The following is a 252,993-nucleotide window of genomic DNA, read 5'->3' on the forward strand; positions in this document are numbered from 1 at the left end:
TCATTTGCAGACAGACATGAGTTCGCCTGACTGTTCTCCAAGTCAATCAAGTTGAGGTTAGCCTAACACTGAGCTTCAGCTAATAAGCCATGCTAAGAGGCAGAGTATATTAACTCAGGCCCAAAGCCAAAGTAGAGTAAATATAAAACTCTGACTCAAAAAAGACCCCCAAACGCAACAAGCCACATGTAGTCATAAAGTAAGTTTTAATTCCAACTCTGCCATCAATTTCAAGCACCACCTTAGGCAAGTCACTGAACCTATGTCTCAGTTCCTTACTTGCAAAGTGGGGATAGTAAAACCACATTTCTCCCACTCTCCATACATTAAGTGGAAGCTGTTCTGGTAGGATGTTAACATACGCACATAGAAAGACTTGAAAGGAAAATGCAATTCAGTCTGGCTACAGTACTGTAAGTAATAATACCTCTCAGTATGGTACTGAGTGTTCCTAAGCAATGGAATTGACTGTCTTGTTTTTTTATGGTACTCTGCTTGAAATGCTAAACCCTCTGACATACCTTTGCCCCATCTTGTTCCTCCAGCGTCAAGCAGATCTCTTCACTTTTTATCTTGCCGCAGGCCTCGCAGTATCAGCTAAACACATCTGAAACTGATCTAAGCAAAACTTATGTAAGAAATCTTCAAATCAGTTCTACATAGCTCATTACCTGTGCATTAGGCTTCATCTAGAACCACATTTCTGATGCACAGCAATTCTTTAAGGGGCTAAGAAACTTTGTTAAACCATCTTATGTTGTTCATGATACTGCCGGAAACACGACAATTGAAAAAACACACTGGAATTCTCTCCTTTTCCCATTTGCCATATCATTCTCTGCTCTTTTTCCTGTTCCTTGTTCCTAGCAGGGTTCGCTGTCACCTGTAGGGATGTTACACACAACCTCAGGGAGGACTCCCCACGTTTCTGTTTCTAATTCACTGACTGTGGGAGAGCTCCTTCAAACCCTCCCCTGGCCCCAGCTTTTCCCAGCTCTTTGTGAAGAGACAACCCTCCCATCAGTGACAAAACCTGCGTCACATGCATTGGATATGTTCTTGCAGCCCTTCATCCTTCCACCCCAGCCAGAGTGGAAAAGCAGCAATCAGCAGCCTCCAGCTCTTCCTGCAGGTATGGCTCCCCCATGCACAGCAGAGGGAGGAGACTCACAATTAGCTCCTTGTCAAGGAGCACTCAGTTCCCAAGGCTGGAGCAACACTAATCGCTATTCCAGTTTTTCATCATGTAAAAGGTAACCTGAGGCAGTTTAACAAAAGCTGGTTGTTTAATCCTGGTCCCTTGCAAACTTACAAAGATAGAGATGCCCTCATTTCTCTGATGACTTGTTCCAGCACTGTACTACTTTCCCATGAAGAAGTACTCTTCTAGTTTCCAAATATCCCAAACTGAACCTCCCAAGCTGCAATTTATTGTTACAGCCCTTTGATACACCACCTCCAAACTACCAAGAAAAAAATTGTCATCTTTGCAACTGCCACTGAAGTAGCTATAGACTACAATTAGATCCTCCCTTAGCATCCTCCATGCCAAGCTATATATGCCCAGCTCCAACAACCTCTGCTTGTAGACCACATGCTCCATGCCTCTGACTGCCTCAATAGCCTGCTGCTAGATCCTCTTCAGATTCCTCCACATCCTTCTTGGACTGGGCAGGAGGAGAGGGGGTGTGGACAGCACGACAGCCAGAATTGAGCATGCTATTCCAGGTGCAGCCTCACCAGTGCCAAATAGAAATGGATAACTTCCCTCCATCTGTTGGCCTTGCTCCTCCCAACAGAGTACGTGATTTACCTTACAAGGAGAGCATACAACATGTGGGCTTATAGTCAGTTTGGCGTCTCCCATAACCCCCAGGGCCTGTTGAGCAGGGCTGCAACTTAGCCCATCACCTCCCAGCCTGTGCAGAGACATACAGTGGCTCCAGCCAGGTGCCAAGCAACCTCACTGTGCTGAAGTCTAAAGAGGTTTCTTCCAACACCATCCTCTCATCTATTGAGGTCCCTTGGGTTTGAAGAATTTGGAATATCAGCCACTCCCTGTAACTTAGTATCACCCTGTGCAAGAATTTCAAAATGACAAAATGCAAGTGATATTTTAATTCCTTTGGTCACAAAGGACTTTTAATGCTCTTACTCATCTTTTGAACATGTTTTTCTCAGCTCTCATTTGCTCCATTTGGTCCACAGTCTCACTGAGCTGCAGTCCTGTCGTGAGCCAGGAGTCAGTCTTGGCTGGACTCATGAGTCTAGGCTGTCAGCAGCACCAGGAGAGGGACGCTGTGACCACAGGGTTTACTGCAAAACACTTGTGCCCAGTACAGGGGCTGGTGGAACTGGCTCCTGGAGCTCCCCAGTGCCTGTGCATCAAAGGCAGAGGATATAATGTCTGGTTCCCTTTTTCAGGTAACTACTTCTCCATCTTAAGTATTTATAGACCGATAAACAGGCCTGTTTATCAATCTAGAAAAGCTGGATACTGCTGGAGTTACTCCCCACTCTTTCTTCCTTCAGCAAGAAACTCCCCCAGAAAAAATCCTATTTAGCATGGAAATAGTACTGCATATATTGTACTACACTATATGCTGGACAAAGAGGTGTGTGGTGCTGTTTCAGCTGCAAATAACCTATGAATCTAAGCCAAAGGCTATTGAAATGCACGAGGCTTTGGATGTTGCATCATGCCTAAGTTAACTTTTGACTGAAATAAGGGTTGGCTATTCGGCTCTGAAATCAGAAGTGTGCTTAAGCAAGTGAGTGCTCCCACTGGAAGCAGCAGGTCTACCTGTGCACTTGGCTGAATAAAATTGGGCCTGGGTCTGTTTTGCCACTGGCAACGCCTAAATCAGACTTGTTGCTGAAAGTTTCCCAATGCTGCCACCTACAGAATAGGTTAACTACAGCTTTCAATACAGCAGAGAAGAAAACTAAGAAAATAATAGTTTGGTTCTAAACCAGCAGTGTGCAGGTCTAAAAAGGTAAGCCTGAAATCCTGAGATTCTGAAATATTTCTCAAGTACTTCCAAGGATAGTTCTATATGTTAACTGTCAAAAGTCCACTCTGGAAGGCTGCACAAAAATGCCAGGAACCTGTTAATTCAAATTTGATCAATAGATTCCTCGCACATCTAGAAGAGCAGCAGCGGCTGCTGCCACTCAGATTTGTTTCAGAGCAGGCATAAAGCACAAAACAGGTTTCACAAGCTCCTGCCCTTCGCAGTAGCTATCACAGTGAAAATTCAGGGGTAAATTCAGGAAATACACACTGGGTTTTAGATGGGAAGTGGAGAGGGTCAAAAGACCGAACTTAGTTAAGGAGGATGCACAGTAAATTCAGGAAAGGTAACAGTTCCATATGGAACTACAGACTGAAGATGAAAGGGGAGAACAAGAAGAAGCAAGAAACAAAATAAGTCTCACTTCAGATACGATGTGACCAACAGAAAATATTACATCACCAGAGAGCATTTGCTCATGAAAACATGTTTTGATACCTGGCACTCTGGAAAAGCCTACAGACATTTACACCTCCTGGTTCAAACACTTTCGCTAGACTGTGCAAACAATAGGCAAAAACTGATGCTTGAAAACTTGCAAATAGGTAAACCTCTTGGTAAATATGCATGAAAGTAATTTTTGAGCTTATACACACCTGGTATGACCTTAAACATTTTCCATGTTTTCTATTTATGGCTTATTCTGTATGGTTTTAACTTGGTACTGTTACTACAGCAAAAGTTTCCACCTATGCAGCTTACAGATCCTCACCCACTGTTCACTACCTCCTTCTTCTGAAGCAACTCTCTCCCAACTCCTCAGATATCCAGCAACTCATTTTCCTGTTTTTACCCAGGCTGTTTTAAAGTAAAGCCCAGCTGTTTACCTGCCCCTATGGTAATTTTAGAAGGGGCAAACAGCCTTGCTAGCGATGTTACACAAGTGGATGGGTAACATTCATTCCTTTGTTGTTCTCTGTATTTCCACCTTGTGAAGCTGTACCTGGAACCAGAAGGTAAGAAAGTACAAAAGGTCTCTCAGAACCCTTTCCCTTGTTTTTCCAAGAGGCCAAAATTATTCAAGTGTTGCCTTTCCCAAAACCTTGAGTAAGAGTGAAAAAATTTTATGAAACAAGAATAACTTCAGTAGCCCTAGAGAAAAAAAACACAACAAACCCAACCAAAACCCAACCAAAACCCAGACTGCCACCACAAAACCAAAAACATTTTACTGCTGCAATCACAGTAGAAATATGGTATTATGTCAGAGGCACTTTCGGGTTACTTCAGCATGAACTGCCTGCCTGTACACAGCCAGTTACACCAGGTACACTTGGCAATGGCCTTAAAGGCAGGTGAAGGGTTCCCTATGGAATTAAAGCATGCTCCTCCAGGTACAGCATACAGCTGACTGAGCTCTGTATTCCCTCATACCCTCTCCTCAGCCCATACCTGGTTTTTATTGCTCCTTCCATCCTCCTGTGGTCATACCACATGCCTTTCCTCTCTTGCAGGTTTCGTTGCTAAGCACCCTGAGCTGCAGGCATGGCTCTGAGCCTACGCTGGAGCAGGAGGCTACAGTGGAGATTCCCCAAGAGGCCTCCCTCCACCCTGTGACAGCTTCTACTAACAGGCAGAGCAAAAATGCTGCTGTGGAGAACAGTGAGTAACACCCAACAGACATCTTCCCAGCAGCTAACATCCACCTCCCTGCTAACACAATCTAATGTTCAGAACTGAAGTACTCTGAACTTCAGCTGAGCCTCAGAATTCAAATTAAGATGTGTTGCAACCTCCTGCTAGCTTCAGCTATCAGGTAATTATATGGGCAGTAAAAAAGCCCAATACTAAACACCTTCAGACCATGCCAACTGCTTTAATTCCGGCTTCTATTTTGAATCACCCTGCGAAAAAGCCTGGAAGAAAGAACAGTCTGCAGCATACACAGAGCACCAGCAACCACCTAAGAACTTAAGTTACCCAGCACAATACAACATGACTGGCAGGCACAGGCTGGGACATAATGCATTAGAAGAAAGTCCCAAGCTAAAGGGTGTTTTATCCCTTCTCACAGCTACCTGAAGTATCACCAAGTTGTTGAAGGTAAGAAGAGTTTCCAGAAAAAGTCATAGTTGAGGTCAAGGAGCATGTAGTATGTATATATTAAATCTCTCCACCTTTGACCTAAAATTCTATTTTGCCATTAATTCACATAGTGTCAGTTTCTCCTTTAAGGTTATTTGGTAAAGAAGAGGTAGCATAGCCTTTCAAGGCCTTCCTAATAAAAATCAGAAGTTAGTAAGTGCACACTGGCTAGCTGAGAATTGTATTCAGCATTAGCCAGATTTCTTTTAGTTCAAGGTAGGAAAAAAATCCCTATTTCAATACTGTCTCCCATAAGGAAACACACCACCAACCAATTCACTGGGTATGCCATTACTTGTAGCACTAATACAAACAACCTCTGTTTAAGAGCAGACAGGTTTAAGCTGATATTTGAATGTTCATTTACCACACTTTACCCCTCTAAAAATACATATATTCAGGGTGACAAACTGCAGCTTAAAGAGTTTCAGACTAGACATTAGGGAAAGCTTTACCAGAAGGGTACTGCAGCACTGGAACATGTTACACACACATGTGCTTGTCTCCATCACTGGAGGTCTTCAGGACACTAGAAACAGGAGTTGTCCTGCTAACGTGAAACTAATGTTAACGTATTGCTCAGCAGAGAGCTTTGAGGGTCCTTTGAAAAAAAAGGCTTACAGAGGATTTCACACAACTTTTGGAGAAAGTTAGGGATCACTTTAGACCATTTAACTTCCAGCAGAACATTTTATTCTCATTAAGGACAAGGAAATATCAACCAACAGCTCAATTAACATGACACAGATTAAACAAGCCCTGTTAAGCATTTTCTACTTAACATGTGAAAAAAAGTCTACAGACATCTGATGTGTCCAAACTGTTCACATTAAAACTTGAGCTCATCCTTCAGCATAAGCTCAGCTGATGTTGCTCCTGTGTATAGCAAAAGGTGGAAACGATTTAAGTTACCAGAACAGCTGTGTTTAACAAGTACTGAAGCACTGGAGTTTAGACTGCATTTACTGGTGTGCTATTAGACTGCTTTCCTTGCATCCCTTCAGAGTCTCAGGCAGACTTGCAGAAAGCCACAGCAGAAAAACGAACTTCTCCTTTTTCACGTTCTGTAAATTGTCTGCAGATCTTCGCAGAATCCTTGGCAAAAAAAGAAAAAAAGCTGTTTAAATTATCAGAATACACTTGCTAGAGAGACCAAGTCTTTTACAGCTCCACTCTGGGTTCCACCAAGTTTCCAACTTCTGTAGCACCAGCTAATAGACACACAGGTTATCTAGCTCTGTGGCACAGTACTACCTTGTTACCACAGTGTAAGAAACCCCAACTTGTTCAGCAAGCCAGCACAGCTCCTATACACTGAGTGCATTGCTCTCGCCCTTCTGTAAGCCTTGTTTTCAGGGAAACAAGCAGCAAGGGAGAAGTCTTACCTTCAACAGCAAGTCAGCTGAGCTTGTGCCATGGTTTACAGGAAACGGCATGCGCCCATCTGTGAAAGAAAGCCCTATGACTAAGAGTACTTATTGCTTCTGAATTAGCAGAACTGAGCATAGTGGGCCCAAGAAACAAGTACACTCGAAGATACCAGGGAGGTCAAACAAGTCCCCTTGAGTGGGAAAGGAACTAAGTACTGCCAGCACTATAGGAGATGACATGCTTTACAAGAGGGCCTGGCCTTCAGTGCAACCCACTTTTAGTTAAAACCTTCAAGTGAATGTGCAAGTTATTTATTGGCTTCGAGAGCCTCAGCTTAACTAGCACCAAGTTAAGCCCCCAGGGTTGTACAGTGTAAGGCAGGCCCAGTCCAACTGCAGAGTTCTCCAAACCTTACCCAATTCATACAGATGTCCATCCACATTAGCAAACAGGATGAAATGGAAGTTCACACTGTTGTCCTCAACCTTGGGAAAGACCATTGGATTTGTTAGACTGTTAAAAAGCCAAGTACTGCAGACCCTACTTGTGACTACAAGACAGAAGAAATGTCCACAGCTAAGGAAAAGCAAAGCACTAAAAGCAAGTTCAACTGAAGAGGTCTCTGCACAAAACCTCTACAAGGTCAAGCACCAGAAATCCTACTGTGTGGTCACATTTTCAGTCTGGATCTGAAACCAAATTTTCAGCCCATTTTTGAGGAAGAAACTGCTGCATGAGCATGTGCCTTTAAGTCACTCATTTCTTTCCTCATGATCTGTAACAATTATCTGCCACACAAAAATTTGTACTGCTTTACTACCTTCATTAATTCCATGCCCCCCCCCCCCCCCCCAAGATTCTACACACTCATCTCTTACCCGACATTGTCCTTCTTGTGCAACAGAATTGTGGACTTCTTGTATAGCCTTAAGAGAAAGCAGACACAGGTTATTAGATCCTTAAGTACTGACAGCCGTCAGCAGTTTATGTAGTTCATGTACCTTATTATTTGCAAAATGTTTTGCTCTCTCTTCAGGAGACAGACCAGCTGTTTCATCAAGAAACTTCTTCAGGACAGACCCCTCATCTGCACAAGATGATCAAAGATTTTATTCAGTATAGGTAAAGCATCAGTTACATTTCAGATGGAGCCCACAGTAATCAACGCTTATTGCATTCAGCTTGGAGCTATCCAGCATAAGCATATTACAGCTGCCACTTGAAGCTAGTTATCCAGAAGGTATCAACAACAATCCTACGCAGTCAGAGTTTGAGTGCTACAGGGTACTCTAGCTGCTCATCTTGGAATTCACTTTCAAATGGGATTTAGCTTTTCTGACTCCTCCCCCTTGCAGATTTGGCAGGTGTTAGGTCCTGCTTTGGAGATACTCAAGAAAGGTGCCAGCTGCAAGGACAATGGAATATCAACTAACAGAATATAGGTAGCTGAAACTAAGTTGTCTCACTGCCTTCCAATGAATACAGCACTTGCTCATGATGGGCTTAATTTGGTTTTCCAGAACATAAACTAGTAATGCAGTACTAAGGTGCACAGAGTTCTGATCTTACATGAAAGACACGCTGCATCATTCATTTCACTCATCAAGAGTGTGTTATTTCAGAGAATCCTTTTAAGAAGAATAAAGCAAAACTACTCTCATTAAGCCTTCCATAACGTAAGAAGGAATCCCGCATCACCCAGAGGGTTCAAGTTCTCTTGGAATAATTAAAGTAAGTTATAATTCTCTGGTTTTTGAACAATAAAATATTTCCTGGACTCAAAGACAGCTTTTGACAAGCACTTGTAATCCTATACCCTAGGAGTTTCCAGCCACAAATTGTCTAATCCAGTTTTATATCCTCTTCTATAGGAAGAGGACAATCAAACTATTACCTCTGCAGGAAAAGTCTGCTTGAAGACCCTTATCATCCTGTGTTACTTTACCAGCAAAAATCAAGCATGTTTTAGACTGATTCATAGGCTACCCTGAACACGTTGCTCAAATTAGACATAAGCGGCATGAAAAACTTTCCAGTTGACATCAATGCTAATATCAATAGCTACTTCTGAACATGATGCTTCCTAATTACAACAGTCTTTGGCCAGTCCTATTATGTGTCCCTTTCTCTTGCACTGCTCACTAGGATGATACCTCTGCAGCTGCCAGACAGGAGTCAAAGTACATTCCTTTCTGTGATTCAGGCAGTAGATGAAATCATATGCCTCTTCAAGGGCTGGAAGACTCGCCAACTGAAGCAGTACAGCATGCCTTAATTTGGCTTGTAAGAAAGCTGCAAGGCCTCCAATAGACCATGCCCACTCAATCTTTCTGTCGCATTAAGAAAAAACAAAAGAAAAAAAAAAAAGGAAATTCAAAGCACTTCAGAGCATTCATACTCACCAAGGTTCAGCTTGTCTTTATTATTAGCAACTGCATGTATCAGACCAATTGTCCCACAGGAGTTGCTGACCGTCTGCTTCAGGAAATACACCTTGGAATTGATTTCTTGGTTCTTTATTTTCTCAGTCTGCTGTTTCCTGAAGTTCTCATGCTGTAAACATGTAACTGTTAAGCATTTCATCACAGGAGTATCTTTTTATTGTGCAAACTACTAGCCAAATGAGTTCTGCAGGAAAATCAATACTAGGACTGGACAAAGATTTACCCAGAAATTCATCATTGCAGCACAGGTCCAGCAAAGCATTTGTCTATACCAGATGCAGGCCAAGTCTTAATGGACTACCTGCATGACTCAGTGGTATCTAAAAGCACTGTTCTTAGCTTCTCCATCTGTTCTGTACACCAGAAATGGTTTTAGGTGGGAAATCATATAATGAAGAGACCCTTTTGTATTATCTTTCAATAGTTTTTGTCCATTTAATGGAACTACTTGGCATGTTTCTGCATAGTCTGACTTTTTACCTTTAGTTTACTTCCCCTGTATGAATCCCCCTTCATAAGAGTAATGGATAAAAAAAGAAAAAAGCATAAAACCCATCACTACTGAAAGGTTATAATCCTTCCTTTAAAGGACCCATAAAATATACTTTGAAATTAAGTCCCTCTCTTCTACTTCCTTAGCATCGATTGCACTAAGTGTATTCATCATAAGTAATTCAGGCCTCTCCAGATGCAATGATTCAGCATGGTAACAGAAATGCTATTTCTCACACTGAGGACCACTCATGGTTTTTTTTGCCAGCCCAATATACAAACTATATGAGCAGCATTGGAATAAAAGGCCTTGTTTTGTTGTTTAGCTCATTTCACTTCATACTATTTGGAGGCTGAGGCAAAGCACCCAGTATGTACTGCCTACCACCCACCTACAGCCCCAGTGCAAGCCAAACCCACTCCCAACCATCTGATGCTTGGGAAGATGACACAGGCACACTCCCAACAGGAACCAGCATTACCTGCTGACAACTAGTGGCTACAGACAGTGCTGCTGACAACAGTCTACCTTTTACTCCAGGGGCATTTGTGCCATACGTGGCTTAGTCAGCCTGCCCAGGGCAACAGCAGAAACCCCAAGAGCTACCAGCTATTCCACAGCACTGAGGCAGCCAAAGGCTTGGTGCCTGAACGCAGGCCATCCAGCTGTGGCTGCAGAGGGCCTGTGGGGTAGACGGACCCAGGAGGGACACAGCAGCCACCTCCACCGCGGGAAGCACCACCCACCTGCTCCGTGAGGGGGAACAGCAGGAGCAGCGCGCAGGCCGGGGTCGGCACGGCACCAAGCGCCTCCTCCTCGAAGCCCAGCACATCCACGAAGCGCCAGCCGGGACCCACCCCGAGGCGGGACAGCACCTGCAAGGGGTATACTGAGCGGGTAGCACGGCCAATGGCATTCTCCCCACCTCATGTCAGCTCCCCCCCGGCACCTGGGCCCCGCCACTCCGCCCCTCCCGCCGCGCCCCAGTGACACAGCACAACGCGCGGCACTACGGCGCCACCTGCCGGCCGCGCCCAGGTGCTGCCTCAGGCACCACCCGCCCGAGGGGGCGCGCCGGGCGGAGGGCGCAGCCTCAGGGCCGCTCCGCAGGTGCGGCCGCGCCCAGCCCAGCAGTGCGATACCGCTCCGCTCCGCTCCGCGCCCAGCCCAGCAGCGCGGTGCCGCTCCGCGCCCAGCCCAGCAGCGCGGTGCCCCACAGGGCGGGATGCTGAGGGATGGATGGGGAAGATGCGGCGCGCGCCCGCCGGCGGCGTTCTTGCAACAAGGACTCACTTTGTTCAGCATCTGGAAAACAATGTGAGGAGAGAGGGGTGAGTGCCGGGGAGAGGCGGTGCCCCACCACCCATCACCCCTCCCGGGCCACAGACCCCTGCCCCTACCCCCGTCCCCCCCTCACACCTCAGGGTTGATCTCCATCGGCTGCCAGGCCATGGCTGCAGGGAGCCGGGAAGAAAGCAGGCTGCGCCCCAACCACCACGATGCTCCCCTCAACGCAAGCCCCGAAACTCCCCACCGACGTCGACGCTGAGGCGCAGAGCCGCCCACCCGGCTCTTATATAGGGGCGGGCTGGCCCACTCTAAGCTGCGACGGGGGGAGAGGGAGGAGCAGAGCACGACCAAGGCACGGGGGGGTTGAGGGGCCGCAGTGCCGGCAGCATCCCGGGCAGGCGCGTGCCCAGCGGGGCGGCGGGCTCGCGGGGGATGGAGGGGGCCCGGCCGGGGCAGCGGGAGGGCCGGGCACTGCTCGGCCCCGAGTCCTACTTCCCTCGCTGGAGCGGGGTGCGGCCGGCGGTGGGGAGGACCCCGGCCAGCCTTACGTCGGTGTGCAGAAGGTGCTAGAAGCGTCGACGGGCGTACGCGGCAGCCTGCCTGGCCGGGCCCTGCGCTGCCCTGCTGTGCCCAGCTTGGGGCGTCCCTGCCCGACTTGGCCCTTGGCTCCCGCTACCCCGTGGGACAGGGTCGCGCTGCGCTGCCAAGAGTGACAGCCATCATCGTGAGCAACACCTTTCTCCACCATGGTCAGAGCAGCCCCACAGCTCTCTTTATCCTTAGAGCATGTGCCTAAGCGCTGCTTAAGCATTGGGCCCGGTTGTGTGTGTATTGCATTAAGTACATGTAGGTTCTGATGTTATTTAAAAAAAAGTTCTGTACGACTGTAAAACTGTCACTGAAGTGACCATGGATTGCGTATCTTCAGGTTGAACCAACTACTGAACCAGTCCAATGAAGTTGGTTATAAAATGGTCATGGAATCACAGAATGGTTTGGGTTGGAAGAGGCCTTACGGCCCCCGTGCCGTGGGCAGGGACACCTTTCAGTAGACCAGGTTGCTCAAAGCCCCATGCAACCTGGCCTTGAACACTGCCAGGGATGTGGCAGCCACGGCTTCTCAGGGCAGCCTGTGCCAGTGTCTCACCAGCCTCACAGTAAACAGTTTCTTCTTTGTCTTTAAATCTGCCCTGTTTCAGTTTAAAGGCATCCCCCCTTGTCACATCCTTACTTGCCCTTGTAAATATTGGGCTTTTTATCTTTTTATTTATGACATGACAGTTTCTCCAAGCAATGTATTTGTACTAGAATACCCCTTGAACAGTGAAACAAAAACAACCTACTTGAAATACTAGAAATTACATGGAGTCCAAACAGCTTTTCAGATTTTACTGGTAAACAGCCAGATGGATGTTGTGGATAACCAAGAGATGCTTCACTGTTATGTTTTAAATAATGAAGATACTGAACAAAATAGTCAACTGAATGTCTTCAGTCTGTTTGGTTTTGATTACTTTCTTCCTTTGGTTTTCCACCCTGTTTCAGAATGATTTAGACCCCAGTGCAGCAAAATTTCTTAAGTACCTGCTTAATTTCAAGTACGTTTACATTAACTTTCCATCTACTGCACTGTAAGTTAGTGGGAATCATTCAGATCAGGTGGTAGCACGTATATTTTTGAACTGAGATCTATCTATCAACCTTGCTCGGGTTACAATGAACTCCTGGGTATAGAAGCTGACAATCTAATCTTTGAAATAAGGACATAAAAGGTTCAAGACACAGGGTCACATTGGTTCTACGTGTAACAAGTGTTAGTGAAGAAAAAACAGGATAGCAAGGAGGATTTTGTATTTTATGGGCAAATCTGGGATGTTGCCAGACAGGGTAAAGCCTTGAGCGACCTGGGCTGATCTTGTAGCTGATCATGCTTTACAGCAGGAGGTTGGTCTAGAGACATCCTTAGAGTCCTTCCAACCTGAAGTATCCTGTGATTCAGTCTATCACAGTAAAAGGAAGAACAGTACACGCTGTTCAAAACAAAAGAGTTTTGGAGAGGACAGGGAGAAGGTTCACAGTAAACAATAGTATCATTTATTTCTGGTAATCTTACATTTTAGCTGAAAACAGTCATTGGTACCTGTAAGAAAGCTAAAATGGAGCAGAATCAGAATGTTTATTCTACATATAGTATCTTTGGCTGTCTTTCCTTTATATGATCAACTCTTCATGCACTGTAAGATGCAAGTATTGCAAAACAATTGAATGGGCAGTATGTGCTAATGGTTCCTGATATATATGTAGGAGAGACTGCATGCAGCTCCTCTAAGAGGCTGGCAAAGCACACATCTTGCAGCCTACAAAACTGAAGGCTAAAAATGGCAATAAAAATCCTATTTCTGAATTTTTGGTGGCATATGGTGGTTATAACTTCAGCCTGCCTCAGAGCAGTGGCAGTGCTCAGATCCCAGGTTATGGAGTCATCGCTGAGATGGCTCCTGTGCTCAGGCTATTGGAGACTGCAAACAGCTTGTGCAAATGTTTCAGTCTCTCCATGCCATGAGCAGCATACAGGGACCACAAGCAGGAGTGATCGTTTCTAAGGGAGAATATGCCAAATCTGTCAATACATTAATTTTAGTAAGCAGTTAGTATAACAAGATAAACCTGCTAAAAATCTACCACCATTGCTAAAGATGCCTGCCTCTGGAAAGCCACATAAAAAGTCAGTGCTATCCAGTCATATCCAGTCCCCATCTAACTTGTTGCAAAGACAAAGTCTCTGGACCATCTTTCTTCAGGTAGATAGACCTAGCACATTCAACCCTATACATTCCCACTACTGCAATAGGGAGGAGCTGGACTTGCAATTAAGGGCTGTTTCTGAGTTCAGAAGATTTAACAGAATTACCTATGACAAGCAGAGTGGTGAAGGAGACAAAGCTGGCCTTAACCCAGAGCTCCTGAAATGGAAGCTGAGCACAATGCCATATGCTCTGGGATATCCCTTCATCAGTTGGGATCAGCTGTCATGGCTGTGTCCTCCCAGCTTCTTGTGCAACCCAGCTTACTGGCTGCAGGGACAGTGTGAGGTAAGAGAAAAAGCCTTGATGCTGTGCAAGCCCTGCTCAGCAACAGCTAAAACTTGGGTGTGTTATCAGCACTGTTTTGGTCACAGGTCCAAAACACAGCACCATGCCAGCTGCTGTGGAGAATATTAACTCCATCCCAGCCGTAATGTGCACACTGGTACCAAACATAAAAATCAACACTGGTACAAGGTACCAAACATAAAAATCAACACACATATCTGAGGCCAGTGCAGGGTCAGCAGGCAATCAGGGATCTGTGTAAGGCAGTAACATCCCCCTTCTCTCCTGGTAAATTGTCTGGAGCACAGCAGTAATTCCTGCACTATCCTTTATTAGAAGATCAGAGGGATCACAAGGGCAAGCACAATGGCTGCTTTTGTAGAGGGCCTGGGTCCATGAAAGCTTTGAGCAGGAAGAGAGGTGTGTGTGTATTTCTGAATTGCAGCCAGGTTAGTTTAAATACTTCTGTGAGGAGCCTTGGTGACTGTAGCCCAGTGCTGTGTGGCAATGTAAGTCCAGTCACACCTCAGCACCTGGCTGCCAGGAACTCTGCCAGGAGCTCTGGGCTAAAATGTCTCAAATGTCAAGCAGGAGCAGGACTGGGAAGTGAAAGAAATTCAGAGCAGATCAGACCTGAGTTGGGAATGGGTGAAAACCCCCAAATCTTTCTTTACTTACTGTAAAGGTTGGAAAACCTGGGTTCTCCCATCACCCCTACAAGAGGGGATATTTTGGCTAGGACTAAGGACTGCTGAGGTGGATACATGCTGAAGGATGTTACCTCTGGGTCCGACTTATGATGAAGCTCAGCTGGAGAGGGGTAACTCTGAAGTTATGCACATGAAAGTGGGCTGATGAGAGGGCTTGCTCTGCCAAGCACTGTCTTTGTGTGTATTGACTTCCAGCAATGACTCTGCAATTGCACTGAACTACAGCAAAGTCCTCCAGCAAAAACCCAAACTCTACAGAATACTCTTCTGGAAGTCTGTAGGTGTTAAATGGGAGTAGCTTTGAAGGCCTGCCTTGAGAGTCTTAGTTCTGAAGAGTGCAGCCATGGTTTTCTTGAATTCAGATCTGAATGGCAGGATGCTTAAGATTCTTCACCTTGTTCCTCTGCGAAAATGGTGTCCACCACATGGTGATGGTATATATCAGAGGCACAATGATAGTATGCTTTGTTCCATGGCAAAAGTAGGACAAAAAGTGACTCCTTTTTCCTTCCACAAAGAAAGGCAGGATGGACATGGCTGTTGTCGAGAGTGTCTTAGTTTCCCATTAAATGATATACTATTTGCTTTTACTTGATATGAAAGCTTGCAAGGCTTGTCTCAGTGGATAAGGAAGACAGCATATTGGCACCTGGGCAGTCAGCATGTGTCTCATTTCCCTCAAATGCTTTCATTATAGATGTTAGCAAGCCACCCTTTTCCCTCTATAGAATACATCTTTCTAGTCTACTCTAGTAGAGGAGAACAATCCCTCATTCCTTCCTCTTGTCTTTTGTTAATTTATAAACTCTTAGGATTAGTGCTTTTATCTAGAGAGACAAAATATACATCTCAAGTAAGAGCATCTCATTTTGTTCAATGTTTTACTGTAATACATGTAATCATAAAATCATTGAATCATACAATGGTAAGGGTTGGAAAGGACCTTAAAAGATTATCTAGAGTAATAGCTAATAATAATGAATGCTAATCTTGCTGTAGCACTTGGATGATCTGTGATAAGGATTTACATCCCTACTTACCTTTTCAGCCAGCTGATGCTTTCCTGAGATTAACAGGAACAAGAGTAAGATGAGCCATGTGTATTAAACTACTGGTTGCAAAAGATGTAAATAGCAGTGCTTGACCCTTGCAGTTTGCTCTGGAGTACACTACTTTTTGTACACTCATCAGGCTAACATGGCACCCAGAGAGCATTCACAGCCTCTCTTCTGGGGCTGCTAGAAGAGTTTACCTCAAGTAGGCTGAGCTGCTTGTGAAACAATAAAAGGCCACTTCAGATCACCTCCTGAGCACTGTCTGATCTTAAGCTAGAGCACAGCAGGGAAAAGAAAAAAAGCTGAGGAATGCTGTCAGTCAGTAGAAGGGATATCAAGACAGTGATTCACTGTGCTTTTCAGCTGGCAGAGATTCACTTCCTCAGGTGCATGGGGTGCTGAGGGAAAGCCATAAGCCACCTCCCAAATACCTCTTCACATCAGTGGTTTCCATCCTCATGCATGAAACCTTTTCAGGGAAAGGAGGTGCTGAGGAGGGATCTAACCTCTGGACCAAGTCTGTTGCCACCTGTGGTCTCTTAACATGGTAGCATGGATTTGGTTTTCTCAGGTGAATGTGAAGAGCAAATAAGAAGTGAGAGGTAGGGCTCTGCCAGAAGGGAGTAGCAAGAGCTTTTGTGTCTGTTGGGAAAAGAAGAAAGAAGGTGTCTCTTTCTGCTTGCATGACAACAGGGCACCTGCAGACAAGAACTCTCCTGTGAAGGAGGTTTATTGTGAAATGTTGTCACTCCTCCAGTTCAGCTGCACAAAGTGGTGTACACTATGTCCTGGAGGTCAGCCTCTTCTTTTATAGGGAAGGAAGAGGGGATAGTAGTGATCTGGATAAACCCAACTGTGAAAGGCCTTCCTTCATCCTGTCTTTGTTATGCAAATGGGACCTTAAGCAGAATTTAAAGTAGCTGACACTTTAAATCAGTGAACCACAAAGCCACATCATAAATAAAAGCTGTTTAGCTAACTCATTTACAGAATCCTGAAAGATGCTTGCTTTGTTCCAGACATCTGATGTGGTCCTGCATTCTTGCTATATCTTGTGAATAGTCTCCTGGTGAAGTGTTTCCATCTGATTTTTACATACATGTTCACCCCCACCATTCTGAAATAAGCTGTGGTCAGTGTGGCATATTCTCTGAAAACTCCAATTCCATAACAAAAACAGGTAGTACAAGCTACCCTGAACTCCTCCTATATATCAACAGGGACATACCACAATGTTTACACCACCGTGTGCTGAAGGATTTAATTCCCCTTGAGTGCACCTATATGTGCACACTCTTGAGAAGTGTGGGGATTTTGGTTTTACTTGGAGAAGTGCCCTGAGGTAAAGCCTCAGCTGCAGACAGGTTGTGAGAAGTTCAAGCATGGTTCTTCTGTAAGACCTACATCACCTTGGGAACAATGCTGGCACAATGCTGCTGCTAGTCCAGTAAGTGAAGCTGAGAGCCTGAGGTCCCTGGATTGCCCTGAGACCTGTCTGCCTATCTGGTCCTGTCCTGAAGTGGGCTGGCTGTGCAGGGCTGCATGGGAAAGACACTTTCTGCATTTGAGCCAGTCCCAAACTGTCCCTTCCTCATCACTCCTAAGGTCTATGGCATGTCTTAGAGTTACTAGCCACAATATATGTATGTATGTTTGGTGTGCAGCTGTGGCAGGCTGGTGACTCAGAAATGACTCAGAGCAGCACAGCTCTGATTTCTCAGTGTGACCACAGTCTTACAGACCAAGGTCTGAGCTGCTCTTGCTTCTCTGCTCTGTCATAGCACATAGAAGTGTTAAACAGATCTCTTAATCATGCTAGTGGAATTCAGTATGTGCTTTTTAAACCACTGAGCTCTTGCCTGTACCAGTTCCTATGTTAATTACAAATTAACAGTAGCTGGTCACTTGTATTTACAAGGCTTTGATTTCAAAATGTGTAAGAATGAAAGACTTAATCCCACATTAGTAACCACTTTCCAGAAGTACATCTGGCAGAACGTATCCCTTTGATTAAATTTAATTCTGTAGCAAAGTATTTTACATATGTGTATCACTAATGAAAAGCAGTTGTGGTGTACATGCTGCTCTTACCAGCTGGGGGATGGAGCAGTGCAGAGGCCCAACTGCTCTGACTGTGCTGTGGATGTCACTGGTGGAAGGTTATTAGTTTTGCCTCAACTGCAAGCAACTAACATTAAAAACACAGCGAAACAGGCCCAGTTGGGAAACATAACCCCTTCCATGCTTGCCTTTTGACCCAAGCCACTCTGATAGTACTATATAGTGCCTCCTGTGAATCTGCAGAGGCTGGTCTCAGAGCATCAGCAGCAGGGAGAAAGGGAGGCTTTTTCTCCCTCTGCTCCAGGATTTTTTCCACGCTACACGAGGAGAGTATTTCCACCCCCCAACTTAAGATGAATGTTTAGGCAGTGTTTGTCACTGATGGAAAAACTTTTTCTCATGATCAGTTTAACAGGCACTGTTTTGAAGTGTGGGTGTTAAGAACACCATCATTTGGCCCTTAAGCCTTGTTTTAGTGGAGGTGTTTAGCGTATATAAAGCTGATAGTACACTGATACAAATCCCTGTCTCAGTAGAGAAAAATATTTAGATGGTGAGAGGAACTACACTATGGATCAGAAAAACAATGGGACCGTATCACATTCTGCTGCTACAAATGTAAATACAAAACATGCTGCTCTTTCCCATGTACGTTTATACACCTAGGGCAAAATTCCCATTGAATGCATTTGCAGCCTGGGCTTTTCTAGCTGTATTTAGAACATTAGACACCAGACTTTTGTTTCAGAGACAAAGCACTGGCCTTATGTTGCCAGTAAACCTAGTGATTCTAACTTTATCTTAGCTTTCTACACCTCTCAGTTAATGCATACTGGTGCATATGAATGTGTATATATAGGTATATATGGCATATGAGAAGGTTAGCCATTCTGGCTTGAGACGTGGGTTTCCTGACTGCCTCACAGGGAGCTGTACTGCTGCACCACCCTCAGTCGCTTGTCAGGAAGCAGCACTTCCAGGAAAAGCTCCGAGGTCTGAGAGCACCAGGGCTGAAACACAGCAACTGCTGGCAATGGAGAGGTGTTGGCCTAAAACTTCTAAGCTGTGCTTTATTTTGTGCTTTTTGAACACTGCCTTCTCAAAATATTTGTAGCCTCAAAGGCAGGAGGCATTGCAAAATCTCTGTTCTGTTCCTAATTCTCAGGTGTAGAAAAATACTGGTGATCATACGTTTCAGTGCCCATCAGAAAACAGGGTTATACTTCCCATTTTAAGCAGCAAAGGCAAGAATAGCTATGTTAGCTGTGCAAATGTGAGCTATTCTCTTTATTTGACTACCTATAATTACAGGCCTTGCTCTGTGGCAACTTTTGATCATTTCTGTCCACATTAAATAATAAACAGAGTTTGCTGAAAAGTTGGCTCTGAAAGCACCTACTGCCTTGTAGCAGTGTGCCTAAGCAGCTGCTGTAGCATTCAGAAACTGCATTAAGGGCAGCTTTTTCTTACAAACAGCAGCTTTCTCTTGCCCTGCCTCCCCAACTAGAAGAAGTCCAAAATGGACTGTTTTTGTGCAGTGGTCAGTTGGTATGTTCTCCTATCTCAAATACTGTGATTGTTTGCAAGCTATCACATTCACCCTGCTCACCTCCCCCTAAACTTGCCTGTAATGATGAAAAAATAAGTGGAGCTGCCCCTGTTTGTATAATATATATACATGATGTAATCAAGAGCCTTCCATGCCTGGGGCCAGGCCAGGCCACCTTTCCTTCACCCCACCTGTAGGAAATCTCAATATACTGCTGTATAACAAGCAAGGAAAGGAGAGAGCAGAGAATAACATCTATTCAGAGGCTAAGAGTTCATTTATAACTTATTTTACAACCATTCCTGGATGCAAGACTTTGCATTCCTGGAGAGCTAGAAAGAAACCTTGAAATTATCGTTTGAGACAAGGGAGGCACAAAATTACAAAATGGAATATATAAACCTTTAGAATTAGTTTTGAGTAATGTTAAGTTTGATGGCTTTGTAACAGTAGCAGTGGAAAATTACTGAGGTGCAGGATACATAGAGAAAAAAACAGAGTACAGCTAGAGAACATACTGAGAATTCTCACACGAGATAAATTGTTACAGTTGACATAGTTTGAAGAAAAACAGTCTAGAAAAACAGGACATAGGGATAAGGAGTATCTGGGAACGGCAGGTGTCCAGGATGGGCTACAGCTAAACTAACTGATAAGTAGGAGGATAGGAGCCTCTGGTGCTAACGAACCAATTAAACTGGTATAAACATCTACTGCGCATGCTTCAAAGGCTGCCAGAAGTGATGAAGATTGTTGGAAGAAGTAAACGACCCTCAGAGACCACCACCACAATTCTGTACGCATTGCGGGGAGCTTTCTGGAAAATGATGTAATCAATACATAGCCTCATGAATATGTATGTATGCCCAGTGACTATAAAAAGACAGCGTGTGTGGCAACTGGGGAGACACACGTTAGGAGGAGCTATCCCCCGTGTCTCCCGGCGCCGCAATAAGGAACACCTGCTTGTCCGCTTGAAAACTTTGTTGGCAAGTTTGTTCCTGGAGTTTTCTCCAAATCACACTCCACCTTGCTTGGCATGTCAAGAAATCAGCAAACTGTTGGCCTGCAAATTGCCCCAGATTGCACTTGTTCCCACATGGCCTTCATTAATGTGGTGGTAACATGCCTGAGATAGACAATGCAGTGGACAGTAAATGTCTCCATGAGTATAACAGGAGGCCTTGGTTTAGTTCCTGGCTTGATTAAACTACTGGCATAATCTTATCTGAGACTAATGTCTCACGGTCATTGCTTCTCCATAAATAACACAGGGAAGTTCCTCCATGTTAGAGTTAGTCTTTTACGATATGCTTGTCCAGGGAGCACTGAGACAGGAACTCAAAATAATAGGAGCAGCACATGTTTTCATGCAGGTCCTCAGAAGCAATGTGTCAGATGGACTGAATGCTCTCAACATGTTCAAGCCTGTAATGAAAATTACGTGCTACAAGTCTAGTTCTTAGATCTAGCTATGTGTGCAATGCGTGTGGTGTTTTTTGTCCGTTCTGGAATGTTACTTGCTTTGGTATTTTAAGATGGAGACTTAATGTCACAGCGAGCTGTGTGAAAATCTTAGAGAAGCAGTTCCAAAGAAGACTACCATTCTGCTATAACTGAATTTTCCGAATTAAATTTCTATGTTAAGCTTGGGTTTACGATCAATATATTCAGCAAAATGTTATTTGATGGTGTAGGTTCCTCGGAAATACGAAGGTACAGTTCCACCACTAGATGGTACCCTTGCTTATTTCATATTCACCTCTTTCCCCCTTTCCTCTGCAATGAGAAACAAGAGGTGGGATCATTGCGCTCTTTAGCTATGTCCCTGCACGGACTAACCTTTAGGTAAAAAGCTGTAATATAGAAGAAAGCAGGGGAAGAAACCATCAGCTTCTCATCAGCACAGTCAGTCACAAAGCAGGGTCTGCAGACCCGTGCTGTGCTGAGGAAGGTCGGGTGCAGGGGGTTACTTGCCAATGGAGCCTCCTTGCTCCATTGCTGCAAAGTCAGATGGACTGTGAGCAAAATAAATATGCAGATATAGCTCACACATAGGAACAGCAAGATGATGATGGAATGGTTTTGGTATAAGCTGATAATATAGAAAGGCCTATTTTTTTCCCCTGTTATAAATTCTATTTCATGAGATGTTTGTATCTTAAGTACAGAGGCAGTTAAGTGTTCTGTATCTATTCCTGAAGGCCGTGACTGCAGGAACTATTTCATTGTACTTGGAAGTTAACACAATGGATTGCTCTAAACCAAGAGATCTGTGTATTGATGAGACTGGCTGAGCCTATGCAAGCAGCACATCCACTTGGAAATGTTTCTGAGATGTCTTGAGTGTATTGAGCGGCTCTCCATTTAGGATGTATATGAAATTCCTTATTAAGTTTCTCCAACACTTCATATTTATGACTCTGCTTACTACACTGCAATCCAAATTCATTATATAGACTGTGTAACTAAATGTTAATCATAATTTCAACTGCATAGCGAAAACCACAATGCAGTTGCTTCTGCACTTCTCATCAGAGGAACATGAATTTATGAGTATCATGCTGCCCTGTCAGGGAAATATATTAATAGCCTATTCACTAATGAACTTGGGTAACCTGATAGTTGTCTCACATCTATCCAGCAAATAAAGTGCAAATTCCAGGGAGAGTTCAGCTCCAGTATGCTGTCAAAGTGTAAAAGCTTTCCCTCCTGCTGGATGATGTGCTTTCTTGAAGAGGGAAGCACCCTGATCTGCAAATGCTGGAATTTGATGAATCACATTTGGATGTCTCAGGTCTTCAGCCCTTCTGGAACTGATTGTGATTACGTTTCTATTACAGGTCATTAGACCTATCTGGAGGCTTTTCTGGAACTTTATCATAGTTCTGGATCTAAAAATATAAACTGTAAGTTTTAGCTTATAAAAATGTTGGGTTTTTTAACAGAAATCATGTCCAATTTTCAGACAAGTGGAAAAATGTGAGTACCAGTACATTCGAGTTACTAAGTACTCACGCATAATTTCCAGCTGCTTTGCTCTGAATTACTACATCTTTGTCTAGTTGTTGCTTCTTCTTGTGCACCACTGTAGTACTCATAATTGCATTTTCTTTTTCCTGTTCTTTAGGCTGGTGGATGTCAATCTCTCAACCCATAAACATTTCTAATTTTAGATGCTATGTTCCTATTCATCATATTGACCCCTTCTATTGCTCAATTCATGAATGTTCTGCTTTTACCAGGAGCACAGCTGTGAAGCCAGGGGACAAAATACTGAAGAAGGCTCTAGAACACATTGAAAAAAAAAAAATCTCTTTCCGATAGATTTGCCATTATAAATGGTGCAGTAAATTTTAAAGTAGACTTGGGCGCTTCAATAGGATTACTAAATGTGTTTTCATTGCAGGAAAATGAGACTGGCTGTTTCATTATTGTAATAGTTCTTCTTTGACCTCCATGTATGTCTCTGGTCACTCCAGTACAACACTGTATGTTACTACTGATTGTTTTGCATCTGCTGTTCCAGGGAACTCCTAACATTGTTAGAAGGTGTAGGACTAAAAGGGTTGTTAATAGTTACAAGTTTTCCACCGAGCTACCATCAGTGTTAAATGTTTTGCTTTAGCAATGAGCAGCTTCTTCCCCTGTAATCTCAAAAGCCTACCTTGACAGAACAGACAAAATCTATGTATTTGGTAAGACTTTAAACAGAAGGATCTTCCCATGGGTGTGTACTTGCAAGCTTAACTGTTCGGGGTGTTGCTGTGATTCCCTACTTGTGCATCTCAAGATTTGCCTAGGGATTTACTTTCAACCTTACCCTATAGTGCTGAAAGCAGGTAAGAGTAGGGAAGTTTCCAGGACTGGGCCTTTTACTCATTTGTTATCCCATTTCCTTCTGTCCATGCTGGCTACCGAACTCTTGAGACCCATCAGAACACTGCTGCCTGAAACACTGTGCTGGTGTCAAGTATCCCGTTAGCCCATGACTAGTGGGATTCGCTGACGTTTGTCAGCCATGCAGCATGCCACGTTGAATGGGCTTTGAGCAGCCTGGTCTAGTGGAAGGTGTCCGTGCCCATGGAACTAGATGATCTTTAAGGTCCCTTCCAACCCAGACCATTCCGCAGGTGTTCGACCCACCCCCACCACATGTTGTGATGAGTCTATGTCCAGTGTGAAAAACGACCCACTCTTCAGGTGGGCCCAACCCTGCTTGGCTATTTACCACTCTCAGTGTTACGGCCTGGGGAGCGCTGGGATACAGCAGGTGGCAGCTGGGGAGTGTGAATGCAGCTGGCTCACCTCTGTCCGGCTATCATTGTATTTGCCAAGCACAAGCCTGCCGCTTTTTTGCCACTGACAATGGTATTTCCTTGCTTTCAGGGATACACCTGCCCCACTCACACACCCTACCCCTTCGCGAAGCTCTGCTCTGGGGGTTGCCGCTGTGCCCGCAGCGCCGATCGGCTGAGGGGGGACGGCCTGCGGGTTGGCCCGGGGGGCGCGCAGGCCGCAGCCGCCCCCTGCCCGGTGGCGGGCACGTAACATGGCGGCGCGGCGCACAGCCCCCCCGCGGGACGCGGCTCTGGGCGGGGGCCAGGCGGAGGGAGAGGAGGGGCGGTGGCGGCCGGAATCGTTTCCTGGGTAAGCGCAGCGGGCTGGGAAGCGTTTCCGGAAGGCTGGCCGCATCCCGCAGCGGGCTGCGGGCGCCTCCGGGGTTAGCGGCGCAGCGGGCAGGTACGTACCGCGGCGGGCCGGCCGGCCTGGAGGGAGGAAAGAGAAGGGCAGCGCAGCGCAGCGCGTCGCGGCCCCGGTGCGCGGTCCCCCGCGGTGCCGCCGCTCCGGCCGGCCCTTCACCGCTGCGAGCAGGCCGGGGAGGGTCCAGCCGCCCAGGCCCGGCGCGGCTGCGGCGCATCCCGGCCCCGGCTGCCGGGTGTCATCGCCGCCCCGCTCGCGCTGCCTGCTTTCCCTCTCTGTGTTGCGGTGCTGGGGCCGCTGCTGCAGAGAGCTGGCCGCAGCCCCGGTGAGAGTGGTTGCTTCCTGACGCGTAGGGACGGCGGCGGGTATTGTTCTGCTGCAGGGCGAGGGGGTTGTTTGGTAAAAAAGCATCTGAAGTGTCGAAAGCGCCGGTAGACATAGCTTTATTCCTTTTTTCCTTTTCCCTGTGATTCTGTTAGAGCTGAGCTCTGTGATTCAGCCGTACTTGAGGATTGCAGGCAGGGTTGCAAATGCGAGTGTGCAAAAATACAGTATTCTGAACAAAGCATGGACCCCATTTAATCCCACTTGAAGTTCCCAGGAATTCGCTTGTTTCCCGTGACAGCAATAAAGCTGTCGAGGCTAGAGAGAGAATGAATTCAGGCTGAGAAAATAAAATGGGAAGTGTAATGGTTTGTGTTTGTCCTTCATTGCTTTGCCTGCTAGTTCGTGGTGGTTTTTAATTCTTGGCTGGGTTCCTGCTTGCTAGGGAGGATAAATGCAGATTTGTGCTTTAAACATAAAATAGCTGAAATCAAGATTAAAAAATCCAACCCTGCACTGGTGCTGGCGCGGTAGGCTTTGTGTGCTGTGGATGCTGTTAGTAGTCATACAGGATAAGAGTATCTGCAGTAAGCAGTGCAGGATAACAGTGCCTGAAACAGGTTTCAGTATCTGAAGCAGCAAGCTTCCCTAAAGGCCTGCTGTACTGCCCCAGAAGCTGAGGTGTACCAGTCGCTGCTGAGGTGCTGCAGTCTTGCTGTGTCCTCTGTCTTGTCAGTGTGCTCCTCCAATTCATTGTAGATCTTGCGTGTCATCATCCTGCCATCTCATGATCTAGTACTTTCTGAAAGCCTGATCGAGTTGTCTGTCTCAGGTTTAAAACTATTTTCTGCCTGCATGATTACATTTGGTTAAAATAAGTGTGCGGATGTCCTAGCACTTAAAGGGAGAGACATCCTCTTACTGTGACCTTGGGACAAAATCTTGGCTGATTAACTTCCTTGTCTGGAACAGCTATGCTGAGTGTGGGTTATTTTGTGCTTGCTTTACAGTGATGAGTGTTTGATGGAATACTTTCTGGCTTGTATTTTGGGGGTTTTGGGCCACTTAAGGAAAATTGAGGTTTGAAGAGGACTGTGCAGGAGGAAGAATACTTTTATCGTGTGTTATGAAGGATACATGACTTGGTTGTAATGAGAAGGAAAGTTCTTGGCTCTGAAGTAGCAGGAGTGAATGTGGCATTCCCAGGGAAAAGAGGCATGTAAGCAGTTGAGTACAGCAGTGAGGGAATTGTTTTCCAGGCAAGGGGATGCATGACTTGGAAACTGGGATGATTTTTTTTGTTCTGTTTCTGGTTTTCCGTGCTGCAGCTATATTGGGAACCAGCGACAAAACTGGTTTTTGGTGGAGCACTGGGTGGACTCTGCTGTGCCCTCGGTCAGGAGGGATGGTGGCTTCCATAGGAAATGCTTGAGGAGCCTAGAGAGGGCTGCTGCTGAGTTTGAGCTGAAGAGAGTGGTGACTTCAGGAGCTGGTTAGGGAGGAATTTGAGTGCTTGAGATTGCCTACTGTAGGGATTTATTATTTTTTTTCTTTAGCAGAGGCTGTGAGAAACTAAAAGGAATCCTGGTGGTTGGTAGGAAATGGTGAATAATCAACTGCTTACATTGCTGTAGGATAGCAGATCCACGCTTTTTGGAAGCTCTGACTTAGGTTGTGCAGTCATACTTGAACAAATAATTTGGGCTGTAAAACAAGCCATACCATATGTGCATCCCTTGCTAGTAGAAGACAAGGTCTTGCCTTCATTCCCTGCTGTGGGCAAGAAGTCCGCTGTTGGGAACAGCAGAGATGTGCTGGGTACATTAGCTCATGGCCAACCAAGCTGCTGCTGTCTGCTGCTGTGGAGAAAGTAAAGGCAATGGTGGAGCGTATTAGGCCAGGACAGTGGCAGGAGGGGTGGTGGGGGTGGGTGTGAGCTCCTGGGGATTGCCAGGCACAGGTCCTCTCCCCCATGCTGCAGGTGGGACAAGGTGCAAAGAGGGACTGGGAGCAGAAATGCCAGGTTTCCCAGAGGAGGCAAGGAAAGCGTGGCTTGTTTAGGCTAGCAAATGAGGCCTGAGAGGGAATATGATTGCAATCTGCAAATACAGCAGGGATCTAAACACTAGAAAGGGTAGAACACTGTTGGCAAAAGTACAAATGGATATAAACTGGCATGAATAAACTTAAGCTGGAATTTAGACAGTTCCTTCCTTACAGAGTGCGATTCTAGAACAGCCTTCAAATGGGAGAAGTGGGAGCAAGCCCTCTAACTGTCTTTTGAGGATATACTGAGGAAGTTTGTTTCATATGCCTGGCTGTGGCAGTAGGAGATGAGGCTTGGTGACACAGGAAAAGCTTTTCTATATGCCCGAGTTAACTGAAAATAGATTTTCTGTGCCAGTGTTTCTTGTTTTTTGAAATCTTGCAGAAAAATAAAATGCTTGCTTTACAATTTGCATTGCTACTTAGGTTTGTGATGTACTTAGCGGCCACTTTCTGAAATGTTTTGCAAGTTAGTTGACGTATCCTCCCTCTGTCCCTCCAAAATAAGAGTGTTAGCTTGCACTGGCATCCAATGGTGTGGGAATTCCTTTAAGTCAGAAGTGTGCAAAAGGAGACTGTATGTTCAAGTGTGTGAGCAGCTTGAGCTTATTATCCTTCAGCGTAAGAAATGAACTGCAGAAAACCTTTTTTCCTGCCATTGAAGTAATTCGTAAATCCTCTCAAAAAAAAGGAGGTTCTGGGGTACAGCAGACCTAAATGGTGTGAACTGAGATCAGTGATCCAAGCTATGCTGTGACTGGAGGACTGGAATAAATGAAGTTTAAAGCACATGTGAAAACAAGCCTAGCTGAGCTAGTTGTGCATGGAGTTTATGTCGTTTGCTGTTACACAGAACAGGTGAGTTACCTAGTGTGGTGGTTGGAGTAGTTGAACTGAAATGGAAACATGTAGTTGTTTCTAAAAGTACTGCATGTGCAATATGGAATATGACCAGCTGCAGATGCTGTATCATAGGTCCTGTGACTGTTAGTGGTACCTGACCACTTCTGAGAGATGTAATAAGTATAGAAACGAAAGAGGAGCTGTGATGGACCAAACCAGTCTCTCTAGCTGAGTGTACTGCACAGGACTCGGGCAAGCCATGTAGTGGTTAGTTTTACCTCCAAGGAGCACCTCAAAGATGCCTCTGAGTGTTTCTGCATTGTTTCCTTGCCCTGTGTCTGAAAGTGGGTGCCCTGTGCTATCAGGAGGCATGAGGAGCTCTTGCAGGGTGACATATACTTTAGGTTTATTGCCAGCTGAAATCAAATGGAAGAAAATTAATTGAGGAGAGGTGAAAATGGGTGCAGTTATGATGTGCTTCATTGACTCTGTGACTAACATCCCTTCTGCAGTTAAAAGGAGACCTTGGGCCATGTACATCTTATGCATGAGGCTGCAGTTCCTTTTCTGGCTCCTTCAAAGCCTCTTTGTGAGCTTATGGATGTTTTCTTAATTTACAGCTTTCCTGTCTGCCACCTTAAGAAAGAAATGGGATCTTCTTGCCAGTTTCTTCCTGCCTCTCTGAGCTGGTGGCAGCTCCATGGGCTGATGAGCTTCAGACTTGATGAGCAAGGTCCCAGAACCTCTATGCCTATTTCTCTTTCCTTGCCTCGTTATGGATCTGGGCAGAAGATTTATCACTGCAGTCCCCAGAGCTTTAAGGAGCAGAGGGTGCTGTTGGGATGCTCTGTGTGGTGTCCTGCTTTAGTTTCCTATTTTTTTAACCCTTCCCCTTCAGCCTACTCCCTTTTTGATCTGTTGTTCTCTGCAAATGTTTTTGTGTTTATTTTATTTTCCTCTATTTGTAAGCAGATGCCCAGGAAAAAATAAGAACAGGGTGATCTTATACAAAACCTCTCCGAGCCTTTGGCTGTTCTCAGCTTGGGGTTGCCAGAGTTGGGTGCAGCCTTTCTGTATTTCAAAACATTTGGTGGCTTTCTGTTCCAAATGCTTGTCTAGACTTGCCTACAGCCCTCTGGGATGTCATTGCAGCCTCTACAGCCTTTGGCCAGGAATGTTGCTTGTCTGTGAGTCTGCTTCTGGCTGTGTGAAGAATTCCTTCCTTCTGCTTGTTCTCTGCTGGCTTCCTTCATTTGGTGGCTCTTAGCTCTTCTGTGGTAGAGATGGTTAATGATTCAATGTTATGCCACTCATGATTTTGTGGGCCTCTGTCTTCCTCAGCAAGTTGGCTTTTGACCTGCCTGAAGAGTTGCCTGCTTACGTATTCTTTGTGTGGAAGGCATTCCTGACCATGAGCATCCCTTTCCAGGAGCCTGTCTTGGTTCTGTGTGTCCTCTTAGGACAGGAAGATCAGGGCTGTATACAGTTTTCAATATGTAGGTGAACTTTGGGCCTATACAATGGCATAACCATGTTTTGTTTTCTTTCTTAAGGTTTTGTAATGTTTGATTTGCTTTTTGACTGCCAGTGAGTTAATTTCATGAATCTGTGAAATTTTAATGTCAAGATGTTGCTTAGGAGTATGGTCAGTTTGGAATCCCTTAGTTACATGTAACCGTGGTCCTGTCTTTCCCATGCACATCCTCTTACATTTCTTGTGTTTATTTGCATTAGCTTTCCTCTGCAGTGTAGTTAACTCAGACTCCCGTGATTGTCTGGAATTCCTCGCATCTTGGCCTTGCTACCACAATGCATCTTTTTTATCATCAGCAGACTTCCTTCACTCGCTGCTTATTCCCATTTTGTGGTCTCACATGCATGTGTCAGATGGCCAAAGTCTGAGCATGGGGCTCTGCCGAACTTCATTGATCACTTATGTTCACCCCAAGAAGAGCCTGTTTACTCTTATGCTTACCCAGTTTCTGTTTTTCAACAGTCTCTCTTTCCACATAGGACCTTTCCTTTTACCTCTCTCTGCTTAGTTTCCTTAAGAAGCCTGTAGTTTTTCTTAAGGAACTTGGTTGAAATCTGTTTGAAAGATATGTCGGAATGAATGGGTGTACCTTGTCCGTGTTTGGCACCTTTGAAGAACTTGGAGGGGGTTTCTGTCTGTACAGACTGTGCTGACTCTTCTCCAGCAGCCATTTGCTATTCACCTTCTGCAAAGGATGTTTCAAGTAGGTGGATGCAGAGCTCTGGCAGAAGAATTTGACTGAAGCCTTGCAGAAAGTGCCCTGGGATTGCTAATGGATGCTGGTTTACCTCTGCCTCATCTGAGAGGTCTTGGTTGTGATTGTGTAAGCTGATGGCCAAGGGTTTAATGGCAGCTCCCCCAGTGAGGTGACTGGAAATGAATGTAGGGGTCTGCCCTGACAAAGACAGGGGGGTAATTGGCCTCGTTCACCTGCAGGATGATGAGCAGACCTTGTGTGGTGGGGGTTTTATGCTTTAAGAAGATCAGACTTGATTTAGCTTAAGATCTGAGGTGAACCTCTAAGTTATGTCTCCTACCATCAAATCCATTTTCTTTTTTTAACTAAAATGTGCTGAGCTTCCGTCTCCCCTGAGAATGTGCTATGTGTTTGGGTAAGCGTTTAGATGGTGATTTTTACTGCTGAACAAACTTTGCATCTGTGTATAACACTGATTAGTGCCTTTTTAAAATGGTCTGCATAACAATTAGGATGATTAACTAGATGCAGATTTCTGCCTTTGTCAGTAGTGTGCACTGCATTTGGTACTGAACACTGATCTGATGAATGAAGTGGGATGCATGAAGTCAGATGCGGTTTACTCTAGGATATTCAGAATGTAAACTAACTTGAGTAATAGTACATTAAGAAAAATAATATGTGACAGGAAGGCTTGCTACAAAATAAAATATGTAATTTTTTGCTTCTGATCTCAATAGTAGATAGCCAGTGTCTGTAATCCTCATTTGTTTTAACTTACGAATGGTGCTGCTGCTGGAAAGTACTTTAAGCAAACTCCTGGCAGACATATTTGACAGTTTAATCTTTTTGACTTCACAATTTAAAAACCACTGCTGAACTCTCGGTGGTGTCCTCCTGCAGCTATACCAAAATAGTCATACCCGCTGATTTGGTGGTTGGTTCTCACTGTTTGGCTGTCCTTCTTTTCTGTAGAAATCTAACAGAAATCTTTCTGTCTCTCCTTTGTGCTTCTTGCTGGATTATCTTGCACCCCAGGTAATATGTCCCATCAGCTGTGCCTGCCCTTGGGAAAACCCTCCTGGAAGCACTAGATATGCTTTGCTGTGATAGGCTTTTAAGCAGTTTTACAGCGTGTTTAAATCTTTTGTTGAAGTCCTGGGTTGGTGTGTTTTGGGTTTGTTTTTTTTTTGTTTGTTGTTTTTTTTTTAAATGCAAGTGCAGTTTTATTTTCAAAGGCACCAAAAGGAACATTTCTAAGCCACTACTGCAGATTTCAAGTGTAGAATATATGCTTAAAAATACCCCTTGGGTTTGATATTGGTGCTAAAATGTGTAGAATGCTTAATCAGAACTGATTCTTTCCAATGTTTGTTAGCTGGTTATGGAGGCAGGTTTCCTGGTATAATTATTGTTTATAAAAGACAGATTCCAGAGGGAAGGAAGCTGGCAGGCACTAAATGTTCCCTACCTTTATGAATTAACTTCTTTGAACACAAGAAACAACCATAAAGTTTACATATTTTATTGCTGTTGTAGAAACATGTCATTCCTTTGCAGTGTTCTTGGGGTAGAAAGCCCTCGAAACAGTTATTAATGACAATAATTTGGTGTCAATAATATTGGTACAAATTAGTTAAGCCTTTATCGGAAACTTCACAAGTATAATTTCTCAGGCTGGAGGGAGATGCTGCAGGCTGTTCACTGGCTACCTGCCTGATTCAGCAAATGAAGAGTTTGACAGTAAGCCATCCTATGTATTTAATATGTAATTTCAGTATAAGGAACTGCAAGCAGATGTTTGGGTAAATATGACAACGAATTCATTGCTTTTGTTGCGTTGTTGATTCTGCTTGCAAAGAGGATTATTGTTAGGAGGGAATGTTTCGTAGCAAGGTTTTGAATTGTACAGCTATAGAGGAAGGCGAGCAGAGAATTAGCATGAAAGATGAAAGGTAATTGCAAGGAAGAGAAATAAGGAGGGTTCCTCTCACATGGAGAACTTGGTGCTTGCTGGTTTAAATTGGGATTTAAGTGCAGCATAATGGAAAGATAGTTTAACTAGGTAGTTTAAATGTGTTGAAGATACATGCATATAGGGCACAATCTATGAACTTACAGAAAGGTTCATTTGGTAGCAAGTACAGTAGGGAACCCAGGTGTTTGTGATGCACATGATATCAAAGAAACCCCCAGCATTGTGGGATGACTTTGTCTCATTGGAATCCTGTATGCCTTGAATGTGAGCAGGAGAGGCAGGTGATTGTTTCCCTGACACCCACCTGGGTGTGAAGGATGCTGTTTGGGGAGCATGTGGTGTGTCTTGGCCAGGCACTCCAGTGGAGCAGCATGGCAGGGGTGTGCCAGCAGTTCTGTCACAGGACGCTTCTGTTGCCTGTGAAATGGCTGGTGCTGGATGTATTCTCTCTGTATCTCTGTAGAGAAGCTGCTCAGCAGAAAGAGCCACAAGGGTATTAGGACAGAGTTACATTTTGGTAACTCCCTTTAATGGAATGATGTAAAGTATTCCAAAGGAATGAAAGCAATTCATGCAAAAGTTTCTTGCTGTTTTTCTTCCCTTTTGAAAGCTTAAATGGCTATTTTTCCTGGGTGTATAGAGCTGTTTTCCTCTGACACAAGAAAATGCAGGAACAGACAACAGGTAAAGTCTGTGTTGCCATGCCAGCAACGTTAGAGGTCTGTTTTAATATCTTGAAGGGTCTGGGGAGAAGCCCTTCAGCTACAACAGATGAGTCCAGCGCTGCAGTGAGGGAGTGGGTGCCTGATTTCTGGGGAGGAAGAGGGTTAATGTGGAGCTGGCGTGGCTCGGAAATCTAGTGCTTGTAGAGGGACTATACCATAGCACTAGCCTTCGTCCCAACTTCATCTCTTTTGTCTTCTTTCTGCAGCTCTGCCATCTGCTCTGCCATACTGAAGAGACCTGCATATGCTGGTGTTTACTGGTGTATACTTATTTGGATAGGTTAAGGGAGAGCTTATGAAGGTAATTTTACTTGAATCTGAAAGGGGGAATTACCTGCTTGGGAAATAACTGTTTTTTAGAGTCCTATAGGCTTCTGTTTGCCTTCCTCCCCCCTGCCCTGTTTTTTCCCACCACACTTCAGGGAAACAGTAAAACAAGGTGAAAATTGTCAGTAAAGGGAGTGGTTTAACCGAACACATCTGTATATGAAAAGCTGCATCTATTCAGGCAAATAAGATGGGGTTGTTTGGGTTGTTTTTTTTTTGAGGAGTTTGAGGTTTGTTAGCTTAAGGTTACCAAATATAAGGAAAGCGTTTGACAACACCTGTGTATTTGAGTAGAGAAGAAGTAAAAAAAAAAAAAGTATGTTTTTAGTTGTTTAATGTTTGCTTCTCAGGAATGGTTGAGGTTGGACTTACTGCTAGATGAATTTGTAGGCTGGGAAGATGACTATCCAAGGATATTGAAATAACTTGGTGACAAAGCAGCGTTGGCTTTAAATGTGCTGTTACTTAAGCACATGCAAGACCTGCTAGCAAGCCGTACTTGACTGTCTAAATGTGTTTTAACCTTATTTTTATAATCTTTGCATGCTGTTACATCAGCATTCAGCTAACTGCATTTTTTTGCCAATTCTTGCCATGACTAAACCTTTTCAGTAAAATATCCTGTATGTTTCGCTTTGATACAAGTATAAATTTAAACTTGGCTAAACATACTGGTCCTGTATATGCCAAAATACAGGAAGCTGACAGGTAGAGGCATATGAGCATTTAGGGACCAAGTAAGTCTTTCTTGAAAACCAATATAGATGTGTCCTAATGAGAGGAAGATGGTGCTTTTGTTGGGGAAGCTGCATACGTGGTCCCTGGGAAATGTGTCTGTGCAGTCTCACAGCATGTTGTTATTGTGATGTCCTAAATTTGCAACAAACCTTGATGGTAAGAATTGTATAGAAGTGTTCTTTGGGTAGCAGTGGCTCTGGTGAGACCAGGAGATGCGGCAGAGGAAGAGGCACAGGAGCTGGCAGCCGGCCGCTTGCCATTCTGCAGCATAGTGCTTTGGTCAACTGCTGGGAACGCAGCAGGTAGGAGTGCTAGCTGGGCGGAAAGCATGTTGTGGGATTTAGCCAAAATAAATAGCTAATTTTACATGGGCGAGGCTGAAATTCTTCTACTGCATCTCCTTCCACAACAGAAGAGAAACCTGCCTTCCCACAGTGCTTGCACAAGTTTTTGTGCAAGGTAAAACCTATCCTCCTAAATTTCGTTGAGTTCTCATGGATGTCTAGATCTGTACCACTTTGAAAACCTGTTTGAAGGCTGATAACCCAAACTTCTCTGAACCCTCCCAAAAGGTTCATGTCAAGGCATTTGGCTGGCTTCTCTGCTTCTGCTCTGTGCTTCTGCATAATCCCTCAAGTGTAAATATAGAGCTGGAAAAAATAGCACTCGATCTGACTGACGGTATTCCAGTTTGCACTAGGACTTAAATTAAGAAATGAAGAACTTCTGCTGTAAGTCAGAAATTCTGAGTTTGTAACCCCTTAATTTTTGGCCTGATAAATCCTATTAGTCCCAGAAAGCTGGTAAGGTTCATCTCTGTAAGTCTTGAGGATGTTTTAAATCTGTGGATTATTTAAGTAACATGTGTGCCAGGGTTTAAAATAAGACTGCTAAGCCACACAACATGCCGGGAATAAAACCAGGAGTGGACAGTGTGGAGCTGATACAGGAGATGCCGAGTGACTGATCCAACTTCATAACTTACTAGTGTTGAGCTTTAACTCCTGCTGCCTGTATTGCTTTTGCTGCTGTACAGGGATGGAAGATTCACAAGATGCTGATGTTTGCACTAGTATCGTTAGTTCTTGCGAACTAAATGGGGTGGATACTGGTTGCAGAGCAGCATTGGGCTCTTGTAGGATGTCTTTGCTTTTCCTGCTGCTTACTGTGAATGCTTGAGAGCTTCTTCAGCAGCTTCAGCTTCAGCCAGCATTCAAGCAGTGAACTGGGCTTTCTTCCCCATTTTGGGGTTGCTCTTTGAACTGAAAATGCAAACAAATATTTTTGGCATGGGTATATGCAACGTGCCGCTGTGGCATGATGTGAAGCCTCCTTGCAGAAGGTGAGCTTGAAAGGAGGTGCTGAAATTCTAGATCAATCATGGTAGAAGATTAAGCTGTATTTGTGTAGATTTTTAAAAACTAACAGAGGAGATGCTCTGAAGAGTGACGCACGTACCGTGTGATTCCAGAATGAAGATGCTGATGCTCCTAAAGGCTGGCTCAGGAAAGGCACTTGCTAAGGGGTTCAGGTGGAGGCAGGAGCTAGCACATAAATAGATGAAGCAGAATTTTAATTACTCAGAGGAGTTAGATGATGAAATGGGCTGCAAAACGCAGTAGTAAAATAAGCCTAAAGCACTGGCATGGGATTAGGCACTTACCTTGAAATAAAACTCCATGGAGCAGAGGGGGGGGGCATGCTCTGTACTAAGTACATCGTAAACCCACTTAAGGTTTTTTAGGCTTCTTTCTTTTCTCCCCGTGTCTGTTTTAAGGACAGACCTGGGTTTGTCTTGAAATACTTTAAAAGTACCTAATTTGGAAATAAACATTTTTGTTTCGCAGAAGCTGATGTTTGGGTCTAGAAGTTTCACACACAAGCTATGTTCTTTTTCATTTTCTTGGCTATTCCTAATATAGTAGTGTGTGTAACCCTTATTATTTCTAATTCAAAAGCATAAGCTAACTCAAATGCTTTCACAGTGCAACAGGAAGGTTTAAAAGGTCTCGAGACACCCTTGTGCTAAGCTTGTCAAATGGCCACAGCTGGTTGGTAAAAATGGATGATTAAAAGCTAGTGTTTTCCAGAGTGGTGTTGGGCTCATAAGTCTGCTGGGTTTCTTCCTCTCAAAACTGTGGGTGAAAGAACCTTTTCTTCCAAGCAGAGCAGTGCACACATGAATGCTTTGCTCTACTGGAGGCTAATGCAATCAGAGGTAGAAGGTATCTGCACACCATAAGGAAAATGGTAGTAAAATTATTAGTGCTCTTGAAATGGATGTTTTCATAGTTATTAGCCGTAACTAGAAAGCATTACTAGCAAGAGCTCAATAAATGCTTAAAGTGAAACTGTTCCTCTAAAGGACCTTCAGTTGCTGAGAACCTCTCAGTTCTGCAAGGTGAGAATAATGCAGCTGAAGCAAATTTTTGGCTACTGAAGATTGACACAGTGAAATAACAGTGTGGGTTATTATTTGAAGAAAATTAATAGGAGCATGTATTTAAAGAAAGGAAAAAAGGCAACTCAGTTGGTAAGTCTAACAGTAGCACTCTTATGTTAAGAGGCACCAGAGAGGGCTTCAGAAATTGAACTGTTATTGTAGAAAGGTTGCTCATTTTAAGACCCAAGATCAGGAAACTTGCTTTCTTGCTTCTGAACAGGAGAAGTTTTAGGAGACTTTTACATGCTTATTGCTATTTTATGGTATAACAAATCTGTTTAAAACAAGCTTTCTTCTTAAAACCAAAGGTAAAGCGCAAACTATTTATAATCTTAGGTTTTTTTTTTTTTTTTGTTAGATGTCTTAAATAGAAAGTTAAGAAATGGCATGCTGATGAGATGTCAGGCAAGCATAAACATTTAATGTGTATTAGAAACAAGAAGTTGTGTCTTCAGAAGTGAATCACAGGCCACTATAGAAGGAGAAAAGGGAGAACAGTAAATCCTGTCTTAACTTCTTTTTCATCCATCCTAAATGAAGTTGTGTGGGTAGATGCTGTGTTCCGCCACTGTGTGCAAGCTGTCTGTGAAGAGAGGTTCCTCAGTTCCTCAGTGTATTGTAACAATCACAGTTAGGTTGCTCAGAGGTGTGACCTATAATAATAATAAAGTCTTATGGGGACCAAGGAACTTGCAGAAGTGGTGCAGAAATGGGCTTAAGAGTGGCCAGCCTAGGTCTGTGCTGCCCTGATGCTCTCAGTCATGTCTGTTATGGTGCTTCATGCTATCATGAGGTGGCTGGTGTGTGATGTCACACCTGCTCCTCAGCTTTGCAGATGAAGTCCTGCTGTCCTCTGGTGTTGAGTTGTCCTCCATCAGGTGAGACCAAGGCTGGCTTTACATCTGAGGAACCTAGCACAAGAGGCACAAAGGACAGGCAATGTGACAGTCCCCTAAAATACTAATTGTGAGATGTGAATTTCTTTAGCTGTATTAATTTTTGCACTGAAAACTTTGAATGCAGGTTGCATGTTAGTAATGGTCATGCTGCTGGAGGAAGCCTCTTGTTGCCGCTCTTAAGGCACGTGGCACATTTTAGATTTTACTCCTCTGAGATGATGATTGACTGCTGCCCTATGCCACAAGGGCAGTAAAAGGTGTCCTGGTGAAACCTGTGCTAGGCATGTTTCAGCTGGGATGCCAGGCCTTTGGGGTTTGGGAGTATGCACCTTGTTTGCTTCCATGGGCCTCTGGTGCCCCTTCTGAATCAAAGGGATTAGTGTCCCAAAGTGCCTTAAAAGGAAAGGTGCAAACCAGAGTGTTTCCAGTTGTTGATTCTCTGCCTCCCCCCTGAAAATAAGAGATTTTTTAATAAGGAAGGATTACCATTTTAATTTTCTGAGTAGGGCCGTTTGGTGGTATGAAAGCCACTAGTAATTGGTTTTTTTACAGGAGCTAGAAGTGATGGTAAGTTGCTTTTATCAGAAGGGATCTTCCCGTCTGAATATCCACTGGTAATCATTATCATTTAGGCCCCTCTGTCTTTTTCTTCAGAGGAAACAAATCCTTTAGTCAGCATCCTTGTTTTGTGTGTATCACTAATTGCTCTTCTGTTTCTGTACGCTGTGGCCAGCCACCAGATTTGGGATTGTGGAATTATCATAAAGAAATTCTATTGGTGTTTAATTACATATATGCTATGCTTCTGAGTGGTATGAGAGGGGTTTTACACATTGCCTGGGCATCCCAGCATGTGTAGTGAGAATAATACTTGAGATTTTTTTATGTGCATTTCTGACCAACTGCTCTTAAGACTGGCATGCATGTGGAAGCCTTCAGCATATAGAGCACTAAGCTGGAATATATAACCAGTAGAGCTTTACTCCACTGAATTCATTCTCATGCTCTCATGCTCAGAGACCAGAACTGCTTAAATTTAGTGGCTGAATTTCATGTCAGTGACCCTTTGTACAAACATACACTTGTGTAGCTGGGGACAGCTGTGTGGGGTTGCTGAGGAAGAGCACTGCGTGATGCCTGCTGAGCTGGGAGGTCTCACATGTCCCTTCCCTGACAGGGAATGGCTTAACATTTCCTCCCAAGGCTTGTGGCACAGTCCCGCTTCCCTGCAATTAGTCGCTTGGCTAATTCCCAGTATTGGTGGGTGTTGGAGATAGAAATGCCATTGCTCTGGATTAGGTATTGTGTAAAGAAGTGAAATTAAGAGGTATATTTTGTTAAGGAAAATATGGATTTTCTTGGGTTTCTTTCCTGTTGGGAGGGAAAGCACAAACTTTGAATTTCTGTTTCTCAGCAGACTGCTACTTCTTGGAGTAAGTGAACCAGAAGCTGTAGGAAAAGCTTTTATTTTCTTGGGTGATTAAATATATTGCATATTCTCAATTTAAACATCATCCCTGTTTGTAATGAAAGAACTTCATGGGGGTTTGGGTGGTTTTGTGTGGTTTTTTTGGTTTGGGGTTTTTTGAGGTTCTTTTTGAACAGATTTTAAACTTCTGCCCTGGGCAGTGAAGTATTGTATTTTCATTCTTTGCATATTTCTTAATTTTGGTTCTAATAGAATATGAACATGTGCATAAGCCATTTATTTTCCTGAATGGCAACAGGCCTGGTGTGTTTGAAGCAGTATTGTGTGTTTACAGAAGGAACAGTCTTTTGGTATGTAAAGTTTTAAAACTTACTAAAGCAAAGAGTAATTAAAACTATGAATGGATGATGGGACAAAGTGCAGCATAAATATATCCCTAGGCAGGCTGTGCCAGAGTAAATGGTCATTTTACCGTTTGGTTTGGTTTGTTGATTTTTTTTTTTTTTTCTTCCCCACTCTCACCTTAAAATATGAGTTAGGATAAATATATTGACTTTATCTGGTCTTTAATAAAACATTTCTTATGGCATGAAGTGGGAAATGCTAAACTAGGGGAGTGGGTCATTAGAGTTACAAAGCACTTAATGGTGTGGCTAAAGGGGAAATAATAGAAGAGCAAAGGAGCCCTGTAGGCCGAGGAAGACTAGTGGCTATTTTTTGGCTATTGCCACAAAAACTTTGGCAACCAGAAGTATTAGGAATGTGCAAAAGATGTGTTAATCTTGATGGTATTAAATGAGATATTGTAGACCTCTAGATGTATCCAGCCATGATACAGTACACTGTAGAAGTCTTGCCTAGGAAGAAATGAGTCTTTTTGATAATGAGAATGATAATTTTAAGCCCAACTCAGTATAAGGCTCCTCATTCTGGACGTGTGCATTGGCTTTGCCCCAAGTAGTACTCGGCATTTCATGGGGAGATTTTTGGGTTTCTGGGATTTCTTGGCTCTCATTTTCTTTGGTCTTTCCCAGTTTCCTTTCCAGTTCCACCGCAGTTTTCCATTTTTTTTTTTTTTTATCATGCTTTTTCTCTCTGAAGTCATACAGTACTCCTCTTTGTGCTCATAGCTCTGGAAAAGCAAATCGAAAGAAGACTTTGCTAGTTGTCTTTGGAACTGGCTCTGAGGATGACTGGACTGGCTTACTCTGCCTGGGAAAGGGAGGAAGTGCTCTGTAGTTCCTGGACTGATCCTGGCTGTGCAGTTTCCCAGGCTCTGGGTGCAGCTTGCTATTTGGTCTCTCAGATCTTACCAGGAGGGGGATTCAAAAAGCATCAGCAGAATTTTGATTTTTCTCTGCTTGCTGAAAAGGCTTTGGCAGGGTCTTTACTGCGTACATAACAGTATGTTAAATACAGAAGGCTGCGTGGGACATTTCTGTTTATTAGATGCTATTGTTATCTGAATTTACTTCATAGGTTGCGTGTAACCTGAAGTCCATGTCCATCCCCCCTGCCTTTCCTGGTCCGGGGCTTCGTTTGTGTTTCCTAGTTGTCCTTCAAATGCCAAACACCGTCTCCCTCCCTGATTTTTTTTTAATGTCAGTATAGCAGTACTGTGGGTAAGTGATTGTGTCTTGGAACATAGTGCTGGGGAAGGGCGAGCAGGCCTAGGAGCAGTTAAGATTTTCGTGCTACCACCCTTCCCTAGTTCATAGTAGGTAAGTTAGGAGCTGCCTATTCCATCTCCATCCCATAAAGACAGGGAGTCATGATCCATGTAGGGTCTGTTCTTGTTCCTTGCAGACCTGCATAGCAAATGAAAATGGCTCTGTAAAGTAGACGGGGACAATATTAGAGCAACGATGAGGGATGGCCTCCCTAAATACTCTATGGTATTTAAAATTTTAATGTCATTGATTTGAGATTATATATATAGTCATTGGTGAGCCTTTTATTCAAGTGGTAAGCTCTGTCCTGTGTTAAAGAACAGCATAGGAAGTATGTTCTTATTCTCTAAAGGAAGGCTTTTGCCACCCTTGTTAATGGTGTATGGTATCTATCTCCAAGTAACCTGTTGGAACTGGGGTGAGTAGGGCAAGACTGTGAGCAGGAGTGATAACTTTGGATTGCTTATGACCAGAAATTAAATCTGACATTGTGTATGGTTAATTCCGTAAAAGATGTTTCCAGGATCCTCGAAGACCTTTGGATCTGAATGGCTTGGGATGAAGCTACTAAGTTACAACAGGGATGTTAATGTTCTGGAAAAATATTTTTACCTGCCAGAAAAAGATCTTGTCTGTTCTGTTTAGCAGTGTCTGATTCTTTGGCTTTGCTTTTGTATTTTAAGCACTACTTTCATGCCTGCAGAACTTCTATTTTGGCCTGCTCATGCTAATGGGATAGATGGGCTGAAGTACTTCCCTCTGATCCAAGTGGGGCCTGAATGATGTTTGAAAGGCCTGTCACTTTGTTCTATGAATTTATGCCTTCTCCCTCCGCAGATACTGCAACGTCTTGACACTGGGTAGTTTGCATCTTGAGGAGCACAAGCCAGAGACAGCTTCACTTTTGCTTGAAGTCTCTGCCTCTAAGCTGGTTTGGCTTTAGGCTGACAGTGTCTAAGGAGCAGCCAAGCTGGAGCGGTTTTTTTGATAGTTTTTCTGGCAGATGGTGTGGCCTTTATAGTTTCAGGATATTGTTTTTCACATGTGTGCTATTAGTCCTAATGGTTCAGCTGGTGCTTCTTCAAAATTGAGATATATCCACGAACCAAGAGAAACTACTTGTCTGAGGAGAAACTGGAGACTGAATTAGACTAGGGAAATACTGAGGTCAGGATGTTCTTCAGTTGAAAATGTTAGCTTTTGACAAGTAGTGTGTCTTTATAGCAAGAATATAGTGTTTGGACTCAAAGCTGACTGCAGTGGATTTGGTGCAGAGCAGCATTCAGGAAGAGCATGGCTTTGTGTGAAAGGCAGGAGCGCAGCAATGAAAGTTTACTAATGGGCTTTGTAAATGATTAAAGGGAGGGCTGAGGCAGGGGAGCTGTGGCACAGAGCAAAGAGGAGGTGTAAGCACATGTGTCATGTGGCCCTATTCCAGTCTGCCTTGGTGGGTCAGGCCATAAACTTGTCTATCTCACTCTTTGAGTTTTGCTTCCTGCCAAAGAAAACATAAACTTGCAGTGGTGTTTGAGGATTTTCAGTACAGATGTACCTTTTAACTGCAGTCAGGACAGAACACGTCCCTCTTCCATGTGCAGCCTGTAGCAGCATTTCTTGTATCACTGTGTGACCAGAAATAGAGAGACAGATGAATAAAACCTTTCTTGCTGTACAACTTTTTCCTCCAAGTTCAGATGGATGGGAAAGTTCAATGTGGCTGATGAGTTCAGATTTATTTGTTTTGGAAAAAAAATAAATTAAAAACTTAAAGGTTTCTGTTATCTTCATTTTCTTTTTAAACCCTCTGGTCAGCTTAACTTAAGTAGTGTTTTTAGGATTGTTTGGGGAAAATATATTTGGAAAAGCACTTTATTGTGGAATACCTTTCACATTATAATGAAAAATAGTATTTAATGACCAGTAAGATAATTCATGTTAAGGCAATCATGTTGCAAGACATGAAAATGAAGTATGGGTGCTGTTGATTGGTGCCAGGAAGGTGCCTGCCTGCAGTTCCCTATGTAACCACGTTGTGCTTAATTGTGAAAGGATCTGTCTATGTTGGCAGTGCTGGGGGATTTAAGACATGCTCTAATGTTTAGTTTATATAAGGATTCCTGCATATATTAAGTACTTGGTAACTGTGCTAGTTCATTTTGGGGGAAAAGTGGAGGGAGGTGGCTTGAGTAATGTTGTGCAGTTGATAGTACAATAGATATGTATCTGTCTCTTACTGAGTCATAGGTTTGAGGTGTAGGTGTCACTAAGGCGTCGTTTTCCTTAGCCCCTGGAGGGATTTCTCCACCTCAGTTGTTGGCATGGGTGTTACGAGTGCCAGCTGCAAGCTTAGTCATGTAGATGATAACTAGTGTGGTAGATACATCTGTAGGGTTCATGTAACATCCAGGAATTGGCATGAGGAAAATGCGTCTGGCTGGTTGATCGTTCACTTGCAGCTCAGCTCTTCTTTTATTAGAGATGGTTAAGACAAGAAAAGACTTCATAAATGACCTTGAGTCAGTGCCAGACTGTTTCTCTTCGAAAGACTAGCCAACAGGTTGTTTAAAAACTTATGCAAGATTTAGCAGCCTGGCAGCCTGACCTGACACAGGCTTTGAATATCATGTGCTCGGGACCATTTCCCTTTTGCCTTGTCAGGATACCCAGTTTGACAGCAGGCATTATGCTCCTGGCAGGATTTGCAGACACATCCAGTTACGTTGGGCTCCTGGACTCCCATTGCTGGGGCATTCTGTTTTTCAAGAGTGCCTTTCGACACTGTTTTATCAATATGGCCTTACCATGGTAAGGAAACCAGAAAAAGTTGCATAGAAAAGAGCTGTCTAGACCCTGACTGGTGCTGCTTACATGTTTCATCATCCTTTTCTCCCATCAGGGATCTCTTTGGCCAGCAAGGAGGGGAAAGCCCACCAGCTTGTTTGCAGTGTGAGAGGTTGGAGAAATGTTTCCTGGTACTGAGTGGGGCTCTTTAAGTTGAAATGACTAGACTTTCTTGAAAGTTTAAGTTTTTGCGTGTTCTCAAGTAAAAAGAGGCAATGACTTTCCTAAAAGTTACCTGATACTCTGAAGTATGTGCAGTAAGAAATTTGGTTGAGGTTCATACAGCAGTACATTTAAATGAAAACCACAAAATGGTCGTGGCCAAAGATTGCCTTTCATGAATTTCCTGTTCAGCTCTAAAAGCATTAATGTTAAGATACTCCGTTCCAAGCTCTTTCTTTTCCTTAATGTGAAAGTTTTTTGTTTTTTTTTTTCTTTTCCCTGCTGAAGATTTACAGCAGAGAAGCTGGGAGAGGTTATAAAGTGAAGGTTTGGGGATTAGCAGAAGGCATGGCCATGCCACTTGCAATGACATAAGAAAGGTACTCCTGTTAACTCTTCCAAGAGCTAGCTGTTGAATCCAAAAGTTCACTTGGAAACCTTCAAAGATCCCATTCAGGCTAAATGTAGTATGTAGTTTTAGATTTATGCTGTTTTTCAAGTGCTTTAGCCCACACCATTGACTGCAAGTGGTAAGCATATGTGGAGAAGTCAAAGTAACGTGTATCTCACTGAGGCCAGTTGGGCTGTAACTTGGTGCTGTATCTTACCATTACAAAAGTAGTGTGTGGCATGCTTGGTTGTGGAGGGGGACACCATTCTGCTTGGTGTTTCTGAGGACATGCATATTTAGGGGTTAGAAAAGCAACTTGGGAAAGATGTCGCTTCTGTGACTCCAGCGTCATGCAGTGGTGTGACAGCTGTGGTTTATCTGTCTCTGATGTGCAGATGGTAATAGCCGCCTTAAGTAGAAGTTGTATAAATTAGTACTTCAGAAATTCTTATCAAGCACTAAGATAAGATACAGTGTGGTTACTGTGAGTTACTGCTGAAGGAGTAATGATGAGCTGAAAAATGGAATATCAGGCACTGTTTTAACAGCTGTGGTTTCTGTGATACACATAAATCACTTCATATGAAACAAACTGCAGTTTAGGAATTCTTTTAAATATTTTACTGTGTTTTATATATATATATGTTTTTAAAATACTGCAGATTCTGAGGGGAAATTTTCTTCTGTCTCCCTAATGGTCTGCAAAATCCTTTGAGGGAGAAAGCAGTGCTTAGAAAGCTGTATCTGGTGTTAAATGGCTTCTGAAAAGCTAAGCTGATAAAACTCTGAAGTTGGTTTTTGGGAGTTAGTGTTCTTGGGATGGGAAGAACTTTACTGAAGAGCAGCTGATTCCACAGGGCCAGAGGTCAGCTGCCCTGGGGTGCCCTTTGGGCTCTTGCCTCGGTCCCTGGTCCTGCTCCTGGGCTAGAGGTGGGGTGGGGGGACACGGCCGCCCTGGCTGAGGGCCTACCGCTCTGCACAGCCACTGGCACTGCCAGAGCCCCTACCCAGCCTACCATGAAGCTGAACAAATTCCAGCGCTAGCCATGCTTGTAATCAATTAGGCATGAGGTGAAAAGGATAAGAAAGAAAAACAAAAAAGCGATAGCTGGGTGTGAAATGTCAGCAGGGCTTCATTAAGGGCTATGTGACTGACAGCTGCTTGGCATCCTCATTTGTGTATGTGCAAACTGAGCCAAAGCTTCAGTTCATCTGCTGCGAAGGCTAGCTTGGTTGTATCCCCATGTCTAACTGGTTTTTGCTCATCTGAGGATGTACTCTGCTTCTGAAGTAACTGGTCCTGTGCCACTGCTCTGTCCAGTGCAGATGTTTACCTACCCCTAACCCTGAAGAGCCTCTGGTCTGAACATTCAGACTAAACCCGATTTATTTGGGTCCTTTAGCTTTGTTCTGTTTTGTTTCGTATCATCAGTTTTACGCAGCTTTGAGTTTTGAACTCCTGTCAGTCTGTAGTCAGCATGCCTTTCTTTTTTTTGTGTTTAAAAAAGGTAGATGTGAAGAGCATGAATTCAACTTCAGAAATGCTCTCTTCCAGCCCCTGCTGTGACTCAGTGTGGGAGGGGAAACCAAAATCTGGAGTGAAAAACTGTTGTTATGGCAGCAGAAATGATTCCTGATTGAGACTTGCTATTCAGATGCTGCTTTCATGTTTCCTATTTCAATCTCGAAAGAAGCCTGTGTATTATATGATGAATTAAATGGCTTTTTAATAAGCACATAACTAGTATCTCCCAAACTCTGTAATTTAGGCACTTACATGAATAATAGCACATGATGTATAATAGCATGTTGCCTTCAATTTTCCAGACTTTAATAGAGAGGGCAATGATGCACGAATGTATAACTTAATTAGGTCTTAATTTTTAGTACTTTGCAGCCCACTTTATGCAGATATCTTTATTTGTATTGTGGTGCAGTTGAATCACTGTAATCATCTTCTGAGCGGTTAGGCTGCCAAACTAGGTGAGTCTGCAGAGATTAATATATACAACTCCCCTAGATTTTAGTTTTCTTTCCATTCACCAAAGTGTGCTGGATGGCACTGTTGAGAAAAAATCATCTATTTTAACTTCCTGGTTAAATACAGGTTTGTATACTAATACCTAATGCATTCTCTGACCATTAAAACCTTTTGTGGTGGAGCCATGCCTGCGCAACATGGCTTGTGTCTGAAGGAGAGCATTGGCTCCTAGCATTTGTGGAAGACAGCTGCCTTCTGGCTGGGGCTTTCCTCTGAGAGGCTGGGCTCAGCATCCTCATGTGAGGGAGCAGGTGGTTCTGGTTTCCTCCACTTCTTGTGTGAGTTTTGCTGCTGCAGAGTTGTTGCATAAGGGGGACTTTCACCCCATTGTAGCAGAGAGAGCAAACTTACACACGGTTTCTCAAAAGGACTAGTAACACACCCCTCTGGAGTGTGTTTGTCCTAGGGCCGGTGAGCATCTTGGGCCCTTGCAGTGGGTGTGATTTCAGGCAAGTCCAAATCTTCAGTGTTTTGTTTTTCCCAGTTCCCCTTCCCACTGCCCCGTCTGTGATGCTATCCACAGTGAAATGTTGAATGTGATGATGTACAAGCCATCTTTTTCTGTAAGCTGAAGTGAAGTGAATTTTTTTAGTGAAGAGTAAAAACTTAACGTATATCCCAGAGGTGAGTGTAGAGGGGAGTGGCAAGCAATGGAATGTGCTTCCTATGATGAGAGTTGATGAGTTTCTAGGGGAAACAGTGGAGGACTTTCAGTTGTATCTCCTCTACTGAGTACAGTCATGTCTTCCCGCTAGCCAGGCTTGTTAGTTGTTGGTAATTCCCTGGTCTGTGGGAACAGACAGGTAGGAAGGAAATGACAAGTTACATCTTGTGATTGTGTGTATGCAGCTCTAGTTGGTATGGGACTCCTGTACCACCTTTACTGAAATAGTTACTGATGAGTTATTGTAATCACTAACATTTCATCCGTCACTGGTGATTATTTGAATCACATTTAAGGGCTTAATGTCAGTGATATTGATATCGGCAGAATGAGAACCTGGTTCTCATCTTCCATCTAGAGATGATGACTGGGCCTTCAGTAGAGAGTGAAAAGTGAATGGGGTCACACAGACTAGAATGAGTTACTTTTCCTGGGCCTGTGTCATGAGTCAAAGGGGCTTTTGAAAGGACACACTGTGGAGAAGATGGGATTTGGATGAACTGGAAGAGGGTATCTGGTGGAGGAACTAGCATCCTGGAAAAGCAATGTCTTGGACAGAAACACTGGTTCCTTTCCTAGTATGGAAAGGCAGATGACATGACAAATTTTGACGTCTCCGAAGACCACTTAGTTAACTCTGAACTCGAAGAAATTAATCACATTTGCTTGGCTTATGAAATGGCAGAAAAAGGCATAAAACCATTATTTTTCTTCAGTTGGAAAGAATTTCTTCTGGACTTGTCTCGAGGGCAGTAAAATGCTTTAATTTAAGGACTATTGATTTATCTAAGCTTCAAGCTAGGACATTAGGTCTCTGAGAAGATAGATCTTTGCCCACACATGACTCTAAATATATACTTCCTGAGGTTGAAGGGGTTGAAAAGTCTCTTTAGCAGCACATGCAGTACTGAGAAAATCATTAAGGAATGCGTACAATCCAGACACTGAGTATGCAATTTCTGAAGCAATTTAAACTTTGCCCAGTTTATGTAGAGAGCCCTCTTGTGTCTGTGATGTGTGAGGCAACAGGAAAAGGAGGAAGAGAACTCTGTGGCTGGGGTAGATGGCTTCCAAAAAGGTCTGACAAATCTCAGGATGGAAAATGCACCAAAGTGTCATCAAAGTCACTGTTCTACAGATATGGAAGGAGGCAAGTCTGAGATCAGAGAGCCTTTAAAGGACAACTTCTCTCCCTTCCTGAGCTGTAGCAACTTTGCAGAAGTTAAGCCTTTCTCTTGGCAGCCGTTGTGTGCTGCTTGCACAAGGATCGGAGGCTCCAGTGTGCTGGGCGTTATGGCTGGTTCTATGGTTGTCTTTCTATATCTTTTTGTCTCTTGGCACTGTGTGGTTGGTGCTTCCTTGTTTTTTCAAACAGGCTGGCTCTGTGCGGGTGATAGCTAGGAAAGGCAGATTATTATATATGAGATTATAGGTCAGGTGAAATCATGGAATCATAGGATGCTTTGAACTGGATTAAAAGGGACATTTGAAAGATCACTTGGTTCAACAAGCTCCCTGCCTCGTGGAGTAGATAAGGTTACTCAAAGCTCCTATCCAGCCAGACCTTAAACTTCCAGTGTTGAGTCATCCACAATGTCCCTGGCAACCTGTTCCAGTGTCTCACCACCTTCAACACTAAAACTTCTTCCTTAAGTCCAGTCTAAATCAACACTCTTTGAATTTAAAACCAGGTCAGCAGGTTCTTCTGCTCCTCTGCAGGGCCTCTTTGCCTGGTACGAGAGCCAGACCCACTGTGGGTAGATCTTCATCTGTACCAGATGGATGGTGTGCTTGCATGCTGTTTTGAGACTGCGGGTTGTCAGGGTGGATCAGGCCATGTCGCTCTCTTTTCATTGTCTTGTCTACAAGCTGTTAGTGCTGTATGTTTCCAGAGAAGAAGTAGGAGCATCTCTGTTTTTTATGGGGTAATCTCTCCCATTGTTTTATTACAGTCTGTAATGGTTAGAGGTAGACCCACACCTTCAAAGTTGTCAATAAATGAATCTTAGTAATAAACCTTGCATAAATGGAACAACTGTCTGGTCTTGGTCGTCACATAAAGCATAATATACTTAATTTCAAAAACTTCCCGCAGGAATTAATTTTATACATGATTTGTATTTATACATGTATGCACTGTCTTGTATATGCAAACAAAAACTGACAGACTTCCTTCTCCAATAAAGTTTCTATCTTATCATACTTTGGTGTGTTTCAGCAGACTGGAATTGTTCAGGAAGTCTATTTTGAGGGGTTTTCCATTCTCAGAGCTGGACATGTTACCTCTCTGTTAAGCAGGTAACCCTGGCTGGTTCAGCAGCATCTTTCTGGATGGCTAGCACAGCATGTGGTTATAGAGGAGTCTGTGCTATTTTCTTCTAGAAGACATTAATTAGGCTAATGTTATTCATCATCTCAATTACCATGGCTGCATCTTGAGCAGAGGCTTTTTGTGAGCTGTTCCAAGTCCCTTTCTAGAGCCCTTAATTAATGGTTTAATTTAAAACCTTGTGAGATGTTATAACTAGCATAAAAGCTTGCATTCAGTGCTCATTTGTTAATACTGAATTCCATTGGCATTACATTTCTTGTCTGGCCATGTCACTTCTCTGCAGACTCCTTGCATTCCTGTCAGATACCGCTTTACATCAGAAACTGTCATCTGCTGATGATACCTTTCATTTCTCCCTACTGCAGCCTTCCTTTCAGTTCATTGGACTGTGAAATACTGCAAAACACAAGGATGTGGGAGACAAGCTACTGCTCCTCTTTGCTGTTGCACACACCAAGCCCGTATTCTCACTGTTGCTGTTGGTCTCCCAAACAGGGTTTGATACGTGGCATCCACCACCTGCCTGTTACCTGCTTAACCTTGGCAAGCCCATGCTGCCTGGGGAGGTGCTTGTGACAGTCCTGGTTTCCCTCCTCCTCCTTGGTTGGGTAGGCAAGACAAAGCGTGCCTTGTTTGAAGTGCTTCAGGAGCTGCTGGATGTCAAAGCTGCTCTTAGGGACTGGTATGCGTGTCGTGGCTGACCAGGGTTACATTGCGTGGTGAGGAGAGGAGAAATTTGGGCTTGTGGTCTTCACAGAGCAGTTCAGTATGGGTTCTTTTATGCAATAAAGGGTGGTTTGTGTGAATAAGACTGAGTCTTGCCTTAGTAGCTACAGCTATTTAAGTATCGGGGTGGGGGGACACGGGGCATTTTGGCTGAAATGATCAGAACTATTTTCTTCTTTGGCTGGTAAATATCAGTTACTCTAAAAGCATTAAAAACTTGGATGTGTTCTAGCCTCATATTCTAGGCTTTCTTGTGCCCTTCCCCTCCTTATTTAGCTTTATGCCAAGAAACACACCAATTCTAATCATTCAGACATGAGAACTCTATTTCCTTTCCTTTTTTTCTTTTTTTTCTTTTTTTTTGTTTTAGCTCACAGTTTATATACACATGCATATCCTATTAACTTTTAAAAAAACACTGTTTGGAATTAATACAAAGCAGTAATGACGAGTGTCTTTGGCTCCACTGTGTAAAAATTTAAAGTAGTTAAAACAATTGGAGATGGGGGGGGGGGTTCCATGTGCAGTCAGGTGAGGGTGTACAGCCAGGCAGCTGGCAGGTGCTGTTGGGTGCTCAGAACTGCAAAGGAGGGGCTCGACTTCAGCTTCCAGCTGATTTCCACACCACCCCCCCCCCCCCCCATCCAAAGGTCATTGTTTTGACTTCAGTATCTGTAGGTACATGACTGCAAAGTGTAAGCTTTGAAATACATCTTTCCAAGTATTTCGGGTTTTTAATGAGCACTAGGGGGATAGCTCAGTACTAATTTTTAATGGCCCACGATGGCTTTTTAACTCAAAGGTAATCCCTATCCTGAGGAAGTAAGGCTTTATCGCTTTACTAATAAAACATCATGCCAGATTTCATGTACGTGGTGAACTTGATGTGAAATGATGGCTAAAGTTCAATTTGATAACAGCACTCATTCACAGATTGCTCTGGTTTTGCTGCACATGAGCTACAATTTTTAGAGATTCATATCTGTTCTCTATTTGAATGTTAAAAGAAATGTTGAGGTAGCTTCCGGCAATAAAACTAAACTGACCAGCTTTCCTGTGAAGTTTCCGTTATTTCCTGCTTCTGTTCTGGCTTAAAATTGATGGTATTAAAAAACCCCACCTTTTTCTGTCATTTCCATTTCTGATTTTAGCCAAAATGTGAAAGAAGGAAGCACTGCAACGATAATAAATAACAAGTTCATCATGATCACTCTGTTTTCAAATTACAACAGTCAGAGCTATAGGTTTCTGTCGTCAGTTTTACAGAAGAGGCTCTTCTATGTCTGCCTTTATTTCCATATATTAAGATCTTAGTCAATACATGTAAAGATGCATGAGGAAGAGGGGAAATGAGTTTGTAGGAAGAAGCAAGCAGCTGAACAAATACAAATTCTCTGTAAAAATTGCTTGACTTGAACAATTGAAATATTAGACCAGATAATGATGTATATGTTACTTTGGGGGCATTTATCAAGCAGTGTGTTAATGCTGCCTTGCTGCTCCCAATGTAAGCCTGGCTGCTGAGATCAAATGGTGATTGAGTGTTAGTCAATAATTCTATGCATGTGGGTCAAATATTTTCCAGCTCTCAACTGGTTTCAGTATACAGTGTGCTGATGGTACCCATCATCACAGAATTAGGGAATTGTTTAGCTTGGAGAAGACCAGTAGGATCGAGTCCAACTGTTAACCTAGCACTGCCCAGACCACCAGGAAACCGTGTCCCAATTTTTTTCTAGTATCCAGTCTAAACCTCCCCTGGTACAACTTGAAGTCATTTCTTCTTGTCCTTGTCTCTGTCAGGTAGTTGCAGAGAGTGATGAGATCTTCCCTGAGCCTCCTTTTCTCCAGGCTAAACAATCCCAATTCCCTCAGCTGCTCCTTTTAACACTTGTGCTCTAGACCCCAGGTTTTAACAACAGTGAAGGAATAAAGGAAGAGTTAAAAAGAAAACCACTGGATATGTAAATGAGTATAATTTGTGAAGTAGGTTTTATTTGTTGAGTTTAAAACTTAGAAGCAAGCTGACTTTAGATGGTGGTGTTTATGGCAATAATAAAATGCAATAATGCAAGTAAATGCTCTGTCTTGTTCAGTCAAGTGTTGTTGGAATTCTTCTTGAATAGTGTTGCTCCACCCCCTCCCGCCTGGTTATTGTAGGAGGATTATCTGCATTGCACATAAATGTGCTGTGGCTACAGAGGAGATCTGAGTTGGTTTCATGAAATCAAGCTCAGGGACAAGAAATTACGTGCTTGAGCTTGGGCAGCAGCATGCAAGCCTTGGTTGTTTGGGGTAGTGACATCTCAGGGATGGATCTCTGCTTTGGAATCTGCATTGCTGATATTTCTAATGTGCTCCTGTACCTTAGTTGAATTACTTTTGGGTTTACATTTGCAAGATGATATTTAAAAGAAAAGGCTTTATAAGTTGAGGAAAAATAATTATCACTTGTGACAAGTCACCTCCAGGCATTCTGTCCTCTGCATCTTTACTTTGTAACATGAATAAAACTATATATACATAAGCAACATCTCTTGTACTCTACAATTGTGTTATATAATAGCAGGTTATATAAACCTGAAGTTTTTAAAAATACTGAAGACTTTATAAATTGGCTTTGGGTTTCTGTGTGGAAAATAATGCTGACATATTAATCAAATTTATAGGATTAAGATGAGGATGTTAAATACTGTCAAAGTGTATTTGAATTTGCTTATGGAAACACAAGCAGGGTTTTATGAAATATGTTAGGAAACAATCTGTTCTCTGTTACCCTTTTAGAAGCCTGCAGTGAAAGAGAGGACATTTTTGGGTTTTGCACACCCTGAGGAATGCGCTGTCTTGTAGGTGGGGTACCTCTGAATGCTTTTAACAGCCTAATCGGCACATAAACAAAACCAACCCAAAGGCTGCTTTCTTATTAATAAAGGCTGTGCTTGTGTGGTATGCATTTCTGGTTAGATCCAAGTAGGGAGTTTTTGGAGGCCTTTTGCTTTTTTTGTGGTAGCCCTCTGAACAAAAATATTTGAAGAACACACCCCTGTGGTGTTCCTGGGTCTTCTCTTTTGTCAGTGATCTGTTGTGTGAAAAAGCTGTGTCTAGAAGAAAGTGTGTGGCTACCTTTTTCAAAGTGTATCTTTTGACGTATTTCTATACTTTTTAATATAAAGAAAAGTATTCTTGTGATGTGCCCTTAAGATGTTGTTCAACAGTAGTGTAAGCCAGCATAAGCTGGTGGTTTTGGCAATGATGCTTTTGTAGGTAAGCTTCAAGTGGTAGACCACAGGGTTAGTCATATGGGTTGCTGCGTAAGCAGACTTTCACGTTTGAAGCAACTGGATGTGTTTCATGATTTCTGGAGAAAACAAGCATTCAGTTCCCTGGGGTGAATTTTCTTGATAAGCTGTCAGACTTTATTTTAACCTTCCAAAAGCCAGCTCTTATCTGATGGTAGAAAATAATGCCCAACTGTTCAAGTTGGTGCTGAGAAAGAAGCAAGGAATCCTTGAAGAGGCTGGGCACCTCAGGTATGTGGCTGGTTCAGTGTTGCTGAGCATCTTCTCCTCAGCTCAGCTTGTTTCTTTGCAGAGGATCAGACCAAGTGACTGGTACTGGATTTTGTACTGCATTTCCCAGCTGGCCCTTCTCTAGTGATGGGTATGTATTTCTAGCTGGCTTATAGTGCAGCAGAGATGCTGACATAGTTCACAAAAGCAGAGCAGTTGTGCTTTAAAGATACTTCAAACTGTGGAAGAACCTGAACTTCTGAAATGTTAATATGTAACTCTAAGACCTTTGTGCTGCCTGCAGTGGGCTTTTGGTTTTGTTTGTTTGTTTTTAAAGCCAGCACAAACTCAGTGGGACCATGGCTGGCATTCGATTCCCTGTCATTGGGAGACTTTGAGGATGGTTATGTACAACCTCAAAATCCAAGCCCATAGTGGAGAACAATGTAGCAAAACGTTCTTATGGCTTCCTTATGAATATCTCTGTACGTGTAGGGTTGTATTTTTTGGTTTGGGGGTAGTAAGCAGAGTGTCAGTCCTAGCCTGGACTTTCTGTGGCTAATTGAAAGTGGTTTTACTCTCCTACCCCAGAGGCCTATAATTTGTTATCTGGGTCAGATGAACTGTGTGCACATGTGCTCTATTTTCATTGCACCTGGAAGCTAGAGGTATTTTTGTAGAAAAATATTTTGCCATTTATGGTGTGGAGCCACTGGAACTGCACGGAGATTATTTTTCTGTGCCTAGGTACTCTAAGCAACTGGTTATCAGCAACTACATGTTAGGAGTATTGAGCAGTTCAGGTATCGAGTTGTTGGATTACTTGGGTGAGCATCAGGAACATGAGCTTGATCATGTGAAGATGACCCTTTTACTGCTGTGATTCTGGGACACCCAGCAGCTGTCTACAGCTGGTTTGGGCAGAACACAATGGTGTTAACTTTCTTCGACCTACCCAAACAGTGTACCATAGCCGAACAGTGTGCCATTCAGGGTAGCTACAGGCAGAGGGTGATTAACCTTGTCAGTTAATAGGAAGAGTGCTAATCCTCTGGAGGATTCCTGTCGTTCTTGTGATAGAAGTTGTTCTGGGCTTTCACAAAACAGTCTTGATGTAACAAAAAAAGAAAGGTGTGAGATGCTAATGTGGCCTTGTGTCCTGAGCTATTTCTGTTGGTTGTCGTTCTTGGAACTGCTGTTGCTGAAGTAGAGTGTATCGGCTGCCTAGAAGCAACTGCTTTCTTCACTGTGGGGTGGCTGCTGGCTTGTGTGTTTGGGAGCAAATTATGGTTGGGCATTTGGGTATATAGCTTTTTTAAAGCTGCTGGGTGCCTCTTTCAGCTCTTCATCTCCCTATTACTCCTGCCTTTTGTGAGCTCCAGCAGGGACAGTCTGGGTCTAGTCATCAAGTATAAGATTAATAGAGATGTTCCTATTGTGGCATGTTTCTTGAAGGTGCTGTAGTCAAGGTCAGTGAGACAGGCTGGAAATCGCTGTATAAGTACAGAAAGGAATTGGCTCGACATAATGACTGTCACTCCCTAGAGATGTTGTGGACTGAAGTTTGCTATTGCTTCAAAACCTTAGTCAGCATGCGTCATGGTGAGTGCACAGGAGGTGCATTTTTAAGCTAGTATAACCAAGCAGAGGAGTAGTTTGAGTGCAGGGGGATGCTTCAGATACACTTCTGTATAGAAAATGCAGCAAAGTATATCACCTAAATGGTGAGTTGTGGTTCTTTCAGACATGACTTAACGTGTCCAGGTGCAGAGGGAGGAAATACTTGAGAGCTTTGCAGCATTTTTCTCAGAAGACAGTAGTAGATATTTCAGCAAAGCTCATGCCAGGAAGATCCGCTGTGAAGAGCGTTGCAGCAGGCCTTGTTTGGAGGTGTGGCGGTGGAGGTGCTGCAGTTTCATTGGCAAGGAGTATGCCTCTGGCTGACATGTTTTGTGGTGGGCACTTGTGATTTCTCCCTGTTTAAACTAGCTGTTTGCATTAGATTGGTGGGGACGAAGTGGAAGTACTCTGTTTTCCTTCAGTGATGTTGAAAATAATTGGATTTATGACATCAAAGGAGGAATATAAGCCAAGGGTAGAAAACTTATTCCAGTTTTACTGTATCTAACAGGCTTTTATATTTTAAATTTATTGCACCGTGTAATGTTACGCTTTGCTAGTCTGAAGTAAGCATTTTAGTGAAACTGAATGCTCATTCACTAGCTTTCCACATCCCACTGAAACTCAGTGTTATTGAAAGTGCTTTCTGTTCCATAGATCTTGTTTTGTGGTTTATTGGTTTGTTTGATTTTGGTTATTTTTTTTTTTTTTTAACTATTGCCTAGCATTGCTGCTTCATGCTTTCGCTGTAAAGTGGTACATTAAAACAGGATGCCTTTGTCCATGCTCAGGCACTGCCATTTTGAGGTGGGGAGCTGGCGTGAGGAAGCGGGTGGTTGGTGATTACAGGCCTCTGGAGGAAGCAGGCAAAATGGGGCCCTGGTAGTAAAGTACACCTTCCGCAGGGTTTCCCTACTGCTTTACTTTTGCTCTGTGAGTTGCCCGAGCTGTGAAGAGCTCCTGGCTCTCGGTGCTGAATGATATCTTGGTTAGTTGAAGGAGTGCCTGTGCCATCTTCCCTGCTGTTGGTGGGCAGCAATGGGGGCAGGAGGCCCTGTGCTGTGGGACTGCCAATGAAGTCCTGCTTGTCGTATCGCCAGCCTTGCTGAATCCAGGCTGACCCTGTGCTGATCAAGCTTCGGTGGTAGGAGCCTTGTGTCCTGTGGTAAATAGGTTCAGCAGAAGGTGACTTTTGAGACCAAGCTGTCCATTAGCTGTGTCTCAGGATTGGCACCGTGCAATTGCCTTGGCTGTTGTCTGCGGAGTCTGGCTTCTGGGCACTGGGAAGGGGAACATGGCAGTAGGGGCTCTTGCTATACTGTGTTCCCTCAGTTGCTTTCCTTCAGGTATTTTTTGGCTGTCCTGCTACTAAACCCCCAGTAGTCTCGCTAGAGTGTGGTGGTTCCCAAAGTCCTGTGCAGTTTCTCTTGGGAATTGTGGATCTATGACAAAACTCGCAGGAGATGGGGGAAGTATTTCCTCTTTGCTTGATAAAAATAGTCTTTGGCTAACGAAGAATCACGATTCCCAGAAACTCAATGCACTGGGCAAAAATTGGACTCTTGGGAAGCTCTTGCTGCAGACTTGCTCGTGAGCTCCCGGAGGGTAGGTGTGTGGTACTGGCTCTGACAGCTGACATGCTGAGAGGAAAGTAGCTGTACTTGGGATGTGGGAAAGGAATATTCCATAGAAATAGTTGTCATTGGCTGTGGATTAACTATTTTGAGAGTTTGGGGAAATCAGTCTTTGATATTTGGGGCTGACTGGTGTCTGGGGCTTGTGTCTTCTTTGGAAACAAAGACCAGCAGAAGGGGGAAGTAAGTACCTAAGATTATGTATGTTTCTGATGTTAAAATGGGCATATTTTGTGCATCATGAGGTAGATTTTTGTTCTGCCTCACAGTTTTCTCAAATATAGTTACACTTTCTTTGTGCTCTGATTATTTGTTTGCAAAAGAGAGCAATTATGTTGTCCTCCCTGCTGCCTTGTTATTGCAAGATTAGTCCAGAGGCATGTATGTATGTAGGAGGACTTGATGGGAAAACCCAGGAACAGGCAGTGTGGATAAGGGAGCTGGCACTGCTCATGCTGGCCCTGTAGTGTTCATAGCAAGCAGAAGTTCCAAGTGAGACCAGCCTGGCTGTAGGCTGTTCTGGAGGTATAGGGTGACTGTATACTGTAGTACACTGATGCTCTTTTCAGACTAATTGGTGGGGTTTAATACTGAACAATGCTTCCTCCTGTGGTAACAGTACCATGCCCCTGCAGCAGGTGCTGATTTTCACAACTTATCTGGTCCTCGATTCTGTATAGGTCAGAGGGAGAGCAAAGTTGTCCCTGTTTGCTCTGCACAGGTAAGAGAATGTAACAGCAGAAATAGAGTTTTGACAAGTTTTGCCTGGTGGGTAATACATACCAGACAGATTTTGTTACTAAGTCACATTAAGGAGGGTAACTTAAACGAATGTACTGTTGCTGTGTTGGACAAGAACTGCGTCTGAAGTTAATCAGTAAAGACCTGGCTCTATTTAGGTCAGTAATATGCTTGCTTATTGCTTCTTCCTGCTTAAAGAAAGGGTTGTGTGATTCTGCTGTTTTGGACCATGGGGAATAAAAACATTCAAAATATGAACTGCGGTCCTCTTGCTTACTGGTTACCATAGAAATCTAAATAAAGAATGCTCTGCAAATAGTGCAAATATAGCACTTAACTTTCACAGCTCTCACTTTCTTAAAAAGACATGCCTTTGTTCAGATTTCTGCAGTAACTGAGCAGTAAGGGCTACTGCACACATTCTGGATAAAACTGCTCTATAAATACTGTATTTACACTATTTGCAAAGTATTCTCAGTATTGCAGAACTTTTCCATTACTCATTTTTAACATCAGTTTGTGTTGAGACTGGCTGTGGTACCTGAGACTACAAAGAGATGCATTTCATTCTTTATAAAAGCTGCAAGATGCTTAAAAACTTGGGATGAGTCACCTACAGGATTGTTCATATAATTCCAGCAGAAACGCAACCCAGTGACATGCAGAACAGTCAGTTGAAAGCTACAGCTAGAAATCCAGGAAGCAACAAGATGCCTTGCCTGGAAATGTGTTCCTCCTCTGGGGACCACTCAGAGTCTCTCCTGGTCTGGCTTTCTTGCTCTCAACTCATTGCATAGCCCAAGAATGTGGACTGGAGGCGAGCTGGCTTTTGGGTTCTGTGAGTGGCATGGTCTGATTTACTGCAAGTCGGTGTGTGACCTAGTAGCCTTTTAGGAGCTGAGAGTTGCTGCAGAATAAAGTTGCTCCAGGTTTCCCCCTCTGTCCTTAGGAACACATATTATGCGTGTCTTATCTGGTGGGACTTGGTGGTATTTTCACCAGTTTTCATTGTTTTCAAAGTAGATATTAAAACTTTCTATATTTTTTTAAAGTCACTGTGGTTTCATCAGTTTTCATTTGTTTCCAGTCATCTCATATAATGTAAATCACTTTCATAAAATGTAAATCACTTCATATAACAGTATTTTTTTATTACTATTATTTATTTATTTTTCCTGGTGCTGTCTCCCTGCTAGTAGTAACCTCCTTGCAGAAAGAGAGCGAAGCATGTAAGAATTTTAAATGAGTTTCCATCTGGTGTTGTTTTTGGCTTGGTAACAGGAATAAAAATGTTTTGCATTTTTACAAAGTAGAGAATTTTATTTTTTTTCCCCTCCTGATTATTCAAACCTGAATCTAAAAAGCAAAATGAAAATTTACAGATTTCCAGAGCCAGGTCACTGAGCTGTGCCTATACATCAACACACAGCTAGAAACAGGAAAAACATCTGCAGCATGAGATTAATGGGCAAACTGGGGACTTCATGGGCAAACCTGAGCTGGTATGGCTTCCCAAAAGCTCTTTGAGCAATGTAGCTGTAATTTCTAAGTTAACTCTACGAGTCATATGTAACAAAGCCAAACACAGTCCCCGTGCGTACCTAACATTCAGGTATTGGAATGCTAACACCTAAAGAAGTGCTGCACAGAATTAGCCAGTCCAGTAGCTACTTAACATCCTGGTGCTGGGTTGGGGAAAAACTCCTCTTCTTGTCTGGGGAGTGGTGAGGCTTTTGCAGATGTTGTCTGTCTTGCTGTATTTGTCCAGGAAATGCAGGCATCTTCTGACAAACAGGATGATGTTGCATGAGGACAGTACTGGGAGATCTGTGTTTCTTTCTCACTGACTTATGTTGTTATTTGGCAGGGTTGGTGCTGGTCTGGATTTGGCTCTGTGCTGTGTATGGTGCAGAAATGGCCCCGGAGGGTGCTTCATCTTTGTGTCATTCTAGTCTGGTCTGACCAGTGTGTCTAGCTTTGGGTGCCTCCACAGGGGGATCCGTTCCTGTGGGGCACTGGTGCTTGGCTGTACTTCTGAAAGCCAGGAGGAATAATGTTGGCATCACTCGCTGTGGCTAAGACCATTTATTTTGAGGTCAAAAGGCTCTAGGGGACATACTTATTATTTAATGGATATTTGACAGTGTTTCAAGTCTGTTTTCTTGATATTCTGTCAAAAGAGAAATAGTTGTTTGAGTCACAGTTTTGCCAGGCTTTTGTGATAAGAAGTTGATCTGAACTGAGAGTGATTTCTTTTATTTTTAATGGATCTGCAATTTTGATCTTCTTCTTTTCCGTGTCCCACTTCCTGAAGAGCCTACTCAGCAAATCTAGCAACTATTGTATGAGTTGGCTGTGTTTTTGCATGCTTGCAAAAATAGTAGATGGTAGAATTTTAGCTAAGCAATTTTCTTCTTAGATTTGTGCTAATATGGTGTTGCATTTCTCTTCCTCCACTAACTCATCAAAACTGAATAACATAGTATGCATAGTACAATAAAGAAAAGTTGCATTTAAATACAATGCTGCCAAATAATTGTAGCCTAGTGCAGAAATACAGATGTAACTTGAAGTGAAGATACAGCTTAATTGCATTTGAAACAATTTCAGCTGCAAACTAACAGTATGTTTTTTTTGACTTCTGGTTTATACGTGGTGTTTGCTTGTAGCTATTGGCTCTTTTTCTCTCTCTGTCCTCACAATAAAGAAATTAGTAATTTAATAATTTATTACATAATATTTTTCAGTTTCATCAACAGTGCTTTTGTGCTGTGAAAGATGGCTGCAGCTGGTAGGGTTTAAATCCATCACTGTGCCTCACAGCTGTTCTGACAGCAGCACTTGCAGTTGGGTATGCTGCTGCAGGAGCAGCAGCGCTGGGGAGAATTAGGATGTACATGAGCTCAGGTCGCTTCCCTTCATCGTGAATTATTTACCCATTCATGGAGCTTTATGTCAGTGTCAGATGATTTGGGAAAGCGCAAATAACATTTTGACAGTGGTATTCAGTTGTCATAGATGTTGTCCTGTAAGGATCTGGTTATATCCTGTAAGACACTGAGCGTCATCTCCTGCAATTGTTAAGGGAAAACTGTGGTTCACGGCGCACCAACAGTTGATCAGTCTCGAGCCATCTTTATTTTTTCTTGATCTGCGACAAGAAGTTGATATAATTTGCTGCACGCTTGCTCAGAACTGAACCACAGTGTGGTGGAATGAGTGATGATTAAAACTGTGCTGTTCTGAGGTGTCTTGCTGTTGGAAGCTGCTTCTGTGGGTTGTAGTGTTGGTCATTAGTGAGCTGGTGCAGCAGTTTACTCAAAAGTCTAGCTCTGTTAGGATAGTGATAGCTCTTTATATGCTCCAGTCATGGGCTCAGGTATAGGCCTTATCCTGTAGTCTGTAAATTGTTCAGTCTCAGCAGTTTGAGGTTTATTGTTGCTTGCAGTTGTGTTCCACCAGAGCAACTAAATGGATTGCTTTAGAAGAAATGCTGTTGGGTCATGACCATTGACCTGAGTTTTCTTTGAGTTGAGAGTATTCCTAACATTAGCTTTGTGCTTCACTCAGTTGTGGGTGTTTATTACCTGTTTATTCTTATCCCTTGGAATGTTAAACTGATGCAGTAGATATGTTATTAGTAACAAATTCCTGCTTCATTTATCACTTGAACCAAAGAATCTTTATGTAGCTGCTTTTTTTTTTTTTGGGGGGGGGGGGAGTGGATTTTTTTGTTTTATGGCTTTTTGGTAGGGTTTTTCGTTTCAGTTTTGTGTTGGTGGGTTTAGTTTTGTTTATTGTGTGTGGGTTTTGTTTTGGCTTTTTGTTAGAAAGTGCCTTTATCAGAAATGAAGGAAACCGTAAGAGCACAAAATAACAGTATAGCTCAGGTTTACTGCATTTGCGTATTATGTCAGTGGCTCTGGAGATGTTTTACAGATTTTCATCAAGCCTCTTCTGCCCTGAAAATTAGGAGTTAAGAATGTCAGATGATGTGTGATTCTAGGCAGCAAGCAGCACTACTGCAGTAGGTGACAGTAGGCTCTTAACTCATCTTGCCTGCCTTGTGTGGGCAGGTTTGGCTGAATTCCTGAAGATCCTTCTTATCCTGTAGGGGCTCTGGTGTAAGAACAGTTAGTCTGAGTCTCCTCTGACTGTTGAGGTATTCTTATTTGTGAGTAATATGTGACTTTGCTATAGTATGACTCTTACCATGTTTACTGGTTTATCGCTTCCTTGTACCTTGCTATGGCTCTTTGGTTTGGAAATTGCAGAGGTAATTGAAATGACTCCATGTTTTGTGCACAGAATATACTTCAATGGAGGGTCTCTAAGCAGTGTTAAAATGGGTTATAAATACACTTGCAAAGGATGGAACAGGCATAGTCTTCCAGGTTGTTTTAACACACCTGTCAGGAAGCCACAGGTACTAATTGTGGTGGTTGTGGTTTTCAGTAGGTTTGTAAACTATCCTACAGTGAGCCTAAGCAATTTGTGCAAGGCCCTTCCCATTGTTAGCAGTAAATAAAATCCTTGCTTCCATTCTCTGAACTATTACTCTGTGTTTAGCCTCAGCTGTGATTTATCATTATCTTAACATTTAAAGCAATCAGGTAGGTGAGGTGAGTTCAACTGATATATAATCCCCCCCAACCAACCAACAGATGCTTGTATTAGGTAAGTTGTGGCTAACTAGGAAGAATACACTTCACAGAGCTGCATGGTTACAGGTTACCTGCATGGTTAACATGGTTACCTTTTACCGTGCCTGAGAGGGTGAAGCAGCCAAAGGAAGTCTGGGGTTTGTTGGCATTCCAGGTGTGCTCTCTTACTGTGTAAATAAATGACGTATTATCCTTGCTAAACCACATCTCTGAAGAAGAAATGGAGGTTTGAGAAACAAGTTATAACTGCAAAAGAAGACTCTGACCTTCACCTGAGAATGCTAAAAACCACTCATTTGAAATATCTGTAGTATATTTTTTTTTCTAACTGTAATCACTGTTCTTATGTTTCGTTACCTCCAGTAATCACTATTACTTTTTTCTTTCTGCATAAAACTTAACTGCCACCTTTACTCTGAACAAAGCCCCATTGTATCTATGTATGGGTGAGTATTCTACATTGTGTTGGGGGGAAGACCTGTGGTAAAAAGGTGTGATTTCTTTAGATTAATTTCTAGCTGTTATTTTATTTAGGAATACTTAGGAAAAGCCTTGGTTGTGCAGTAGATAAGTGTTTTCAACAGTTATTTTTAAAGGAATCGCATTTCTTGTAAATACGGGAAGGCAGTAGAGTATGTTAAACTCTTCTGGTACCTTGTATCTTCATCAGGCAAACCTAGGCTTTGTCTAAGTTGTGTTAACTTATACTATTGGTGGTGTTCCGTGCATCAGGAAACTGATCGTAATTTCAAAGTAACAGTTGTACTTTTTAAATGAAAAATGGAAAACAGCAGAATTTTTAGTCACAATTTAAAACCAAACCTTTCTCACAGCTGGAGAGAAAACAGCGTATGTTTGGAAAAGGCAGGCTGTTACCCTGTGTACTTGTATTTAAAAGGCAGATGCCCTCTGTTTCACTGTGGTGTGTAGGCTAAACTCTTTAAGTTTTGAAGTAGGTGGTTGGACTATCCACAGTATAAGCAGTTTGGCTCATAGCTTGCTGGGTGGTGCTGGAGTTGAGGAAGGGGAGGAGAAGGCAAGCATTGCACTGGCTGCAGACTGGGATGCTGGGAAGGCCTGATAGCACCTCTGTCTAATGGGCCTCTGTGACTGTGGGGGGTTTATGTGGCAGGGTTTTACTAGTACTGGGGCTACAGTGGTGGCATCTGTGGGAAGCTGCTAGAAGCTTCCCCCACGTCAGATGCAGCCAATGCAGCTGGCTCCAAGATGGACCCACCACTCGCCAAGGCTGAGCCCTTAGCCATAGTGGTAGCGCCTCTGGGATAATGTATTTAAGATGGGGAAAAGGTTACTGCTCAGGAGCAACTTCAGCCAAAGAAAGGAGTGAGAATGTGTGAGAGCAACAGCTCTGCAGTCACCAACGTCAGTGCAGAAGGAAGGGAGGAGGTGTTCCGGGCACTGGAGCAGCGATTCCCCTGCAATGCATGATGCAGCCCATGGTGGTGCGGCTGTTCCCCTGCAGCCCAGAGAAGAGCCCACACTGGAGCAGGTTTGCCGGCAGGACTTGTAACCCTGCGGGGGACCCTTGTTGAAGCAGTCTGTCTGAAGGACTGCATCCCATGGGAGGAACCCACGCTGTAGCAGTCTGTTCCTGAAGGACTGCGCCCCATGGAAGGGACTCATGTTGGAGCAGTTTCTGAAGAACTGCAGCCTGTGGGAGGAACCCATGTTGGAGAAGTTCATGGAGGACTGTGGTGTGGGAAGAACCCCATGCTGGAATAAGCAAAGAGTGGCTAAAGAAGGAGTGGCAGAGACAACGTGATGAACTGACCACAACCACTGTTCCCCATCCCTTTGTGCTATGCAGGGGGAAGGAGGTAGAGAAAATAAGGAGTAAAGTTGAGCTGGGGAAGAAAAGAGAGGGGGGGAGAAAGTGTTTTAAGATTTGGGTTTATTTCTGATTACCCTGCTCTGATTGGCAATAAGTTAATAAATTAATTTCCCCAAGGTAAGTCTATTTCACCTATGACAGTAATTGCTGAATGATCTCCTTGCCCTTACCTAGATGAGCCTTTCATTGTATTTTATCTGTCCTGTCCAGCTGAGGAGGGGAGTGATAGAGCAGTTTTGGTGGGCACCAGGCATCTAGCCAGGGTCAAGCCTCCAGAGTGAGGGAACAAATGCAAGCTTGAAGGGAAAGAGGATTGTCATTGTCATTAGAAGTTCTCTCTTCAGAAGCATTTTTGTTCATTTTAATGTCAGCATTGATCTTTCCCGGTATTAGTGAAGTGAGGAGAGATGGTTTGGGGTGATTTTTTTTTTCTTTTTTTTTTTTTTTTTACCCAATAGCAATTACAAATTTTCCATCAGAATATGGCAGAACTGAAATTACTTTGAAGTATTCTTCACTGGGAGGGAAGTGGACATGACCCTGTCAAGGAAATGCTGTCCCCAGTTTGAGAGGGTTGGTGTCTGTTGCACTTGAGACTGGAAATGGGCCAGGTGACTTGGGTAGCATTTATTTCCTCTCTGTTTAGTCCCTGGTGACTGTTTTATTTTGGCTATCATAATATAAATCTTTGCTTGACTTGTACAAAGCACAGTCACTGCCTTTCCTGGTTTTCAGGATTCACAGAATTAGCCCAGTTACGATTTTTTTTTTGGCTTTACAGGATTTTTGGAAGTCATCTTGTGAAAAACATGGCAACTGCTTGTGGGTTTTTAACTGCTCTCCTCTTCCTTACCACCAATTTCTTATGCAGAAGTGGGAAGAGAAGCTGTCGCTGCTTTTTGGTCTGTCAGCTTTCTGGTCATGCCTGTTTGGGATGTGTGTCCAGCCTTCGTTAGGTGTGAGGTGAACTACCCCGTTCTCAGCTAAGGCAGCCCCAGTGTCAGATATCTTCTCTTGCTGTAATTTGGCTGCCCCACGCTGCTGGATTTGAGAGCTCTAGGTTTTGCTGGCAGTACCAGCCACATCAGCGTTGAGTTAAATTTAAACATAGATCTTTACGTGCCTGCACAATGACCAACAAAGAAGTATGTATGTAGTTCATAATCTAGTGGTCTGCTACCAGTCGGCGACCTCTGCAGTGTGCATTTGGCATACAGGTATCCTGGATCAGGACTTTATCTTTTAGGAGAGCATTTTGTTTAGTATGGTGAGCTTTTACGTGTTATGTGTTTTCTGCTGGTTTGATACGGTGATCTTGCAAAAAGGTGAGGAGCAAAGTCTGTGTCTTAGGAATACTTGCTGAATGGTAGTAACGGGATTTTTTAATAATCCCCCATGTTAAGGTTTAAACACACAGTAGTGTGCCTGTGCTGTACTAATTGTAGATTATTTTTTATGTCTTTTTGGTAACTAGAAATAGATTTAATATTTTAATTTCTTTTAGCAGACTGTCTTTAGGTTGAGTTCACAAGCTGCTTGTGATCAGTAATAAATACCCCAGGAGATCAGGTGGCATATGATGACTGGGATGAACGTACTGAGAATTTCAAGGCATGCTCTCGCATCAGGCTTTTAAACACATAGAATCACAAAATAGTGAAGGGTTGGAAAGGACCTTAAGATTGTCCAGTTCCAACCCACCTGTCATGGGCAGGGACGCCTCACATTAGACCATGTTTCCCAAGGCTCCATCCAACCTGGCCTTGAACACTGCCAGGGATGGAGCATTTACCACTTCTTTGGGCAACCTGTGCCAGTGTCTCACCAACCTAGCAGTAAAGAACTTCTTCCTTATATCTATCCTGAACTTCCCCTGTTTAAGTCTGAACCCATCACCCCTTGTCCTTTCACTACAGTTCCTAGTGAAGATTCCCCCTCCAGCATCCTTATAGGCCCCCTTCAGATACTGGGAGGCTGCTATGAGGTCTCCACGCAGCCTTCTCTTCTCCAGGCTGAACAGCCCCAACTTTCTCAGCCTATCTTCATATGGGAGGTGCTCCAGTCCCCTGATCATCCTCATGGCCCTCCTCTGGACTTGCTCAACAGCTCCACATCCTTCTTATGCTGAGGACACCAGAAGTGTACACAGTACTTCAAGTGGGGGGTCTCAAGAGAGCAGAGTAGAGGGAAGACATACCTGTCTTGGCATATTATGGAAATAATAACTTGGAAAGTGTGTGATGGTTTAAAAAAAAAAAAAAAGAAAATGCTTATTTAATGCATTGTTTTCTCTAAAGATATGCTAAAAACCTGGCCAAATATATCTGTAATTGAAAAGGAATACAAAAAAACCCACTGGTGTTTAGTACAGAATCAGGGTGCAGAATCCTAGCCCTTTGGGTTTCACTGGGAACAGGTTGGTCTGCCAGTTGGTGCTATGAACAAGGCTTTCCCCTTGTTTACCAAAAGATTTTTTCCTAAATTTAAGGCCACGTTTGAATTACTGTGACTGACAGTACCTTTCCCTGTGGTGCTGCCTGCCTCCCTTAGAAAGGGATGGATGCTTCCCTGGTGCCTGTTAAGATTTCTAAACTTCAGCTGCCTTTAAGCTATAGTGTTGGTGCTTTCTCAGACTTTGTTTTTACTTAAATACTGTTGTGACTGTTGCTGTTCAGCTTCCAGGACTGCTGGCATCTCTTTGTCAGGTAAATATTTCCCTGACCAGGTACCCAGTGAACAGGGACTTCCATGATGTTTCTCTAAGTAAAACCCTGTTGCTGCTTGTTGCACTCAGCCTCCTGCATCTGCAGAAGCTCCCGGAGCTTTTGGGTGTTGCTCAGCCTGGCTGATGCCTCTGACAAAAAGCATCTCTTCAAAATGCTTGTTTCTGTGAGCAGCATATACCAAATACTTCTTGATCCTCTGGCAGGGGCTATTGCTTGATCGATGTTGGGGTCACCCTTCCTTTCCAGTTGGAAAGGAAGGAGCAGGTGTGTCCCTGTGTCAGCTACTTCATCCTCCTTCTGGACCTTCAGAGAAGGAGGAGGAAGACCAATTAATCTGTGCTAAAATTAGACCAGGTTCCCAGCTGAAATCTGTGCGAACTCTTGTGGATTTTTGTAAGCTTGAGATACGACCTCAGTGAGATTTATGTTCCACCCCATCTCCTATTTTTAAACAACATTGAAAATACATTGTGGGCAGGATAGGAGTTGAGCACACCGGTGAGGTTATGGGTGTCATCTGAGTCATTAGTGCAGGCGGTGCTCCTGGCCTGTTTTATGTGCCAGATACGACATCTTTCAATGAAGTTTAAAGGCATGATGAAAGATTATGGGCACAGATTCACATCACTTTGGACTGCTCCAAAATGAACAATTTAAAAGCGGTTGCTGACAGAAACTATGAAAGGGTGTCTGTCCATCATCTTCAAGCTATTACAACACACCTTTTCCTTCTCCCTGGCATCTTTGTGGCCCCCTTGTGGTCCAAGATGATTAATTTGAGGACCCAGTAGAAAACTAATCCTTCAAAGAAGATACCTCCTTGTGACACTGTTGCTGGGATGAAGTGGCTGAGCTAAAGGCCAGTTGCTGTTGAAAGGGACAGTTGGCTTAAATCATGTAGATATAAAAATGTACTGTTACGTGAAGCATTTTGCTCTGCCAGATGTGGAACAGCAACTCAGTAAGTTGAGTTTTAACTGAAGACTCTGAGTTGGCTGGCCTTGCAGGCATCTGAAATGCATGTCTGTGTCCATCCACATGCATACTTATATGTACATACCCATACACACATATCTCTAACAGAAAGTTGTGGAATCACTGGTTTTCCCCTAGTAGCTCTGAGCACAGCCAGTGTCCTATGTGGGTAAACTGCAAACAATGGGAATTATTCTTCTTGGCTTCTGTGGACTTCAGCTGAGGTTGTAAGTGCTTGCATCTCATACTGCTTTTTAACAACTTCTGTCACTTTTTAGGTTTTGAAGGGCCTGGTAGAGCTTTTTAATGTTTTGTCTTTCAGGTGGTCCCACTTCAGCTGTCTGCGTTCAACCTTGGTATGGGTTGGTGGTTTTGTTCCTAGAGCTGCACTCGCACTTGAACCACGAGGTTCTGAGACCTCTTGGAGGTGGTGTGCATGAGGAAAAAAATATTTGTAAGCTCCAAAGGAGTTTTGAATTTTATTTTTCAGTTTGTGGCACAGACCTCAATCTGGGTTCAGTGAAGTTAGTGGCTAAATTCACATTGGACTTACTGGAGGCTTCCTCAAGACCTCTCCATCAGTACTTCAGTTCAGTTTGTTCTACTGCATGCCTTGCTTCTTGTTGTAGAGCACCTTCTTGCATTTTTTGTAGCAGTTAAACTAGAGGGTATATGTGCACAGACAGCTCCAGAACTCTCCTGTCCAAGCAGCACTGTTCTAGTCAGTACCAGTACTATCGCTTGAGCCCCACTGGTTACCTTTTTTATTTTTCTTTTGCTGTATTGATTAACTTAACTTTTTAAAGTAAATTTGACTGCCTGTGGCTACTGCTGACCCTAAATTCCTGCAGTACCTCCAAGCAAGATGCTAAGCATAGCTGGCATTCTTGGTACAGCATGAGTGGGTGTGTTGGGAATTTGGGGGCCCTAAAACAAAGCATTGCAGTGCATATCCAGGGCAACATTTTATTTGGGAGCAGGGGAAAGTGCTAAATTCAATTTGAGAGCACTGTGTTGAGATGAGATTCTTCTTGCTATGGTTATGTATGATACCTCTCTCTGGAACTGAGGCCTTAGTTAAAACAAGGAGATGGTAGGAGATTTTAATTCTTAGCCAGAAGTGATAGGGATATCATAGAATAGTTAGGGTTGGAAAGGACCTTGAGATCATCTGGTTCCAACCCCCCTTGCCGTGAGCAGGGACACCTCACACTAGACATACTGCCCAAGTGAGCTAGTGTGAGGGAACATTCTTAGGGTAAATTTTGTAGCTTCCTTTTGAATCATCTGGCAATAGCTGCTGTCAGATCTATTCTGAGATCATATTTCCTGTCTAAATCAAAGTGGTTGTAGCAGTGTACAGGGTATTTTACTGAAGACTTGCTATTACTGCAGCAACATACTAATTTCTGTAATTTGACTTTTTGGTATTGACATGAAGTGTAAATATTTGGCAGTGTAATTAAGTATGTGTGATGTCCTGGAGGAAATGAATTGAGTAACTTTTTGATTTAATACAAACAGCACTGCTTCTCTTGTGTATGTGTATGAGCTTATTTAAAAAAAACCCAACCAACCCAACAAAAACCTGAGCACAACATTTGCTAATGAAAATCCAGGCCTTAAAACCTTAGGAATGGAGAATGTGAAAAGAGGCAAAATGAGCCTATTTTGGACATAGCAATATAGCTATTAGTTAATGTGCAACCTTGTTGTTCTATTAAATAAAACCCTTGTAAAGTGATTTTCACTTGAAAGAGCTTCCTTAATCAAGGAACTTCTTTTATTTTTTTTTATAAGTTAAATAAATGATTTTTTTTTTTTTTTTATAAATAGCTGCCCTGTTGGGTTTGTGAGCATGTATTGCTTTTCCTTTCTCCTTTTTTTTTTTTTTTTCCCCAAAATAGAAATATGGGGTGCAGTCCCACAGCATGGATATCATGTTTTGTCTGCAATTGTCAGAAAGGGTTTTCCAAATTCGTGAAGAATATGTTTGTATGTTGCAGGATAGAACATGGCTGAACTCAGGGGAATAAACTTTTGAAGCCTGTTGGCTGGTTAAGGAAGGCTTTGTGTAACTGAAGGCAAAGATGCGCATGTTGTTCTGAAGTCAGAGGTCATACAAAAACCAACATAAGTTACTGGTCCACACAGGAAGCAAATGCAGACTATCTTTAAGGTCCCTTCCAACCCAAACCATTCTACAGTTCTATACAGGAGTAACATCGCTGGCATAGAAGTACCAAATTTCTTGTAATGTGGCAGCCATCCTTGGATTTTGCTCTTTAGGTACTGGTTCTCATGACCCTTCTATAGCTGATGATTTTGTATATTCTATCTTCCTAATTTCTGTGGAAAGTATTTTTTCCTGCTGTTGCTATAATGGTTAAGCATCCTTTTTCTCAGGAGAGACTGCAGGATCTCTTCTACCAGTGGCCTGAAGTCAGCTTAAAAAACCCCCCAAAATACTAAAGGTATATGGCTTAGATGATTGGCTTTAGCGTCATAGTAGGATTTACAACACAGTTGGAAAATGGATACTTGTTTTTTGAAGATGATCAGAAAATTAATCTCATTCTTTTCATCAGGTTTTTGCACCACGACTAGATCTCCATATGAGAGGTAGGGGACTGACAATACTGCAGAGCACTACAACTGCAGGCTTAAGAAAAAAGAGTTTATCTAAATATCTTTCAGAGTGAATTGTGAGACCACAGGTGCTGTATTTTTTCATCTTCCTTACTGCCTGAAGCAATCAACCCTGGATGGTGAGTCAGCTTGCCAGCAGAGATGATTAATAAAGGAATAAGCTAAATAAGGGTTTTTTAATTATTTTTTTTTTGTATTAATCGCTGACTGTTCTGAGCAAGAAATAGTCCAAGTACTTGCTGACCCTGGGTACAAAGAAAAACCCCAAATATCAACAATTGTTATTTAAGGTGATGGAGATGGGACAGGTCTGATGAATATTTCTAACACTAGTTCTGTCTTAATTCTACTAAGCATGGGTGTAATGATCTCTTCCAGACCTTTCGTAGGCTTGCATAAGATCTTTTAGTGTGGGGGAAAAATGGGCTGTAATTTTAGCTTTATGCTTGTTTCCACCTGCATGACAGAGGCTTGTAAGGTAGAGAAGAGGATCACTTCTTTACAGCTAAGCACTTACTGTGCAAAAAGTTTTGAATACATTGTCCTGGTATACAGAATCAGTATGATTTCTGTTAGTACACATTGCCAAAGTTAAAGGTTCCTTGTCTTTTACTGGCTTTGAAGCCAAAATTATGAGGTCTTGTGGCAGCATCATTAAAATTGATTATGGCTAAAACTGGAGAGAGACTTGAGCTTTTTATTCTGCCTTTTATTTTTTAGTGCACTCGTTTTAAGCATGCAGTCTGAGAGTCTGCCTGAGCTTTAAGGAATGCAGTTGGGTCTCCTGATGGACAGATTTCCGTATATAGATTTTCTTGATATCTATGAAAATAATGTAAAAGAAATAGTATGAAACAATGCAGACATGAGACAAAGACACCCTTCTAATGGCATAATAAATGTGCAGCGTGAGTGGATGCCCAGGCTAGTGTGCAGGCTGTGTGAAGGCAGCGGTGCTGGTGGAATAATTGGCTGAGCAGGATGCTGAAAGGCAGAGAGTGGAGAGAAGCCAAGCTGGCCTTGCTGAGTGCCTTGTCCCATGAGGCTGTATTCTGTGCCTTGCCCTGGCATGATGGCTAACAAGGATGCTCTAAGATGGAGCACCCTGTTGTGTGCAGCAGAAGCCAGAAAGTACTGGAGAATATCAGGAGGGGTTGGGAAGAATTATGTCGTGATAATGGTATTCAGGATAGGAATGAATAACTGAAGTCAGTTACTGGGAGAGTTTGTGCTCAGAACACAGGTGAGCGATAATGCTTTTTGAAAAAACAAGCTGACTTGCAAATTCAGATTTCACTTCAGTTTCCCACTTTTAATAACCCATCTTCATTCAGGCAGGGTTACACGCTAAGGCTGAGTGTGGCTCCATTTTAATTTATCCTGGTTTAGCTAATGGTTTGTGAAATTGTCTTAATGGTGGGAAAGTGCATCTCTTGGGAAATGGGAACAAAGAGCTACCTTGTTGGGAAAACTGTCTCTGGTTTGTGGAGCTCTTGAGTTCAGCAGATGATGTAATATTTTAACATCATCTTGTGAGAGGGTGTATTGCATTTCTTTGTGTCCCTATTCCTTCTGCAGGCACTCATCCTGTTTTGCTGGGTTTGACCTGTCAATGTAAGTGCACAACAGGAGGTAGAGAGAAAAACATGCTAGCGCCCTGGAGGGGGAAGGTTGGCTTCAGTTAAAATGCTGCCTCCATATCCCATGGGTATGATATGTGGTAGAGTGACTGAATCTCCTGCATTATTCATTGCCACTGGCTTCTGCTGTGACGTGGGTGTTTATCACATGAATAGTTGTGCAGTGGGTTGCTGCAGAAAAGGTGTGTGTGACCTGAATACTCATCACCCACAGGTCTTTCTCTAAGTGACAGATAAAACCCGGTCTCCAGTGTGGTATATTTGCTAAGAAGTCGAATCATTTGGAAATGTTTTTCTCTCAGACAGCCTGGGGGGGCATCTTAGCTGCTTCCAGCCCTCATAGTTGGGCTCTGTTGCATGTATCAGCATGAATTCCTAGGCTTTTCAATTCCTTGGCTTTCAATTCCTTCCTTAAAATTTGATGCCTGTTGTGGAAGTAAGTTTTATTCTTGGCATATATTTGGAAGAATGTTCAGCTAGCTGAGTTGCACCCCATTGTGATACGTGTAAGATTTTTTGAGAGCAATTCCAGGCTGCTTTGTTTTCAAATATTATTCAGGTTTCTTCCTTTCCACTTCTGATTTTTTTTTTTTATTTTTTTATTCTTTTTATCACAGCTGCTTGAGTGTTTTCATAGCACACTTGTTTTGCTGCTCAAGTGCTAACAGCAAATTGTGTATTGGGCTTTGGCAAGCTCCAAAGCTTGGGTCAGGAGGGATGAGCAAACAGAAAATGTAGCTTTATTGCCATCCACTGGGGGCAAAACATGCTGCAGGGGTACCCAGCCTGTGCTTGAAGAATTGCTACTGAGTGATACGTACCCTATGTTGGTTGTGCTATACTTTTGGTATAATAACCAAGAAATTGTCAGCCTCAGCCCAGATGAGAAAACGTGGTTTTGTAATAACGCTACTTGTCTGGTTATTGTTGTGAGTCATGATAGCAGTGATGCTGAAAGCTGGAGAGAAGGGGTGGGCTTAGGGGCGAAAGAGGAGGACACAACGCTTAGTTGTGCTGCTGGAGGATGCTCGGTGCAGTGCAAGCTGCCTGCCACCCAGTGCATGGGAGATGTGTTCAGGATGCCTGTGTGCTCTCTCCCTCTTCCACTGGCTTTTGAATGCCCTATCTGTGCTGAGACCTAGCACCAAAATAGCAGCTGACTTTCTGGAACAACTCCTTGTCCTGAATGGCTGGTTCACCCTTAGGAAGTTGAATTACTTGTCAATGGAAATATCAATTCCCTCAGGCTGTAAGGGTAGGGTATTTCCATAATAGTTTTTCCTAGTAGGATATTATGATTTATGGATAACTGTGCAAGTAGAACACAAATAGAAGCAGGTTTTTGGCATGCGCAATCTGACAGGACCAGGTGAGCTGGAGCCAGTGCTGTGCAGGGGTAGATGTCAGCCTTTCTGAGGCTGGAGATGAATTCTGCTTCAGTGTCAAACCAATGCTTTGCTTCCTTCTGCTTTGGTGTTTGTGCAGCATAGCTCAGCAAGCACCAAGACTTGGGAAAAGCAGCAAGTGGTGCAGCCAGAGCACCAAAGTAACACCCTAATGTTTGGGAGCAGTCACTGGTTACATGGAGGTCTGTATAAATGATTTGGAAGTGATGGTGGGGAGGATTTGCTGAAACAAAAGTACATGTTTGGTCCAGACTGGAATGAAAGGGAAGTTTTTGATGTCTTCTGCTCCACCCCTGCTCTGGCTGCACCTTCTGTGTAAAACTCTCTAAAAGAGAAACAAAACCCACCTTCTAATATCTACTTTGGACATCTTAAATAAAAAAGAGTCATTAAAATGAAGGGGACAGAATTTGGAATAATTTAGAAGTATTGTGACTTTCCCTCCTTGCAGTCTCTTCTGTAGCAACCCTGTGGTCAGCATGTGTTGTGGGGAGGGAGGAGACCCATGTTCATGTTCCCTGTTGGACCAGGGGGACCTGAGCTATCTTCTGCGCTTTTCAGAAACATGTCCAGAATACGCTTTTTAACCTGAAAGGGGAAGAATGGGACCCCTCCTGCAAATAATGGATAACCAAATCTCTTCAGTTTTGTTGGGCTTCTTAGAGTTCATAAGTAAAACAGTCCCATGTGTATTTCAGTGGTTTAGCCACTAACTGTGAAAGAAATGCTTCTTTCTGACCTCTGAAGATTTGTGACGGTAAAATACCATCTAAGTGATGCTGTTTTCCTTCTGGCTCTCTAGGGCAGTAAGTGAATTAATGTGTAAGATGCTTCCTTCTCTGGATTTGGCAAAAACTGCAGTCAGAGAAAGTAAGATGCAGACAAGGAAAGGTAGATGCTAAAAATGTCAGGGAATTTTGGAGGTGGTGACAACAGCCTTTATCTTCACCCCATCTTTAATGACTCTTACCCATCATATTGTGAGTTCCGTCCGTCAAGTTGTTGACGGACAAGTGCAGAAGTACAGCTTGTTAATACATCTGTAAAGTTTCTTTATGTTAATCTTTTGTAAGAAGAACAATATGTTGTTTGCTTTAGGTTTGTGTTTGTTTGGCTTTTTTTTCTTATTGTTGTTGTGGGTTTGTGGGGTTTTTTCATTTTGTTGGGTTTTTTTTTTTTTTAACCATTTCCAGGTTAAATCCCCCAGAAACCTCAGAACAAACCTCAGCTCTTCCTAGTCTCCTCCTGTTGGAAACAAACCCCAGCAGCCTTGGTTCTTGGGTAGTTGCATGAGGCTCACCGGGAGTCAGTCCTGTCTGATGGACTGGAGTTAGAAACTGGAATGTGGTTCCTCGAAGGAAGGAGAAAAATTTGTCGCGAAAATAGATGCCCATGATGTACTTAGTAATTATTGATGTTATGCTGGACTACTTCTTTGTTCTATTTCTAAATTGGAGAAAGAGGTGGAAATTTTAATTTAAGGGGTAGGTGGGATCCTGTGATTCCTATTTAAAGACAGTTTAAGGCCAAGTAACCAGTCTGATAACATAAATGCAACCATTTGTACTGAAACCAGTTCACTCTTCTCTATACAGACACAATATCCTCAGTCTCATGTTATTTCATAACTGTGCTTCCATTCTAAAAGCTCAAGAATTGGGAAATCCTTAGTTAATTTTCCCAGAGCAGCTGTATCACTGCTGGCTTGCATGTTACTGATTTTACACCCTTTCACCCTGTCCAGCACAGGCCTGTTTGCAGGCTGTTAGCAGCACATAGCCATTACTATAAAGGATACAGGAGTAGTGCTCAAGAGTGATGTTATCCTAAAAAATTGTATTCTCTAATGCAAATAGGTGGGTTTATTTCCCTACAAAAGAAGCTTTTGAGATGAAAAAGCAAAAGACTCTGTTCGTCTCCTTGGAGAGACATGGCACATCCAAGCCCAGGCTGGCTGCTCTCTGCTGGGGCCATCAGCAGTTGCCCAGCAGGGAACGGGGAAGAGTTGGTGAATGTCTTGTTGTTTTGGTGTTAGTTTTTAGATTAAGTGGATTTAAATTGAGACTAGCTCAGTTCATGTCAACAGAAACATCCCAGAACCTTGCTGGTGCAGGGTTTTTTTCTGATTTGAAGGTGAGAACAAAACCGTAATGCCATTGCTTAGGAACATACCATTTATGTAGTGTGTGCTTCAGGAAACGACTTGTTACAGAAGTACAAAACATATTTTGGTACTGAATGACTCCAGTTGCAATTGTGCAGTTGGAAACCTACCTCTTTTATATTTAAACTAAACTTTACAGTTCCTTGCCAAAAGCTGGAAAGGAGAGCAATCAAAGCTGCCAGCCTTCTTAGTTCTTGTCAGGAAGCCACCAGGCTCAAGCGCAGGCTGCAGTGGAGCAGGAGGAAGAAAGCTGCAGTGATTCCTATCTTGGTAAATTCCTGCTAAATCTCAAGAAAGTAACTTTGGTCTGAGTTTTGACATGACAAATCTGTGGGGAGTCTGTCAGGTAGATGTCTGTCTCTGTTTTGAGAGATCTACAGAAGTAAGTTTTGTTCTAGCATCTCAACAGGAGTGATAATTCCCAAATTTTCTCCTTGCTGGCCAGTGCTTTCTGAGTTTTGGTTTTGTGAGTTCCAACTGAAATTCTGTGATGTGCCCAAGATCAGGTTGTGCGATCACTTGTTTCTGAGGCTATGTGAGGCCTGGATCTCAGGTTTGTGTCCCATGAAAATCCAAGTACCCAGGAATATCTAATCCCACTTGAAGTATATGTAGCTATTGCCCCATCTTTGTAAAAGAAGGAAATAGGGGCTATTTAGTTTTTGAAACTTGCACCTAGTATTACCTCAACCGGCCAGTTGTTTGTTTCATTAATTGTAACAGTATGTTCCTCCTTTGTCATCTGTGGGCGTTAAACATTTGCTAATTCATTCCCTAAGAAGAGTGCCAGTGTCTGCATGCTATCTGCCTTCCAATTTACTGCTTTTAATAAACTCCTAGATGAATTATTCTAGCTTGGAAGCTCTGGGAGGCTGAGCTTGCTGCACTGTTGGCTGGCTGATCTTTTCTTTGAAATACTGAGATTCATAAACAGGAAGAAAAAAATTCCTGTCTCTATCCCCAAGTCGTTTTCAAGGCTGCCAATTTTCAAGGCAGGCAACATGGTAAAAATGTGGGTGGAGAGGTGGTGAATGTGTTCAGCAGGACACTTGTGGTGGAGGGCAGATTCTGAACTGGGAAATAGAAAATGTTGGGTGTGTGGTAGCACAGTTTCAGGAATTTGTGTCATCAGTGTTAATATCCTTTTGGTGAGAGGTCAGATGTCTCTTGTCGAAACTTTGTTTTGCAATGTGCTGTTTTGTTGGAGAGCTTGGTCATTCCTACCTTTGAGACCTGTGTTTTGCATTTCAGGCTTTCCTCTGATCTCAGAACTGGTGGCTGACCCCATCTTAGTTTGGATCAAAAAATTGTCTTGTTTCAGGCGTAAAATGATTTTTGAGCTACTTGCCTATATTTTTTTAATTGAATTAACTACCATTTATGTTGTGGTTATGCTGGGCTTGGTTTGGAACAAATTAGATTTCATATATAGGATGAAGAGGACTAATTATAAAAAGAAGGTATCTGTTTATCTTGAGAAGAAACCCCTTAAATTTATTTGGAAAAAGCCAGGGTGTCTGCCCAGGCTGGAGAGAACTTTGGGGTGTCAACACTTAACTTAGAAAGTTTTGTTTGTGCAAAGCCTGTGAATCTCAAACAGAAAGAAATTGCTAGTTTCTTGGCTTTACTGGCATGAAGGTGTTAACAGAGTGCGTGTTTTCTTTCTCTCATCCTTTTTTTTTCCCCTCTATCTCAGACACTGAAATCTGATTGTCTGATACAAAAGTACACAAATGTGCCTGCTGACTTGGATAGCAGTATTAATGAGCATTGCTCTGTTTTCTCCCTGCCCCCTTGAATTAGTGAAATAAAAATGAGTATATTAGACCTATTATAGCTTGATTTCTTCAAAAAGGTTTAGATTTTAGAATTATTTTTATCTGGTTTATAAAAAGGTCTATTTTCAAGTTTCCAAATGACAAATACGATTTTTAACAAGAACATTTTTAGCTCTCTTAAATGATCTGTTCTGTCTCAGTACTTTCTAGGATTTATAGGTCTTGGATTTCTGTTAGAACAAGGACAGGAAAAAAAAATCTCTCTTTAAAACGGAATGTAATTTGGCTTGATTGAGCCTGGCTTTTGCTTTAATAAAGGAAAAATAATGTCTTTAAGCTCTACAGCAGATGAGATTTGTATCTTCAGTCTTGTATATCTTATTTTCTCCAGATGGGAGAACAAATATAAAGTTGAGCAATACCGCAAATCCTGCAACATAATTTGACTGACAGATCTGTTGCCACTGATGGAGTGGTGGGGAGATAACCTTGCTTCTGGCACTGTGTGGCAATGATCACATTGTATTTTTTGGTACCAAACCCCCATAGTGTTAATGTAATCATTCACCAGGGGGTGGAAGGGTTAGGAAATGACTGTGATACAGCATACAGACTTTACAAAAATAATTGTATACTTGATGTCTACTGAACACAAGCATAATTGAAACAGCTTTTCACTTTATTTTCTAAATTAGGTTATGAACGTACTGTTGAGTGAGGGCTTTTTGCGGTGTTTTTTCTAACTTAGAGGCCATCTCTATTGTATAAATGAATTTTACTTGTAATAGTCACTGCTTGTGCATGGGGAAGCTGCAGGTCTGTGATGCAGTGCAGAGAGAGAGAATATAAAGCACGCTTTGCAGTGTCTCTTGCATGTCCAAGCTGTTGTAGGCCAGCAGCAGCTTGTGACACCTGCGCTGTTCAGGAAGATCCATGCACTGCAGTATATAGATTCTCTGTTCCACTTACCCTGCATGGGTGTTCTTGAATGCAGATGGTTTTTAAGGATTTAAACTGAAAAGTGGGTGTTTGGGTCACTCAGTCACTTGCGCTTGTCTGATTCCCAGGCTCCTGCTGCCGCAGAGGGCAGTTGTGTAGGTTTCTTCTGGTAACCTGCACCTTTGAGAGCTCAGTAGTGTTCATTAATCCCTCTCTGACTCGTCAGAAACAAAAACTCTAATACCCAATTTGTTCTTGTTTTGCAGCTTGCCTGATTTCAGCAGTGACCTGTGGGGGTGCTGGTGCCCAGGACTCCAGGACTTGGTGCTCTGATACTGGCTTTCCAACAACGAGCTGGGGAGAGTAAGTAACCTGCTCCACATTTGGGGATCCTCTGGGCTGATGGGCTCTTTCTGCACTTTTCTTGTCCCACATCTCAAACACTGAAGTCTCAGATTTCTTCCAGCAGAGAGACCATATCCAAGGTACCTGTGTTTCTATGCAATATTTACATTGTTTATTGTGATGCTTGTTAACAAAGATGCTCTAGCTCTTCTAGTACTCCAGCCAGAGCAGTTCTTAGTTTATCCATTTGTGCAACTTGCTCTGCCACCTCACATGAGAAAAGGCTGTACTCAACAGGGGTGTTTCACAGTAGTGCTGTTCCTCTGTGGTGTCAATAATACTCTGTTAATTCAGACACCTCTGTTGGATTTCAGTGTTCTGTGCAGCAGAAGTGCAGTCTCCTGCAATGTGTTCACATGGTTTTCTGTGGGTCTTGGAGTGGGATGGAGGCCTACAGCAGCAGCTGCTTCGTGGCACCAGCTGAGACCACCTGTGTGTATGGTGGCATACTCCCCAGCAGCTTCTGATGCCATGGTTTTCCTTTGATTCTCATTTGACCTTACAGGCGTGGGATGTACTTTGCAGTAACTGCAAGCCACAGGGCTTCTCATCTTCAGAAATGAGATAGTGAGAGGTCTAGCATAGTCTGTCCATGAAGAAAGTACTGTTAACTGGGAGACTTGAACTAAGCATGTCTGTAGGCTTACCTACGCTGTACAAACAGTAGTACTGGCAGAGTCCCATGGAGAAACTGCACTGTTTGCTAGATGCAGGAAGTTTTCCTATCAGGATTGCTGTTCTGCCTTCTTGAAATACAGCGGCACTCTTCTGGGTATTTGCTCATGCGATCCTTACAAGGGTATTATTTTGTACAGTCCTAATCGATGGAGGTGAGCTGGCAGAGCTTTCAGATGTATCCCAGCTGTATAGCCACCGGGCAAATCTTGTATGTACTTCAAGTTCTTGCTTTACTCGAGGGGTGCATAGATGCAGACTCTTATCCTGTAAGCTTCCTGTTTGGATGGTTAATTCCAATACAGAGAGGGCATAAATTCTAATATGTAGCTGAGGCATTGACTTCAAAAAGGATCTTTCATGCTCATATAACTTCTCCTAGAGAATTCCTTCTTTACAAAGGACTTCACATCCTGAAGAATTTTAGAGGTTTTATGTTTAGGTTCCCATCCCCATTCCATCCCAGCTCCCTGATAGACCTACAGTGTGGTGAGATGAGATCTTTCTTATTAAAAGTCTTTGGGCAAAGAGAATGATGGGACTCTAGCCACAGCTAATGTCATGTTGGTATGCAGCAGTGAGACACACTAATGTTTTAGCCAGTGCAGTTAAGATGGCTCTTCAACCCTGAACCCTTACATAAGCCTTTGTCTTGCTTGCTTTTGTCTTTGTTTTCATGCTTTTTGTGTATGTTAATCAAGCAGATCTCTGGTGGTCTGTAATACACAGGAGACTGGGCTTGTGATGCAACTTTTCTTTCCAAATTAATTTTTTCAGTTTGTATACATACTTGATAGAGCCTCAGTTCTTATGTAGGAACCGAGCAGTATTCTGCTAAAACAGAATAGACTTGTCATGCAAATTATTAATTTGTTTCATATATTAAGTCATTCACATATCTTCTTTCTTATTTTTTCCCCCTTTTCTTCCCTCTTGGTCCTCTCCCTTTCACTGGGAATAGCCTGTAAGTCCTCTTGCTGTCCAGAGTAATTTTATGTATCAGTGAATGAGTCTCAGAATTTCCCTTACATAAAATTCCAGTGTTTTCCTTGGGGAAAAAGCTATTGGGTTGAAGTCCTTCATCTTAATAGGACCAGTTGCCCTAATTAATCTCACTCTGTTTTGCTGCCATATCTTCCTCCAAAGGCCTGTCCATCAGCACATTGCTTGGGTGAATTGCTGGCTATGTGGTGCTTGACTGGCCTCTGATTTGCTCTCAGGAAGAACTCTGCCAGGGCATGGTGCAGCCAATGCTGTGATGTTAGCTAGGTGTCTTGCAGGCAGCTTTGTGAGACCATCCCTGCTACTCTTTAACCAGCATTCTAATGGCTGGCCACTTTGAAGTTTAGGTCATTGTTTAGTGCACTTGAAACTCCTCACTGCAGCTACTCGGGGAGGATGCAGCTTGCCAGGTCCTAGCTTTTTAATTTAAAAGGAAAGGTTACTCTTTTTGTGATAACTCTGGGTTTTGGACGTAATGGGGTCGGTGGGGGTTCAACTACCTGTGCAGCTATCACTGTTTTTCACAGTCTTTGCAGACAAGGCATGAGAGTCATGCTCCTAGTGGAGCTGGTGATCACCACATCATTTCATTCACAGATGCTGTAGCATAGACTAATTCTTTTTCAGATTTCACTTTTCAGATTAACACGTTTAACATGTCTACAGAATACATTTTAAGAGTGGAAGTCCATTCCAAGAACAAACTCTGTGTGGACACAACAATAGCTCAGGTTGTCCTTCAGGCCACATCAGCATCTTCCTCCATGCCCCAGTGGGATCTCTGCTTCTCTACTGCTAATAACAAGAAAGTTCAGTTTCCACAGCTGTTCTGGCATTTCTGCTGAGACGGTCATTTCTGTAGTGTGTGTTCTCTGTTAGGGGTTGAACCAGGGTCAACAATTTGTTTCATAGCCTAGTAGAAGATTCATAGTTGCTGTCACCTCAGGATGTACTGGTATTGGTGATTGTGCTTTAGTTAATCAGTTTCTTCAGAGTAATTTAAAACTTTGGCTACAAAGGAATAAGGTTGGTTGAATGTGAACTTCAGGACCAAATGTGGCCCAAAAGACACACATTCTGTGATACTTTGTAGAAAGCCTGTAGGAGTTTAATGAGTCCCATTCTAGTTTACTAATTCAGCTTGTTTTGGTGCTGAAGTCATGAGATATCTATAGTGCTTGTTGCTTGGCAAATATGGTTGCAGTATCTCCGCAGTAGCTCTCCAGTAGTGTGTTGCAAGCCCTAATAGCAGAGGCTGTCAGAAAGTTCCTGCTGTGTTATCGTCACTTAGGCCTGGAGAGAATAGCAGCTTGTTTGTGGAAGATGTTATTCACAAAATCAGACTAATTCTCTGGTGCATGATTTGGTTAATAATATTAATAGGTTGTGAAGGAAACCCTGGAGGAACTTCTTAAATTGCAGCAGGTGAATGGAATAACCCATGCTTCTGCTCCCTGTGTTGTCATCATTCATCAGCACCTTTTGCTGCTGGTAACAGCAGCAGCAGATATAGTGCTAGGTAGTGTGGGATATGGTTCAGCCTGTTTTACTACCTTAGTATATCATACTTTCAAAAAGAATTACATTTCTTGCTATATTGATAGCAATAGTCCTTGCAAACCAAGGACACAGGTCTTGTCTTTGGGAGATTGTTGTGGAGAGGGGAGACCTGAAAAGAAATAATTGAATCTTGGCTGGTTGTTTATCTTGAGCTGGTGGTTTATTGTGCCCAGACTCATCTTATTTGTCAAAAATTGGGAAATGGTACCATGAGGTAGAAATTAACAGTATTTTAGAAAATTTTAAGTAACATTTTTTCTTTAAATGGAGCACTGCAATGTTTGAGATGGTTATTCCTGGCTCAGTCAGGATTAGGAAGCACCAGTGACACATGACAGATCTTTAATTATTACAAGAATTAGGTCTTCCTAAGAACAAGTTCTTCCATCAAGAAAGGTGAAACTCCTCTGTGATAACTGCAGATAATGAAGTGTACCTTGACTTGTGACTCAGTTAAGTTTTTCTTTTTGGATGCTGAGAATCCTTCCCACTATATTGTTGCAGAAAAACCTGACATGTGGCACATCAGCTCTAAGGAACAATTTATGCTCTATTGCAGCAACAGTCAATACAATTTGGGTTGTGAATGAAGAGGGAAGGAGGTACCAGGAATATGCTTATATTATTATTAGCTTTGAGGAGAGAATCAAAGAGCTTCAGTAAGAGCCTGTCTCAGAACTACTCTTTTGTTATTTATGCACATGATTTTAGTGACTGACACTAATATAAAACAGATTCAGATGAAGGGTCATATCCGTACAGCATTAAACATCCTAGAAGGCTGACCAGATTTTTACCTCAGTACGCTGGATATGGGTTTCAAATACTCTTTCAGTTAAATAAAACTAAAAATGCTAAATTATATGATTTGGTTGTCTCTCATAGCAGTTATTTTTGAGAGAAGATGAGGCTAAAGAAGTACTTTGACAAAATGTGAATATAATTTTCAATGTAATTACTATTTTAACTTTCAGAAATATTTCAGTATGACACTGATATATTAGTCATGAGGTTATGTTACAAAGCCATAGAGGTATTTTGTACAAGCTTCCTTCTAGAAAAACGTAATGCCTTCTGCCTGGCTTTTATTTCTTTATTTTGTTAACTGTTCTTAAAGTAGCAATATTTTTTTCCCCATGGTGCTGCAGAAACTCTTTCCAGCATTTCTTTATTAACAAAAATGCTGAGGGGTTTCACATGGCTGATGAACAACTGTTCAGTCAGTAGGGGTGTTGTTTGAGAGTTCTCTGCATCAAATGGGTCTGCCAGAAAACCTGCCAAAACTGGAAACAAAGGTGTCAGCAGCCCAGAAACCACACAGCCAGCTGTTTGCTCCCTCCCCCACCCCCCCTTTCTCCCCCCCACTCCCAGAGGAGAATCGAAAGAATGTAACTCCCACGGGTTGAGATAAGAGCAGTCCAGTAACTAAGGTATAACACAAATCACTGCTGCTACCACCAATGATAATAATGATGAGGGAAATAACAAGGGAAGAGAATACAACAGCTCACCACCTGCAGACTGATACCCAGCCTGACCCGAGCAGTGATCTAGCCCTTCCAGGTAACTGCCACCAGTTTACATAGTGGGCATGACGTGCTGTGGTATGGAATATCTCTTTGGTTAGTTTGGGTCGGGTGTCCTGTCTCTGCTTCCTCCCGGCTTCACCTCCTCCCTGGCCGAGCATGGGACTCACCAAGTCCTTGGTCAGAATAAACATTACTAAGCAGCAACTAAAAGCATCGGTGTTACCAGTGCTGTTCCCAGGCTGAAAGTCAAAATCACAGCACTGCACCAGCTACTAAGAAGGAGAAAAATGACTGCTACTACTGAACCCAGGACAAAAGGAGAGGTTTCTTTTGTGTGCTCTGTTAGGATGCTGCAGCATAGTTTATGGAGTTGCTCATGACTTCCAGTGTGTTTTTCCTTCATATCCCTGTGGGTTAAAAAACAAAACAAAACCCAGTAGGCTGAATTGTTTTCTTGCCAAAAATGTAAATGAGTTTCTTGCTTCCTACAGCTAAGACTCTAGTCCTTCTTCAGTTCAGCAGCAAACGAAATATACTGCTTATGTTTCTAGAGCTGTAACTGTCCAGTTTATGGCAAATTGAGATGTTCAGCTGTACTTGGTAACTAACTGCACCTAGAAAAAGGGGCTTTTTAAGGAAGAAAAACAATAGTAGTAATTAAAATCCTGAATCATACCTCAGAAATAGTTCATCTGATTTCAGTTATTCTTGGTCTTGATTGCTTCAGAGAAGCAAGAAGGCCAAGAAATTCTGCAGAAGGCAGAGTGAAAAATCTGTTCACAAAGCTTCTTCCAAATCCTATTTGATGAAAACATCTTATCCTTTGAAACTTCGTAGTCCCAGTCTTAGGTATTTGGTGTTCGGTTTTGTTGTTTGTTTTTGGTTTGTTTTTTTCTTTTTGATTGATTGATTTCTTTATTAAAGAACATTTTGTACTCTGGATATTCTTGTTATTCATTAATGATGCAGTTTTGTAACCCTGATGGATTTTTGTCCCGAGATGGTAGTTTAGATTCTCATTAACTTCTCGGTGAATTCCACAGAAAAACTGTTGATTCTCTTTTTAATTTAAAAAAAAACAAACAAGCAAAAACAAAGTCACATTGAAGAACAGCAGCTCTTATTCATACATTTATCCCCAGCATATTAATGCAATTCATAACTTTGATTTTGTTAGATGATTTTATACCCTTTTGGAAGGCCATTCTTGGACTATCTTTCTTTGATGTTAGGTATGTTCTAATTTCCAGCCTAAATTTAGCAAAGACTGCCTTACATGCACTCATTTCTTGTGCCAACAGTATACTTTAAAGTTGCTTCTCTCAGCCTTCATTTTGCTGTAAGCCAAACTCTTAATATTCTTGTATAAGGCAGAAGCCTGGTACCTTGATTATCTTCCAATTTCCTGTGTTTTCCATTAATCCCTGGTGTTTGAGGGACCAGATGCTACTGGGCTGTTTCAGATGAGGTCGGGGCATTACCTCGCAAGATGTATGAGTATTTTCCCAGCTCTGCAGGGAAGGCTGTAACCAGAGAACGTATTTGCATGCATCACACTGGAAGCACAGAGCACGTCAGTACCCTGCTGCTGTGCTGGGTCCCTTTCTTTTGTCACATCCAAACATTTGCAGCACAGCCCAATACTGACAGCAGAATTTCTTAATGATTCCCTGAATGAATGACCTTGTGCTCTGTGTTACTTCGTTACATTTCTATTATTCTCTTCTCAACATCCAGCTTTCCTTTTGGTGATTCCATCTTTCTCCTTGTAGTAGGGCATCCAGCAGATTTCATTAACGCCATTTGTGACAAGGTCAGTAATGGCAGTATTAACTGAAATTTAATTTCTCATCCAGTATTTTCCATTCTTTCAGTTAGACTGCCGTTTAACCCATTACCCCTTGTCCTGTCACTACAATCCCTAATGAAGAGTCCCTCCCCAGCATCCCTTTAGCCCCCTTTCAGGTACTGGAAGGCTGCTATTAGGTCTCCACGCAGCCTTCTCTTCTCCAGGCTAACAGCCCTAACTTTCTCAGCCTGTCTTCATACAGGAGCTGCTCCAGTCCCCTGATCATCCTCGTGGCCCTTCTCTGGACTTGTTCCAACAGTTCCATGTCCCTTTTATGTTGAGGACACCAGAACTGCACACAATACTCCAGGTGAGGTCTCACGAGAGCAGAGTAGAGGTGCAGGATCACCTCCTTTGACCTGCTGGTCATGCTCCTTTTGATGCAGCCCAGGATATGGCTGGCTTTCTGGGCTGTGAGCACACACTGAAGCTGGCTCATGTTCATTTTCTCATTGACCAGCACCCCCAAGTCCTTCTCTGCAGGGCCGCTCTGAATCTTTTCTTTGCCCAGTCTGTAGCCGTGCCTGGGATTGCTCCGACCCAGGTGTAGGACCTTACACTTGTCGTGGTTGAACTTCATAAGGTTGACATCAGCCCATCTCACAAGCGTGCCAAGGTCCCTCTGGATGGCATCCCTTCCCTCCAGCGTATCAACCAAACCACACAGCTTGGTGTCATCGGCAAACTTGCTGAGGGCGCACTCAATCCCACTATCCATGTCAGCGACAAAGATGTTAAACAAGACCGTTCCCAGCAGAGATCCCTGAGGGACACCACTCGTTACCGATCTCCAGCTGGACGTTGAGCCATTGACCACAACTCCTTGTGTGCAGCCATCCAGCCAGCTCTTTATCCACCGAGTGGTCCATCCATCAAATTGATGTCTCCAATTTAGAGAGAAGGATGTTGTGTGGGACAGTGTCGAATGCTTTGCACAAGTCCAGGTAGATGATATCAGCTGTTCTACCCCTGTCCATCAGTTCTGTAGCCCCATCATAGAAGGCCGCCAAATTGATCAGGCAGGATTTCTCCTTAGTGAAGCCATGCTGCCTGTCACCAAGCACCTTTTTTATGGGCCTTAGTGTGCCTTCCAGGAGAATCTGCTCTAAGGTTTTGCCAGGCACAGAGGTGAGACTGACTGGTCTGTAGTTCCCCGGGTCATCCATTTTCCCCTTCTTGAAAATGGGGGTTATATTTCCCTTTTCCCAGTCGTTGGGAACTTCACCTGACTGCCATGATTTTTCAAATATAATGGACAGATATTATATATATATATAAAGCTTTATAGGTTTATATAAATCATTTATATAATAAATATATTTTCTTCTTTTTTAGAAGAATCTCTACTTTGAAGTTTCAAAATGCAACCCACACTACATTTGTTACTGCATCTGCTACCACCAGGTCCCTGAGGAGCAGCAGCAGCAGCTAATGCTGTGACTGTTGCATTGCAGACTGGGAATATAATTTGCCTGGGCTAAATAAAAATAGTAAATTCTCATAACAGGAGGGATGAGTAATAAGATATGAACAGAATTGTTGTGATTTTGTTTTGATATTTTGCTTTCAAGACAGAAAGAGTGGAGATTGCTTAGGACAGCGACAAGCAAAGTCATACGGTGTCTGGTGGTGGTGAAAAAACTGTTCCAGAAGGAACTGTTTAAAGAAATGCAGGGTTTTTGTGTTGCTTTACAATTCTTTTCTTCTGTCCTCACTTTTTGGAAGCCAGCTGAGCTCCGCTTTATCTTAAGCTCAATTTGGCTTTTCAGGGTTTTCTAGTAACCATGGGAATTAGAAACAGCTTTGGCTTGAAATCCTCGTCTTCTGGCAGTTGGTGAGTTCTGCTGTGCTCACTGCTGCCATGGAAGGGTAAAACACGGGGACTGCAGATTAGATCATTCAGATGCATTTGGGCAAGATGGGTGAACTGGGAATTTTTGTCTTAAATAATGAAATGAAGTAGTTTTCTTAAATTACTTTTCAGCATTTAGTGGGGGATACAAGCATGATGAAGAAAGATGGTGGATTTGGTTTTGGTTTTCTGTCTGAACAGTTTGGAGAGGGAAGCTGTAGCTTATCCCAGTAGTTATCTGGGAGCTGTCAAACATAGAATTTATAATGTTTCTCTGGAGTTTCCAGTTCTGTTTTTTCGCAGCTTCCAATATTTTCACCCATTCTTGGATGTACAAACATCAGGGAACAGCAACATTGCGTTTACTCCTACAAGATACAAGGTGGGGGAAAGCGGAGAGTAGTGACTAACTGCTTGCTGTAACAGAAAACCCGGCTGTGCTTGAAAAGCTCCCCACAGCAAACAAAAGCACAGTGGCATCTCTAACTTCAGAAGAAATAAGCACCTTTTCATTTAAAACCACTGCAGTTATCTGGCAGTCAGCTTTAAAAAATGCTTTTTACTGATCTTGGTGTAAATGAGATTCAGAATGCATCACTGCAAAGTTCAGTATTGCCTTCATGCCTGAGGCTTTACAGGAAGATCTGCATTACCTGGCACTCATTGCTTTCATCCTGTAATGTTTTTGCACTCCAGCACAGCTCCTTGGCTTGCCATGTTTCCCTTCTGGCACACAGCCTGACCTCACTACAACCCTAGAGGCTCAAAGCACCACAGTAGGGGTCTCCTCAGCTTTCACTTTGAACAACTTTTTGTGTGTGTGTGTTTGAAACTTCTAATTTTACAAATCCCACCCAAAGAGGAAGTACAATTGAGATGGTTAGCTGATAACCAGTTCGGATAGCTTCACCAAAATCAGTGGGGTTACTGTGATTTACAATGAACTGCCATTGTTACAGTGTTTTTCTTTGTGTTAAACTATATATACACTGTATAGATCTACATAAAATGTCCTAGTGCTTTCTCTTACTGGTTGGTTGAACAAAGTCTGCATTAAAGTAACTTAATGTAGAATAAATAAATATAAAAAGCAGGTGTGTTTTACTGAGTATGTATCGTCTGTGCAGGGGATTAGGGTCAGGGGACCATGGATGACTTGAGTTCAGCTTGCGCTACATGATCTGGCTGTGGAAGTACCGAAAAGCTAACTTTCAGGGGGAAAGAAAGTATTTTTTATGAGATAGGGACTCTGTGTCAAAGCCTCAAACATGAATTAGGGACACTATAGGAATTTTGTCCAAGTGGCTAACACTGGTGTTATTCCTCAGAGCAGAGTGGGAAATAGTAACATCCATCCCCACATAGTGTAAGGGAATCTCAACTAAGTGGGCAGGTGACATAGTACCTGGAAAAGACAACCAAAAATAAGAAAAGCCCTTATGAAGGAAATGAATAAAAGGGAAAGCATTCTCCATTCTCAGAAAGGGAGAAGAGGGAAAGCATCCAAATAGGAACTTGTTACGGGAGAAGGCAGCCAAAAAGCATACGGGACAGAGAACTGCAAGTGAGAATGATTGCAAGAACCAAGAATTTGAGTACTGTGAATTTGTTGGAATGAGAAATGGCAGAGTCACCAGCCTTTCAGGGCAGGGCAGGACTTTCCAGGTCTCTGAGTGTGCTCAATATCACTGCATCCCAGACAGGTTCAAGTGTGGTGAGCCCATGGTGAGTGGGGCGGGACCCACCATGGGCTGAAGTGCAGGCAGGACATCCCTTGACCGTGGGGTTGTATTTGCCTTTCTAGTTCCCAGAAGATTTCTATCCCAAACCAGCAAATGGGGATGACAGGGAGCAAGTCCTTTAATAAACAGGGCAGCTCCTTGTCTCTCAGTAGAGTGGGAAAGCATGACCTGGATGTGAGTGCTCCCAGACAACACTGGAAGCATGGATAGGTCTGTTGGGTAACAGCAGACTTTTAAAAAGGAAAAAAAACCTCACCCCATCCCTGAAATGACAATACCTTTTTTAACAAGGTGGTACTTATTAGGTAAAAAGTAATGGGTATGAATCATTAATGACCTCAAAAAAGGTCACACTTGCAATGATAGAAGATACTTGGCTGGTAGACAACATTATGCTTTCTCCAATAGGCAGTTTTGCTTGAGATCTGCATCTGATAGCTGTTCCCAGCAAAGAAAATGAATGTGCTGTCTCTGTATGTGCCTCTAGAAATCAGCAGCACAAATTCCTAATGGCCTGGCTGTGCATTCTGCTGTTTTGCATTCTGAGGGTTTAAATGGTGTTTTGCTCATGTTGTCCTACATTGATGCTTGGAGTGGCTGCTTTGAATGCAGGGAAAGTGAGCAGCATTTGACTATGGAAAGCATATTTGCATTATGTATGCAAATATATACAGGTGTGTGCAAAATCTGTTTATATACGAATACATTTTCTGGTCTCAAAATGAATCAGCCTCTTTCAGTGTCTGACCCCTTTGCTGTAGTGGGACTATTTTGTATAGAACCTGTGGCCTCTTTGTGTTTTTGAAAGAACGCAAGGCATTCCTCTTACTCATTCCCTAGCAAGGCTGTTTCCTGGTATTCAGAGCAAGACTTTGAAAGTGGGATTGTGTTGTTTGTCACAATATCATGCAGAAAGTACTGGGATGTAATTTCTTGAGTTTTCCCCTGAGAAATGTCATGCAATAACCTTTTTTTTCTTTCCCCACTCTCTGTGTCTGCTCCTTGCGAGTGGAATGATGTAGTCAGTCACGCTTGGATGACCTGTAGGTAATTTGCAGTCATCTCCTTTTTTCATATCCTTTTTCTTAGGCATGTGAGGGTAAGCCTGCTGGTAAGCTATTGTGTGAGATTGTAGAAGGCAGTTTGAGTGTACTTACATTGTGTTTGAACAAAGACATATGTATATAGGCAAATACGTATATAAGCAAACTTTGCTTATAGAGAACTGGGGAAAGCCAAGGAGTTGGCTGGCCATTTAATACCTTCATAAGCAGGAGCATACATGAACAAATAAATGTGGGTAAAACCAAAAAAAGGTTTAATGTCCATTAGAAGTATGGGGGTTGGACTATCATGGACTGTCTTCAAACAAAAGACAGTGGAATTAGTTCAAGCCAACCTGATGCTGTGTGCCTGCCGTATGGACACGACTCTTAGTTTGACCCTCTCATTTAAAAAAGAAAAAAAGGCACCAGAATTTAGGGGTTTTTCTCCATAGTGTCCAAAGATGAACACGAGCAAAATGAAACTCTTACATAGCAGTTATAAAAATGGAATTGTAAAGAAGCCACAAGAAAAGAAGCTCCGTGAGGAAAATGGGTTAGGGAGCTGACAGCCTCAGCTTAAAGTCATGGCAGGCCTCTCTGCAAGATGATTTATGCCCTCATTATGTGTGATGGTGAGCAGCTGGTAGCTCTATCACCACAGCTCCTAGAAAAGGCTTTGCCTGAGGTGAGGTGGATAGTGCTTTCAGATGTTCCCCTGGGTAGCAGGTATGCAGTGATAGTGCTCAGGTTTTGTTTATCTTTGTAATTGCTTGTTATCTGAAACAACTCGGGAAAGATCATGAAGAATTGTCAAAAAAGAAATCTTCAGGATGAGCCAAATCAAAGCATTTCTTGAAGAGAAACCATAAAGATATGTGCATTTGTGTATATGTGATTTATAATTTAACTATAAAGATGTAAAAATCACTGTAAAACATTTTTAAACAGTTTGGCAGTAGAATAATAATCAAAAGTCCCAGAAAGCTGTTATAAAACACATGCATTACAAAACTAATGTGAGAATACAGATACTAAGAAGACCTCATCTGACATACTGTGTACATCCAGGCTTAACTGAGAATTATGTGCAGTTGTGGATGTCTGAGTTGTGTACATTCAAAACCAAAATCTGTACATACATTGTATTTGCATCTTTCAAAAGGCATATTTGATGCCTCCTTCCATTTTGTTACTCTTCCCATAGATGTACATGAAAAATAAATGCTCGTTTTCAAATGTTGTAGCTATGGCATTTCGACACCAATGAGGTCACTTACATTTCTATGGGAGTTCGTTGAGCTTGCAGAAACTTGGGAATCTCTCTTTGGGAGTCACCTGGGTGAATGGATGTGTTTTAAAGGCAGGTTGTGTTGGCTGTTCTGGTCATAGTTCAAAGATGGGTTTTGGTAATACAGAGAAAAAAAAGAAACCCAAGCAGAATCTTTGTTTGTCTTGATCTGGGTATGTCCCTGCTGATACATACAACTCAGTATCAATATTGGTTCAGTTTAAGTTCGCTTACTGTGTGACACTTGCTTCTAAATTGAGTTTCGATACTTGGCTTTAATGCAGGTTGTAAATCTTTTCAGTTCCCCTTTTATACAGTAGTTGATGAAACATTTGCTGTAATGAGAATCTATCTTGTCCTTTCTGCTGAGATTTCTCGAGTTTTAAAATGTGGTATTCAAAATGGTTACACCTTTAGGTCCCACCGGGCCTCTCCAAAGAGTGGTTTATTCCTATGGTGGACACACTTCTTTAGGAGAACTGGCTAGTTTAATTCAACTGTTCAAGAGCATAACTGTGGGGAATCGAGATTTTTAACTTACAGCTGTTAGGTTTTTTAATTACGGGATGAGGTGGAAGGCCTCCTCTAATGCTGTGGTGCTAGGTAGGAAAGGAATAAGGTGTCTCAAATGGAGACATTTCATATGATTTAGTGTTACTGCTTTAGGAAAGTGTGCACCTTGTAGAAAGTCAACAATGCATTTATGAAAAATTAATAATCTTGCAGCTTCAGTTGTACTGATCAAGTTCTTTCATTAGCTAGGGGAAGGAGTTCTCAATACTGTCATCTGCTTGCAAGTTTTGTTTCCCCTCAGTATTTTAACCTTGCACAGCTAAGGACTGTTCTGTTGTATTCTGGGGAGTAAGAATGTTTATGAATTTGGGGTGAGGAGAGGCGTTATTTTTTCTACTAATAAATATGTTGGGGTTGGTCGTGGTTTTTTGTTTCGTTTGCTTGGTTGGGGTTTAAAATTCTATAGATGAGGAAAGCAGAAGCACCCATGTGCAACTTTTTTTCGTTGCACAATATTAATATGTTGAATCAGTAGGCCACCACAGAAGTTTGAAAACATCTGCCCTAGGCAAAGAGGCCAAAAGGAATTCAGGTTCTTTTGTTTGGGTATTATACTGTCTACTGTCTGTTTGGGTAGCATACTGTTACCACTCACTTTTCACCCTAAAGTCAGAGTTCTCCTTTTTATTGCAAGAGAGTACCATCTCATTGATACATTGAACTTTCTCCATTGAGAAGAGCTGAGGAGGACGTGCTTTGTGAGCACTGATTTGGGAAATGATGGAGATCTTTACCTGGTTTTTGCACTGTCAGATATGCAGCCTGGTAGGTGTATATTTCAGCAGTAATACACAGAGGTTGTAATAGTGCTGTGTTATGTGTTTTGAGTAATTTTAAGCACTGGCTGCCATGGTCTGTTTGCTCTCACTAGCTACTGATACTAGATAACCACCATAAGCCAGTTCAGGAGCCTAATCTGGCTGAAAATACATCTGTATGTGGAGTTTTCAGCTGTGTGGCTCCCAGACCAGCTCACTGGAGAACTGCACGGATGCCAATATATATAAAAAGCTTCTCTAATTCAGAAGTTAGCTGATGTTCTGCTCCAGCGGGGAGCTGACATATCTGAAGATTTGTGGAAATCGTCCCGTTTTTAGTGCAGTGCTATTTCATCTCTCTCCTAATATTTCTATTTCTTGGATAGAACAAGCTTGTGCTTGTAGCTGCAGCCAGAGACAGTAAAAATCCTTAATGAATTAGCAAAAGCACTCCTCAGAATTTGTTGCTGGTTTGGCCCTTTCACCCAGGGAGAGAATGAAATAAAAGGAAATGTATTTTTGTAACTGGTGTGCTTGACATGCAGTGCATATTGGAAGACATCTGGGCACATGAAGGCTGTTCCTAAAAAGGTTTAAGCTGAAAATCAGCTGAAAGCTGTATTTTAGCACAAAACACCTTACACTGAAGACAGGAACTTCTTTTTTAGACTACAAGATCTTATGCTAGGTTTTTGACAGGTTCAGTGCCAGTTCAGTTAAGAGTTTGGATTTGTGATTTATTATTCCAAACTGACCATAAGATGTGCCATGCTTTTCTTGTTTGCTTGGGGTTTTGATACTTCTGCTACAAGAAAACACTAGTAAACTACAAGAAATACACTAGTAAATAGTCTGTATTCCTGTAAAGATGCTTTGGTTTTTAGGGACAGGTTCAGATCAATCAATGTTATCTAGCAGGGTTAAGTTTTGTTTCTGTAGCAAATTATTCAGAAACTTGTTGCTTAATGGTTGCTTCTTAAAATTTAAGACCTCGTTATTAAATCTCACCTACTGCCTACAACTGTATTTAAAACCAAAAGCAAACTCTTCCTTGCAGTGTTTGTTTTTCTGTCTGTATCATGGGCCAAAAAAACTACTGCATGACCTGAGACTTCTTTGTGCGTTAAAATTTATGTGAGCTTATTAATGGAGGCCAACCACTAATAGTAAATTTATGCTGTATGTGTAGCACAACTGTTCATCTCCTCTGACAACATGACTATGAATAATTTATAGATGTAGTTATCCTGAAATTTGTAGGGGTCATTAGCATTTTAATGAAAAAGATACAGCTGTTGTACTAAATCTTCACTTTTTTTCCCTTCTCCCCCAGTTAAGCGTTTCGATCTGTGCTTTGGGAGCAGCTGACAGTGTGCGGTAATGTGCTGACTGGCACTATGGGCAGGCGGTACCCAGGGGCTCACTATCGGCCAAGCAGCTCATGTACGTATGCAATTGGTGTAATCTATTTGTGGCTTTATTACTTTTGAAGGCTGCTAAGTTTATAAATTTTGCAGTATTTGTAAAGAATGCTGACATATTCTAATCGATGCCAGCTCTCCTGTGTGTGTACCCAAATGGTAAGTATATTGATCTATGATTAAACTGCAGAGGTGTTTTCTAGAACTTTAAAAAGCAGCTTGTGGTATGAGTTGACCAAGTCTACTGCAGTGTGCTGTGTTCTGTGCTTTGTGTTCAAGGTCTTCATTTATTATAGGGTTCGAAAGTTTAGCTGCTATTTGTCTTCATTCCCATCCCAAGTTTTTAATACAAGATACCTTCAAGTTAACAAACTACTTAAGCTTATCCTAAAATGTCACTCTGCACTGTAGCTTTAATCGCTTATAACTGCAACTAACATCTCTAGTTCAAATTATTTATATGCTTGAGTTCAATATTATTCAAGGTTGGTTTTTTTTTTTCATTTGGAAATATAATCCATATATAGGATTATATTCCGTATCTCTTACTGAAGGTTGTCTTGTGTAAAAGTGCAGTGGCAACTCCTCAAATTTACCACTTGCACTTTCCGCTAACTAAGCAGACATACCTCATGCTGGTGCAGATGGCAGCCACCACACTGCAGTGGTTCCACCGTGCAGGCTGCGTGAAATGATCTGACATAGCCTTCCCTGGAGAGCTGTGTGGTAGAGCCCCAACTCCAGAAGGCTGCTGCCTTTCCATGTGCACTTCCTGTTGATCCCTCAGGCTGCTGAGGTGAAGCTGTGATGGGTTAACTTTTGTATTCACTCATCTTTCTGCTGTAGCAGAAGAACATGGTCCAGTGTGGCTTTTCTTGACATCAAAGCCAGTTTAATAATCTCTCATTTCTGTACCATTCCTTCTGTTCCTTGAAAGACTTCCTTAAAAGCCTTGATTACTTCAGGCATCCAGCTCCACACATATTTGTATTGCCTGATGCAAGTAGGAAACAGCAATGACAACTTACAGCTGTGGCAGGACAGGGACTTCCTGCCATCAGACATGAGGAACTGCATGGTGATGTCTTGTTTCAGATCTTGACTTTGTAAGATTTTCCCTAACCCTAAAGCTAAATTCTAGGAAGCAATAAGGCATGTTTACTCTCTGCTGAAGACTAGTCATAGATGTAATGAAGTTAAAATGTGTGTTAAAATGGTGCATTAGAACCAGCTTAGATACTTCTTTTCCAAAAAGTTTGTCTCTGATATTAACATTAGGATATTGTCTATATGAGAATGCAGGAAATAAATGGTTGTTACAGTTTTGACAGGTCTCTGGTGGTCAAGTGCTGGAGTACAGAATTGGACTGATCTGTTTGAACCACTTGATGTTAGATATAGACACTAGCATTCAAACGAGTCCTCTTGCTGTAGTATGGGGCATGATACCACATCTCATGCCTAGACTTGAAGCTCAGAGCTTTGAAATGATCTAATGTAGAGGTAGTTTATCAGAGAGAAAAATAATGGGCATTAAATTCTTACCAGAACAGCCTAGGTTGCTTTTCCTTTTGTCTAGTTGATCAGTTTCAGACAGCGAAGAAGTGGAATTGTTTGCCTGGGGGAACACTGGGGTTCCTAGCACCTGCCAGGGCCAAAGCTTGCGTTGGAATCAGTTGGCGCCAGAGCTCTGTCTTAGGGCTGAGGTATCAGAATACCCCATTCATGATTGGTTTATGCTTTTGTTAAGCCAAGAGTTCCCTTTCCTTAACCTGTCAGGGTTTCTAAGCCAGGAAACTTGCTTTATTTTTTGGTTTTGTTACTGTATGATTTGTGCAACTTCCCAGTGCCTAACGTCCGTGCTTTGGACATTCAACAATAGTGCTATTGAAATTGCCTAGTCTGTGGGAAATGCAGATCATAATGAAATTTCTGATAGCAGATTAGATCTCAGTGAAAGTGCTGGTAAAATACATCATTTTGCATTTCTTTTATTTGCATAAGTAATCACTAATTGCACCATCTCAGCTATTGTATTTCATGTTTACAGTTGTTACATACTTAATGTTGTACCATTAAGAGTGCAGCCTTAAATCCTAGTCCCTGATTGATTTTTATCTTCTGTACATACATATATACCTACATAAAATGTGAAGGGAAGAACTGGTTCTGTGTGGAAAATGGCAGTTGTATGGCTTCTTTGGTGGTGAGATATTTCATCCATTTATGACATTGACTCTTTTGTTGAAAGATTTCATAAATTTAACGAGTATAATAGTGCATGGTCTTAGGAGAATGCAGAATATTCAAGGAAACACGTAACAGTTTAAATAGAAAATAGATTATTTGTAAGCCCAGAGCTAGGAAATCTCCTTGAAATACAGGTGCTAAAGATAAAAGAAATAGCAAGGTGTTTAAAATGTAAAACTGAAAGCTGTGAATTTAATAGGTGCCTGCTAGTTTAGACTTTTTAGAAGTGTAAGTAAAACGGGAGCGATTTCTCATGGTTCCTGACAGTAAGCAAAGAAGCGTATCCCTGGCTCTGTCTAGCTTGTCCTGACTCGTGTGCATTTTGTTTATTGGGGTTCTTTGCTGTGCTTTTCTTCTGAGACTACCGACTGAGACTGTACAGTTTCCAGCTATCGAGAGCCAGCTTTTGTAAACAAACTTCTCTCATGAATTTCTCCTGAGCTTCGTATATATTTTTCTAATGTTTGCTCGTACAACCCACTTTGTGTTGGCTGCAGCAGCTCTCCTGAAAACAGCACTGAAAACCAGTTAGTATTGTTGAGGTAGCTTCAAATTTTCTTTCATACTGAAGTGTTTTTTTCTGTGTACAGAGTAAAAGGGTTTTGTATTTCTGGAAAAAGCTTTTTAAAGGGTTGTCCATGCACATCCTGTCCCCAGCATAACAATTTATTTTCATTACTTGTAGTGTTTTGCACGATACTGAAATCTAAGCGACGTGTTTCAGAGAAAGTGGAATTCGTTCCAGTGCCATTCTGCTGGCATTAAATGCTCATGAAGGATTTAAAACACCAACAATGATGAACTGCGCAGTTTTGTGAGAGTGCTTAAAAAAACCAAACAAACCAGCAAACCTCTTTTTCAGAAGACACCAGAAGTGAGGAAATGCAGGAATTTGTGGGTGGTGGTGGTCAGCACTTGCTGACCTTTGGAGTGTGCCAGGGTGGAGGCGCAGTTCCTGCAATGGCACGTCAGCATTCACCTTGCGCCAGGAACTTTGCCACCAGCTCTCATTGCCCATGGAAGACATTGCCATGTCTCCCACCCTTAAGTCATCCTCTTGGTTTGTGGCAGGCAGAGGTGGACTTTTATTTCTTATTTGAACTATTAGTCATTTCGTACTTAAAAACAACTTGAACTACAGCTCATGTGGAATGATTTATCGATACAGTTCTGCCCATGTAGTTATTAGAGCTGCCTAGAGTTTTATTTCAGAAGCTTCTGATGGAGGGTGATATTCTTCCCCTCTCCCCCTCCTCCCCAGGCAAACCTCTTTTGGGAAATACCATTTTGTTGAAATGTTTATAAATCAAGGACGAGGGTGAAAGGGAATATCCCTTCTGGGAAGGCACTCCCCTGGACTGCAGAAGGAAGAGGTTTGAGTCTCACTTCTTCCTGATCATCTCCCATGCCAGAGCGTCTCTTATAAATAATTAAATATACTTAAGGGCATAGAGAACAGGGTTGATTTTATAAACTCGGGGTTTGATTTCTTTCCTGGAACACTCAAATTCTTGCTCTGCCTTTGTCTCTTCAGCTTCCCAAGGAGTGCCAAGCTGCTGCCTTACTTGCACTGGGGCTATCCCTTGCTGGTGGTCTTGCAAGGGACTGTTACTTAGTGAAACTGCTGGAAAGTCTTTGCCACAGTAAAACAAGGAAACAGATGCGAGAATGGTAACATTATAAGTAACAACAAACCACTGAAAAAAACCCCAAACCCAAACTTAGAATCACAGAATCAACTAGGTTGGAAAAGACGTTTAAGATCATGAAGTCCGACCTCTAGTCCAGCTTCTAGTTTTGCAGTCAGTGCCAGTAAGTACATTGCGAACGTTAGCCCAAGATCAGTTGGTGTGACAACAAGCCTGTAGGTTTGATTCGGAACCACTTCCAGAGTAACATGAAACTCATTCAGAAAGGCACTCTGACCCTCAAGGAGGAGTGTGTCCACTGTGCAGCTCCTGGCAGAAGCACAGAAGCATCCCAGTAAAACATCTGCAAAATCCTGCCCTAAATCTTGCCTTTTCTATCCAGGGAAAGATATCTTGGTGTAAATGAGACTCAAGCTTTAGCACTGCTCAAATAGTGTAAAGTTGCTGAAAAGCTGCACCTTATCATTGAAGAGGAATATAGATGATTCATGGAGTGAAAATTACAGAAGCACCCAATGACACATACATTGCTCTCTCTGTTAAAGCCTATCTTGTTTAGGTTTCTGCCTTTCCTGGGAAGCTGCGTGGAGACTTGCACAACAACTTCACTGAGGTCTCTTGGGTGATCTTGGTGAAGCCCCGAAACCTGTGCTAGTTTCCACAGATACGAGCTGATTCAGAACCTGCATACAAAAACCTTTTTTTAAGAACTGTGTATTATTCTGAGTACATATTGTCACTTCCGGTTTTATTTCTCAGCATAATTAAATAGTACCCCTATCCCAGGTCCGTTCCTTCCTCGCAGTGAAACAGTGAAAGAGACAGAGTGGTCTGAAGCTGAAGGTTTCCTGGTAATTCTGCTTGGGGTTGTGCATATTCGTGGAGAACCACCACGGAACCAGATTTGTATTGTGTTTGTCCCCTTTCAGAGGAGCCCCAGTTCCTTTGCTGTTGAAGTGCCTTGAGAAGATCTATGAGTTTGTAGACAAGAAACAGGAGTAGAGGATTTTGGCTACTGCATCAAGAACTCAAGACTCCCTGTTGCAATTCAAGCCAGTAGTACTAGTAGCTGGTTCTTTTCCACTTGTTCAATGTCTTCTACAGCCAAGTTTGCTGTTTGTTGAAACTGAGCCCACTTTTAGCCACACTTCAGTTGTAATTAATATAAATGCCAATCACTGCAGTTGCTTTTTTATGTTCTCCTTCCACTTCATTATGGATTGATCTGTTTAGTTTATGGGGACCATAAAGCAAATACGATAGTTTGATTTTATTTATGAGCATGTGGTTTTGTTTTATATATGACCACTCTGGGTAGAAGTTTCTCAACAGCATTCTCAAGGAGCTCTGCTTGCTACAGCAGGCCAAGTAGAAGTTATTCCTGCATTCTAGTACCATAATTATACTGGGAGAGCTACTTAAAGGGTATGGTCATTTTAGTAATCTCTCAGCATTTTGTCGTCTGAAGCACTACTGCAACAGTTAGTTTTAAATTGTTTTATGTTTTGAAGTATTTCTGGTTTGTCCCATTGAAGTTTGGTTGAAGACGGTCTGTAGGTTTGCAGGCAGCCTTCAGCCTTGCTGTCATGTGGCTGTGTAATAAACCTTATTTTAGTTCAGTTTTAATTGAAAAACAGTTTAGAAGTGTGGAGACCCTTTCTGTGCTCTGAAGTACATCCTATTCCATTACTGGGAGCAAGGGATATGAAGATAGGACATGTGAGTCCAACTTTAAGGCAATTTTAGCAGGTGTAGTTAAAGTGCACGTATAATAATCTTACCTACATGAGATACAGAGTATTTTTAATGAATGTGGGACAGAAGCAATCTTGTCAATGTGCACAGTCTTCATCTCCTCTCCTCGAGAGACCCGATAGTCTCATTCTACAAAATCTAATGCTCTGCTCTGTAACTTTCTAGTACTCTTACTTTTTGTTGGTGACATGCACTGTGGGATTGAGCGCGCCCTCAGCAAGTTTGCTGATGACACCGAGCTGTGTGGTTCGGTTGATACGCAGGAGGGAAGGAATGCCATCCAGAGGGGCCTTGACACATTTGAGAGGTGGGCCAGTGCCAACCTCATTAAGGTTAACCGAGCCAAGTGCAGGGTCCTGCATCTATATCAGGGTAATCCCAGGCACAGCTACAGGCTGGACAGAGAAGAGATTCAGAGCAGCCCTGAGGAGAAGCACTTGGGGGTGTTGATCAATGAGAAACTGAACATGAGCCGGCTTCAGTGTGCACTCGCAGCCCAGAAAGCCAACCGTATCCTGAGCTGCATTTAAAGGAGTGTGACCAGCAGGTCAAAGGAGGTGATCCTCTACTCTCCTGACAGATCTCAGCCTACTCTTGGCAATTTGAAAATGTTTGCAAACACAAATTGAAATTGGAGGTTTTCATTATCTATATTGAGACTTCTGATATACACAATTTTATTTCTTTTCATATAGTAGAGAGTCTACTGAAAGACTATTTCCTATTTATTTAATTTTCAGGTGTTCATCTCTAGATCCTAATTTGACACTGAGTACAGTCTTAGAGTAACAAGAAAAATACTTTCATGTACCATGCTCTTTCAAATGTGTTTTAAGATCTCAGCTTTGAGGCAGTGATAATCATGGAATCATAGAATGGTCTGGGGTAGAAGGGACCTTAAAGATCATCTAGTTCCCACCCCCCTGACATGGGCAGGGAAACTTTCCACTAGACCAGGTTGCTCAAAGCTCTGTCCAGTCTGGCCTTGAACATGTCCAAAGATGGGGCAGCCACAACTTCACTGGGCAACCTGTGCCAGGGCTTCACCACCCTCACAGTGCAGAATTGCCTCCCAATATCTAATCTAAATCTCCCCTCTTCCAGTTTAAAACCATTACCTTTGTCCTGTCACTACATATGCTTGTAAAAAGCGCCTCTCCAGATTTCCTGTCACCTCTTTTAGGTACTGGAAGGCTGCTTTAAGGTTTCACCTGAGCATTCTCTTCTTCCAGGCTGAACATTGCCAACTCTCTCAGCCTTTCCTCATAGAAGGGGTGTTCAGCCCTCTTGAGCATCTTCATAGCCTCCTCTGGACTCACTCAAGCAGGTCCATGTCTCTCTGTGTTGGAGCCCTCAGAACTGCACATAGTACTCCAAGTGGGGTCTCACAAGAACAAAATACAGGGGGAGAATTACCTCCCTCGACCTGCTGGTCACACTTTCAATGCAGCCCAGCGTACAGTTGGCTTTCTGGGCTATGAGTGCACGTTGCTGGATCATGTCGAGCTGTGTTGTCCCTCCATCAGATATTCGGGCAGTTGAAGCCCCCAGGTACCTCAAAACTGTTGCTACCACTCTAGGTAATTTGAGGGTAAAAAGATTTCTGAATAATTTTGATAAGAGCTTAATGTGTTAATAGCCGTAACTTTCTCCGATGTAATTCAGAGGGCAGGTGAAATCATGCTGGCAGGCCATCAGAAGTTTGTTGAAATACGTTAGTTTAAAAAGAGAAGCTGAGATGTCTGCATTATGTGCATGCTGTTGATTGCTCTTAGGGAAGCAGATTGTGCTCAGGACTATGCAGTGTTGTTTCTAGGCTTTGCAGGGATAGTGGAGTTTTTGCAAGCTGCAGATAGCAGGGCCACAGACAAGATGTGGGGGAGGTGGTTAATGATAATATTTTCTATTTTTTTTTCTTTTTGTCCAGCACAGCATCTGTGCTGCAGCTTAACTCATCCCTTGCGTCTGACGGGGGCTCAGTTAGCATTTTTGCTCTTTCTGTTAATAATGCTGTGACATATGCTTAATCTCTTCCCTGCTTTCTCTTCCTGTGTCTCCTCGTCAAAGAGTGTGGTATTGGGCTGGTGCCATTATGAACAGCTGGAAGACTGGTACTGGACCATACAGGTTTCCTTAACCCTGTTAAGGAATCGATTATACTTTAAATTGTTCTTGCTTCCTGATTTAGGAGCTGCCAAATGATCTATGTTAAATTTATGTGGGGCTGAAAAATCGCTGGTCTAAACCAAGCTAAATCAGTCTAAGTCATGTGCCAGATCCGTGGCTGTTGATTCCTTTCTGTTACTCCATTAAGCCTATGGGTAGGCTGCCTGTGTTGCAGAGTATTTTGGTTACCTCTTTTTTTTTTTTATCCCTGAAAAAGCTTATCCTAGCTGTATTTTTCATATGGTTTCATCCTGCTTTGGTTTGGGTAATTCTGATCAGCTCTAATTACACGTTGTTTACCTTCAGACTTGGTAAGAGTTATTTTTGCCTCCAAAAATAACTTGAGGCTGAAGTTGCAGGATATGGGAGACCAAGCCCTTCTTGCTTTATCAGTCATCTCAGTTGCAGAAATTGAAGTTACAGTTTCTAAGCTTGTATCTCTGTAAGAGAGAGAATGAGGTTTATGCTTGTGCCCCATGTTAGCACGGGCATTTAAAATAGAGTTGTTTGTAAATAACAAGTATGTCTGAGGTGTGATCTTTATTGTAGAGATTGAATAATTTGTACATCAATTAAAAAAAAAAAGAAAGTTAAGACTCAGAAGCTTAATTTACGCAACAGAATTAGAAAAAATGCCTGAGGTTTACTTAGCAAATGTTGCTGTGAATGTATAGATCCGATGACAGAAGGTCTTATTATCTGTGCTTGCAAGTAGCCAATAGATAAAACACACTCCATCTTCTTGCTGTGACAACACTGGTTTTGCCTGCCAGACTGTTCCATTCTACACAGGGGGAGAAATCTAATTAATGGGGAGAAAATTGAATTTGGAAAAGACTTAGTATGCCCTCTCATTTGTTCCCTTAGTAAATGCAGGATTAGTGCTGACTGCATGTCATGGTTGTGCCTTACATAAATGAAAGAATTGCTCTCTATTTCTCCAAGTGATCACTCGATTTAAAAATACACGAGTAGCGTGAGATGACCCAGGTCATCTGCAATACAGAGTTTCAGTCAGATAGTCAAATACACACTGATTATTTAGATATATCTGTCTTAATAAAATTGTAAATGAGCAAAGGTTTTAGTCTGTTTCTTTCTGTACTTTTTATTGGTTTTCTTTTTCTTTTGTAGCTGTTACAATCTGATTCTGAGAGGCATCTTGTCTCTGACTTTTTTGCTGGATGAGGAATTTGGCTTTGTGGGAAGGGGGGAGGGTAAAAATGGCAAATGTGAAAGCGTGCTCCACTTGTGTGCTAGAATTCATCACAGGATCTAAAGTTGTTTTTTCCTTAATATTATTTAAAGACAGATCAGCATTATGGATTTCCATTAATAAAAGCATCACTAGAACAGAGACAGCACTGCTGCCAGGCTGTTGCAGTCAGTTGGCAGCATGATTAGCTCTAAAAGGAAAAAAAATGTTGTTGTAGCAGCAGGGGCTGGCAGAGGGTGCCTTTTGAGAAGGCAGGACAGAAAGCTGGTTACTGGACAGTGATTTCAGTAGGACTATGGGAAGCGGGAATAGGTGGACATAGGAGAACCTGCCTTTAGCAAGCAGATCGAAGTGATGGTTTTGTCATGATGGGAGGACAGAACCAGGGTGGAGCAGACAGGGCAGCAGTGATTCCCTGCTTGGTCAGGGTGCTTAGAGTAGATGATCTTGACAGGTCCTTTCTGTCTTCGACACCTCTGAGGTTTGTATAGAGGAGTCTGCAGATGGATTTGAGAGCACATGTGCAAGCTGCTTGCAGCCCTGTTTCTTTCCTGCTCTTGAATTCCCAAAATGGCTTTGCCCACTGTCCGAATTTGCTTTCCTGGCTTTCCTAAGCTTTCTTTTTCCAGTTTCCAGGCTCAGTCCAGCACAGATGTTAATGCTGGAGGGAGCAGCAGAAAGAAAACCACTGGCTGTAGGAACATCATCACTTGCTCTGGTCTACAACAGCACCTTATTCAAGTGTTTTCCTTCCCTTTTCCTTCTGAAAGTGTTTATCATCCTCTGGAATTTGTTTATATACATAGGGAAGAAGGAGTACAATGACACTTGACACTAAGAAAGTTTCTAGTCTTGATTGAGCTTTCAGCTGCATTAATGTTAATCTAGATTTTATTAGGATGCTTTTGGCTGGCATTTTGTGTAACTATTACCATTTAGCTGGTCTTAGTCAAAAAAATGAATGCAGATATAAGAACATAGTGTGTTAGTGTATTTAATTAAGAATTAATGTTTTAGCATTGGAATTCCTCCTTTGAAGTGGAGGGAGTTAGCTAGTGTTGAGTTGCAGTCCTTGTGTAACGGAGGTGTTCTCTCTAGCTCAGATCTCTCTAGATTTGACTACAGCCAAAGTGTACAGGTCCCCATAGCATGAGCTTGTCATTAAATGTTCTGTACTCAACAGATTAAAGGAAATCTGCTTTATGAAAAGGTTTGTATTATTTCTTTCCTATGTTTCCTAATCATAATGGCAGAAAGAGTTGTAAGTGCATAGAAATGCCTTGTCTCCCAGTGTATTCACATCCAAACCAGAGACTTAACGCAAAATGGTTTCCTTGAGAGAAGATGGCGAGGAAGGAGTCCTGTACAAGAGCTTGCTGCTAGCTTGCTTTTTATGATTTCCTTCTGTGGGATCAACGCTGCAGCCTGTGCTTCCTGGTTTCACATGCTGGATCTCATCCTGCAGACTTTCATGTGAACATGCCTGACTGCTCTGTTTCTTTTTACCAATGCTGCTGTAGTTTCCCAGGAAAGCTGTAGCTGAGTCATGGGGGAAACCCAACGTTTTCTAATGTCATGAAGTTTTTACTAGAATATGTTGATTAAAACTGGAGAATATTGTTGAACTTGTGGTCCTCAAGCGTACATTAAAAAAAGTCATAATTTTTAATTGCTGTAAACTAGCCTCTCCCATATTTTAATCACTGTCAAATATCACTGAAAGCTCAAAAGATCCTCACTGTTATGTTCCAGGGTTTGTTTAGAATGCTTAACGTGTCTCAGGAACTTCTGAAATGTGGTAGTTTTATTTTGTGTTTTCCTTTGGTTTTAATTCTTAAATGATCCCTCTTTTCAGATTTCAAATTATAATCTATTTCCTGATGCATTGCTGACGCCCCGTGAGCCATGTCAGAAGTACTTCCAGGTCAGATGCCCTTTAAAAGATTCTGCTATGCAAATATGTGAAACTTTTCTCTTCTTTTCCTCCTTCCCAGGCCCATATTTCACTTTCATTTTGCACTTACCCATGAAAGAGCAAGCACTGTTTTCTTTTTAACAGTGTTTTTTGAATAGATTGTGTTCAACTTTTAACAAAGTATTCCTATAGACAATACAATGCAGAAATGTCTTATTAGAGGTAAAGACAACTCGATCATGCACTGTTTTCTGTTTGCAATGGCATTTTCTCTCTCCTCTTTCCACCTCTGTAAGGTTTATGACAAGATTGAAAAACCTCAATAAAAACCATTCAGGTAATAGTGTTATTTGTATTATTATGATGCTTAGAAAATTTAGATTACTTTGCGTTAAACACATTATAGTGGTAAAAGTATATTAATCTATATCTGTAGGCATGTATCTAAATGGTAGAAGTATGCAGCTGAGACAATATTTGTTTTTATAAGTAAGCAAGTAAACACATTAATGAATTGCTATGACAGATCTTCTACCTACTTAAGTGCTGTCTTTAAGCACCAACATTTTAATATTGTTCCCAGTAATCATAACATTCTAATTATTCTTAGTTTTTCACCAGTCCAGTATTTTTTATTATAATACCCTATTTTTACTCACTCACAACTTACCACTCTTCATCTGCTTTAGCTGAGATACACATACCAGCTCAGTGATTCCTGGTCTGCTTGTCCATTTGTGTTTGCTTTTCAATAGAAAGCAGTTGAAGGAAGGGTGCCCTGTGCCAGTATTGTTGTCTTTGCTGGTGGCCAGGAAGCATGAGGAACTTCCCGAGGTGGGGGGACAGGGTCTGCCTGCGTCGAGGTCCCTGGAACCCCTGGCACAGGGTATTGGTTGGCTGGTGAGGGGCACCGCACCAACCTGTGTTAGGGCCCCTGGGGTGAGGGAGGCAGGGATGCTGGGAGAGACAAAATAGAAGTTAGGGGAGGTCGGTGGCTGGGATTTCGGTCTTGAAATTACAGGCTCAGGAAGAAGTTACATTTCCTTGAAGTTTTCAATTATAAAGTTGGAATGTGCTTCCCCTGGGAAAAGTGACATGTTTTGTGTATCACAGTGTCCTCTATGAAGGAGGAGGGACAGGCTGTTGCTCTTCTTCCCTGTGCTGTTCTACTGTGCAATCTAGATTTTCTTCAGTGCATTTAAGCATTTTGTTGCATTCAAATTTTTGCAAAATTTGCATTCAGATGTTTTCCAGCAGTTCAGTTAGTCCTGCTCTGGTAGCAACTTCTGCTCCTCAGGTGCAAGTCCTGCCCTTTCGCATCTGTATTTCTTCTTCTCTTTTTGCCTCTTTTGTTGCTTTTCTTTATATCTGCTTCCAAGAATGGAGGGAAGCTGGCTGCGTACGTCCCAGATCCCGGCTATGAGTGCAGGGTGATGGCTAGTGAGCAGGCGTCTGTCTCTTGATAGAAGTCTGCTCTGCTCTGTGCACAACTTGTCATACTTTTTGCATGTTCATTGATCATTTTTTGGATGGGGCTTGGAGCAACCTGGTCTAATAGAAGGTGTCCCTTCCCATGGTGGGGGGTTGGAACTGGATATCTTTCAGGTCCCTTCCAACCCTAACCATTCTATGATCCTATGATCAGTGGATCATTTGAAATGAGGCCAGGAGGGTGATGGTGTCTAGTGAAAGGTTCATTTTGACACTTTCCTGCTTACGATCATACACCAAACCAACTTAGAGCCCAGCTTGCAAACACTGCCTGGGTCACAAAGACTTCTGTAGCTTTGGCTCAGTCCCGGATCAGTGCCAATGTTCTTCATAAATCAGTGGGGGAGCTTTTCGAGCAGATTAATAAAACATAATACATTTTTTCAATTTTTCTATGTGCTTATTCTTACAAGATTTTTTGATAAACCAAATGCAAACAGCAGGATCCTGATTGAAGATAATCTGGCAGGCAGATACTTAAGCTTTATCTAGGAAGATTATTTTTCTAAGAAATATTTTTAGTGGTAAAAATAGTGACAAACATTGCATGAAGCAGCTCACTTGTAACAAAGGAAAAGAATAAATTTCAGTCTTGTTCCAGATTGTGGCAGTTTTATTTATTGATGGAAACCAGAAATGCTTGTTTTAATTTGCTGAAGCATAAAATATAATCTAGTGAAATCCATAGATACTGCCTGATTCAATAGATTCTGAAGGTCAGGTAGTGGGTCAAAATTATCCTGCCCTAATGTTTGGTTTTTTTAACATAACTTCCAGACTTCTAATGGATTTCAAAAAACATAAAGCAGCCACTCCATAAACACAGCCCATTTCATGGTTTTCATTAAAACATGTGCTTTGGTAACATCGTGTAGGATCAAGTGTGACCTTGCTTTCATTAGACTTGGTTAGATTTAGGCTAGTTGCAGACAGCAACGTGTGTTGTTGTCTTATGTGAAGGTTATGCGATAGTTGGGTTTTGTAAGTCTTTTGTGGCTAGAGCTGAAATTGTTTCTAGGACGTTTGTGGCTGTTACCTAAGCTGATGGCTTTTTCATGGTGTGCATGGGGTGACCTGTCTTCCAAAGAATTTGCAGTTGGTCTAGACCTGACTGACTGGGGCTTGAGAAAATGGCAGACATGAACATTTGTAAAGTCTACTTTAAATTCTGTTTTGAGCAAGTTTTAGAAGTTGTTCTCGGTGGGTGATTCAGGGAGCAAAGAGTGTAGCTGCTCTGCTTGGTTTTAAATGAACCAGAGTGATGGTTGGAAGTGTGCAGCTTTGACAGCACATCAAAGAGGAGGGAACACTAGCAACTGTGTGCGTTTAGGTAACATTGTGGAGTGCTCCTTTTCATGCTGTGTTTATGTACATGCTCTTTTAAAACCCACATATTTAATCTCTTGTAAATCTGTACAGCCATCAGTTCTGTCATATATCAAATACCCAAGGATGCAGCACTACTCAGCTGGAATGATCTGTCATCGGCTAGCTCAAATTACAGCTTTTCATTCCTGGGTAAGCCCCAGACATGTTCCTATATGCAGTCAGTGATACCTGAGAATTAGGAACAACAGCAAGGGTGTTTCCTGATGTGGCAGATGGGAGTGATTTATTAATTGGCCTCTAATATGGTTGCTAGGTGTCAAACAACAGTGGCTATTACAGTATGTAAATTGAGGTGTTCATGGACTTGTGCAGATTAGCAAGAGCCAGAAGTAGACAGCACAGGAACAAATTACAGTTAAAAAAAAAGTATATATTGTCTGATTGTTTTTCATAGCCTAAAAATCTGTTCCCTCAATAAACTTAATACTTTTTCAAAATGTGAGCTGCACCCCTGTCTAACAAAATTCAAAAACTTGCCTACAAATAGATAAATGAATGGTTTTATTTAATGGTGGAATACATGTACTGTGCCCTAGGATGTATGCTTTGTCCTTAAGCTTGAACTTTGTGAGCTGTAGTAATAGTAACCCATCTTCATCACTGGAGTAGCCCTTTCTTTAAAGCTGATTAAATTAGAGCAGGATGTTTTGCCAGGGGATTCCTCCCCCTCCAGAAATGAAATGCACCTTTTTGCAATAATCTACTATTTGCATCGCTTACCTTCTGACTTTCTACTTCCCACCTCAAAATAAAAAAACACAGGGAAGGGGAGAGAAAGACAAAGAGCAGAGAAAATGCAGGTGTTTAGGGACAACAGCTGACTGGCCAGCCAGGCTTAACATTAATGGTACTTGAGTTCCACACTCACTGAAAAAGGAGCAGCATCTGCCTGTGTCTCTTAGAAATTTCTTACATTTTCTGCTTCCTAGTGTTTAGCACTTGAGGAGTTCTTCCCCTCGTCATCATAGGTAGATATGAAATACTAGAATGAAATTATGATAAGGATGACTTCTGGACTCTCAGACATTTGCAAAGGGCACCTCTCCTGTCCCCAGGCCTGCTTGAAAGAGAGACATGGAAAAACTGCCCTGAAACTGCCTTGTATAGTGTCAAGCTTCCTGGTTATTCTCAGTGTCATGGTCCTGATGACCTTTTTCTTTTTTCTTTTTTTTTTCCTTTTCTTTTTTCTTTTTTTTTCTTCCCCCCCCCCCCCCCCCCATTCCCTTATTTAATAAGTTCAGCTTTTGTCTGTTCTCTTACCCACTTAGGTTGTTGTAATTTTCCTACTGTAAACCAATTATGTAAAGTGCTGCATCCCTGTACCAGAAGCCCTAACAAAATAGTGTATGCAATGAATTAGTCTGTTTCATGACTGCCTCTTTTGCTTTTCTAGTTGACTCTGGCGTGGACGCATTGGCAGTGTTTATGGCAAGCAGCAGCACGACGGACGTTGTGAACCGCAACAGCCCTGCCACCCCACCCAACACGCTCAACCTGCGCTCCTCTCACAATGAACTTCTGAATGCAGAGATTAGGCACACAGAGACCAAGAACACCACTCCTCCAAAGTGCAGGAAAAAATATGCGCTGACTAACATTCAGACAGCCATGGGTCTTTCCGATCCAGCAGCGCAGCCCCTTCTGGGGAACAGCTCTGCCAATATAAAGCTGGTAAAGAATGGAGAAAACCAGCTCAGGAAAGCTGCTGAGCAGGGACAGCAAGATCCCAACAAAAACCTCCCTACCACTGCAGGCATAAACGTAACTTCTGAGAAGTTTGAAGGCAAAGAGCCGATCCCGCAGGATTCCTCTGGCTGTGAAATACTACCCTCGCAGCCAAGGAGGACCAAGAGCTTCCTGAATTACTATGCAGATCTAGAGACATCTGCTAGAGAGCTAGAGCAGAGTTTTGTTACGATGGAAGATAAATCTGCACAAAGCAACAGCCAGGCATCTACCATTATTGTCAATGGGGAAGGCCTGCCCCGGAAACAAAACAAGCCATCAAGCCCAGAGGATGGCCAAGTTGCCGCAGTGTCATCAAGCCCTGAGACTAAGAAAGACCACCCAAAAACAGGGGCCAAAACAGATTGTGCCCTCCATAGGATTCAAAACCTGGCCCCAAGTGATGAGGACTCCAGCTGGACTACGCTGTCCCAGGACAGCGCCTCGCCGAGCTCGCCTGATGAAACAGGTACGCAAGTAAAGGCTGCTCACAGCCACTGGTCTAGAAACATGTTGCTTCACTCTTCTCAGCTGGTGGCTAGAAGGAGAGATGTGATTTAGTGGTGCTTTAGTGGTGGGGAAGCTGCTTTAGGAAAGGCACCAGCAAATGCTACAGACAGGATCCTACAAATAGGCTAACTGCACCTTTTCTAGTTTTTAAATAATTGTTCTTCACTAATCAGTGGGTGCATGTTGTGAGAAGTGCATGATTACCTGGAGATGCTAAACTACTGATAGCTGCCTGCACACAACAGACTTTTCTGAGCAATGATTTTTATGTTCAGCGGAGATTTTTACTTTTCTAATACAAAACTCTGAGTGTCCCCCCTTTGCCCCCAGTCATTTGATGGAATTCTTTTATTTTTAAAGAAGGCCTCCCAAACCTTGGGTCATTTAATGTCTCTGTTTTGGGTTTTTTTGTGCAACAGTTCCATATAGTAATTCAGAAGCTGAAACCATGGCAGTTTGTATTTGCAAGCCTGGACAAATTATTTATCTGAGCAATAGTGATGACTTCTGCACTCGCTCTGCTTTGATGTACAGCATATCTGTATTATTCTTAAAACTCTAGAGATCTCATTTATTCCAGTTAATGGACTCTATATACTGACTTGGGTATAAAGCAAGTGATAAAGGTGTGTGGGGCTAAACAAGCTCGTCATACATTGTTTGTGTTTTAAGTGGTTTCGTTATTACAGCACACAAATTATATATTGTTTGGAGGCTACAGCAATCTAAATCCACGTAACATGTCAGTTGTGCATGATTACGACAATAGCGAGTTATTTGAATGTGTAGGGAGCTTCAAAATCACACCCAGAAGAACTCTGTGACATATAATGAATCTTCTGATCTTTTTTTTCGTATATAACAAACCTTTGCTGTTAAAAGGGAAAATTTTCAGGAAGTCACCTCTTCACATGCAAATGAAAAAGTTTTCAGTTTACTAAAATTGCTATTTGGGTTAATGCTGTTTCTTGGGATACTTGATATATGTGGTATCACTGGTAGCATCAACAGGAGGCATTTAGATAGCTTAATGCTGAGCTGTATTGTACTTGACCCAGGTTTGGCAATGAGAAGCTGTGGGTAGAAAATTTACATTTACTGAAAGCTAGCTAGTTTAGTAACCACTGTGGAAATAAAGGGAAACTTCAGCTGCTGAGTATGGGGAGTTTCCATGTTAAACAAAAAAAAAAATAAATTAGAAATTAAAAATAGCAATTCATAAAACCCTTAGAGTTCACCTCTCTTCTAAGGCAGAATAAAGGGCTTTTTTAAAGTATCTCTACCTTCACCATACCAGCAACTAATATCTGACAAACAGGCAGTTACAGAAAAGATGGCCAGATACCCAAGTTCAGTCTCTATAAGGAAAGAGTTTCAAAACCAGCCCTAGAAAACCTCAGAATTGTCTTTCAAGAGCAAAGTTGCAGAGAGGTTTTTTTCTTATCCCTGCGGTCACTGAGTACTGAATAGGACATAGGACCTGTTATACTGGGTTGGATCAGTGATTTTAAGATGCCTGTGTAAGTATTCATGGACTCTAAGAACATCCAACATCCAACTTCTGCAGTTTGCAGACATCCATCTCTTAGGATTATTGACTACTTTGAGTTTACCTCCACTCCGATAAAAATGTTGCATTGTTTCCAGTTTCCTTAAAAAATGAACTAACAATTGATACGATAGAAGAGAGCTCAAGAAGTCAAATGTAGAGTTGCCAAGGATGCCAGGATGACTCATAACTTTTACAAGTATCTCCACACTGACTCATTTAGAGGCAAATTTTCTAGTTGTCCTTAGGTTCTCCAGCCTTCTAGATTTTAGTAGTGTGCCATCCCTAGGCAAGTTCATGTATCTCCAAGGATGTTTGAAGGGCAATACAATAAGATGTGAAAAAGAAGTTGAGTAAATGAACTGAACTTTCTTTTCTGAGGCAAGTGTCGAGAACAGTTAAGTGTTTTGCATGGTAATAACCTGTGCCTTTTCCATCTCTTTCCCAAGAGTTACCTGAGTTACTGTGGTGCCAGCTGGCAAGCATTCACCTCTCACTGTGCCAGGTGAAGCTACAGGAGTTACCTCAATTGCCAAAATATTGGGTGCTACAGCAGTGGGTAGAGTTGGAGGTGCTGAAGGAAATAGAGTAGCACTTGCTGCTTGCTGAACTCCACTTGCACCTTTCTGCCGTGCTTGTGACAGAGAAGCAGTTTCCCAGAAGCAGAAAATACATCCAGTATGTTTGTTAGTGGTGGTTGACCAAAAACCTGAGACATTCCCAGGGAGCCATATCTAGCCCCTCTGAGGCCACAGAGTAGATGTGAGCCCCCACGTTTAGGAATAGGCAAGAAGAAGAAGCCTCAGAAAGCTAGGACTGGTGGTATCTTGGCTCTCTTGTGATTGTTTGATACGGTTTTAAACCTCCCTTCAGTGGACATGTTGCCCCAACGGGCTTGTGCCATCTGTTCCAGAGGCATGTGATGCTTTCCTGTGGTAGGTCTTTCCAGTTTTCTTAGTGTAGTCTTTCATTCCTTGTTGTTTCTGTGTGCCAGCATGGGTGAAGGGAAGCCCTCCTGACTCGGGGAGTTACAGAGGGAGCCCTGGTGGCGCCCATCCTAGTGATCCAAGATTTTGAGTGCGGTTAGGGCTTCTCGCTGCCACTGCATCTGCATTAGAGGAGAACATTGCATGGGGTCTATGCAGCGCAGTGCTCTCCAACCCTTCCTCCAATAATAAATGTTAGGGACCAAAGGGAGAAACGTACCTGGAAGAAAAATCTGCAAAAGTTAGACAGTTTTAGTCATATGACTCTTTGGATAGCAGGGGTGAGGAAAGACAACAGTTTTGAGAACAGTCCATTAAAGAGTGTTTTTAAAGTCCATTAAAGAGTCCATTAACTGTTTCCAGCAGTTACGTGGAAAAGTGCTAATTTTCAATCCAGAGATTATATTTTCCACTTTAGGATGCATAGGAATATGGAAGAAATACTGTTTTCCTGAGAGGACACTGTTTAAAATAGCAGTGTACTTCTGTCAGGGCTTCTGAATTGTTTTGTCCTTCTCTTCCCTCTGTTAATAGAATTCTTTATTCAAATACTGGAAAACTGAATGTTGCTTTGTGGGGGCTTTTGTTTGTTTTGTTTTGAAGTGTTTTGGAGGTATGTAATTCAAAGGCCCTGGAAAAATTTGCATTTGCACTGGGGATGCTTCATTGTTTAGACAAAATCCTCCTGAACTTTCCTTAGGGCAGGATACTTTTACTTGTGGTCTAATGAAAAGGTATTTTCAAGAGGCTTGACTTTCTCTGAATGAGCTCAACCCAATTTAAAGATGCCAAATGGCTGGTTATTAAACAAACCAGCTAATGTTAATGTTGCTGATCTGTAATGTGGCTAAACAAATATAATAGAGCCCATTAACAACAGGGGCACCAAACACCACAAGCACAGTGCAGTGTAAGAACTGTGTTTTGAGGAAACTTCTTTCTCCTCCAAAGAAATTATGTGTATCTGCTTCTTGAGAAGGACTATATTGATGTCAACTTTCAGAGAATTTTATGAGCACTTATAGCTCTCTAACCTTTTTTTCTGAGATTCAGTGCTTCAAAAATGAATTTGAGAAGCAGAAAAGACTTGTAGACAGCAGAGCACTAGAATGTTATCAAGATGCTTAGCATGTGTCAAGCCCTAATGGGTTTCAGGCAGCAGTTCCTACAGGCAGGCAGGGGCTTGCCACTGGAGCTGGCTGACACCCAGGACCCTCCCCAGACAACCAAGCTTGCCTTTCTTGGCCTCAGGCACTGCATCTTCTCCAGGATCTACTGCACTGATCCAGCTCATCTCTTGTTTGGAGAGTCTTGTGGGTAACCAAACACCAGCTCCAGATGTCTTTGAAACTGCAGGTGGCCTACAACTGGTTTTAAATCATGGGGGATGCTTTCTCCTCCTCTTTCAAGAGAATTTTCTTAGTCTAGCTTTCAAAGTAAACACATCATATTTTATTACACCAGCTACCTGTTCTTTCTCTGTCTCTATGTATTCATCAGTTTCACCTACATTTTAGGAATCTCTGTGGTGTGAACAGCAGGAGCCAAGCACATCCCCAGACTTAGGGGAGGATGTGGGTGATGCTAGTGCCATTGTCTGTTTGTGGGAGGCTTTTTCCCCCTTTGGTGAAGCTCACCGGAACACCTCTAAAACACAGGCATATTTCTTAAACATTTTTGCTTCCTGTTTTGTCTTTATTTGAACACCACCACCCTCCTTCCAGAGCATGGGGTAGACCCACAATTAGGAAGGTCCCTGAGATGTGGGACTCTCGGTGTTAGAGAGCTGTAGGTTTTCTTATTCTGGGACAGTCATCCTCCCTGCTCACTTCAGAGCTGTGGGTGACTGTGCAGGCACAGCAGCCTCCTCTGCTCCCCGGTTCCTCAGCCTTTGGCTCACCCAGTGCCTTGTTTCTCCCTTGTTGAAAACATTATTCAAAGGGGAATCAAAAGTACAAGTCTTCTCTTTTTTGGGGTGTGCCACCACTACATGCAACTACCATATACCAATACCTGCCTGCTGCTAGTCTCCAAGCAAATCCAGGAGGGCAGTTTAATAGCCAGTTACGAATAATCAAGTTCAACCCAGTAGAGAAATGGCAGCAGTGAGTCTGGCTCTGGGGGATCAGGAGTGTCACTCTTTTAAATAGAGCCTGGTATTCTGAAATAACAGTCATTTAGGTAGAATATCCCTCTAATACAGTAAAACTTACAGCAAATCATAAACAAGTCAGATTTATACTGATGGTCAGCTCCTCCTCTGATTTTAACCAGCATCTTTGGCAAAATTATAATGGATGTCCTCTTAAGAAGGCAGTTTTTCCTTTGCAGTATCTATCCGTTATAGACAGCAAAATAATAAGTATGGTATTTACTGCAGAATATGTTTTCTGTGTTCCTGATTATGGAAAAAAGATACATGTTAGCAGAAACACATTCAGTTACACTGTGGACAAACCCTACAATACTAGAAAAAGAATATATTATCACCTGTACAATTGTAAGGTTTTAGGTAAACATCAATTTTCAGATTTTGGGGAAAGAAGGCTCTGGTTCACACCTGCTATGCATCTTATGGCCTGTCAGCTTTTAATATTGAGCTGTTTTTTTAGTCCTGCATGTTACTGATAACCGTGTATCAAGAACAGTGCATGTTTTATAGTCTTGGACTCCACCATTTACTGACTGCTTATGAAATAGGAAAGGTGGCTGCTGCTGTATATCCCCAGTGTAGGTAACATTCTGTATATGGAATAACTAACTGCATGTGTATCTTTCTTTTAGCTATCCCTATAAGAGGACTTCAGGGAAGAAAAAGTAAGCCAGTTTAAAATAAAGAAAACCTAAAAGGCCACACGGTTACACCATGTTCACAGTTGCTGTCAGCATTCAAAGTCTACTGGTAGAAGGCCACAAAATAAATTGTACTTGATAGTAAATTGAACTTGAAAGATGACTCTCTCAAGTACATGCTGCTATCATTTCCACAGGGAGACCACTTGTTGCGTTTGGACAGTCAGGTTGGTTTTGCCCACCCTTTGGTTTGTAGTGGAGCTACCTAAATCTGTATCTTGGATCCTCGGATAAGTGCTCTGACTTTAAACCGGAATTTCTACAGGAAGGAGCAGGGAGCAGCACCCTTTTGAATTGGGATATTTAGTAAAAATAGGTGTGAAAAGTGAATTAACGTGTCCACAGTCAGGAATGGCAGGATAGATGTTTTATACAATTGTGATTAGCATACTCTCCCAAGCTCTGTTTGCAGTTACACTTTCCAGCATATGTTGTATGGTCACGCTTTAGTTTCATACTTACTGTTTACCAAAAAGATAAAGAACGATTCTTTATTTCATCAGAGCCATTCATTTTCTAGGGAGGGCTTGGTTCAACTGCCTGCCTGGTGTCCTTTGAGATGCCTGCTGGTGTCCAAGACAGGCAGCAGACAGGAGGTAAGAATGAGGACTTGTGTTCTGGAGGAGCAACTATAGGCTAAGCGTGATGCACATCAAGTAACACTCACAAATGAATTAACCAGCTGCATAGAGCCTGCAACATCTACCCTGCGGAAACTAAAGTTGTTCCTTTTCTGGGTCTGGCTTTGTCTTAAAAATCACTCCTTGGTTAATCTCCGCTATATTGTGCCTAAAGGGTCTAGGGTGGTTTGTCATATTTCCAAACACAGCTTTTTCCCAGTGTGACATCTGTCCTTGGGTGCTCTGAGTTCAAAGACACTTGCCTTCTAGTGGCTGTGCTTTGACTACCAGAGCATTTCTGTGCCTAGCTTAGTACTTTGGCTAAAACAGTGTCAAATGTGGTCTTTTCCTAACTGAAATAGCTTTGTTAATTTTGATGTTAACCATTTGGGTTGCTGGCCACTGGTCAGGAGCTTAACAAGCTAGTTTATTTTGCCCTTGATGCTTCCTCTCTTGCTCTGTGCTTGTCTTCTCAAGGACATTTTCTTTGCTAGCATAGTGGAGTATGTAATTCCTAATCTGGGCAAAATCAGAGGGCTGCTTCTGTGTTACAGTCAAGTGGAAGGCTCCTCTGAACATCTGTAGGGAAAGGTCAAGTTTCAGAAATAGTGAATAGCTTAATTGTGTCTGGTACTTACCTTGACAAACTACTTTTGGAAGCTTTTTAAGCTTCTGTGTTTTTCAGTGGTGGTTGGGTGTCATTCTGAATTTTGCATGTCCGCTCTGAGATTGCATGAGTCTGGCTGAAAAAGCTCTTCTGCACCTAGCATTGTATGTTTTTAAAGGTCTCTCCTGATACCATGGAAACAGTTCAGGTCCAGTCAGATGCAGGACCAAGCAAAGAGGAAAGGAAGGCAAACCACGTAAGGGAAAAGAGAGAAGGTAATGGGGAAAAGTCAGGGTCCCATCCTCTTTCAGAAGGATGATAAGGCAGGAGGTTGCACAGAAAAAAAACCATCATCAACTCATGTCAGGCTAACTGCCCCCCTTAAAAACAGAAAGTTCCTGTTTCATAAAGCTGTACAAGTAATAATAATGACCAAAATCGATCCAGTAAATCTCTGCCTCAGCACTTCTGAATGCTGCATAGAACTTGGGCCAAACTTCAACCCACCTGACTGATACTTTGAAATGGGTATAGAAATCTCTGGGGAAGGAAAGGAAAAAGCAGTGTTACCTTTGGGAGGACTCTTAATCTGCAGGCCCTGTTCATTAAGGCAGGCTGGGAACAGGTACATTCTGCTAGGTGGAAGCTCTTTGCAGCCTTGTTGAGTGCTTGCTTGTCGTCTTCTGTGCTCCTGTATCTTAGCTGGGGGAGGTGTGGTACAGAAACGGTGTTGCTGCTCAGCAAAATGAGCCTCTGGTCTTTACAGTGCCCCTGAGCTTGTGGAGGATCTCACAGCTGCTGGGGTAGCAGCAATTCACCTAGGTGTATGCCAGTGCGGGTGGCTGGTACAGGTTTGGGAGTCCCCTGCTTAGAAGTGATCTCTGCCTCTCTGCTGCTAATCTTCTGCAGAGGGGAAAACCCAAGCCTGGGCTGGGGCAGTTGTTTCTCTGAGCATCTGCAGCATCGGGTTCCCTGAGCAGTGGGTGAGCTTGTCACTGGCAGTAGGAAGCAAATGGAAGATAACTGCCCTGGTATATTTGCACTTGCAGACGCTTCTTTTACTCTCCCTAGGTTAGCAGCTTCTTTAGACCCCAGAGTCTTAATGTACTGGTTCCTCAAATGGTTAACTCTTACACAAATCAACTTTAGCTGATTGAAATTTAATTCTGCTTTAATTAACAACATGGGATTGGCTGAATTGAGGTTATGGGTCTCTTGAGTCACAACTCTGCTACTGCAAGCTGTGGCATTAAACACACAGAAACCCACAGCATGTGCCACCAAGACATGGACTAGATGGTGCTGCAGGCAGCCTTGGGTTCCTTGCTGCTGCAGCAGGAGACTGTGTGTGGATTCAGGGTAGTACCATGCCATCTCCATGGGCCAGGAGAGGTCTGGTATGATGGGATATGGCATACTGCAGAGACCTTGCTCTGAACTTAGTGCTTACATGAGAGTGTATGTATGGTCCCTGCCTTAAGGGACATGAAGCCTTTTTTAAGCAATCCCATGAAAGCACATATATTTGCCATTAAGGCTCAATTGCTTCATTTTGAGATGTATGGAGCCCCTGGGTACTCAGCATTAGGTTGTAAATGTCCAATATCAGGATGCCACAGAGCTCAAGGTAATGACATTAAGTGGGTTTCTTGCAGTGCCTGAGATCTGGATTTCTAAAGGCTAGCAGTGCGTGTCCTTTGGTTTGCGTAGTAGATTTATCCGTGATACTTCAATGATGACAAATCCTTGGGGGAAGAGGGGGAGGACAGCCCTAAATGTGAAGCATATATTTTTGCTCCCTGCTTGTAGGGTCTCTGGGGCATTTCGATCCATTTTTATATCGTGTTGCATTACAGGGATTGTTTTTAACTGCTGTTTGTTATGTTGATCATCTTATATGTACATCATTTGATACACTGGACTAATTTATTACCTAGTATAATTTTCATGCGAAATCCTTGCAGTAGTCAGTCTCAGAACTCTTCATGAAACTGTTTCTTAATGAAACTATTTTCTTCTTAAACAGTGACATAATTTAATATCAACAGAACTTTTTCCTATTATTTTGGTTTTACTTGCTTTTGAATTGGGATTCTGCAGTGCTAAATTTAAATATGGAATGCTTCAGTGTTCACTCAGAGATAGTTGCAGTGCACTGAAAGTATAGTAGCACTGTCATAATACTCAAGTAGGAGTTGTAGGTCTGTAGAGCATGTTTTTGTTTGCACGTAACTAATAAAATACTCTAAGGTTATGGCTTCTTTTACTTTTTAGAAGTGGATTTTTGGTTCTTTCCTGAACTGAGAAGTTTTTGGTAAGGAACAAAGGAACCCATCCCTCCTGCCCTTCTCAAAATGAAAGCCAAAATGCACAACTCAGATTGGCCACATTAATTTTTAAATTGGCATACATTCTCATTCAGACTGTAATTTAATTTTACTAATACTCTGCAAGAAAAAGACAGTCAGGTTACCCTGGTCATTTTGGCTGACATGATTCTTGGCTTTGCTTAAATTATTGATTATAGTGAGGGGAGGGACTTTGCGATGAGAACAGCGCTCTCACTAATAGAAGTCTTTCACTAAATCAATTTCTACCACTCCTGCAATGCACCGTCAGGGAGTCGAGGTTAGCAGCGTTAAGGAGAATTTTGTCTTCAAAGAGTGGATCTTTGCCATATGTTTTTTAAGTCTTTTTGTGTTTATGCAGGCAGCTAAGGAGAAAAAAATAACATAAATATATTTCTAGGAGTTGATTTGCAGGGCGAGGAGGTGTTCTGGTCCAAAGTTGAGCTGATTAAATCTTGATGTGATTGATATCTAAAGGCTTGTGAGCTGAAAGTACTGTTTCAAAAGCTTGTCTCCTGAGCAGAGTCAGTCAGAAAATACATCAATGTCTTGCAAGCTGAAATCAATTCAGTAGAGAATGCACTGTTATGCACACACTGCTGTAATTCCTGTGTAGCCATCTCTCTCATTTTTTCTTGGCTTATTAGAAAAAGCAGTCATTTATGTGGTCAACATGTAGTGTTTCCTCTGTTACATCTACCGGCAGTTGAATGGGGACAGCTTTTCTTTTCTCCCACTAAAGCACCATTCTTCATTAGACTAAGTGTCTGTTTAAACATATCAGTGTATTTTCCCATTTTTGAGTTGGAGATGCTACAGAGACGGAGAGTATGAAGCTGTTGGGGCATGTATATTGCAAACTTAAAGGATGCTGGTAGCAGACCAGTACACACTGAACTATATGGGAGCGTCTAGTAACTGTAAGTAGCACTTCTGTTTTACTTCTTAGTAGTTCTGGTTGGCAATGCCACTTAGCTCTGGATATTGAATATAAATTATTTTATCTGCTTGTAAAAATTCTGCTCAGTGGAAAATCAGCTGGTATCTAGCAGCTTCAGTTGCAGAGTGCATGGTGTGCAGTTAATACTGTAAAGGTATCTTTCTGAATGCTCATCATTTCAGTAGTGAATTGACAAGTGATGTTTTAGACTTCTGATCCATAGCCCTTGAATGTTTTTACATAGGTTTAAAATACATTATGAACTGGACTTCTAGTTTCTCCTTCACACGTCAGAGATTTCTCCTCTGGGATTGCTTTATTTTCCTCACAGTCAAAGGGAAGAAAAAAGTTGTCTAACGTAAGATCAGTACCCCTAGTCGTTCCCTGAAGTTCAAGGTGAAGCAACTTCTGATGTAGTGCCTAGGGCTTTGGTGTTTAGAAATGTAAGGTGGTTTATAGCCAGTATTTGACTGGGACCTGTCAAAGATTGGTGACTAGTACCTTGGACAGTGGTGGGTTTTGTTCATTTTGCCAGCCCTAAATCAAGCAATTTGGCCAGGTCGGAAAAACAATCTTTTGTCAGAAAGCTGGTTCACACAAGCCTGTACACAACCTTTTGCCTTCGTCTGTGGAATTGTAATTAAATAGCATAACTGTATTTGCTCCCTACAAAAACGAACTAATAACAAGAAACAGTGATCTGGTTTGGCCTTTGTAAAATTGTTTGAAATTTAGTTCAACAGTTTTGTATGCAAGCCAGCATCATATGTCATGCTCTGTAGCTATAGCAGACTTTCGAGATAATATTTGGTGCTAAACTCAAATTACCTTATTTTCTTTTGTGCTTAACTAAACCAGAATAGTGAGTCTCCTTTTTTTTTGCCACTGGAGCCTGTCAGTAGGTTGATTTAGGAACTTTGTTACTACATTGCTTTCTGTGGTTAATTGTACTGAAACGTAACCAACATTTTCCTAACAAAGAGATCAGCAAAGCAGGAAGGTAACATCAGAAAAACAGATTTTGGGGCTCAGCTGCCACTGGCATAGAATAGGAAGTTTATTTGATTTTTCATACAGGATTGTTTTTTGCACTAAAATGGGTGTGTTGGGCATTGTAAAAATTATATTGCCTCCAAGTATTCAGGGTACATACTAGGAAGTAAGGCCCTTTTGCAACTATCAGTGTGAATGTGTGATCATTAACAGAATATCCTTTTTCTGTATTTCTCTTATAGAATCATAGAATCGTACGTCATGTCATAATGTCATGACATAATAGAATCACATCATGTCATAATTGAATTCTCACTTTTGTAACTTTGAGATTTCTGTAAATTTATCAAGTGTGCTTCCTTCTATGTGTTTGACCAACTTATTTTTTATTTTAACCTTTCTTTTTATGTATACAACATACGCTTTACTGTAGGTGAGGGAGTATATCTAGCATTTGCATACTAGGTCTCTCTTATTTTCTTCTGCTAAACCACTGCATCTGCACACAGGGCAAGTGGACAGACTGAGCACTGAAAGCAGGAAGGCTCTTCAGAAGGAAGGGGAGGGAGTTTGCAGTTGTTGCTCTTTTTTATTATTCACATACTTCTTTTACATCTTTAATTACACAAGAATGCTTATCATGCATTTATAAAGGCTGTAATATAGTGCTGATGAATAGGAATAAATGTTCCCATTTACACCAGAAACCAATTAAAAGCTATAGAAAAAAGATATAATTTTTTCTTGAAACAAATACGTCTTGACCCCAAGCAGGAATATAGAATGTGTCTGCAAAAACAAGAGCCAATTTTAGGTCAGTGTTTATCTTTCAGGGGTTTAATTCTAATTTTTTCAGCTTTTTTTTTTTTTTTGGAGGGGGGACGTGTTGTAGTGAGACTTTTCTTTGGTTTATTTTGGTTTTGTTTTTTAATGGACAAGCTGCGATTTTCTCATGATTCCAGGAGCTGGGATTTCAAAAGCACCAGCTAACACAAGACACAATATAAAATTATAAAAATTTCTGTCAAAAATGCTGAAAACAAGGATAAGTTCACAGGAGGAGCTTTTCATTTCTCTGGTGTTTTAGAAGTAAACTTTTGAAAGGAATGAGCCTTACAGCTTGAATTCTGCAAGGATGTACAAACCTACTACATCATTTGGTAATACACTGAAGGTCATCTGGTGGGACGTGCTTTGTTATTTTATAACTTCCTGATGGGTAAGGTGGTGGTCAAAGTTAAGAAGAGAGAGAAAGCTCTCTTTATTTTCTCTTCCTGTTAACGTTACTGCAAAAGGGTCAGCCTGAAGGCCACCAGACCAAGTTATTTTGACTTAGTTATTTTTCTTTTGGCTTATCACTTTACAGATGCTGTGTCAGGATTGTATGTTATACTGGCCATAGTCTTTCATCTGGCCTAATTCTGTTTTCAGAAGGTGGCAGGATTCACTGAGAACTTGTTACGAGTGCAGAAACAGTGAATTTCTAACTAGTATCTTGTATCCAGTATATTGCTGTCATCTCTTCTTTCGATTTCTGAATTTTTCTGGAATGCAAATAATACATGGGAAGCAAGACTATAAACATTTACTGACATAAGAGCTCTTTTGAACTGGAATAGTTGTCATATGTGAAAGCCTGTAGTTTAAGAGGTGTTAATTACCTCTTGAGCAGTTGGCTTTGTGGTGATCACTAGATGGCATCTGCTTTTAGTTACTACTCTTTGCGGTAGTTTGAATATGTTCCCCTTAATCATAAAGATATTTAAGCCTGACATGTATTTGCCTATAAAGAAACTTTTATCTATTAGATGGCTCTGTACAATTTTTAGTATAAAAGTCATAACATCTTCCTGTTAGGTACACGTTAATATAAAATTGAAGGTGACAGATGTGTACAGATAGTAATATTTAGTCGCATAACTCTTGTATTTCTGTTATATGAGGTGGTTATGTATCTCAGGATAGCAAACTGTGTACCTTTGTAGTAAGGAGAGCAAATTTATTGTGGATTTTTCTTCTGAAAATAGTTATCTCCCTTAGAAGAGGCTTGGATGTATCATAGAATCATAGAACGGTTTAGGTTTGAAAGGACCTGAAGATTGTCTGGTTCCAACCCCCCTGCCATGGGCAGGGATGCCTCACACTAGGCCATGTCGCCTTGAACACTGCCAGGGATGGAGTGTTCGTTCCATCCACTTCTGCCACTTTGTTGGGTAGCCTGTTTCAGTGCCTCACTGCCCTCACATTAAAGAACTTCTTCCTTATATCTAATCTGAATTTATCAGATTGAGGGTTCTCTTATCAGATGTGGCTTTTTAATCTGACCCAGTATAATTGTTGTGGTTACTTTGATAAAAGTCTTCTGACAGTGTTGTCAGTTCCATTATTTCCAATGCAAACTAATATACTGACTGGAAGCTAGAGCTCGCTTTACAGGAGCTGGATTACAGTTCCATTTTGTACATCACCATATAGTACCTCAACTTGTAAGAGCGGTGTATCGAGCAGACCTTAGGCTCATGTAGCTCTTTAGAGGTTGCCTCTGACAGTGGTCAGCACCAGAAACTTAAGGCAGCAATAAAAGCAAAAACCAGGGCTAGAATAAAGTGGTTCTCCGTTATCGTATCTTCTTCACTTTCAGCAATTGTTGGGTTTAGGGCTTTCAGACTCGGTATGTCATTCATGTTATTTTCTTTAATTGCTCTTTATAGACTTTTCTAACATGATTTTTAAAAGTCATTTTTAGCCTTATTTATATTTCTGGCATCCACAACATCCTGTGAGCATGAGCTCTGTAATTTAATGATGTCTTGTATGAAAAAGTATTTCCTTTTCTTATAAAATTGCTCTCCAATAATTTCATTAGGTGCCCATTGCTCTTCTGTTATAGGAAGCAGTAAATAACAGTGAATGATAATTTCCTTTCCATCCTTGCCTTCTTCCCGCCATTCATGATTTTACAGATTTCTGTGACAACCTTCCCTCCTCCCTGTCATTCCTTTTCCAAGCTCAGGAGTGCTACTATGCTCAATGTCTCTGCCTGCGGAAGAATTTTATCTTTGTCTTTTCTAGTTCTGCTACCTTGAATTTTATAATAGGGCATACGGAAGTGCACGTGCTAGTCCTCTGATAGTTCAACTCTGAAGCAGTAGGCATGAGGATTTTTGTCTTGATTCTAGTTCCTAACATAAAACCTTTGCAACTGCCAGTGAGTACCAAGCTACTGCTTTCAAAGTATTTTGTGACCTCGATCCTTCCAGAGTGCCAAAAGGTAATTAATTACCTGCCATTGTGCGTGAGGACTGTGAGTAGCAGATCAGAAGAGTAATAGTAAAAGAACTTTAATAAAAAGCAGGAAGTAGGTAACTGTGGTGAAGGAAACTCTAAAATGAAGGCTGTGCATTAGAAAAACAACTCTTGAAGCCACGCGTGTCCTAATCCCGTAAGATCTGTTTGCAGTCTTTTGGGATTTTTGCACAGCAACAAAGCTAAATATAAATCCAGAAAGGGAAGTCTTCTCATCCTATGTAACTGTGGTTTTCCTGCTTCCCAAGACCACCTGCAGCCCTTTGGCATGTCTGCACATTGTCAGGTTTTCACCAAAGATTGAACGTTCTTTTCAGCTGGGAGAAGAACCATGCTGTTGCTTGTGCATCTCTTGTTTTACTGTTTGTGACAACTTGTGATGGCCAACAGCTGTGTCATTTCCATAGTGCTAATAGATCTCAGTGGCTTGTGGTGCATCATATACTGGAGATCTTTTGTGTATTGTTCTACAACGCTTTGGCATCCTTGCATTCTTACCAAGAAGCTGCATGATTAGAGGGAGATTCTAGCTCAGGTTTCGCAGTAAAGGATATGCAGCTTTAAGGAGAGTTTGCCCTCAAGTTTTTAAAGCGAGTAGCTGTTTTGCTAATATACTTTGCATTGAAGGCAGTGCTGGTTGCAAGTGAAATTCTGTTGTGGTTCTGCAGAACCATAAAATGAATCCCTCCCTTTTTCTCTTTCAGGTATTTGTTCAGTATAGGACTCTAGTTCTGCTGTGTTAGGTTTGTTTCTGGCTCCTGTTTGCTAAGTTAGGTTTACCAGGATTATCGATGCCACAATTACTTTTCTGAATTTTCTTCTAATTCATGTTAGTTATTATGCCAGTTATACCATTTCTATCTCCTTAAATGGAGATTTCAGAACCTAACTTCAGTTATGTTTATAAATACATACCTTTGAAAAATAAACAGAAAGTTTTAGTGCCAGAGTGCCATAATGTAGATACGAGAATCAAAATAATGATATTTCTAACGCTAGGTGGATGCTTTCAAAGGTGATTAACATCTCTGAGTTTGCTTAATACCAAAAGCTATCTGGATAGTATGAGTAAAGATTAAGTAGAAAGCTTATACCAGTGTAGTGATGCGAAATACTTAAATAGACTTCTGGGCTACAAGAGCCCACTGTGCACTAACAGCAGGCTTTCCTCTTCTCTTGGGGGTGAAATACAGCCAGCTCCCCTGATGCTTCCACCTGCTGTCAGAAACCGCTGTTCATAAAGCCTTCCTGTTGTAGATAGTATACATTGTGTTTCATATATGGCTCTGTGCATTGTGCAGGAGAAGTTCAATTGAAGCAATATTACTTTTGAAAAGGTTAACATTGTGGGGGTTTTGTGTTGAGTTTTTTTGGGTGGGGTGAAGTCTCAAAGCTTGGAGTCTGGAAAGTGGAGCTGAGTTCATGTTACAAGGCCTCAACACAGCCTTTAGCTGCCTGAGCTTCTCCCTTAACATCTTTCTCTGCAGGCAGACTGTAGGCCTTGAGGGCAAATGCATTGCTTCCTCTGCTTGTGCAGTATTTCATGTTTATGCACCTCTAATGGCTCCTCCATTCCCTTCAGTACTGTAGCAACATGAATATGGAGGTGGGGAAACATTAGGTCTTTGGATACTACGTTGGGGGGGGGGGGGGGGGCAGGAAGGCTTTCTGTTTGTTCTCCAATACGCATTTGACTTTAAAGTGGCAAACCAATCCATTATATAGATCATTAAAAGTAACATTCTGCTTTTCATTGATAGTACTATACTAACTAGATTTGGTAGGATGGGGTGGGAATTGCTTTTTTGCCACATCAGGAAGAGTGGCCCTTCGTGTGGGATGGAAGGGGCTCTGGCAGGTGGACACACTGGAGAGCTGCAGCTGGTGTGTGTCTGTGCACCTTGATCTTGTGTTTGAGTGCAGGGGTGTGCACAGATCTGGGGAGCATGCAGAGGTCTGGCCATGACTCTGATCAAGCTATTTAACGCATCTCAGACCTGTCCTACCTCTGCCTGCCTTTGTTAGAAACAGGGGTTGCTCTCTTCTGCCTCACCAGGTTGATGTGAAGATAAAGTCCTTGTTTTCATGGTGTCGTACAGCATCTGCCAATATCGAGCAGTGGATTTGAGGGATCAGCAGAGCTTGCATCTGAGATGGGAAATGGCTATTCTTACAGGTTTTGCTTTTTCTTGAAGCAAAACATTTAATTTCAGAGAGTAACTCCATTGTAATTCAATTTTATGTTTTGTTTTCATTGAATCATTAAATTCAGAAGAAGTTTTTTCTAATGTGTTTACATAGTGCTGTAAATGAAGCTGTCAGACAAAAGCGCTTTAGTCAAACCACCATTTGAATTGTATGTCTGTGCCACTGGACGCTTCGCTGTTCTAATTAGCCGGTCATATGCACAAAACCCTCTAATGAACATTTCTGCAAAATTTCAGACTGTATCAATATATTTATGCACTATGTTCTCCAGAGAAGTACAGTCCTTCCTTTCTGTACATTGTTCTCTCCTGAAGCCTACTGATTTCATCATATTTTGGATGAAGAAAATTGTCATTTGCCTAGTACCTGACTTTTTATGGAAACTGCTTCTTTTTTTTCCTGCAGTTGCTATTCTAAAGCAAGAACAGAACAGTGACTGCTGGTCAGTCAGATTCCTTCTTCCATGCTCTATTTTACTATTTTTGTCATTCTGATTGAAGAGGCATTTACTAATGTCACCAAATTTAAACTGTTGAGCCTCTTTCTATTCCTTGGTTGAAACAAATCAGATTAAAAGTTTGTAGTCCAAGCCTGTTGCCATTCTTTAGTATCAGGACTTGGTGGGAAGTGTATTATAGTGAAATAAGGGAATAAGATATCTCCATCTGTTTTTGGTGGTATGTGTCAAGTTAAGTAGCACCCGCTATTAACAAAGGTCTAAGGGAGATGAGACCCACTTGTGCTGCAGCCAGTCCCTGTATAACAGAGAATTACAGATCAGGAGATTCTGAACTCTCTAATGTTTGATGCTTGTAAAACAGAATTTTACTTGGAAAGAAAGCATTATAGTGCAACAGTTCTTGTGTGGAGAGTTAAGGCTGTTGAGGTGACCATACTGCTGTATGCCATACGTTGGTACAGCATCTCCTTGCGCTCTGCAGGCATCTTACTTCTTTAAGTCAGAAGGATATCTGTGTTTAACTGCTTTCTGTGTCAGCATTTATAGACTGAGTCTTTGTTTTGTGTGATTATTGCTGATTGTTTGTTGCGAGAAATGAAATAGTTAATGGTCTCTTCTGTGGATGGTTTGACATTAAGATATCGATTCACTTTGAACAGACAGGAGAATCAGGCTCTTTATTTTAGTGGAGAAATACATAAATTCAGAACTGCCACCAAAGTGATTTTTCCCTGTTTTTTTGCCAAATGATAGCTGCTGTTGCTGAGACAGATAAATTTTGTGGATCTAAGGATAACGCATGTGCAGGTTGCTTTTCCTGCTGAGCTGTGCAGTGTGTGTGCTGGTGTGACAGTGCATGTGCAGGCTTTGTTGTGTGAGTCCAGCAGTCCCTTGGCTGAGATGGACATTTAATTTTATTTCTGCTGACCAGACAACTCTCCCCCTAAAACAATACAAAGTAGTTAAATAGGGTAAGAACTCGGAACGCAAGATCGTATGCTGCAGTCCTGTTCTCTGTGGGGAAAGGCATGGGAAGAAGAGATGCTATGTCAAAGAGTATTAGAAAAGCAGGTGCAGGTTGCTGCTGGCCTCTTTTAGCCCTGAAATGTAACTCACAGGACCATTTTTAGTGACTTGTTAATGAGCTGGATAAATTATTTGTTGCTCAGAGTCCTCCTTGGTGAGGAGGTCCTTTAGGGCACAATCCTACAATATGCAGTTGCAGTGGATTTAGACCAAGTTAGAGGTACACTCTGCTCTGTGTTTTTATTATTATCTGGTATTATTTTTAAGGAAAAGCTTTTGCCATCTAGTGGAAAGAACAGAGAACTAGCGTTTCAGATAAGCAAGAAACCAATTAATACTGCCTCTCTGGAACTTGGGCTTGGCCAGTATGCTTTGAATGCCTTTGTGGTGGTTCACTCCCCCCACCGGCAGGATGGAGAGGAGAATCTGAAGGGCAAAAGTGAGAAAGACTCGTTAATCAAGATAAAGACAGCTTAATAAGTGAAGAAAAAAAAATCGTATCTAAAAAAGTGGTGCAAACTCAATCACTGACCACGACCCGTCAGCAAACCAATGCACAGACATTCTGTCTGGGGGCAGAGTGGGAAATCGAGAAGGTCATGGCCTGGAACAGGTTGCCCAGGGGGGTTGTGGAGTCTCCTACACTGGAGATATTCAAGGCCCGCCTGGACAAGTTCCTGTGTGATGTACTGTAGGTTACCCTGCTCTTGCAGGGGGGTTGGACTAGATGATCTTTTTAGGTCCCTTCCAACCCTTGGGATTCTGTGATTCTGTGCAAGCACTGCTCATCAATAGCTATACTACTGGTGTTTTTTCAATGCTTTTCGTGGTCACAGATGTATAACACAGCACCTTAGAGGCTGCTATGAAGAAAATTTAACTTCAGCCAGCCCCAGTACAGCCTTTTGGTTGCCCAGCTCTTCTAAGTGTTAATCAGCCCCCTAATGAAGAGATGGAGATCTTGTCACACAGTGAAGTTTTGCAGGAGCTGTAGGAGGTGCCTCCACTCCAGCACTTTCAGGGAGCAGTTCACCAGCCTTTGCTCCAGCTGAGGTGGTCCTTCCTCCATGTCTGCCGTTTCATATTGCTGCTGCTGCTCCACCTGGCAAAAGAGCTCCCCTTTTCCAGGTGGGGCAGGTCTTCCCAGAAGACTGGCTTCTCCCTGGTCCACAGCTTCTGCTACGACAGCCCAGTTATTCAGGTTGCCTCCAAAGCCTTCCTTCCTTCCTTTGCTGGACTCTGGTTTTGTGGATGGATGGTTTTGGTTGATGAACAGGCTAGTCCTCTTGTTCTTACCTATTTTTGGCCTATTTTCCAGGAAGAAACACATGAACCTTTCCTCACGGTCTTCCTCTGGTACTTTTCTCTGTTGTTGCTGCTGCTATTAGTATGAACTCCTGTAAACGCAAGCTGTGGTGCTAGTTTCTCACAGCTTCAGCTCTGGACCTTGGGCTGTATTGCCCCATAGCAGACACTTTGTGGAGCCCTGAAATTCTCCCACTTAAGCAGGAAGGGTAGTACCATCCTGAATACTTGTCCAGGGCATTAACAGTTCTGAGCTTCTCTCCTGAAGCCACTTGCCCTTGATTTTCTTTGGTTATTGTGCTAGAACTTCGGTCCTTTATGGCAACAGCTTGGGGTTTGGTGGTTGAAAGGGAGAAGAAGCCAGGACATCAAAACAAGTGGTTTTAATGGTGTGGGGTTTTTTTCCTGAATGTTGACAAATCTGCTTTCTTCTCTCTTCCTTAGGATTAGTCATCTCTGCTTGATTGCCTTGTGTGCCTGTAGTAACTCATGATTTATACAGCAGGATGAAGGTCACAACACATGAAAAAAATAGTACAGGTGATTCATCCCAGGCTTCCTTAGGGTTTTTAAGAAGTCGGTGTCTTCTGATTATGGTTTATGTTACAGTTGATCAAAATGTCAATTCTTTTTGGCGCAGATTGCGTCTGATTACCTTTATGCCTGTAAATCCCATGTTTCAGCACATTTTCCTGGAACCTGTTTGAGAATGTTCCTCTCCCTGAATGGATGCGGCTGGTTCAGCGATTCTGCAAGGAGGACGACAGGGTTGTCATGACAACCAGTTGCATGCTGTGAGGAGAGATGATGACAAATGACCGGCTTCTGGCTGTTCATCACTGTGTTGTGTAATGTTCCCCAAATTAGACAGGCTTGCCTGAGTTATAATCACTTGTCCTAGTGGCTTGCATTTTTGCTGCATTTGTTTCTGAGAGAGCATTTGTGCTTCTTGCAGCAATGCTTAGGCAAGGCTACCTGGTGACTGTCGTTGCTGTGAATTATGGGAGTAGGTGGTACCATAGATTACACTGTAGTGTGTGCAAAGGGAGGAGAAAATTTGTCTTTGCATTCTTTTTTCTTTTTTCTCTTTTTTTAAACCTGAGGAGGTTAAGTTTGCACATTGAATCATAGAATCATAATAAATGGGATTAAAATATTCAAGGCCTGTGTTCTTTTTGTTGTGCTGTTTAATAGAAATGCTCCTTTAATTTGGTTAATGCCTTCATTCATTCACTCGTCTTCCCCTCCCTTCCAATGCCTGCCTTGATCTTCAGTGTGTATAGGGTGGGGGAAGAATATGCTTCCTTTAGGATCACATCCTGGATCTGCTGAAGTCACTGGCATCTTCTCATAAAGACTTTAACATTTCTGTGTCTTTCTTTTCCTTTGGTTTTGCTTTATTTAGGCCCAGAAGACAGAAGGAAAACATTTTTTTTTCAAGATTTTGGAAGTTATGAAGAACTAAAACCAGTTTTCCCCATTCCTTTCCTTTTTAGTAAAACCTATTTATCCTCCTGTTTTCCCAGTTCCTTTCTTGTGGTTCCTCTCATGTGCCCAAAAGGACGGCATCTGTAACAGTACGTAATATTGTGGGCTAGTTCTTTCATATGCTTCATCCCAGTACCAAAGACAGCCATCAGATTTTAAGCTAGTAGTTTCCCATTGCTGCCCAAACACTAGGACAGCACGTTGTTAGATCCTGTCACCATCCCATTCTTTGCAATATTTGACATGGGAAGCTTTGGTGCAGCTCTTCTAGTTACAAACAAGGCACTTTTCAGCTTGAATTCTTTCATTTACACTGTGTCTCTACTACCAGAATGTGAGCAGTGGGAAGGCCAGAGATTCAGAAGTGGATTTATAGGTTTATTATTTACCAGATTATTTTTCTGGATTTGGAAACCTCTGAAAGTGTTCCTTTTTGGACCGTTGTGCTTTCAGCCTGGATACTGAACACTCCTTTGTCAGTTAACTGTGGAAATACACTTTTGTGACAGTTGTAGATAATCAAAGTCTGGATCAAATCCTGTGATTCAGTGGTATCCTTTTTATTTGGAGGATGTTTGCAGAGGAAAAGAAAAATTGTCACCAAACAGTCCTACTAATAGAAAAAAACTAAGCTAGGAGTATAAAAGAAACCAAAAACAAACCAACAAAACTTTCTCATCTTCATCTCTTTGTGGGTATTTTATTTCTTAACCTATTTAGATAATTTAAATCGTGCTTGCAAGTATTGTTAAGCCTTGCAGACAAGTGGTCTTCCTTGGTCATTCTGCCACCAGGCAGTGAAACGAGCCCTTGTTAGCGGGAAAGACAGACTAACTTCCACTGACTCCAGCAGAGCTGCATTTGCTTCAGCCAGAGGCTGTGCATTTACATCTGCTTCAAAGTAGGTGAAATAAGGCCAGTGTGTGGAAATGAATCTCTTAGAAAGCAAAACACACATGTGCCTTTATTGTTGCCATGATACCTGTAGGATTTCCCTGAATATATTTTCTGTATTACGGTGAGTCTGCCTTGCTGCTCTCTCCCAGTTTTCCAAAAATGTGCTTTTAACTTATGAAACGAAGTTAAATTGTCCTGTGATATAGGTGCTATTATGGTGTACCTCCCAGGTACAGGATTTCCAGCACTCTGATGGCTCTATACAGCACTATTGCTGTCTCTGTTTTGAAGTCACGTATGCTGCCAACTTTGAGCCCTTTAGGACTGTGGTTCCTTCTATTCAGGAGTACTACTCTTGCTTACAATTACGTGCCCTAGCCATGCTGGTTGGTGGGATTTGCACCTGAAGAAGAGCTGTGCATCCGAAATACATGCCTGTTTTTCCAAGTACATATCCCAGTTCTGCGCAAAAGTTACTGCATTAGACCTGTTATCTTTGCTTAAGGGTATTTTGTTTAGGAAATAGGTTTGCTTGGCATTTAGCGAACCAGGTTTGAGGTTCCAGTTCCCTCATGCACAAGGACCTGAGCAGAGGGGCACTGGCTCTTTGGTCTCCATCCCCAGCACCTTGCTTATCATCACCACCAAATTCTCTTTCATGTGGAAGTAGCACCTAGTTGCTGCTTTTATTAATTTTTGTTAGAATGACTAAATGAAAGCAGAAAGTTTGTTTATTAATTTAAATAATATTTAAATATTTGCTTCCATACAGTTCCATTGCTGGTGCATTTTTCCTTGAGGTGTCAATTATCAGATTTTCTTTCTATCACATAATGAAATCTTTTCCTTCCAGTCCTGACTAATGTGTAAATACGCTAGTCATCTTCTACTACCTTACCTTCAGAAAGAGAAGGAGCTAGATTATGGTCTTTCCGGACAGGCATGTTGAGATTTGTTACTGAAATGAGGTGGTACACTTCCAGTTTAAAACAAGAAGAGATCCTGATTAGTTTAGTACAGGCACATTATCATACTGCTAGATTTTAGTGCTAGACTGATGATAAACAGGCTTATGACAGTAGTGGGTGGAGTATTTGGGGTTTTTTATGCTGATAAATACAGATTTTGCTAAGGATGGCGGAGAAACTAGTTTTCTTGATAACAGAATTTGGTACGTAGGGAATCAAGCATCTTGCCAATATTCTTCCATTCCGCCTTTGTTATAACACAAAATCAACCCTAACTGAACATTTTCCTCAAGTTTAGTTCTTTTTAAAAAAAAAAAAAAAAAAAAAAAGATGAGTAATTATAGTCTCAAAAAACTTTAACACAACCTGCTGATAAATTAAAATATGCTTTGATGTACCATTTTATTCCTGCTCTTCCAGGCAGTGGCTCTGGAGCTCCTGCCATTCTCATTGCATCTCTATTTGTTTCTAAATGACTGATTTCGAGCTGTGCCTTCAGAAGAAAGCCTGAACTGGTTAAAAGCTGCTTCCAGCTTCATGGCATTTAGTCTCTCTAATTAGGAAATATCCACAGATTACATCAGCAGAGAATGGCGCAGACGTAGTCAGAAACAGCAGCTGGAAAGCTGCCTTGCATTTAGATGCAGATCTTGCATTTAGGTTTGCATCTGCTGTGATGCCACCAATACAACCTGTGCTTAGGGAGCATTGACCTTGGCTTACAGGGGATGCCCAGTAGGAGGGAACAGTTTGTGGAACAAAATGATGGAAAAATAAATGGTCTTCATTTACTGCATAAGTGTCCTTTGAAAGAGCCTGCTGGGTGCTGTAGTTTTAATTTCTATTTAACTAAACAAGGGCAACAAGTGATTCATAATGGCAAGAACTTGATTACTATCCTTTCCCTTGAGACAGCAATAAAGTGATAAAATACTAGGTTTGCCAGAGAGTTTGGTCACCAATTCCATGTGCTCTTCAGTGAATTATTTACAATGTTTATTATCATCTCTTTTCAATATCCAAACACATTCCTAGATCAGCCTCCAATAGTAAAATAATTTTGGCAGAGGCTGATGTTTGTAGAAGGCAGTTATAAACAGCAATGCATTACATTTATATAGGTTTTATCCTGTCTTCTTTAGAATACAGAATGTGTTCACAGAACTCTCCTAGCCAGAATTACCAATTAAAATGGCTTGGTTTATGGTTTTGTGGAGGTACATCTGTGTTGCTAGTTGTTTCAAGAGTGAATTTAAAGGTTTGTTTTAAGTAACAGACTTCATTTTTTCAGTATTTTTGAAGTGTCAACTGTTTCCCTCAGTTTTAATGCTACTGGGGTGAAGGCTGTGTTTGGGGTTTTTTTCTGTTATAGATTACATGGTTCAGCCATTCAGACACAAGCATTAAGTTCTGAGGGAATTGACCAGACAATTTTAGCAAGTGGGAATCTCTTCAGACTGCTTCACTCCTTTGTACATTTATTAAAAACTGAATCTATCTGTGGTACCTTTTTAAAGCCTTACTGGCTTTTTGTTAGTTTTTTCTCTGTATTTTGATTTTTAAAAAGAAATTACTAGCACAAATTCCCTGTTTGGTTATAAAAGGGAAGGATAGGGCATTGCAGGTGCTGCCCTCCCCTTGGGCTCTCACTTCTGATTAATGTTTTTCATTGTTTTCCTATTCTTTTCAAAACATATCTGTCACGGCCATGTTGCTGAGTCCCTGAAGCAGAGGCTGCATGGTGGGGTGCAGCAAGCAGATTTCTCTCTCTCAGTTCTGCAGAGAACAGCGCCAGAGGTTTTCAGGGAGCATCCTTGTGTCCCGTCATGTTGGACCCTGTAAGAAGGGACTGTGGTACCAACTGTAAGCCAGCTTTAGGTAGAGGGGAAAGATCAGTTTTTCCTGAGGGACTTGTCGTAATGTTTTAATGTAATCTTCCATTTTAGTCTTCAAACTCTTGTACCACATTATCTTGGTTTTTTGCAGATTGGCCCATGCTGCTTCTGTAACATTCCCATGAATAGCTGGTTTGGGGATCTTTCCCCAGTGAGGACAAGGTTTTAATCATGTGTCTTTAGTGAGACAAAACTCCAGTTGGAAAGTATCAGTCCTGTCTTTGCAACCTGTTCATTCACGCGAACCTGCCTGCAGAAGACCAGCTGTGAACTTCTAGCTGTGTTGACCTTTAAGCTGGCAGGGCTGTGTTTCTGAAGTGGGGTGATGACAGCCCAGTTATCTTGGGCAGATTTTCAGGTAACAGCTTGCTGATGAGGACTTGCTGGCGTGTCTGAGGCAGTGTGGGGTGAGAGGTGGCCTGCCTCGATAGTGACAGCTCTCATGCACCCTTGTGTTTGGACAGGGATGCAAAAGGATCAGCTGCAAGCTGACTGCCCAGTCTCCTGTGGTGAAAGCTGACTTTGGACTTCCATCTCTGGAGTGTATGTAGGCTCTGGTGCCACCCTGTTCAGTAAGGCCTTTCTCCAGAAAAAGAGAGGTCTGTAGTGCAGTGTAAAGATGTAATTTATTCTTATGCAGAGTTTTAAATCAGTTACATCTTAAAATAGTCTTTCTGTTGGTAAGAATTTGACTCTTGTTGTAGAAAGACAAATTATAATACAAATCCAAGTTTCTTAAAGAAACCCAGTGTCTGCTTTCTCATACAGCTTAGCTACACTGGCTCTTTTACTTTAGTTCAGTGCTTTTTTCAGAATTTTTCTTGCTCCTGTTGCTTTAAGAATATTGTAAAAGAAATGTCTTACAGTATAGCCTTTGAGAAGATCATGGTTTACTGCAATACATGTGGTAGGTAAACCGACCCCTATACAAAAGGATACATTTCTTTTTGTGAATCATACTTTAAATTTCTGACCTAAGCCATGTTTTCTGTATTATCAGAGAATTAATACTTTCAAACCCAGGAGCTTTATGAGCTTTGAGCCTCAGTAATTCAGTATGTTTTTCTGGTGTTCATTTACACAGGAACTGCACAATAGCAGTACCAGCTGTGCATAACTTCCATGGGTCTGCCCCTGGTGCAAGAAGAATGGTTCGTGTTTTAGTAAAATCAAGTATCTCTTCTTTTTCCCCCTCTTTATTCCCCTCTGTTCCCAGCAGATATTTGGAGTGATCATTCATTTCAGACAGACCCAGATTTACCACCTGGCTGGAAAAAAATCAATGATGTTGCTGGGATCTACTACTGGCACATACCAACGGGAACAACTCAATGGCAGCGTCCCGTGTCCATCCCAACAGATCTCCAGGGTTCACGAAAAGGATCGCTTGGTTCCATTACTCCATCACCTACTCCAGAAACTGAGGTAACTGAGTGTCTTCTTGTGGGCTGCATACTGTAAAGAAAATTGAAGTAACTTTCTGAATTTACAGGTTTAAATTGAGCTCCAGAATATGGGGCCTGGTAATATCCTGAAGTGTACTATTTGTTGATAGTACATCGTAAGTATCAATTTTGTGTGTGCATTTTCCAATGGCTGTGCCCTCTGAAACATCCGAAACTTAGGATGTTTAGGATGAAATCAGACATATCTCAGATAAATTAGCCAGTTCCTGTTGAACGTGAAACTACAGCAGCTCTGTAGCACACATTGAAGTGTTGCTGCATTATATGGATACAGGATACATAAAAGTTCTGCACATTCTAGCAGTCTTTTGGCTGGGCTCTGGATCATCTTTCTTTCGGTTCCCTTGGTAGGAGCATCACAGAAACATGAGTCTTCATTTGAGACTCTAGTTCCTTTACAGGGTAGTTTCTGTCGAATAAACATGAAGTATTCTCAAGTGTAAGTCCCTTAATATCCTGCCAATATAAAATATCTGTACAAGTGGATCACTGTGTTGCAGTCAGCCTTTTAACAAGAAATAAAGTAATTCTCTCCCACATGTGCCAAAAGAGCACTGCCTTTAAAATAGTCCTTTCAGACACAGTGGGGAGGGGGGGTTGATTGGTATCATATAAGTAAAAAAATAAACTATCAGAAAGCAGAGTGTGCTTAAAAAAAACAACAAAAGCAACCACTTTATTTTACTGTGCTGGGGAGACCTCTGTTGAATGAAATACTAATAGAAGATCAAATTGGTTTGAAATTAATTCTTTTTCATACTAACTTTTCAGAGCAACGTCCAGAGTTTTATGACATCAAGGAAAGACTTTGTACTAGCTTTGAGGTTTGGATGAGGCAATCCTTAGGCTTTATTTATTTATTTAAACTGTATAGAGGTGACATTTCTTTTGTTCTTGAGTTTGTTGATACATGCGCCAGAATAACTTAAATGAAAGTTAAGAGGAGTTAAGGACATTTGAGTGTTGTTACCATCTCGACCCCGGGACTGTTATCCTCTCTAGGCTTAAACATGTACATTCTTGTTCATTATTTTAGAAAGATTGCTCCACATGTTCATAAATGCTACTTGTAAGGGTTGCAAGCTTGACCACAACATTTCAGTTGTGGTTAGCATCAGTCAAGCTCCCATGGAATGTACTGTGCACAGCCAGCATGCTGGAAAGTATTTGTGAAAGGGTTCATGGAAAAAGAACAGTAGTTATTATGATTCAGGTAGAAAACAAGAAAAGAAATCCAGAAATGCTGAATGTAAGCTTCCAGTATAATTTCCCACAATGTACACATGAGGGATATAACTTCACCATAAAGTATAAAATATGCATTATAGGGCTTTAATTAGTAAGTTATCTTTCACAAAAAATTCGTATGGTTGCTCATTGCAGAGGGAAAATGCATATATTCATGTAAAATACTTTTTTACCTCTGTTTAAAATGTCTTTATGATGAAAATTTCAGATCTGGTAATGTGGCAGATTTATTCACAATTTCGTTTGCTTTAAATGAAGAATAGTTTGTGATTATAAATAATGATCATTAATTCTCAGCAGCATCATGGGGAAAACGAAATGTGTGATTTTAATACAGTGTAGATGTATTAAATATGACATTTGAGGAGTCATTCTAAAATGCTGTGTATGTGAGTACTTAGTCTCATCTAGGTTTTTATATGGCAGTTCTAATTCAGGAAGGAATTTGATTCAGCAAAGATTTATGCATATACAGTTCTGTGGCAGCATCAAGACCATGTACTGTAGTGTAAAAGATGATACGGAAAATAAGCAGATTTCCAAAATATGTATTAGTATGCTATTACATGGTTATTTTAATTGCAGGTACAAAGACATTTGTCTCTTGAAGGTTTCTGCATTCACTGATAACCATCTTGCATACCGTTATTGAAACAATACTGATTTTTTGACTCTGTAGTTATTAGGATAGCACTGCAGTACAGTACCAGCAGACTTAGAGTTCAGAATGGGAGTGTGAATTCGGCTCAAGACTTTGTGCACTGCCGAATATTGAAACTGCTACAAAGAAAGGGTGCAGCTGGAGTTACAGTGGAAGCTGTTAGGAAAGGTCTTGCATTTCTTGAAACCACAGATGTTAAGCTTTTTTGAAAGGGAATTGGAGGTAAAATCCTTCGGTTTTTAGCTGGTTCTGAGCAGAATCCCAGAACAGAGCAGTAAGAGGAGTATAAGCCGTGGTGTGGTCTTAAGATAGGAGTGAGTAATGAAATCAATTGTAACAGCGTCAGCTATCATGAATCTTTGTTTTTTTCATCTCTTCTTCATCGATATTTGCCAGCACCTGCTCATCTCCATGTCACTTGCAGGTGATAGAGGTGCAGTCCCTGTTCACTGTACTGCAGCCTCCCCCAAGTGCTCCTCTTCTCCCTCCCTGTGAAGGATTAATCTGGGTGTCTGTGATACGGTCAATCTGACACTTCACAAAAGACGTGGAATCCAATCTGGAGTAGGGACTCCCAAATGCCTTTATCCTAGTGCTGTCATTGGTAGCAGCAGTTGTGGTGGACAGCTTCCAGCTCCAAGTTGGACCGTGTGTGAGCTGTGTTCCCTCATTGCTGCTCGGAAGCCTGCACTCTGAGATAATCTGGTTTGGGAGGGCTGGTTTAGCTCATTCCCATGTGCAGAATTTGTATTGCTTTCTTCTGAAAAGGTTGAGGGATACATAGGTCTTAGGCAGATGAAAGAGTATAATCTAGCATTGAAGATTGGCATGGTCCCAGTAGGCTTCCATGAGTGCATTAAAAAAAAAATACTTCTATCTGTATCACATTTGTTTGTGAAGCATCATTTGCTAGTCTTGAGATGAGTTTGTTTGTGCTCTTTCAGATTTTGAGTTTGTCAAATAAACATTTAGACATGCCTTCCCCCCTGAGTATTGCCTTTTACCCGTTGTCTTGTTTCTTCCTTTTTCTTTTCTTTTTCTTTTTTAATTTTTAAATTTAAATTCTTATTTTGTGTCCCTGTCTCTTAAATGATGTGCTATTCAGAAGCTTTGCTTCATGTAGTAGAATGTGGCTCACAGCTGAGAGCAGTCAACAAAGAATGGATCAAGTCAGCCATTTTGATGTTGTAGCTTACTCTGGGTGTTTAGCACAAAGAAAAGCTGTTAACTGTTGTTGAACAGAAAATCAGGAAAAAATGGGTAGGGAGGCATGACGCTGCAAGGGAATTGTCCTTTCACAAGATAATCAGTAAATTTCAATCCAGAGCAATTATGGATTCATCATTATGCAAAAATCCAGCAGATTTAACTAAAATGCTAATAAATGTTAAATATGAATAATCTGGAACATTCCTGCCTTTTCTCCCCTTCAAAAGCATGAAAATGTATTTTGGTTTCGCACAGCTTATTAAATTTGATTTGGTTTTTCAGGGCACTTTCCTCCTGTGTGTTGCCAAATGACTTCCTTTGTGAATCCTCATCCTTTGTAACATTCTTTTCCAAATTTTAGAGGTTTTGCTGCCTCTTTCCCACTTCCTGTGGGGAGAAAAAGCTGTAGGGTTTAGTTTTTAGTGGGAGCTTCTTTGAGATCATGGCAGAATTTGGTGGTGGTAGTTGTTGTCCTATAGCATGACTCATCCCAGGCCTGGATAACCTCTAGAAGTTCTCCTGTGGGGAACATAACCATTAGCAGCTAATAATTAGAAAGGAGGGGTTTAGTAGGGAAACCTAACAACTCAATTAATTCAAACGCATTTTAGGGAAGAGTTACTCCAGGGAGTTGTTTCTCACAAATAATTCCTCCAGTGAGATGTACTGAGAACGTTTCTGAGGTGAGAGGTCTACCCTACAAATTAGTGCATTGGGCCATATGGATAGGAATCACTTCATCTTGGGGCTGAGCTGGACATCCTGGGAGAGCTCATCTTAAAGGGGCCACTAGGTACCGGGATACTTGGTTTGGTGAATCTGTGAAGAGGTGGCTCTGGGTCTCTCGAGAGCCAAATCTCCTGTCCCACCTGGCTCTTGTTCATGACTCTGAGATTTCTGTGCTCATGGGGAAGAGGAAGACAGCGCCAACATCACCTGCTCCTCCCAGGCTTAACAGAGAAGGATGAACCTCAGGTTGCTGTAGTGCTAAATGCACCGCTCCTTGTTTGACTGTGCCAGCAAATGCCTCTGAAATTTTGAGAAACGTGAATGGAAATGAGAGGGTGGTTTGTTTGGGTTTTGGTTTGTTCCACTTCTTTAAAAAAGCTGCTAGACTTTCTTCAGCAAGAAGTCTCTCTCACTCCTTATTAATCCTCCTTCCCTTCACTGTCCTTTTCTTGTGCTCTGTCTCTAGAAATACTTGATTTTTACCTTGTATATACCTTATCCTTGTATATATATAGTTCTGTTTCAGTATTTCCAGTTCCAATAGTGTTGGGGTCTTTTAGCAAAAACACCAATCAAATAGAAATCCTAATGTTTCCCCTTAATTGCTGTTTATCAAAGGCTGTAGCAGCTGTGGCCAACATTCATATTCAGATTCATTTTGCTTGCTTTTAAGATCATAGTTAAAGAGTAGTTTCATTGTCTGTTCCTAATTTATATTAACTTTCCTTGTTTCAATCATTTGTTTTGGTAAGTAACTGTTAGAGGCATGTCTTCCCTCCCCTTCCCTCAAATGCCATGGTATAGCGGAGTTATTAGTTAAAGTTTGAGGTGATCTGTTCCCTAACCCATCCTGTAAATATCAATGCTAACAACAGTGTCTTGTGTTTTTTTTTCTTTTTCTTTTTTTTTTGTTTTCTTTTTTTTTTTTTTTTTTTTTTGTCAATGTGCTTCTTCCTGTGTGAATAATTATGTGTCTAGAAACAGCCATGGAGTGATTTTGCTGTACTGAATGGGGGAAAGATTAATAGTGACATTTGGAAGGCAAGTATATTGTCAGATTTTAGAACCTTTAATACTGTTACCCTTGTTTTTTGCATGGCAGTGGCTGTTTTTTTTCCCTTTTTATTTTTCCATGAATGTCATTCATAATCTAGGCCAAAGTGAATGGGGGTACTGCTAGGGATGTCTAGCTCACAAACATGCTGCCTTTTCTGATCTTTCCACTTGGAATGGATTTAGTCTAAACTAGCAGGGCAACTGCCATGATGTAACAAATAAGATGCCTGCAGTGAATGAAATGCAGCTTGAGAATATATGCATGCCTCTTTTCAACTTCAGCCAGAAATACTATTGCTTCTTTGCAGGGAGGATTTAATTTCCCTTTGAAATAAGAAATAACATGGTGGTGTACTTAATACTGTATTAGTAGCACTTAAAACTATACTAATAGCTCTGCTTTTATCTCTAGGATCTGCATGCAGCCACTGTGAACCCAGACCCGAGTCTGAAAGAGTTTGAAGGAGCAACGTTACGCTATGCCTCTTTGAAGCTCAGGTACAATGACTTCAGAAGTCTGCATGGAAATCTCAGCTCCATTTTGTGCTGTGATTTTTATATGACTTTAAGATGACTTCTTTTTTTTTTTTCTTCCCTCCCGTAACAGAAATGGTCCACAATCTGATGATGATGACTCCTGTAGCATCAACAGTGATCCAGAAGCCAAGGTCTGTAAGAAGATCCACAATAAGATAACAGTTAAAAATTTGCAATTGTAAACATGACTTGCAAGGTGCAGATGTCTCCTAAGTTTTGAAATGAACAGTACTTCTCCTCTTGGTGCAATGTAGATTGACCGTGCAAAACTATTTTCATCAAAGGAATTTGTAGATTTAAAGCTTCATTCAGTTTGGTCAGGAAAGTATTACTTATTTTAAAATCACGTAAGCCAGGAAATTGAATGTTGCAGTTTAATATTCTACTGTCCAACTGTAATAACTGACCTCTTGCACAACTGCGTGAGGTTTCTGTCCTGCAAGAGGGAAGGCTCTGTTGTTTGTCATGGCTGGATAGCTTCCTGAGGCATTCAGTGTCAGAATTTGCTCTTTATTCTTGAGTTTACCTCTTTTTTAAGTACTGTTTTTTGTTAGTGTGCCTGCTTGAGCTCAAAGCTAATACCAAGACATTTTAGATCGAAGAACTTCATATTTTAAAACACAGAATGCAACCTGGTTTGAAAATAAAATTCATCGAAAAAAATGAGATCATTATGTGAGCAAGCACATAATTAAATCAGAGTTTTTATTGTTGTAATCTAAGATTTTTGAGGAGAAAGAAGCAGCAGAAGGTTTTGACTGCTTGTATACATGTCTCCAGATTTGTCTTGTTCGTAGTTTGCCTTGTGCTTGCATCCATTTTTAAGGATGTATGTGAATCTCTGTAATTGGAAATCCAAGTCATTTATAGAAGTGTTTTGTCTGTACTACACACCTGCAGTGATTTTCAGGATCAGAAACTACTTATACGCAGGAAGACAGTATGTAACAGTTAATTATACTAGCATTAATGACATATTTTAGGAGAGAAAACAGACTGATCAGGGTACTTAAACTTCTTTGTCATCTTGATTATTTGGCTTGTGATGTTTAAATCAGACGTGTTTTGCTAGGCAGGCTGGTAGCTAAAAAGCAAGGGTTTCAGCTGTGCTCATTACAATGACAAGCACTAAATTCAGAGCACAGTAAATGGAGTCAGAGGACCGATGAGCATTAGGTACCAGTCAGCAGAACCAGAAAGCTGTTCCTTTCATGATAAGCCTTATGGTATGGAAAGCATTATAGGGAGGCAGTCTTTTGATAAGTCTGACTCTTTACGAGGTGATTTGCACTGAGTAGAATTAGGAGCCTTTCCTGCATGGGGAACTGTTGGCAGCATTTGTGTGGATGAGTAACACATGTCATCACCTCCCTTCCCTTTGTTGCTTTCTGTTTAAACTTCAAAATTTATGGTACTGATACCCATCCGGTGTCTGTGAAATAGGTCAGTGCCAAAAGCTTGTCCTCTTTAGTGTATCACAGCTGGTTTTGTTTCTCCTGTTCAGGCAAAACCATGCTGATGACACAATAAGCTGGTGTCAAAACTGAGTGCTGAAACATCCACATAAGTGACTGAGAATAGCAAGGGGAAATAGAGGGGAAACTATACATGTTTGGTCTGGGTTGTTGTATTTTTGTTGTTTTCAGCCACTTGAGTCAAAGCACCTTACCTGCTGTCTGTCAGAGCCTGATGGGGATGTTGTGCAGGGTCAGCCATGACCAAGTGTGTGGACCAGCAGGTGAATCTCAGCAGCACTGGTGTTGCTTTACAGCAGGGAGAGGCTGTGGGCAGAGCTGTTCAGAGCCTCTGCCCCATCCTCCACAGGAAAAGCAGCTACTGCATGGCTGTACCTTACCCGGATGGTAGCAGCAGGGAAGTGGCCCAGAAACAGCAGGGAAAATCTTCACTGGTGGAAAATGCTCTGGGATCTTTAATTCTCCTATGAATGGGAAGGGGGTATGGTAGGTGGATTTCTTTCCAGCCCGTTTTCACAAAATATTTCAAAACTGAGAGAAGTCTGATAGGATTTGGAACTGATGACCTGAGACTTGGAAATGAAAATCTTAGCCCCTTAGGCTGTCTTCTGCTGAGTGCCGTGCTTCAGCTATATTTGATTGAAGCTTGCTTTCGTGTGGCAACAAGCACAGACACTTTTTTTGAAATTTCAGCATAAGGAAGCTTTTTTTAATTCATTAAACTCACTGTTGGAAGCATTTGTTAAAATGGACCTCATTAGAGATTTTTTAGAGATCTTAAGCCTATTTAAACCTATTCATGATAGCGGCCAGTACATTTGGGAGGAAAAAAATCGATTTCCTCACTGAGTAATGCTCTTTTAGCAAAGGGAACCATGCCACCTTGTGGAAAGCTGAAGTAGTTGTCTTTCCTCAGAGTGTGAACTGCAAAGGTTGTAGCACTGCATAGATGTCAGTTTTAGGGAAAGTGTGTCATATAATTAATGTAATTCTTGTAAGAAGAGTGTTTTATGCAGCAGCGCAGTTAAGCATGCAAAACTGTGAAGAAACAGCAGATGTTTCTCTATACATCATGTACTTTAAGATGCAGCTTCATATCCTTGGCATCTTCATGTAGGTTGTCTGCACAAGGCAATAAAAGAGAAGGAGAAGGAAAGAAAGGGGAGAGTGATTACATCCAGCTTCTTGATTTCAGTAATTTGGTATGAATTACTTGAAGAGATGGCTCATTGCACTTGACAAGGATCCTAATTCTGCATGTGAAACATGCACAACTGGAAATGAGTTTTGAATTGGTACTTCCCAGGAGACAGATCATAACCTTCCTGGTTAATTTATAGAGCAAACTGCACCTTCCTAATCGAGTTTCAAGGGAGGTAAAGATGCTTTACCAGTCCTGGTCTGTAAATTCCTCTGGGCTCTGTCTTTTTACATTGTTGTAAATTATGATGGCGGAGTGTAAAAGTATAGAAAGATGCTGAATTTTTTCTCATGGTTATGTAAAGAAACAGAGCCTCCTGGGAAATCTGTCTTTAAAAATGGGGTGAAAAACTGAAAGCTCATGTGACTCAATTTCTCCAAAATAATTTCAGAATTGGCTTGTTTGGCCTGACATTTGGGCTTGCCTTTGTTCTGTCCTTTTAAACATGGCTTTCTACAAAGACTTATTGTAGTCTTTCAGCATAAAGCGCAGATTTTTGAATTCCCTGCCTAAATGAGTCTCTTCAGCAGACTTTCACTTTCTAGCCTTACCATTTTAGAGTAGTTTCAGCTATATGTCACCATTTAAGAATAGGAAGAATGTGTTTCTACCAGCAGAAGTACTAGGCAGGTGCTCCAAAACTCTGTTTTCTACTTTAGAAACCAGTAAATGCTCAGAATCTCAAAGAAAGAGGAGGAGACTTTCCCAAAGGGGTGGAGGTAGGAGATGCTAAGGCGCTGCGTTCAGGTCACAGCCTCCTCCTGGATTCTGACAATTGCGTTTGAGGCCTTGTGTGGGATGGTTTAGTGTGAGGTGTCCCTGCCCATGGCAGGGGGGTTGGAACTAGATGATCTTGAGGTCCTTTCCAACCGTAACTATTCTATGATTCTATGCTGATACCAGGTATCTGAATTTGATTACTTACCTGTAGGTGAATGAAAACACAGTTGGAGACACAGAGAGTGATTTGGTGAAGAACTCCCTACAGATTACCTGGGCTTCAGGGATTAACCAGTTGGTCTTTTTGAAGTAATGCGAGGGATGCTTCTGACAAACTGACTTGTCAGACCATGTGGGGCTGTCATGAAAGTGGCCTGTAAATAGCACTGTCAGAATAATTTTACTGTCTGTTCCCCGAAGAGTTAGTATCCATCTCTCTACTGCTTTTCTTGCTATGGAAGCAGGTATGTGTGTTTTGGAGACATCCTATGTTTGCTTGTTTCTGGTCTTCTCAGGAAGCAAATATCCTGGCTAGACACTGGACCATTTGTAAATAATTAGCATGTCTCATTGGTGTTAGAATGAGTCTGATTTGTGATGCAAGTGAAGACTTAACCAGAAAGGAGGAGATTTTGTCATTTATACTAGTTCCAAGAAAGGATGATCTTTGCAAACGGGGTATTTCAGCATTTTCCAGCAGTTTCACAGCCCACCTCATTCTGCATAGAATCTTCTCATGAGCACATGAAACACTACAAAAAGCCGCAGTTCAATTAATTTCAATGAATGGACTTGAATCAATTAATTAAATCTGAGGAGTTTATTCCATCTTAAGTCTCCTTATGGAGATAGATTAAATTGGAAAGGAAAATTTGGCTTCTTTAACAGTTTCTAATCCAAAAGGGTACTTCTGCTTTTTGGGTTTGTTTTGTTGGGTTTTTTTTGGCCTGGGCTAGTCTTACTATCAAGTAACTGGTCAACTAGTTCAAGTATTACCTTCCTTTGATGGTAAAAACCTCTTAACCTAGAATTTTGAGGCAGGGTTTTTTTTTTTTATGTTTAGCCATCTTGTGCATTTATCTCAGGTGATTATGTTTCTCCTTCAGCTTAGTTTTATGAAACAAGCCACGTAGGTTTAATTATTCATAATGAGGCTAGAAGGGTTCTTGCCATCTCCTTATGAGTCCCTGTTTCCCTGACTGTTGTAGCAGCTCTGTTTGCTCTCTTCAGTTCTTAACCATGGCAATCAGATTTGTTAGTTTGGTTGGAGTTTTTCCAGGGTCTTGTAGGGTAGCTTTAAAACATCCATATCTCTGTTGGAAAGCTCTTGACACAGAATTTAATTTACTTTTTCAACTCCTAAGTAGGTAATCAGTTCAGTTGCAACTTAAGCCATAATTACAGCCAGTGTTTAGAAGTTTCACCAGAAGGAAAGTTCTGGGCTTCCTCTCAACAATTTGCATAGCGCCTTGGTCGGGAGGAGGGAGTTGGTTGGTCTGGGGTTTGTTTTGGGGTTTTTTCAAAGTATCTTATTGCCAGTAGCTGAAAGGTTCTTGTGAACAGCAGAATTTTTGGATTTTGGGGATTAGCCTGAGCAGTGTGTGCATAGTTCTTTAGCCACTAAGCTACTGCCAATAGAAAATAAAGTGCATCTTTGGAGATACAGATTTTTGCATTGGTGAGACCGTGTGGAAATGGCTTCACAAAATGCAGTAAAGCAGATTATACTCAGTGCTCACAGATCATCCTTAAATTATGTTCTTAAGTACTTGAAATCAAAAGAGCTATAGAGTAAGAGTTCAGTAGTTTTTAAAAAATAGTTGCCTTTTCCTCTTGGCTTATCTTAGGCTTTCAGAGAGAAGAATAACAGTCTGGGAATAAAATCCTCTTTTTTAAAAACAAACAAACAAATCCCCACCATAAACCCAAAATAAACACTGTAGTGGAATTGGGGTTGGGGTACTTTTCCTTGTTGCTTTCAAAACCAAAAACATGCCCTTAGTTTCTTCCCACTCTCACCACCACAGTGGCTTTCAAAATGATGAGTTAAAACGTAGATCTTCTGTTTGTAACATCAGTGAATAACTGGAAAGAGGTCAGCCTTGATAATTCCTATAGCATAGCAAAAGTTTATCTGTCCATCCTTGCAGCTTCTGGGTAGCAATGGTGAGTGATGGTGACAGCAGTTTCTAAACTGGTTACTTGTTTCTGATTTTGGCTGTTTCCCATAAGCTGTGTTAATCTATCACCCCAGCTATGAAGATGCTGCAGGCAAATGATGCAAGTGCTTGAAAGCATTCTGCTTCAAAAGCAGTTTTAGAAATAGCAGACTAAAGCACTAAAATACATCTCAACATTTATTTTTCTTTTTCTTCAAAAAAAAGTCTAATTTTGTACATTAGAACTTTTGGAGAGTGTGTTTGCTTCTCCATTATCTCTCTCTGATTGATATTTACTACTCTTGACACCTGTTGTGTCATTAGGTGATGTTATAAGTGATAATGTCATAATGTGAGGTATCTCATAATACAGTTTTCCATCTAGAGGATGTTTGCTTCCACCTTGTCCCTAAGTGTAGTGTTGTTTAATCAAATATGAAGATTAGTCCAGACCAGAAAAAGATGTAACTTCCTCCCAAATCTAAGCTACAAATCTGAGTTATAATATCCTTAATTCATAGAATTGTAGAACAGTTTGGGTTGGAAGGGACATTAAAGATTATCTAGTGCCAGCCCCCCTGCCATGGGCAGGGACACCTCCCACTAGACCAGGTTGCTCAAATCTCAGTTAAGTGGCCTTAAACACTTCTAGGGATGGGGTATCCACAACTTTTCTGGGTAACCTGTTTCAGTGTCTCACCACCCTCACAGTGAAGAATTCCTTCCTAATATCCAATCTAAATCTACCCTCTTTCAGTTTAAAGGCATTACCCTTTGTCCTACCCTATATTATCTTGGAAAAAGTCCCTCTTCACCTTTCTTATAGGCCCCCTTTAGGTACTGGAAGGCTATAAGGTGTCCCTGAAGCATTCTCTTCTTCATATTATAACAATCGTTAAAATATATGTATGATATAAACATCTGTTTCTTGAGCCCTTCAAGATTTATTATTAGATCCTGCAAAATGTTACATGTTTTTCGTTCCTAGAAATCCTACATATCCTTGGGATCTAATTAGATGTAAAGCTGTCATGCATGATCAGGATATGGGTGATGGAACAGCGGGAGGAATAAAGACAGAGAGATTTCACTTGTAGCCTTCCTTAGAAAAATATATCACAAAGCCATTCCTCATGTGAAATAGAATGGAAACTGCTTTAAAAGTTATCAATATTTTCCAGGTTTGTAATGCAATAGTTATGTATTAAATTCAGTACTTGCTTTATTAGGATGTAGTGTACCGAAGGGTTGTGTTGGGTGCTAGATTTCTACAGGATTGGGAAAAGAGAAGGTAAAGTATAGGAGCGTGTTTGTTTCAAATCAGAGTATCTCCTTGGCCCATAAAGTTTCAGTATTGATGGTGATTTTGTCTGCCACAGGTCTGTTGACCAGGAATTGTTGTTAGAGTAGTAAGAACATAAATAGCAATTACGTAACAGGAGGATAAATGATGCAGATAGGAGTTGTGTGGGTTATGCTTTTCTCTTGAAGCAGTTACTGCTTTGTGAATGCCATGAGTAGCTTGTTGCATGGGCAGTTTAGGTGCATGCTGGTGACCTTTCCTCACAGGCAGGTAGCTTCCTTCCCTGACTGCCAGCTGGGAGAGGTGGTGCTGGAGTCAGCATGAAATCACAACTGTGGCGCACCCAGTGTGCTGATGTTGCCTCTGAGTAACAGGAAGTCATTTCCAAAGTTGAAACAGTGATGTTAAAATTGTAGCTACTCTCTCAGGAAGTGTTGGTCATGTTTGAGAAAACATGAATGTACCTGACTTTTTTTTTTTTCATTTTCTTTTTTAATGATGCTGTTTCTTCCAGTGGTGGCTGTTTCAAGAAGAGAACAGAAGTTGCTTGACTAGATCAAAATGCCACTGTCATCCTTAGCACTGTTTCTCATGGATATGCATGGTGCATTTTTTTCTTGGCTGGGGTCTGTGTATGGCGTCTTACTTTACACAACCATTTAACAAGCCATAGTTGTTGATCAGAACATAGAATCATAGAATGGTTTGGATTGGAAGGGACCTTAAAGATCATCTAGTTCTAAGCCCCCTGCCATGGACAGGGACACCTTCCACTAGACCAGGTTGCTCAAAGCCCCATCCAACCTGGCCTTATGTTAAATGTGGAAGAGTGGTGTTTTCCTGGTGTTTCTTAATGACATGGGTCTACTTTTAAAGCTGTTCTGTCAGCCACTCCACATTAATTTGCAGTAGCTGGGACTGGCATCCAGGCATCTTGCTATTCCTTATGTCTGTGTAACGAAAACCAGAAGAACCTAGCTGCTGCTCTAAGAGAGATTTATTTTTTTTTTCCTTGGAAGAATCTGTGCTTCCTGGCATTTTAATTTTTCTTATTTTTAGTTGTTTTTCATCACAATTCATTCCTTGTTTTGTGGTGCACCACACTGGGCAAGGAGTGCTTTGTGTATGATTGATGGAGGAGTCCTCAGGAGTGGACAGAAACCAAGGGAAGAAGCAGTATTCATTGTACTCATGTCCCACAGGCAGAAAGCTCCTGTTGCCATTCTGCAGGGCAATACATCCAGTGCTCAGGCAGCTCCTAGTTTAGCTCAGCATCTGCTGATATTGCTGGCAGGAGTTCCCATCAGCTCGCTGGCATCTTTGCTTAATATACTGCAGAGTTAATCACAGCTTGCAGCCTGTCATACTCACCACTGGAGACCAACCATTTCAATTCTAAACTAATATCTAGCCTCTGTCAGCTCCAGGTTTAGAATGGCCCATTGGTTATGTACTGCGTTTTGAATGTCTATTCATCATCTTGGTGCTACAAAATGAACTGATCAGATGATACTTTTTTATTTCTTTTCAATTGTTTGCATTACCTTGCCAGTTTAGGGTAGCTGAGGGAAATAACCTGTTCTAGTCTGCAGTGTCACAAAGCTTGCCACTTCATTGCATAGGTTTTTAATGAGAAGAACTGAGTGTGTTTATATGTGTGCACGTATATATGTAAAAATGTGTTACATGATATATCGTATATACACAGTTTGAAAACAGCACAGTACAAGCTTACTGTATTATTTGTCTGTTACAGACTTGCTGAAAGGTACGTTTGTGGAGGAAGTTAGTTTAAACATTAATTAGAATGGAACATTGTGTGAATAACGGAGCAATAGGTAGCTTTAGCCAGCGTGTATTTTGGTGTATATATTTATTTTGGTATTAGTTCTACCTTTAAATTTCACTATGAAAAAGCCGAAGTTTTCCTTGTCAAAATTTCCTGCATTTCATCAAAGAGAAGAGAGAGTGGGAGGTAATACTTATCTCTAAAGATATTTAAATACAGGAGATATGCAGTACATCATGCTGTGTTGCCTCTGTGTGGGTATTCATTATTCCATATGGTTGAAAGTGATTGCTCTGTGGCGCTGGAGGGAGGCAGTGTGACATCAAGGCAGCGTGAGTCCTCAGGTGTGGTCTACTAGGGCTCAAGATTTCTAGACTAAAGGTGCATATTTGTTTGAGTCTTTTTCAAAGAGTGGGGATCGATCAACTTCATTGACTTTGGATCCTGTTGTAAACATAATTTCTGCAGAAAACAAATTACTCTTAACAACATTGCTTCTAAAGAGACATGAAATCCCGAATCCAGTGAAGCCGGAAGGTTTTTCTCCATTGATTCAGCAGGATCAGGAGTTCACCTAAAGGCTTTTTTGGTGTGGTTTGGTTTGCTTTGTTTTGTGTTTTTTGGAGGTTTTTTTTAAGTTGGATGTCAAGCAGATTACCTTTGAAATTATCACCACAGTATGACACAAAGTGCTGCTGGCTGCGTTACAACCACTTACATCTATCACCCTTCAGAAAAGCCCACATCAGAAAAATGCCACTTTAAGGTTGAAGTTTAAAAAGTGCAGAACATTATTTTTCAGGAAATGAATGCACACATTCTTTCATGCCCTGTAAGCTCCTGCATGGCTTGTCTTTACTGACAAAGCATGTGTTTGTGTTGGGGTCGTTTTCATGTGTTTCAGAATAATGAAACCTGCATGAATTATCCTCAGTTCAGTTATTCTGCAGGATAGATCCTAATTTGAACATCATTACAGCTATCATCCTATATTAATTTCCAGTGAGAAATATGACTGCCTTTTCTTCACTGAAGAAGTAGCTTTTTATTTTAGTGCATTAAAATGAAATCTAAAACACCCTTAGCTCAATGCAAAGTGCATAAACCCATCCCTTTAGAATGTAAAGTCAAGGTATCTGCAAACCATCTAAAAGCCATTTCTTTACTGAAAAGACTGGAGGAAAGAATAAAGCAATTTAAATTTCTTCAGACCTACATGTAGCAAAAGACTAATAGTAGAGAAATATTAGTGTCCCTTCCATTTTTTGCTCAACTGACTAGATCTTTTACTTGATTCAGAAATACAGTAATGAATAAGAAATTGGGATTCAAAAAATCTTGAACCAGCACAATAGTCCTGCAGCATTTTCTTGCCTTGAGAGAGGAGATTTGACCTCTGGCTGTGAGCCAGCAGGAACCACCGAGGCAGAAGTATTAAACTCAAAACAAGAGAGGGACTTTTGTCATTCTACGCATTGGAGTCTGTGAGTCTGAAAAATGAGACTCTAGTGTCTTGGAGAAAGAGTAAGGGACTGTGAGAGCACAAAGTTCAATATTGACCTCTAGAGAAGTAATTTGTTCTAAAGGTTATTTACAGTATTTGTAAAGCCTTTGTATTTTATTCATTTATAATCATCTGATTGAAATAGCAGTTACAGGGGTTTTCTGCATTTTGTTGTGACCTGCGTATCTGTGTGCTTGTTTTTGTTCTGCATGCACATTTTCAGCAGTTCAAATAATACAGCATGAACTGCAACAGAAAGCTGGAAACATTGAAAAATCTCATTAGCATGTTTTTGATTCTCCATTTTTAATTTTTTGTACTTAAAATTTTCTATGTGACAACCGCCAGTATTTGAGAAAACGGATGCATTGCTGTCTGTGTCAATTAAATGCAAGTGTTTGCTTGTTCAGTGATTTCATAAGATCTTTTTTTCTTTTGTTACTCAGTTTAGCTTTGATCATCTCCAATATTTTCATCTGGAATCAGTGCAAGCTTTCTTGATGTAGAGCAGGCAAATATACTGGAACATAGTTCTTTCTCAGAATAGAGTGGCTCTATTTTATGATACTTGATCTTCCAAAGCACAAAATATGATACTTCATTTTATTTTAAAACTGTTAAAGAAATGCAATTTCCAACATTGTGTTAGCTGCATGAGAAATGGTTAACTGCGTGACCTACATGCTGTGTCTTGGGCACAAGCCTGCTCAGTGGTCTATAACGAAAGGTCTTACTAAATACTGTAATGATTTACGTATGTCTGCAGGCAGGTATAACCTTTTAAAAGAAAAAACAGGAAGGGAAACTACTCAGAACCATGTTCTGTAGGTTCAGAAATAGAGAAGAATTTAGTAGCAGGAATTTAAATTGCCAAGGCAAATATACTCTAATATAGATGTTCATAGTGGCTACCAACAGCTGTGTGATCTGAAAAACGATCAGCCCATCGTTTTGTAATGTATATTAGGTGGTTGTTCTCAGCCTAATGTTCTAATACATTTTTTCCCTGTAATGGGATCTTTTCTATCCATGCCCTTATGATCCATCCAGTTTCCAATGCTACCCTGCCATCAGTCATACATAATTCATCTCTTGGCCTCTGTCTGTAGGGGATTACATTTTCTTTGGTTCCTTTGATTTTATCGTTTTTAATGTTACATGCTTAGCACTAGATGAGCAACAGCCAGTGTGTGACATTTGCTGACATGCAGAGAGCAGAGATTTGTCACGGTTCTGTGTTCTTGTCAAAGCTCCTTCAGGAGGTCCTCTTGGAAAATCTGCTGCAGAGCAGAACCCTACCCTGAGGTAGAGGTTTTGCTATGCCAAAGAGCAGAAGCGTAGTCCACGGTTCATTCATCCCTTCAGACCTACAGCTCCCCAGCTTTAGGCGATGCTTTAGGTCAGAACTGCACTGTGAGTGACATTTACAGCTTTTTAGAGTATGGATTACCATTTATGAGTTTGGTTCTTTGGCTACAGATCATTAACCCTTCAATATTAATTGAATTTGCAGCCATGTGAATATCTGTTCCCCAGAACTGTGAAGCTGAGCAGTGATACCTGAATTTTCGTTTCTGTTCACCTGCTTTTTCATGGGGTAGTGTGTGATAAGGTAGCCTTTTTTCCCCCTAGGTGTTTTCTTTACACAATGTCCTGTGTAGCCCGGCAGGAAATGGAGTGTCTCCAGTGAAGATGAACGTACAAGACTATTGATGTACCATGATTTAAGTGATGTTTTTTCATTCAGTTTTCTCTGACACATGGTGTTTGTGGTAGTATCTTTTATCATCCCAGTCCCAAATAGCAGTGATCCAAATACAGTACACAATTATTGTATCTCTTTTATCCTGTTGTATTTATCAGCTTTCTTTGGTTTTCTTCAGACCTGTTTTTCTTTGCCAGCTCTTGGAAGGAGTCTGAGGACAGGCAGTTTCCCTTATCTTTATTTAGATATTGTTATTTAAATCATCCTATGTAGAGTTTTGATTTTAAGATAAAGCATGTGGTCTGACCAGGCACAGGAAACTGTAGGATTTCATTTTGTAAGTTAATACTAATAATGTGTAACACAAGGGTTATTTGTTTATTCTCTGACAGACAAAAGAAATTAGGTAGACTACTGTAAGCCAAAAGGTGGCATCTGGATTACTTTGACATTATGATGGGCCAGTAATTATGATTTGCCAGTAATTATCTGTGAGCCTCGAGCAGAGAGGTATGTAAGCAATTGGCATTACCAGGATTGTCTGTTTTACTGAACTCATAGATGAGGAGAGCTGCAGCCTTATTTTCAGTTTGGCTTGTTGTCCTGGGTTCAGCAGTGACAGTCATTTTTCTCCTTCTTAGTGGCTGGTGCAGTGCTGTGGTTTTGACTTTCAGCCTGGGAACAGCACTGATAACACCAATGTTTGTAGTTGTTGCTAAGTAATGTTTACTCTGACCAAGGACTTTCTGAGTCTCATGCTCTGCCAGGGAGGAGGGGAAGCCGGGAGGAATCAGAGACAGGGCACCTGACCCAAGCTACCGGTCAGCCTTACCTCCATCCCTGGAAAGATGATGGAACAACTTATTCTTGACTCCATCACTAGGCATATCAAGGATGAGGGGGTCATTAAGAACAGCCAACATGGCTTTGTGAGGGGGAAGTCATGTATGACCAACCTTATAGCCTTCTATGAGGAAATGACTAGGTGGAGGGATGATGGTAGAGCGGTAGATGTAGTTTTTCTTGATTTCAGTAAGGCATTTGATACTGTCTCCCACAGCATCCTCATAGATAAGCTAAAGAAGTGTGGGCTTGATGATCAAGTAGTGAGGTGGATCGAGAATTGGTTGAAAGGAAGAAGGCAGAGAGTTGTGGTCAATGGCGCAGAATCTAGCTGGAGGTCTGTGACTAGTGGAGTCCCTCAGGGGTCGGTGCTGGGACCGGTGCTGTTTAATATTTTCATCAATGACCTGGATGAGGGAACTGAGTGCACCCTCAGCGAGTTTGCTGATGACACAAAACTGGGAGGAGTGGCTGACACACCAGAGGACTGTGCTGCCATTCAGCGAGACCTGGACAGGCTGGAGAGTTGGGCGGGGAGAAACTTGATGAAATTTAACAAGGGCAAGTGTAGAGTCTTGCATCTGGGGAAGAACAACCCCATGTACCAGTACAGGTTGGGGGTTGACCTGCTGGAAAGTAGCGAAGGGGAAAGGGACCTGGGGGTCCTGGTGGATAGGAGGATGACCATGAGCCAGCAATGTGCTCTTGTGGCCAAGAAGGCAAATGGCATCTTAGGGTGCATTAGAAAGGGAGTGGTTAGTAGGTCAAGAGAGGTTCTCCTCCCCCTCTACTCAGCCTTGGTGAGGCCGCATCTGGAATATTGCGTCCAGTTCTGGGCCCCTCTGTTCAAGAAGGACAGGGAATTGCTTGAAGGAGTCCAGCGCAGAGCCACAAAGATGATTAAGGGAGTGGAACATCTCCCTTATGAGGAGAGGCTGAGGGAGCTGGGTCTCTTTAGCTTGGAGAAGAGGAGACTGAGGGGTGACCTCATCAATGTTTACAAGTATGTAAAGGGTAGGTGTCAGGATGATGGAGCTAGGCTTTTTTCAGTGATATCCAGTGATAGGACAAGGGGCAATGGGTGTAAACTGGAGCATAGGAAGTTCCACGTTAACATCAGGAAGAACTTCTTTACTGTAAGAGTGACAGAGCACTGGAACAGGTTGCCCAGGGGGGTTGTGGAGTCTCCTACACTGGAGATATTCAAGGCCCGCCTGGACAAGTTCCTGTGTGATGTACTGTAGGTTACCCTGCTCTTGCAGGGGGGTTGGACTAGATGATCTTTTTAGGTCCCTTCCAGCCCTTGGGATTCTGTGATTCTGTGATTCTGTGATTCTGTATTCCGTACCACAGCACATCATGCCCAGGATGTAGAACTGGGGGCAGTTACCCAGAGGGGCTAGATCACTGCTCAGTCGGGCTGGGTATCAGTTGGCGGGTGGTGAGCGGTTGTGTTCTCTTCCTTTGTTATTTCCCTTATCATTATTATTTATTAGTGGTAGCAGCAGTGATTTGTGTTATACCTTAGTTACTGGACTGCTCTTATCTCAATCCCTGGGAGTTACATTCTTTCGATTCTCCTCCCCATCCCTCGGGGAGCAGGGTGGGGGGGGGGGGACAGGGACAGAGACTGCATGGTTCTGATTTATGGCTGGGCATAAACCACAACACTTGGTTTGACTAGATATTAGTTCCTGCAGAAAAAAAGGTTCAATGAGCAAAGTTCTTTCAGGCCAAAGGAAGCACTTTGTCTCTTGGCTAATAAATAGCATTGGTGGGAGCCAGGGAACCATGATGATTCGTGGGTGAGAGAATTAAGCAATTCTGCTGTTGTGGCTGACTTGGCTAGCCCTGTTTAAGAATCGGGTCATACCTGATGAGAGACACCAGGTGGTTTGTTTCTGCTGGGTTTTGTGCTCTTTTGTTATAAAGTAAACCTCTGAGTCAAATAAGGGGGGAAAACTCACCAACAATAAAATGTGAAGTGGATCTCATGTAATACAGTTGCTGGCAATATACAGAGGGCTGCAGACCTGTGTGCACACACTTCCACTGTTCTTCCGCCCCATCCATAGCTGTGTGTATAAACACTCCTGTTACACTCATGATGAATGCGTGGTATGTATTGCATGTTACTCTGAGTCATATTTCTGGAGCTGAAATCTGCATGAAGGACTTCATCTCTTCTGAATCATCCCATCACATGTATTCAGTTGACCAAAAAATAGAAGGTTTTTGATCTTTGTGTGTATTTTGAGCAAAAGAATGTGTCTTGTGTGTGTGTACTCGGGTACATGTGCTGTCTCATGAGTGGGGTGTTGGGTCTGTCTGGCTTTTATTGAAGAAGTTTTTTTGTTTCCAGTGAGTCTTTGGGAAATCTCTGTGTTTTGATGACGCTGTTCAGAAGCACTTTATTTGGCTTACAGTACAGGCTTGTAAAACACACAAGCAAAAGTTTGCTGGGTACCAGAAGCCAGCAGGGTTTCTCACATCTGTCTGGCTTGGAAGCACCAAGAGGGAACAGAAGCAGGGAAGGAAACCAAGCCCTTCACAAGAGGGGAATATTAGGATGGACAAAAGTGTCCCATTCAGCTCGCTCCACTATTATGACAGTGGGCTGGGAAGGGAAAGAAATACAGTGGATGCCACGATTGGATAATTTTAAACATAGAAAGAAATGGCCAGGAAAAAATACCAAAACCAGTTCACCATATTTACTAATAAGAGATTTACCTCTAGTCAACTCAAACTGATTGTCTTTCCTGAGGTTTTTGCCTTCTTAAGGTATACTCTGTTCATTGTATCTTTGTGTTCAGAAAGCAGCTAACACATTGCAGGCATGATTGAGATACGCAGAATAATGAGGAAACAGTACCCTTTATATATTTGGTTCTTCACCTCTTTTAAGATGATGCAGAAGATGTTTCTCTTTGCTAGTATGCTGTTATTCAGTTTAATATTGAAATACTTGTAAAAAACCTCTTTCTTCTGGCACAGGTAAAAATCTGTGTTTTAAAAGCTTGCAAAGATAAATATTTAATACCCTAATGGGCATCACAGCACTTTCAACAGGACTCTAAAGCATTTAATGTGCCAGAAGCAATTTTGCCATCTTGAGATTAAATGACCTTAATAATTGCTAAAAAATATTTTAGTACCTCTTGTAGCCCTGAACTGAAGAACACCCCTGAGTGCTGACCTCTCCCTTGTTTCCTCTTTCACCTTCTCCTTCATCTCCCTTTAAAATCTGAAAGTCAGCACTTTCGTGGGTTTCCAGAAGAGCTGGGTCAGGAAGCAGCAATGTAGAAGTTGAATATTGGTTTCTTTCTTTGCAAAGCAAAAGAAACAAAGTAAGTAATACATACACAAAAAAGGAAAAAAAAAGATCTGGAGGCATGAGAGGCTTTCATTTCTTACCCACACTCACATAGGGTTTCACACAATTTGTAGAGTGTATGTGCTGTCTGATGCCTTAGATGAGATACATCATTAGCAACTCGGAGCAGGTGCCAGAGGCAGGCTGTTAGGCTGAGTTTTCTGCTCAGCGAAGTAATCTGAATGGGTGCATTGTGCAAGCTGAAAGAAGGCTGAAAGAGGAGAGAATTTTTAGAGGGAAGGAGGGAGAGACACATTAATCTTTTTACCCACTGGTGAATTTTATTCCTCCCTTAGTTTGCCAAAGTTGGCATATTATGCATATTTAAAATACCTTGGTGGTTTAGGTCTTGTTTTGAGGACAGTGTTTCCCAAATGACACTCCAATGATGGTGTGTGAGCTTGATCTACTCACTGACTTCACTGCAGTTTTTAGAAGGCAGCAAATGAATATTCAGTGTCAGCTTTTGAGCTCGGAAGCTGATATATTTACTGCATCTCAGGAAGAATGATTAATCGGTAACTCCAGCATGGACCTGCTATTGCTGCTCCTGGGCTGGGTGCCTGTGTGATAGGGTCCTGCTGGAGGCAGTGAGGCTCCCAGCAGCCACCAGTTTCAGCATAACTTCAGGCAGTTCCCAGGATCATTTCCTGCTTTCCCAAGCACCAGCAGGATGCTCTTGACAGCAAAGAAAGCACCGTAGCACAAGGCCACAGTGCCGAACAATGAGTGTTGGTCTTTGCAAGGTCAAAGTTGTGATGAATACCTAACAGGGAACTAGATTAACTGGAACAATTGCAAGTCCATTTGCCAGAAGAGCATAGCATTCCAGGACAGCATAACATTTTAGAAGAAATGTATGAATAGCACTGAAGCAAGCAGGGGTACCAAGGACTGAGAAGTAAGTGACATCGATATTTGATCCATCTGGGCAAGGGGAGGCTTGGGAGGAAAGAAAGGAGATGTTATTGGATGGCATGTTTTCAGTTATTAATTGTAAATTGTGCTTTTGGAACTTGTGCCTGCCTACTCCTCTACCTCTGTAGACATGTTCATGGTTAGCAAAGAGGATTTGGATGTAAAAAATGAGTGCAGCTTCATGTCACTGGTGGTGCAATCACTGACTCAAGCAAAGAGTCACAGGGAAACTCAGATTGGTGTGGCCTGTGCTTTTGAAATGTATGTGAAGACGGAGACTGATGGACAGATGCCTTATTTTAAGATGATCGGGTGAGATTTGATTTGGCAGCATTTGATGATGGTGTTGCCATAGTAAATACCTAGAAGATAGCAGGAATTTGGTATCATTCAGGAGGTATTATTGCTGAAACTTTAGGAACCATCTTAAATGTTTGGTATGTCTATTAAGGAGGTACAGCAGTCAGTCTGTTGTGTATCCATCACTGGTGGCGCGTTGCCATTTGAGAGTGAGATACCTATACTGTTCTCTGGAGGAAATCTTGGTCTTGTAGACAAGCTCCTATTCACTTAGTGTGAGGTCTGTGTGTCACCCATCATAAAGCCTGAGAGCAAATGTGCAGGGTTTTTTCCAGAATTAGTTTTCTATTCTCTAGTAAATGTAGGGTAAAGTTGGTGCCATTCCGTTTCTCCCATTTAGTTTTGTTTGCAAGAAGCACCGTATGTGCAAAGTAATGTTGCCTTGGCTTGTTCTGCCAACCATGTAGTCTGGTTGGCTAGACATCTTTCTGCTAAAAAACTGTATAATTAGGTTGTTTTATTTTAAAGGTCATTTTTAATTTCTTCTAGAAAAAACCTGCTTTCCTCTTATGGTAGCTTATCTTTTTGTTAGTGCTTTGAGTTTGTTATTGTTTGCTACCTTCATTAAACTTACTGCAGAAATGATTACTGCAATCCACAAAAAACTTTTTCTGGTTAAAAGCCAGGCAGTGAGTGTGAATCTCACAACGGACATAACCCACTACTATTTTCTTTCTTTTCAATTACAGCTCTAGATACTAGCTAAAATTTCAGTTCTACTATATCTGTAGTTATGCTTTTGCTTTATTTCTCTGTGTTTGTATATATCATACTATTTACTGCACCCTTGTTTTCTCCTTTGTATTAACAAAAGTATTTTTATTCTAAATCGTTACTGTTACCTCCATGGATATATTTCCTGGCAAGTCATGTGTTCTTCTTTGTTCCTTCAAATGTTTTCACCTTGATATTCTCAAATTATATTTTAATTTACTTATTCTTGAGCATAAGAATAAGTAAAAGTCTCGTCTACAAGGCCTTGATTTTGTTTTCCTTCTAGCTGGGGATCTTTAACCTTAACTGTCTATAGTTTCTGTTGCACGACTTGATTTCCATAACTGGATACAGACTCCAGTACATCTTCAGATGTTTTCTGGTTTCTTTTCAGTGCTTTGCTGTGCGATCCCTGGGCTGGGTGGAAATGGCAGAAGAAGATCTAGCTCCTGGAAAAAGCAGTGTTGCTGTGAACAACTGCATCAGACAGCTCTCTTACTGTAAAAACGACATCAGAGACACTGTCGGCATTTGGGGAGAGGTAAGAACAGGGTGAACTATTTCTCTTGCAACATCCCTCTCATGTAAGAAAACTTCTTAAAAGAGCAACTCTATAGGCAAAAATGTCCATGCTATGTGTCTGAGATTTCCCTAACCCAGCTGGCACTGCCAAGAAACATAAAAAGGGCTCAAGAAAAGTGCTGCCATTTTTGTTCTAAACTGATCAGAACAGCAGCCCAAAGATAGCACCTTCGTGTTTACGTCTGTGCTGGTATACACCTGTGGAATTACAGTGTTGAGTTCAGACAAGCCAGAATCAGTGGTGGTCTTTTGCCTGACTGAAGGTTTGAAAGTGGTGCTTTGGAACAGCATTTTCAGAGGTTTCAGTGTCAGAAGGGCTTTAAGGAAATCCAGATTGGTGTGGCCTGTGCTTTTGAAATGTATATGAAGACTGAGAGAGATGGACAGATGCCTTATTTAAGGTGTTTATTTTATCAGTTTTTCAGAAGGAAGTTAATTTCATGTCATCAGTCTGTCTGTTGGTTCCTCTCCAGTAACTCTTGAATCTGTTCACCAGTGTCGTCCAGTTTTGAAGGATGCCAGATTCTCACACATTGAGCAAAAAACAGAGAGTCTAGCTCTCCTCTTTCTTGGTTTGCTGATGGATCAGTGCACCTTCATCAACTGAACCACGCAAGCTCTGTGCTTCTTTCTGACTTGGCAGGAAAGACAGGATAATGCTGTGTGAGCTCAGGGGGAAACATGATGAAGGATACTTGAGGTATTGTAGTGTCAGAAATAGATGTCTAAAATAGATGGAGTGGAAGGTGTGGAGGGATCAATAAGCGAAATAAGAAGAAAGGAAAAGGTAGTGTTATAGGGGTGGGACATATAGGGGACATAGAAGACAAATCCATAAAAAAACATCATTATTTGATTGTTCATGGAACAACTTAAACTTCATCCAAATCTTATTCTCTGCCTCTCTCCTGACATGTTTTAATGTGGATTTACTACACACAGTTTGAATACCAGAGTGATGTAAGAGTGAATGTTGGAACCTTCACTTGTGTGACCTAAGTGAAACATCACTGCCAGACAGAAGAGGAATTAAAAGAAAGACTTACCTATTTCAGTAAAAATTTTAGGAAAAATATCCTTCAGTTTCCCAAGTTGTTGCAGTCCAAGGCTTGAGTCAGTGTCCTGATTACAGCCACAACAGTGCGGAGACACTTCAGAGGAGGAACTGGGAGAAAGTGCCGGTTTAAAAATGAAAACTATGTTTTGAGGAACACATTTGGAGTGTCTGTTTAAAGGAATTTCAGAAGGGGTTTTCTGTGTACGCAATACATACTGTACATATAAATGAATAAGATAACATTGGTCTTCTTTATCCTCCTGGGAACAGTTCTATTTGGTTAATACAGCTAGACAAGCAATTAGATCATGGACAGACATAGACTTACTGCTGACCCTGGGTTGAGAAAAACCCAGTCTCTTTACATATGTAAAGTACATTGGGTTTTCATCCATTTTTCAGCTGGAAGGACTTCGATCAACTTGAAATACATCTTCTACCTTAAAATTGTGTGCTTAGTTTTGGTTTAAGAGTTAATGTTCCCATTTTTCCATATTTCTCTCTGTCAGTCCCATTGTGCTGTGCTGGAAACCCTCACAGGTTTTCAAGCCAAGCCGGCGAAAAGTTTTGGTCTTCTTGAATGGAAGTTTTAATTAAGAATGCTGTTCATTAAAAAATATAAAATATAAGCCCGACAGAACAATGTGGCACTGTGCTTGAATAGGTGGCCCCTGAAGTAAATTGTCTTCTTGATTTTTAAAAGAAATCATTACAGCCAACCACATTCTTCTGCTGGCATCGTAATGCTTCAAGAGTGATTGGAAGAGACATGTTTTAGAGAGGAATCTGAAAGAAGTGTGCTTGTCATTGACATAGCAGGTGCAGCACACACAGCAGGAATCTATTATGAAGCTAGAACGAATGACTGCAGAGACAGTTTTAAGATTGGCTAAAGATTTATTTTAGCTAGAATGTAATGAAAGTGAAATTTGGGCTGGGACCATCCCCAAGTTTTCATGATTTAAAAACACAAAAATATAACACAAAAAACCCCACATGCTCGGTAAAATGCTGAACCTGCTGCAAAAGCTTTGTGGCTGGCTTTAATTTTGGGGTTTCATGAAATTCAAGAAATATCCTGTAAATTCCCATATTCCATGGTTCTGTAATAAAATCTAAGACAAAACCTGTATCTGTGTTGCTACTTTGCCATGCATTCTGTTCATGTATACTTCAAATTCACTTACATGAAAAAGGATCATTGTTGCCATCGACCTATATGCCACAATTTGTAACACTTCCCTGAAGGACTGTTGGGGTTGAGCCTGCTTTCCTTTATTCACTTTCTCCATGTGGCTCTTCCCTTTCCCCATCATGGACCATCAGGTCTTTGCAGCTCTCCGCTGAGAGAAACACTGAGGCCCATGTTCAAGCTCCCATTCTGTCTGAATAATTTCTTCTTGCCCTATGCAGTGTTTTTATCTCTAAAATAGCCTTTGTATAATAAGGCAACAAAACTTAGCAAAATATATTGCTTGTGACTGCGGCCAAGCTATCCCTTAAGCATTGCAAGGATAATTTCCTGTGATTAATGTTGCTTATCTGCCTATTCTCCCATCTTTTCCAGCTAAATTGTATTCAGTTTTATTACCCTAATCCCAGTGTATTTTGCATGATGAACAGATTTTACCTTCTTTTAATAATTTCCTTCTGGAACAAATACATAAGTAGAAATGGGTCCAAAAAGCAATCTTTGTGACACTTGGTAACATTCTTCACACAATCTGTTTACTGCTTCTGTTCTCCAAACAAATTTCTCACCCTTTTTCTTTGTGATGACTGTTTTCTGTTTGGTTTCCTTCATCATGCTGGCCTGCCTGGTGTCATCCTGGCTTTTGTTTTTTTATCACCTTTTCTTTTCCTGTATGCCACAGGCATCTCAGTGCTGCTGATTCGCCCCATTTCAGTGCATCGTTATAGCAGCTGCATCTGTTTCAGCTTTTCTAGGAGCAGCCCATGTATCCAGCCTTGCATCTCAGCCACAGCTGTACTTTTTCCATCAGGCAAAATGTTCTTGTGTTGGCATTGCATAACCAGCCCGCATCCCTTGCCTCTCCCATACCGCCTCTCAGCGCTTGCGCTGCCAGCTCTGTGTCACTGTTCCCCTTTGAATCCGTGTTAGGAGATTTGGGGGTGAGAGAGGTGATCAGTAGTGACTACCCCTTGCTGTCTAGCCTGGAAACCCTGGAAGCAGGCCCTCACAGGGTGATGTGAATGTATGTCTTAAGCACAAAATTAGATGTCATTAAGACCTAAGCCACTGTAACCAAGCAGGAAGAGGGGTTCTATATCACTGATGTGAAGAAAAAGGTTGTTGAAACATTTGTCAGTAGGAAGTCAGACCCTTTCCATTCTTCGTATTCATTTATAGATTCTGGCACAATAGAGAGGAAATAAATTACTCTACATTTAGCTGATAGCTTCCACCTTCTTATCAGCAGGAGCTTGTCTTACCTTTCAGCAATAGGTCTAGATGATTTCTGTGGGATTTTGTGTTCTGTGGAGTAGGTGTGCAGTCTTTGAGAAGAGAGCTGTTAGATGTGATAAAAGAAGTGGCAGACCTTTGAGAAGAGAGCTGTTAGATGTGATAAAAAAGGTGGCAGACCTTCTTCAAATACTAGGCATAGGAGGAAGATTAGCATTTGTGAATTAGCATCAAAAGGAAAATTGCCTCTAAATTTGTTTCCTTTAAGGGGAAAAAACATTCTTCTTGTTCTTACGTGCCAGAAGGCTTAGGGAGAAATCCTGGCTCCAGGATTCTGCAGTCACTGGAAGAATTCACATTTGTGTCTTAATGCTAGGGTTTTCCCCTTTAATTAGTGTTTGTTCAAAGAGTTTTCCATAATTCCATTGACATGTACAAATTGCTGTCTGTTCCCATGACCCATTGGTTAAAGTTTATGGAAACAAAGCACATTGTTTGAAGGAAGAAACTCTGCCTCAAGAGTACAGCTTTTGATGTAAGCTGTTACTATTGAGACAGTTCTTGACTTCTCATACATTTGGAAAAACTTACTGGAGAATGGATAAACGCATAATTTGTTGAATAACTTGGGGTTGAATGAGTCAAACAGTTGCATTTAAAAGACGTCAAAGCTTTTTGTGATTGGGATAATTTAAAAATACAGTAGTAGCAAGATATCATCTTGGAACTTCTTCACACCAGAAGTAAATGAACTTGTTTTCAACTGGTCTTGGAGCAAATGGAAACTGAATAAATGAAGCAAGTCTAAACAGCATAGGCATAACACACACTGATCTCAGTCAGTTTGAGAGGGGGATATAATGTGTAACTGTACTTTGTCTGGAGTTACAGGGCAAGGACATGTACCTTATACTGGAAAATGACATGCTGAACCTGATTGATCCCATGGACCGCACAGTTCTTCATTCACAGCCCATTGTGAGCATCAGAGTCTGGGGTGTGGGGCGTGACAATGGCCGGTGAGTATTAACTCTCCTTATCCCTCTTGGCTTGGTTCTATTTCTGGCTGCTGATAGAGAATACACATACACCTGGAGCAAATACAAACCTATTCTTTTGTTTGAGTAAATGTGTCCAAGGGGCTATGAGGAGGTGGGCAAATTTTCCTTTTGCTTACTGGCATTACTTTTTTTAATCTTACACTTTTCATAGTGTACCACTTACATGCTGTTTTGATAAGTCTGTATTGAGCAAACCTATCAGATTGATTCATCCAGGTGCATAAAACTGCATATGCAACTTTATTGTGTTTTAGAGATTTATATAATACTTTTCAATATAAAACCATGTGTTTAAATACGTCCTGTAGTATGTTTCTTCTGGCTGTGTGAAAGCATGTGTTCCTGCTGGTCCAAGTTAAATGTGCTATTTTGACTTTATGCATGTTTTCCACTTTCTCGTTTGATTTGACAGAGAAAAAATTAAGATTGAGGGAAAAGTAATGTTTTTAAGCCATGACTATTACTTAAAGATCTTGATGTAACAGAATTCTGAAGGGTATGCAGACAACTGTATGTCCCTGAAACCTGACTGCCTGTGAGCTGAAGTTCCTCCCTGCCACAGGGAGCAACCACGGGTGTATGCTAACATTCTTCCTGCCCTGGAGGCAGTCTTTTCTTAGCGTTCCTTCCTGACCCGTCTTCTTTTGGTAACATCCTTCTTTGTCATGTAACATTGCTGTCGGAACAGTTGTGAAGGTGACTGATACGTATCTGAACAGCTGTCCCATTGAGCGTTTTGATGCATTGCCATTCACATTGAGTAATTCCACGTTCTTCGAACAGTGCCCGTCCAGATACATGGGTAGTAAGAGTTGAATAACGTTAATGAGCTGCTGTGTTTTTTGTCCATGTTCGATTATTGAGATATTTGCAGTAATAAGGTCTGGGGTTTTTTTTTTTGTCTCTGACTTTAGATGGGAAATGTCATTTTGGACCTGAAAAATCTTTCCATTAAAAGATTTTCTGACCCTTCTTTAGTCTCATGGTGTCCTGGGTTCAGCAGTAGCAGTTATTTTTCTCCTTTTTAGTAGCTGGTGCAGCGCTGTGTTTTGACTTTCAGCCTGGGAGCAGAGCTGACTTTGTTTAAACCAACACACACACACACCCCTGCTAAGTTTCTGATTATCTCTGGCCAAATTTCCAAAAGAAAAGGTGACCTAATTCCATCTTTCAATATTTTTGCTTCTATAAATGACTGATGGTTCATTTTGTTTTCTTTTTTACTGTATTTCCCCTCCATTGGTGCAGATTTTTGAGAGATCTGAAAGGGACAAATCCAGTTTGAAATGATGGGAAGTAAAAATGTTTTAACTTCTTATGAATAAACCTTACAGTGCTTTGCTTGCCTTGGAAAATGAGTGCACTGCACATTTCCCTCCAAGTTAGATTTTGTGGTAGCTTGTTTTGGTTAGAAAATAGGGCATCTTAAGGGCACCTAAGTGTGCTGCAGCTTTACAAGGTAAAGGAAGTCAGCTTTGCTCCTTGCTAATTGTTTTGGAGTATTAATAGTTCTTTTTTCCGATACTTACATTTCTTTGGAAAATAAAATCATTCCATTATTTTGTTTATAAAGTATGTGAGTCACATTTCTCCAGCTTGGGTACCGTCTGCTCCTAAAGACAGAACTGGTCATAGAAATATCCATGTTGAAAGGGGACATCAGAGTTTGAGAAATGTGCCCTTTGCAATCATGTGGCACCAAGTATGTTGTAAGCTTTTGGTGAAATGTATCTGGGGGTGGGAGGCAATAGCAGACTCTCCTAGAGGAATATAAGCCCTGTCAGTAGGACAGAAGTTGGTAGGAAAGGTTGAGTGTGCACAAGTTATTCTCTCTGCTCTGACCTATGGATCTGCCGTAGTATCGCACAACATTTACCTAAAGCTGTGTACCAGGAAATAGCATCTCTGATCCCACTCTTGCCCTTTTTCATGCCATATCTGGGGACCAAAGAAGAATTCCAGTTCTGTTGACACTTCTGCAGAAACATATCTCTATTAAGAAAAAAAAAAAAAAACCAGTTATGGAGCATGTGGGAGAAGTACAGTTCCAAGTTTAAAAACAAACCAACCAGCCCCAAACAAACCCAGTGCTCTTCCTTCTGATCATAAAAGCTAGAAGCTTCCTCTACTGTTTTCCTGAAAATAGGTGTTTTGGGGTTTGGTTTTGTTTTTTTGTAACACTGGCAATACAGAGAACCTGGCAGAGCAAGTAAACTGATCTTTTCTCGTCTTTCTACCATCAGAATAGGGAGCTGGCCTTTCTGTGTTGGAAGTGAACATTTCTTGTTGCTAGAAAACATGACTCGTCTTGATTGGTTGCTGTAAATAACAGCAAGAAATAGTTTATTGTAGGTTTAATATATAAACACATAATCAGTACCAGCCTTAATATTTCATTTGCTGGCACAGTAGTATTCTTAGCCACTTCTGCCAAAATCTACTTTTTTATCATAAGGTTGACTTCAGAGCTTTCCTGTTCTTAGCTCTTCTCAAGTATTTTCATAAGTGCTTCTACAGAAATTTTGTGTCCAGTATGTCAGGGCTGGAGCCCCCACTTTTTGAAATTTAACTTTATTGACCCATTAAAAAAAATGAAAGAAAGACTAGGAAAAGAAGTAGCCATTATTTGTAACTGAACTCAGACGGGATGTGATGATAAATAGCAGGAGATCCAAAAGACACGCAGAAAGAACGAATTCATGATTGAGTAATCCAGATGTACCATGCGTTTTGGGCATAGAGAGGTTCAGTATAGGAAAGGTGCTTTGAAGGGTAGCATAAACAATGTAGCTATTTGCTGAAGAAGGACTAATGCACAAGAAAAAAAAACATGGTGGCAGCAGAACCCAAGTTGAGAAAACCGTATTGTTAAGCTGGAAATTGTATGGCATCCCTTTTCATATATACTTTAGCATGCAGTCCTTGGGCTCATCCTGGCAAGATTACCTATTGGTCCTGAGGTGAGAAACACCAGAGCCACTCACTGATTACAAAAGCAGCTTTCCATGAGTTTGTCATCATCACAGAAAAGTGAGGGGATCACATTGTTGCTTGAAAGGATTAATTGTCCAGGAAGTTGATGAAATCACAGTTTCTGGGATGAAGCTCTGCCAGAAGTTGTTGCCACATAGATTTTGTTGATTAGCTGCATCTTCTGGCCCGAGAGCATGTATAATAATTGGATTTGTTGTGAAAGGCAGTGTATCAATTTTAAAATACTGTAGAAATGTGTATGTTTCTCTATTTTGAGCTAAGAAAAACCCATCACAATCTGCAGGCCCTCTTTTTTAACTCTGTTTTGCTTAGAGTAATTTATTTGGGTAGCTTTTGCTTTGGAAGATGAAGAGGTTTTCTAATGACACCTGACCAGATAATTTTGTAAGCTATGCCGTAATGAAAGATTGATGAAATACAGAGATCTGCTGATGAAAGTTTAATCTGAGGATGTGCCTACTAACTCACTTCAGACAGAAACATCCTCCAGGAGATTGTAATCACTCTCCATACGTTGCACTGTTATCCTGACCTCTACACTTCTTTGATAAGTAAAGGCTTCATCGTTTTGTTGGCTTAGGCTGTGTGGTGATTCTGTGTTTTGAAAAGGCGCATCCCTTGGTTTCAATTAATCAGTCAGTAGAACATGTTTGACTTTAAGAAGCACCCTCGTAAGATCGCAAACAGAAGCAGGTTCACACAAATTGGTGGTTATGCATGTATCTGTGAGTACATATGTATGTAGACTTTGAGCTCCTATGTTTGATACATATATATGGGCATTAAAATAAATATACCGCATCTGTCTGACTGTTTGACAGACTTGATTTCTTGTGATACTGTGTGATTTTTAGAAGTAAAAGCCACTACACTCTGTAGAGTTGTCCTCTCTTGCTGTACTGAAAACAGAGCCATGACGATTCATTTAGTATTATATGTAAAAAACAAAAGTTCTCACACTTGTTTAAGTTGTTTGATTTCAAGATCAGTAGGGTCATTGTCACTTGGAGGGTTGGTGGTATCACAGATGTATTAGCGAATGATTGTCAGTGCTGTGTTTGCTTCTCTAACAAGCCATCCATGACATGTTTTTTTCTGGGCTTTAAAATCATGTTGTAAAATAGAGCCTACTGAAGCTATAAAAGGGTTGTTCTTTTCTCTTGTGAGCTGCAGGACTGTAACATTAATCATTCCTGATGTTAGGTTTTTTCTCCCCTTCTCGACTGGTGGTGCATGCCCTTTGCTTTCTGAGCAGCTCACTAACAAGGAAGAGCGAAAAGGCAATGGCCCATCAGTTTTGGAAAAGAGTTTGCATTAACACATTTCCCTCAATCCTGCTCAATCTTCGTTGCTCTTCCACCAATTCAAAGCCTGCCTCAGCTTTTAAAACCTCTACAGGACTTTAATTGTCTAAAAGGGCATTATTTCTTCTCTCCTGGTGTCTCCATACAACAACAGTATATTCCAGCTGAAAAATTCAGTGGCTAGCTGGCCATGAGGGCTGTGTGTGGGTTCAGGAGACAGCTTTGATGGAGCTGAATATGGTTACTAGATGTTGTGAGCATGTGGCGTGTTGGACGAAACATGTAGCATGTGTCTTTGTTCATCTGCCACATAGTGCAGCTTTGTTTTCTCTGTATAGCTTGTGTGTTTCCCTGGTAGGCTTAGGAGGAAGCATGGTTGTTGTTGGGTTTTTTAAGTAGTGGAGAGGCAGATTCTCTGATATTGGGAGTTTTCTGATTGAGGCTCTCTGACTAGACAGTGTGAAAGGATTGTGCTCCCTCCTCTGCCCTAATAATGGCCATTTTGCCAGGTGGTGGTGGAGGGGATCTATTTATCTCCGTGGATGTCCATTGTCCTGCTTTGAACTGCTGCTGGTTTTCTGCTGCCTAGATATCAGGGAATAAGGCAATCAAAAGGGAAGAAAGGCAGAAAGAACAACTGGATTAAAGAAAAGTAGGACAATGCATGCACCCAAAGATGAGGCTCAAGCAGCCTCTAAAAGGGAGAGCAGACAGCTAAATGAATAGACACCCCAAGTCAGGTGGACAAAATCTTGTAAGGCTGGTAAAGAAAGTCCTAACAACAAAACAGAAATCACCTGAGCTCTGTTATTTCAGGAGATGTTAAAGGAAAAGCTGAGAAAACTTCTGGGGTAATGTGAGAAATTGGGCCAGATCTGTGGAAAATGAGGAGGAAATGGTGTAAAGTGGTGGCTCAGATTCATCAGAATATGGGGAATTAAAAGTAAGATACTATTTTGCTATTATCTTTTTTCAACAGCTAAATAAAAATGGCCTGGTTTCAGAGGTAACATCTGCACTGTCTGCTGACTTCAGGAGGATCTCTGTATATTCATTGTCTTTTAAAATCAAATGTCTAAATGCAGATTTAGGAACCTTTCTCTTGACACCCAGAATTAGAAATGTTCATTTGAGCAACAGTGCTACATCAGGTTAAATATTTTCTTCTTAGTTCTGAGTGTGTGTCAGGTCAAGAGTGGTAGGCACGTACCTGAGTAAGAACTGGTTTGTTAGAGGACAAAAAAGGGGTGAGTGGGGAGTCTGGCAGCTGTGCTGCAGGTCGAGTGCCTGTCTCCTGGGGTCATGATTGTATTTCCTAGCTGAGATTGTGTTCTTACAGATATTACCTGGCTGGAGCTTCAGTACATGTCTGTTACATGGACATAAGATATTAGATACCTAGCCTTAATTAGTTAATTAGACAAGCCAAGAGAAGTATGGGCAATAAATTCAGGTTTGGTAGTTGGGATATCCTGTTGTATCTGTAATTTATCATTCCTCTTTTCAGGAAATATTTTGTGTACAAGCAACACAACATCAGGCTTCAGTGATGCAGTATGGCTTATAGCTGCATCAGTCGGGGGGGGGGGTGTTTAAGGTCTCTCTGGATTGCCTTCCCTTTGAGGTGATGATTGAATGTGCTCTGAGATTGAGTCTTTCTCTGATTCCATGAGAGCAGTTTATCAGGCTGTGCAAGATAATGAATAATAAACTTTCCTTCCTGCATTAAAGAGACATGGTTAAGAAAAGTGGGAAATAAAAGAATTTAAAGCTGAGATGGTTTTTGCACCTGCTCTTCTGAAAAGATAACACCCTCCCAAGAATGTGCAATTCCAGCTGAACTCTTCCAACTCTGAGACACCATTAATCAATATTGCCTATTCCCCTTGATTCCTGTAACCTTGGAATAAGGACAAAACATACTGTGAGGAGTCATGTAAATGGGGCATAGGACTGGAGGAAAAGGATTTTACGGGCTTTCCTGACCCATATTCTTAGCTGTATTTTTTTAGAGTAATCTTTTGTTTTCTCCTTTTCCCTAGGCCAACTTCCTCTGAATATACTTTTCTGTATGCTTTGGTAGCATTTTCCTTCTCACTAAGAAATAGTTTAGGTGATTATTTACACAAAACTTCTCATTTTTATCCATGAGGCGTGACATTATTGTTTGCAAGTGCAGCATGTTCTAGGAGGGGGTAATGAAACAGTACAGCTGTGAAAGGGGAAATCCAGTCAAGCTCAGAGAATTAATGAGTTTTCAAGCAAATGTGGTTAAGTGGGTGCAAAAAGCTGTGTGTGTGCATTCATACTTTGATTAATGAAACTGACTTGTTTTAGTTTCAGGATTTAACATGAAAGACACGATAGACTGAAGTTGCATTGAAATAGGCCTGTATTAACTTGAAATCAGCACACACAGTTTTGCACCGATGAATAGTTCTTTATCAATAGTGGCTTCAACTGTGTCAGGGCAACATCCCTCTATCTTTCTGTTTAATGCCACTAATGAGATGGAAAATGATTACATGTGACAGTGAGGGATTTTTCTGTTACAGATGGGGCTTGTGAGCAGCTCAGGTGTTCATGAACAGTGGATTCACCGTTCGAGAGCAGCTGAGAAAGGAGGTTATGCTTGGGGAGAATTCTGGCCATAGATCTTTGGTCACTTTCGAGAAGCTTAAATGCAGAAATAGCAGTTGAAAAATGTAGCAGCAGTAGATGAGCATGCGTGCAGAGAAGTCTCATGGAGCAAGGGAATTGGGGCAAACACAGAAGAGGAGAATTGTAAGTATTTCTGTGACATAGTGGGACACGAACAGAGAACCCCATGAAGGAGAGCTCAGGGTAGTGCTGAGGCATTTGCTTGTAAAGAAGTGAGGAAAATGGCAGGAGGCTTCCCTCTGTATTGGAAAAAACAACCAACCAACCATTTAAAATGTGTCAGTTGCTCTGCTGTCAGCTTGAGTGTGGCAATGAATGCTTAGTCACTTTAAACAGAATCCTGTTTAAGTATTTTATTGTAGAATGTCTTTATTCTATATTTATCTTCAGGAAATAATGTGAAGTATTGTATAATTTGGGAATTGTATAGAATCATAGAATAGTTAGGGTTGGAAAGGACCTCAGGATCATCTGTTTCCAACCCCTTTGCCATGGGCAGGGACACCTCACACTAAACCATGCCACCCAAGGCTCTGTCCAACATGGCCTTGAACACTGCCAGGGATGGAGCATTCGCAACTTCTCTGGGCAACCCATTCCAGTGCCTCACCACCCTAACAGTAAAGAACTTCCTCCTTATGTCCAATCTAAACTTCCCCTGCTTAAGTTTTAACCCGTTACCCCTTGTCCTGTCACTACAGTCCCTGAGGAAGAGTCCCTCCCCAGCATCCCTATAGGCCCCCTTCAGGTACTGGAAGGCTGCTATTAGGTCCCCACACAGCCTTCTCTTCTCCAGGCTGAACAGCCCCAACTTCCTCAGCCTGTCTTCATACGGGAGGTGCTCCAGTCCCCTGATCATCCTCGTGGCCCTCCTCTGGACTTGTTCCAACAGTTCCATGTCCTTTTTATGTTGGGACACCAGAACTGTACACAGTACTCCAGGTGAGGTCTCATGAGAACAGAGTAGAGGGGCAGGATCATCTTGTGTTTCTTCTGGGAGGAAGGCTTTTTTTAAAGAGCATTTGGAATTGTTTGACTGTAAAGCTTTCAGTTACAAGAAATGGTATGTCTAAACCTGGACTACAAATAACCACTGTGATGTAGTCATGTTGTCTTTATTAATACAAATACAACATATTGACTGAGTCCCTCGCTTAAAGACTTTCTACAAATCTGTGCTAGAAAATTTCCATATATCCCCTATGATCCCAGCTATTAAACTCAAACACTTAAGGATACAACTAGGGTAATCTGTCAGCTTAAGCAGCTATTGCGCAGGTCCCTGGAGAACAGCCTGAGATGCCTTGCGAAAGTATCTGTGGCTCAGGAGAACTACTGCCTGCTGGTTTGGAGTGGAAATCTGATGTTTTCTTGTATTATTCCTTTCACTGTATGTTAATTAAGCAGATGCTACATCCAGGCTGTATTCCTATATTTAACTGCTGCTTTAACTTAATGGCAAAACAGTGATGAAAGTGATGTTAAAAAGCAGCTGCTCTCTGGCTCTGTAGCTGTGAATAGAGAACATGTCCCTCCCAGGCTCTCCACAGGCCCTCCTTGTTTTCAACACCCAGTTACAAGCTTTGGCCTTAAGTGACAATCAAAGGTGGTTTTAACTTACCTTATTTACTTTGCTTGGTCATGCACTTAGGTGCATGCACAATCTGTTGCTTCCTTTCAGTGGAAGCTATGCTAACAAAAGCCAGCATCCTCCTCCCAGACCAGTCGGGGTTGATTGAAGGTGCCTGCCTTTCACCAACTTCATCTTCAGCAGCACTGAAGTTAGACTCTTAGTTTCACATCTCTCAGATGGTATGTCAGCTGTAGGCACTGTGTATAGAAGGAACCACCTGTGGAATGAAATTTCACGAAGGAATTATGTTTTGACAGCCTTCTCAAGGCTGTCCAATAATGTCAATTCAGTAACACTTTTCTTACAAAAGAAAAATACAAAACTTTACTGTATCCTTTCATCCTTATCTCAAGACCTTATCCAGCATAAGCTCTCTGTAGCAGAAGAAAGAAAACCAAATTAGCCCACTAGTGATTTCACTTTGCTAGTCTAATGTATGTTGATGCTGTTCAGTTACTAATAAGGTGGGCATATGAAAAACCTTCTGAGGAGCCACAGGGAGCATGGACCACTGAAGAAAAGAGCAATGTTTTAAGAAAAATTGTGCTGACAGTGCTTACAAGCATCATGTTGGCTGAGATGTTCCATACAGCTCTTTGTTACCTGGATTATAGTATGTTTATATGAGCAGCAGCAGACTTTTCTGTTGTGTGGTGGCTTACTTGTAAAGGTCAACCTCTTGTAAGATATGTATTTACTAAGCTTATTGTTTTCTATTGTAGGCAAAAATTTGACTTCCTAAAAATTATCACTATACTGGGCAAATAATTTCTGAAAAAGTAATTCAGAGGAGAAACTTCACTGTGCAGTGGAGAAGGTTTCATTCAGTTCTGTATAATTCTACTTAATGAAATGTGGGACATTAACAGCTTTCCAATTTAAAAAAGCAAAAATACACCCAGAAAATTACCTGTCTGTAGCTCTTCTTCCTGTCCAAGCAGTTGATGATGCCTGTACTCTGCCTGCAGGTTAGAGGGAGGTATGATGATTCTATATATGCCTTTACTGTGTAAATATTTATATCCACCTATATGAACACACTTTTCATGTTTGCTTCAGTGTTACACTCCTGATATCAAGAGAAGTTGTGACATAACTATGTATTTGTAGACCACGGAAGGTCTTCTGGGATTTTGTATATGCTATAGTAAAAGAAGGTCCAAATTTTGTCCTGTCTCTTCAAGCACAGTCATTAACTTTACTGAACTGTACTGGTATAATCATTTGGAATGTGCCTCTAAAGTGTAAGAAGATGCTCTTGTTGTCAACCTACCACTTCAATTATTTACACATCACATCTGCCTTGGGATGCTTTTCCATGTTTGCTACTAGCTGATTGCAATTCAAATATTTATATGTGGTACATCTTTGTGTATATCATCTGCTGTCTTACCCGTTACTTGTATGTAGAAAGCCTTTTCACTTCAGGCTTTTAATTCTGAGAATAGTATGTTGGCCTCTTTACTTTCATTGACTCCACCGGGGAAAAGGGCCTTAGTCAGTGGTATTTGGCACAATTTGCCCTCTGTCAAAGGAGGTAGATCACCTGCTGAAGTCTTTTTGATTGGTGCAGATTGATTAGCAGAAACCTAAACATGAATATGAGCAAACTAAAAGTTTTTTTTCAACAGATAATTCAAGTGTCTTAAACATTTAGGGTTTGTTTTTACTGACTTGTTTTTCTATTTAGAAACTGTGTTACATGAACATCTGTATTTTTTTGAGAATAAAATTGTGCTTAATGACATTGAAAAAGCTGTGTGCATAATATCGCTTGTGATGATCTGCTTCACATAAATGCTCCTCATCTTAATTCCATACAAATAATTTAAATTTATAATTTGAATCATGCATTAAACATTAATGTCTCTAAAATTTCAGTATTTTACCTCTTGAAGTTCTCCTCTCCCCACCTTCAGTAGTTTCAAAGCTGGCTGGGTGTACACATGGTGTCCCCTGCGTATGACCAAATTCCACTTATAATTGATGGGAAGTTTTTTATTAACTTCAGCATGAGTTTGGTTGGTCCATAACTTACAGATGTGGGAAACCTGGATACTGCTTAATAAAATGATGGTAAGACCTCTGGGAGTGGCAGGATGGTGTAAATGTTCTTTCTTTAGCAGGGCTTGGGTTCCTGTAGAAGAACAAAATAGCATGTGCAAAAGTAAAGAGCCTAACTATGAATCTTAGAAGGGCCTGAAAGAGTTTGAAGTCTGTAAGGTCACGCAAGGTGGCCAGCTTCAGTATTTGACCTGCTATCCTGCTGATCTTATGCTTAGCATCAATGAAGTTAGTGAATTTTCCACTTGAGACAGGAACCTGTGACAGTGAGTTTGCCTGTGATCTGGGATATCTGTTACATGTAGCAGTGTTTGCAATGATGCTGTACTTGTCAAAAAGATGCAGACAGAGGAGCTGTAGATTACTTAAAGAATAATTTTTCAGAACCTCAGATGGGAAGGATCCATCTGGGTTCCTGTGGCCTGTCTTCCGCAATTTCAGGCAGTCTCATAGCAGTTAAGGTCCTTCTTTTGCCAAGCTGATCACAGGTGTAGTTCAGTTTGCTAAGGATGAATTGAATGGCTTTTGCTTTGTAGTTCTGTGTCATCAGTCTTTCTTCAGTAAGAAGTTTATTTTCTGCCTGTTCCTTTTCATGGTGTCGAGGAATCTAAATAAATTTTATCTGTACATCTCCAACAATGTAGTTACACGTTTAAGATAAAAAGTACCTACTCCCACCAAAAAAAGATGCACTAAGGAATTTATTTTTTTTCTTTTGGGAGGGTGAGGAAAATTGCTTTTCATCTCTTATTTTTGCTCAGCTGCGATCAGGAACATGATGAGATGAATTAGACAAAGCAAACTGATTAATGGCTTTTGCCCTCTATTCGTTTATGAAGTACATATGTGGCTTCAAGGGCCTTAGTTTAAAAAACAAAGCTCTTCTAGGATATTTCCAACCCAGGCATTCATAAACGGTATATTCATCACTTTTGAGCATTTAGGATTCAAGGTGGTATTTCAGACTTCCTCCATCTGTCCGTGGATGCTGGAAACTGGTTTTGTGAAAGATTCTCTTATACCTGTCTGAATCCAGGATTTAAATTTTATGGAATGTTTTCTCACTCATCTTTCACCTTCGTCCTTCTTTTCTCAAATACGAAATTTCAGATAAATCAGAAGATTTTTGGCACTCCTGTTTCTGCTTTATAATGTGTGATGAAAATAGGTGATCACAACAATGGGAGGGCTTTTTGTTTCCTGGAAATGTCAGAATGTTTTGCTTCAGAAATAGGATGGATGTCTCGGAATAGCAAAAGGCAGAAAAAGCTTGGGAAATGTTTGACTCTCTGTGTAGGGCAGGAGCGGAGCTCTAAGTGCTGCAGGTAAAGGAGCTGGGATCCAAACCTACTTCTGTTTTCATCTCAAGTGTGGGACTACAGGTCTGCAAGTGTGAGCCAGCAGTGTGAGTGTAGCTGCTAGGGCTAACCTCTCCACCTTCAAAAATGCACTCTTGGCCTTACAAAATAGATTTGTTAATATAACATCATTTTCCTTTTGTTCAAACTGAAATAAACAGCAATCTGAAGCCAGGTTCCTTACTCACAAACTCATTTGCTTTTCTTCTTCAAATTTTCTGTATGTGAAACCCTTGGATCCAGTCCTGGCACATGCTCAGGTTGAATATGAGGATATCAGCCACTGTCAGTGTTTTGTTTCTTCAGTCCAGCCACAGCTCTGCTGGTATTACTAGAGCTGTGTGATGGAATACTCAGTATTTTGCTCTGAGGTAAATAGCTTCTGGCCATGCAGTAGGAATATTTGATCAATTTGGGGAGAACATGGTCTCACCCCTGTGCCTAGAGTATAAACTAATTTCATTTACTCGAATGCCCTGCTGTTCACTGGCAGTTTAACCAGAGAACTGGGCACACCATCACTGCTGAGTGGAGATCTGCCCATATTCATTAGGGTGTTAAATATCCACTCTCTGGTGATGAGCTTGGCTGAGCCTTGTCTCTAGTGAGGGACACAGCGGCTTCAGGACATACAGCCCAGCTGGGGCCCCATGAGAGGGCAGCACGTGATAGATGGAAGAAGCTTGAACAATATGTATTGCGTTGATACACAAGGCGTGCCCCAGAACACCCCTGCTGCCTTGAATATGGCACTTTTGGCAGTGCAGGAGTTGGATTTCTTAGATCTTTGAGAGCTGAGAGCTCTCCTGGGCAGTTTTCACCTTGCCAGGGCTGGCTGCTTGTGATGTTTTCGTCAGTGTGAATTTGACTTGTTACCTGCTGCAAGCTCATTTCTTTATCAGCCTATAGGTAAACTGCAATACAGAGGTCCTTCCTGCCTAGTAATATGGCTGTAAGCTCACAGCTCTGTCTGGCAGTGGGAAATGACACTCAGTGCAGTGTTTGCACTGGAAATTCTTTCACAAGGATTATGGTAGCAGTTGTTGCTGGGGAGAGCCTGTGAGCCAGATGCTGAGTGTTGAAGCTTCCACAACTGCTCTCAAAACTTAAGTTATTGATGCTAATTCTTTAAAACAGAGTTCATGAAAAAAGATTTCTGTGTGAGTTTCCCCTTGCATTTTCAGGTTACTTACATTTGGCCAAGTAAACTGCAAGGGATGATAAACGAGACACCACCACCCCCAAAGCCTATACCTAGAGTTCTAAATTCATGTTTGAATTCACGTTTTTGGGTGGGATGGAGGTTTAGTAAAGCTACGTTTTGCCAGAACAAAAACCACAAAGCACAGTTGTAGTTACAAAGCAAATTGTAAGTGCACAAATGGGAAGACATTGGCCCCAAACTGTGTTTCATTTCTAGAAAATGCCTGCTGGCCAAGCCCTGGGAGATTTCCTGTTGCTGGTGGCAGAGGTAAATCTGTTGCCCTTTTCATAGTCAGCAACTAGAAGCAACAAATTCAGAGGAGCTAAAAGTGCGAGGCAAGGGAAAGGGAAGCTGAAATGCTGACTGACATCAGGGCAAGTTATTTTTCAACAACGATGGCAGCGTGTTTGTATCCAGTCATACTATTACTGAAAGGTGCACAGGCAGTAAGTATCGCATCTAGCACATACCACACAGGATTAGAATTCAGTTCCAGTTCATTTTCTGGGTAGCCAGCTGAGAATTTCAAGAGTGGGATGTAGTTTTAATTATGCTTATTTTTACAGGATTCCAAAATTCTGCCAAATCTCTTTTCTTATACTGAAGAATGTTCAGAGAAGAGTGGTTCTCTCCCACAGACTGTTCCAGCATATTAAAATGGCAAAGTCTGGCTTCTATCCTTAGAAGCCGTTCAAGTCAGTCTCACATTGTTCTCACAAGTGCTGTTGTTTGGCCAGCTGGAAGGCTACCATATCCTGTTGAATGCTACGTGTTGAGAGTAAAAGCAAAGAACAGCAAAGAAATAGGGTAGCTGTCACAGATATCAGGTTAATTCTGCCTTCATTTGCAAATTTAAATCAGTTATGTTAAATGCATAATAGAACCTGGATTAAAAATGTAGTGCATGTATATTCTATTGCATTTAACCAGTTTCAGGTGCCATTTTGCTTGTCCATAAAAATGTCTCTTTCCCCACAAGTGAGCTCCACATTTATGTCCAGGCTTTTGAGAATTTGCTTGTTTGCTTCAGTGCAAAAACTATCACATGGATTTGAATTCTTGTTAGCACTGGGCGTCCAGCACATCCAAGAAAGGAAGAGTTGGATCTGTTTCTTCTTAGCATCAACAGATTTGTTTATGAAATGCCAACCTGTTACTCCTGTGGAAATCAGCAGAAAGCTTTCAGGATGACACAGGTTGTTGCTTGGACGTAACTGGTCCTGCCAAGCCCTGTTGATGATACATAGGAGGGAAGGAAGGAAGGAACCTCGCTAGATTCTCAGGGTGTATTTAGGTGATGAACAAACATCCGGCTCCCAATGCATCTGTGTGACTGGAAGAAATGACTGCCAGAAAACTGTCCTTAACTGCTTTTCACCCTCTGAAACCTGCTGGTGTAGATATCTGTGGTCACGTTCCCTGCCCTGCTTTCACTTGTGTTGAGCTCGGGTAGTTTAAAGAGGCTGGTTGGTAGGCATTTGCCGTGTTGTCTCATTTTCCCTGAGGAGAAAAAGGTCTGATCCCTTGGATAGAGAAGAGTGATGTGTAGGGTGGTGACCCATGTCCTCACACCATTGCGGTTGTTCCTTGGTTGGAGTTTACCTCCCCCCAGTCCTCCCCTGCATCCGGGAGGAGTGGCCTGTGGTGCCACAGGTAGCTGTGAAAGCTGAATGCCTCGGGTAGGGGTTTAAACCCTGCCACTTTCGCCCCTGGGGAAGCAGCTCTTTATTGTTCATTGAGTACATTTGATGGGGAGTTTTGCTAGATAAAAACCAGAGCTCCAGGAGCATTGTGTTTACCAGCAACATCTCTAAATTAGATTTACTGTTATTGCATGTGCCAGTCCTGGCAAATCAAATTATTTGGTGTGTTTCTTTTTACAGCTCAAGGATAAATCTCACTTCTAGCATAAGCAAGTGTAATTTCACTGAAGTAAAGGCAGTTGCACTTCTGTCTGAATTTTTGGATTTGTCTGTAAATCTTTGCTGCCTTTTAAAGAGACTTGCTTTCACTGTTGCAATCAGAGTCATGCTGTGAAAGCTTTGTACTGGTTTTGGAAAACTGGGAGGGGAAGACTCCCTGAGCGCTTCAGCTTTCCCCAAAAGATTGCTTCTGTCACAGCAGATTAATCTTGGAAGTTTACAGGCTAGAAACACAGCGCCTAGCAGCGGAGATTTGTTAAAGGAGGGGGAGGAGGAGAGGGGCCTCTTCCACAGGTCAGGGTGCCGGGAGCGGGCAAATCGTAAAAGCCATGGGAAGGGAGGAGAAGACACACCCCTGATGGAGCAGTGCCTTCCAGGGAGAAAGCAGCACCCCCTGTCTCACAGCTGGAGCCGGCAAACAGAAGCGTGCACAGTCCGTGAGGAGAGTGGGAGCTGACATGATGTGCTTCAACTCAATGCAAAATGAATGAGCTGCTGTTCTCGGGGGCTTTTCCACCCCCGTCGTTGAAGTGCAACTACACGGCTGCATCAAGTGTACTTTGCATCATCTGGTGCCTAGTTACATGCTAACGGAGACGGGGGTTAGACAGAGCATTGAGTTGGGTGCTTGTGTATGACGTGCTTGGCATTGAATTCGTGTTTGCTGCAACAGAAAAGGTAAGAAACTTGAAAAAGTGACAAAAGAAAACCATCAGCCTCCCACCCCAGACATCAGTCTCATGTTAGGAATAGCCTTTGTATCGAACTGTATTTTCAAAGCTATGGTTCATTAGTCTAACGCTTCTGTGTGGATGCCTGCAAGGCAAATTACAGCTCCTAGTGTGACAAAGGCAAGTCGGATTTCTTTTCTCCAAAGCTGACACTTAACAACCTTCAGGAGAGCACTGTAATGGAAATGCTGGACTGTGTGCTGAGCGGTGAGTATGTGATGCCTGATGCTGTTTTCCCTCTCATTTATCCCTTCTGATGTTGCTCATTTGAGCAGTAAGATAACTAATGGATCCTGATGATTAATGGGTTTGGGGGACTATGTTCAGCACAGAATTACATGTTCTTAAACAGGCTGTGGTTACTGGTTGCATATTGACCAGCATGATTCTACAGAGGATGATCATAATTTTGTTTTTACTGATAATGCTGTATTAATGGAATAAAAGATGCTGTAGTTAAGAATAGTAGAAACATCATTTAGTGAAGAGAAGAAACCCTGTATTTCTCCCCATATGTACAGCACCTGTATAGTTATTTATGTGTAATTCCCAGCTAACTTCTAGCTAGCCAAGTCTGGGCTTTCTTCTTTCAGCTCATAATTGACCATAGAGATTGTGCAGTTTGAAATCATTGCAGAGCTCCAAAAAAAGTAAATAGGTTTAAAGACAGAAGTATTGCACGGGGTGGGGGGGGGGGGGGGGCGGATATACATGCGTTAAAAATATACTTAGTTGAAGTGAAATAGTGGCTCTTTTGACAGATGAGGAAACTTCATGGTTTAAATGTAATATATTGCCTTGAGATCTCTGTGCTTGCTTAATCCTATCCTTATTCATAAAGTATTTGCAGCAGGAGAAATGTCATTGTTTTGTTAATTGATATATAGCTTCGAATTCTCATTACTCTGCATGCAGGGAGGAGGGAAGAGTGACATTCATCTTTGTCTTTAAACTCAGCATCTTCACTCGTAGGTTTCTCTCATGTTAGGGAACCTCATTGCTCTCCCTGCTCTGTGCAGAAATTTTTCTTTCTGAAAGGACAGCAAACATTGCTGAGTCTTGATCTCTATCAGGGAAATACATGAAGTGTTTAATCTCTTAAAACTATGGCCTTAATTAGGTCTTTGTAGCTGTTGCCTTGCAATTAATGTAGTTATAACAACTTGTGAGTGAGGAAAAGGATATTGTTTAGTCCTGGAGCATTTCTTAGTAAAAATCGGGTTATTTGTTTTCATAAGGAGTTAGAGGAGGGGAAAGGGAGCGGGGGTTCATTATGCAGTACCAGGTAGATTTGTTTATTTTTTTTTAAGTCCTGGTTAGTTTTCCCTTCTTCAGCAGGGGGTGCATATGAGTAAATAACCCTATCTATAAAGATATTTTAAACACTAATCAGTTAGAATACAGATGAGGATCAAACTGTGTGAACTGGTATTTTAGGTAATTAAGGAGTTGCTATAGTCTGTTGGGCAAGGTTTTGTGGTTTGCTGTTTGGAGTTAGCTGCATTTTGTGGCGTGAGGTAAAACTCTGTTGGTGGGGACAAAATTCTGTTCTAATCGATATTAGAGTGCTAGTATTGATTCAGCTGCTCCGTATAGCTTTAATTTGTGTTAGAGTGCAGACTTTGCTCCAGTGTAGTTTGAGGTAGGCTGAGATAAGCTTATTCTCTGGGTGAAGTTAATCCGGGTCAAAACCTGACATTTAACAGTTCTAAGTGAGAGAATATAAAGTCAGTAAGATGCATTCAGTTTAATTTCCCACTATTAGAAAATAACCAGCATGTACCTGGTTTGGTATCTGCCAAAGAAAGCAAGATCCTCCTTTTTTTGTTGTTGCTGTTGTATTTTGATGTGATATTTAACCTTCTCTGTATGTTTTAAAAAGTTTCCAAATTGGAAATATCTTTATGGCTGAATTTAATAGTTCTTAAAATAAAAAATATCAATCGTAACCAACTGATCCATCTAAAATGGTGGGCTAGTGATCTGGGGAAAGGTGGCCTGCTGTTCAAAGTTCTTTCCATGCTTCCAGAAATGTGCTTGTTTTCCCTAACAAGCCAAATATGACATTTCGTGAGGAGAGGAGGCCTGCAGAGGGTTATAAAGGATGGCCTTAGCTTACTTCAGGAACAGAGGTGCCTGGGGTGACCATGTCCCTCAAGGAGCTGTAACTGCACCCACTCTTTCGTCTCGGATCTTCAGTCTTCATTCAGTGTGTGCAGATAGGAGAAACCCTGAAGAAATGGTGACCTGAAGTTGCTTATTTACGGAGAGGACTTGAGGAATAACAAGGAACAAGCTTGCCTGTCAGATACCACTGTGATGTCTAGCACCCAGACTGTCAAGGGGACTTACTGATTCAGAGGCTCTGGTCTCAAGAACACAATTCAGTCTTTCAAAAATTGGGATTCATATGATGTGTCAGGCTGCCTCATGTTTTAGTTAAAAAGTAGAATCTGAGTAGGTTATAGTAGTCTTCATAATATATGATAAGCAACAGAAGGCTAGATCAAGCCATCAATTTTTAAACAGAAATCTTTTTGCTACCAGTGGAGAATTGCTTAAAAATTGATGGCACAATCTGGTCCACAGTGAACAGGGGACTTCTGCAGAAAGCCTTAGTTGTACTATTACTCAGTCTTCATCCTGGTGGTAGCAGGGCCCCAGAACCCAAGGCTAGTCGGCTGGAATAGTCTGGTATTTGCTGGAAGACAGAAGGCTTAAAGACTGTTTTTAAAAAAAGGTAAAAGTTAAAAAGCTACAAACCCCTTAGAAAAATTCCAAATCACAGCTGTTTTCCTTTCAGGGAAAGCAACTATATGTCTCTAATGGCATACTTAAGTGAAGGACACAATAATTCACTAAGCAACAGAGAGGCTTCCAAATGCACAGAAATGAAGGTTGTTTCCTTTATTTGTTAATTTTGTGTTGTTGAGGTGTAAATACATTTTACATAAACATTTGCTGCATTAAGTGCTACTAGACTTCATAATTGCAAATTAGAAAACCAGAGTAGGGCCTCTTCTGTGCCTCAGAGGGTATGCTTGGGCAAGTACTTCTAACTGTAAATAAAGACAAAAGGTTTGTGACATGCATCATTATTCTCAATCAAGTAAAACCTATTTTACTCCACTAAAACTCTGCAGTAATTGAAAGCAAAGACATTTCAGTTGGTTATTATCTCTTAGGAGGAGAGGTGGTCGGGGCTGCTGCTGTATGGTCCCATGTGAACATGCTGCTGATGAGTATGGTCCCATGTGAACATGTTTGAAGACCATGGAGGTAGGAGGGCAGTCCTCTGTACTTGCTCAGGGTGTAGGTGACACATGGCAGCCTGATTTTCTCTGATCTGCTCAAAAAAGACAACTGGGGAGGTTGCAGTCAGACTCCAGGGGAAGCTGCAGGAATGAAGAGGCATGAAGTGTTAACCTCTTCAACCTGTTAGCTGCGTGCTCAGTCACAAAAATGGGTGGCCTGTAGACTTAAGTTAACTCTGCCAGGTACAAGGGAGTAAACTCCTAACGCTCTCCCAGGCTCATGTGCAGAGCAGTGCCCCACTAAAACAGTAGCTGAGCATGGGAGCGTCACCTTGACCTTTAACTGTCTTATTGGAGATGCCAACAAGAACAAAACCTGTTGGGTTTGTTGGTGTGGTTTGCTCTCTGTCACACTGTAGTCTTACAATTGCCCTTGTTGAAGTCGAAGACACAACAGTAGCCACCCTGGAGTGTTTGGAGCCCAGGACATCTGTCCTGGTCACAGGGATGGGTGGCCACTGGGAGACTTGAGAAGCTGGGGCTCTCAGGCATGTCATTTTGTCCCTGCCAGCTTCCCTCTGCCCAACGCTGAGAGGGGCCCGTAGCTGGTCCTCTGCGTAAGCGTCTCCAGCTGCACAGCTCATCTCCGTCCTGTGCATTGAGGCTGCAGTCACAGGTAAAAAGTTGACTTGGGAAGGACTGCAGCAGGCCACATTAGACCAGCCTCCGGCCCAAAGTGGGGCAGGGTTCAGGGCTGGTTTTGGTTGATGTGTTTCAAAACCTCCAAGAGCAGAGATTGCACAGCCGCTTGGAGTATCTCTCTGGGCTTACCCTTCTTGGCAAAGAAACTCAGGTTTGCTCTGTTTTCTGAAGTTCCCATGAGTGAGTGAGAGACACCATTTAGATCCTCATCCCCAGGCTAAACAGGCATATCTCAGTTCCAGGCTAAATAAGCATGGTTCCTGCAGCCTTCGTTGCCCTCAGCTGGGCTCACACTAGTTTGTCACTCTCTCCCATGTACTGGTAGGCCCAAACCTACATGTAGAAATGTAGATATGGCTTCATGAGTGCCATGTGGAAGGTGTTTTTGGGAGGACAGGGGTGTTAGCATTGTGTGCCTAAGCTTATTCAACTCCCAGTGAAATCTCAATTATCCTTCAGCTTGTGGGGTGGGCATTGCATACCAATAAAAATAATAATTCCATCATTCCAATAATAATTCCATCATTCAAAAAAACTTCCATCAGTCACTGATGTACAAAGGTGGGGCTGGAAGGAGAAATTGTCTTATACTCAAGTGCTGCTGCATACTGTGCAGACCTCTGACACAGGATGGTGCCCCATCAGTTACACTACTCCCTGCAACTGTCTGGCATCTGCTGTGTCCGGGGGCCGGGACGACCCTCTGCGGGAGGAGTGTGGAGGTGATCAGGGATGCAGGCACCCTTGGCGATGCTGTAATAGGCTGCCTCCAAAGGTGGATTGAAAACCAAAGGGGGAGGAGACTGTTCACCCCCTTCCCCTCGGGGCTCACTCTGGGACAGGGGCTCCCTTCGCACACCTCTGCAGGCTGGAAGGTCATGGGCTATTTTCCTTGCAGGTCTTGGCCTTTTCCCCTCAGAAATTAATCTCAAATCCTTTGGAGCAGCCCTGACACAATTTTCTAGGTATTACCTTCCCGTGTTATTGGCAGGCTCTGGCTTGACCTCTTTTAACTCGGTCAGCTTGGAAAAGGGTATGTAGAGCACCATACCGAAGCACTTGCACAGCTGCTCTTGCAGCATTTCTGGCACTTGGAGCCGTCAGCAAAATCTGCTGTTTGAACTGCAACTTCCCTTGTCGGCTTTTTAGCCTTGGGGTGATTTTAATTTATTTGTATAAGTTTAAAGGTAAATCAGCCAACCATATCCGTTGGCTACCAGATTGTGAAGTGAATACAGGCAAATAGCCTTTTGTGTGAAAATTATTCATAAATTACAAGCACTCTGTGGGGAGATCCTGGCCTAATTGAGAAGCTGTAATTAACTGGTTAGAAACAGGATGCAGCCCCCCTTGATTCACGTGCATCCCATGGTGTGGGAGCCGCGCTGGTTCCTCGCTGTCTGGCGAAGTCCAGCAACCCAGCTGCTTGTATTTTTCTCTGACCTTCCTGAATTTCCTCCTGTGCTCTTTTCTTTGTCTGTGCTGGCAGCAGCAGTGGTGATTGCTCTGTACAATTGTATCTTGCGTAACAGTAGGGGAATAAACAGATCTCCCTCCGAGTCTGCACCAGCAGGTCATGTTTTGCATCTAACTGTACTGTGTTCAGAATCTACTAGATCTAATACATGTCTTTCCCCTCACCCCCACACCTGCCAGTACATCGTATCTAAATTGCTGGAATATATTTCCAATATAAAGCTTTTTCTGTTTGTCCACTTCATATAAAGCCAGTGATTAATGCATGAAGAAAATTGTGTTCATTTTGCTTCTCATACTACTTAGATTCTACATTGTACTTTCTGGAAAGTAAAAGTGATACTACTTTTCAATTCTGATTGTCAAATTGGCGCTGAAATACAGGGGCAAGGGCCATTTAGGTTTGAAAAACTTCCAGTATTTGCGATACTGGGATCTAATTTTAATCTCCTAATATATAAAATACTAGTAATAAGCATGGTGAAGTACTTGTTGATTCTGGAAAGCCCAGTAGCCGAAGCGAAGGAATGAGTGGAGGTTTGGTTGAGGACATCCATACAGGTCACCACTGGATACTAAAATAGGGAAACTCCCAGTTCCCTGCATGGAAGGAAGTGAAACAAAGCAGCCCGTGTTTCTTCTTTACAATGCAGCTAGCGCTCCCACTGTAGAATTTCTGGGAATGTCCATTACATTTGTTAAATATGGATCTTCTTTCCAAGTTGACTGCTTTTATTGAACAGCCCAGGCTGGAAGAATGAGAAGACCATCTGATCCAACCTTTCATGGGAAAGGGAGCCTAGACGAGTCTGTCTAGCACCCTTTCCAGTCACTTCCTGAAAACCTCCTTTGATGGGGACTCTACCATATCCCTAGAGAGTTTGTTCCAGTGAATTATTGTTTTTCACAGGGAGCCACATGGAGATTAAAAGGGGCAACAGGTACAAGTTGCACCAGGAGAGGTTTCATCTCAAAATAAGAAAGAAATTAGATCTCTAGCTATGTACATATGCATCCATGTATGGCTTACATTTCAGTGTTGGACAGAAGAATCAGCTAACCATATGCAGGTTTAGTTAAAACCTGGCTTAGAAACCCTATATTTATTCCAGACCTACTTACTAAGCCATTTCTTACTAAGGAGCAGATCAATCCCTGTAAGCTTTGCAAGCTTGGTAAAGTGAGATGTCTAATGGGAATTGGATCCCTTCCCTTCAGTGTGCTCTGTCATTAATCCTGCCCTTATTACTTGAGATGAGATGATTTTTCCACACCACTATTTTTTTCTCAGGGTCAGTCACAAACTAGGGTGCTGTATGGGCCCACATTTTTGTGCACAGTGCATGAACCTTGCTCGCGTGCTCACTGGAGGTGAGACCTTCTTAAAAGAGGGGCGTTTTGAGATGCCTGCAGGGGCAGGAAAGCAGGACTAAGATAAATCAGTTCTTTTCTGGAGAATGATTATTAACTCTGTAGAGATACTGTACATTGCATAAAGTGATGTCCTGTTTTTAAGGAGGGCTGGGCAGAAGCAGGCAGCAGCCCACCTCATTCCAGCACTGGTAACCCTTGGTGGTAATGTGATGGGAAACTGTGTGCTTTCCTGTGACGGATCCAGAAGTGCACGTGTACCTGCAAACTCGCATTGCTGGTGTTCCACAATGCCTGGTGTGACCTAGAAAGCAGGCAGCATGAGCTCAGGCAGGGAGCAGGGCAGAGCAACTCGGCAGGAGGGGAGGGGATATTGGTTAAGTTGTGGTTGCAGAAGTGCTTCAGAAATGAAGGTATGTGGTGATTTTATACATCCTGGCTTCAGCTCAGTGCTCGTGTGAAGTTGCTCCCCAGGCTGTCACGTCTTCACAGTACAACTTTCAGAGGAGCCCAGGTGACCCTGGGGCGTGAGCTTTTGGAAAAGGCATTAAACAAAATCACTACAATCTTTCTACTCTTTCAGTTTAAACAATGTAAGGTTTTCACAGCCTGAGGAATTGTTCTGGTTTGTTTCATCTGTGTCTGTTTTAAGGTGTCTGCTTTAAATAATCTCATTTTGGAAGAAGGACAGTCCATGCACTTTTTTGTGTCTGTTTATGCATCCTGCATACCACTTCCCGGACTTGTGTGTGGTATTTTAAGCTTGATTACCTCCCACTGTTGACATGTCTGTGCTGCCACTCTTAAGTTCAGCTGATGCCTGTTGGCTTCATTGCTTGTTTCCAAAAATACAAACTTCAGAGCAACAGGATTCAAGGAAAATAAGTATCTAAAGGAAATAGTGTCAGTATGCTTAGATACACTGTGCTACAAGCAGCGAATGTTAAATGTACAGCACTTTCAGCTGCCCTGTCTCATCCTGTGCTGGAGCTCTGACTGAGTGAGCGCTTTCTAACTTGCTCTTTCTATTTCTTCATGCTTCCCTGGATTCAGAGAGAGGTAAATGATTTTTGTTTTTCCATTTTCATGTTTATCTTTCTGGCATGCATCAAACAATGTTGTATCCGTTTGCTTGTATCGGTGAATAGAAGCTAAACTTCAGAGAGTATCTCTCTGTGTCACCTTGCTATTAACAGTATCGTCAAGTTGATATTGCCTGTTGGGTTTTTTTTGGGGGGGGGGTTTCCAAGTCCCAAACCCTGTAGTACTAGAACAGTTTAAAATTACGCATAGCAGTGGGGTTTTGATATTTGCTTCTGGTGTTTGAGTTTAAAATTTAGATGCTGTTGCTCTCTGCGATCTGAAATGCAAGGAAGTTGTGTTAAAATACTGAATTCCCACCTTTTACTTAAAAAATGAAAAAAAAACCCATTAAACTGGTAGTGATCTGAGGCGGGGGGGGGGGGGGGGGCGTTGGGGGAGGGGAATTTTTTGGTGGCGTTTGGTTTGTTGGGCTGGGTTTTTTTCTCACCCAACCCCCCGCCCCGGGAGGGAATTTCAGAGCCAAGTTTAGCAAGAGTTGGAAATGTCAATGTTTATTTCCTATTTTTGGTATTTGTTTCAGATCCGGCTGGGTTGGTTGCTTGTCTTTTGAGTTAGAAGAAAAGTTGTCCCCAGTATGTTTGGTTTGTTTAGATGTACAAAGGGATTGTTTGGGATTCTCTACAATGCTTCCCGTTTCATGGGAGTGCAGACAGTAAGGCATTGTAGTCAGGTGCTTTGCAGCACAAGGGCTGCAGCCACTCCAAAGGCTCTTGCTGATAGAATTGCATCCCACAGATGAGATTCAGGGTTTGTTTGCTCTTCTGAATTGCAGGGGCTTGAAAGTGGTACTGGGCAGAAGGAATGTGGTTTAGAGATGTGGACCTTTCCTCACGTTTGCTTTCTGGAATATAATGAGAACCGTTTCTAGGCTTCACAGGGTTTTAATCAATTCTTTAGGCAGTGTTGGCCTAGGGAAATGTTTGAACTTTCTAGATTATGGCTTTGCAATCTAATGTAGATTTCAAGCATGTGGGAAGCAATGATCCTCTCAGACTAACACTAGCAAAAGTGTGCTGCAAGCAGATTTGTGGGTGGTGTCTTTGCACAGTTGCTGTGTTCTCCATCTGAATAATAAAGAACAAAGGAGAACTAGCAAGTATTGCTTATAAACCAGATCACATTGCAGAGATTAACTGTTCTAGTCTAGTCTGTCTTCAGTTAAATCTGTAATAGTGCTTTGAGCATCTCAACTTGATGTATTTGTTTATTAAATCTTCAAATATTCCCTATAAACCAAGGCCCACATCTTCCAGTTAGATCTGGAAGATTGAAGCATTGTTAAAAATCCCTGAAGTACTTCCTTGTCAAAATTAAATTTCTAGGATTTGCTGCAAAGAGCTGTTCAGGTGTTCACAGGAATAATAACACGCTCCCTCACTTACAGGAAACTCAGCACTCATCAAAAATGCTAGACTGGCCAACCTGAGGAGCTAAACTACCACCACTTTGTGATGCTGCAAAGGAGAAGCAGCAACTACTTGAGAACCTACCTTATTTGTGTGCCTTTTCTTTGAAAACTTGCACAGGGTAGGAAGCAGCCTCCTGGCTGTGCACATTTCATAAATGTTGTGAAACATTGAAAACAAAAGCAATCACTGTGGAAAATTTGTAGCAATAGTCAGTGGCCAGTGGTTTTCACAGGATCTGCCCCAGAAGTTGTCTTCCTCTGAGTCCTTTTACTAAACAAGCTGAGGTCTAAGCTGCTGCTTGACTTTCCAGTTTGTCATGTCTGTTGGTGAGCAGCAGTTAAGCCCCATCTGACCCCTAAGCACCAGCTGGATGTGGCACACTGTTAGCTGGGACCCCTCGTGCTGCAGAAGCACAGTCCCCATGGAAGTCTTGGTGGTGACCATGGCACATGTGATGGCTTTAAACTGACAGAGGGGAGATTTAGATTAGATATAAGGAAGTTCTTCCCTGTGAGGGTGGTGAGGCACTGGCAAGTGCCCAGAGAAGCTGTGGCTGCCCCATCCCTGGCAGTGTTCAAGGACAGGTTGGACAGGGCTTTGAGCAACCGGGTCCAGTGGAAGGTGTCCCTGGCAGGGCGTTGGAACTGGATGATCTTTAAGGTCCCTTCCAACCCAAACCAGCCTGTGAATTCGTAATATGCTGTCCTCCTTGAGCTGACAGTAGTACTTGCAGCCGTATGATTGTGAGCTGAGGCTGGGAATGAGGACCAGCATGGAACATAAACCTTAATACAATCTGTACTGTTGTCATTATGTTAATATGTCACAATGTCATTACATCACTATGCCTCCAGCTCATGGATCTGGAGAGCTTAGATACTGAATTGTGCTTTGACATGATTCCACCTACATCAATCATAGAATCATAGAATCATAGAATGGTTAGGATTGGAAAGGACCTCAAGATCATCTAGTTCTAACTCCGCTGCCATAGGCAGGGACACTTCACACTAAACCATCCCACCCAAGGCTCTGTCCAGCCTGGCCTTGAGCACCATCAGGGATGGAGCATTCACAGCTTCCTTGGGCAGCCCATTCCAGTGCCTCACCACCCTAACAGTAAAGAACTTCTTCCTTATATCCAATCTAAACTTCCCCTGTTTAAGTTTTAACCCGTTACCCCTTGTCCTGTCACTACAGTCCCTGATGACGAGTCCCTCCCCAGCATCCCTATAGGCCCCCTTCAGGTACTGGAAGGCTGCTGTGAGGTCTCCACGCAGCCTTCTCTTCTCCTGGCTAAACAGCCCCAACTTCCTCAGCCTGTCTTCATACGGGAGGTGCTCCAGTCCCCTGATCATCCTCGTGGCCCTCCTCTGGACTTGTTCCAGCAGTTCCATGTCCTTTTTATGTTGAGGACATCAGAACTGCACACAATACTCCAGGTGAGGTCTCATAAGAGCAACGTAGAGGGGCAGGATCACTTGCCATCAATCTGTGGTCCTTTACAGGGCTGGAATATAGCCCTTGACTGTAGAAAGGGGAATTACTTGTGGCATTTCAAAACCATCTTTCTGGCTAATGGGAGGCAGTGGTAGCAAGGCTGACAGGAGTCCTGTCCCCTCCCCACAAGAGGAGGTGCTGGGCAACGTTGAAACACACACAGGAAGCGCATCTGGGAAATGGCTTCTGCAGCTGCACAAGGATCAGGCTGCTAGAAGGAAATTGGAGTGGAAGTCGTGCAAATACTTTCAGGCTTGGAAGTGCTGGGCTCTGAAGGGCTGCACTGGGTATCAGACCTATCAGCTCTGTAAGGGTTTTAACACATTCTGGAAGCACAAAGCACTGTGGCAGTGATAAAACATCAAAGAAAAACTGTCAGACTGTGTGTGTTTCAAGGCTGCCAGATTAAAGCCTCTGAGTATTGCACAAAGTAGCCATAGCTCCTCCTTGAGAGTTAGCAAATGACGTTATCGAGGAATGAAGCAAACAGCCTTTCAGTAGGGGATAATTTGCCCTACAAACTTTCTGCATGAATTAGAAAAACAAGCTATGCTGTGTCAGTGCCAGACCATTTAAGGAGAGTTTCATAAATGCTGTAAGGAAGCCCATTTTCAAGTTGTGTGGGAGCTGAAAAAAGAAGTCTCCCAAAAGTCTGTGCTTGGAAAGGCATTTTAACTGCATAGGTCAGAAATTAATGACCAGGGTAATGTAGTGGTGGCCAGGTCTGCCATTCTGCGTTGTAGCTGGGGAGCAGCCAGAGAGCCAGGAGCAATGTTGGGTGGAGTGCTTAGAGTGAAGAAGAATTGCAAGGCTTTTGTGTGTTTTTAGGATTGCCAGCAACTGTCAGAAATGGAGGGAGAAGTAATTCTCTCCCACATCTCTCCCTACTCTAATCACGGAGGAGGAGTACGTGTGATTAAATGCACCGTAACTACCTGGGAGAAATGGGAAGGAGACTCGTGGGACTAGTTATTTTTCTTCCTCCTCCTGCAGGATTTGATTCCAGAGTAGTTGGTATAGTCACTTGGAGAAGGGGCTGTGGGTTTCCTTTGGAGGTTATGGAAGAGAAGCCGCGTTTTCATTCAGTTCCATTCTGGTATCTGGCGGGTGAAATGAAAGGTGAAAGGTCCTCACAGTAAATTCTCTACAGATCAGTTTTGCAGCTTGTGTGCATGCTGCCTGTTTCATCTCATTCTGGTTTCTTACCTTTGGGGTTTTCTCCCTAAATTCACAAACTCCTTAATGTGACCCTAATAAAAAAAAAAAAAAGTGAACTGAACAAAGTGCCAGCTAGAAATCATTCCTCTTTCTCCTAGGTGAAAGAGCAGGCTTGATTAAAAAAATTAAGTGTCAATCCAGAAGGTGTGTAATTTCTGTCATACGTATTACTGCAGGGCTTCTTGCACCTCATCTTCTCTGCTGGTTGTGATACAAGCATATTTGTGTGTCACGGAAAAAGCCCCATCAGAGCGTGGTCTTGGTGGTGTTAGATGTATCTGTTTTTCTCCTTATGTGTCTCCTCTCACTTTCTCCTCCTCTGCTGGTGAATGGCAGCCTCCTGCCAGGTGCCTTCTGACCCCACTCTGCTGTTGCGATGGCTGCTCTCACAAATCCCTGGTCAGCTCTTTGGGAAGCCTGAAGGTTATAGGCTCAGGAAATGGTTCCCCACAGCCCAGCAGTGTGTGCTTTGTGACCCCGCAGTCACAGGAGTCTGTACACCAGTACGTGGAAATCAACAGTCATCTTCTGTAGGCTGTTCTGGATGAATTTCAATCAATTTTAAGCCAAGGCCAGGCAATACCATTTTCTGGTTCAAGGATTCTTGTTACAATTTGTAATACGTAAATCTGTAAAGCAATTTACATTTTCCTGCCTATTTTAATACGGTTGTTTTGAATAGCAGCAATTTGTGATTGATAAGAGTAAAAAAATTATTTCAGACTTCAAGGGTAGGGCCTTGGGGTTTTGTTAACCAAAAAAAACCCCAAACCAGTCACAGTTCTACACTCCTTTGAAGAAACAAGTTTACAGTGAGAAGGTAATGGAGACTGTGCTGCTCTTTCAGGCTGTGCTTAAGCCTCCCTAGGACTTCATCCTGAAAGAGGCAAATGGCAATGGCTGGTACTCGAACAGGACAGCATTAACATAAATTGTGTTTAATGTCATTCTGTTCACCCAAGGCTGAGCAGCTAAACGATGCTTAGCCAGGTGTTAAATAGGTACGGCTATCTAAGGTTTAGTCAATTACTGTAGACATTGCCGACTGAGGAGGGAAAACGAGCAAATAAAAATGAAATTCCTTTCTCCTTAGCGCCTTACATTGTCCTTGCAATTCTCTACATTGCTTTATAAATGCCTGTCTCTGGTCCTGTACTCTTTCAAAATACAGAGATCTCTACTGAATTTTTACCTGTTGAACGGAACCAGAGTTACCCACTTGTCCAGCAAAATAATTCTTTTCCTTATTTTTCTGGTTTTCCAGCTCTTTTCCAGAGTACTGATTTATATCCAGTTCCTGTAACTGGAAAGGTGATTTAATAATAACTAAAAAAACCCAACAACCTGCTGTGCAGTACTTCTCTATAATCCTGTATCAACAGAAGTGGTGTTATAAAGTTCTAAGAATATACAGCTTTTCTTCTTCAACAAAGTATCATTGATCAGTATCACTGTTTGTGCGCTGTCAGGTGGTTTGTGTGCTCATTTTGATTGATGGTTTGAATACAGCTGGTGCTGGTGGGGTTATGTATGATGCAGTACCACAGGTTTTGAAGAGCTCAGATTTCCAACTCTGTCTTGGCAGATTTACAGATGCAGGCCCTATCGTCTAAAGGTTTATGTATATTCACGATCCATGCATGTAATTAGCTGATTTACTTTTTCAAGCTGTTCAGTTACTTACAACATGAAACACTGGTGCGCGAGTCTGAAGCACCACCACACTTTTCCTAGCTTTCAGTAGTTGAAACTGATGTACTAGCTGGTGTTTCATGTTCTCCTGTAATTGTGCCGTGCTGCCTTGTTTATGAATGCATACCATTACAAGCAGAAATACTTACAGAAGCTGCAGTGCCAAGTGCTGGAGAGGCTGACTTCGTGTTACGTGCACCGCGGCAGTACTGAGGCAGCACTTGCTGAGCACAGGCATGGGCCAGGTGCCCCTGGTAGCACCTTCCCGGCACTCTCCACCCCCCTCGCAGGAAGGAAGTGGTGTTTTTGGCACTTCTTCAAGGTGATTCAGCACAAGTGGAATTTCACAGGAGAAAAACGAGACATCTCGTGCATTACTGGGGGCTTCCCAGGCCACACACCCAGAGACTTGCTGCAAGCAGTAGAGTTATCAATGTTTCTTAAAGAAGAACCCCCCGGTATCCAGCTGGGGATGAAGGCACTGAGAGCAGCCCTGCAGAGGAGGACTTGAGGGTACTGGTGTATACCTCTCACACTAATGGATGAAAAGCTGGGCATGACCTGTCAGTGGGCTCTCAACAGCCCAAAAAGCCAACCCTATCCTGGGCTGCATTGAAAGGAATGTGATCAGCAGGTCAAGGAAGGTGATCCTGCTGCTCTGTTCTGCTCTCGTGACATCCCACTTGCACTACTGTGTTCAGTTCTGGGGCCCCCAACACAAGAGGGACATGGACCTGTTTGAGCGAGTCCAGAGGAGGCCATGAATGTGCTCAGAAGGATAGAGCACCTCTCCTAAGAGGAAAGGCTGAGAGAGCTGGCCTTGTTCAGCCTGGAGAAGAGAAGGCTCCAGGAAGACCTTAGAGCAGCCTCCCAGTACCTCAAGGGGCTTATAAGAAAGATGGGGACACATTTTTTAGTAGGACCTGTTGTGAAAGGACAAGGGGTAATGGTTTTAAACTAAAGGAGGGTAGATTCAGACTAGGTATAAGGAAGGAATTTGTACCGTGAGGGTGGTGGAGTGCTGGAACAGGTTGCACACAGAAGTTGTGGATGCCCCATCCCTGGACATTTAAGGTTACGTTGGACAAGGCTCTGAGCAACCTGATTTAGTGCAAGATGTTCTTGCGCAGTGCAGAGGGCTTGCACTAGGTGATCTTTAAAGGTCCCTTCCCACCCAAACCATTAAAATAAATAGTTATGCAGCAGTCTGTGGAGGAGAGCATTAGGTGGCCTATAGGGCTGCTAACAGCTCTGTCAGAAAATCAATGCATTGCATTTTGACTAAAAATAACATCTTTGTGGGCAGTATCTGCCCCTTGACAGTGAGCAAGTTTTTCTTGCATGTAAAGGAGAAGGGAGAAGTTTTGATGAAGCTGTGGTACCAAACCCGTGTCTGTTAAATGAACTGTGTTTTCATACTGCAGTTAAAATATTTGTAAGCGAAGGCATTTAGACTCCAAAATGTGAAGTCTGAAACTTAGAGCATTTCAAAGGTGGCAGCTAAACCCAAACACAGAAAACGGAACTCCTGCATGCTTAGGATGTCTGGAAATCCCTCACTTACAGCTCTCAAACCAGGCAAGGTCTCTTCAGAGCTCAGGATATTGTATGTGGAACTTTCATGAGCCTGGCATTTCCAAAAACCTGCTTTCGGGTCTTTCAGGAGCACCCGCACTATTGAAAGTGTACTTCAAAAGGCAGAGATCGCAAAGGTTTTTTATGTGGTTCTTGGTTTCGCTTTTTTCCCCATAGGTGCTAGTTTTCCGTAGACCATAGCTGAGCCGTGCCCCCTTCCCTTAGTCTTATTACTAGAATCTAGATGGGAGTTTGCAATTTGCTTTTGAAACATTAAGCTAGGAGAAACCCTTTATAAAGGCTTGGCACATGCACAGATGAGCCAAAAAGCATCATCTTTTTTCCAGGAGCAAGATTCCAGCTGGAACTCAGCATTTCTTGGAATTCCAGTGCAGAAACAGGGCACAACATGCCAAAAGGCTCTTGCAGATTGTGGCTGGGGTGCTTGGGGTGTGTTTCGTTGTGTTTCTGCATGGTTCTGTCATGTGGAATTGTTTCCAAATCTCAGCTCCTGATAGTTTTGTGGGTGTATTTTAAAGTATTATTCACCAGGCTATTATTCACCAGTATTATTCACCAGGTTGCAAGCAGTTAAACAGAGGAACAACCTGTACCTGCCACTGAGCAGCCTGGGCTGCAGGCAGCTGCCCTTTTCATTACAAGGCTCATTAATGACAAAACCCTAGCAGCTGAATGAGGTACAAGGTACTGAACTGCAGGACAATGTTCATATCTCATACAGAGCTGGAAGTCAGTCTACCCGTCTGCCACAGTCTCTGGTTCTCCCTGGATAACTTCAATAGAAAATTCTTTGATTCATTGGGCATCTATGATGAACAAAGAAATTGGCAATCCATGCTACATTAAACCCTGCTCGGGGTATTTACAGACTTTAGTATAAACTGAAGTATTCCTGTATATAAAACCTGTTGTTTAGGAATATCCATCCTATCTGCTCACCAGTTAGAATGTTGCTGCTGATTATTTATGCACGAAGAGAAAAGGCACTGAAAGGAGACTTCAGGTATAAAGGGCTGTTGGGAGCTCCATTCTCTCTTCTCTGGTCTAATTCTAGTTTGCTACTCAGCATAGCTCTCTGCTACATGTGCAAAGTCCCAAAGATATCTGGAGAGAGCAGAAAGGTCTTAAAGTAGGACTGGGCTATGGTTGCTCAGAGGCCTTGAAGAAGCAGAGGTTCAAGGCCAGGGAGCAGAGTCTGGATAGCAAGAATGGCAACCAGGCAAAGCCAGGCTTATTCCTGACTTTGTATGTACCGGTTGCGCTTTGTCAGAAGAGCTCCAATTCTTAAATAGCCTGGGACCAAATAAACATAATCCTGGCACTTCCGCTGCTCATGCTAGAAAGCTGTGCTGTGCTGTGGTGACCAGCCAGTGCAGGGCAAAAATCTCTTTTATAGGGCAGCTTTACTTAACTGTGGAAAAAATAAGGTCAGAAATTTGGGCCAATTAGTGTGAGCAGAGCTCAGCAGGTTCACGTTTCCCTTACGCAACCACATCTCTAATTAACTATCTGCATATTTTAAACACTTTATGTAGTCCTTTGAAATACTTGTATGCTGTTTCTCAGGGGTTTTAGCATTTAAGAGCTGCATGAGTTTTCTGGCTTAATTTGTAATTCTCTTCTCCACTTAATCTTCAATAAAATATCTGAGTGATTTTTCACCGTGTATTTCCAATTGCAGTTGGAATTACGGGTTGGCAGTTGCACAGGTTGGGAAACTGTAATGAGCTCTGTCACGATATAAGCTAAGCATCAAACTTCAGATACGTGTTTCATGGGTATGCAGCTTATTACATTCGTGAGTCGCTTTGTCAAAAGCGTGTGTTTTATTCTTTGACAGCCTACTGTTAAATGAAAGTAGGACTTGCTGTTTTGAAGATACTACTGATCCTAATTTGTTTTTCTTGTTTCTAATATGTCTGTTTATTTTGCTTACACAGAGACTTTGCTTATGTGGCAAGAGACAAAGACACAAGGATTCTGAAATGTCATGTGTTTCGATGTGACACACCAGCAAAAGCCATCGCCACAAGTTTACATGAAATCTGCTCCAAGGCAAGTGGATTTAAAGTCATATGCATTCCTCTGTTTAGAGGTCGCTGAGCCTAAATTAATCAGCAGTTGTACACATTGTTAGTTTAGTTTACATCAATGGCAACACGAAACAGTATAGAGAATTTTTAAAGGGAAGGACACGAATGGGTGGAATAATGGGGAGGGGTCAGTGCTGAGATTTGAGAAGCATGAGAGGTGCTTTTGAGTTGACGTATGTATAGAGAATGAAGGTTTTCTTGAATAATAAAGAAGCTATGGACTGAAAATGGAAAAGGAACACACAGCTTCAGTTAATAGTAAATGGTGATGTTAAACTCTGTAAATAAATCAGGCCTTGTTTGAATGCTGTTATTCAGTGGTATTGTCCTGCACGACAGACAGGAAAACAGTTGCGAACATAGCATGTTCACTTAAAAAAGGGGGAGAGGGGAGAAGAGTGGGTTAAAGCTACTCTAGTTACAAATAGTAAAGTATCTTTATTCCTGCTTGTGGTAGTGTTGTCTGTAATGCTGGAGAGGACCGTTCTCTTCAGTCATTTTTATCTTAGAGATTGGCCACTATTTGCTGGTTATTAATTTTGATCTTCTTGCATGATCAGTTCATGAGAGTCCTCTGCACGGTCATTTCATGCAGCTGTAGCAAGGCAGCATGTCCTTTACAGCAGGCAAATCTGATTGAAACGCTTTATAGAGAGGCAGTTAAACCAATCTACTTTAACCTCTTTTTTTTTACTCGTTTTTTGAGCTGTGGTGGATTTGTGGCTGCATTCCTGTTTTTAAAACAAACTATGCTGCTCATTTTGGTTTCCCTGAAAACATGTCAGTGTGCATTCCAGAAGTAGGCTGTGGGGATGAATAACCTTATCAGTTATCCCGGTGTGACTTGTTCCTCCTCGTGAGTCACGGCTCTTTTTAAAAAGCTCATTAGGAAACCTTTGGGGTTTAACGTTCTGCGCATTTACTGTATGCCTGTCATTTGCTTTTTAAGTTTTGACTTCATGGTAGTGAATGGAATCAGTGATGTAGGAACTTGATGATTTTAAGGTCCTTTCCAACCCTAACTATTCTATGATTCTATGTCAAATTCCCCTTTGTAGCCAGTTGTATTGTGTAAATGTTTTTGCAGTGCTGCAGCCGTGGCTATTGAACTTGCAATGCTTCATGAGAACAACGTGAGCATTTACTCTGTGCATTCCTGTAACATCCTGGGCAGCAGAGTTGTGCCTGAGGCAGAAGGTGGTCCAACAGCTGTGCAGAGCCTGTCAGGTTTGCACAGGCTTGGGTGTCTGAGGGGATGCAGGTGTCAGGACAAAGGTGGCTGCTCACGTTGGCCAAGGAGCTGCAGGCTGTGCCTGGTGAAGGTTAATACCAGGGGCTGCAGCAGTGATTGGCTGGAGAAGCCTAGACCTGTTATGTCCATCCTTTTTCTCCTACAGCTTTCAATTTTCACACGTTTCCAGCAATGGAAAAACATGCTTCACAGGCCATCTCACAGCTGCTTTTACCCAGTTAAGGTCAACACCAAGTAGATGCTGTGGTAGCTATACACAGGGGTGTTGAAAGGGGAGTAGAGTTGTCACATATATGTAACTATGACATGAAAATCCTGGCATTAATTTTGGATTAGAGAGTAAGTAAGCATTTAAAACCATAACTAAAGTAACACAGATAAAACAGGATAGTGTTGTTAAGTAGAGTGTGTTCCTTCATAATTCAGCAGTAGATATAATCCTGATTCAGGGAAGCACTTGGCATGTGCTAACTGACACACTGGTCCTCTTGGCTCAGTCAGGGCTCTTTCCTAAGCTGGTGTGCGTCGTTTTTCATCTGTCCCTGAAACAGAAAATACATCCAAAATATGAAACCTAAAAGATAAATTCCCCCTCCCCCCCCCCCCTTTTTTTTACTAGGAGCATCTTCAGACCAAGTGACATCTGCTGGAGCACCAGTTATCTTTCTAGTTAATTACAGTTAGCAGTCATAGCATAAAGAAGCACATAGCAATGCTTCATATATGAGCTTTGGAGAACCTCTGTTAGCCTCTGTGGGTCCCTTCTTAAACATGTATCTGTGGGCAATAATCATCCAAAGTGGTTATTTTGAAGTGTTTCATTGGTGTGTTTTTTCTTTTTTGCTAATATTCTACATTTTGGGGGAAGAAGAGGTTGTATTCGCATGGGATTTTTAATTGCAAAAGAAAACACAAAAATGGAGGAAGAAATTATACAGAGCATCAGATCAGAGAGGAACATGAATAATGAACACTCTTCCCGTGTGTTAAATATTTATATTTCTTGCTATATTGCTCCTCATTGCAATTTTGCTGTTGATAAAAATGGCTGGAGGTTTTTTTTCCTTCTCCATCGGTCTTTCATCTAGGCTTGGACGCCGCTTACATTCTTACTGCAGTTAAGGAATGGTGAATAAACTGGAGGAAAATTAAAGTTGTTATTTAAAAAGAATAACCTGTTCAGTCATGTAGCTACTGACCTCACATTTCCCAAACTAAGGTTGAAATAGGAGTAAATTTATCCTTGTAGCTGCTACTGAACTGTGCTAAAAAGTAATAAATGCTGTATTATCACTGTCACCTTCAGATTATGGCCGAACGGAAGAATGCTAAAGCTATGGCTTGTGGTTCATTGCAAGGGGGGACAAATATCAACCTTGATGTTCCTCTGCAAGGTATTGTGTGTTACAGCTCGCATCCTCGGGGTGGTCCTGGGTTAGATGTGTTTAGTTTCTGATGCTGCTTTTGACCAAAATGGAGCATGTTGGGTGTAGAAGTCTGGAGTGTAATCCTGTCTTTTAATTACGGCATCTGACTGTAACCTCTTATGTTGATATTAAGCATTTTTATTATCTGTGTCAGCAGGGATGGAGTCCTGCTCAGTTGTGTCAACTTGTACGTTGCCTCTTTTCAAATACAGATGTGGCAAATGCAGCCTTAGTTGTTTGTGGCTACTTGCACATATTGTCCTTTTCAAATGCAAATACCCCTGACTTGAGACTGCACAAATTGGCCAAATCTTTCTTAAAAACACAGTATGCTCCAGTTAAGCACTCCTAGGTTTCAGCATCTATTTTAGCAGTTTCCAAGGCAAGGGGTGCAAGTGGGTTATCATCCAACTTGAGGGTTTTTTGCACACTCTACTGCATGGCCGAAGAAAGTTCCTTTTGCAAGCCTTTATTAGTCATTGCTTAATAGTTGCTATTTTGAAAGTATTCCAGGAGAACAAACACACTTTGTGTTAGCTTTGCAGGAAATTACATGCTTCTGGATCCACCAGTTTATACTGAATTATCTTACTCCTAAGCCATACATCAGCTTGTGTAACTGTCTGCTCAGACAGTACTATTGACTACTCGAGGACTGTGTTTAACGTAGTAACAAGGATGGCATTTAAAACACGTTCCAGATTTTACATAGTGATGCAGTGAATCTTAAGTCTGTTTGTCTCAGAGGTGCATTCACCTATATTTTCTGGTTTTTAATATGCCAGCAATATAACATGACCTTGTTCTTAGCGTAGGTCAAGAATTAGGTGGTGCAAAGTTATCCATGATTCCTTTAGAAATTATTGACCATTGTTCTTGTCAGAAGTAAAAAATAGTTTCAATCAATACGATATCTTCAGAGCACAATTACTGGGTAAACTGTTTCACGTTATTGATGAAATAGAAGTGGTTTTCCCTGCTGTGAATGCTGATTAACAGAAATTGATTTTTGTTCCCATGCAGTAGATTTCCCAACACCAAAGACAGAACTGGTACAGAAGTTCCACGTCCAGTACCTGGGCATGCTGCCTGTAGCTAAACCTGTGGGTAGGTGACACTTGAGTGAATTCCAAAGTACCTCGCTTATTACTTAGTAACTCCAGTGGCTGGACTCTGGCTAACCAAGTGTAAATACCTGGTTTCGAAGGGTAGCAACTCTTGTGTTTCAGCCATACAGGTCACATTCAGAGCCTCATTTGAACATGTATTTTGCAGCCAGAGTGTTTTGGGAGTTGCAAAGGCAGAGTTCCTTTCTACTGCTTTCTCTGCTACTAATGAGAAGGGCCTTAGAGAACTGGAACTCCACAGCAGCTAAACATGATGCTGCCCTGTTTCTAACTAAGCCAGGGGCACCTGTTTTGTTCTTGCAGATTAAGAAAACCAACTTCACAACCCTTCTCTCCATTATCAAACTAAGATTAGTAAGGAGTCTAAAACAATGTTTTCTGTATTACTATGAAAATAAAAATGTTGTTGCTTACTTACGTATTTATTTTTAACTATTGCATTTTCTTCTCTTCTAGGAATGGATACTCTGAACAGTGCCATTGAAAGTCTAATGACTTCCTCTAGCAAAGAAGATTGGATGCCAGTTACTATGAATGTTGCTGATGCTACTGTCACAGTCATCAATGAAAGAGTAAGGCAGACTGGCTTGTTCAAAACTCATTTAACATAATAATATGAGTGTTGAAAACCAGGAACACAGGAACACTAGTACAGGGAGTTAATTTATGCTAGAATTTATTTGCTTATTTTGCATTTTATTTCTTTCCAGAACCTGCAGAGGCTCTTACTGCTTTGATCAGCTTCAGCTTGGTTTGCCATTCCAAGCATGTTCTCAGAAATAAATTATTATAAGTATTCATTAGATACTTAAATTCAGTGTAATGCTTTCTAGGACTTTTGAGCCTAAAATGCTGAAGGTTAAGCCCTAAGTAAGCAATCCTAAATTCTAAACTGTATTTACCTTATTCTTGGTATGGGAGCCAAGAGGATTATTAAAATCTGTGTTTCACATCACTGTCCTTTGTAGAGCATTTTCCATTGAGATTAATACAATGACACTTCCAAAGAATGCCTTTTATTTATGTCTGTTGACGTGGTACTAAACCAACACCTCTGTAACACAGCAGTGATAGGGGGGCATCTTTTGGAGTCATGGTAGCCATGTTGGTTTGTTTCTTTACAAAACAAGCAGTTTTTAAAGTGCACAGTGCACTCAGTGCTAACGCTCAAAGCCTTGGTCCTCCGGTAGTGGGAGATCCAGCCTAGGCCTGGGCACACTGGCTGTATACAGATAGATAAAGAGGAGTGTTCCCCCCCTGTTTAATCAACATAAGGCTGACAGTAAAGTGCACAGAATATCGAATAGCCATGATGAATCATTTTATTCACACCCAGAATGAAGAGGAGATCATGGTGGAGTGTCGTGTGCGGTTCCTGTCCTTCATGGGGGTAGGCAAGGACATTCACACATTTGCCTTCATTATGGATACAGGAAACCAGCATTTTGAGTGCCACGTATTCTGGTGTGAACCAAACGCAGGCAATGTGTCAGAAGCTGTTCAGGCTGCTTGTATGGTAAGTGACCTGCCGCAAGGCACCTCAGAGGACTTAGATTTTTCATTGGCTCCATAAATCATCAGCTTTCCAAATTTGCAGTTATATTGATTTCAAGACAGAGAAAGAACAGATAAAAATAGGATTTGGGATTCTGATATATTTAATCAGTTAAAACTCAAACATTTTTAAGTTTGAAGTGTCACTTTAGTGAACAATGCTCCTTTAATCATCTTCCCTCCTAACCTCTGCAACTTCTGTGTAAGTTAGAAATCTTCTCTTTCAGTACACAAGTTATCTAACGCTGGAAAAACATTTTACTTGTAGCTGTGTTACACGGTCTAGCGACAGTGTAGTGAAAATAATCCTTGTTCAAGAACAGCTGAACTCAGAAAACTCTTTTTTGAGGGCTGTTTGTATGACTTAGAATCCATTGCGTGCTGAAGAACAGTTTCTGTCCACAGACTGGTAGAGCAGAGTCTCTAACTTCAGCTGGGCTGTTTGTCACAAGCAGAATGGAGGTTTGACTACATTTAATGAGAAAGTGCTAGGAGGGTATTTTAGATGGTGTGTGAAAGTACTGGATGCAGTAAGGACTGCAGAATGCTTCTGCTTTGTTGCAGTTGCGGTATCAGAAGTGCTTAGTAGCCAGACCTCCGTCACAGAAAGTGCGACCACCCCCACCTCCTGCAGACTCCGTGACTAGAAGAGTTACAACCAACGTAAAACGAGGAGTGTTGTCCCTCATTGACACTTTGAAACAGAAACGCCCAGTCACTGAGATGCCATAGCTGCGCCAGAGAGAAGAGCCTCCTAACCCTTAACTGAAGATAACACTAGCTATACTAAGGAAAGTGAACTGACATTGTCTGGCCTTCCATTTCAAATTGCTGATGCTTTGTCTTCAGAGAATTTACCCTTATCGAAGCAATGTTAGACAAGCATGTTCTCGTTCTTGCCACCATCGTGTGATATGAAAAGAAGCATGAATAATTTTTTTGCTGTCAGTGAGTTACACCATGAACAATGGAAGGTCTGTTTGATTGTAAATACATGAACGTTACCTAAACTCACACACAAAAAAGAATATGGCCACGTCCCTCCCAGTGAACTCACGCTAAAGTCCTTGGAGTGAATGATGCCCAAGTTGCTAGTTTCACCGTCTTGAGCTGAATTTGTCACAAACCAATCTTAACTCCTACAGCACTTTGCTCTGTTTTCAACACTGGAGTAGGTACCAAGTGTTAGCTACCATTGAATTACTGTAGATTAAATACCAAGTTTTATTTTTTACAGAACTACACCTGTTAGTTTTAAATTGTTTGTCAGCATTGGTCTAGCAACCACTTTAATAACTCCCCGACATGCTTCTGAATCGTGATGTCATTATTTCATCTCCCGGTTATACATCATGGTCTTAGAGAAGAATTGTGCTTAATACTGAAGCAGTGCTGAAAAATCCAGAAGTTTTCAGTGACTGAGTTGCAGGGTGATCTACTGAAGCTTTTCAGCTTTAAACATGCAAATGCAACCGCTGGCTGTTAAATTTATTCTCCTAAATCTGCCATTAATTCATTACAAATACCACGTTTCACACAGGGCTCAAACCAATCAGGAGTAAGAAAGAACTAGTCTGTAATTTTATTGTCGTACAACTCTTACAGAGACTAAACTATTCCAAACCTTTTCCATACAAGTGTTTGATGAAATGCTCAATTCAGCGTCTAGTTGCACAGTTCCCCCTTCCCCTCAGAGTTTGTTGCTGAATGCTGAACACACCTCAGAAAGATCAGTCGTGTTTCTTGTCAATTACAGAGTTCCATGAAATCTCTTTTAATACTCTCGTGACAAAATAAGAAGAGAGTTTTTTCCAACAGGACAGTGCTTCAGGGGGTACATAGAATCATAGAATAGTCAGGGTTGGAAAGGACCTTAAGATCATCCAGTTCCAACCCCCTGCCATGCGCAGGGACACCTCCCACTAAACTGTGTCACCTCAGGCCCTGTTCAACCTGGCCTTGAACACCGCCAGGGACGGAGCATAAATAAACGTAAAACCTGATTTCATGCCTTTGCTCCACAGGCTTCTTACAATTGCTTTGACTTACACACTTCCACAGGCCCTGACAAAGCCAGCCCAGTGTTGCCCCTCAAAAGTGCACCTCAGGCTGATGTTCAAATGCAGTCACGCATCTTGAGTCTCTCCCTTTGCCGTCTCCTGTCTTGACCTGCAGATTGGTACAAATTTTGGAAATGGAACAGTAAAGATATTTTTAACTAGCATTAAAACAGTTTTGCCTGCATCTAGAGAGATGTTCCAGGCTGTAACTGCCTGCCAGGTCTGCAGATCTGGTCATAGAATTTTAAAAGAACATTGGCAAGGTTGTTATTACAAGAGCTGTATTTTTTTTATTTTACTATGCAAGAAACTGATATCTTATTTCCTTGTTTAAAAAAACTAATGGCAACACCTGGGCAGAGCAACGTAAGAACAAAGGGGGAAAGAATGATTCAAGAAATTTCTGCATTTTTCAGTGCAGAAAAATCACTAGGCGAAGCTCAGCATGATGTATGAGCACGTGTCAGCTAAGGCTAGCCATGCAACTGTTTGTTGTAATTAAATTTAGCTCTCTAGAACACCCGCTGAAGAGCTATCTCCACCCATCCCTCATCTCCTTATGAGCACAATTCTGCACCCCGGGCACTAAAGCAACTGTTTTCCCTCCCAAGGCTCCCATTGCTGCTACCCCCTCCACACTGGCTCTGCTGCTGGTGCAGCTGGGGGAGGAGCTGCATATGCCAGGCAGGGAGAGCTGAGGTGAGGGGATGCCAACAACCCCGCTTCAGCAGTACCAGAGGTTGAACTGACCATAAGGCCAGGTTGTGAAGCGTAGAGATGGCAGCTTACACACACGCTTGTTCAGTTTCTAGTGTTGATCCCAATGATGCCTGCTGGGAGCAGGGTAAAAACTCACTTCCCCTCATGACCAGACGTGGTCATGACCCACATCCAGATGTGGTGGCAAACACCATACCTCTGGGTAGGACCATGAAGTTGAGAAATAAAACTTCCTTTATTTATCATCGTGCTAGTAATTCAGACGTTGGCTTCCGTTTATTTTAAATTACAGAAAATAATTTGACAGTGTCTTTTTAAAGTTCCAGCCAGGATTTGGGATTTGCAACTGTTATACACCAGTGAATTTTAAACCATAGAATTAAACTTTGTAGTTGCATCTGCACCATGCTGATTCTCCCCGGGAGAGATCTGGACTCTCTTTAAACAAAACTAACGCTTAGCAAAGAGTAGCATAGAGGTAGTTCTGCATTGGGGTTGTCAAGGCTACCACAATCCCATTTGCTTTCACTGGCAAAGGGTGCCATTGCAGGAAGGGCTGAAGAGAAGACAGAAGGGGATTTGAAACGCCATAGGTCACCTATGTTGTTGATTTCGCCAACACTTCAGTAGCATGCTTAACCATCTGACTGTATGTGGCCTTTTTGCTTCAGTAGAACTCCATATTCTCCAAAAGATTAAATACACACCCAGGTGTTTGCAGAACCAGGCTAACACTGCAACACCCTTTATCTTTTGTCAAACAATATAGTACAACAGTCTTTACCATGGCCAAAAAAGTCTGTCTGGGATGTGTGTTTGAGCAACTGCCACTGGTTCAGTCAATGTTGCAACGACCCTACAGTTATCTATGCATTTTTATAATCCCTAGTGGTTCCGTAGGCCGGCAGCCGTGTTCACTATGCCTTGTATGTCTGATGCCATATTCTAAATTAACCTGTTAAATACAGCTTAAAATATTTTTATTTTATTTATTCTATTTTTACTGAAATATCCTGCATTGTTATGTTGATGTATTGTCTTTACTGGACGTGCTCTTGTAACATTCTCCACTCTGTATACTATAGGTTGCCTAAAAAAGGCAGGCTTTGTAATTATTTGTAGTCACATTTTTATTGAAGTCTGTAGAAAAATCATGTAAAGCAAAGCTAATTCCTTCCTTTTTTTTTCAATGCAAGTAGTAAGTTAGAGGTAAGTATCACATCAGTCATGTCATTGACGAGCTCACTTGCAGAAGCAAGGAGATTTATATTCACAGTCAACGACTACGAGATAAAAGCCGTTCTTCTGAAATCCGTAGTGCTGGCTGTAGGTTTTATTTAAGCCACTTACTGTTCCATTTGAAGGGGAGCAAGGGCGTGTGGGAGACATAAGGCTGCAGAGGCCACCCACAATAGGGTAGAATGGAAATAGCAGAAACTTGCATGGAAGGGCACAGATTCCACTTGCAATAGAAGGAGGGTTTTGTGACGTACTCGATGGGCAGCCGCCTGTACCCACAGAAATAATACGCCCCTCTGTGACAGAGGACCAAAACCTATGGAAATATCCAGTAGTTCTGTGTCACTAAGAGTTCTACATCCATTTTAATTTTATCAGGCATTTCATATATAATTTAACTAAACTAAAACTGTCATAAGTCACCCATGGCAAAGAGAACTTCCTTATTTCAACAGCTAGTAGGGGCTCAGCCTTTCAGCATTACCATTAACCCAGCACTCCTTTCTTGGGAAGGTTTAATACATTGCTAAAACTTGTGCTGTACAGTCAGTGAAAGCAGGTTTGATCTAACAACGGTAAAGAAGAAAACGCACCCACTGTTTATGAGAGAGCTCAGTCTTACGTAAAGCACGTGACTGACAGCAAAAAGGACAATTTTCCCTGCTGTTGACCACTTCTCCACATCTAAATGTAATCTGTTCTGAGAATAAATTTAGCTGCATAAAACAATGGTCTCAACTGTTACTGGTTCTAAATTGTGGTTATGGGGAGGGAAAAACACACCGGTGGTTTAGAGGCAATGGTGGAGCAATGGACACTTTTGTCTCTGGAAAGCTGAATCGACAGTGTCTACTTGAAAATAACAATTGGATTACAGAATATTACTGATGTAAGGTGCAGTTTCACTGTAAAAAGTCATCGAGTCACATGACAAAAGTCAACTGAGCATACAGGTTTCTGCCTACAAGCCATCTCAAGACATTGCCCCTGTGTGATATTCGCTGCTTGCAAAGCAAGCTGCTGACCTTCGGAGCCAAAATCTCTACTGCCCTGCTCTGATCTTCTTGACAAGACATCAAGATACTCAGAGGTTCAGCCTCTGACATTCCAAAGACGTAAACTCCTGGTAGCAAGAAGAGGGAAGGTGGGGGATGCCATGACGCGTATTACATAAGTATCCGAGAAATTCTGTCATCAGGCTCATGCATGTTCTTTTATGAGTAATTTTAATTCTTTTTGATAATGAATGATACAGATTTTGATTTTCAAAAAGATAGTTTTGTGTTCTAAGTGCAGAACCTCTTAAGTATTTTTTAAGCATTTAACAACCATATTGAAAAAATAAACCAAAATCTTGCTGACCATTCCTTTTATCCAACATGTAGAATCTCTCCTCCTTTAAGATGGTTGGTTGGTTGGAAACAAGAGCAGGGTTTTTCCTTTTATTGTAACAGGTAAGGAGCACAGGTATACTCACAGGGATGTGCAGCAGGTGATGCATGCCTCTGAATAGGACAGGTGGCTCCAATTAAAATGCCACAAGAAATTCTCACTGATTCAGCAATGCAAGGGTATGCATCTGAGGAGCAAGAAGCAGCTGTTACACTGCTGGTGTAGTATCATTCATATCCTTTCCTCTGAAGGTAGAGCTGATCCAGCTATGTTGACTGGTGGGAGTGAGGGAGAAAAATAGAGATGTTAAAACGTTTTCTGTGGATGGGTATAAATCGGGACTCGTATGTCACATCGGTTAAGATTCCATTCCACAGTGCTGACACTACTGGCAGCACTTCTGCCAACTATCTTAAACGATTGCCTAGAGGAAAATTTCTCTTCTAGGCCACAGCAACTTCTGCCCTTCTGTATTGCTCTGCTGTCTTTGTTTCATTTCTACACTTCTAAATACAATTCCTGAGGCTCCTCTTACTGTCATTCCATCATTGATTGTCATTTTCCTTCTTTATTCTGTCCTTGTTTAATAGGAAATCATACTGTAATTAAAAGTATCTCTGAGTGTCCCTTTTATCCTCTGCTCAGATTACAAGACAATTGTGAATACTTTACAGGTGTTTTATATTTGCTAGCAAGAGGGAGCAGGTTAGAAGCTTCACAGCTCTTTCCAGAGACAAGCCACTCTGTGTTGTCATTATTCAGCTGGCTTGCAGTAACACAAAAATAACTTATTTGGACAGTAGCAGCTCTTTCCAACTGAGAGATACTTGTCTTAAGTTGTGAAAAGCAGTTATGAGCCATGACATAGTCTGACATGACATGATTATTCTGCATTTTTAGCATGAGAATATTTTATTCAGTTTTCACTGTTAGGATTTTGGGGCACAGCCGAGTAGACACCAAGGGAGTAAGCAGTAGAAGACCTGTGCATGGGCTTCAGTGCACTTGGCCAGTTGCCTGTACCAGAGTTCACATCTAGTTTTAGAACTAAAGCTGAGCTGACTGGCTCACTATGCAAGGCTTAGTTTCCACGTGTCAGAGTCTAAATGGTGTCTAATACTTGTAAAGAGAAATAGTCACTTAAAAAAATGCAGTCTCACTTTAAAAAATCAATTTGAAATTGAGTATTCCTACAGATCTGTGCAGCTGAGGGGGGTGTGTATGTTTTGACTTGCTACTTAAAAGTGTATAGCAAGAAGCTCTAGGTTTTTTGACCTTACAACAGTCTATCAGCCTTATGCAGCTGAGTTCCATTCACTTTTAAGTGTAATACTGGTTTTAAAACAACAGGGATATTTCTATGCAAATACCCCATAATATATATCCTTCCCACAGCAAGATTATCCTGCATAAAGGTATCCTGTAATCTAAGTGTATCGATTTAATACATACGGAATCTTTACCTTCTGTATAAAGGCAGGGCAATGTGTGAAGATTCCTACATCCATGATCGAGGATGAAGCACAGCTGGCCTGACTGTTTTACACAGTGGTGGTAGAATTGCTCTGCCATGGAAACCCTTTGCTCCACTCCAGCAGTGGAAGCAGTGATGAGCTGGTGTCCCGGCTTTGTTTCCATGCGAACTTAGGTATGGCATTGCCACTGGAGGAAACACAATTTTTGCAGGCTTCAGTACAACCCGCTTGTGTTCTGCACGTGCCTTTCTAGCAGGCGTCTGCCTGCCACAGGCCTTGTCCACAGGTGACAGTGGACATGTGTGCTTTAGTACTTTAGGCAGAGCTCTGTCTGAAATGGGGCGGATGGATTTCTTCAGCTGAACACCGCTGTTTGTTCTGCTCACACTCTTCTGTTGTACGTTACTGACTGCTTTAGACACAGCAACTTCAGCCTTAATACTAGATATGGTTTGACGGTGACGGAGCTCTGCAATATTCGGCTCTAAACCACCAGCAACAGTATTACGTGTAAGTTGTATTACTTTCTGCTTTTTTTCCCCTTTCTTTGGTTTTTCCTCAAGAATGCCATCTAGTAGTCCTTTCGCTGCAGCCTGACCCAAAACGTCTTCAGCAGACAGATTTTCAGAAGAATCTTTCTGCAAAATTCAAAGGAAACAGTGAACCTAAGCCACAACACAGAGCTGCAAACTCCATGAGAAACCTAGCAGAATGACACACGTGATAAATGCTAGCCAGACTATTTATTCAGGAAATTAAGAATGTGACCGTTGTGTAAAGAGATGTCTGAGCAGTTGCTCTTCAGAGACCCTACCCTTTACAGGCGTGAAAAGGAGAAACTGAATTCTGGACTTTATGCTACATGTCTCCCACATTGACTTCGTCTCTGATGTGTCTGTAATAACATGCGTGTATGTATGTGTGTATCAGAAGTAGTAAAATACAGAAATACTACCAATAATATTAAACACTAACAATTTTCATGATCATGAAAATCCTCGCACATAATACAAAAGCAAGGAGCTCTTAAACTAGATTAACTAGGAACCAGGTCAACATCCAAGTATCTAAAGAGAAGCAATGGGGAAGAAACTGTTTACAACTAGCCAAGAAGAGGGTTACCAGAAATTTCAGTTTAAATTCTAAGTACATGTTTTCTGCCTTGCAGAAAATGTTCATCACCTAAAAATTGTCCATAGGAGCAATTGCTTCTGTGCACTAGGATTTGACTAAAAACCTTCTCAAATTAGCGACCTGAAACAAAAGTGTTTACCTGGAGGGAGGCAGTCTGGTACATGGTGTGATTAACTCAGCCAGGTTCAAAAAAGTATTTTTCATTGTAAAGAAAGAGGTGAGTAGTAGATAACTTAAAAGGCTTTTCATGTCTGATTCTCTTAATAAAATCTTCTCATTTCCCCCAAGACACATGCTTCTTTCAAGCACTGTAATTGCAGCGTCACAGGAACTGGTACAAATAACTAAATAGGATCTCGTATCTTTTAATTTTCAATGAAATTGAATTACCGCCCCTTCCTCTGTCACTGAAAAAAGTCCTGCTTTTCTCAGACACCAAAGGAAGATGGTGATGCTTGGAGATGCAGACTAGCCCTTTACAGCCTTTTCTCAGGAAACATGCCAAGACTTTTAAATATACTCAGCAAAAGCCCCCTGCCCTTCAAGCCAGATTTGCATATGCCTCAGTTTTGGAAGGAAACATATTCATACCTATGTTATTCAAATTATAATGAAGCCTTTATCCCTGCAGTGACACTTGTCTGCTTGGATACTGGAAGAGCTTGGTGACACATACAGACATAACAAATAACTTTGCTAGATACCATTTATTATGAGTCTAATCAAGCTGGTTATTTCGTTGCAAGGTGTAACAGCAACCATACGTTTCCTCTAGGTGTTCCTAGCGCTGATCGGGAGACTGCTCTGATCACAAACAGCTCCAAAGGAAAAGGCACATATTGGAAACCTGTGTTCAGCATAAAACTCTATAGATGTGGGCACATTTCAACTGCTTGCCTATTCTTTGTTCTTAAGACAACTAAAGAACAGCCAGGATTTATTTATGTTCAATTTCATATATTCATTTGTGGAAAATGGCAGTGTTCTTTTATTTCTGTGAAGTCTTTAGGTGGTAATTTTCTTAGCTTACCTCTCTTGCCAGAACAGCCAGAAAACAGCCACTGGAGATTTCTGACGGCTCTGTTTTGAAAAACGTTTCAGTGGAAGCACCTGAATCAGAGCAAGTATCAAAACCAGGAGGAATAAGCCTGTAAAAAATAAACAAAGGACCATAAAATAATACTGAAAGCTATAAAAGGAAATAAGATATAGTAAAACTAATTTCCACATTACGTCTTTCAGTGACAGTCTTGTGCCGCCTATTTTCACTTTTAAAAACTGCAATTCAGGACAGACATGAGAATTAATCTTTTTAGAATTGGGGTTTTTTCTCATGTTTTCCAATAATTCCCATTTAACTTTTTCCCATAACTAAGGGATTAACCACCAGAGAATAAATATGTACAAACATAATTAACAAGCTTGTTCTTTCTCAGGTCTGCAATTACTGGATTATCAAGTTGTCCATGAAGTTGGGAAATGCACTGAAAACACTAAGCAGTACACAAGAAACTGTAGAGGTGTAACTCTGAATTAACTATATGCTTATCAGAACTATCTACCTAAGCTAAAAATCTTAGCTGAGGAAAACTTGCCTGTTTTTAATAATTGAGTTTTGCAGTGCATCTGTGAGGAAGGAAGCACTAGCTTTCTCTCATGTTTCCCCTGTGTTCCAGTAGTCCCTACCTGTTACAAACAGGCCTCAAGGACCTGGCCTGTAAAGCAGCTAAACTAGTACTAAGCTGTTTCAGTACAGAAAAATGCTATCAAAATGTCCTGATGCCATTACTTCCTCTTCCTCTTTGCACTGCTGAGGACTGTAAGATACAGCCCCCCAGTGCTCCATTGATCCTCTTCAGACAGAGCTTTATTCAAAGGTGGTTTCAGAGAAACATTCAGTGTTTGTAAGCAATACCCTGACTTAATCTGGCTTGTCCTTTTCTAAGGGGAAGTCTTCAAAACTGTTCTCAAGTTTTCACCGTAACCTGATTTTGCTTATGTCCCTCAGAACTTGATAAAACACACTAGAAGGCTCACATCCTTCTTGCATTACTAAATAAAAGTCTCTGTCCAAGGACACACAGGAGATTTTTGCTTTTAGATCAGGTGATTCAATGCAAGAAAGTGATAATCTTTAATTTGATTGACACAAACAGATTACTGTTACCAGGAATCCCTTTAGCGGATGGTCTAACGATGCAGAAATTGGAGAGGCCAAAGGGAAATGCATGAATGATTTAGATTCTTTATACACACGTTTGCAGTGTGTACCTTTACAGAAGGTAAAGCCTTTCCTATAAACTGCTTGCCACATCCTTAAGGTAAGCTCAGTTTAGACAGGGGGTACATCTAAAATTACCTTTAGCTCACAGGTTTTAACTCCATATAAAGTATACATCACATTTTTTCATATATATTACTATTTGTTATGGTTGCACAGGATGTTCTCTTACTGTAACCCGTTGTGTGCCAGTCTCTCTCGTTGTGTGCCCCCACACACACACAAAAAAAACCCACATTTGTCTAAATACAAGGATGAGCATTCCTACAGCAGAGGTTCTTATTTTTCTGTGTTATTCTAAAATTGTAAGATTTAATTTCTTTTTCCTTTGAAACTGATCATTCAGGGTCAGAAGCTGAGAGCATGCTAGCAAGTCCCCCAGCTTCTAGTCTCCATTTTACCTTAAACTAGCTTCATACTCTGAATACCGACAGGACAAAGCAATAGCTTTGGCAGAAGCTCGCCACAATGTTATTTCCAACTAGTGATGCTTTTCTCCCATCTTGATTTCAGATGAACAAATAGATTACATGAAAAAGTCAAAAGGATGCTACTTCAGTACACAAATGACATCAAAAGGAATGGAAAGAGAGGCAGCAAAAAACTATTTTAAATGTTAATCTTAACGCAAGACAGATATGTCTAGGATAAGAATTATGCTATAATTTAAAGTGATACTGCAATTTTCCACAAACAGAACTTATTCCATACCTATATGGTTGTACTTTATCTCCTTCCACTCCAGATTCCAGTGCTTTCTTCACTACTGTTTCATTTTCTTCTGGGTAAATTGAACAAGTGCAGTAAACAATAGCTTGTACTTCCGTAACTACAAAACAAACAAGATCTTTCCACAGTTCAAATTCTCCATACACACGGTGGTTTGGTGAGGACTGAAAGCATCGCAATAATTTATGCTTGTATGTCACTTCTACCCATAAAATACATCCTCCCGCACCCATCAGTATTCAGTTTCTAGTGGGTTTTAATAATAAAAATCTTTTCAAATATTTGCAGATTTCAGCACAAATTCTAAGCAACATCCAAGTTTTTCACACAGCTACCAAAGGAGGGGGAAAGAAAGTGGCAGCATGCAGGCAGGGAGTCAGGCTACACTTACAACTTTTCCAAAGCAGAGTATGACTAAGCCGGTAAGCCAGTTCTCTACACAATGCGAAAGATTTCTGTACTAATGGCTGGTGAACACTAGGCCACAGAAACGCCTTCAGACTTGAGGAGATCACCATTTAGGGATTTTAGTTATAGACTGTTAACTAATAGAGTTATCAGTGTATTTTTACCTATAGAAAAACTGGTGATAGGACAATGGAATTGATAGTACGAGGTCTTCCCAGAAACTGGAGAGCTGGCACACTTACATTTCATTGCGTGAATCAACTCCTTAAGCTGCCTTTCAGCAAGAACACTGAGTTTATCCTCGGCTACAGTTCCCCGGAAAATGTCTTTTAGTAATTCTGCATCTAAATGCAAAGAGTTGTAAATTTATTATTGCAACTTGTACTAGTGTCTTAAATTCAGCTGTTTGCAAAAAAAGCTTTGATAACAGACCTGGTTATTCCTGGTGCAGTGGAAAGGCAGTTTTTACAAATTAACAATCCCAAGGAGTGCCTAAGTGATTCTTCCTTCCCTCTTTACCTGTAATCACTAGTGCCTCTTGCTTCTATTTGATGAAAATTGTACAGTGAATAGACTTATACAAACAGTCAATAAAGGAATGTAGTCAAAGGAAAATCATACACACATTGGTATCTCGAAATAAGTTTTCTGCCTACAGTCTTTTTACTTTAAAAGAAAGGCTATATACACTCTGATCCCCAGAATAACCTCAAACTTCGTACCATCAACTTGAAGCAGACACACAGAATTATCCGAGTTATTTAATGTGTATATGTCTTATAGTAATTTAAATAAAGACAGGGTTTTATTGTAACATGATACAATTTACTAAGGCAGCTATGATGTCCAGACCACAATACTCGAATACTGTTGCTACCAGAAAGCATGAGCTAGCTGTTGTATCAAAAGTTACCTCCATGCTCATTTAAAATAAAGTCTATTGGGTCGCCAGCACCCAGTCCAGAGCACTGTGGTAGCAGCAAAATAACTTTTGCCTTTTGAAGTTTTGGGTCTGTTGGTCGAACCTCAGTGAAGTCTTCATGTAACAACTGAATATCTGAAAGAAAGGAAAAACTCTACAGTTCTACGTGCAAGCAAGGCTGCCTAATTTTAATGCAACAAAAGGTAAGCAGACTGTGGTGTTACACAGGCTATCATAGAGCTAGAGGCTGCTAGACCCAGATCTTGCTAAGTATATCCCACTGATTTCAGACAGATGGAAGGACTAGCTAGACCTCAGCAACTTCCACTTAAAAGACTGCTAATGGGATTCCAGAATCTGGCTGCATTTTGTTCTGATTGTGTCCTCCAGGTAACCTGGACAAGTTCATGTGTTTTGGATTAACACTCTCAAACAGGTGGATATCAGACTAAAAGCAACAGCCAAGACACCAAATAAATGGACCTGAAAGTTCCCAGCTACCACCTACACCAACTGCTATACAGTAACTACTTCTATGGAAAAATTCACCCTGACATTTCAGGAGCCTATGACATGGTTAATCTGCAACCTTTGATTAACTGAACTGTAGCTGAAGAGCTGTCAGTTCACCTTGTGACAAAAAATACTTACTGCCCTCCCCAAATCCTTAAACAAGGGATCTCCGAATTCTGATAACATTATGCCATACTTACATGCATCGCAAATGTCCATATTAAAATACTTCATGTATGCCAACTGTTTTAAAACCTACTTGTACATTCCATGTGGCTGAAAAAGTTCCTCAGTTCTGCTTCTTTTTCTGAAGATTTCACACCACAAACGAAAATTGTGGGCATGCTGTGATTTGTCAGCACTGACAAATGTGCAGTGGTCAGATGGGAGCCTACATGAGCCACTATAATGTCATCACCTGAATTCAGCTGTGCCTGTGCAGCATGTACAGCAAGGCTGCGAGATTTATCCTGGAAAATAATGACACAAAAATCAAGTATCACCAATTAATTTGGTTTCTGTGAATGCCAACCTTCTTTTCCAAATTAGGAAAGTATTTCATTGTTTTCGTGGGAAAGAAGGGAAAAAATGGGAAAGAAGGCAGGAGAAAAACTAATCAGGGATAGCTGCTAATACAGAATTAAAGTATAAACCCAAACATCTTACAAAGTCACACACTAAATTTAAATGATCTAATTTTAACTAATGTATACGAAAGCACAGTATCTCTAGGTGAAAAGAATGTGTGTATCATCCCCGTAAGGAGGAACTCCTAGCAAGAGCCAGCTCCAGAAGAGACACAGACCACATAATGCAGAACTCATCCTCAAAGGCAGCTTTACAGAGAAATACAAAACTATTCACATAGCTCTTGACGATAATTATGGGAGAAATGAAGCCTTTACAGATCAAAGACGAAGATTTTACTGAAATCTGAACACCATAGAGGCAGATTTGAATTCAGAAAGCACAGGGACCTCAACAAGAGTAAATGATGTCGTACTACAGGTGATGAAGAGAAAGAGAGATAAATCAAACATTATGCCCATCAAATTACTTTAAAAGTCAAAGAATGAAGATATGGTTAGCACCAAACTTGGCAAACACTGATGATAAGGGAGGAGGGGGGAGCACTAAACCTTTACGCTCACATCCATGTCTACATATCCACTTACAGCATTCAAGTACCATTCTACTCGTCTCACTTAGGATATTCTTAAATAGTAATACTCAGAATTTGTTCCTGTGACCTATGGGGCTCTCATATATAGTTCTTTTCTGTATGGATATCTTCTATTCAAAATATACGTACTGAAACAGAATACTGAATTACTTTGTAAGTTGGGTAATATATTTTGAGGCTAGAATTTCCAGAAAATACTAAGCCTCAAGTGAAAAATGCCCTTTGAAATGTTTCTGCTAGGTAATCAAGAATCATGAAGACACCTCAGATTATCTGTGGTTGCGTGTTGTTGCACTGCTATTCCAAACCACCACTCTACAACAGGAACCTCTGACCAGTCTCGCCTGGAGAGTCTAATGATGGCACGTCAGGGAAAAGACCAATGGGACTTATGGAGGTTTAGGAACCATGCTGCACAAAACACGAAGAGGTGTCATCGTTCCATCACAAATAAGCAATTGAAGAGGAACAATGAATATTGGCATACCATTAGCTGTTAACAGGGGTAATGCACACAGAGTTACACAGAAAATTTGCTCACAGTTTCAGTGGTGAGACTGCCTCTTTGACAACTTTTGATGTTTATTTTTTAAGGTCAAATTTAAAACATTCCACTAACTCAAATGTAGCTATCAATTATAAGCATTAACATTTCCATGCTAAATTTGGTAAGTGAAACAGTTTCTAACCTCCCAATTATAAAAAGTGTCTAAAACCTTTTGTGTATGTTGCTGACTGTAATAGGACAGACACACAGTACATAACCTAATTCTAATGTAAAACATTGGTTTGCAGATCCTATGATTCAAGGGTGACATCAACTCACCTGCAGTAAGAGTTTGCTATCTGCAAAAAGATCTAAATTAAGCAGTTCTTCTTTAAGAGAGGAAGGAAAAACCAAAACATCACTGCAGTGCTGGTCCACACCATACGTATAATGGTCCAAGTCTGACACAGACTCAACTTTTGCGAACCCCTTCTCCTTCAAATCTCTGAAAACATCTTCAAGGCTGTTAACATACAACTCTGACCATTAAATATACAAGAGTTATTTAAGTAGTACAGTTCACACTGATTACATGGATTTTTGCCTTGTATTTTTCTAGTGTGTGTGTATACATATACATATATATACATAATTGCAATACTGCCTAACACAAGAGGGGAATTCACTCTATTTTAGGCATATAAATCCTGTTTTGAAACTATTAATAAGTCTGATGATAAGTTAAGAAAGAGGTACGTGCTTCCAGAGGATGTTCAAAGCATCAAAACACGTCCATTGCTCAGGAGACACTGGCAAATTTATGCTGGAATACTTTTCTTTCAATTGCTTTCAATTTAGCCCAGCTTGCCATTGAATTTAATGGCTGATAACTGAAATAATCTTTGTGTAAATGTAATGAAGGAAAAAACGCTAAGATTTGCAATTCAAATATCATAAAGATTTAAAGGCATATACAACAAGACCTGTTTGCTGAAATGCAGTTTCAGAGAGTACCACAAGCTTATATGGTACATTAAATGTAGATTTAACGCAGTAGCTTTTAGTTCAGTCTTATTTAAGGGCTGCAAAATCACAACCAGAGTAAGACACATTCTCTATCTTGAAGAGCCTGTAATCTAAGCACAGAGCATTGTTCCAAGACAAGAGTATGAAAACAAAATTCTTGAAAACCATACGTATGGATTACCTGTCTAACAAAACTGGTAACAGGATAACCTGGTATGGTTCATGTATTAGTTACACAGAACTGGAAACATACATAGTTACATTCATAGTAAACCACTGAATATAAGGATTATTAAAGGGTGGTTTTTTATTTCAAGTCTACATTTTGTTTTGTATCTGTCTTAACACCATTAACCAAGATTATTGCTTACAGTAACACGCTTTTAATGAAGTTTTCTCTATTTTTGATCACAGAGTTTACTCACCCATATAGTATTTTCTAACTTTATTTTCTAATTTAATTAGTGAAAGACCCACACAAGCAACAGAATAGTAAGAAAAACTGTTTCACAACTTTGTTACAGTTCATGAATACCATTACTGCACCGTGTAAAAACTACAAAGAAACATAATGCAATGTAAGTGGACCAAGCAGAATCTAAATGTAAGAAACTTAAATTACTGGTAATATATAACCTGGAAATTCTAGAACAAGTGTGTAGCAAACTATATCACTTCCAATGTAAAAACATCAATATTAGATGATACTTAAAGGAACTTACCTGATTTTAAATGTGTTTATCCAAACACACAATGGTAAAGCAGAAGCCCTTTGGTGCTGCTTCCGTATGGTTTCTGGTAGAACATATTCGATTGAAGGAGCATCATGTTTGATGCGATACCTTGCCAGTGCAGCTGCCAATTTGGTCTTAAAACTGCAAAAACATAGTCACAAGATTAGTAAGTTTTATACAAGTTTATATCAGCTATTAACATGCAACATTTCTATTATATTACTCTCTTGCTTGGAAACCAAAACCAAAAGTGAGGCCTCGTTTTGCAAGCTGCTACAGAAAATATAGGTGAGGCATTTTCTACCCCAGACAACTGTGTAGGCAAGGTAGTAGTACGTAGCTAAGACTTTTACTTAAATGCATGAGACTGGAATTATGACAGGTGAATATGTCAGTTTTCTCAGGAAACTATGAAAAAAAACCCCACAGATACGTTTTGGAACTGTAACCTGTGGGATACGATCATTAAATTTTTTAGCATGTTTGAAGATATAAACACATATATGTGCAGAATGAGCATTTGATGAAAGCTGGCCTCTAAATCTGTACAGAAACAACACAAGGATGATGGCAACCAGGAGTCAGTTCTATTATTATTATTATGTGAAAATGTCAGAGGAAATATTCCCAGTCTTTTTTTCCCACAATCTTTATGCATAATCTTGATAGACGATAATTCAAAGTAAATACAAATTGCTGGTGAGCTGCTTTAGATGTCAAGGTATATTACTTACTGCCCTCCAGAAATACCTTGCACTTATGAACTTTTGGGGCTATTCTAAATTCAGCAGCAACACAATTCTCTTCAAATGTCTGTTATCAACAGACTGACAAAAGAAATACTTGAACACTACTAAAAATGCTTATTTCACATATATCCTTTTTTTTGTTGTTGTTGTTAAATATGTATTATTATAGATAACTAGAACAAAGTTTCATAATAGAAGTTTTGCCAAACAAATGGATGTTATTCCATTCCATGACCTCGAGACTCTTACGTAGTTATGAATGTTTACTGAGTATTTCATTTCTTTTCTACAATCGTATAAAAAAATTTCAGCAGCTCCAAAATAAGATCCTAGCAAAGTAATCCATAGCAGAAAGATTGTTAGCTACATTTTTCTTAACTATTGGAACATGAAAGTTTCTCTCCAAACTAGGTTCTCATTAAAAATAGAAACAAAGCCTGCAAAATATGAAGAGACCTCTGTAATAATTCAGATCAAAAAGACCTCTGTAATAATTATTTTAACAAAGGTACTGGTTATACAAGTCTGTATTTTTGCTAATATATATCAACAAAAAGATGTTATTGCATCTATACCTATAAAGATAATGCTCTATTTTCCGAACGTCTGCTACAGGTTCATCTTCATCAGAAATCTCTCGTGCTTGAAACTTTCTGTCTTGTAGGTCATAAAGCATCACAACAAGCAAGCTGGTTAATTCATCTGGCTGCAACATAAAAGCAGCTAGATAAAGTGACACAAAGCATGCCATACTTCTGCAACAAGTTCCATACCAAACAGCAGCCTCCCATGTCAGCAGCAGAATGAAAACTCCAATAAAGCTCTGATTTGTAAGTATAATTCCTATGGAGAGTTAATGAAACAGAGAAACTTAAGGTTTCTTAAAAACTCAAATATACAATTTAAAAGTCATTTAGCTTATCTAAATTAAAACATTCTCCATACACACAGATAATATACCCTACCTTAATAGCTTTTAATGTTACCAGAATTTAAACTTTGAAATTATTTTCTCCTCCTATAGCAGTTCCTCGCATAGCTATGCTAACAAAAGCCTTTTGCCTATCAATTTGTCTCTTGTGGGACTGTTCAGTGTGTAACAACCGATAAACTCAGCTATAACAATCGTTCTGCAATTGGGACATATGTAAAATCTCCTTCCCATGTCTAAATGTTTAAAGCAGGGAGCATCTTCTCTGTTAGGGACAGTAATTATCAGCACTTAACTTACTCTTGTCTACCTCTTCATGAAATTCCTACAGTTCTTATGCCTACAAAAATTCCTACCCTCTCACAAATAGGACTGAAATTTGCTAGGAAACTCAAATTATTCAGGGAATACTACCAAAAAAATGTTACCTTACTTCCTTACAAAAACAAGCCAAAAATCAAGTGTGTTAGATCATTTGCCTGCTCACACAATCTCCACAAATAACATCTTATAATTTTCAAAGGCATCGAAGACTAAACTGGAAGGGATAGAAGAGATTACCCTGCTAGCTCTAGATTTTCTTTTCATGTCAAAGCAGGAAAGCACATTGGGAGAGTAAACTGGACCAATTTTTGTCAGGACAATATTTGCATTCAGGACATTGCCGAGGAAATGAAACATGGGTTCAATGCATTCTTTTGTCTGATGGAGTTTGCTCCATGCTTTCCAACTCCCAGGGACAGGAAGGGAACATGGCTTTCTTCACCACTCACAAGGGGACACAGCTGGGAATGAAAGCACATGGACATGCACTGGCTCATGGCCAACATTAGTTAGCAAGTATTACACTGCAGTAGCATTATGGTTCACTCTCCTACCTTCTTTCTTTGAAGAATCACAGAATTTAGGGATTGTAGTGACAGGACAAGGGGTAACGGGTTAAACAGGGGAAGTTTAGATTGGATATAAGGAGGAAATTCTTTCCTGTTAGGGTGGTGAGGCACTGGAATGGGTTGCCCAGGGAGGTTGTGAATGCTCCATCCCTGGCGGTGTTCAAGGCCAGGTTGGACAGAGCCTTGGGTGGGATGGTTTAGTGTGAGGTGTCCCTGCCCATGGCAGGGGGTTGGATCTAGATGATCTTAAGGTCCTTTCCAACCCTAACTATTCTATGTTTCTATGATTCTATTCTATGATTCTAATACCAGCTTGGAAGGGACCTCAAGGGTCATCTGGTCCAACCCTTCTTGACAAAAGCAGGTTCTAGACAAGCCCCTTATCCAGCTGAATCTTGAAAGTTCCCAGTATTGGGGAACCCACTTCCCTGGGGAGATTATTCCTACAGCTGACTGTGAAAAATTTTCCTCTTGTGTCCAACTGCAATCTCCCCAGGATTAACTTGTACCCATTACACAATGGTTCCTTTAAATGCTGCAACATAGTCATAAGGTCTCCCCTGAACCTTCTTTCCTCAAGGCTGAATGAAACCCTCATACAGCTTCCCAGCCCTTTCACCATCTTTGTGGCCTTTCTGTGGACCCTCTCCAGCCTGTCCACATCTTTTTTATATAGCAGGGGCCTAATCTGAACACAGTATTCCAGGTGTGGCCTGACAAGCACTGAGTACCGTGGGATAACAACTCCTTTATCTCTGCTGGTGGTGCCCTTGTTAATATAGCCTGTTGTCTTTGCTGCAGCTGCACACTGTTCATACATACTGAGCTGCTTGTCCACCGGGAGCCCCAGGTCCCTTTCCACAGAGCTGCTCCATTCGAAGCAGTAAGGTGCAACAAGAAACTCAAACAACATATCTAGTACCTTGGAGATGGATTCTTTAGACAACAACAGCAGCAATATTTCAGTCTCAGAGCATACCATATAGTTCAAAATAGGTGGTTTGAAGAATTTTGTAGAATTCTCAAAAAATATTCTAATTACATTCAAAAATATTTCTTCACAAAAATGTTCACTTACTATTGAATGGCATGGGTAGACACAACTATCTAACAGCATTTCTTCAAGAAGATCTTGATCTGCAGAAAAAGAAAATATTGACAAGTTATGCTATGAAATCTGCAAAATTCTATGGAAGGAAAAGAAAAAATTAAAAGTCATTAAACAAAAAGCTGAAAGTTTAAACATCATGAAAATTAAGGGCAAATTCAATCACAAACAGTAGCAACTCCAAATACGTATAATTCTTTCCCATGAAAAGATACAGCGTTTCAACGTTTGGTTTCACAACATGCTAGTGATACTTGGAGATATTTAAATATTTGAGGGACATGAGTAGTTTAGTGGTAGTTACCTGTGGTTTAACAACAAATCTTTAACAAAAGATCTATGCTGTCAGGCAGAAACTAAACACCGTTCTGCCATATTTTCTCTGCTGCATTGTTTCTGTTGGCAATTCTTGGGAAAGTTTTGTACTTACATTTTAGAGCATTGAAAGCAAGTTCGTAAGACAGACGCTGGGAACACACATCTTTAAAAGCCAGCGCGGGAGGTGCTGAGTCACCCGCATACCGCACCAGCATTCTATCCTTAGCCTTTTCAGTATGAATGCCTTGAAAAATCTTAGCTGCGTTCATGTATACAGTGTCGTGACAGCCATTCTTCTCAATCAGAGTCATTGTTCTTTTTACAAGAGATTCTTTTTCATCTGGCTTTTTCACTTCACTCAAGTCTGAAGTACCATTTATAACATCCTCATGTAAAGACAAGATATTATTAGGCTCAGGCATTTTTCCAGTTGCTGATTGTGTAAGACACAATCCTGCTGCCTCTGCAAAAAACAAAGTTTGTACTTAATTATGATATTTTCTTTCACCAGAATACACTTTTCCCCAAATTTTCAGGTCTTGAATAGAATTTCTTTTGTTTTTTAGGCTCTATTACATATGTCATCTGTACCTTCTATATGTCTATCATCTTACACATAGTATTTATATACAGTTTTCTTAGCTTATTTTCACCAATGCAGACACAAAGACTGACTACTTATTTCCAAGAGGCCACTACTTTAATAAATTATCCTAAACAGACTATACGCAGAGATTTGATTCTTTGTGTCTAAAAGGAAGCAGAGTATCTCGTACTAGGAATTCTCCTTCAATAAAGCCACTACAGAAATTTCAAAGCAGCCACTGTCTCTTCCAAAGACCAACATCTTGAAAAGGGTTGCAGAGAATTCCACATGCTTATCCACTAAACTGCACAACTGTTCCTAAAAATGCATAACAGAGATCCCATAGGTGTTAATGTAATTACTATATTACCTAAACAGCACACTTTTAAATGCAGGAAATCCATTCTGACATCTCTGAAGACATTATCCAAGCCTCCATATGCTAATCATCTTGCATATACAATAAAACAAAACCTATCTTCCCCAGAGATGGAATAGGCAGCCATGGAAAGCCCCATGCTGCACCAGCATTCCCCTGTTCAAGCTCCCTTTCCCAAACACAGATGACACTCAGCCTATTCCTCCCCTCTCCAAGACCAGCCCAAGTCAGTGTCCACCCAGCACAGCATGCTCCAGGCAGCTGACAAGTATTGCTTTCTGATTCTGGCAGCCCATGTGGAAAAGGCCGTATCCCCTTATTTCCTAAGATTTGCTCCCCAAAACCAAGCTGCTAACCCTGTAGAAGCAACTTTTATTGTTGTCTTTACAGACATCCTGGACCTCAAACAGCTGTTTCTGGTGGGAATTAAGCTACAATAACCCTAGTGTTAGATACAGCACAGATGGAGCAAACAAATTTATTTTATGAAGCTGTATTGGAACAGAAAAAGCAGCACTACCAAAACAAAGCACTGTTCTTCACTGAAGTACCACATCACTTAAACCAAACTGAAGCTTTTGTGCTTAGAAAGTGGAAAAAGAATCACAAATGCTTTCAGGATCTTTTACATCCTGATATGATGTGTATATGATTTCACAGAAACAAGGACAGCATCTAACAGGGACCTGAAATTCAAATCCTTTCTCCAGCTGAACACAAAATATTCCTTTTTAGAACATGTATCAAGTGAACCAGTGTTTGTGGTGCCCAAACTTTTAAACATTGTAGGGTTTACTGTTTATGACTTCTTTGCCAAGCTGTTTTTGCTGACCCACAAGACACACTGCTTCTAAGTTATTTGATGAATACACTTTCCCAAAAGACAACTGTCGTGCTAATCAAGATGAGAGGACAGTGTTCTGCCCTGTGCGGACACTGGCTGCAACACTGTAAATCACAGCTTGGGTTACTGAACTCTGTGCCAGGCAGAGAACACTGAGCTTGATTAATAAGAAGCTCAGCTGAGAGAAAAGACCCTGCCTTTGTCTATACAAGAAATGAGCTGGATCTCAAGAAGATTACTAAGTTAGGGGAAAAAAACCCCAAAGGTTCTAAGGAGGCCATCATTTTCTTCAAACAGAATGGCCTTTGAACTTCAGATTTTTTTTCCACTATTTAGTTAAGAAAATCTTCAAATGAAAAATTACTTTCTTGTGTTAGAGGGTCAGTGAAGAGAGATGAAGAACGAATGTGGAGACAGATAAAGTTTATAGTATTTCTGTGTCCTAGAAACGCTAAATCTCAGTGGTCTGGCTGACTGGAGGTCTAACTGCTTCACCTACAAAGCAGAAACTTGCTGTTGCAATAAAGTTTCCAAGTTCTTGCCAATACACTTCCACACGGTTTTTCCTTAAACTTGATCAGATTTGCAAGACTAGTAATAGGGTATGCAGAAGAAGGGAACTTAAAAGACACCTGTGCCTAAAACACAGCTACTGGACAGCTGTTCTCCGCAACACCTAGAGTTTGTGTTGTGAACAGCAAGCACCTCTCTCAGGACAATGTTGGCTGGGAAAGCACAGAAAATAGACTTCTGATCCCAAGTCACAATCCACGAAACCGATGACAGCAAGCAGGACAACTCACAGCACAACAGTTCAAGCAAGACCTGTAGCATCACAAGGCAAACAGGTGCTTCTTGTGCACATTATTTGTGCAAAGGGATGCACAACTCTCTCTTCTGAAAGCACTGTATGATGGATACAGATAGACTCCCGCAACACAAGTTACCATTATCCAAGTACAGTACAATAGCAATAAAGGTAAGAAGACTGCAGGTTTCCAATAGCAGAGTGGGAACTAGAGAGGGCACTGGGAAACTGAATCAGACTTTACAGCCAGGGAGGAAAGCAGGAGGCCTAGCGGCATCCACATTTTCCCTATCTTTTTCCTGTCACAGACTGAGCGGGGCTCCCAGGTGCTCTGCCGGGCTCTGTATTCGAAGCGTTCAACACGTGTAAGACTAAACCCTCGGAAAGTCGCTGGAAGAGAACCTCTGGGGGGGGATGGCGGCGAGGGGCGCCGCGGGTTGAGGCTGCCGCCGGGCCTGAGGGGCAGCCGGGGCGCCGGAACTCCGCTACCACAGCTACCCTCGGTGAGCAGGGGCGCAGAATCCACACGCACACAACCCCGTCCGCCCTTGCACTGGCACTTGCACTGGCACTGGCACTCGCACTCGCACTTACCGGCAGCGAAACGCCCCCGCTGCCCGAGGGGCCGGGCCCCGCAGAGCCGAGCCCCGGGCGGGCCGCACACCCCGCCCACAGCCCCACCTGCCGTGGTGGCGACCGTTGGGCTCGGGGAGGGCGGCTCCAGCCGCCGTACTTTGGCGGGGGGAGTCCAGCTGCCCGCGCCCCGCCAGCAGCCCTCCTCCACGCCCGGGGCAATGGTTCGGGCCGTGGCGAGGGCGGGGAGGTGCTGAGCGAGGCGGCCGTCGGTCAAGCTGGGGCCTGGAGCGAGGTGTGGCGGGCCGGGCACTGCCCGCCCGGGGCTCACCGGGCGGTGCAGGGGTAGTCAAGAAGCCACAAGAGGATAGCGAGGTCCAGCCCGGCAACGGCACGCCGGCGTGTGAGGCGTGTGAGGCGTGTGAGGCGTGCGAGGTGTGCGAGGCGTGCGAGGTGTGCGAGGTGTGCGAGGTGTGCGAGGTGTGCGAGGTGTGCGAGGTGTGTGAGGTGTGTGAGGTGTGCTTGTGTCCTGGGTTCAGCAGCAGCAGTTTTTCTCCTGCTTAGTAGCTGGCGCAGCGCTGTGTTTTGGCTTTTGGCCTGGGAACAGAGCTGATAACACAAATGTTTGGTCTGGCCGAGGACTTTGTGAGCCTCATGCTCTGCCAGTGAGGAGGGGAGGCCGGGAGGAAGCAGAGACAGGACACCTGACCCAAACTGACCAAAGAGGTATTCCATACCACAGCACGTCATGCCCAGGATGTAACGGAGAGTTGCCCGGAAGGGCTGGGACTGCAGGGTTGGACGAGGTGTCACTCAGTGCTTGGTTGGGTAGGGTGAGGGGAGTTATCGGTCAGCTGGTGTTGAGATGTTGTATTCTTTCCCCTTATTATTTCCTTTATCATTATTATCATTGGTGGTAGCAGTAGTGATTTGTGTTATACCTTAGTTACTGGACTGTTCTTATCTCAACCCGTGGGAGTTGCATTCTTTTCGATTCTCCTTTCCATCCCTCCGGGAGTAGAGGGAGGGCAAGAAGGGGGGAGTGAGTGGATGAGCTGTGTGGCTGGGTTTAAACCATGACAGTTTGCCAAGGGCTGCCATGGCTGGACCTTTGAGGTAACAAGAGCTGCTTGCAGTTTGCTTTGTTTTGTTTTTAAAAAGCCCATGATTTAAAAAGATATTTCCCCAAACATCATTAACTATTGCAAACTCCATGACCACTTTAAAAAATCAATCTCACCTACACTCCTAACCGCGTTGAAACTCTGCCAGTTACAGGACTGGAAATCCCACAAATGCAAGAGTAGCCCCAGCTAAGGTGTTGGGGGTTCACCTGCCCTGAGCATCAGCAGGACGCTGTTGCTGTACACAGTGCTCTAGTAATGCTTGAGCTGTCTCAACCTCCACTTTTATTCAGTCTTGAAGCACATCATTAGGCTTTTAAGTTGTTTCTAGACTTTAAAACAAAATCCTAGCCCTAACCAATAAATCAGCCAGAACCTTGACAGAAATTTACTTTTTAGAATCATATAATCACAGAGTGGTTTGGGTTGGAAAGGACCTCAAGGTCATCTAGTTTCTCCTGCCATGGGCAGGGACACCTCACACTAAACCATCCCACCCAAGGCTCTGTCCAACCTGGCCTTGAACACTGCCAGGGATGGAGCATTCACAACCTCCCTGGGCAACCCATTCCAGTGTCTCACCACCCTAACAGGAAAGAATTTCCTCCTTATATCCAATCTAAACTTCCCCTGTTTAAGTTTTAACCCATTACCCCTTGTCCTATCACTACAGTCCCTGACAAAGAGTCCCTGCCCAGCATCCCTATAGGCCCCCTTCAGATACTGGAAGGCTGCTATGAGGTCTCCACTCAGCCTTCTCTTCTCCAGGCTGAACAGCCCCAACTTTCTCAGCCTGTCTTTGTACGGGAGGTGCTCCAGCCCCCTGATCATCCTCGTAGCCCTCAGTAAAAACCCTAGTATATCTGTGGTTTCACTAATTGTCCCAGAGTTTTTTGTTAGCAAACTCCTTTGAAGCACACAAGCCAACACTTGTCCCAGATGCAAACTTGGCCGTTAGACACATCTGTTTCTGATATATTATCAGATTCCTACACAAACAAAGCTGAGACTTCATTCAGTCACATGCATTAGGACTGGAAAATTTGCAGTTAAAATCAATCCTTAGTTTGCTGATGGTACAAAGGTGTGGAACTGCTGCATGTTCCAGCAATGCTGCTACAATTGCAACAACAATTAATTACAAAGCAAGCCGAGTAAACTGGGTAAACATTGCACATAGCAGTTCAAATAAATCTGGAATCCTTCCTGGTGATAAAACAAATCTTCCTCCTTTGCTTTTCTGGTCTAATTGCAAATCCAGACAAAAAAATGTAAGGGGTCAATTAAAACCAACCAAACAAAAAAAGACAAAACAAAACAACAATTCTTGATATTTAGCTTTTCTAGTTGATTTTATCTTTAAAGTTAATGGTCAAATGAGTCCAAAAATTGCTGATAGCCTCAGAATGATCAATTGTTCACTGGAAAGGTTGCCCAGATATGTTCTGTACACAACAACTGTGCTTTTATTCAACTTTCTCATACAATAATTACAAAAAAAATCTCGGATTATGCTTTATAATAAGGAAAAAACAAGTTTGGTTTGATCTGGCATGTTATCTTTTTGCCCTGTTCACTCTTCTGACCATTTATTTTACAGGTTGGAAGACCATGACTGTAATTCAGAATAGCATAGAACAACTAACAGGAGTTGGCTTTAGACTAACAAATACCCAGGTAGAATTCAGTACAATAAATAAAGCATTATTTTAGCAGCTTGAAATGTGGAGGACAAGGGAAAGCTGATGATGAGGTCTGAGGAAGAACTCTGAACATGAGACACCACTATTAAAAAGATGGGTAGAGGCTCAGAAAAAGACTGCATGAATATGAGCTGACTCAGGGATAAGATGAGTAAGAGACAGAGGAAACAAAGTTTCTGGCCAGAGTCTATCAGAGAAGAAGGAGCAGGGAAAAACAATGGAGCTTCCAGTCACACAGAAGCAAGGGAAAATGGACATCATTACAACTGTAATTAATGTTTTTTGGCACTCATGAGCTCATCTTTCCAAGTCTTCAGATTGTATGATTAAGACTTTTTATAAAGACACAGCAGTCAGGGTATTAATAAAACATTCCTCTTCAATTTCATTGGTTTATAGGTTATGCAAATGAATTCCTATTGTTTATTTACCAAGAAAAATGCAAGGCTGTGTTCCTTGTTCCTGATGGTTAGAAATTCCTGTCAGCATAAATGGAGTTTTATCAAAATAGTATTGTTTAGCAAATCTAAAGTTTGACATACCCATACTAAAAACCCCTTTCAAATATTCTAAAGTAAAGTGAATATATTTATAATATTATTCCTTGAAGCTATAAACAGGAGAGCAATTACCAGTACAAATATTTCCCTGTGTAATCTAATTACAACTCAAATGTAAGGATTTAACATATAAGTCACCCCAGTTGCTAGTGTTTATAGTTTATCGAGAAAAACAAAAGCACCACACACATTCCATAGAAACCATTTGTGCAAGACAATGTTAATTTATGTTAATACTAATAGAATTGCAAAGATGTCTGCCAGGGAGATAAAGGAGATACGTGCAGAGAAGTAACACACAATCAGATAATTTGACTCCAAAAAGCAGTAGCTGTACGGTTTGGCAAGATGTAACAGAGAACATTCTTTCACCTGTCAGGGACAACATGTTCTGGTTTAGTGACATAAACAACTCATTTAATTTTCGTCTTGTACTTTTCATCCTGTACAAAGGTAAGCACACCTATACAGAATAGAAAGCCCTGAAGCTATAAATGCATAATGAACTGAAGCTCAAAAGATTTGTTCATGTCACTACAGTTGCAAATATTATAATCTGCTTTGTTAGTACATTTTTTTGGTGAACGTCTGGAGTGACACACAGCACTGTCTGTTTTCCTCCCATCTCAGCTTAGGTTCAGAGACAATCTGAATGTCCAGGACAAACTGAGCAGATGTGAAGAAGTGGGACCCTCTGTTCTTCTCCAGCACCCCTGCACTAGTAATACTGAACATCCGGCCGGATTTAGGCCCCTGGGGCTCTAGGAGCCTTCCCTCCCACTACCTGTATTCACTGAACTTAATTTAAACACTCCTACTGAGTTCAGTGATACAGGATCAGGCTTTGTTGCCCCATACCTCTACCCAGGTGATACACACCAGTGGTGTCAGCTTAGAGATCCTTAGTTCATTATACCTGTTGTTCCAAATAATTTCCATTCCCTTCACAAGGAAGTGTTAGGCACACAGTTGCACAGGAGGACTGGTGCTCTTGCAGGGGGGTTGGACTAGATGATCTTTTTAGGTCCCTTCCAACCCTTGGGATTCTGTGATTCTGTGATTCTGTGATTCTGTGTTGTGGCATTGTGCATGTTCTCCTCCTCACACTGGCTTTCCACTCTGTTGCTGATATCCCTCTAACTTACTATAATGGCAGGGCTTCAGTTAAGAGAGACCACAAATCTCTGCATGCTAGTTCTACCTTAAATGGAATTAAGGTAGAACTTGGAATTTGGAATTCTCCAAACTCACTGCTGTGCATGTCTCTCCTCTGATCTTGTCGCTTCTATATGAGTCACATGTCAATGATAAAACTAAGAATCTTCCTGAGCTTGGTTAAAATTTTCCTCCTTTTTCTGGAGAGGAGTTCCAGTTTTCAAATTCCTTCCATCTCCATCTGACACTCCAGCCCCTTACTTATGAAAAACCTAAGAGTATCTTTCTGCCAGATCAAACATCGCTTACAGCTCTGGACTGTTTGTACAGGGTACCCACACCTGATGTTGGGGTGATTTACCAGACTGCATTCCAGTCATCTTCCCTGTGACTTGATAGCACTTAACAGCATACTTTTCAGCGTAGGCTATTTTCAAGCATCCCTTTAAAGTTTGCAATATGTGTTAGGCAGTGTTATAAAAAACCCTGTAAAGTTTAAAAATCTGGAGATTCATACTTCCAGTGCTCAAACCCTCTAACAACCTAGGCACATATTGTAAAAAACCTTATTACAATCCAGTAGATTTTACAGGCTTAAGCTGTTAACTATAAACTAAGGCAGAAAATCACCATCTTTGTTAAGATTTTGCTGCTTTCCTTGCCTACTGGAAATTCATCTAAGAGCCAAGTCTCAGTTGAATGTCAACATGCTGATTTTGGAATTTAAGATACACCTGTTTGCTACAGGACGTGTTTCTGACTAAGAGCATTAACCCCAGTGCCTGTATGCGTTTTTCTCTGCTGATGAACCTCAGCCCTGTTTCAGAAATCTCTGGCACTGCTCTGCTGATAAGAATATTGAAGAGGAAGCCATACCTCTGACTGTCCTTGGAATCCCACCAGGCATTTTAAGTCTCAAAATTAACTTAACTAAGCCCTGTTCACAAGATCAATCAGTTCCCTTGGAAATATATTTTATGTGAAACAGATTTGTGAAAAGTGTTTCCTAAGAAATGCAATTTCAATGCAGCCACTGTGGCAGTGTGTATGCATCATCAAATTGTTGGCCGGGGATGAAGTTGCTTGATCTATTATGGGAATAAGAAACACCCTGTTCTCCTATTTATTCCTTTTTACCATTTGCAACTCACTTGATAAATGCACTGGCATGAAATTGTGCATTTTCCCCTTCTGAATGCTTTGTCACAATTTTCCAGCAGTAATCACAAAACAAGTCTGTTGATAACATGAATTGACAAGTTTTTTAGTCTGACCATTGCATTCCCAACAATGCCTCACAAACAGAGATAATGAAAAGGCACATTCCTTGCCCTGACAAGTCACAGTTGCATTTTCATATTCTTGAACAAACAGAAATGAAATAGTTCTCCCAACCAAAGATTAAAAGAATGTAATTTACTCAACAAGCAGAGGCGATGTAAGGGTATTCATCAAAGCTAGAAGGATAAAGAGGAGGCATAGTGCTTTTGGATCATAGTTTGTGCTCTGGTCTTTTGCTGTAGTTAAATGTTGCTCAGAAAGCAGCTGGTCGTTGGGTGCCTCCTGACACATCTCAGATGAAGTGGCTTTATTTAGATCTATTGTCTGTAAAACAGGTAGCCTGCATACCCCAAAGACTTTCAAACATATTTTTTTTGTTGTGTAATAGGACAAGGACTGCTAAGGCTTGCACCCTGTCCTCACCGTACCTACCCTTTCCTCTCTTTGTATTCCTCACTATAAGCCTGGTTTCTTTCAGGGAGTGAAGAACAGCAATGACCTGATATAAAGTCTGGCATTTCCCTAGCTTGTATCCTTGTGTTTAAGCATTCTGTAAAATAGGATAGACTTTAGAAAACACAACCTTCCAACTGATTTCATGCCTCTAATAATAGCCTCTTAAGTGAGGAACAGTGCATGCGCCTCATGTAAGCGATCATACTGTCAAAGTAGACAGAGACATACAAGCTACACGCTCAGAAAAGCAGCTTTACAAGCTGCTGATTAAGTTTTGATTGTTTCCATGCAGGCCAAAAGCATCAATTCAATATTGGGAAGGCCAACACGGAGTGAAGAAGATAATTTTCTTCCCTGTGTTTTTAGCATAAAAGGATTTATGTGGTTCTCACTGTTCTCACTGAGGACTGGCCTGAGTATATCTTTCACTTGACTTCGTGGCTTATTTGCTTTCTTGCATTAAGCAGTGGGCATTGGTGATAAAATTGTGTTTTCTGAGTGGTTAAATTTGTTAACAGTAATAACTAGAGCTGTTGAATGCCAGTGTGCGCTACTGTAATCATACTGTGTCTCTGAGCAAAACTTCCCTGAATAGAAATAGCAGTGTGTTTATCTGCCCTAAATCAAAACAGCCATCACACTTCCATTTAAAATATCACTGATTCTGCATCTGTATGCTGGTCTAGTTCAAGCCAAAGAACACTGTGTACATTAGCATTTTACAACTTAGTAATCAATCTTCAACAATATGGGTTCCCGTACAGACTGTTGGAATTCGATGTGATGCTTTTCATAGGAGAAGTAACAGTTCTATTTAAAATATGGCAGGGAAACTAACAGAAAAATACTAAGAAAATAATGAGAAAATTAAAGATTGAGAGTATTTTCACATTTATCAGCATCTCCTTTTTCCAAAGCTTTACATCTACTGAATTCTTTGATAAGAACTCATTCTGTTATGCTAATGAAGGATAACATAACATTGTCTTGTAAAATGGCACAGAAGGTTGTTGCTGTTCCATTCTTTTAGTTATTAAAAACGTCGGTGATACTATTAATCATTGCAGAAGAACTGCAGGGACCTGAGTTTTCATCTTGTTAGATGAATGAAACACTGATTGTTTGATATCAGCCTATTGATTGGCAGTTTGGAGGTTTTGTTCTTCCTGACAGCAGTTTTATATGTGCCTCTGCGTTGCCCTTGATCTGTAGAAATACCAATTAAAGGAAAATACAGGGATGCAAGTCTAAATACGTTTTATTTTATGAAACAAGATCTCAGTTGTTTTATATTTAAGTTACTGAAGGAGTCTTCAATTATTTGATCTTTCTTTTCTAATTTATTAAATACCTGTCTTGTTCATTCAGATCAACTCCCCTTGGTTTCAGCAGTGTATTACTGATCATAGCAAACCCTGGACATGCAAAATGCTACATTAGCTGGCCCAGTTTGAATTAAATACCTCCTTCTTACATGGAATTGCATCTTTTCATAATATACTCATTCAGGTGACTGTCAGGGAAACTAATAAAGATTACTAGAACAAATGAAAAGTGTTTTACTTTTGCCTGAGAATATTCACCCAGCAGTTTCATGCCACTCAATTAGCAACATTTTTTGCTTGAGGTATGCTACTTAAACACAAAGGTGTTAATGTTATTCCGGTGGAGAACCTAAACATTGTCTTCCGAACAGGCATTAGGTTACTCCTAAGAAACCTTTCAGATTTAGTCTCAAGTTTGTATTTCAAGTTCATAGCATGAAGTCCAAAGACACATTCAGAACTTACAGCCAAAATCTCATGTTTCTTTTACAGGTTTCAGCTCTGATACTTGGCTGCTTCTTCTTGGCAATAACCCGACAATGTGTAAGCCCCCAGGATGTGTGGAGAGGACAGCTGAGGGATAGGGGGCTGCTCTCCTGATCCAAAAGACTTCTAGTAGTGAGCTCTGTTATAATTTCACTACAACCAAGAGAAGAGTTAATAGTAGTTAAACCCTGATCTGATTCTGGAGCTGAGTTTTTAGTTTCTAGTACTTCCCAGCAGTGTTCAGACTCTTTAAGCTTACTGTGCAGAACTCAGATCACAGTTGCATCCCGATACCTAAACTGAAGCATTTTAAATGGAAATATACTCCCTGCTATTTCTTAGCATAAAAAGAAATTCCAAAGGACAAACAATATTCCCAAACTGAACTTTGCCAGAATAATATAGGTTGAGGGTTTTTTATTAAACATCACAATAAAATTCTGTCACATTACACTACATTTACCACACAGAAGTATCTAAATTCAATAGATGACATGGCCAATTTGGCAGTGTTTCATCTTAGTTATCTGATTGTATTAATCCTACATATCTAAATTCTCCTTGTTCTGTCTTTATATCTCTCCCTGTTGGAATCCAAGCCCTGAAGTCAAATAAGAAATTTTCCCCTACTCTTTGAAAGTCTTGGATCAAAGGAATGAGTGACAGCTCTGATCTCTGAGAACAGAAACGCACATATTTTGGTAAGATCTTGCTCACTGTTAAGAAACCATGGGTGGAGACACAGCACACGGTTAAAGCAACCCATGAAGTCCAGAGCTCAAACCTCATCTACAATGGAACTAATGTGATTCTTGGTGTTAGAGCTCAGATTCAGTTGCACACTGAAAATTGCAGATCCAACTTTTTCATGTTTGGAACATAATGTTTAAATATGATTAAAATCATTTAGCTTCTCTTTAAATAAGCTTAATTTAATCAAAACTTCTCCAAGCCCCACCTCCCAATCTGCTTTTTTTCCTGGGTTTCTGATCTATTGCCATCTCTTCAGCTGTTATGAAAAACTATCGCTTGTAATCAAACGGAGCAGTGGCACTAGCTGGTTTGCAAAGCTCCTCAGGCATTAAAGAGACCACTGCACAGCTAAGTGGTCAGTGTTAACTGGTTCAATTGGACTGTCGGGGAAAAAAAGTTGTCATCTACAGCACAATGCATCACAGAATACAAAGAATGAAACAGTCTACATAAATTTGGGAGCGCTGGAACTGCAATCAGCTTGGATGCAGACTAAGAGTATAACCCATGTAAGAAAAGCTCTTCCCTGTTCTCAGGAGCTTGCATGGCCCAGAGACCCTGGTCTCTAGTTCTGCATTGCCATCTCCTGGCCGCGTCCCGGCACACCGGTTTGAGAGGCTCTGCCTTAAGCAAGAGGCTTTGGGCTTGAGAACAAGCCGTCCCTCTCCATTTCCGAAACAGCGCAGATTTGGTCAGTAGAACAGGCATTTCAAGCCTCCCTTCAAGTGCTGCTGTGAGGTTTTCGCTTTACTCTGGCCCTGCAGGGAAGCCTGGTGAGCAACAAAAGATGGGGCACAAAGGCTCTGGGATCACTGCTTGCATTATATGTAAACCCATATGCAATGATATAAAAAGTGTTTCTGTGTATGTGAGGTGTGTGGACTGGACATATGACACTGCAGGTCCTCCCTGTGTTTTCACATTCTAAGCTAGGCTAAGGACCTGTCAGTGTATGAGAGACATCCTTACCCATCCACCTCGTCAGCTACATGTGTTGCCAGCTCGCTTCTGGCAGTATTTGTTTGCTGGTACCCAAGGCAAATGTGAAGTGGTCTACAGCCTCATTTTTCCTCCTTTGTTTCTCCATTTACCTCACTCTCTCATATAATCGGTCGTTTGCAGGGACACATGACATTTGTCCATCACAAAAGTAAAGCTAGGCTTAGACATACGTTTGTTTAACAAATGTGTTACAGCTAATGCTTTCTTACCACACCTCTTACCCTAGGATTTGTTATCACCTCTTTGACAGATATCACTGGAGTAATGGCACACAGGAGCACTCCTCACCCACACCAGTGGAAACTCTGATGGCTTAACTTAAGCTGTGGTGCAAGGTGATTCAAGCTAAGCTGCAGGGTTTTGCATGGACCATAGAAAATGGCCATATATTCTCTTCTGTCAGCAAAACTGAGAAGGGCTCACATTCAGAGTGGGTAGCATGCAGCTGGGAACTGTAGCATTGTGAATCTGTAGGTGGTTTTTTTTCTGTGAATATTTTGTGTCTGATTTCTACCATGTCTTTCACTAGCATCTTTTAACAAAAGTCTACGTAGACATTGGTCTTATTTAGAGTAGAGTTTTCTTATTTAAAGAGAGAAAGACTCATTTCACTTAAGTATTCCTCAACTTGAATGGGGGTATGGAACATTAAGTTTAGAAAATGCACCCTCCCTCTTACAGCTTTACAGATGCATCTGCCATTCGAATTTCAGAAATACAATAAAACATGAAAGTGCTGAGTGGTTAATAAATATAACAAAACCAGCAAAAAAAATTACATGGTTAGCATTACATAGCTTTCCTACTGTGCCTCTGGTGTTATGAATATGCCCAACTTTAAAGCAGTGAAACAGCCATTTTAATTAGATTTTTAAATTAGATACTTTAGACCTGTGAAGAAGAAGGAAAATACAGGCCAAAAGATGCCCCTGACTGCAGAGAAGCTCATCATGCATCGGCAGCATCCTGATGAAGAAGAGAATGTTCTCTAACGTGACCAAACTGGAGGAAGAAAGCCTTACAAGCTCTATCAGAGAAAGAGTGCTTAATGCGAGGACTTCAAACTAGCAGATCTGCAGAGGGTCTCTACATATTTGAACACTTGGGAAAACATACCAAGGTAGAGGGAGACCTGAACTGTTAGCAGTGGTTTAGAATTCCTGCATCAGTGGCTTTATATGTAGTTTTCCAAATAATTTGCCAATGGTTTTACAATGTATTCTGGCAAAGCTAAGGCTAGTTTTTGGCTGTTTTTTCCCTCTGGCCAAATAGTACATGCCGGTCTTCAGGACTGGCAGCTCAGCATTTTTCATCACCTTTCCATAAAGAACACTTCAAATGTTAAAAAAATAAAAAGGCCAATGGGTCTGCTATTCCTGAAATAGAGCAGAAATCACAATGCTAATAGAGAGGCAATTCTCAGACATAGTTTCTTCCTAGATGCAAGTCATGAACTGAAATTTAACTAGATTTAAAGAGCTGACAGGGTAAAAGGGTCAATATTTGAGTTCCCACTGGTCATGGTAACATTGTTGTGAGGTCAATAGCTGTAATAGGGATGCTGACTTTTGAGCTGTTTTTCAACTACTCATCCGACTGCTGTGAAACTAAATGTCTGGGCTGGTACTGACCAATGTGTATGTCACTGTAATTGTCCGTGTGTTTGATATTTTTTTCTCGCTGTAGGATCATCTTAGAGTATTTAACAAGCATGCAAGCCAGATCTCATCTTTTTTTTCTCCATAAACACTAGTGGCATATAACTGCACTATTTTAGTTCTGCATTACAGCTGAAGATGTTTTCAGACATTTCCCTCTATTAAATGATGGAAGGTTTCATTCAGCTCAGGAAAATGACTGCTCTTGGCAATTACTTACAGCACAGACAGCAAGGAGCAACTTCCTTCTACCTTTTTTTCCCCTGCATCTCTATTGCTCATCCAGCAAGGGGAGTTATATGAACAATGCAGCCAATTTCTCTCAAACTTAATCCTAAAGAAAAATACATGTAATACTAGTAAGGCAAGTTCCCCTTTGTCTATACCATTATACCATCTATACCCACAGGTCTATACTATTTGACCTGTACAACAGGTCAAATATTAGAGATTATTTAGGATCTGGCAAGTTATTTCTCAAAATATTAGTCAGAAATCAGTCAAAATATATAGTCAAATATTAGCCTATTGTGTAATTAGACAGTGTTTTCCAGGCACTGATGTTGGGTACTCCTCAATACTAATTTTTTTGTATTGGCTCTCAGTCATTAGCAACTGAGTACACGACACCTGTGTGATCCAGATAAAAGAGACATGAGTATGGTTGAAAGGGAAGGTATAAGTTTGTTTAGCTTTTCATTATTTAGCTCAGTATTTTTAAACTAACAGAATAGTTCAACATAAGTAAAAGAAATTAAAATGGCATTCTAAATTCATTGACTGTGCATGATAATAGATATTTTAGATATTAATTTTAGATATTAATAGATATTAGATTGGATATAAGAAGGAAGTTCTTTCCTGTTAGGGTGGTGAGGCACTGGAATGGGTTGCCCAGGGAGGTTGTGAGTGCTCCATCCCTGGCAGTGTTCAAGGCCAGGCTGGACGAAGCCTTGGGTGGCATGGTTTAGTGTGAGGTGTCCCTGCCCATGGCAGGGGGGTTGGAACTAGATGATCTTGAGGTCCTTTCCAACCCTAACTATTCTATGATTCTATGATTCTGTATTTAACTATGGATAAAATGAACTTGAGCCATCTATTTGGTGTATCATTTTTCCTGTACCTTACCTGCATATTGGTCTGTTTCATTACTGAAATGTGTTCATCCTGCTGCCATATCTTGGCCTATCCCCTTGCTCTTTTTCATGAAAGTTTGTTTCTTACTATTCATTTATCTTACTGTAATACTCTGTCAGGAGCAGATCCTGTGACAAGTCTGAATGGGTTTTGTTTCATTCCTAACCGTGTGCTCACAAACACATTTGTACTTTTGGGGTAGTAGGAATGCAAGTAGACCCAGGGAACAATGGCAGCAAATAGACAAATTACATACTCTACATTAAGCTTGTGCAAAGCTATCTGTAGGATGTGGGCTTTATTCTTATCAGATTTACCCAATAACTTCCCTCTGGTAGGTTTTGCTGGCTGGTTTGTTCATTATCTTTGGTCCTCATGTCTCTTTCTCAGACTGTGTCACAGTGTCACAGTGATCTTTTTTCCCTCTCTCATTAGGCACTTGTTAGACCAAGACATATCATATTTCATTCACCAAGCTGGACACTGTAATAAACTGAGAAATAACTGGCCAGATCCTAAAAGCATTTGATATTAATGCACAAGGGTTTAATATAAAGTTATATGGGACCCCAATAAATAGATACGTGTGCTGTGCTTTTTACCTTAATGCCTCTTAAAAACATGTGATGTGCAACTCTGGTAGAGCTTCCCATAATGGGATAGGCTGTTATACTGCAACCTCCTTTATTAGGTGTGCATCTAAACTGTAGAGCAGAAGCAGCCTCCAGGCCAGCTATAAAACCCCCAAAGGCATACTTTAGGAAAGTTTGGGTTTAGATATGGATACAGAACTTCACATTTAGCACAGACTCTGAAATAGGCTTTTTCAGGTGGCTTGCTCAATGTTTCCTTAAACCTCCAGGCCCATGGTCATGATAGTCAACATGACAATTTGCAGAATATATTAATTTCCAGCCAGACTCTCCTGCCCTTCTGTCTACTGATTACATCAGCCTGACATGCTCCTAAATCCAGATAAAAAAGTAGAATTTTACTGAGATTAAGTTTGTGTTATCTTCCTACTTCATCACATGGTCAAAGGATGCATTAGCAACCACTTCACCAGGGATAAATTTATGTGGTCTTGCCACACACAGAGTTGTTAGAGTCAGGAATTGTTTCAGTCAGACTGGGACAAGAGAAATCTCATTTTCAAAGAATGGGTGAGGCAAAGACAGAGTTTATTCTGGAAGATTTCCATGCCAGGCTAGGAGATAATGTCAGGTCCTCTCCTACCTTTAAGCAAAAGAGTGAACTTTCAGCATGTGTCACTCTGAGCATGTTTATGTGTTTAGAGCTTCTTGATCTTGCTGCACACAAAGAGTTGTGGTCAATGGCTCAGTGTCCGGCTGGAGACCAGTAACGAGTGGTGTCCCTCAGGGATTGGTGTTGGGACCGGTCTTGTTCAACATCTTCATCAGTGACATGGACAGTGGGATTGAGTGCGCCCTCAGCAAGTTTGCCGATGACACCAAGCTGTGTGGTTCAGTTGATACACTGGAGGGAAGGGATGCCATCCAGAGGGACCTTGACACGCTTGTGAGGTGGGCTGATGCCAACCTTATGAAGTTCAACCATGACAAGTGCAAGGTCCTACACCTGGGTCGGAGCAATCCCAGGCACAGCTACAGGTTGGGCAAAGAAGAGATTCAGAGCAGCCCTGAGGAGAAGGACTTAGGGGTGTTGGTTGATGAGAAACTGAACAACAGCCGGCTTCAGTGTGAGCTTGCAGCCCAGAAAGCCAACCGTATCCTGGGCTGCATCAAGAGAAGCGTGACCAGCAGGTCGAAGGAGGTGATCCTGCCCCTCTCCTCTGCTCTTGTGAGACCTCACCTGGAGTATTGTGTGCAGTTCTGGTGTCCTCAACATAAAAAGGACATGGAACTGTGGGAACAAGTCCAGAGGAGGGCCATGAGGATGATCAGGGGACTGGAGCACCTCCCGTATGAAGACAGGCTGGGGAAGTTGGGGCTGTTCAGCCTGGAGAAGAGAAAGCTGTGTGGAGACCTCATAGCAGCCTTCCAGTATCTGAAGGAGGCCTATAGGGATGCTGAGGAGGGACTCTTCATTAGGGACTGTAGTGACAGGACAAGGGGTAATGGGTTAAAACTTCAGCAGGGGAAGTTTAGATTAGATATTAGGAAGAAGTTCTTTCCTGTTAGGGTGGTGAGGCACTGGAATGGGTTGCCCAGGGAAGTTGTGAATGCTCCATCCCTGGTGGTGTTCAAGGCCAGGTTGGATGAAGCCTTGTGTGGGATGGTTTAGTGTGAGGTGTCCATGCCCATGGCAAGGGGGTTGGAACTTGATGATCTTAAGGTCCTTTCCAACCCTAACTATTCTATGATTCTATGATTCTATGATCAAGTGGAAATGGGACACGGTCACAAGGGGTAACCATAGAGCAGCCAGGCTTGGAGCAGTCCCTATGGAGCAGCGCAAGTCTTGAACTGAAAAGGGAGTAAATAGCAAACTGGCCCATCTCCACCTCACCAGGCAGGATCACCACACTGTTGTACAACGAGATGATGCAAGGAGGCTGTGACAGCATGTATGCCATGCTGAGGGGTTTCTAGGAGCTTTGCCTTATCTGCCTGCCCAAGATCCTAGTAAGCATAAAATATCGTGGAACTGTTGTAGATATTTGTGTTTAAGTAGGAAACTGAAGATACAGTGGTTTTGGCATCTTTTTCACAACTTTTCTGATAACCTTCAAGTAATAATCTTAGGCTGGAAAGAGAAAGGTGGAGCTTGAGGCATAAACCTGGTGCAGTTGCACCCTGGTAACTGCATGCATACACACATGCTGGGCATTGAAATGCATTTGAAAACATGAATAAAAAAAATAATGTGAATCTATATTTGATAGTAATGTGAAGGAATTGCACTGCTTCTGGAGGTCACCTTACATCTGCACTTCAAGTCAGGGCAACTTGACTTTTTCTAGGTTCTCTGCCTGAGCTAATGTGCCATCAAGAAATGCAGGGGCTCAGTCCTACTTCAAAGTCCAGTTGAGACCCAGGGATGAATGTGCTCCATTATCACACTCACACTCATTTTTTCTGGGAACCCTTTCTTTCTTTACTCTCTACTGAAACAAAACTTATCTGCTACCTGGTTCAGACTACAAAGAAAGTGACTTTCCTTACCCTTTCATCACTTGTATTTTTCCAACTATCACCTTATCTCCAGCCTGAAAGGTGGGATAAACTGTGTCTTCATTGGAGTATAGCTCCAGGCTTCCACTTAAAACATTACAGCTGATGCTTTAGCATCTAATAAGAGCAGTGATCCTGGTCCATGGATTTAGCTTAAATATATATAGGTTTGAAAGCTCTGCAATCAGTAATCATCCACCTCTGCAACATAATTATTTATTAGATTCTAATCAAGAATAAGGATCCCAAATTTGCTTTCTATATATGTGTAGGGCTTGGATAAATATTTTCATTACTGATGTTCAAATTATATAAAATAAATGTGGATGAAACCTTTTTTTAAATGGCTAATAAATATATAAGTACATATAAATAAATATAATATGATGTTTGATTTTAAAATAAATGTGTCATCATATGTCAGATAAACTCTGAATTTGGCTTGTTCCTAGCTCAATTTCACAAATTAAAGACAATAAAATGTATGTTCATGGACTAACATTTTAAATCATTACTGTCTCAGATGTATATATTGCTGTTATATTTCCCAAGCTTGTAACAAACAGGGTAGATCTAACAAATGAGAACTACTTGGTTTTAATAAAGAGCAAAAGAACAGCAAAAGTATTCTGTTTTGACACAGATTCTTGTAGTGAATGGTATCTCCATCTGGAATCTTATTCTGGCATTTTTTGCTAGAATAAGAAAGATTAGCATATTTTAATGGAATATCTCTATAACAGCAGTAGACAATGGTCTACTCAAAGACAGAGTTGATAATCCCCCCTGAAAATGATAAATTACTACTGTGTATTTACTACAGTTTATCTTCATTGAATATGTGCCCCTTAGCTTCCTGATAGGTAATTAATAATGTATTTGGACTTGGGGTTTATTTTATTTGTAACATTACTGTCTAGCCAATCTGGATTATACCTGGCCTCATTTTTCAAGCTTTTCTTAAGAGCAAAGTTATTATTCCTCAGACTTCTCAAGCCGTGATGAAAACATCACTGTTTTCAAAGTAACAACCACAATTAAAATCCCTGTATTTTTTCTATTGTATTTGTGTTTGGGTGAGCACCCAAGTAGCCAACCAAGAAAGGCAGTTTCTTGATGTGGCCTCGTAACCTTTTGCACTTGCACTATTGCTCTGACGTCATGGGCAGTACAAAGCTGGCTTTGTCAAAAACATAGTCATGTCCTTGGAAACTATTAAAATAGCTTATGCATTCCTTAGATCAGGACAGACACACGTGCAGGCACACATGCACACATTTGTGAGGGTAAAGGCTTTAATAGTTTAGTAGGAGGCATTGAAATGCCTCTTGTTGTTAAGTAAAACATGGAAATGCACTTAACAAAACGAACCTCTACCGATCTTTCAGCTGCCCTTTTTGTGTGTCATTTGCGTCGACATGCCTCCTCTTTTTCTTTTTGTTTTTTTGTTGCTGCAGAGCTAGCAAACCACTCCTTTCTAAGGTGAAGAGAAGGCAGAGCATTAATTGTTTGGGTGGAACTTGGGGATAACAGCTACAATGACTCCCAGGATGATTTAGTGATCCAGAATGCTGGGCATCAAAGCATTTCTCTTTGTTTCACGGTCTCACAAAGCAAATCTAGAGAGGTACTTGATGTATATCAGGTTTTCCCCCCTTTTTATGCTGCAAGGTGTGCTCTGGCTTTCTGCTGTTTTCCCTCTTCTCTGCTTTTCTCCGCAGGCCACGGAGCCTGGTGCCTGCTCCTGCCACTAATGGCTTTTGTTTACAGGTAAGGTGTGCTGTCTGTTGCCATGCAAATCATTGCCCTTCTGAAGACCCTTTAAGTCTCCTTTCTCCACTGATAGCAGGGCTGCATGCCAGCAGCTCCTCACTTTTTATATTCAAACCACCTAGGTTGTGTAAGAGGCACAATACTGGATGCCACAGCTTTGGAGTGTTCTTTGTGGTGGCTTTTAATACAGAAGAGCGCAAGCTGGATGTGGCAGAAAAGGCCATAGAGCTGATTTTCAAAGCAATCATTAATAGTCAGACCCACTGCACTGGATCAGTGAGTTTTCGCTGAAGAACCAAGACAAACCTATCCAGTCAGCTTATACAAGATGGAGATCACTTCCTCTAGGAAGTCTGCAGGCCTGGTTTAGCTGTACTTCTAAGTTCTCTGAGATCTCATGCTAGTGAAGCTGAAGACCTGCATTATGTAACTCTCATCATTTAACAAGCTTCTTTTAATATACGAGTTTCCTTAACTATCCTAGTATCAGTCCTAGAAGCCATTATGTAACAATGTCAGAGAACGAGATGGGGGTTAGTATCATTTTGCCAGTCTAATATATGCCTGGGTAAGAATTTTATTTCTTGCAAAGCTCTGAAATTCAGTTGCAAGGCAGAATTAACCTAGAGAAGGTTAAACTGTACATTTCCTTACCCCTTGACCCAACCCAGTGCAGCTCAGGTGGAACGGACGTTTTGAATTCAACCTATTTTTATTTTCACCGGTTTTTATTCCTCACAGACATGGCATCTGCTAAAAAAGTTGTGCTTGTGGCTACCTGTGTTCTTACGGGTTTTAAATTCTCCTTGTGTTTAAACTTACTCTTTTTGGATTCAGCTGGGAATGAAGGGAAAGAAGAGAAGGAGCTGAGCAAAGAGGGAAGTAAGGTTTGTCAGCGCTTCCATGCTGCTTGTTGTAGCCAAAAAAGGGGTGGAAGAAAGATCTTGTCATCCCTTAGCCTGTGGTTCCAAGGACACTTCAGGTGACTTGTGCTGCTGCAAGCAGCTCCCTCCGTTTCACAGGTGCTCGTTCCCACAACCGTATAGTCCCATCAGCTATGCCTACAAACCTGAAACTTTCTATGGGAGCTGGAAACTAGCAGCAGAAATGGAAACAGTGGGATGAAATGCTTATGTTTGCATTGCTACCGAAAAAAAGACCCATGGAGCCGCAGGCTTACGAGGGTACCTGGACAGCTGCAGATCTGGAAGAGCCTGTGAGACCCTGGTGTATGTTTTATCTTAAATGCCTTGCTCCATGGAAGGTGGACAGATGGTAAGTGTACCGCAGCCAGCTTCAGTTTGTGGGAGGGTGTACCTGGAACAAGGCGAGTATTTGGCTGCCTCTTCAGGAGGACTTCTTGACTACTTTATACCATCTCAGGAACACAAACAAGTCTTTTGCATAATGCCCAGAAATGTTCAAGTGCTTGGTGCTTTAAAATTCATCCAAATCTGGCCAGTTCTTGAAAATAACTATGGCACTTTAAGTGAAAATTCAGGAATGTTCAGTCAGCATTATACTGTGACAGAACTTCACCACATTGGATAGCAGCCCCTAAGCAAGGAAAGACTGTTACACTACTAATTAGTGTACTGTTATGCTAGATGAGGAAACAGCAACGGTACCTGAGTCAGTCACTCAAAGACCTGTGAAAACACTCATTTAGCAAAGCCCCAACCAGCGGCGTGTGATCAGGAGTGATACCTTGAGACAGGGAAGGATTCTTACCTTTCTAGGTACTTTTGATGTGTTTACACATTCTGTTTTCTGAAATGGTTTCACCTGCAAGATGTGGCTTAGCAGGAATAGCCACATGGCCTTTGCAATGGGTTGTAATGTACAACAGGGTCAATGCTGAAGTTCTGGGTTATTATGGGGATTCCTCAGCACTCTGCCTCAATTATCTTCTGGAAGGTGTCCCCTCCTCTGCCAGGACATCTCTCTCCACTGGTAGGCAGCAGTGGCTGAACTGCCAAAGCTGAATGACAGCAGCTGCTCAAAGGGGACCCAAACCCAACAATTTCCAGGAAAGCATCCTGTTCTGAGCAATCAGATTCCAAAGTTCATGAAGAATGATGTGGGAGACCCTCACACTGACCCTAATATGCCACTTTTTGAGTTACCAACATGGTTTTCTGCCATTCAAGGCTTTCAAAGCCTTACATTTTATGGCCTACCTAATTTACATTATATGTGGAGAAAAGGTGCAGGATTCCTGAACTTGTTTTGCCTGACTGGTAGACATGGCACAGGCTCTTTTTCCACTAGCTTTATTTACCTTCTCAGCTTTTGTATAGGATGTTGCAGGCCTTTCCGACTCTGCTGGATCCGTGGAATCCATACTAGAGCTGACTGAATAGCTCACTTGTCCATATTCACAATCTATCTTTCAACAACCAGCACAAAAGAAAAGCCAAGTAATGCTGCTGGTTAGAAGTTTCCCTATTGTTCATCAAAAATAAGCACATCATTAGCTTAAAGCCAGCTGAGAGTTCTGAGGAGAGTGCATACAGTCTGCAAAAAACAGCTTCAAAAAACAGAGAAAAAAAGAAGAAGAAAGGGGGAAAAAAAGGCTGGGGGGGGGAGGGGGGAAGCTGTAACTGTAATTCTTACAGATGTCAGAAGCAATTTAAGAGAGGTACCCTAGGTCTTGTACGTCTTCTTTCCCTGAAGTTTCCCCAAACACTTTACAAACGGGCTCTAGCTGGTGAATTTGACACTATTGTTTAATACAATGATGTGTTTACGACACTGGAAAGTAATGTTTTTCTACAATGGGGGGATTTTTTTACATAGCTGCATTTCCATTCTTTGACGTGGGTCAGGTGATCTACACACTGTCAGCGCTTTAAAAAATGCTTCAGAAGAAACCCCGCCATCTTCTAGATTTCCTATATATTAGATACCTTTTTCCTTTGCAAAATGCCAAGAACCTAAACAAAAGCCTGTCTGTCTGTGAAGAGAGCTATCAGGCCAAAGAGAGTCTTACTGAGCTTTTGTTCACCTGTTTGGTTTGTCTGAAGCCTTTCATGAGCACTGTATTTCCGAATTCTGTTGTTCATATATTTAATAGGAATAGCTAGCTGGTTGTACTGAATATATGTACCTGAATATACAGAATGAAAAACCCAAAACAAAAACAGCACAAAAAATGATAATTTTAAAGGCTTTTGTAAAGGAAATACTAAGCTTCCTTTCTTTACCTTTTTGTTTCTTTTCTTTCCTTTTCTTTTCTTAGATCTAGTCCTAATTGATAACAATCCTTCTCATTTGGAGCTTGAGGTCCAATGTGGGTCCTGTGCTGTTCCTGAGGTGTTCAGGGCAGCCACAAAGGCTGGAGTCCCTTCTGTTCCACTCTTGCTCCCAGGAAACAGCATTTCCCAGCAGTAACTAACCGCAGAAGCCTGGCAGAAAAGCTGAACCCCGTAAGCACAGTTTGCATATAGAGCACAACACCTGCAGTGGCAAAGGAGGACAGCACTCCTGGTTTCAATTGCCATGTCACCCAAGTGAGTTATATCACTATTATACGTTATGACTCATTATGAAGAAGACAAGGTTATTTCCGTGTAACCTGAAGCCTGTGAGTTATATTTCTGGACAGCACTAGTAAGTCCAACTTAATAGGCTTGCCTTAAATAGCCGTGCAAATAGGGTGTTTAAACAGTTTTCTGTTAAATACAAATGGTTTAAATTTGAAGGGTGTTCTCTGCCCTTGGCATTACGTTCTCAGAGTTCATATTCTGCTGAAGAATTCATATTCAAAGGCAGCTGCTGCTTCTGAGCAGCTCCTCATTGCCATCGAGATAAGAAAACAGTGTTGATACACGCTCTCAAAATCAGATGGAGTAGAGGATAGGAAAATAGACCTTATAACGTTGTATCTGCCTCCTCCAGTTCTTCCAAGACAGCTTTTTTCATCTCAGAGCAGGAAAACAGAAGGCCTGTCCTACCTGTTCGTGCAGCCACGACACAGGGATGACACCATGGGGTTCACCTGGGATTAACTGTGGGGCAGAAGGGCTGCTATGTGGCCTGCCAAGTGGTTTGAAGGGATACTTAGGCCCTTAATAAGAAAACGGTTTCCTCTTCTTGGTGTAAGGGATAGAAGGAAACAGCATGTAGCAGAAGTAGCATCACAGGAGCTCCTCATTAGCCTCCTCCTCACCCTGGCCAGGCTCATCACAGGAAGAATCTGCCTGGGGCACCTTGGTGGCTGTGGGCCTCTCACATCTGGGTGCAGAGCACCCCTGGGTCATGGCCACTGCCTCTCTGGACAGCTTCGGGGAGTGGTGGGTGCTGTTTAGTGTCTCCTCCCAGTCCTCCACGGATCCACTTTCAAGCTCGTGACTTCTGTACCCTTTCCTTTTTTTTCCTCATTTGTTGTCCCCTGGAATCAGTTGATTTTCTTCCTTTTTTTTTTTCCCCACTCCTTTTCCTTCTGGGAAGGGCCTGAAGGTTGCATTAGAGCCAGGAGCAGATGGGGTGAGTTGCTGTCCTAAGTGCAGCTGGTGGTAATTTGGAGAACTTGGGAGCTTGGCTGAGATCCAGGAGGTTTAACCTGCCCTGAGGTAAGGTGCTGGGCTCCGGGCTCCGGGCTCCAGGCTCCAGGGGTTGGCAAGAGACCAGGTTGTGGTAAAATGCTCAGTTGTCCCATCAGCCTGGAGGGGTTGGAGCTCTGCTTGCCCCAGTGGGGAGGGAAGAAAATGTTTGCACTGTGCCTCCTGTTCCCCTTTCACCAGGGTGGGTTTGAGCCCAGACCTTGTTTGGTGTTCCACCACCAAGGGGATATTTAGAATACGAGGATTCCCAGGCTTTTATTTTCACCCTAAAGCCCCGCTTTTCCCTTCCTCTTGATTTTACCAGTTTCTTTCTGTTTTTATTACTTTTTTTTTAATGGTTCTGTCTGTCAGAAGTTTTTCATCCCGATACAAGTGTGGTTTGTGTCTGCTAGTCACTGTCTGGGTAGCAGTGTGGAAAAGAGTATAGGAATTTTCACATAGACAGTGGTTATCCAGGTTTTTATGATGGTGGCAATAGCTGGGATTTGGCCTGTGGTTTTAAAACTCCAGACTGGAATACATGGAAGGAAATCATAGCAGCAGGTTTTTTCCAGAATGCCTTTATCTTTGGGCAATGCAAGTGAGGTCAACTTCCAGACGCGAGGCTCATATAAGCAGAAGACAAATGGCCCGGCTAAGGAGTTTGTGCTGGAGATGTCAAGTTCAGCTGAAGGAGTTTGTACCTGGACGTTTTCAGTCAGCTGGAACTCGGGAAGACGATTTCCCAGCCTTTGAGGCTCCTACCCTCAGAGAGTGCTGCTGGATCTTGTTCTTCAGGACACCTGAGAAACTGCTCGGGGTTGGAGACCATACCTGCAAATTGCAGGCAGCCACATTTGACTGCTCTGGGGTTTCATTTCTTGTAACAGCACCCATACAAGTGGAGTATAACTGGTACCAGTGCTGTGCACTGCTTTTACCAGTGCACATCTTTTAGAAGGCCTCACAGTTAAATGCATGCCTCACTCTACATTATTATGATGTTTTTAAATGTAGGGTGGCATTATATAAATGAACAGCTTTACTCAGCAGTTTTCTGCAAATAATAGGCACTTTATTAAACAAATTCCAGACCAGCTTACAGCTTAACCCCAGCCATTGACAGCCATCTTTAACAACAAACCGCTGCTTTTCAGGGAATGTGACTTGTTCCAAACATTGAAAGCTCAAGCCTGTGCCTGACACTGTTTAGAGATCTTAAAAATTAGGTACCTCAAATGTCCCATAGAGAGAGAGTTTAAACAGCTCCTTGCCTGTGTCAGGAAGCTGTGGTCTGTTGAGTGGCAGAGCCTCTTACTGAGATAGTTTGTAGCAGCTGAAGTATTTCTTTGCCAGCATTGTTTATAAGAGAAGTACCTAAGGGAAATAGTCTATTGGTAGCATATGGTCTAACTGAGAGCAAAGAATTATATTGCCGGTCTAATTACCGATCCACTGGCTTTTTCTTGCACAGGCTAAGTCATTAATTTTGCACTTGTTACAGCATAGCTAAGCTGGCAGGTGCTTTAAGCACCATCTGTGTCTGGGCTTACTTAACAAAGTAGAAGCATCAGAAAATTCTGATACTCTGAAAAAAGCCAAAATGGTGCAGGTACCATTAAAAATATCTAGTAGTGCTCCCCATGCCATTTGCCAGCGTGCCTTCTCTCAAAGTCAGTCTTTGTTCTAAGTATTTGCAGGCAAAATGTGTTTAGTTTGCCTCATTTTCTCACTAAAGCAAACTGCTTGGCTGAAGCAGGCTGTAGGATGGCTGTTTTGGGTTATCCACACGTGAAAGGTCTTTTAACCCTTCTGCAGTGACAAGGCTGCACTATCAGTGGGACCGTGGCTTGGCTGGGCCAAGGGGACCTGCTCCCCTTTCACATGCTTCAGAGCCCAGGGTGGCTGCTCCCATGCAGGAGGCTGTCACACAGGCATCGGTTTACTGGTGCAAGGTGCTCATCTATCACTCAGTTGCAATGACAGATGGGGGAAACCCTGAAGATGGCTCTTCCTCCACCATCCTCTGCCTCCCAGAGGAATCTTTTGGCAGGTCTGGTTATTTCATCCAGAAATTAGAAAGCTTTATCATCTTCCCCTATCTGCCAAAAGCTCTGAATACTCCCGTGTGTCAAAAACCAGCTTTGCTTTAGACCCCAGGTAATGAAAAATCAAACAGAAATTCTTACAACTTTAAAAAAGAAGGTTAAAACCTGTGAGCTGAAGATAAGACGGGGACTTGCTCATTTAAAAATAAGGTTTCTCCAGTTGACAAGGGTTTATAAAGCTCACGTTTATACACATACACCTAAAATCTTTCCAGCTTTTCACCAAGTATTGATAAATAAATGGAGAAGACATTCATTTCTTCACACACACTTGCTTTGATGTATGGTCACTACGTGAGCAGGGGCAGATTTTTCTGGCTTCACAAAACAAAGCCAGCAGCCCCACATTAACTCAGTGCCCTGGATGAACTTTATGCTCTTTCTGTTTTCCAGCAAAGGTTCATTCCTGGAAACATCTTGTTCTTGGGATAATCCTGGCAGTCAAAGAGACAAAAATGGCCATTTTTGGCTGCTTGTCTCCAGTGGTCTTAGGCTCAGCAGGTTGCTAGTGCCACTGTGTACTAGGCCTTTCCCCAGGGAATTTGGCAGTGGGTGCATCGTTGGTAGCTGCAGAAGTTTGAATCTATCTTTTTCTTTTGAAATTTTCAGAAGAGAAAAAATATTGCTGCTTCTCCCAGTTTTTCCTCTTGAAATCTATGGAAAATTAGAAGTTCACAAATGTAGCTCTTCCATAGGGAACAACAGAAGCAGAATTTGACACCATGTTGTTATTGCTGTATTTAATCCTTCAGACCACTTTTGCTAACTAGTAAGTAATTTTAAGAAAGCTTACTTCAGACTTTTGTACCAGGTTATTACAGTGCCTGCATACGCCAGGCTTATATGCCGCAACTAAAATATACTTTTGCCCATACTCAGTAGCGAGTGCATAAGGCTGGTCATACTTCTTTTCCAAGTTGATTTGAAAGAAATTCTAACATTAGGTCTCAGAATATGTGCTGCTCCTAATCTTTATAGTCATAGTCTTCTATTTTGCTTAGAAATCAATGATAGTAGTGGGGTTTACTTTTAAGTTTCTATGTTCTCCCATTTTAGAACTATGAAAATGGAAAAATACACAAGTACCTGAATGAAGCCCAGCTCCATCTCAGGCTGCCTTTGCTCATAAAGGATTGTATATGCTGACAAAATACATGCTCTGACTTCCCTTGTGCGTTTCTTGTTCATAAGGTTTCTAAAGATGCACTCTAAAGCTATTTCTTATTTGGAAAGGACTAAAAGTTTTATTCAAGGAGCAAATAACAACCGTGAATATTCCCTTATTCCCAAAATGTGCTTTTTCACACAGGGTCACAGGAGCAGTCTGCTCCTCTACAGCAGCAGCAAAGCAGCCATTTTCCTATTAAATTTTTACATCTTCTCTCTGCAAGGATGTAGTTTGTATGAAGTCTGTCAGCAGAGAACTGCACAGGGAGTGGCAGAGATGGAATCTACTGTGGGTGAAACTTTCCTTCCCGTGTAATAAATGCAAAGCAATACCCAGGAGCAGTTCTGGTAGTTAGGGATTTCATGGTACACTCCACTCCCAGGCAGGGCCCAGTGCAATCTCTAGATCCTATCTGTCCCTCTCACCCCAGCTGTGGCTGCCCCTCTGGCCTGGGTAGCATGACCTGGCAGATGGGGGTTTCTGAGCATGTTAAGGAGGCAAAAAGAGAAGCATTTCTGGAAGAGCACAGTGGGATGATTCACAGATACGCAGTTCCACCACATCATCAGCTGTCTCAGGTGACGTCCACGTCTCCCACATTTAGTATGGGATTTTATGTATTTTCTCCCCCTCCAAATAAGGGTTAAAAAAATGGCCGGTACAAGACAAAACAAATCAGCTCTCTAATCATGGCTAGAAAGCCAGGCTCCTCCTCCAGCACTTTAAAGCTTTAGCTCTGGCTGTGTCCTGGCATATCTTCTCTGCTCCTTGTTTGCCCACGTTGTCCCTGGGTATGTTTTCACCATTAACTACAGATTGTCTCCCAGAGGAGATGATGCAACATGCCAGGGCAGCATCCCTTGTGTGATCTGCAGCTCAACAGCCTCCAGCGTCCCCCACCCCGATTTGCACTCCTGGTCTCTGTTGGGGATGATTCCAGTTCGCAGGGAATCAGTACAAATCTGTTTGCTGTCTAGTAGATTTGAGTGTTCGGAGATTACTCCTAGCTGTGGGAGTTGACCCTAAACATCTCTGCTGCGACTGCCTTAGCCAGGGTCTCTTTGAAATGCAGGCTCCAGGTGATTGACTTGCAAGTAAGAGGAGCTGAATGGGTTTAGACAGATTAACATTCTAGCAGCAAGTGGCAGTCATTCCAAGGAGCTAAATCAAATTCTCAAGAGCTCATTAGCAACAGGGGAAAAAAAAAAAGGAAAAAAAAAACCTTAGTTTGAAAATATAAAAAAGAATCAGCGAAAGAATCAGCACTTAATGGAGAGATTTGGTGGAAGCAGTTTTCTTCATTGGAGTTTTTCCCTGATGGCCATCTCCCTAAAACACCAAGTCATGGGATGTTGCTGCCTAGCATTCGTTTATAACATGAAGTGTTATAAACAGCAAAGGTACAGTGGACCCAGGTTTGCTTCACGTTCAGAATCAGCCTGGTGAAGTTTGTCTGGCGAGACATGTGTTAACAATACTGTACTTCAGTGGCCGGGTAAAAACTACTGCAGCTGCTGTTTGCTGTCTGGTCTTGGAAGGACTGCTCTACACCCCCAAAAACCAAAATACAAGTCTGCTATGATGATTTCACTCAGCTCGTCCAGAGCACCACGTGTGCTCGCAATAATTTGTCTGTTTGGAGTGTCCTAACAGGACATAATTGCACAAATGGTTGCGTGGGGGAGGTAAAGTGGACTCTCACCACTAGCAATCTGGACAAGAAATACCGCTCTGTCTGGGGCGTACAGGGACAGTGGCTTCCCAGTGGGCTGAGGAAGGTGCGGTGTGAGTTTCTCACCGATATCCATTTCCAAACATGCAGAGGAGGGTGGCATAGGGTGGTCGTACAGCATCCCACCACCCCAGCATGGCTGCCCTGTGTCCCCTCCTTTGGCAGCACAGCCCCCAGACCTGCAGCATTCCACTCCCAGGGCACCCATCCCTCCATCCCCTGCCCATGACGTCCTCATTGCTCACTTCAGGCTTGGGAGTGAGGGTGAACCATGGCCTGAATCCTACTGGAGATGTGCAGTAGTTTACAATAATTAAAGACATTTACACCTCTTTCTCAAGCTGGTTTTCCTAGAGTTCTACAAAACATGCAAACAGATTTCTGCAG

At 41.8% G+C, this 252,993-nt stretch overlaps 3 protein-coding genes across 19 annotated transcripts; 1 reads left to right on the plus strand and 2 right to left on the minus strand.

Annotated features, from left to right (window-relative positions):
• Window positions 1–5,829: 5,829 nt before the first annotated feature.
• On the minus strand, window positions 5,830–11,038 carry UCHL1 (ubiquitin C-terminal hydrolase L1). The gene is made up of 9 exons (XM_065698466.1): window positions 10,887–11,038; window positions 10,761–10,772; window positions 10,214–10,342; window positions 8,933–9,083; window positions 7,532–7,617; window positions 7,409–7,456; window positions 6,946–7,015; window positions 6,545–6,603; window positions 5,830–6,254 (listed from the first exon to the last, which is right to left on the minus strand). Exons 1-9 carry the CDS (start codon window positions 10,917–10,919, stop codon window positions 6,168–6,170), a joined length of 675 nt encoding a protein of 224 aa, XP_065554538.1. The 5' UTR covers window positions 10,920–11,038; the 3' UTR covers window positions 5,830–6,167.
• Window positions 10,668–206,742, plus strand: APBB2 (amyloid beta precursor protein binding family B member 2). Of its 17 annotated transcripts, XM_065698319.1 has the most exons (17): window positions 23,885–23,967; window positions 32,282–32,376; window positions 77,302–77,398; window positions 92,648–92,757; window positions 107,960–108,760; window positions 134,467–134,675; window positions 139,542–139,604; window positions 140,032–140,117; window positions 140,227–140,287; window positions 158,618–158,764; window positions 163,173–163,306; window positions 196,482–196,596; window positions 199,193–199,280; window positions 200,337–200,420; window positions 200,897–201,012; window positions 201,777–201,956; window positions 202,559–206,742. In XM_065698319.1, the coding sequence occupies exons 4-17, from the start codon at window positions 92,712–92,714 to the stop codon at window positions 202,724–202,726; spliced, it is 2,298 nt and encodes a 765-aa protein (XP_065554391.1). In that variant the 5' UTR covers window positions 23,885–23,967; window positions 32,282–32,376; window positions 77,302–77,398; window positions 92,648–92,711; the 3' UTR covers window positions 202,727–206,742. The 17 variants fall into 17 exon arrangements, with proteins under 17 accessions (XP_065554399.1, XP_065554421.1, XP_065554383.1 ...); XM_065698327.1 differs by lacking the exons at window positions 23,885–23,967; window positions 32,282–32,376 and adding an exon at window positions 10,668–10,798; XM_065698349.1 differs by lacking the exons at window positions 23,885–23,967; window positions 32,282–32,376 and adding an exon at window positions 23,853–23,874.
• Window positions 206,743–207,223: 481 nt separating this feature from the next.
• NSUN7 (NOP2/Sun RNA methyltransferase family member 7) lies at window positions 207,224–225,640 on the minus strand. The gene is made up of 13 exons (XM_065698452.1): window positions 225,508–225,640; window positions 222,409–222,759; window positions 221,949–222,007; window positions 219,622–219,752; window positions 218,286–218,438; window positions 216,877–217,060; window positions 215,127–215,337; window positions 214,346–214,489; window positions 213,675–213,776; window positions 213,007–213,124; window positions 211,045–211,162; window positions 208,869–209,518; window positions 207,224–207,680 (listed from the first exon to the last, which is right to left on the minus strand). The coding sequence occupies exons 2-12, from the start codon at window positions 222,716–222,718 to the stop codon at window positions 208,904–208,906; spliced, it is 2,145 nt and encodes a 714-aa protein (XP_065554524.1). The 5' UTR covers window positions 222,719–222,759; window positions 225,508–225,640; the 3' UTR covers window positions 207,224–207,680; window positions 208,869–208,903.
• Between the last annotated feature and the right edge of the window lie 27,353 nt (window positions 225,641–252,993).

The sequence above is a fragment of the Lathamus discolor genome, chromosome 1 (genome assembly GCF_037157495.1).
Source record: "Lathamus discolor isolate bLatDis1 chromosome 1, bLatDis1.hap1, whole genome shotgun sequence".
Lineage (NCBI taxonomy): Eukaryota > Metazoa > Chordata > Aves > Psittaciformes > Psittacidae > Lathamus > Lathamus discolor.

Coding starts and splice junctions, on each gene's coding strand:
- UCHL1 (XM_065698466.1), bottom strand. CDS start 10,919: ATGGCCTGGCAGCCGATGGAGATCAACCCTGAG. Junction 7,457..7,531: donor AACATTTTGCAAATAATAAG/GTACATGAACTA, acceptor CTTTCTCTTAAG/GCTATACAAGAAGTCCACAA. Junction 6,604..6,945: donor TGGACATCTGTATGAATTGG/GTAAGGTTTGGA, acceptor TTTCTTTCACAG/ATGGGCGCATGCCGTTTCCT.
- APBB2 (XM_065698327.1), top strand. CDS start 92,712: ATGGGCAGGCGGTACCCAGGGGCTCACTATCGGCCAAGCAGCTCAT. Junction 200,421..200,896: donor GCCTGTAGCTAAACCTGTGG/GTAGGTGACACT, acceptor CTTCTCTTCTAG/GAATGGATACTCTGAACAGT. Junction 201,957..202,558: donor CTGTTCAGGCTGCTTGTATG/GTAAGTGACCTG, acceptor GCTTTGTTGCAG/TTGCGGTATCAGAAGTGCTT.
- NSUN7 (XM_065698452.1), bottom strand. CDS start 222,718: ATGCCTGAGCCTAATAATATCTTGTCTTTACATGAGGATGTTATAAAT. Junction 218,439..219,621: donor ATAGAGCATTATCTTTATAG/GTATAGATGCAA, acceptor ATGTTTTTGCAG/TTTTAAGACCAAATTGGCAG. Junction 213,125..213,674: donor GTTGATTCACGCAATGAAAT/GTAAGTGTGCCA, acceptor TTTGTTTTGTAG/TTACGGAAGTACAAGCTATT.